At 46.4% G+C, this 256,868-nt stretch overlaps 2 protein-coding genes across 2 annotated transcripts; both read right to left on the bottom strand.

Moving 5' to 3' along the window:
- Nucleotides 1-23,772: 23,772 nt before the first annotated feature.
- On the bottom strand, nucleotides 23,773-90,934 carry GPC4 (glypican 4). Its single transcript, XM_021548377.3, has 9 exons — nucleotides 90,559-90,934; nucleotides 60,863-61,021; nucleotides 46,847-47,238; nucleotides 36,384-36,549; nucleotides 30,499-30,629; nucleotides 30,148-30,294; nucleotides 29,653-29,789; nucleotides 27,368-27,543; nucleotides 23,773-26,532 (listed from the first exon to the last, which is right to left on the bottom strand). Exons 1-9 carry the CDS (start codon nucleotides 90,917-90,919, stop codon nucleotides 26,324-26,326), a joined length of 1,878 nt encoding a protein of 625 aa, XP_021404052.2. The 5' UTR covers nucleotides 90,920-90,934; the 3' UTR covers nucleotides 23,773-26,323.
- A 17,114-nt stretch (nucleotides 90,935-108,048) lies between these two features.
- On the bottom strand, nucleotides 108,049-247,661 carry GPC3 (glypican 3). The gene is made up of 8 exons (XM_021548345.4): nucleotides 247,346-247,661; nucleotides 238,498-238,659; nucleotides 183,595-184,289; nucleotides 163,723-163,856; nucleotides 160,889-161,014; nucleotides 150,123-150,243; nucleotides 133,811-133,964; nucleotides 108,049-109,215 (listed from the first exon to the last, which is right to left on the bottom strand). The coding sequence occupies exons 1-8, from the start codon at nucleotides 247,512-247,514 to the stop codon at nucleotides 109,040-109,042; spliced, it is 1,737 nt and encodes a 578-aa protein (XP_021404020.3). The 5' UTR covers nucleotides 247,515-247,661; the 3' UTR covers nucleotides 108,049-109,039.
- Nucleotides 247,662-256,868: the final 9,207 nt, after the last annotated feature.

Genomic DNA, 256,868 nt, shown 5'->3' with positions numbered 1-256,868 from the left:
GGCAATTATCACCCCAGGGCAGAATCTTAAAAAGCCAAGTGAGACTTTCAAAAGAGGAAACTTGAATGTTTTCTGTAGAGGCTCTGTGCTCAAAGTCTGGCATCCCTAAGATACACCAACTTTCATTTCCATAAGTTTCATTTCTCTCTCCATAATTGCACTGGAGATATCAAAAAGAACTATTTTTTTTTTTTGTATTCTCCATGGAGGTGAAAGAAAAGGAGCTGAAATTACAGTGTATTGGAGCCTTCACATTGCAAATGCTTGAAGTTTCCCTTATTTTCTTTTCTTTTATAACCTGCATTGATTACTGTCAAGACAAATTTCTTGCTGAGAAATAGAGGTAAGTCCTTGTAACCAGCCCCTGAACTCAAAGTGACAGTCACGTTTTCTAATTAAAAAAAAAAAAAGAAAGAAAGAAAGAAAAAAAGCCAAGATAAAAAAAAAAAAAAAAGAAAGAAAAGTAATATTCAAACCTCACCTAAGCTCTCAATTTCACCTCTCACTCTAATCACAATTGCTGCAGAGGTACATATTGCAAAGTCACCTGAAGAACTCTCCTGCACCTGGAAGCATCTCTTGTGCAGTAACCCAGCACACGCCACAGCCCTGGCAGCAGGATAGGGTGGCAGTGGCTCCTGCCTTTCCCTCTCACATCAAGAGGATAAAGGACACCTCAGCTCCATTTCCTTGCAGTACCTGAACTCCTTTGGATCCCTTGTCACACCAGGACCAGGTTGCAGCTCTGCTTTGCTCTGCATAGCTTAAATGTTATCCTGGGAAGAGGAGGAGAGCCTCCCCTGCCCATGCACAGAGATGTTTTGGACCTTTAGGTCTTGCTCTCTGCATGATGAGGGGCCCCTCATCTGGCTCACAGGACCACGGCAGCACCCCATAGCAAAGTCAGAAATAGGCTGGAAGAAGGTATTTATTGTGCCATGGATTTCTTTGTTATGCATTTTAATGGTGCCTCAGATTAGCTCAGCTGTTGACAAAAGTTGGCATCCCACCTGAACAGCTCTAGCTGCACTGGCATTACCAGGAAATGTTTACTTTTCATACCTCTGCACTTTAAGCCCTGCTGCAGGAATCCAGCTTTTCAAACCCTGAGCCTGCCTAGGCACTTAGATCCCTTTTCATCCACTTTATCAATTGTCTCCTTGAGGAAACATTTTGCCAAAGTTGCAGATGATTAAAGGCTTGGGGGTATGTGCCAAGAGACAGCCGGGAGTGCCCTGCCATGGGACCATCCCGGGTAAACACATGGGACCCTGAGCAGGCTGGTGGCACTTCTGTGTGAGGGGAGGTGGCAGTGAGGGCGCAGGGAGATCCTTGTTGTCAGCCCATGGGAGCAGCTGTGCCATGCTCAGCTCCCTTTGTCCCTGCCCAGAGGCAGATTTTGCTCAATGCACCTTGAACAGCCCCATTTCACCTGGCACTCAGCCCCAGCCATCCCAGCCACCAGCCTGCCTGCAGCCCAGGGAACTGCAGCCAAAGTTGGCTCTGGGGTCCATTTCCTCTCTGCCTTGTGATATAGCACAGATCAACATCCAGCAGGGCAATCTGCTGATAAACAATGCACAAAAAACCCCTACCTCTTCACAGCTTCCATGACTTTGCTGGACTAATTCCCAACAGATTTTATTCACTTTGAACCACGAGAAAGAATCAGATGGGGTGTCTTGCCTGGTGCAGCTGGACACAGCTTCACAGCCAGCTATATCTAAGAGGAAGCAGGGAAAATAACAGTTTTTCTAACAATTACATATAGTGTACTTGGCCTAGGAAGAGCCCTCTGATCGGCAGCTGCAGGAACAGGTAATATTTAGTTTGCTCCTTAGCAAGGAAGAGAGTAATAACATGGAATCAAGAAATATAAACACAGAGCAAAACCATATCACCTAAGTGGGGCAAAACACCAGAAAATTGTCTGATAGGGCTCACTGCATTTAAGACAGAACTGGTTATTGGGAAGGGGGTGCTCTTGATCTAAAGTTACTTTGCCTTTTTTGGGAAGACATTTCGAAACACCCCCTGGCCCTGGGGATTTTTCCTTGCCTGGGCACTGAGGGGCAGAATCACTGGGACACCCTGGGAATGCACTTGCAATGCCTGTTTCATGCTCCCAATGCATGTTCAAAGTTCAAGGCACTTTGTAGGTTGGAGAGATTCCCCTGGCCAGCACCCCAGAGAAACAGGCTCGGCAGGACAGCACTTTTTCCTTTGAGATAATATATTAGGGAAAATGGGATAACTGCATTTTTGTCGAAAGAGCAGCGTTAAAATTCTGCCGTGCTAGCCTTGCCTTGCCCAGGGCAAGGAATTTTTTTGACAGGTGAATAAAATATCATTAGTTTCTCCACTGTCATCAATCATCAAAGTGAAGGCTGGGCGAGTAACCTCTCCAGACAGTCCTGGGGGCTGCATTAGCCCCTGGTTTCTAAAGAAGCAGAGAGGGGCCAAGCCAGGAGGCTCCCTTTATATCTAAATGCATGGGAGGCAGGCAGCTAAAACCTCTCCCCAACTTTGACGTTTTTCCCTAAGTGTTAGAAGCTGACAACAGCATAGAAATGGAGATTTCACGTTGTCACTCCAGCCTTGCCCAGCTATTTGTGGCCAGGTAGCCCAAGCTGGGCTAGATATTGTATCGAGGCATTGCTGAGAGAACAGCCAAAGTTAAGGAGAGAGAATGACAAATCTGAAGCTTTTGTCTAAAGGTCACACACTTGAAGCTTCTTTCGCATTTGTGTGAGTTAATTTACTTCTTAAAAAAAGAAAAATCTTCACAACAAAGAAAAATGAGCAGAAATCTGTCTCTGAGACTGCCATGGCCGTGAACTTCCAAAGCTATTGTGATTTCAATAGAAGAATAGGAGACACTGCCATCGAAAATGCCATTGATATTGTAACAGATCATTGCCTAAATAGACCATAACAGCCCCCATTTCAATGGTTACTGAGAAACGCATTAACCCCTTCCCGTCTGAGCGCCTGCACAATCTCTGCGTGACACATCAAAGGAGACACACCAGATAGTATGAATTTCACACCCTTTTTCTGCCCCTGTCAGCTCCTCTGAGCTTCCCTGTCCCTTTCCTTTTCCACACCGTATCAGAGCGAGCCGCAAGGGCAAATCCTTTTAAGCACAGGCAGAAAACCTGGGGTTAGTGCATTGTCTCATCCCCCCAGCCCCACTCCTCAAACCACCCAGGAGAAGGCAAAGCCTTCCCCAAAGGTCTGGGGCTCAGGGGCAGTTAAGTGCCAACAATTTACAAAAAAAAGGATTTAAAAAAAAAAAATATATATATATATTCACATTTTTATATATCTATATACATAGATATATTTATATCTGTATATATATATATAGAGAGAGAGAGATAGCTATATCTATTTTATCTTTTAATTCCCAGTGGCTAAGCCCCAAAAACTTCCAAATCTGAGACAGCTTTCAAGGAAAAATTAAAACCAAAACCAAAAACTAACCAAACAACATCCCCCAATCCTCCCCCCCTCCAAAAAAAAAAAAAACAAAACAAACAAACAAAAAAAAAACCAATAAAAAAAACCCAATAGTACTTTTTTAAACTTCGATTCTTCTCCAGACCCAGGGAGGTCATTGCAATGGATGCTTATTAAGCTCCTGTTTGAGGTTACTCATTTACCTTGTTCTTAAGCTCTTTGTCATGTTCTACCACTGTAACCTCCTGAAATATTAAGCTAAATGTCTTTTAAAATACATTGTGCCTCGCTGTCAGCTTGACTTAGAGATGCTGGGGAGACAAAGAATAAAAGTAGGTTTCTTTTGAATAAAAGAATATTTCATAATGCTTCACATTAGTTAAATTCAATAATTTAATTTTTTTTCTAATTAAATCTGGGGCCACATTTGCCATTGCTTAGCACAGGTGTTATGGCAGGTAACCAGTGCTGGCTGCAGAGCATCCTCCTGCCTTTCCTATGCCACATTGCTCTGGATTTGTGACATTCTCTCATTACTTCTCAGGCACACACATATAGGCGTTACATACAAATGTATAGATAAATATAAATACAAAATGCAAAACTCCCTACACGTCTTCTTATTCAATCATTCATCCTGAGTTTCTCCAGGCTGATTTTTTTTCTACCAAACACTACCCTGTTGTACTCCAGCTGTTTATTGTTTCATTGACTTTAAAAGTTCTTGCTACAGTCCTGCATTCTCTTCTACAGAGGAACATATTTCAGAAACACAAGTGCTCCAGATTTCCATGGGGCATGGATATCTGGCACCAAGCTCTGTTTCCCTGCTGGAAGCCCACAGCCGTGGCTCCAAGTCTCTGCTCAGCAATCTGCCACCCAAAAGCACCACGGGGCCACTGCCTGCCCAAATACAGGAACCTTCCCTGGACCTTCCAGCTGCCACCAGACAGCTTTGAACTGATAATTGCAAAAAGCAACTATGTTTTTTGGTAAGTTCTGCAGGCAGTGGAGGTCCTGGGGAGGACACTGACTGAGGATTCATTAATCCTAATGAAAGGACCAAGGGTTCTTTAATCCTGCATATCTTCCCAAGGGTCTCCTGGGGAGCTCCTTCTGGCAGCCCAGCATGTGCAGCCTCTGGCAAGACTCTGAGCACTTTCCCCAAAGGGTCTGCAATGGGATCAAAGCTCTTTGCAGCCACAAGCAGCTGGACTAGTGGCTTCCTAGGGAGGAGCCACAGGTGATGAGGATGCTCTCAGTGCCTGATAAGGCAAATGCAGTGCAGGGGCAGGGCAGGGAAGGGTGCTCTTGGTGCCTGGCATGGCTGAGTGCAGCCCCCATGCTGAAGCCACTTCATAAGGTCTGAGCAAGGTCAACAAGACACCAACTAGGACATTATTTTCTTCTTTCTTCTGGGGAGAGGTGACTGTACTTTCATTTCAATGCCATTATTCATGAGCCTTAATTACTTTTACTTTTTCATAAAATTCAAAGGCAAATAGCCATCTTGCAAACAAAAAGGCAACAGATTCAGAGAGTTGCCACAAAATGACTTCTCTAACCCCCGTCCTGTTTCATGGAGGCCTTGGGAGAACCCAGCACAATGAGAAGTAAAGCTGCACTTTGCAGGGCTTCAGTGGCAACTTCCTCCCCATATGTTTCTCAAGACACTCTGTTAATTTAGTTTGTCTATAATGAATTCTGTCATTATTCCAAACATCCATTCTCATGACCTACTCTTATAGCATATCACCACCAAGTATCTTTTTTTGGCTATACAATCTCCCTGGGGAACTGAAAATTGTCTCCGTCTGCAGCACAACTATGCTGGGGAGCAGCCTGGAAAACAGATCCGAGATTATTCCTTTCTGTGTCAGTCATTTAAGCCTCTTTGTGTTAAAGTTGACATTTGTCTCGATGCTGTCTCAATAGGCCCTGCTGGCTGGGTTTCATTCAGTGCTCTGAGCCGGGGGGAGAACTTGCCTCTTGTTTTACTTTCAGGCCATTATTGTGCCAAAGCGTGAAGGGAGGGAGCTGAATAACCACAAACAGGTGAGGCAGGGAGAGGTTTTCTGTCTCTGCTCTCAGCTTGCAAGAGCTGAGCTCTTTGGATGCCTTTCAAAGCCAGGAGAAGCCAAAAGCAATAATCCCCACCATGGGAGCAGGCAGGAAGGAAGGGTATCTGGTGTTGGCCAGAGATGTCCCAGCGCAGGGGAAGTGCATTCCCACACGGTGACATCGCTGTGAGCCAGAGCAGCCTCTTCGGGGCCAGAAATGCAGAATTTGAACAATCTCCAAGCTCCACGCCCACCCTGCTGCAGCAGAATGGGGCAGCAAGGAAGGCTTTTTCATCTGTGCATGTGAAACAGCTGCTAAAAATAAGGAGGCTCTTCCTTAGCCACTGCTGCCTCTGCCTGCCCCTGTCAGCAATCCGTAGGTGCCAGATGTAGGGATTTTGGCAAACCACAGCCATTTTGTCTCTCTTCTACCCCCTACCCTTTGCTTCCATTAAGTCAGCCTTGCAAAAAGAGCAGTTATTTCTGCCTGACCTTCACATGGCTGCAGGCGGGCTGGCAGTAGGAGGGTGTCAATGGGAAGCACAGGGAGGATCCTGCATGCAGGGATCGGATGTGGAGCTTTTGCCACTCCTAATCCTCCCTTCACCATGCAGTGCTTCCTTATTCATATTTTCAGCACCAGCCTGGGGGTGGAATTTTCCTGAGGCATCCCAAAAGTGCCCTGTCCAAACCACAAGCAGAGCCTCTCAGAAGTCCCAAGAACAGGCAAAGCACATGCATGTTCTTGGAGGCAAACAGGATTAACTGTTATTCTCCCTGTTATTCCATGATCTTGGACTCCCAGTGACAGCTCCAGGACAAAGATTTGGTTCCTTCAGTCCCCCTGCCCATGAAGGCTCCCCAGGATATGGCAAAGCACACAGCAAAGCACCCCCCCTTTGGAGAAGAACAACCAGGCACCTGTAGGAACACTCCAGCCATATCTGCATCCCTGCCCCAGGCAGTTCCCTGGCTCCATCCCAGCCCACGCGTGCTCACTTCGGGCTCCACATCCTGGGGAAATGTAAGATGTTCCGCCAGCAAGGGCCTGCACAGAGAGAGAGGAAACAAGGGTGCCTTGTTTGGTAGCACCAGGCTTCAGCTCCCACCATTGTGTGAGTTAATCAGAGGCATTACACGCGTGTCCTTGTGCGACTTCAGATGTCTCACCCCAAAAGCTCCAGTAACAAGGGATTAGTGGAGAGGCTGGGGAAGTCAAAAACTCTTCACTGGAAATTTGTTTCAAGATGTTTACAGCCAGCTTCTGAAAAGAGGTTGCATTGTTGGTGCTTTACTTCACGAGCCCAAGGCTGTGGGTGCTCAGGATCTGCTGCTGCCCTGCTCTCACCAAACAGCCCTGCAAAGATGAAAGCAACTGGCAGAAATGTGGCACCCCAGCTGAACCCAGGCCAGATTGAGGACAAAGCATCTGTGCACGTCATGTTCCCTCACAGTAAAAGTCCTGCTTTAATTCAGACACTTGCACAGGCATGCAGGATCTCTCAGCAGCAGCAACACCACTGAGAACACCTTGTGTGATGGAAACAAGCCCATTGAAACATCCAGGGGCCATGCTCCTGATGAGGGCATTGGAGGGCCTATCTCTGTCGAGGCTCAAAGGCATACACTTGCCCATGCCCCCCAAAATCCAAGTATTTCATGTAGCAGAACGAATATTCAGGGTTTCAGTGAAAAGATAAATAATATTTTCAAAAAAGGGGAGAAAAGCCCCTCACATCATGGTGATCCAACTTTCCTGTAGGAACTGTATGGGCAGATAACCCAGGCAGGTGCTGGCCCATCTTCGCTCAGCAGCGCTCACAGGTCCAAGCCCTTGAGGATCCTCATCCAGCTCTTCCTCAGCACCTCCTGCCTTGCTCTTCAGAGGGTCTGGGACAGAGCACTCCTGGCACCCCAAGCCCTGTCACTCTGCCTGGCTGCTCTGAGCATCCATCCCGTGAGACGGCAGAGCAGAACACCAGCACTTCCAGGCAGGACCACCTTGGCACAAATTCATGTGCTAGAAACTGAATTTCTCTTCCCAGTTTGGAGCAGTGCAGGAAAGGAAAGGTTTCCCAGCCAACACTGGCTGGCAGAGCTGGCTTGTAATCAGGCAGGACAGATGGGAACACACAATGGCTTGAACCCAATCAAGAAAACATCCCAGGAATGCCTGTAAATGTGAACCTTTGGAGGGGTAAAATGGTCATTCAAATCAGAGCAGGATGATTGATTCCAATCTAAGAGAAAAGCACAAATCAAACTGACTCCTATCCAGGGGAAAGAAACCAGTTTGATCTGAGGTAAGGCTTGACAGCAAATGAATCCAATTTTTTTTTGGCTTCCAAGATAAAATAATATAAAGGAGATTTGAATGCATAGGCATTGAGGAAAGCTGTGTTAGCATCCCATCTAGGTATTTTGCAAAACTAACAGAGGGGTTACACTCAAAATGCCATGGGCTTTGCTTTCCTCCTAGGAAGCATCCTTTGCTTCCCAGCTTTCCCAGTCAACCTCATTTATCCCTCAGTGTGTCACTGTGGCAGTAAATAAGCATCATCTCCTTGAAAGAGCTTGGGCACTAGCTCCAGTTTGGGCTCAAACCCTCCTCTTCTTAAAATTTCCCTCCAATACAGAATTATAATCTCATGTGTCAGTATGAATTTTGGTTTATAAAACAGGCATGCAACACATCTAGAAGAAAAATTGCACCTGTCAAATGCCCTGCCCCATGAAATAAACCTGTGCAATTTCACTTTTCACCTAGTAAATACCCAAGCACTCTCCAGAGCAGTCTATTCCAGTATTCAAATCTGTTTCCATTAATATTAGAAGCTAGGAGGGTTTGGGAGAAAAGGAAGGAATTGATTAAAAGCAGATGGTATTCATTATCTTGCTAATCACAATCCTACAAGGATTTTTACAAAGAAAAAAGAGAAAGAAAAAGCAACATCAAGAAAAGGTCATGCTAGTACTTTTCAAATAAAACTTTAGAAAAATAACACTTCCAAGGATTTACTCCCCTCTCATGAGAAAATCAGCTTGTTTCATATCACAGCTCAGCCACGCTGGGAAAATGTCTTTGTGATACAGTCATCATTCTCACATTTTGTGCTGGGACTGCAAACTTTTGCTGAACGTCTGAGAAAAAAACCTGTTGAAAGGAGCATTACCACGTGCACCATCCCACAGCCTCCAGTGGCACTGCTGTACTTCCCAGCCTGTTCTTTCTTTTCCCCAAAGGGAAGTCACAAATAAGCAAAGCAAGCAAACAAAACAAAATAGAACTAAAACGAATAGGCAGTCTATTAGCCAGAACCAACGCAGTGGGAAAACCAAGGATGGATTCTGTTTGAGCTGACTGGCTGGAGTTCACTCAGAACAATTTTCTTAGGAGGATTTTTGCTCTTGGTATCTGATCCTGCTCCAAAAAAGTCAATGGAGATGGAGTTATTAACAATCCACAGCACTGCAAGAGCGTGAGATGCCTACATCAAAAGCCTTGGCTCTTTTTCACTTTATAAAGTCACAAAATTCAAATGAGTCACACTCAGCCTTGCTTTAGGGCAGCAGAGGAGGAAGTGATATTTCCAATATCCAAAAACCCAGTGGTATTTCCAACTGCAGGAACATAACTGTTAGCTTGCTCACCACCACACTCTCCTTTGGCTTTTCAAAACCCACTAATCTGTCACAAAAACTACCCAGAAAGCATCTTAAACCGGCCCTGGAATGCTCCTGCTCACCTCTGGGTATCCAGGGCAGGGGATACTGGTCCCCACAAGGTAATGGCATCTTGGGGTGGGTTCAGTGAAGACAAGAAAAATCCAGTTATGATATGCTCAGCCTCCTGCAATGAGAGGCACTAGGAAACCACCAGCAGTTGTCACTGACAATAGACTTTATTATTTTCCTATAATACTCTTTTTAAAATAGGAAGTGGTTTTACAACACACAGCCAAAATATTCCACAAGTACACATGGTGCTACGTAAGCCAAAAAAGCTATGCACTGGTGAGATTTTGTGGTCTTCAGGCTGAGATTCCTAAGCAGCTATTTATATGATATTTTATTTTTTAAACCACAATGACTCAAGGCCGCCCTGAATGGCAGCAGATTCATTGTCAACAGTCTTTCTGTGCCATCTCACAAGGTACTAAATAGCTCAGAGACAACTGAAGCCCAAATATGCCTCAACACCACCCTGCTCCCTGTCTGGGAATGTACAGCATATCCATGAGGATAGCTGGAAGAAAACCTTAGGTCAAGTCTATCTCCAGCTTCTCCTGCTGTCACTTATTTAGCCTCAAGTCAGTCCCTTTGCAAGGCAGGGGCCTTGCCTGCAACACATCCCATTTTCAAGACAAGGTGAAAACGTGTGAAATGGAAGGAGAGAAAGATAGATGTAGGTCTGTTTGCAGGCACACATACAAGAAAAACAAGGAGACCTGTGAAAGTTAAACTTAGGAAACCCAGTTTTCTGCAGCTTTCACCTGTGGGTTTTCTGAAGGCAACTGTAAACTCATGCTACAACCTTCTCCACTCAGGGTCCAGCTTGAGCCCTTCCCCACCCTTCTGCTGCTTATTTTTATAAAATTTAGAAAAGCTTGATCTCTTTGGGCTAACAACCCACACATCAAATAAGGCCAGAATCAGGAAATTGAGCTGGAAGTGTTCCCTTTTTTATCCAAGCATTGTTTTCTTATGAAAACAAATGAAAACACAAAGTGATGAGGATGCATCACAGTGTGTCTTCATGGAGTTATAGTTAATCTCTGGATCCTATGTGCATGCAGAGCTGCTGTACCTACCATTGGTAGAGTGTAGAAATCTGTTCTTGTTGCAGTGAAGAGCACCCAGGTCATAACGTGGCATCCCCCAAGGGGTAATAATTAGCATTGACTCCACGATTCTCAGGAAGCTGATCAATCACTATTTTTCTGTACTTATGAAGAAACCCATCACCCTTACAGACAGTCACGATACAGGTGGACCTAATTGGTCATTGAATCCAAACACCATCACCATTGGTCAATTTAAGAAACCACCCTTTGGTAAATAAATCTCCATTAACACATTCCACATGTTCACAACAGCAGGTGCAGCAAGTGAAGATAAGGATTGTTTATAATTCTTTTCTCTGATCTTCTCCCAGCCTTCCCCAGGACAATGCCTGGGAAAGGCTGTGCCTGCTGCCACACACCAGGAGCTGGGCACCAGGCAGGTGTTTGGCCCTCACTGGGAAGTGGGGGCTTTGGAAGGCAGGAGACACCCACACCTTTCCAGACCTGTGATTCACTGCTCACATCATTGCCCAGTTGCATTTAATGCTAATAAAATGCAGCATTGCATTTAATGCCCATTTTTCAGGCCTAAGCTCTGAGCATTCCCACTGGAAATAAACCCAGAGCACAGCTGGGGCAGCAGGAGAATCACTGAGAGGAAAATACAAGACAACAGCCTCTCCTCAAGGAGCTTGGCAATACTCAGAGCTGTCTTTTCCAACATCCCCGTGTTCCAAGAATCTGGTCCCCAGCTCAGAGGGTTAAACCCAACTGTGCCTGCACCAGGGCACTGCAGGTGAGAGCTCAGCATTCCCCCAAGCCTCACGTTGCCCGTTGCCCTGCCTGCAAGCCCAATAACCAACCCTGCAGTATTTGCAAGAGGGAAGCTGGAAAGCGTGTATTTCTGGTTAGCAGTTACTAAATAAAAATATCTCAGATAAAAGAGAGAAGCACTGCACTAACACTGACACTCTGGAGGATAAGCAGCAGCCTGGGGTCCTCGGGGGCTCTAAGTTATCTGGTTAAATAAACGGCCCCACCCCAGGCGCCGAGAACAAAGCGGGGTACACGGTCCCGGGGCGTGCGGTGACCGCCCGGCACTGAGCTCAGCCTGACACCCCGCCAAGAGAGACCACCACACCCAGGAGAGGCAAAACCCTTCAGGAAACATGATTCTCCTTCACTTCAGTTTTTGTTTTAATGATTTGATTTTGTTTCCATTTAGTTTCCCTGCCCTGCCAACGACACTGCAGAGTCAATCTTCTGTTTGCCCAAAGCCACCGGCCAAAAGCTCCTCCTTCTCTCCTCTCCCACTCCTTCCTCCATATCTGTGGATTTATTTAAAGAATTTGGGGGGAGATTTATAGTACAAGATATCTTTCATTTCAACTACACAGTCAGCATCACAAACAGCTATTTTGGAAAAGCACAAGGAAACCCTGCTCCTCATACTGTTGCCCCTGGACCCCTTTCACCTCGCCCCAGCTGAACACCACGAGCTGTCAGAGTCACACAGTGTGTCAAAATCCTTTGGTGCAGCCAATAAGGGACCTGGATATGGCAAAACATCCCAGCCATGGTCCCAGTCTGGCTGGGCTTTTGGGCCAGGGACCAGTGCCCAAGCTCAGCAAGCTCCTTGATGGTCCCATGTGCAAATCTCAGTGCATTAGTCTTCCTCACCCAGTACTTTTGGCTGGATTTGGTCTACAATATTTTGGGTTAGAACTAAATATGGCAAAATTTCAGCCCCAAGGGCCAGTTTCTCAAAGCAAAGTACTCATGCCAGCTGGTCACAGAGGGAGAGGGGACATCTATTCATTACCCACAGTGAGGACATCAAAACCAAGTCAAAGGCGGCTTCCTTGGCTGGAAAGACGCCACCAGCCAAAATAAGAACTCAACATATTCCCTGCAATGCTTTTTAATTTTTTCTTCTGTCTTTTTTAAACTTGGTGATTTGGGGGCATGAGGAAGGTTTGCTGATCAAGGTCCTTGGGAATCCACCCTCACTACTCCTGCACATGTGGCACAACACAACCACGTTATCTGCACCCAGGAGAGCATCTCTGAGCCTGGAGTGCACAGAGCACAGGAGCAGCCATGGGAACTTCCAGCAGCTCCCTGGGCCTTGGGAGAGCTGCTTCACAGGAAAGGCTCCAGCTGAGCACACAAGATTTTCCTCAAGACAAAATGCCTCTCTTCTTTTTTTTTTTTTTTCCCTCCTTTCTGAGTTGATGGGAAACTGCAAAACTAGAAATATCCCCTATGGAAAAGTCTGCAAGAACTCAAAATGAGTGAAACAGCTGCATTCTTTAAAAGTCACTGGAGTGGAATTTGATGGAAGGTGAGGTCTACACCATAGTGCTTTCTAATGCTTTTAAAAATTCGGTGGCAGAGATCTAATTTTCTGTTAATTTTCACAAGGAGGCTATGAACAAAACCCATTGAGATAAATCTCTGTTCAGTACCATATACTTAAGTTTTTGTTTGTTCTTTTTTTCTTCCTAGATAATCAAACCTTCACCTAGATTCTAAACTGCAGAGGTTTAGCTGTAATTCTAAGATTGAGCTCACATACAGGAAAGCAAATCATGTCTTGAGCATACCCTAAAACATACTTTTAGGTATTAAGTCTGTTATGAAAGCACTAGCATCAACCCCCAAAGTCAGATAGAGCTGGCTCTCACTTACAACAGAGTTAATCACATTGATACAGGTGGAAAAAAGCACAAAAAAGGAATACCTTCTGCAGGCATATGGCATCAGGAACCTCTGACTGCCAGTTTGCAAGGTGGACTTGCAGGCTTGCTCATTACTGGGATAATGTATGCATTATTACTTCATTTTTGGAGATTGCTCTTAGAAATGAATAGTCTGTGATCAGACCTCTTTTCTCTTTAATTTTAGTGCCAGCAGGGCACAGATCTGCTCTAGCTCCCCAATTCACAAACCCTGCCTATAAGAGTGGGACATTGTTTAGTAGCAAATGGACACTACCCCTCAACACAAAATCACAACCATAGCAAAGCAGTGAAGTGTTTTTTTTTATCTTCTGAGAATGATGCAGTTTTATACCCTTTCAGAACAGCAGAAATGTAATGCATCACTAAAAATCAGTACAAATAAGCCCGTGCTACTAGAACAGCTTTCCCAGCTTTCCTGGCTGGGAAAGACCTCACTGGGAATTGCCCAAGTTAAACAGAAAGCTTAGGGTCAGACCTTTGGGAAGAGTTGCTAACCTGCTTTTCCAAATGGAGTTACATGTTGGTCCTGCCAGCTCCAAAGACAGTCTTGTAAAGAGATTTTCTCAAGCCACTGATGATGAGTAGCATGCAATGAAAGTCCAGCCTGGCAGAGTGAGGGCCAGATGAACACTCAGGCAATTTCAATTGTAAATATGAGTATCTCACTTGTTTACCTGGCAGATGAACACTACTTGGAGCATTTGGAGTAATCAGCATGTGTGGAGACTGGCATTCCCAGTCATGCATGCACAGAACCAGCTTCTTTAACAAAGCTGAAGAATGACAAGCTCTCCCACCCTCCTTCTCCAATCACTTATGCTTAGAGTAGTTTCTAGAATTGTGTCCATGCACATTCTTCCTAATTCATCCCATTAAGAAGGACATTACAGATGCTGCTGGTTTATTTTTCATTGTCTTAAAGATACAGGCTGCGCTGCTGGAGGCCTGGGTTTTACACAGGGAACATAACTGGTTTGAGATCACATAAATCTAATGAGATTTCTTTCCTATGTGAGCAGTAAAAATACACATTTCCTGTCCACCTCCCAGTCACTGGTACAGATGTTCTCTCAATATGTCCCATGACACAGGTCTGCAGGAATACCAAAAAGTGAGTTGAATTTCACGTTAGTCAAAAAGGTTGACAACAGTAAATTTATATACATTTTGATGGCACAATTTTTGGCTTCTAAAACAATGTTTGCCTAAAAGAGAAACAAAATTAAACTCAGCTCAGTTTTATATTATGAACCACCAAGTCTTTGCTCAGCATCCTAAGAACAAGGGTGGCTCATGTTGACAAGAGAATGGCCATCATCCATCAGAAATGTCAACACATGGCACTGGTGGGGCCATTGGTGCAGGGCAGTAAATCAGGGGGTTAATGGGAGTACAGAGCCCTGCAGCAGCACTTCCAGCTCACAGCTATCTTAGTTCTCTCTGTTTTCTCTCTGTACCTCTGAGGGGGTAAAAGATAGAGAAGAGACTTGCCAAAGCTCCTACAAAATATCCATACAAAACAAGGCATGAAACCAAGAATTGCTGACTGAACAGTCCTGTGATGGCCCAAACAACACACTCAGGCCAAGTCCTCCTTCCGGGAGGCTCAGCTGAGCACAAATGCTTCATTTTCTAAGAGCAGCTCTACTCCAAGCCTTGCATCTCCCAGGCAGGAAAGGCAGCCAGGTCCCTCTCCATGGAAACTTGAATGCCCAAAGTGGTGTGAGCAGCTCTCCCCACAAACAAGCTCTTAGTTACATGCAGAGAGAAGTATTCTGAAAGGGAAGTGTTGCATCATGAAGTCTCCCACATCACTAGTTTTTAGAAGGTTCCAGTGGGAACCAGGGGGAGATTTACCCTGAACATTTTTCATCAGCATTTCTGCAGTGCCAACACTGATGACGTAGCCGAGCAGCACAGAAAGTCACAAGGATACTTTGAGATGCTAACACAACACAAATAATAATTTTGCTGATCATTAGATCTGTTGGCAGCCACACACCAGTGCCCTGAAGGACACCCCAGGCAAGCGAGGGGAACTCTAAATGAAAAACAAGCTGTCAACCCGCCTGAGGACGCGAGATGGAGATGGCAGACGTTTCTAAGGGAGCGTGTTCCTCACTGGCTGCCATCTGGGAAAGCAGGAACTCTGTTTTACTTGAATGCTACTCAGGATTTAGCTTTCAAGAGAAACTGCAAGGCAGGATAGCAAACAATGACACATTTGTCCCAGTGAAGCCTTGGGCTGACACTGGCAGGGCAGGAGGTGCTCACAATCTTGGAGCACAAGAGGGGCTCCAAGCAACCCTGGCTGCTTGTTCCCACACTGTTCAGCATTCCAGAGCTGCACAGTGGCATAGATGCCTGGAGAACCTGCCCTGGGGTGTGCTTCCTGCTTTCAGGGATATGATTGTGCTGCAGATCCAACACAGGTGCTCTTTCTTGATTTTATTGACTTGGTTTGCTCTCCACAACTGGATGTAGGGCTATAAAAAAAACCAGCAACACATCTTTGGCCTTTAGAAAGCAGCTCAGAGTTCAAGGAGCAAGCGACACTTTAGGAAGGCTCTCTGGATTACAGTTCCTCCATTTTTGGCATGCTTTCATGCTTTTCAGGCATTCGGTGCCAGCTGCTGTAGACAAGGAATCAGGTCACAACCCCTCAGGTGCACCCTCTTCCCACAGCTTTCTGTTCAGCCTCAGTGTTACTGATCCCAGCCCAGCAGGGGAGAAACTGGGACAGGGAGGACAGTGGCAAGGCTCTCGCTGGAGACAACAAAAGGGAATAAACAGCCTGCATGGGGAATCAAGAGGCGCTGCTAAACTCCTGATGTCCCTGGTATTCAGGTTTCTCCTCCATATCCCACTGACCTGGCCTTTCTCGTATCTGTCCACCTCATTTGTAGCAGTTGTTGGTGGCAGCAAAGACCATTTCTTGCTGTGTGCCCGGCCCCTGCCCAAAAGCAGGTCCCAGGCTGGCCCTTGGCTGCCCAGGACGGGCACCCCGTGGGCTTCAGCAGTGCCCAGCACCAGCTCCTGAGCTGTCCATGCCAGCTCCATCCTGCTCTCCCTGCTACAGCCAGCTTCAGGAGCAAAAAGCCACCAGCGATCCCCAGCAGCGCTGCTGGCGCTGCCCCCGAGCCCAGGGGAGCCCACAGCCCCTGTAGCCAGGTTGGCAATGCCATCTAGTGCATGCAGGCAGAAACAGCACAGCCACAGCTGTGCACCGCCCCAGATGTGCAGCCAGATGTGCCCCCGGCCAGGGCGATGGCACCAGCGCACCCCAGCCCTGCCCCAGATATTTCCACCCAAAAAGAGCTTGGCCTTGTCCAGATATCCCACTTGCCTGCAGCGGGAGGGGAAATCCTCCCCTTTCCCCAAAGGCTTTCAGCTGAATTTTTCCAGCTACATGAGCCCGTGGTCATTACTGCCAATACAGCTTCACATTTTGGCTCTCTGGCGTCACTCAAATGTAAAACATCTCCCACATAAACATTTTTTTTGAGCAAGGCAAACACTCTCAGTAACTAGAACCATTTCTCTTAAACATGAACAAAGGGTGAGGTTTCTTCAGACAAAGGAGCTGAAGGTTTCCTTTTAATGAGAGCATTCTCTGACGCAGACCAAAATCTGTGGCATTCTTTTTTTTCTTTCATGAATGCCTACTTTAAAAAAAAAAATTATCTGGGCTGATCATAATCTTCTTCTTATGCAACTTTTCTGTAATTTCACCAGTAATTTAAAACTTTTTTTAAAGGGGGAATCATTTGGCTTTTAAAAATGTTTTCAACAAAAAAAAAAAGATACGTCTTCCACTAAAAATGTGTGACCTCTACAAGGAAAATATTCCAACAGCTATTGAAATCAGATATTTTGTTAAGAAAATGATGAGTTATGGACTTCGTGTTTTGTTGAAAAATGGGTCCACTTCTAGCTCATTCCCCAACTGTTATTTTAAGTTGTTCTTCAACTCAATTTAAAGGAAATTTTTTTCTCAAAGCTTTCTGTATTTTCCATACCTTTAACAAAGCATTCAAGAAGACTCTGTTACTCATTACAAACCCTTTGCCTTCTAAGTGCTTTATACATTTAATAGGCATAAAAAGTCAAAGAAGGAGGGAGGGGGGGAAATGGGTCTACCTGGGCTTAATTTAGAAATAGAATTTAATATATAGACCAGGTCCAACCCACTCACTGCTGCTGGGTGTAAGAGCCAAGATTGGCTCCCACTGTGATGTGCAGGTAAAGCAGAGGGGATATTTCAGTGGCTACCAGTGTGCTCCAGGGGTTAAATCCACCCTGGCCATGCAGGGACAAGCAAAGCTCTGTGCAGCTGGAGCTGAAGCCGCTGGGGCTGGATGAAGCAGGAGCGGAGCAGGCTCAACCTAACTGCTGCTGGAGTCAGCAGGAGCCACTCTGCAGGCTTGGAGCTAAGTCAGAGCTTAAATAGGAACTGGAAGGATAAAAGCTTGTGGGATCAGGCCTTAAACCAACAGCTCCCGACTCAGTACAGCCTCAGAGAATATCTAAAATAACCAGTATCGTTACGGGCTCACGTTAAAATAAATGGAAATCAATAATGTTAATAGACATTAATTCATGCTAATAGAATCACTGCTCCAAAAGCAGAGTTAATAAGCCCAGTTAGACCACTACCACTGGCTACATGTTAAAAAGATCCAAAATATTTAAATATTGACCACATTCCTTTGAAATTAGTAGTATTTCCTTCGGATTACGCATTGATCTTGGCTGAGCCGTGCTTGACATCTGGAGCAGTTAAAATAGCAACCTGAACAGCCACAGTCTGCCACTAATTTTTAAAAGTAGAAAAACCCCAGTTTTAACTTTTGTGCTCTCATTAAAACCACGCTGCTGTCGCAGTGCAGGGCCCAGAAGAGGAGAGCCATGAATACCCTGAGCAGGATTAGCTGAGGCACTGCCAGTGCTGCAGGCAGCTGTACCACCACAGCCTCGGGGCTCCTTACACAGGTCCTGGAAATCCCTGTCTTCCTGGAGGAAAGGAACTTTGCACAGAGCCTGGATTCTCACTCTCATGGTGGAGACATCATTTCACTGCTCACTTTCACAGGAGTCTGGGATCAGCACAGCCAGGACTATTCCTGTGCTCGGCTCCAGGCCATGGTCCTGTCTGCTCCTGGGCATGTGCAGCCCATGGTGGGCTGGAGGGGTTTTGTGTGCTAGTGGGCTTTTTTCTCCCTTTAATGCTTTTGAAAACCAAGGGTGGAACCCATTGCTTCCTCCATTCGTTGAGATAGGATAAATATATAGGTTTGGTCATTGCTTTACTCATGTTTTCCATGCACCTCACAACTGTATGGGTTTAACAACTCCTCACAGCTGGGATTCCTGATTCTTTAATGCTCCATGTGTGAGCAGCAAGGGCAGGACACTGAGGAAGGGAGCAAACCACCCTATGCAGTGCAATGGGGCCAAAATCGTAATGGGGGAAGTTTCTCCCTTCCAGAGGCTGCAAATTCATTTCTGATTGCTGTGAACACTTGGAGGACGCAGTGCAAAACCCACATACGAACCTGGCTCCTCTGGCTGGCTGCCACCTGCATCTCTCTCCCATCCAGGCTCCAAAACACCTGCTCTGCTCCCATCCTGCAGCAGGATTAAAACACTCTGTGAAAGCCCTAAGGGGTGAGCATGGCTCCATTGGGAGGGTGACCAGCAAGCGCCTTTGCAATGCTGGATTATAAAAGTGGTCAAAAAGCTGAAATTCCCACTGTCTTTTGATAGAGAAAACCAGCACAGGAATGTGGGCCCAAAGATGCTACTGCCAGCCCCTCCCAGGAAAGGAGCAGCTAATACAACACCAGGAGATGCATGGGATGCACTTTAAATAACAACAGAGTGAAAGAAAAGACAGGAAACAAGGACAAGGCAGTGATACAGCTCAGCTGCTGCCCAAGGCACTCTTGTCTCCCTCTCATTTCTAACCAGCACCTCTTGGGCCAGTCCCACAACTCTGGGAGCTCCTGTGTGAGCCCCATACCGTGCCTGCACCACCAGTATGGAGCACACCTTCATGGAATGGAATTTTTACAGTGTTCATCACCAGTCTGCAGTCAAACATGCCCTCAGTGGCAGGGCATTCTTGCACAGGGAAGGAGGGCAGCTCTGCCCACCCACCATCCACTGGGGGATTCACCCCATCACCAGGTCAGCAAAAGGCTTCGAGAGCTTCTCCTGCCTGTCACTATCTGTGCAAAGAACAGCCCCCATCTTCTCCGTGGTGCCCCTTCCCAGGGACAAAGGACAAGCTGAGGTATCTCTGTATGTATATTATCCCTTCCCCTAGGAAGCCAAATGTCGGAATTACTTAGCATGGAGCACACCTAATTTATTTGGCTAATTATTTTCAGACAGCTAGGCTCCAGAAGCCCTCTGTCAAAGACAACAGCTTCTTTGTAACACGGACTCTCTTGGCCCCTGGCTTGCTAAGAGACTTCACTCTAAACACTGACCCCCAACTCTTCCTGCTCAAAACTGAAAATCCCACCACTGTTTTGTAGCACAAATTCCTGTTCAATACTCAAGAGGTTTTGAATGCACAACCATCCCAAGAATTTAACAATGAATAAAGAGTGATCGTGTTTTTGAGTTTTCCCCCCCAATTTTGGATTGTTTCTTTCTATGACAAAAGCAAAGGAAGAAGGTTGTGACACACCAGCCAAAGTCTCCATTTGCCCCAAAACACGAAAGGCCCTGGAGCCACTCTTAGAAGTCATCACCTCGTCTCATTCTAAGAGGCATTTTACCTAAAGCACCCTCCTGGAACACAGCATGGCCTATGTTAGTACGCAGGAAATTCAGAGCAAACAACAAAGTCACTTAGTTCAAGTGAAAGCCACTTACTCTCTTACTCCACTATCCATTTATAAGGGTGCACGGCTCCTCACCTGCAAATAAGGCAGGGTGGCTGCTCACCCAAAATCAGAGGGGTGGTGTGAAGACACATTAATTGAAAGCTGCCTCCAGAGCCCTGCCACACAGGAAATGATATATTTAGGACTGCACATACCAGCTCCAATACAAGCATCACTCTGTTATGAAGATAAAAATGAAGTCAGCCATAAAAAAAAAGAAAAAAAAAAAAATAATTGCCTTTCTGCTGCAGGAATCCAGTAGATATGTGAACTTGCTTCCATTAGAGAATCCCTGGAAATGCAGATGCACCTCCTGTAAACGTCAGTGAAATGCCTCTTGTGGACTTAACTGTCCTCAGATTTGCATCTTGCACAAGGCAGCAGGCAGTGTGTGGTAGTGGCATGGGGGAAATGGCTGAACATGTACAACAATTAGCTTTAAAAATGTACAATTCCGGCTATTGTTTCAGTTGCCTGTCCCTGGGGATCCTCAGCATTACTGTGTTATTGGTGATGCTAAATGGGGTTTTCAACAAAGCTGGTCGGAAGGCTTGTGAATGCCAAAATAGCATTTCAACCCATTAAACTTCACAGACGAAACAATTCCTTCTAAAAATAATCATCAGTTCTTCCCACCAGAAAAAAATAAAAAGTCTGGCCAATTCCTACCATGCCAAGTTTTCAGGCAGGCCTCAGTTTTATGGCTGAGCTTATTAAGCCCAGAAGAAAAGCAGGTTAATAATGGAAACAACCGAGTTTAGTTGAGCCGAGTTATAGGTGAAGAGAAGCCACCCTACACAACAGGGCTGCCAGGAACTGCTGGCATTCCACCTTGCTAATCCTGAATTTTCCTGTTCAGAGAAAAGATGTCTTAGCTCCTGCTAACATCCTTGCCATTATGTTGATGCAAATACAGTCAGGAGGCAATTACCAGCCCAGCCAAGGGCCAGCCATTGTGGGGCAGACAATAGCTTGTCAGAGGAGAAACAAATACCTTCAAACTTCTCCAAGATTTTAAGTCTCATTAGTATAAATCAGTAACCCAATTAATGAGGGGTTTAGCATATTGATTTGCATGGGATTACACAAATTAATGATGCCCATAGAGGGAGACAGTGTGGCAGGACACGCTGGGGAGATGAGCAGCTGTGCAGGGGAACTGTATTGCTGCAATACATGAATGAGGGGCACAGGCACCACAGATTTTATGATAGGGAGGAAGCTGCTCCCACTCAGCTCCTGTGAAACCATCAGAGAGACAGACATCACCTGGCTGTTGAAATGAATCATAGATTCATTAAGACTGGGAAAGACCTCTAAGAATATCGTTAACCTAGGAATGCCAGGTCCATCACTAAACTATGTCAATGACTAACAAGCAAAGCAGATTTGTTGATGCAAGTAAGAGCTGCTTTTAAAATCAAAACTTCTGTTTAAGCAGTTACAGCAATCTCTGACTGGTGCTGAGTGGAGATAATCTTCCAAGGGAGGCTACAAAGATCCACAGTTGAGATACATTCCCATTCTGCTCCTGCTGAGACACAGGGAATGCACAAAAGGCACCACCACAAACAGCAAAGGTTTGGGAAAAAGGAGGCAGGGCAACAAGAAACCACAGGGCCAAATCACAGTGAGCAGCCTAAGAGGCAAAAGGGTCCTTTTGGTCAAGGCAGAGCAGGTCCAGGGAGGAAAAACATCCCCAGCAATTACCCACCCAACAGCACAGGGAGAGTAACTAGAGGAAGGCAATACCACACCAGGACTTCCCATCAGCATCCCCCAAAACCTTCTGGGTTTAGCAAAAGCCTCTTTGCCACAGCTGCCTGCTCCTCCTGCACCCAGCTGGGTCCTCAGCTGTGCCAGGCTGTCCAGCCCCTGGGATGATGAAAAGGACAGTTCTCCAGAGAAGAGGGGCAAATGGGCCAGCCATGCCCAGGATGCCTTCCCTTCCTCCCAGGGCTGGCAGCCCCTCCTTGCTCCAACAGTTATAAAAGGGCTCTCAATCCATGTAATCCATTAGATACAAATTACTGCAATTTGAGCACACTTAACCTAGCATTACAGCAAGCCCATAAAGAGCTGTGTCTTCCCAGGCAATTTACACAGCTACAAGCAATCAAACAAACCACAGCAGAGGATTAAGCAACAAGAAAAGCATACCAAACCCAGAAAACCTGATTCCTGAAGCAGCATTATCAAGAAATTAAAACTATTACTAGGGTTAGTGGTGGTCCTAAAACCACCACTATTGCATCATCTCTAACCAACCTGTGTCTTCCATATATCTTACACCATTAACTCCCAGCTATCTGAGAGATGCCATGAAGCACAGAACACTTCACCATTTGGGACCAGGACTGCAGTGTTTCTGCCTCAATTTTCATCCCCTTCTACACATTTTACATTTATTTTTAAATTACCACCTGTCCTGGAGAACATTCTGAGGAAGAAGCAGCAGAGGTCAGGCAATCCTCCTGCCAGCCTCCCAGAACTGCAGTGCTGGCTTGTGAACCATTGGAGGTAGGTGTCCCCTGACCATCATATTCTGGCAGAGACTCTGCAGTTATCCCAGTTGAGCTTACATGGAAAAAGAAAGCCATCAGCATTAAAAAAAAAATCAAAACCCCAAGTAGTTTTCCTTCAATAAGAAGATGGATTTATCCAGGCTCTGATTTCCTGCAGCAGCAGTGCCCCACCAGCTTTCACTCCCCACCCCCAGTCGCTGGTTCTCAGGGTGCCCAGGATGCTCCAGGCTTGTCTGCCCTGGGAAGACCTGGGTGTCAGCCACTCCAGGCTGTGGAGATGTGCCAGTGGCATGGGCTTCCCCAGGAACAAGAGAAAATGCTGTGGTTTTGTGCTGGCAGGTGAAGGGCACAAGCAGCAGCTTCCACTGCTCTGGTTACTGCTGTCAACCATGGGGGACACTGCCACATTCACACCATGGGCTGCACGTAGGAAGGAAGGGAGTGACTTTGTCAGAAAGGTGACAGATAGGGCTGGCAACTACTGTAGGACACATGATAAGTAAAAGCATCCAAACAGATAGAAGGGATTTTTATGTGCCATGCTCTGAGATGCCCGACACCAGATGCTATGATGAGGAAGGAGCCAGGACCAAACCAGAGGGCTTGCCTGGTCCAGCCAGGCATCTATCAGAGCAATTCCAGGATGGTGATGGAAACAATAGCACCATCTGGTCTAAGAAATGACCACTGAGAGGTTCTGAGAGGTTGCACTCCGCAGAATTAAAACACCACCTTGCCTGTGAGGACAAACCCAAGGTGGCTCAGCCAGGAGGAGAAGAGCAGGACCTGCCCTGGAGTGTGGGAAGGCTCCTCTTGTTGCTCTGGCCATTTGTCCTGACTTGGGGGGGGCACCAACACAACACAAAATGAGAGACTCTGATCACAGTCCCATTACTGATGCTCTCCTTTTCCCTCTCCATGTGTCATTTCTGAAGCCATTTCAGGACAGGCACTGAGCTGTTAAAACACATCCTATTAAGAGCTGGATCTTTTCATTCCAGCACTTTGGGAGACTGCACCTCCCATGCTGCCAAGGACACCACCTTTCTACTTCATTTTGCATTTGAAGCACACTTACCAGCTCCATTAACTTTAATAATTAATTCTATATATGGAAATTTTTCTTTAAATCATGCTCATAATGGCGCTAGTTATATGGGGAAAAAAATCTGAAAAAGGGGAGCACATGCCTTCCTCAAAGTGAGCAGCATGTCTCATCCCTACCCGAATGGTTTAGTTTACAAGCTCATGTCAGAGAGCCAACTTCACACACAAACACAAAATAAAAGCAGGAACACAACTTTTGATCATCCTATATTGATGTTTACTCTTGTTTCCTGCAGCCCCAGGTGACAAATCTGTCCTTTATATACCGGAAGTCTCTTGTGCTATTAACAAAATCAACTGGACATGCTTAAAACTGACAGGAGGTCCTTGCATTGGTGGCTTGTACCCAACTAAGGAATAATAATTAGTTGTAAAATGATAAATGTAAATTAAGAAGTGTTTTTGTTTGCTGAGCTGAAACACTCAAAACCAGAAGAATTTGCAAGCAACTTTCTTACATGTGAACACTTAGGCCAAGAAGGGAGATGTTGGAGCAGGCAGCCACTCCGAACATAAGGGCTTTTGTTCCACCAATCTCAGAGCTCTGAAGTTTTATTTTTTTTATTCTTTTTTTCTTCATTTAACTCTGCTGGCCTGCCAGCTGGGTACGAGCCAGAAGGGTTATCCAGTCAGACCCTACTGCGATATATTTACAATGCTAGTGCATCTATGGTTTGTTTATTTCAGGATTAAAATTCAAATGGCTAGAACCATTTAAATAATTAAAGGGCAATCAGAAAATGCCATGAAACCAAACAAATCAGGAAAAGTCATGGAAACCATCAGCAATATTTAATTCAGAAATCCTCTTTGTTAGGGAACTTTGCTGAAAGAAAACAGCTGGATGTAGTTCAACCCTCTAAATTAAAAACAATCTAACAAGGTCTATAGGGATAACTCTTTGAGCTACATATTGGAGACCAGATTCACTTCTACCAAGTAAAAGCAATAGCACTCAAAGCTAGAAAGGAAATTCCTCAGAACTGAGGTAGTTTCTAAGTATCAGCACATTTTCCAATTCCTCACAAGGCAACTTAGCTATTTACAATCCATTTTTTCCCACACATAAATTTTTAATTTTTTCAATTTTATGGTTCCATGATTTATTTTCTAAAGAAAAATAATCTAACTAGAATATCCCTAACTCTACTAACATCATGTTTTAATAAATAACTGGCTACTTCTAGTAAAATTAAGCCTCCAGGATTATTTATACCAGCCAAGAATACTCTGTCTTTATAGCTTTGCAGAAATTTGGTGTGAAAATAAAGTTGAGTATAATGCTGACCCTGAGCTAACAAGTAATTAATGCTTCAATATAAAAATAGAAAATTATCCTTTATGACACAAGGGTGGAATAGAGCAAACCTTTTCTCTCTGGACTGCTTTCCTGCCCAGATCCAGGCATCCAGCCAGACCTAAAGGCTATCCAAAGCAGGAAGAGACGTGCAGAATAATTTTGAGTCTTTCCAAAGACGTTGCTTCTGCTAAACTCTTTTAAAAATTATTTCTTCTCTTTTCTTAAAAATAAACATTTCTTTTATTCATGAGTTGCTGTTCACCACAACATTGTTCCAACTCCAACAGCACGGGCAGAGAGAGGAAGGTGTCTCAGGTAGTGCCGAAAAGCTACAGGTGCTGGGCATCAGATCCCAGGAGACCAAACTCACCCAAAAGGAGGCATCTTCAGCCCTGCCAGCTCCTGCTTCAATGTACCTGCAACAGTGCCTGCTCCTCCTCTTTTGCCCATCAGAGAGGAAACAAAACTCTTGCAAAAACAAACCCAAGCCCTCCCCACCTGCCCTCCCACACAGGATTCCTTAAAACCAGAACCAAAACCGTTACAAAATCCATCCAGCATTCAGCTAACAAACGTGCAGACAAGACACAGGCTGGCGTTTGGATCTGCGAGACGACAAGTTGTTTCCAACCGAACAAGTTTAATGCCTGATTCCCACGGGGGATGCACGTTGGGAACTGACCCACAGGAGTTACAGCTGATTGCAAGGATCCCGGGGAACAAACTGGCAACTCTTCTCAGCATCTGCAGAATGGGAATTCTCTGTAGTCCCTTCCAATTTAACCAAACCTCCTGTAAAGCAAGCATAACCTGCTCCTGGCATGGATGCCCTAAGCAAACGAGGCCCTTGGCACGATGACCAGTTCTGCCTTCACCTTCTGTTTTACTGCATAATTAAGACAAATGACTTCCACTTCTCTCCAGATAAGGCAACTAACATAATGTGGATAAATGGGAAGTTAACTACATGAAACATTTTCTGCTTGTTGGGCAATTATTTTTTCCTCATAAGATAACATGATAAATAAAACCTGCTTCTGTACAGATATTTCTCATTTCAGAAACACATACTTGTTACAGGCCAAGAGAAGACCCTGGGGTTTTTGTTTTCATAAGAAATACAGTAAAAGAAAAAAAAAAAAAAAGAAGTGATAAAGACACAAATGCAGAGCTAACTACAGGCTTGTATATACATTTTTGTTATCCACCTCTAACATGGACTCTTGGTGAACGGGATAGACTGGTACTTCCCATTCCTGTTATTCCCAGGATAGCAAGGGAAAAAAAAATAAATCAGTATCTTAAAACCAGTGGCAACATAGTAAAAACTGTACACTGTTGTCCATTAACTTAAAAAGCAAAGTCTCTAGATGGTATAAAAGTGAAAGCAGGTGCCTTCTACCTTTGAAAATAAAAGTCTTTTCCCCTCCCCCTATGCTGCACAATTATCTCCATTGTCTTTGCATGGCCAAGAACAAAATGCTAAGGAGCAAGGCTGCTCGTGATAGACCACTTCTGGTGGCAGCAGAAGTGTTCACGGTCTTGTCGCTCTTGTTGGAGCTCCCCGTGACCTCGGTGGCGTTGAACTCGAACTCCGGGGAGCACTGCTGGAGCTCACAGCCACTGCCACTCTCCTCCCCGCTGCTCTCCTCACCTGGGGAGACAAACACACACCTGCTGAACTCCGCTGGCTGCATGAGACAGCAGGGGGAAAAGGAAAGAGTGTGTCTGTTCTGGTCTTTATGGGAGGTAAGCGTGGGTCCCCTGGTTCATGTGATTTCTGTGTGCAGTCATCACATGTGGGCGGTGGGTGCAGCCCAGAAAGGCAACCACCACCTGGGCTGCACCCAAAGCACTGTGAGCAGTGGGTCGAGGGAGGGGATTCACCCCCTTTACTCCACTCATGAGACCCCCACATGGAGTTCTGCATCCAGCTCTGGGGCCCCCAGCACAGGAAGGGTCTGCTGGAGGGAGTCCAGAGGAGGACACAGAACTACTCAGAGGCTGGAACACCTCTTCTACGAGGACAGACTGTGAGAGCTGGGATTGTTGCATTAAGACAAGGGTAATGGTTTTAAATTAAAAGAAAGTAGATTTAGATTTGATATAAGGAAGAAATGGTTTTAAGATGAGGGTGATGAAACACAGTGGCACAGGCTGCTCAGAGAGGTGGTAAATTCCCCTTCTCTGGAAAGACTCAAGCTCAGGCTGGTTGGATGGAGCTCTGAGTAGCCTGATGTAATAGATGATGTCCCAGCTCATTGCAGGGATGTTGGACTAGATGACCTTTAAAGGTCCCTTCTAACCCAAACCATTCTATGGCTGTGTGGGAACACCCCTCCTCACACAGCCTGTCGGAGAGGCTGGTTCCCACCCTCCTCACTAACACGCTTACCCACAGCTGAAGCTTAACCAGCTACCCGTGTTAGCATGAAATCCAATTAAAAGGGAAAAAAGAAAAAGCAAAAGGCAAACAACAGCAAACATACTTATGTCAATGAAGTCAACGTCGTTCCCACTGTAGGCGTTCTTCAGCTTGTTGGTCATCACCCGCAGAGCCATGATTTGCCTTCGAATCACCATGTCTGGCTTGGTAATGTCCACTTCAACCTCTGGGTTATTCACTTGACTTGCTAAACCATTTCCAGTCACTGCAAAGTCATACCTGAAAAGAAACCATTCCTGCTGGGACCAGAGCTGCAGCTCAGCAGGGTCCCTGTGACACCACGGGAACTCTGCAATGCCATCCCTGCTTTTAGTCTGGGTGATCATCTGAGCCCAACAGCATCCTTCCACATGCTACACCTTACACAGCCCTTCTCACCCCAGCTCCCTTCCCTGCAATCTCTGCAGCATGTGGAATGAAGCACTGTTTTCATTTACACAATGCCACAACTTGAAAAGGAAAAGAAGATCTGGAGTTTATGGTAATAATGGCTTTCAACAGCATAAATCAGCTCGCTGTAGGCTGCAGAGCAATACAAGGTTCTGAGATGCCTTGATGCCAGTTAGATGACACTTTTGGGAACACAACCTTCGAGGTCATAGTTATCCCACAGAAACCTATAGTAACTGTTGGAGGCAAGAGTGTCATTCAACCTTTAAATAATGGACCTTAACTATCAAGCTGAGATATTGAATGTGTGCTTCTCACCACAGAGACGTGAGATGCAATTTCCCTAATAACCCCAGCAGGAGGAACATCTGTGATGCTGAAGATGAAACCCTGTAGCCCCACACATCAGAGAAGGGGAGAGCCAAGAGGCTCAGCTTCAGAAGGTGTGCATGCTCAGGTCTGAACACATGCACAGCCTCCTGGTTTAAAAGAGAGACTGAGTAACAAAACCCAACAGAATACATTTCCTGAGACAGGTATTTGGAGTATCATCTTATACAGCAGCGATAGGATACATTCCCCTTTCCTCCAATTACCTGACTTGCTAGAAAGATCAGTTTAACAGAAGAAAACATTACTTTTCTTAGTTATGATGCCAACATCAGTACCACAAGAGAGAGAAAAGCCTTTAGCACAGTCTACTGATCCTGGGCACCAGGCAGTGTGATGTTAGCATACTCTAAAAAGCATGCTCAAACCCTGTCCTACATATGGGAGTGACAATGACGATGATAATTGGTGGTGACAGTTTTATCATTATTTGTGATCAATATTATATGTTTCAAAGAAGTCTGAGACCAAAGTGTAGAAGACTACCAAACTTCTACCTTATTGGATTCATGGAGAAAATAGTACAACAAATTATCTTGCCCAACCTACATAGGCTATCCAGCCTGACCTGTCTCCTTGCCAAGGGCTGCCAAGTCTCCATCTCCCCTGCATAAACTGGGGGCATCTGCTATGAAAAGCCCATAGAACCTGCTGATAAACAGGATTTCAGGAGGCAGAGCAACTTCTTGTCACATACACCCAAAACACTGCCCTAGCAAAGTATGACAGAGTTTTAGGCACACACAAAACAGTGCAAAAGTTATGAGGTCTGGCTTAGTGCTGTGGCCCAAAATTGTCAAGGGCAGAACCTGCTTTTACTTAGAAAAACTGCTGGAAAACCCCAGACAACTGCTTTTTTGCCTTTTATTTTAATGTAACATCTTGGACTGTGCTTATTTCCTCAGTAAGCAAACAGGAAAAAAAAAAGAGAAACTTTTATTTCCAAAATAAAAGTTAAACAGTTACATAAACCATATGACAGAAAAACTCTGGCTTACTCATGTGTTGGCAATTTCTTCCTTACAAGCAAAAATAAAAGTTTTGTAACTCTTTTTTTCCATAGAAAATGTGAATGAAACCACTGGCCCCCTTGTACCACTGACCTCAGCAGCAGAGAAGGTCTCCACCCTCCATCACCCCTGCCCTTGCTCAACAAAGAAACCAGTTCCTGGTGGAAACTCCAACTGGGGACACTGGGGCAACAGTGCTGTCAGACAACACAAGCACCTCTGCTCTGTGGCTGGGCTACAGGATTTTGTACAGATCATCTCCCCAGTTCCATGGACAACTAGTAAGGGGATTAAGTCCAAGGAGAGATGACCTATTTGGGTATCCACACTCTGTTCCCTCCTCTGAAAGAAACCCCCATGTAGAGCTTGGACAACACTTTGGTGTTACATTCCACCTCTCCCATCTACAAAAACAAAAGGGGTAATGACAGCAGCCTGTCTTGGGTGAGCTGGGATCACTCCTGTAGGAGAAAAGAGCTCAGGGAGAAGGATCAGGACACAGGGAAAGGGTTAACCAGAGGCAGCAGCATCACCAAACCTGCTCTTGGCGCTTCCATTCCAGCACTCATTCTCATTGACAGTGCCTACAGACATTTTTTCATCATTGCAAATGTTGCCAGGGAGAGATGACCAAAATTTTTTGGCTTGTTTCAGCTTCTCTTTCACATCAGTAACCTATTAAATAAAATAAAAAAAGGAACATTATACATAATCCAGAATACCAAACGCTCAGTAAAAGTGAAGTTGGGAAGGTTTTTTTGGTTTTGATGGTTGATTTACTTTTTTAATACAAAATTAAATACGTCTCCTCAAACACATATTATTCATAAGCCAAGCTTTTAACACAGGCACTTTTCTGACATAGAAGCACTGAGGTAATTAATGTCTAGAGCTCTGGGCAGATTACACCCCTTAGAGAGTTTTAAGACAGCCAAGGAATATTAAGAAAGCCTATCAATTAAAAATGGTAAATTATACACTGTGGTACCGAGTATGAAGCACCTGTGAGGCACCAGTAGGACCAGGCACTCACCAGTCGGTCCAAGCTCGTGCCAGCAGCTGTTGTTGGTCGCTCCTCTGGGTTGTAGGGTCTGAAACGAGGAGTGAAACCACTTTCAGAGACAGAGCGAGCAGCCCGGCCTTGGGCAAGTGTTTTTGGCTGGCCACAACCCTGGAAAACCTGTGTGAGAGAAGGAAAGGATTTTATGAAGTAAGAGGTCACAAGAGCCTCCCTTTTCCAGGCTCCAACACAGCCCCCACCCAAAATAATACATTAGCTTTATATATACTTGAAAGGGCATTCAAGAAAAAAACATATTGACAAGAATAGGGAACTAAAACATATTCAATAAAAAAAATCCAAGTGTTCTCTTGGCCCATTTACCTTCTGAGACACCTGCATGCTGTTCTCCTGCATGTTCATGATTGCATCTGAAATTTTCACATCAATGGGGTCCATGACAGACTCAATGTTGAAAGGTCCCTCCAGCCTCTCTGCTACCAGCAGCATCGAATCTAACACAGAGAGAGAAAACCAAAGGTTTGTAATGGAGGAGGATCTAACACACAGAGAGAAAAAAGAAGGCTTTTCACGGAGGAGCTTCTGGAATAAGAGTTAGGAAGGATAACAGTTTGAGCACGTGGACATTAACCACTGGAGTTGTCACCTCTGACCAGCACGCATCTCCAGGAAACACTTTGCTCGGTTCCCAGAGCTCACACCTTCACCAGGCACTTAGAGGCTGCCAGCACCAAACCACAGCCTCACGTACATCAAAAGCCATCACAACCTGCCAACAGCAGCCTGTAATCAGCTCCTCCCATCAGAACAAGCATTACTAACACTCTCCTTTCCATGCTCGTTTATTAAAGGTTGCCTTGTGTCATTTGTTTTTCAAGACTGCTTTCAAAGCCATCAGCTTCCCCATGCTGGTCTTGAGCACAAGGCACCAACATGCAAGGGTCCAAGACAATCCTTGATACCATCTTTCCCTTATGGAGAGCTACAGGCTTTTTCCTGCCTGGGGAAGCCAAGGGATTGCAACTCCTAGCACTACGTGGACAATTTGCAGGAGGGAGGGAGTCTGCATGAGAGCAGGGTGAATGCTGTGCACTCATGATGTATTTGGCACATCTCTAAGCAAGGGGAGATGGAAAGTCTCTCAGCCAACACCAGGTCACTCCTCCTGTGCCGACATGCACGTCCTCATCAAATGCATCATTAAACCCAGCAGCTACTGGACCATCCACTACTTCCTCTGGGAAATTACTTACAGGCATTAAGGCTTTCACCCTGCACTGCATTTAAGCCCTCTCTCTGGTTCTCCCCGACAAGATGCCTCCAGGAATACAGCTGGCACTAAGTTCTTGTCTCTTCTCACCCATCACAACCTTAATTTACTGTTAGCTTTCACTGTGGTCCCTCAACCCCAAAGCATTTGCTGGTCTCCTCTCCTGCGTCACTTCATGATGCTCTGCCACAAACTCATCTTTTTCCAGTTGGATGTAATTCTTCAATTTTTCCTAGCCTGAGTGACAAGGACAGAATAGCCCCTCTGGCCCCAAGGAGCTCCTCCCTACTCCTAAGATATGCCTGGTCCCTTCCATTAACAAGAAATGGGCGTTTCACACTCAGGCTATTAATCTTTCTCATGACATTCATCCTCCTCCTACGTGCAGAAGGTACTCTGCACAAACAGAAAACTTCTGTAGGCTCTGGCTATCTGTTAAATCCCTATAAAGAAACTCTACATACTGAACAATTTAGTAATAGCTCTTCCTGAGTGCCCAAGTCATGTTAAATAAACTACATTAAAAAACCACAAATTATGAAAAATGTAAAACAAAGCTATTTGAGTATGTAAAATTATCATTATTATTAAAAACAACAACAAAACACAACAATTATAATAATAATCCAAAACCATAACCCCCAACATGAATTGCAGATGCCTTTCTAGCCTGTAAATCCACTTTTTAAAGAAAAGTCAATGTTCTAAAGATTTGCTGGGTGTTAGTTAAAGGCCTATCATTCAATTACCCCTCTCACTCTCTCGGCTCCACCAAGGTGTGGGTGTTTAGGGAGTGAGCTCCATAGGAGCTGGTGGCCCCAGGAAAGACCCTCACTCTGCAGGCACACACCACCAGCATCAGTGACAGAGCACTTGCAGGGCATGGCTGGAATTTCACCGTCAGGAACTACAAACAGGTCTGAACTAAATGCATTATAAAAAAAAAAGAGGAAAAAAAAGGGAAAAAAAAAGGGAGACGGTAATAACAAATGAAACAAAGAGTCTTAGACTGTATTGTGGTGGGCTCCAATAAAGTGATGCTTCAAATCTCTGAGTAATGACTGCTAGCATGAATATACCATTGTGCCGGAGGAGAGAAAAATGCTTTTGATGTGCTACCAAATGGAGACTTTTGTAAACAAGTGGAGCACAACTTAAATGTGTTCATCATTGTCAAAGCTTTTGGGGTTTTTTCACGCGCATAAAGAACATCCCGGTGCAGCATGCAGGAAGCTGCTCATTTCAAATAAAAATATTATGAGTAGACAGATAATAAAATACACAAAATGCACAGGTTAAAAAAAAAAAAAAAGAAAAGAAAAATCATTCCATTTTGTAACTACTTAATTCTCTGAGTGGCCAGGAAAGGCCACAGATCAATAAAGTGTTTGTGAAAGACTGAAAGGAAACATAAACCCCAATTCTTCTGGCTGTTTGGCATCTTTGTAAACTTTGAGCCGGGCAGGCCATCCACAAGACCATGGGAATGTAGAGCGAATTGGGTCCTTTGTTAGCAGGGGTGCCATGGCGTTGCATGTATCACAGCCCAGGAATGCAGCCTCTGCTTTGACTGCCGATAGAGAAAATGCATTTGGCCTCCAGCAGAGCTGCCAAAGCTGGCGAGAAAAGATAAGGAACGTAGTAATTGGAGTTGGGATTGATACTGGCAAGGAACACTAAACGAAATAAACTTTCATTAGACAGGGGTGGGGAGGAGCAAGAGCTGCGAGTGGGGGGGCTCTGCCTCATCCACAGTTTTGATTTTGGAGACATCCTGCAAACTTTTACCTCCCAGCAGGAGCTGGCTGGTGTCCCCAGAGTGGTGATGGCGAGCAGTGGTTCCCTCTGGAGCCCCGGCTGACGTTGCTAAGGCTGGCTGGGGTTCAGGGCGCCGCCAGCACTGCTGCCTGCAGGAGGGGAGGCTCCTGCCCCAGCGCCAGGAGCCAACCTTCTGAGCAGCTCAGCTCCCAGAAAAAGATTTTCCATTATGGGGAGCAGAGAGGAGTTGATTACAAATACCAACTATTTGTGCCAGTTCTTGTGCAAAGTAAATGATATTTATAAGCCACGGTGAGATGGCTCAGCTTGCTTCACCAAAATCCCCAATTCTGTCAAGAGTGAAAAACGTATGCCGTCCATGTATTACAAACACACAGCATGACAAAGACTGTCTCTTCTCCTGTGATGGGGAGATAGAAGTGGATTTAGGTGAAAAAAAAACCAACCAAGACACACCAGCTAGCACCATCCCTTAAAGACCCTTTTCCTCTTGCATACATTTGTCCTTGCTACTGGCATTGAGACAATCCTTGGCAACAAAGCACCTCACTCTCATGACGGAAAGCAATTCTTTCTCATTGTGCCACCAATAATCAGAAACCCACATCTTCAGCCTCACTGTCTGACTTGAAGAACAAAAGGCAGTTTTCAGTCTTAACCCCAAGATCTGATTTAAAAGGGGAAGGAAGGAGGGGGAAGACCTTGACCATTCATTAACAACAATCTTTTTTTTTTTTTTTTTTTTAAGCGGGAAAGGGGGGGAAATTCTTTGCACACAAAGTAGTACTCCAGATATGTATATGGAGCCTGAATTCGACATCTTTGAGCAGAGTAAACCTTTGTGGAGAAAAAAAAAAATCATGAAAAGGCACTGGAGATTAACACTGTTCATTCAGGAAAGCTCCAACCCCCCAACAGCCTGTTTGAAACAAAGTATACCCCTGTCTAATTGGTGTACAATTGTGTCAGGAATAGAGGGAGAAATAATTTAGATAGTTAAAGGGGAGAAAAGAGTACAATTCGGTCATTATTTCATACTCCTCAGCTTTAAATGGTACTTTGGAGAAATAAGGAATTACAAAGTCTTCTTGTCTCAAAAAACCTACAAACTTTACATCCAAGCTTTACATAATTGACTTACTTATAGACCCACTAGCACACACAAATGCGTATTTCACACGCACCCACATTCATATAGACTTGCAGGACTTGCTGCAAGTTCTCTGATTTAACTATTTTTAGATTGATTTGATAGGTTCAAAATCTGCTTTTGACTTGTAATAAATCACTGCCATAAGCTGGCACTTAAATCTACAATGCAAAATCTCATTGAGACCATGGAGATGTCTTTTTGGGATTTTGTGAGGTGGTTTGGGGGAAAATTTTTGAGGTGTTATTTCTTTAATAATTTAAACCTTTATACACACATAGAAGATATTTGTGGCATATGCCCTGCCCTAAACAGCAGATATATTTAATTTAATTTGTCTTGAGTGGTAAACTGAGAGAGAAACCGAAGTCTGGAACATAACCAGCATCTGTTCACTTATTAAATTGTCTGAAGAAAGCACAGCTTAAGTTTTCTGTATCTGTATTCCACTGCAACCATCAACCAGGAGTGCAAGAACCAAGCAAATACAATAAATGTAACAAAGCTTAATACCACACTTAAGTAATGAGTGGGCAAGAAGCCCTTTGGGGAGGAAGGACTGCAAGAAGAAAGCTTTGCTTCCAACCTGGAATCACATGTATTTATTTTGTCTTGTTTAATAATCTTAATTATTGTATGCAGTCCCTGATCAGTCTCGTGTGACAAGGCTCGCCGGCTTCCCCGAGGTTCGTTTTTAGCTGCATACCACCTACAGCAATTAGCTGCTTGTGCTTTTGTCTGTTTTCTGGCATTATGCCCTTCCCTTTCATGGGATTCTTCTTTTCTACTTGGACTAGATGTTTGTAAGTCTCCTGGCTTTGAGCTATTTCAGCAACAATTGTAGTTGAAATACTTAATATTCTCATGAGAAAGACGGCTCTGAGGACTGGGGGGCTGGGGTGTCAGCCTCACAGAGAATGACTTGGAAACCCAACTTAGTGGCACATTTAGCTCCCTATATGGAATACACACACACAAAAATGCCTTCTGAAAATAACACCCTGCACACATTCAGTTGGCATGGGCAGCAAAGTGAAAATCCAGTGCACAAAACAGAGGAAAACAAGTTATAAGACATAAATGTAGCCTGGAATGTCAGCTAGCAGCTATTTCCTTTTTTTTTAAATCTTGCAACTTAGTGAAATAGAATATTTTCTTTCTAACAATCTTTACTTTTTCCCCCCATGAGTGGAATGGGAAGAGTACCACAGCCTTTTCAGTAGCAGAAATACTTTACATGTGCACTTCATCACATATTAACTAGAGGGAAGCGACTGTTCCCAAAGGATGCTTGATCACAGATAAATCAAACCTCCTGGAAAAGCAGCACAAATGAAAACATTTAACATTATCTACTGCCTGTGCCCCAAAATGTGATGCACTGCCAATTCTGATGAGCCCTGACCCAAAGTAGGATTTAACATTTCAGTCTAAATTTTATATATTGAATGATGCTGTGTATAAGCACAGAAGAGAAATAACAAACAGGAGGAAGAGGATGGCAAAACCACTAGCACAGTTTCATTCAAGACCTGCTGACATTGTGAAAGGATGATGGCCAAGCACCAAATGAGCTGTTTAAAACAGATTCAGACATGTCCTATTCAATTTTTTTAGTGTAAAATCCAGGCCTACAGCTTTTCCTGAAGTTCTTCATGGCTGGCAAGGAGAGCCCCAGGCTACAGAAGAAAACTGACTTCAGGAAGGACAGCTGTATAGTGACAGCAAAGTATAAGTAGCATAGAAAAACCAGCTTGCACACATGCTTGGTCCAGCAAGAAGAAACATTCCAAGCCTACAAGCCCACGCTACTTCCATCCTCCTAAAGCTTGCTGCAACAAAAGTCACTAGCACAACATTCTCATTTATTTGGAGGTTAATGTGAATGGCAAAAGGTGTGCTGTACACAGAGGTGTGGAATGAAAAGATATCCATCACAGATACCTGAAAAACCTGCTACAGCTCAGCACAGCCACTCACAATGCTATTCAGGTGAGGGACACACCACCAGTGCAGAATTACCTGCAGTTTTAACCCATATTGCCTTACCCATAAAGATATTCCACTCGGCATCCAGGTCCCCTTGGTTGGCCAAGCAGCCTCTCATGACATTGAAGCAGTAGTTGTAGCAGGGCTTCACCGACACCAGACCTCGGCAGTGGGGGCAGTACATCATCTTCAGCAGTGCTCGCGTGCCCTGCGGCGTGGGGTTTACCTTTACCAGAGAAAAAGAAAAAAGGACAAGAAAATTAGCCCTCAGCCACCAAAGCAAAAACCCCCACACATTTACCCCAAGGTGTGTGGGACAGAGCTGTGCAGAAGAGATGCAGAGGGGTCAGCCATCGCTGTCTGGTCCCTGCCTATGGGGTCCAGAGATCTGGGGAACAAATGAAGGAGTCTGGCTCACCTCCTTGGGTGTATCTGCCAACTCCAGGGGACACAGACAGCCCCCATCTCTGCATAACATTATTTGCACCATGTACTACACCTTGTATGATGTGGGACCCCTCCCACGGCTGCAAGGACAGGCACTCAAAGGGAGCAGGCAGCACTCAAGCTCAGGGAAGGCAGTAAAATAACCCAAGTCAAAAGATGTCACACAAAACTGCACTCTCTGAGCCCTGCTGCAAACACATGCTGAAGATGATGATACTGGGATTTTTCAGGAAATAGTGGGATGTCAAGATGGGATGTCTGACATGATCTCTGTACCAAACCCACTGGGACCATGCCCTCCTCCTCAGCGGGGCTGTGGCTCTTCCTGGACAATCACCCAGCAGGGCTCTCCAGCACAGAGACCAGCTCCTTTATATCACATTCAAGTCTCTCAACACAGCATTTACATGACAGATACCCGGGTTCATTTATACTCAGCACTCATCACGCTCAGTAACACCATTCCCCACACCCAAAGGAGGTGGCAGCTACAACCCTGCAGCTGAGGACAAGCTGGGAGGACCCTCAAAGCCACCGTGCAGCCGCTGGGCGTGCGAGTGGAGCTGTCTGCAGCAGGCACGTCACCCCTGAGCCCTCAACAGGGCTGTTTTCCAAAGTGACTCATGATCATTCATGTTTGATTCACTCTCTGGCCCAGCTTCAAAACATTCATTGAAACCATCTCCATCCAGCCAGTCCAAGGAACATGAGCTCCATCCCGACCACATGGTGGGTCCATCTGAAGCGCTGAATGGAGAAGCTCCCTCAAGAACAAGTTTAAGTGTTAATTAGACACATATGAAAATAGAAAATTAAGATGCAATCAGAGAAACACTGAAAAAACAGAAATGGTGTCTGGTATTTTAAACAATGCACCTGAGACTCCTTCTAAGGCATTTAGGGAAGTGCTCTAAAGAGGCTGTGGTCTAAGACTGTGCTGGAGGAGATACACACCATCCCTGAGAAAGAGCAAAGTCCCTCAACACAAACAGCTGGAGATGTGGATGGCCTTCACATGCTGGAGGTCTGGGAACTAACTTCATGGCAGAGGACAAAGGACTAAGTGGAGATGACTGTACATGAGGAAGATGTGGTACCACACATGCTGAGGCCCTTACTATTGCCCATCTCAGTGCAAGGACTATGGAGAAACTAAGCCTAATCTTCTGGTGCAAAACCTTGTTGACAGTCTGCAAAACTAGGAGGCAACAGATTTTAACAAAAACAAACCAGAAAAGAAAAAGCATTACATAATCAAGCTGGCTTTGTTAATAACATCAGCAAACTTTTAAACCCTCTCTTCTTATGGAAAGAGATGACAGATAAAGATCTGCTGCGTTTCAGACAACTAAAAAAAAACCACATAGTTTCTCTTCAGCAGGCAAGTGAACTGGTTAGAGAGACAGAAGGACAGTTTTCTGCAGCTGATGCAGCTCAGCACTATATTTTGGCTGGCCAGCAAAGTTCATCAGACAGCACTTCACCCTTCTTTTGTCCACAAAGAGCCTGTTTGGTTGAGGAAAAGGAGAGCTCATGTAGAAAGCTGTTTGTGGTGGCTGTGGAATCTGATTCAGATGCTCCAGAGCATATACACATTCTATAGTATATATATATTTGGAAGGCACAGTGGGAGCAGGAGCCCCAGCAGAAGGCTCCCTATTGGGACAGCATGGCTTTAAAGGAGAGCTGGATCAAATAGTAAGAGCTTAAGCAACAGAAACCAGCTAAATCAGATGATTTATAGTTGGAAAACTGGAAACAGACAAATGCAAAGGTATCATCTGCTATCCAGATGGTGCAGTCCTTGCAGAACAAAAAAGTGGCAGGGGAAACTAAATAACATCTCGCACCCAGAGACAAGAGCTCTGAAGGACACTTAAGTTTAATAGTTTAGTTGTTTCTCTGATGAAAATCCCTTCCTGTGTCACTTAGTGGTCGGTGACAGGACCTCCATGCTAAGTCCAGAGGCTTATCAGTTGACCCTGGCCATCCTAGCACTGTTAACCCTCAAAGGAGTGCCCTGCATCCTCCTCGGGAAGAAAAATTAGGAAAATGTTGACAGCACAAGTCAGGTGCTAGAGCAGTTTGAAGTGGAATGAGGAGCAGGAGGAGTCCCCAAACCTATTGTGGAAAGCTGCAGCTTTATGGAAGGGATTGCATGGCAGCATGCTGCAAAAACCCCCCCGGCAGAGCCGTGACCCAGGAGGCCCCTTCCCATCTTAGGTTCCCACCTCGTCCCACGAGCGCCAAGTGGCTGCAGCCCCGCAGCATCCCCCACTTTGATATTCCATAGGGGCTGATCTTTATGAATCCCAGCAGATGCAGGGGAAACTGAAGCTGCTTTCCTGCATTCCACAACAGGCAGTATGCAATGGTCACTTGGATCAGGTCCTTTGAGCAAAGACATGTGATGATTCTAAAAGCAACTGAGATTTTGCTTCCTTCCCCACAAGGGTTTGAGTCCTGCACAGAGCTGAGCAGAGGGTGATCACAAAAGGGGTGATGGAAAAGACAAACCCAAGCCTGCAGTGACTGCCAAACGGAGCTCTGCTAGTGATGGATGTAACCCACAGGGAAGCTGTTAGTGTGCAATACAGTTGCAGATAAAGAGGAAGACAATGGGCAAATTAATCAGTCTAGAATTGGCATTTTATCGTGTCAAAAAGCAACAGGAAGGCACAATCAGAGATCACTCTAACAGCGAGTTTTGGGGAAGACTATGAGCAATTACACCTTGTTACAACAGTGATAAATGCTTAACTGCTTGAGTATCACTGCAAGGAGAACCTTAACCCCTGGCACGGGGCCTGGACCCAGTCCAGACCAGCTCTGGCTCTGTCAGTGGGGTGTGCCATGTGTTGCATTGGCAATTCTTCACAAGCTTTTAATGTTGGCCCTGCCACGCCAGGTGCAAGCTCTTAAAACGCCATTGTATGTAACAGTAAACCCAGATATGCTTTGTTCTGGGGTTGTGTTTATCTTGGAAAGCAACTCAAGTTCACTCAAACTGTACTCTAGAATGACCCTCAAAACCAAGTAATCTCCTCTCTAATAAAGCAGAGTACCAAAGAAAGCTTTATTTGCTGGAGGGGATTTACTCTGGTAGATTTGAGCCCAGGTAGTTGTAGCTCCAGTGCACATACCCTGTAAAAGCTTCTGATAGAAGTAAATGCACTCCAGTCCCCTCCTTTTATCTTGTAAAATTTATTTCCTTTCCATGGCGTTCCACACCACTGCAGCAATCCATCACCCTGTGGTTTCATCATGTAAATTACAATTTGTCCATATCTATACGCTTTGTCAAACGTGAAGATTAAAAGCTGCTAACAGATGTGTTTTGGCACCAATCTTCCTATCAAACTTGCTCCTTAAAAATACAGATTTGCACACAATTCACAAAAATTAAGTGAAAAGCAAACAACTCAGGGCTTAAATGCAAACATCTCATATCACATTTGTTGGGGTAACGTTCCAACTTACATTGACAGGTAAAGGTAAAATCATGTTCCTGTAAAAATTACATGCTCTTGGTATAGTAAAATCTGGTTTTTCTTTGTACCTTGTCATACCCATCCCATTTCAGACTTTCACATGAGGGAAACTGTTACACCCTTATCCTTTTTCAACTTGCTGGCAACTGCAGCTGGATGCATTCCTCTGGCAGAAACATCACCACTAAAGTACACACCTATGGAGTGCAATGCCTTATTCACAGACTACCACAAAACCATCAAAACTCAAGAAAAACTGATCTGTGCATGCGGATAAAATTCAGAGAAGCAACCAGATTCTTTTTCATCTCCTTCCCAAGCAAGGAATAGCTGAGGAAGGATGACAGAGCTCCAATCATGGACAGTCCTGCAGGGAGCTCCCACAGCTGTCAGACAGCCAGAGCTACATTACATTCTCTCATTCTACCCTCAAGTTAACATTAAGAATGTTAATAATAACATTTAAAATCCTGTCAGCTTTAATAACTATTTATAATAACACTGATAACTCAGGCTTTCTTATTTTCCATGCTTGCACAACAACAGCGTTGCCATGCCAGCAGCACAGCTGCCAGAAAACAAAAAAATCCAACAATTTGAAAATAAATGTGGTGAAATTACTTTTGTTTTATACTTTGGTTTATTTGCAAAAAAAAAAAAAAAAAAAAAAAGAACTATGGCAATACCAGCTAAAGTAACTTCCCAGTGACACTGAAAGATGATTTAAAAAACATACTCTGAAGCCGCCTGTGAGATGCTCTAGGTAAGCAGTCATTTCAGACAAGTGAGTTGTCATCGAGTTTTGGGACCAACACAACCCTGCTTGCATCAATTTTTCCTTCTCTCAGTGTTGTGCAAGAACATCATCTTGGCACACGCTGGTCCTGACGTTCAGCTCACTGAGGCAGAACATCACTTGGGAGGCTCCTGGTTTGCTTCCCCACCCCAAATATTCCAATGAAAGTGTTTTGGAATTAACTACGCATTTAACCAATTTTGCTGGCCTGGTGCTAGAACATTAATAATTTAGACAGCATCTGGTTCAACCACAGATGTAGGCCCCTGAGGTCTTGCATAAGGGAATACATTTAGGAGTAATCTTGGGAACTGCATGACTCTGTGCCTCAATACTTGCTACCCATGGCAATGTTTGCTGCAGCGTTATCTCGTGCGAGGAAAAGTTCAAGAGTACATTTCTGCTCATTTCCCTACTCACAGTGTGCTCCCCCCAGTCCAGATGTGACAGTGCCAAGAGGAAAAGCAGAGCTCCTGAGTCACACCACCAGGCACTCCAGCTGCTGTCTTAACATTCACATTCTTGTCTTCCCCAGCACGGGGGAGCTGAGCATGCCAGCCATGCCTCTCCCTCTGAACACTTACACAGCGATGCCAGGCTCAGCATCTCCTGCTCATGGTGCCCTTGGGACCAAAGGGCCTTTCACATCAAGCTCGGGAGGAACAAGCCTCTCCCTGCCTCAAACACAGATCATGAGGAGTGTTCCATTTGCTTTAATGAGTAAAGCAGCAGGGACACTTATCTGGGCATCTACAACCAAAACCATCCTTAATTATCCTTCACATTGTTTTCAAAAATAGCAGCAGAACCACAGCGCAAGGCAGAGAAAGCAAAAGCCAAAGCCATGCCAGTGGACTGAAGTACTCCTGCATGACACCATCAGCTCCAAATCCACAGTCCTATCCACGCACTCCCAGCCCTAAATCTGAGCTGACTGCTGCTGCAGCGTGCTTTGAAGGCCTAGCACAGGCCCTCAGATGGCTGGAACTGAGGCAGATGCAGTCACATTCTTGGCAGGTCTTCTCAGGGTCATCTTTGATGTGGAGAAGTGCTTGGTATTGTTTTCTGCATTGATGTTTGCCCCTGGTATGTGGAAAGAAATGTCCTTGTGCACGGCAGCCCCTTGGCCTGGCCTCATAGCTTGCAACCCGCTGCCTGGAGAGCACTGTCCCTCTGGAGGTCCCTCTGCTGCACACTAAAAGGGCCCCTCAGATCCTCTGGCTGTTTCTTAGTAACCCACATAGCAGAAGTGCTGCCCTCCTGTCCCTTCCCAATGCATGCAAGCAGCATATTCCATTTCTGTCACTTCCCCAGCAAGGCTGGCTCTTGCCTGAGCAAGATATTGCAGTCTTTGGATACAGGAACATGAAATTCTTTTTGAAAGAGGATTACAGTCACATTCCCCTTAAGTCAAACCAAGGGCAAAAACTGCACAGAGGGAGGTTGGATCTTTGACTAAATTTCTAGATCCTCAAATGGTACAGATCTCTGTGCCCTACTATTTGTGATGACACAGGCCTTAATTCTTATTCATTCCTTGTTTTATTTTCATCACTGCTTCTCCTAAGCCAACGGCTGGTCCACATTCAGTACCCATGCCAAAAGTGACACAAGCCACAGTTCAGTTTGCTCATGCAGACCAGCAGGTCAACCACCAGCTCAACTTGTGTTCTAGAGGTGCCTCATCCAAGATGAGGCAGCTCAAAGCAAAAGGGGGTAAAAAGACACCAGGCTATGGGGTACCTGTGGGAAGGCAATCACCTGTCCCCCTCCGCAATTCTTTTAATTAAGAGTTTGAAGAAAATTCTCTCCTTGGCTGCTACCATTACATTCCATTAGGGCAGAAATGCCAATACAAAGAAAGCTGACCTCCTCCACCCACTGGGAACATCTCCAGCAGCCTCCTCTAGGCTGCTAATGTCACCAGAGAAAACTGCATTATTTCATACGGCTTATAACTGTGCTTCCAAACTAAACACCATTTCTTGCACACAACTTCCAAGCTGCTGCCTTTCTCAGGGTTCCCAAGGACAGGCTGGAAGAACCTTTCCAGCAGCCCAGATACTTTGGTGGCAGTAATATCTCATGCGGCTTTCAGCACACAAATGCTTGTTAAGGAGGTGATTTGAGAGCCTCCTGAGCTCCCATCAGTTCTGCATCAAATTATAGGACACAAGAGGGAAAAGTGGTAAAAGAATCCCAAAACAACAGTTTATCAGTATAAATTTCCTGGGGGTCTCCAGAAAACTCTCACCACCACTGGCCAAGTGCAAATGTCACATCCACACATCCTGGTCTGCAGAGAGGGTGACACAGACACAGGGGCTCAATGCTGGGTGGCTGAATGCTTCAGCCTTCATGCGCTTCTGCTGCTGACCTCCAGCCAGACCTCCCTTCCCAGCTCCTCCTGACCCTACAAAATGATGTCAGGGAGCCTAGCCCTTGATTCCATTTCTTCCCTCACAAACAAGGACCTTCACCCCATAGCTGTAGCTGACCTGCACCCTACAAGCCCCAGTGCACTTTGCCCTCAAAGGTGCCATGACCCTCGACCAGGCTGTGGGTTTAAAGGCATGCAATTATGGGAACATCTCAGCAGCCTGAGAACTGCCCAGTTACAAGTTCTCATCCTTTTTCAGTCACTCATGGCCTCTGCCTTGTATTTGCTCCTTTTTTCCAGCCCTAGCCAGGGCAGGAAATGTCACTTCTGGCAGCAATTTAACCTGGCTGACTTCAGTGCTTGTCCAGGGCTAAGTGGCAGGAGAGTGATTAGGGGACAGGCAGATTTCCATCTCCTGAAGGCAGGGGCAGGAAGGTCAGTGAGCAAGCACCCAGCACCAGCACAGGACAGAGAGAAGCACTGGAGGCCCCCAGCCTCTTGCAGCCTACCTCAGAGGCAGGGCACATCTCTAACAGGCAGAAACAGCATCCTGGACAGATCTGCTGTTCAGAACAGATTGAGAAAATATTGTACTTTTTGGGTCCAAAGAAGGGAATTTGAGGGATGAAGACTTGAGCATCAAAGTTATGGGGCTTAGACAGTTTGAAAAAAGTCTGTCTTTTCTCCCAAAACCGTACAGCTTTCCCTGTTATGTATTTCAGCACAGTGGTACAAGTTTTGATCCATTCAAGGCTGAATTTGAAGCTATTTTCTAGCATTCTGGCTCAGAAATCAAGCATACTTGCAGCTTTTCAATATTCTCTCTTCTTTTACCTCTTTATTCCCAAACTCACACAAGAACAATATCCTTCTAAATGCAACTCCCTAGTGAAGATGTAAAAATATCTGGGATCATTAAAAAGCCATCAAGGCCGTTGCACTGCAGAGTGCTCTTTGCTCTCCTGATAGTATCCCAGGAAAGTACACAGCTGGGCCTTGCAGCAGTTTGTATTTCTCCTCCTGAAGATTTTCAATTAAACATTTTTAACTTACTTGTCACAAAGCACATTAAAAGTAAAACTAATTTGCATTCCTTCGGACATTTTTTCATTAAGAGGAATGAAGATTTATCCCCCAAGTTAATCCCTGGTATAAGCAATCATTCCACTACAACTCCTGAGTAAAAATAATAAGGAAGAAAAGTCAATGGAGTCATTACATAGAGCTCAGCAAAGCCAGGCTAATCTATATGTAATGTGGGAAGCCCCAAAACACAACCGCAGAGCAGGAGGCATAAAAACATCAGCTTTTAAACTCATGTCTAGGATTTCCCATTGTGTCTTGCAGAAACATGATGTTAGATTCCCATTGAATAAGATTAAAACAGGAAAGATTATTATTCCTTCTACTGCTGCAACTAAAGCTTAGGTATTCAACAGCAGAGAGTTTTGTTACTGCTTGAAAAAGTCAATCTGTTGCAGGATTTCCAGTGCAACTTGTGAAATTGAAGTGGAAAGTAGAGCAACTGTGATTGTCCACGGCACGTGAGCTATTTTTGTAGCTGCGTGGGACTCTGGGTAGCTTTCCACACTTAAGCAATTAATTCTAGGGTTGAAGGCAATTCTACACTCAAGGATCTTCAAAAGGGAAAGAGAAATCACAATGCCACCTCGGGTTCACGACTGATTCGTAACAGATGCAGGGACCGCAGCCCTTGTGGTTCCGTGTCAAGTCTGGAGACGTTTTGATGAATTCTGAGCAGATGGAGAATAAACAATCCCTCACCCATGCACGTTTACTATCTATCAAGTAATTGTACTATACAGGGGCTTAATGGCCAGACCTCCCACCCAAATATTTCATCCACACTCTACAGCAGTGAAGACCCCATCCCCTGACCACAAGAGCTGCCACACAGCCACAAAACAAGGGCCACCAAATCTGAAACCCCAACTAAGAGTCAGCAGGCTTGGCCAGTGGCCTGGCACAGAGTCATCACACTTCATCTGCCACCATCCCTCCCTCCCACCAGGACAGCATCCCTGAGGCTGAAAGGTTTTGTGATCCTGTAAGAGTGACCCCCACATGCCACACATAGAGCTCCATACACCCATCCTCAACCAACAGCACATTAATCTAACTTGAGGGTCATCTCTATTAGGTGGGGAGCCAAGGTGTCCAAGGACCTACACCTGTCACCGCTAACTTGCAACTCACTCCTGGAGTCCGGGTATTTTAGTTAAGCAACTTCTTCCTTGCTAATTTTCTCTGCCCTTCCATACATGTTCTGGCCTATTGCCAGCTGTTTGCCTCATTTCTCTTCAAGAAAAATTAACATGGAAGCAGATTTCTTTTTTCCCCTATCCTCAGAGACAGTATTTTAATATTATCCCCATAAGTCAAAGAAATTTGAATTATTATCTCATTTAAGGATGCTGTTTGTGATGCCTACAGAACTGCATTCTGCTTCTAATAGTATCTGAACAGCTATTCTTTTTTTTTTTTTTTTCCTGGCACTCGGGGTGATTCAAACTCCTGCCTGCTCTTTCAGCCTCATGTTTTATTACTCCATAACCAAGTAGAGAGAAAGTAAACGTCTCTCTGCCCAATTAAATGATTACAATAAATCTTCCACAGCCCACAGGAAATGAGCTGAGTTTGTTAAAGGAAATCGCTAATATTTGTTATCTTACATAATCACTTCAAGGGGATTATTGACTGTTCCCTATACCATACAATCCAGACTAAAATTAAAGACAAATCTCATGTCAAAAAAGCAGTCATCCCACTTAAACAGCTCCAAAATTATTTATATGAGGAGGGAGGTAAACATTTAAGTAACCAACACATCACAGCTGTTTTATTCCCCCAAAAAGTGACTTCACTATGAAAGTCTGAGGTCTAACTTGTGCTGTATGTGTGGCACCAAGTACAAGTGGCTTCTGCCCTGTGCAGATGGCTCAAGCTTACTGTTGTCACAAAAGAGCTGCTTGCTCATGTGAACTGCCTCTCCCCATGCCCTGGAGCAAGGAGCAAATCATCAGCTGCTCCATAATAGATGCCTGCAGCATCCCTGACTCACTGTAATTTAAAGGCAATATTAAGAAGAAGATATGGCCATTACACAAGCAAATATGGTTATTTGCACTGCAGAAGGCATTTAATTTCCTGCTGTTGTTGTTCCCTAGACAGGAGGAAAGCATCCACCTGGAGAACTAGACTGCAGCACTGGGCAGTGGTGTCCTCAGAACATGACTCTACCACACAACAGCGCAGCCTACATAGATGGAGCTGGGTCCCACCCGCACCCAACTACCACCACCACCCTTAGGTCCAGGACAACAGGGAGAGAGCTGCCCATCGTGGCTGCAAGGGACATGGGGACAAACACTCGTGGGACGGAGCTCACCGCAGACACTTTGCTGATGACGTCCCTGGCGACGGCCAGGCCCTGCGCGAAGGTGCGGGCGGCCACGAAGGCTCGCGTCACTTGCAGCTTGAGCTTCCGCGGCACGTCCCCGAAGGGCTTCAGCTGCTCCGTGTACTTGCTGACACACTCCAGGTACTCATCCGTGAAGTGGTACTGGGGGTTGACCAGCCGGAACATGCGCTCCAGCAAGCGCGCCCAGAACTCGTTGAGCATCTCCTCCAGGTTGACGTTGCCGCCCACGTAGTAGCGCTTCAGCTCCACAAAGAGGTCCTTGAACAGCTCCGAGTTCTGCATGTACAGCCGGCCGTACGTCCGCACAAACATGTCGTTCAGAGACTTCTCTGCGTTCTCCAGGAGCTCCTTGAAGAACTCTAGGAAAGAGGGAGAGAGGAGATGGTAAACACGGGCGCTGGGCTGTGTGTTCACACAACCCCTGCTTAACGGGAGGATTAGCGCAAGACCATCATCAAACTGAAATGGAAAATTAAAGGACTCGCCCGGAAATTTTCAAAGTCTATACCCCAAAACCATGTATATATCTCAAAATTTTTGATTACTCTTCATAAACCAATCCCCAAAACTCTCTACAGACTGGAAGACTTTTATGAGTGAAATCTCTCCTGATAAAAATATGAATATCATGATTAAGAGTCAGCAAAAAAAGACAAAAAAAGTGCAAAAGCTTTTGATGTTTACATTTAGGCATCTTAAAAGATGTAATTTCAAAGAACAACATATTGGGAAAAAAAAAGGTGGTTTTGTGAAACAGATGTTTTGCACAAATGAGTCCTTCTTTCCAGTTCTTTTCAATTAATTTTCCAAGATCATCATAAACCAACCTCAAAAATGAAACAAATAGTATATTTAAAAAACAAATTAAAAACTCTACTACAGGTTCTTTCTCCCATCCTACAAGTTCATAATCTCTCACGGCAAGGCCTGACCACTTACCCAATTGGTCCTGATGGCAGAAGGAGCTTCAGCTGTCTGTGGCAGCAGGGAAACCCCCCCAAATATACCAGAACTTGCTAAAATCTAAGGCCTTAACACTTGGCACAATAACAGGATATTTTTCAAATTACAAAAGACAGATAAGGTTTGTGATCTTTCTAATTTTCTAAAAGCAAATCCCCACTTTGGTTCACTCTCTGGGAGCACTGGACAGCCCAGAGTGGCTGCTGCCATGTCTTGGCAGTGCCACATGTGTCTCCAACACCGATAACACGTTGACCTGATGATGATACCACTGCAGAAGCAGTTTAAAGAACACATCCTCCATGAATGCATCACCACAACCCTGACACATGGGTCTAAGCACAAACTACCCTGCCACAAAGCCTTTGCCTGGGAGATTTGGCACAGATGAGAGAAAATAAAATAAAAAACAGGGGAGGGGTCCAGTAGGCCAAAAGCATTTGGGCCATTTTGGAAAACACCTCCCTGCTCTATGGCCTTGGGGACAGCTAAGGAAAGCAAGGTAGGTGCCACAGGGACAAAGCCTCCCATGCCTGTTTGCCCCAGCCCTGCAGAGAGCACCGGCACCCCGGGCAGCGGGCGCAGCCGGGTGAAGAAGCAGATTATTTTATGCATGCCACCAGCAATTGAGGATTCTGACCTCTGCTTTTCTGTGACTCATATTCAATAAATATTTTTTAATAAAACATGCCTCTGTGGTTTTCTAAATCCTCAAAGGAGCAATGCTTAGAGCTAGAAGTTGTTATAAGAGTCGGGGGGAGAAATATTTTGGCCCAGTGTGAATTTAAACCTTGTTAAAAGACATTAAAAGTATGCTGAAGTTCAGATTTTCGTCTTCAAAGTCCTCCAGTACAAACAAAGCCTAACACAGAAAACATTTTCTGGAAAAACTGAAACATTCCATGAGTTCCTGATGAGCAAAGTCATGGGGTTCAATGCCTGACATGGCTGTATATAATGCAGCCTCTTAGGAGCACAAGAGAAATGATCCAGGGAAGAAGAGATTGATTTCAAACACCCAACACGTCCTCTGTCCAATATCAGCAGGAACCTCCACTTTCGTTCCCATGACTGGCATTTCCTCTCCAGGAAGATTTTTTTCTGTTGAGTTTATACTGTAGAGATTAGCTTGGTGTATATTAATTTCTAATTCACTTAATCACTTTGAAGGCTCACTTCCTTCCTTTGCTCAGACCTTTTAGTATCACCAAATAAGTTGTTTATTTAAATACTTCTGTACCAGGCACAAATCCTGCTAGATGCATCAGCAAACTCTTAAAAAATAATTAGGTTTTTTAAATTATACTGATGGCAAATCTAACAGATAGCTCCAACCATCAGTCTAAAGAACCCAAAGCAATGTTTTAAGCCAAGAACGTTAACTTAAGTAATACATCCATATTACCAAAACCTATTTATTCTTCTGACCAAACTCATTTTATTGGTTACACTCCAAAGTGGAAGTTAAATAAACTGTATCCAGGCTTTAGAGCTCTTCATCTCTTAGCAATTTTTCATGTGGGCTAGAACCAGGTAAGATTAATTAATTATCATTAAGAAAATCCTGCAATCTAATTAACAGCAAATACCTGCACAGCTGCAACCTTCCAGCCAGCAGCTTTTCCTTGCCCAAAAGGAAGGTAAATAAAGCAAATGAAAACTTCCCACCAAAATCAGGCACCTCCAAAAGCCCAAGGCAGCACTGCTGAAGGAGGCAGCATGCATGCACAGTGCTGTTGTCTCTGGCTCAAGCTTCGACCACCATTTTCATGCACAGAAAACTCCCGTTCTCAAGTGCCACTTCCCAAAGAAGAAGGGGAGGAGGGCAGAGGAGGCTGTGTCTGCAGCCTGGAGTCAGTATCCACCCCTGCCAGGGCATGCCAGACAGGATGCCCTGGTGACCAGTGCCTGTGGCTTGGCCCCTGGGTGCCACTGCTGGCACCTCGAGGCTCCTGGGGTGGAGGTGGGATTGGATGGAGGGGAGGGGTGATATTAAGCATGGCATTGGGGATGGAAATTCCACTCAACACAGCAAGCAGGGATGGACCCAGCAGTGGGATATGCACAGCATCTTCCTTCATGCAACCCACAGCACTCAACCTGGTCAGCAGCAGCCATTGAATTATATTTGTAGATGCATTTTAGTGTAGCTATTGGCACAGTGTAAGTCTGCATCCTCAGTTTCTATCTCCATATCAAGAAATCAGCTTGGGTGCCACAAGGAACATTAATCTTTTCTCTGTGCAAACTATGGGCATAGATGCCTGCAAGGAAAAGAAAAAAGCCTGAAAGTCCTTTTTATAAGTTAAATGCTAATCTGACTAGTAATTCTCGATATCTAATTAGATACTAATTCTCCCCTTCACAGAAATGAGCTGATTAGCAAACACCAACATAACCCAGCATTAACCTTGCCACCACAAGAAGAAAAATGGCAGGTTCCTCTCTTACGTCTTGACTGTTTGCTGGATAAAATAAATGACCACCTTTCATTTGTATTAGAAGTTGACTTGTTCTCAAACAAAGCAAACACACAAAGGCCTCAGTTGCTTATTTTACAGCACTGTAAAAGCACGTTTTACAGCTGTGTTGCAAGCAATCTGTACTCATTAAATTATCACTCTGACAGGCTTCCTGTGAAAAGCTGTCAAATGCAAACATTTTTCACCGAGGACAAATCATACTTTGCCAGTGGTCCCTCAGACATTGCTATCTGGAGGGATGGCAGGCTCTCTCTTCTCTCCAGTTATCTTGTTTAAACTCCCTGGACAAGGGCTGGCCCCTCTTGTTGACAAACAGGCACACACACGGTTGGGAAGGGTTTCACAAACTGACCTGCAAGAGCAGCACGTGGCTCCAAGGTCTGGTTCTCCTGACTAAGAGCAGAGCCTGCAGAGAGAGCTGCCTTACACAGAGAGGATGAACCACAGACAAGGCTTTGGGATAACACGGCACAGCCAGCTCTGGTCCAACCTGACCGAGGAGCAAGGCCACGCTGTACTGCCTTCAACACACCTCAACCAAATCCTGCTGATGCAAAGTCACCTTCTCACTCAAGGTGATGCTCAGGAGGATGAGATCCAGGGTGAGGGAACAAGCACTGTGGGACCAGAGCCACAAAACCTTTCTTAATATCAAGAAACAATTTAAAAATTTGTCTGTGTTGCAGAATGAATCCTGTGCACACTACAGGCTTTGATGCTCAAAGGAAGATGACATTTCCAATTCAACTAATTTTAAGAGGCAGAAAAGGCAGTAATCTGCAGCCAGGCAGTCTACAACTCTGGGCTCTGTTTATTCTTTTAATATTTTTTCAATTTCAGGGTAGAACTTCAATGCCCACCACTTGGTGAAATCCTAGAGATGTCAGGAAATGGTGAGAAAGTCAGGATGTGACATATGTGCCATCTCTGCAACAAAAATCCTGGAGAAAAAAGTCTCTGCTTTTGAACAAATCCTTCTTCAAAAGAGCACATTGAGAAACATAACCATAGTTACTTGGAAATTTCCTTTTTTTTTCAGATAATAAGATGTATTACCTGTTTGCAGCTTGAGGGCAGACCAGCCCTGCCAGTAACCCAGTGCAGGAGAGCACTGCATCTCCCCAAGGTGCTTCCACATGACATCAGATTCCTCTACTAGAATAATTCAAAACAATCTTTCTTCCAAATTGCAGATACATGAGCTAATTGAAGAAACACACTCACTCCACCCACTGCAAGACAGAGTAAATTCCACCTCCAAACAGCACATCTACTTCTTTTGACTTTCAAACCCAACATATTTTTGATCTTGGATTCACAGGTGCCACTTGAAAATATTCTTGTTTCAGGTTCTTAAAAGTAAAAAGGGATGCACTAACATTTTCAGATATTTCAAGAGTGGGATTTGCATACAAGAGGGCTTTTGCTGAGGAGAGTCCAGTGCTGCAGAGCACAGTCCTACCTAAATCCAAGGCAGCTCCTGGAAATGAGATGAACATATCAAAGGGGCACGTTCCCCTTCACCCACAGACAGGCTTGGCACTTCCTGGCAACAAAGGGAAAAGCAGAAAAAACTGCCTGGACTGAGCTGCCTCTTGCCACCACCTGCCCTGTGTGAGCACCCCAGGTGTCCTCAGCCTTCCCAGCCCTGCTGCAGGCAGAGTCCTCAGGGCTGAATCCAGAGCTGACCACTGCAGGAGTGCAAAGCACATTTATTTCAGGAAATACTTTCACACAGAGAGGCACAGTGCTCCACAGCACCACACTTACTGCTCTTGTAGCCACTGCAGAGTCAAATCATCGGTGACTCAGGGCTCAGCACCTAAAACTCCCACATTTTATAGAACAAAGCAAATGTTAACTACAGTGCAAAAATGGTCAAGTCTCATCCAAGAGTTCAGCAAGGCTGTTAAACCAATGTGCTTGCTACAGACACCCATCTGTTGGCCATGTTCAGGGATGCTGGTGCCCTTCCAAAAGGACACCAGGGCTGTTTTTCTGCCCCCAAAAGCCACCAGACAAGCTGCATTTCCCATGCACCATATTTCCTTAGCTAAGAGCTGAGTTTTCAATTGGCCTTGTTCTGTTTGAGGCTTGCAAATCAACTACACAAACAGATCCCAGATAGATGTGCAATTACTCAACCACCTTAAAAAACAAATAAAACCAGGTTCAAGCACGCATATGGAACATGCTGAATTTTTATAGGTACAATTAATTAGTTTCAGATAATTTGCCACCCAGCATTTTGAGCATACTCTTAATACATTGTCTAGATTATGATTAATTAGGGACCGTCTGTCTTGCCAAAAACTTTTATTTGTTTGTCTGTGTAGACAATTATGCTTTCTAGTGTGTACAGGAGAACACTGCCACAAAGAGATTAATTATATTTTCTCCTTAAAAGGTTTACTCATAAAATGTCCACAACAGCAAGATGCATTACCCAACAAATGCTCCTACCCAAGCCACAGCCCCACGGGCTGTGCCGTGGAAGGGCCGGCACTGGCTCTGTCCCTGGGTTTTCCAGAGGTGCAGATGCAAACTCCACCCTGCAGCTGCTCCTACTGTATAAAGCAAAATTCAATCCAGACAGATAAATGGAATTAGGGAGAAAAGAGACAAATGTTTTACAGCTCTTTTCACCTGGAGGCTGAAGCCATCCACAGCCATACCACCTAGTCCAAAGGGAGAAAAGCAATTATTTTTTTCTGAATGTGCTTCATTATTTTTAATATGCCTTCACTTCCTTTATTGCATATAGAGCACTTGTAATTTCCACCAGGGAAAAACAAATCCTAGCTTAACAACCTTTTTCCGGAAGTGTTGAGAAACCGATGAACACATAGTGTTAACACATTTATTGAATATGAACTCAGAAGGGCAGGGCAGATCCACAAGCTGTTTATCTGTCCTGTTTTCAAACATGTGTTAGCACTTATTGACATGGGAAGAACTCTTTCACAGGGCTTGAAGAAGTACAGGCTTAAATCTTGCCAGTGTCACAGCAACAGCCACAATATGTGAATGCTGCAGAGCTGGGAGGAACAACATCTCCCCTAAACTTTGCTTGATTAGTGAAAGTCAAGTCAACAAAAACAACTGAGCCACAGTCTCATAGATTAAAAAACCCCAAAATTTCTAGAAGTTCTTATTTCTGGAGCACTGTTGGGCTAGCAGGAGTCCAGAAGAGCAGGACAGAAGACAACACACAGCATCACCACAGAAGATAACACTGAGTAGCACCACCACACTGACACTGAGCTTGTTAGAGATTAAGGAGCAAGGAAGGAGGAGGACAATGTGGAGACTGCTGTCTGTGATCCAATACACAAACAGCAGCACATTGCATCCTGCTGTAGGTACCAGTCATCCCATGAACCAGGAAAACAGCGAGAAATGCCCTTGGTCCCTTCGTGGTCCATCCTGCTCTGCCACATCCCATGCAGCAGGATGAGCCCAGACTTTGTAGCCTCCTCATCCCTGGTTTCAGGGGCTGTCACTGCTCACACATCCCATTTTTCGTCAGCTATGCTGAGTTTCCCCCCCTTGCCTCCATGTTACCTCCTCCTCAAGCAGCAGGTCCATCATTCCCAGCACTTCCATCCCCCTCCTTGCAACAACCCTTCCTCAATGCACCTCTCTGCAGCTGTTTCTTCTTCCTCCATTGTTTGCTCTTCCCTCTAGTCCTCCCATGCCTAATTTTCACAGCACCCATTCCTCAATCTCTTCAGACACACCTGTGATTTCTCAGGTGCTTCAGCCTTTCCCCACATCCATTTGGTACCAATACACCAAATTCCCAGCCCAAGCCTCACCTGCAAGTGAGCTCCTTCAGGCTGCCTCCCACATTCTCCCAACGCAAAGGAACTTTCTGGGACACTCACTAAGGTATTTCACAGGTACATGCTTTCCCAAGCCTCCTTTCCTACTGCTGTCAGAGTGTGAGGAAGGCCTGCACTACTGAACAGTGGGGATGTCTTTCTTGTTCCCATTACCTCAGTTACCCTCATCTCATTACACTTGCACAGAGAGCTCTTCCAGCTGGGGCTGCCTCTTATTTGTTCAGCCAGCATGTGAGTGGCAGGACACTAAGACATTACAGTACATTAAACACTAATAAAATAGCTCCAGCCCTGCACCAGTGGGCTATCACACCCCCAGGCCAAACCACCACCACCAAAATGGGCACCCAGGGCAGCAGCTACCAGGACTCTGCACACAGGCATGGTGGCTCCTTTGTGCAGGAAGGAGGAAGAGAGAGTTAATTTTAAACAGACAAACAATAGCTCATTGACTGGTTGACAGCAATTAGTAACCAGAGAGCACCAGGCACGTTTCCTGTAGCCATGTACAAAGCCTGTTGCCCACATCTTTGCTTTTGGGAAAAAAAAGCCAAAAGGATAAAAGCAGTTTACTTGTGACTTTAAGAGCAGAACTACTTTGATTTGAGATCATATAAGAGTGTGTGATCCCCCCAAACCCATATACTGTATCTTTTTGCCTCTTACTGAAATATTTTCTAAGTTACAAGATCTAGTATATTTTTTTTCCTCTCCTAACCAATAGGGCACAAACCCCCTTCACCTCACCCCATGAGATTTCCTACTTCTGCAGTAACTTGAACTTGACCTTAGGATCTTTCCAAGCCTCCCAAAAGAGAGGTCTGGTTCTCACCACTGTCAGAGAAGCACAACCCTTCTCAATGAACTAGACTAAAAATCATGGTGGTGTATGTACCTCCTTAAAAAGCTCCAGATGGAGGGGAGCCAGCTGGACAAAAACAAAGAATAAACAAACTTCCAAGGCACAGACAGGAGACAATTTGTTTCATTGCTGTTGCACTGAGTGGGAAAGCACAAACAAAGAGCCCACAAGTGGGATTTTCTAAAGGAAGCGTGTTCGTGGTTGTTGCTCCCTCCAGTTTCTCCTCAGTCACTCCCTCCCTATCCTCAGTAAACACCAATCCAAAACCAAGTCTAAAGGATTGCCTCTCCACAACAGTTTCTTTGAGGTAAATCTTCCCAACACTTTCTGCCCTGGTTGGTATGAGGTTTGGTGCCATTCATTTCTGGAGAGGGCAGAATAAGGCTGCACCTTCACTTCAATGTGAGTGGCTGCAAAGACCAAACCCTATCATTGTGCCTTAATGATGCCATGGCCACCAGTGCACTCACCTGAAGGTGGGTGGCAAGAGGGGAGCTCTTCCCACCACACAGGTTTATTCAGAAGCTCAAACTCCATGCAGCTCTGGCACAGCAGAGGTCCACCAGGTCTCTACTCAGTGCTCCAGCTGTGCCAACACACCTGGAGCTGCCTCCTGCAGATATGAAGATGCTAGCAGCCAGTATGGACCCCATTGACCTGGGTGCCACAGACATGGGGAGACCCTGCCAAAGGAGCAGGACGAGGGCCCAGATCTCTGTTCTCACAGGCAGCTTCCAGTAAAAGAGTTAATGTGAGATGAAGGTCCCCAAAGGGCAGTTATTTTGGTAAGGCAGAGCACCCCGATGGGCTGCCAAATTCTAACTATAGGAGCAGCAGGCTGGGCACCTGTGGGGCTCATCTTTCACTGTTTGCCTCCACACTGCCTGAAGCAGCAGAAAGGAGACCACCAAAAACTCTCTCTTGTCCCTTCTCTGTCCTTCCCAGTTACTAATACATCCCAGCTACGCATCCCACTGCATCAGCCCATCTCCCTGATAACTCATACCTGGAGATAGCAGCTGGAAGAAAAGGGTTATCTGAACAACAAAAACTAAACTCAGAAATTAATTACAGGTTTTTGCCTCCAGTTTCAGCAGAGTTTGGAAGCTATTTGGCCAAGTTCTCCTGACCAGTCTCTTGGATTCAGACACATACTAGCTATTGGAAGAAATTCATGCACCCAGGAGTAACATAGGGCTCACACTTTGGTCAAGGGCACCCCGGGATGCTTCAAAGATACTCATCATGATCACACTTTGTACCTGTAGCTACCCTGCCCAACACAAACATGGAGCCCACAAACAGGAATTCCTCTGCCTGCTCCTTGTACAGCAGAGGGGTTGCGTGCACCATGGACCTGGGGACCCCTGGCCAGCTCTTACTTCTTGGATTTGGTTTCTTTCCACTTACTGTCCCCAAAGGGTTTCCTTTTACACTTCTGTATTTGTTTTATCTTAAATACTAATGGAAAATCCAGAGAAATTGGATCAGAAATGGAACTCCTGGCATTTAATCACTTCCCAGATGCTGGCGAGGGCTGTACCATTTGATACAACCCCTTCTGTCGTCTGGGCATTGGGAACACCAAACCCACTGCCAGCCCAGTCCAGAGACAGACCACCTCATACACTTCCCTCCTGTACAATAAGGGTTACAGAAGTTTGCTGCCTTGCCTAAGTCTGGAGTGCACAAAAGAAAGGGACACAACTTGGTTTAAGTGCAACAGCAAAAGTGCTTATGAAATGCAGGGGCAGGAGAAACAAGGAGCTTGTGGGACTCAGCAGCCCCTCTATTTTTTCCCCCCAGAAAAGGCTTCAAGTTACATCTTCCAAGAGATTCAGGATGTGTCTTTAAAAAGTGAAAAGTAAGAACATCTTATCTAGGAAGCAACGGAACAGCGGAAACACTGCAGAAGAGTTATGGGCTATGTCCTGTCCTGGCTCCAATTCCTCAAAACAGCTGAGCAGTTTCCCCAAAGCACTGTTGGCTAGCACAGACCCTAGTGTGGAAAACTTCAGCCTCAAAGGGCAAAAGAGGTGAAAGTTCACATTTAATACATGGAACTGAGCATTTATGAAGTCTTAATGTCACCATTAATTCTAATAATGTAATTAATCCCCAAGAGAGTGAAGGGGAGGGCACTAAGTTGTGAAGATAAGACAAGGCACAAGAGATTTTATTTAAAAAAAAAAGAGGGGGTATTTAAATCCCTGACTGCTATAGCTGCTTCTATGGCATGAGATGCCACCACAGTCAGTTACAGCTTTCCCATGAATGTCATTGTCACAGAGGGAGACACTTACATGGCCAGAAAATTTTACCCATTAATTTCTCAGCAAAGCCCATAAACACATTTGAGATTAACCAGCAAATCTTCACCTCTAAAATAATTTAGCAATGGTGAATCCAAAAACAAAGTATTTTTTATTTTAACAAAAAAGCATTTCCCTTGCTGCTGAAAATACATCTCTTACTGCAAGGCTGGCATCAGGCTGGTGGTTTAAATTACAACAGGAGAGACCTCCAGGGGCATATGTACCTGTACTGTAAGCAAATATTTAAGACAGGATATGTAAGATATGGGACTCCTGAGCTCACAAGTTCTCTGCAAACCAAATATACACAGGAGGATCTGATGCTGTCACATTATGCATTGGGAGCTGAAATGACTCCTGGTCAGCCCTTTGGGGATGGATAATCAGCAGATTGTTCCATGCTCCCGATTAAAGAGGAGATAATCCATTTCTGTACGGCTTTGGTGTCAGATCAGAGCAATTCTGGCAACAGTTCCAACAGCACAAAGTGCTCCAGCAACAGCTGATGCAAATGCTCCAGAAGCCACAGGGCATCCCAGCCTCCATCCAAAGGATGTGCCGCCACTTGGACTGTCCTGCAGCAGCAACTGCTGCAAAGGTCAAGCACATAACGGAGGCAGGACAGGTTTGCCTCTCCTCCCAGACCTGAATGTCAAGGCTGGGAGATTAGCAGCCAAAGAACCCACAACAAAGATTTCCAAAGGGCTGGAAGACAGGGTTTGCTGTTTGGGCTGCACCCTGGAGGGGCTGATCGCAGCCTGGGGATGTGTCACCCCACAATAGAAGTGTCCACTCCACTTGAAGTGAATTTGGTCTCTGTAATAACTCATCCTGCCTGCTCAGTCACTCTGCTCAGCTGTAGCACAGAGGATTTCATGTTAAACTAAGGAAGGTGTGCAGCTTCTTTTTGCCAGTTTTATTTCCATTTGAATGGATTTCACTACAAGTGATAAAGAAGCCATGAAGAGCTGCAAATAGTAAAATCAGAGCTTGGGTCCATGCAGAAGAGCAGCTCTGGAAGGGACTGTGTCCTTTTTCAGTCTCATCCCTAAGGATCAGGACAAATATGCAGGTCTAAATTGCCTTTCCTTCCAGTAGTTTGGGTACATTAGATCAAAAAGTGTGGGATGAATCATGCTGGGCAAGAGGAACTGAAATGTGCAAGACACAACTGACCACAGCTGATCTGATGACCAAGCACCAACACCAAAGAAAGGAAATGCCATCCCACAAGCAGCCAAACATTCAACAGCAGGCTCTGAAGAAAACAAACCACAGCAGTCTAGACCATGGAACTCCGACATTTTTACAGCAGTCTAGGGCATGGAACTCCAACATTTTTATAGAAGAACTTGAGGACCTCAGTTAGGAGACTCCTCAACCTGCTCCGGCAACCAGGAGGAAGGTGTGCCTTCAGCCTCTGGGTGACTGGGCTGGAGGGAAAGAGGAGTCATGATAAAAAGCCTCCCAAGAGGTAAATGATGGAGGGTGGTAATCAGTTCATCTCTACTTCCACCCCAGGTAAGATTTAAAAAATCCCTAAATCAGCTTTGTCTGAAGCAAATGAAGATTTAGTTCTGATATTAGCACTCAAAGACAGAGTCATTAGGCTTTGGGACAGGCTGAGGAGGTTGCCAGTTCTTCTTCATTAGTTTCAAATGAGGCAGAGACACACCCTTAAGGGACAGGCCAGGCACACTAAACCCAGTTTTCAGGAACATCCCCTTCCAGACTTGCCAGTCAAGGAATTCCCAGGCTAAAGTGAGAGTGAGACCAGCACAGCCCAGGAGAACCACAGAGCACAGACAGAATAGCTTGTGCAGGCTCCATTCCAAAGCTCACCTATTTTGAAGCCCTGGGCTTTGACAGGCATCTCAGCTTGGCCTTATGTCCCCCTGCCCTCACACAGGCCCTGCAGCCATCCCTCCTCCCACAAAGGGGCAGATGCACCTCCCAGGATGTCTGCTCCACGTCAGGGATGCTAATGCAGCGACCAGTGCATGCTCTTTGTTTCCAATGCAGCATTTCAAAAAGCCTCGTCGTTCATTTAAGGTGAAGCAGATGGTGTTCCTCTGGTCTCTTTGAACAGGCTTATCTATGGGCTGGATTTCATTAAGTGTCTTGTTCTGCATTTAATAAGCTTGCAAGTCTAGACACTTTGGTTCTCCCTCTATCACCCCTTTGGTGTACCAGAAGGTAGAGACAACAGAGGTTAAGAGGGAAATATTTAGCCAGCAGATTTAGATGCTATCAAGATGATTGCATAATTCTACTTTGACTCACTGCAATTTCATACCCAGGGATTTTTTCTCTCACCCTAGTGCCAATCCCTTTTGAAGGCAAGAGGCTGCTACCTGCTGTAGTAATGCAGAGAACATTGCTGGGAGGTTCAAGACAGAGACTTTGGGATACTCATAGAAAACTCATATTGAACCGATGACCAAACAAGGGAACAAATGTCCAGAGGAACTGCATGGGGGAACTGTCCTTTACCACAGAGTGTGATGGTGATGTACAAGCAGAAGTATGTGAACAACCCATCCACTTGAGTTGTCAGATACTTCCATATGCAGCTGGCTGTCACCTCGCTCCTCCAGCCAACAAGGACAGCCCAGGCAGCAGCCTGACATCCTGCTCCTCCTCCCCAGATGCCCAGGCAACAGGGGGCTGCAGTGTCTGGGAGCACTGAGGGACCTACAAAGCCCCACAGGAACCAACCAAGAGCTCAGAAGCAAACCAAGAACTGCCCTGGAACCTCAGCCAGACGCTGTGCCCAGTGTCTAGGCATCGACTTCAGCTGTTTGCAGAGGTGCTCTCAAAGGAAAAGCACCTGGCTACAAGGTGGGCAGTGTGTGCCAGCTACCTCCAAAGCGAGCTTCTTCCTGCAGCTCCCATGGGCCAGGCATGCCCTATGGAGAGCCAGTCTGACAGGACACATGTGGACCCTAGGGCAATACTGAGACCAGTCATTTGCTTATCTATCAGGAGTTAGCATCACTCCAGTGATGGGAACTCAGCTGAGACTTGTTCATTATGGTTCTGACCCTGCATCACACTTGAACCCTTGGCCTCCACACAAAACCACTGTGTTTATCTGCTGCTCTGCCTAGCCCCAAAGGCTAAAAGTGAGATGGATACAAATCCTGTGGGCTCACAACGTGCTGGGAAAGATCAGCATTGTTGTGAATCGGGGCTGCAAGACGTGCACATTACAATTACGCATGCTGTGGGGATGTACCAACAAAACCAACTGCAATCTTACATTAGAGCAAAATGGCTTTTCAAAAGATTAATCAGAAAGAAAGACCTCTCTCTTTGGGAAACAAGCAGCCATAATCAGCAAATACTTCTCTCTCACAGGATTGCAAAACAAGGCATGCTCTGCCCTCTGAGCCGAGTCATGAACTTTCCCAGCAAAGAGGGAGACAGAGCAGAAAAACTGCACAGAAACAACAGGATGGGGATTTTTCACATTTTTATCCCAAGGAGAGCAAGTTCAAGGTCTCTGCACTTACCGTCAAACTTCTTGTATCGGGAACTAAACATGTTCTGTAGGTGATTGCTAAGCTCTACGACAGCGTTTCTGAAGTCGTGTTTACTCTGCTGACTGTACTTCTCCTCCATTTCTTGAGAGCAGCATGTGTAGCCTTGAGAGCAGACTTTCAAGTGGTCACCTGAAAAGCAGAGAAGAAAATATCCCAAGTTAAAAGGACTCTCTATGCCAGAGTAAAAAGGTCTTATGAGGCAGAGTGTGAAGATTTGCAGCACCATTTACTTCATAGGAGATTCCCCCCGCTGCGAGCACAAGGCCAAGCACATCAAAACCTGATTACTTAGAGAAACTATATAGCAACACAGGCAAAATCCTTGTCTTTCTGTGAGAACATTAGAAGTGTCCTCTTACTTATTCAGTTAATAAACAGAATAAACAGGTACTCATTCTGTACAGAACCAGAAAATTGACCTGTATATAGACATATTGTATATGGTAACTTCCATGAAATTTTTGCTGAGTATTTTAAATACTTCCACAGTTCATTCAGTTAATATACAACATCAGTGGCAATGGCCCTTTTGTCCAGATAAGTGCTTTTTTCTTCACCCCTCCCCAGTCCAATTATCAGAGGAGAAGTAGTCTCTCTCAGAAGCACAGTTGTCACTGACACTAAATTATACTTGCTTTATGCAATGGCTCATGAAAACACTTCATAGTTCCCAGCTCCTAATTCTGCAGTTTTCTGTCATCGTCCTGGAGAAAATAGGGGGTTTGTTTTTGGAGACTTCAAACAGATCTTTTTTCCTTAAGATAATTCTTTCCTAAGAGTCATCTGACTCTAAGCTGGCTTGGTCAGAGGGATCATCACCAAGTGTTTCAGTATCTGCAACAGCTCCATTTCAAAATCTCTCAGACAATCTGGACACAGGATCTGGACCCATGAAATTTGCTTTTAGATGCCCTGCAGCAGTGTGGGATGAAGCTGTCCCCTTCCAGCACCACCCATAAAATGCCACTGTCAAGTTTTGTGGGCCAAGGTAAGCCCTTGGCACAGCAGTCCTCAGCTCCAGCCCTCTGACAGTTCCCACAACACAGCACCAACACAAAGCAGGTGGGCTGATGCCAAAGTGGTTCAAATTTGGGCAAACTGTGGAAATCCTTGTCAACACAGAAGATATGATCAAAACAAGCAGTCAGGATGAGAAACTCATGTTTCCAAGTAAGATGGTATTTTAAAAGACGCAGCCAACATGTAAGCTGCTGCCTTCTCTCCCATTTCACACCCTGCTGCCAGACCTTATCCTTCATTCTGAGGAAACAGATGGAGAAGGGAAAGCCCTTCCCTGCCTGCTCCCTCCCTGGAAGTCACTAAGGACCTCCAACCACGGTGCAGGTTCAGAGAATCACTGTCAGAGCTGTAAAAGACTTGTCAGCCCCCATGCAGAAAATAACATCTTCCTGACAGGCAGCGCACCACACATTTAAGGAAGAGACATCCATCCTATCTGCTACAGCATCAAAACTGGGTTTAGAGAAACAAAAGCAAGTTTTGGACAATTCAAAGCCTGCCCATGGTTAACACAACAGGTTCATGCTCTCCCTGCCTTGTGCAAGATTTCTCAACAATGTCTTTTGCCCAGGTAGTGAGCCTTTGTATCACTGTGCATGACTTCCTAGCCCAGAAAGGTCAGTGTCTCTCCTTACAGACACTTCAGGGCCATCTTAAAAAAGCAACACAAATATTTTTATCTCTTTCTATATATATAGTTCCTAAGAACCTCTCCTTCTAAAATCTATTTCCCTGTTGTGATACAGGGTTTGTTTGTTTCCTGTGGCATTACAAAGAGACCTTGACCAGCAGATAATTCTGATACAGATAATTTATTGCACAAGACCATCCACTGCTCTTCAATTATGGAAAGCTCAAAGTCTGCTATGGGAAGCAGCACTTAAGCACAGCTTTTGGAAAACACGGGAAAAAAACACGGAAAAATGTCACTGGCTCTTTACAGACATATCTTTTTTCCACAGACTACTTCCTTCTGTCTCAGAGGAGCACCTCCAGCAGCAAATACACTGCTCCAAGGGAGGCGGCTCCAGGTGGCTTCATAAGTCATTTAAAAAAGAGGAAGGAGTGCACCCAGATTTCAGATCCTGCCCACTAAATCCATCCTGGAACATGCCTGGGCTCTCCACTCTGAGCCCACCTTACCAACAAGCATAAAAATAAGAAAGTGCCCAAGCATCACTACTTTATTTCACCCTGGATCTCTGCTCCAATTCCAACACAGGACTAAGGACTCTGACACAACATTAACCATGAACAGCAACAAAGCTAATTCAGACCCACTGATAGTGGGATTTCCTTTCCTAGTTACACTTCACATGCACTCCTGAAGTTGTCCACAGATGCCCTGTGGTCCCTAATATAGTGGTTTAAAAAACTTTTCTGATATATTTATTATTAAAAACGGCCCAGTGTATTCACAAATACAGGTATCAGTTTCAAATCTATTTACATTACTGAACTACATTTACCATCCAACCTAATGTTACAAAGCAAAGTCATTTCCTCTAATCCCCTTTGTTCCAGATTTGACAGTGCCTCTCCAGGACACACGTGCAAAGCCAAGCAAGAGCACTACTGACAGTAAATCAAGCTTGCACAGATCCCATTTGGTTGATCATTAAGAAATAATGCTCCAAAATGTAACTCAGACATTCAAAAATGAATGACCAAGCAATCTAATTATGGAAGATATTTCTCAGTCATGTCAGCACTATGTGGTCTTGGCTCATGATCAAGAATTAGCTCTGTCTGGAGCTGAAGAGCTCTGGCTACTCAGTGCTAATCATAGGAGGATGCACTCTGCTACCCAGCATTTAAAAAACAGAAAGTTTAGGTCTGTGGGCTGCTTTTCTTGCAGTTTTCTTATGTGGGAGATGCCACTGGAAAGTCACTGGAAAACACTGGGGTAGTTTTCCCATACAGAAGTTTGTCCTTAGCACAGCCGCATCCCTAGGAATACATCCAAACAACATAGGCACAGTGTGTGAGAAATCTCATGTCTGGCCTTTTAAATCTGATAGCAGAGTTGATCCATTCAGGATCCATCCACGGGACTCATCCCACACACACACAGACCCTGATGCAAGACATCACCAAGCAGCTTTCAAACACCACAGTGCTACAACCAGGGGAATGGAAGGGATGAGCCTGGAGGGCTCCATGTGGGCACAGACCAGTTATGCACACACAAATACTGACCTGGAGCCAAGATCAAAGCCAACACCCTTTGTCAAAGTGGCAGTGAATTCCTCTAAGGAAAACGAGTGAAAAACGTGTATTTAGGTATACTTAGCAGAGATCTAATGTTTATGTACATTATGTAGAGAATGTTCATGGTGTGCTCTCACTGTCAAGGACTCATCAAATAATGCCCATAGAAGGCAACTCTTCATCTGCTGTCGAGTGTGAAAACCTCGGCAGCTTTTCTAATTTATCACCATGTGAGCACAGCAAAAACATAACTCTGCCACAGCCTCCTTTCAAGTTAGGCTTTTTACTGAATTGTTTGGTAGGATGTGCAATCATCACATCAGGGGCTGAATGGCAAAAAGAGCACAAGTAGCAGAGATTGACTCCAAATATCTACTGCATATGCACACCATCACCACACCTTGACATGGATTTGCAGCAGAGCTTTCTCATGGCCTGTTCCAGCAAGACTTTTCCTTATTTTATGATACATATGAGTACAGAGAGAGAAATGAGGGACCAAAAATTACAAAAGATACTTGCTCGTTGGCTAGTTAAGAGCACACCTCTGGGGATTGGAGGTAATTTTTTAAAGAAAAATGTGATGGTGTTGATGATGTTACCATCTGTACATCCAAGCAAATGCACTCCAGGTAATCTTGCAAACTTATGATTTAAGGCATTACAGAAACACTGCATTTAGCAAACTCTAGGCACACAGAGTTTCTTCCAAATCAAGTAACTATTTTGCAATGTGTTGAAAAGCAAGTTTTCATCAAATGAATAAGTGAGCAGTGCAAACTCAGGGGCTACATGATACTGAAAAGCAGCTCTCTTTACCAAACAATTTTCCAATACCTTTTCAAAATGCTGTTTCTGGATGTCTAGCATGCCTTCTCAGCCTGCTTCTCAATCAAGTTCATACTTTAAGCACAGCTAACTGCAAAACTAAAGCTAAAGGTTCAGGAGCAATTTACTGGGAGGTAAGGAGTGGGTATTTCTTTAAAAGGCTTCCCACTCAGCCCAGCCCCTCACTGGAGCTCAGTAAACAAGCCAGAAGTGGTTTATGGTCTGAGACGTTACTGCTGGACTTTGCTCCCATGTGAGAAATCAGGCTGGGGTAAGGTTGGGTGGTGGAGGAGCAGGAGACAAACACTGCTGAAGACCTGAGAGCAGGGCCAGCATTTCAGCCTTGTGCTCTGCCCCTCCCCTTCAGCACACATGGGCCTGTGTCATCTTTAAAGGAGTTTTATGACTTCCTCTGAACCAACTACCAAAGGAATCCTGGACTGTAATGCCAGACCCTAATCCAATTTCACACTAGACTTGCCTTCTAATTATCACAGAATATTAGGCTTCCACCCATCATATATAATTGACATGCTACCAAGGCTTTACAAAACCCCCAACAAAGATGACAAGAAACACTAGCATCACCCCTGAGCACAGCTCCACTGCTCCAGCCCCGCATTAGCAAGGGGCAAGAAGAAAGAAAAGCATGAGCTTGTGATTGACTCCAGCGGAGTCATTGAGACAGACACAGCTACTGAACTGTCCACTCAATCCAATCACCTTCTATTTACCCCAAATACCAAAAATGTCCAGTTTTCCTGGCTACAAAATGATCTGGGGATGCTCAGCACCTCTGGGAATGGACCATGAACTCCTGTCCATCTTCAACAGCGCTGCCGTAATGCCCACAGGATGTTGGCACAGCCACAGCTATTGTTAGATAACTGCTAATGAAGAGCACGACCAAAATGCACAGAGTCTTGGCATTTAAATATTTCCAGGTGAAATTACACTAAACACTGTGTGTTTCTCCTTGGTGCAGAGCTTGGGCTCAATTGCTCCCTCCCAGAGTGGGACTCCTGAGATCAGTGGGAGCTGTGGTGTGGGTGGCTGGTGGCATGCAGGGCACCAAGAGGAAGGAGGTAAGAGTTGGTGCTCTGCTCCAAAGTCCAGGCTTCCTGTGCTGCTGGGAAGAGAGCCCTGCCATTGGCAGCTGCGTGGGACAAGGAACTCACATGGCTTTTGCTATCAAAGCAAGGGAAGTAAAAGCAGTCCTCCTGTCCATGCCACTTCAGATTTTTGGGTGGCCCTGGCTGGTCCTGGCCCTTTGCTGAGCCTCTGCATCCAGCTTACTCTCCTCCCAAAACTACTCAAGGCAGGGTGAAGGAGCGTGTCTTTACAAGTGGAAAACATCACTCTGCTGCTTCCCAGATACTTGTGTATTTATTCATACGCTGCCCTTTAATATAGTTGTTTGCAGTTGGTCTTATGTTTTTGTTTGGGTTTGTTTCTTTCTTTCTTGTTTTCTTTTTCCCTCTTCTCTTCTGTGTAAAGCTGGTCTCAGAATTGCAGCAGGTTCCACAGTGCCTATTTTTGGATCCTGCAATAGGGAATTAATCTCTCTGGAAGTTAATTAACATGTCTCTTGTGTTCCAATTTATAGATTATATTATTGTTTGTATAAAGCCTGGGATATTTTTTAAATTTTATTTTAAGTCAAAAACAGGAAATTGTGGCTGAATTCCACGAGCTTTGTTTCTTATTTGAGGAATTAAAAACATCTTTAGGTTTTGGGGTTTTTAAAAAAATTTTTGCTTGGGTCACAGCTGCCAGTTTGCATGCCTTTAGTGCTCTCACTGCTGTGGAGCTCATGGAAATGGTAGCTCTGCTTTGTGTCGTGGTTTTGCTTGTGCAAGCAGGAAAGCTTCACTTCTGTTGAGCCCCTGCACAGCTGATAACATTGGAAAGGGGGGATGGATATCCAGGGGTTTGGCCACACAGCCACAGCTCCAGTGCCTTGGGACAGAGCTGCTTGCCTTGAAATGTGCCACCGGCTGGGAGAACAGTGGCTTCCCATGGTAGTGCAGCTCTTGGCTGAGATCTGTCTTTCCGAGCGCCTCCACAAAACCATGGATGTCTTACATCCTTCTGAGTTGCTTTTGTAATTTTTAGGGGTATTTTTCCACATAAAGGATGATTCTCAGAATCACCAGTGTCATCCACTGCCAGATCTGAGACTTGCCAGTGGATGACCAGCCTGCTGGCATAAACAGGTGAGCCTGGGTGCATCTCACAAGAGCCTACTGTGTGGCTCTGAAACGTGGCTTTGTGCATTGACACTGGAATCAGCTGTGTTTGAAAAGGAAAAAGTAACTGGAAAAGTGGTTGCTGGTAGCATTTTCCTGCTTTTCCCCGCCTGTCACATGTGGTGCCACCCAGCACCGGTGTGAGCATCCCTGGAGGTGCTTGGTGGAGGGTCTGGGGCATGCAGAGGGAGATGGGCCAAAAGCAAAGGGAGAAAATTATTAGAAGGAAAAATATTCCAGTTTAAATGACATTGGTTGTGCTGGAATCAATTTTGGTCAGAGGCTGCTTTTTTTTTTACAAATAGCCGAAAGCTTTAGTGAGAAAAAAAAAATACAAACAAGCAAGTTTTTTGGTTCTGTTTTGCCTCTTTAGTGGGGAATTTGAGGGGAAAGAAGAGAAGTCTCACAACAAAAGTAACTGTCTCCCAGCCAAATCTCTTCTATTTGCTGATCCGTGTGCCTGAGGCTTCAGTAATTCTGTGTATTTGCTGTTCCAAATGGATTCTCTTCCATGCCTCCCATTTTTCCCCCTTTAATTGCATGAAATTATACTTGGTGAGATTTTTTTTTGACTACCTCAGTAAAATCTGTTGACCAATCTCTGCTGAATTTTGAAGTCAGCTGGCTGTATGCTTTTTCCTGTGACTTTTACCCTTAGGTAAAGGTTAGAGTTACTGACTGCAGGTATTGGGCTTTTTACATATTCTTTGCTAGCTGGTAGAGGGGCTCAGTCATCCTGGAGGTGGGTTGATCTATTATCTGTATCCAACCTCCTCACCAGAGAAGTGAGAAAAAAAGAACAGTAATTTTCAGCATACCTTGTCCCTTGTATAACACCATCCACTTAGTGCGTGTAGGCAGACATATTATGAGAACTATTTCATGCCTAAAGAATTCAGTGATAATAAAGTGAATTTGCATTTCCTAAGTTCTCACTCAGAGATACCATGGAGGGTTTTTTGGTTTTGTTTTTTTAATTAAGTAACAACTCTTGGTTTCCATTGAAGGTTTCTGTCTTAGCTAGAGCCAGGGAGAATCCTCTAGTTAGCCAGAGTTATTTCCTTTCCAGATTTGCTTAAATAATAAGTTTAATTATGTAATATTTTAATATTCTTTTTCCCCCTTGCCTTATTTGTATATTCAGGTCTTTGTGTGGTTTCTCTCTCTTTTGATGTTTGCAAAAATGTATTATCTTCATCTGTCTGGTTAGTGTTAGGTATGCCACTAATTGACTCAATATCCTGTTTGTTGGAATGAAAGCAGGCTCTAGCATAGCATATTTTTCCAGGGTGTAAAACCTTGCAGTATTCAGGCCACCCTGTCGGGTAGGAAATTGTTGGCTGTGCTGTGGAAGCAGTGATGATATTTTTCCTCAGGTGAGCTGCCTTTTAGCTTCTAAAGTACTTCTTAAGCCTCACTAAAGGCAAGATCCTGCATCCTCCTTGCTTAGACATCACCTGCAAAGGGCAGAGTCCCCAGCCCAGATGTGCTGTAGAGTTTTTAGGCTTGGTCCTTGGGGTCTTCCACCTGCACCTCTCCCATTGCCCCAACCTCAATCTGACAGCTGGGCAGGAGGGGATCTCAGCTGACCAATGATGCTTCTCTGGGCTTCTGTGGAGAGCAGAGACAGATATTTTTCTTTAGTTTGGGACTGAAGAGCTGGGTTAGGAGTGTAGGAACGGCTCTCCTGGTCTATCCCTGCCCAGGATGGATGTTCCAAAATCACTCTGGTTGACCTCAGCAGACAGCATCTACCCAGACTTGGTCCTTCAGGGACTACCTCTGTCATCAGGTCCAGGATGAGCTTTGCAGTGGTTATTTGGACCTGGGTGGGTGGATGCAAGAGCCCTCTTTGTGTCCTAAGTTGCTCTTTCCAGTAGAAAATTAAGTTTCTTAATGTGCATTTGGCTTAATGTACACACATGGATATAAATCTCTCTTGTTCTCTGCACTCCCTGACCCTCTTGGCAGTAAATTTGGGAACCCAAAGCTGTCAACAAAGCAAAATGGAAAAATAGAAGCCAGACAGACCTTGGTTGTATACGATATTTTAAGTAACTGTAGGTACGCGCTATGGAAATAATTAGGATTATTTGTTGTGTTGAAGGGAGGTATGTCACTGAGGTATTGTGTGCACTGCCATTCCCGTGCCTGCAAGATGGATTAGCAGCTCAGTTAACAGATGCAGTAAAGCTCAACTGAAAATAGTTCACTGTTGTTAAGCGTAGGTGAAAGGGTTTTGGTTTGGGTATCAAAGAGTGTATTTTGACTGCTTGACAAGTTTGCAAAAAAAAAAAAAAAATTCATTTCACTATTATAAGCTTTCTCTGAGAGTCTGGGGAATTTTTTTGCCATTAGAGTAATCAGCAAAAAACTGAAATGCACACTGATTAATAACCTAAGTGAAAGTGCAGGGGAAACAAGTGGCTTTAACATTAATAAGGCAAATAAACCATTTATATAAAACGGTTGCTAATTGGGTGGGATGTTAAATATGCTGCATGCTGGCACATGGTGTTAAACTGTGGTACTTCCATAACCCTACCAGTCAACTTTAGGAGCTGACTACATGGTGAAGATGTCTTCTAGCTTAAAAAATCCTGTGTGGTTGGAAAAAAAGGTTCAGGTTGAATTGGTTGAATCCAGGACCAAGATCTTCTGTGACTCTGAAAGAGCTGGATCCCCATGCCTCAATGGAGAGTGGTGCTGGCTGTTGACCTTCATGGTGAGGACCTGAGTTAGGGAACATAGGATGTGCTCACTCTTCTGGTGCTTTGAAGGTGTGAGATCCCAACAGTTACTAACGTTTTGAGGAGAGAAGAAAGGAAAGCTGACTCCAGTTGCATGGGTCTTTAGAATAGGAATGGGAAATAATTCACACTGGAAAATGGGGTATATTATTTTGTGTCTGGTGACAGATGTAGGGAGGCTGCTGCACAGACTGCTTTCTCCTGAAGTGTGTAGTTGTAGTAAGGGTTTGGGATGGTTGTAACACCATGCACTCAGGAGCACTGGGGGAGATACAGCCCCAGATATGCCAGCCTGGTTTGCCCTGCTCTGACTAACGGGTGCCAGCAGCTCTGCATCATTTGCAGGATGTGAGCATAGGATTCGAACTCTGCTGCCCTTCGTGGGTGTGTCACCACTGTAAGCAGGACCTCAATGCTGTTTTACATCCCTTCCTTCCTGGCACGCGACCATCTCCACAGGAGTATTCTCCCCAGTAAAATAAACACAAGGCCGACAGCAACAGAGCTTTAAAGCTAGCGGAGAACACTGACCACCCAGTGAAAAAGGAGAGCTCTGGTAAGAAGCATCAACTAAAAACTCAAGTTTGCTGCTTCTGCCAGGAAGAAAGCATATCTTGAAGCAGCGTGTGTGCATGACAGCCAAGAAGGAGGTGTCAGGGCTGCTTTGAGGGTGGCAGCGTACCCCAGAGACAGATATTTTTTCCTCCCTTTGGAGGGAAAACCTATCTTCTCCATTTGCAAGAGTATTGCCTGCTTGGGGCTTTTGGAGTCAGGACTTAGGACTTGTGGTAATTGGAAGTATAAACAACAAGAAGACAAAGTTTAACGGCTCAGGTGTGGCAAAGTCCAGCTGTAATCTAACAGTTGGGAAATCAGGCACCTCCAGTGTCTCTGCACACCCCCAGTGTCACCAAAGGCACCTCTGTACAGGACAGGAAACTGCCCTTTGGACTGCTTCAGTCAGGAACAGCTAAAACCCGAGGCCCAAGGAAGAACGAGTTTGTTTGGGCAACTTGTCCATCCACACCTCTGAGAATCACAGACTCCTGGTGCCCTCAGACCTGTCCAGCAGACCCCATTCTCATCCTCTCCCTTAACACAAGGCAAATAAACAGGGGTTTGCCCAGAGGGTCCTGCAGCCTTGAAGGGCATCATCTCTCCATCCTCTGTCTGGGATGCATGCAAACTTCACTTTCTTCCATGCAGGGACAGATCTTCCCCAAAGCGCGGAATACAATATGAGTAACTTTTTGGTCTGGCTGCCCTCTAGTACCACTTGATGATGGATGGCTGGCTCCAGACAGCATTTCACACACTGTGACTTGCTAAGGCCCAAGCCTGAGGGCTTTTGCTTCTTAAATCCCCCCTTATTCAAGCTCAGAGATACCCGTGGCCTTTCTGCAAGACCCGATAAGCAGCCTGACCTACGAGGGGAGGCAGAGTCCTCTAAACACCTCTCAGCATTCATGCCATCGCTCAAAACCAACAAGGTCCTTCAGCAGGAGCGTCCTGCCAGCCCCAGGAGCACACTCGGGGGACATCAGCGACAGCAAGAACAGAGCGAGGCACGGCCACAACCAGCCTTCCCACCAACTGCAGAAATATTTGCTCCAAAGCCTTTAAGGGAGAACTCAGCTTCTTTATTTTCATTTCCAATCCACTTATTTTTCATTTCTCCACGCAGCAACTAAACCAACCCAAACCCACCTGAGCCCTCCTAACCACCAGCCTTTCCCCCCCCCTCTTCCCCTGGCAGAACAGAGCTGCTCCCCGCACGGCCACATCCTGCCGCCCCTCACAGGACAATTAGCCTTAATCCTCGTTAGTTCTGTACGTTTCCTTTAAATCCTGTTACCGCATTCCTCCGCGCACTGGAGCGCGGCCCGGCCGGCCCGCGGCCTCCTCGGCGGCGGGGCCGCTGACCCCGCGGTGCCTCCCGGCTCCTGCCCCGCCGGGGCCGCGGCTCCCGGCCAATCTATCCTCACCCATTAGTTCTTAATCAGGAAGGCAGACGGCAACAAAGGCTGCGGATGAAAAGAGAAGCGCGGAGGGCGGGGGTTTAAATAGGAGGAAAAAAACCCCAAAGATTTTCTTCAAGGGGAGGTTCCCCCTTTGCTGCTCTGAAAACCTGGTCCAAACGCGGCGTTTGAAGTCGAGCTACTTTCATATTTATAACGTTTGAGTCACTCCAGAAAACCTACGCCAAAGCAGACCGAGTTGGACTACTAGAGTCATTTATTTTGGAAGTTTATCCAAGCCTCGGTTAAAGATAAGCAAGGTGCCTGGATGTGAAAGAACATCAGAGCCAGGCTACCAGAGCAGCAGGGAGCTTCCATCCCCTTTGATAGCACCAAGGCACGAGATGGTATCGCTACAGCCCAAAATGTACTTATTCCTTCCTGGAGAGGCATGGGGAGACCTTGGGAGGCATTCCTGCCATGCTAATGTTATGCAAAGATTCAGCTTAGAAATCTCAGGCACAATCAAGGCATTTAGACCTGACTCATTAATGGCCAGCAGTTAATAGGCTGGAGCTGTAATTCCTCTGTCTGGGGACTTGAGGGTGTTTAAGCCAAATCCATAAAATATATACATATATTACAGCTGCACTGCTGATCTGTGACTGAAGATAGGAAGTACCTCTCTATCCAAAACACTCTGAAAAACAAAGTAAATCCAGACTTTTTCAGGTCTCCACTGATTTCCAAAGCCAGTAAGTGCATCAGTCTTCCTAAGCCTGATTCCGAAATCTGGGAAATCAACAGCACATCTTAGCATTAAGTACATGCCCAAGGAAAACTCTCAATGAAACAAAAATTTAACAGAATGTAATTGCCTTAAAAGCAGCACCTGAATGTCACAATTACGAATCTGTATTTGGAGCTTGCAACCCTCCTTTCAATTCAAAGTTTAAGGCAACAACAACACACCAAAAACAAGGGTCTTTCTTGTGAAAAACCAATCTGCAAACACATGGTCAACATATTGCCAAATTGGAGAGACACCTCAAAAGAGTGACAATGCGAACTTTTGGGACTTCAAATAAACAAATTTGAACTAATCAATCTGGAAAGTCTGTTTTCTATTTGTGGCTTTGGGTTTGCTGTTTTATGTTTCTTTCTTTGTCTTAGCTGTTTGTTTGCTTTCAATTACAACAGGCCCCTCCTTATCCTAACCTCTGAATCTCCCTGTGCCGTGCCGGCCGGGAGGCAAGCAGCAAGGCACCACAGAATATCAAATCGTGGAATATCAAATGTGAGCTAAAGGATGAGCCAGAAGAGGCTTCTTCTTCAAAGGCTGGTGGTTTTGCTCTCAAATCAGCTTTTTTTTTTTTGGTGCATTCCCTCAACGACAAAGGTATGGCACCAGTAGTTTGGAGACTGTTCCTCTGCAGTGGGGACTATTTGCTGTTTCACAGGTCATCAAGAGGTAGCAAGCAAAGTTTACCAGATGTGGCTTTTATCACCTCAAGTGGAACTATTTTCTTTATGGGAACCCTGGTTTTTAAGGTTTTATCAGATCACTGCGATTAGAAAAGCCTCACTTACATGCTCAAAAGCGCCTATAAAACCTGTAGTTCAAGGTTTATTTGGTCTAGGTGGTTTTCAACTTGGAGGAATGACTTGCAGACACAAGTAATTTGTCCTATAAGCTTTGACTGACCAGTTGCAAAGTACTGCGCCTGCCTCCTAAGCAAAATTCCATCAACTCACTGACCAAAAGATGTTCTTTTAAGAATATTTAAAAAAAAAAGGGAAAAGAAGGGGAAAAAAGGGCTTGCAGCAAAAAGGAAGTTTCAATTACTTTGTGAAATCAAGCAGAAAAATTAAGATCCAAGCAAACTTTATTAGCTCTGACAAGCAAATGCCAATGCCTTTGTTTCCTATGTGCGCAAAACTTTTACTAAGGAGGGGTGTGTGTGGTTTTGATTTTTCTTCTTTTTAAGCCACAGAAATATGCTTATTTTTTTTTAACAACATGCTTTGCTACGACTGGGTTTCGTAACTATATTTGAATGAGAGAACTGGCACAGAGCTATCACAAAGCAGCTGATCCTTCTCTACACATCCACCAACATTTCCATGTGTCAATAGTACTTCACAACCACATTTATCTATGTAAAAACCCACATTAATAAGCCCTTCTACTGCCTGTAGGGCATGCCAAGCAGAGTAATAGTGCAGATAATATAAGACCTTAGAGCAGGTTAAGAGACTCCAGAAAGAAAATACACAAAAGGCCAGATTTTTCAAATTAATTTTGCATCCACACGTTTTTCAAGGCAGTTTGGCTCCTATTAAGTATTTTATATTCAGTTTGTAGTCTGCAGTCTGGGGGCGACTGGAGGGGTCTGTGGGAGCACAGCAGTAGTCTGAAGGTTGTGATATGGGGAGCTGTGGCCCCCTGAAAACCAAGTTTTAGGCAAGTTTGAGAGAGCTGTGCTGCCCACTGCTCCACTCAGGCTCTGCACTGCTGCTGCTGAACAAACCATCTCCTCTGCCAAAACCCCCCACTGGCTCCCAGCCCCCAAGGCCGGGTGGGCTTCGAGTTGGTGGAGCAGTTATTTCCACCGCCTCAAGGACCAGAAAGTCTCATTTGCTTAGAAAATAAAATTTAGTCCAAGAGCAGGTCCTGGGCAGACATAAATGAGACTTCAGTTCTAAGTGGAAAGTTTTCCACAAGACATTTTCATAGCAACACGGAGAGTGTTTTGGCACCAGCGGGAAGGCAGAGCACTTGTGCTGCTCCACAATTCCAGCTCCCTGGTTTTCTCCCCAGTTTAGCTCAGCACAGGATGACCTTCTCAGCCCAGACATGGGCAACGTCCCTTCCACAATGAGCAGTTTGGGGCCAAATATTCCAGCTGAGCATCTCCATTGCAGAGCAGCTTTCTGGGAGTCTGAAATAACCACTGCCATCATGCCAGAAATGCCTCTCCAGAGCATCACAGCCACAACTCAATTCTGAGGAACCCATGCTACATCTCAGGACACAGCTGCACACTGTGAACACCCAGTAAAGCAGCAAGCTTCTGGAATGCTGCATTTTCCAGCCTTGCCCACAAAGGCCTTTCTTGCTTCATCAATGATCCCAGGGATTGCTGTCAACCCCTTGATCCAGCCTGCCTTCCTGGGAAGAAAGGTGATGCTGCTCTGCCCCAGGTCTTCACTCTGCTCATGACTGTACGAACAGCTGGACCAGAAAGAGCCACCAATTAAAAAGGGGTTTCAGAAATAATTAGCTCACATCAATCTGATGCAAAGCAGGGTTGGGGAAGGGCTCTGGAGGGAATAGCCAGCAGAACTTGATCTTGCAGCAGCTCTTCCACTGAAGACGCAGGACCAAGGCACAGATCTGTGCTTCCCAGCTCATCCCCTCCCTCAGTCAGAGCTCCCAGGGGCTAACTGGGACATGCAATAGACTCTCTGTGGCTATCAGACTATCTTGGCTTTCCAGGCTATCAGAAGAAAGGCATGAAAAATTACTGAGCAATCTGTGTACCTGATATTGCATCACAAAAAAAAAAAAAATTAAAAATTATACACTTCTGTCTAGAGAGAGCAGGGCACCAAAATTTAATAGGACATTCCAATTTAAAGGTTAAAAAACTCACACCACGTGTTACTGCAAAAGGCAGGAAAGAACACGTAGCTCAAAGGGGATGCCAGCACTAAAAACAAGGAGGTGGGTCAGGTTTAAATCTAAACAGGTCCACCGCACATCCATCCTAGGGCCACTGTTTATAATCAGAGAAAGGCAACTTTATACACAAAGATCACACACTAGTGGTTCCTGGCTGTTCCCAGGGAAAAAAAAGCTGCTTTTCAGCTGAACTTTCCAAGAACTGTTCATGTAAATAAGACAAACCTCCAGAAACGCACATGGTCAAGGCTGAAGTAACACATGGAGAAAGGCAAATAAGCAGCACAACAGGAGGCAGGGGACATCCAGTGCCAAAAAACCAAGGTGCAACTTGCCCAGGACCTTTGAAGCTCCCTAAAACTGGGCGACCATACAGAGGGAGGGTGTCAGTGAAAATTGCTCCTTCAGCTACACAGCTCCAGGTTCAATCCCGCTGAAAGAATAAAAAGAGATGGTACCTGGAGAGGCAAGAGGCACCAACCCCAAGCACAAGGCAGCACATTTGCCCAGAGATCCCAATAGTGGGGTCACTGCCTCCTCACCCAGGGAGCAGCAGGACTGGGACAGGAGCACAGCGTGTGCTCCAGTGATGTTCAGAACCATCCCCTACATCTCCCACCTCCCTGCTTTATCTCCCCTTGGACAAAACACCTCAGAGCTAAGACCACAGCTGAGTTCGTAAATAAGATTTTCGGACCTGCAAAACGTGCTTTTAAGCCCTTGCCTGCTACTCCCACCAAGTGTTAGTTTTCCAACAGCCAGGTATCCGTTGCAGAAGCCACCCAGCTCACACAAGCACTGCACTGTGTTCTGCTAGCACAACACGACCTACATCCAAAAACCCATCCCGCTGCTGAAACAGACTCCCAATGTATTCCCAGGTCTGGAACCACCAGCCTGCCAGTGTTTGTGGAAAAGGCGAGGCTGAGTAGTTTAACCTACCCCAGGCGAGAAGGGGAGTGGAAGAGAGGGGAGAAAGGATTAAGATAAGGATATCACAAAATTAAGAATTCCTCCTTCTCCCCCTCTCCAGAATGCCCTATCTTGCCCGCTCTCCTTGGTGCAGCTGTGAACACCAGCCTTATCTGCCACCAGCTTCACACAGGCACTCCTCCTCACCACAGCACAGATAAATCCCAACATCTCCACAACAATTCCCAAGCCAATTTCTGTGCTGCCACGTTTGTTTCAGCAAATCCCTCCCAGGAGGGAGAGCAGCGTCTCGGATGACAACAGGAGAATGCAAGAGGCCACTTCAACCTTTGAAAATTAAAGCTTTTTGAGTTCCCCACCCTCCTCCCAAACACATTTCACAGTGTAAGCATGTGCCTTCTCATTGCTGCTCCACGTGGGAACACGGCACAGGGTCACATTTTCTTCAGTATTTTGGAAAAAGCAAGTTTGGGAGACACCTCAGCCCTGGTGTTGCACAGACTGTTCACCTGCAGACCCCAGCTTTGACCCCCTCTCTTGAACAGCAGCTGGGCTTGTGCAAACAGTTTTGGTGGGATGGCAAAACAACAGACTGGGCTGACAGCATCCAATTGCACCAGGGGACAATTGCACTGAGGTTTTGCTGGCAAGCAGTGAAGGGGTTTATTCTGTCTCCTTAAGCACAGCCCAGAGCAATCCGGGGGGAGCAGGGAGTGCAGACAGGACTTCTGCCATCCACCTCCCAGGTGGGACCATTGACATCCACCAGCAGGAAGGTAAACAGCCTGTGAGCCCCAGGGAGGAGATGGCTGATTAGAAGAATGGGATGGATTTAACAGTTGTGTTAGTCTTTCTGAAGCAGGAAGAGGAGCTCCCCTCCCTCCCCACAGCCACTGCTGTGTCCTGGCACCCTCCACCAGCAGAAATACTCTATGAAATAAAGTTTGCAGCTAAAAAAAGCCTGGAGGAGCAGTGGGCAGCCCCAGCAATGGGGAGGCACTGAGCAACCCGCCAGCTACATGGGGAGATCCTGGCAGGGCTGAGATGAGGCTTTGGCAGGAGGGCTGCCCTCTGTGGCAGATCCACACGGACTGGGTGTCTCCAGTGGATGACACTGTGCTGTGACCAGAGCAGCTTCCTGCTGCGGGGATGGACCTGTTCTGGAGATGCACCCAGACAAAACAGGCCAAGCCACCCAGACAAGGGCCTGCAGCAAAGCTCTGATGGCCATGCTGCTTCAGTGTGCCTGGGGCTCAGCCAAGGAGATAAATGCAGGGAGCAGAAAGGACACAGAGGGCAGAAAACCAGGAGCCAGCAACTATCCCATGAGAGACCAAGTGCTGGCCACCACTCCATCAGTGTTTCTGTCCAAAAGCCAAGGCTTACTTTCCTTTCTAAATGCTACCCCCTCCTGCTTAAAATAGAAAATAAAAAACAATCAAAATAAAGCTCCCTGTCCTTACACCACCAAAGGAAGAGGCAGGAATGGGGGAAGTGAAGCCCTCCAACCTGGACACCCTTAGATAAAAGTCCAAGCTAACACTTAAGCATCGAAGCTTCACTTGAGCCCCCGGTAAGAAGATTTCCAAGATTGCTTAGGGACAGCTCCCCTCCTGCTCTTGTGCTATTTTCAAACAATGACATTTCTTCCCAAAACAAAGTGTTTTGCAATCCTTGAGCAATTCTTTCCTTTTCCAATAAAAAGTGAAATTCTCTTCATTCTCAGCCAGTTGAGACTCTCAACCACAGGCACAACCACCAGCTCCAAATCCATCCACCCTGCAGATGGCCACGTCAGAGCCTTCAGCCCAGGCTCCTGCACTGCACTGGCTCCAGGCAGGTCTTGCTGCACCACTGCTCACAGAAGACTGGGAAAGGTTAAATTTTAACTTGGAACTCCTTCCCTAAACTGCCTGACTTGTCTTTTGAACCTTCCTCCTGTAATTGAGGGATTTCACTTAATCTATTTAATGTCCAAGTGTGCTCCTTCTGCCATTACTTGTTTCCCCAAAAAGAAACTGCTTAATGTCTTGCAATATTAATATATATATATATAACTGAAAATCCATGGAGCTGAATATGACCTATTTCTCATAGCAATGTAAGTATTTCCAGGTCCAGCAAAGGCACAGTAAAACTAGCTCTACAGCAAAATGAAACTGAAGCCAATAAAGAGATTTGCTTTGAAAGAAATTAACATGAATCAAATCCAAGGAAGCAGATTTCATGGCACAATCTGCCTATGTTAACTGCCCAGTAGTCTCCCAAACTGCCAGTCCAAAGGCAACACACAGTAAAATTTACATTCTGTGGTCACTCAGACAGACATTTGGTGCAAAGGCTTGCACTTTAAAATAAAAACCCATTGAAAGCACTTCTTAAAGAGCTTTGCAGTTTAAAAACAACACCTAGGAACTACGTGGGACTGAGCAATTTAATCCCAAAAGAAACATGGGCATTGCCAGTGCTCATCCCTGGATCCAGCTGGGAGAACACAAGGGGTTAAACATGTGGTGGCCTCTTGCAGCAGGAGCATGAAGGGCCTATTTAAGAAGAAGAACCAGAAATAAGGAATTTTGCCAGTTTTTACCCCTGATAAATCCACATTCCAGTCTGTCAGCTATCTTGTTATCCCCAGAGCTGCTGAAGTGTCTTTGGCTGTAACTATGCATGACTCCAGCTTTGAGTAATGGAAATAAAGTATGTGCATTGCGACTGCAGTGTTCCTTTCCTAACCCCAGAAAAAGAAAGGCAGAGCAGGAGGAGATCCTAGAAAAGCTTAGGAATTTTGTACAGAGAAGTTGGAAAGCTGTTCACACCCTACATCAACTGCCCACTGCACCAAATCCTGGCAAGAGATGCCTACAGCTTGTAAAGGAGATGCCAAGTTTTAGCCTAACGCAGCAGCTCTTACTGTCTGCAATAACAAACAAATAAATACTCTTCCAGATTCACAAGTCCAGTTTAGCTGGCAATTCAGAGTCAGCAAGCATTTGGAAGCAGTATTGTAAAATTAAACAAAGCTATCATTTACAGGAAACCCTGCCTCGAGTACAAATTATAGAGTTGTTAAGTTTATCTGGGAATGCCTTGCCCCTGAGTGCTGTATAATTATTCCTAAATCTTTCAGGAAAGAATGCAAATATTTTCAAGCCGTAATTCATTGACCAGGAGGAAGTCTCATTTAACCTTTTGTGCATATTTTGATACCTAGAAATTAACCCCTGCTTTCCACAACTGTTTTTCAGGATCCTACTGAGCCAGTTGGGCAGCAAGTGGACCCACTGCCCTTGGTTTGGCAAGGCTGGACAGGAGTACCAGGCTAGCCTGGCACCCTTGCCCACTCCCAGACCACTTCAGCAGCAGCTTCAGGGCTGGTTTGGAGCAGCACCGTGCCAGCCAGGCTGATCCCCTCACAGAACCCTCCCCATAAGGAAGGCTGTTGAAAAGACTGGCTGTTCTCACAGGAGTTACAGCAAGAAGAGGTATAAAGGAGCCTTTGGTAATGCAGAGGGCTGAGTTATGTGGAGTTTTCACTAGCAAGGCGCCTGCACCAGGATCCCCTTGGTGGGCTGGATTCAAAGGGCTGAGCAGCCCTGAGCCCCATCTCTTCCAGCCTCCTCTACCCAGCAAGCCACAGCTCTTCAAACAGCCCCAATTATCTCATGTTGATTAGCAGAAACCACATGGCCAAAAGCAGTCACACCTTTCCCAGCCCCCCCATAAAAGTGTTTTGCTTTGCAAAGGCGAAGAAAATCAATTTATCCTCTGCTCAGGAACCCTCCAGCAGTCCACATCTTAATCTACCCATGGCAAAAATTGAGACCTATTTCTAAAGAAACAGTCACTTGCATGAAGGGGAGAGGGCATGCATCCCCAGGACATCTACAAAGCCACACACACAGACCCCACACTCCCCATGGCACCCCTGGCTGCGCGCCCACTGCTCCTTGGGGACCCCATTCTGCTCCAGCCCAGTGCTGTGCCAGGGTCAGCCACATCCTCCAGCTCAGAGACGCTCATGCACCAACTACTATGCTACAAAGGGAAAAAACCCACCCAACCAAACAGCAGCCAGCCTTACCTTTTCAGAGGCAGCACTCACGCTGTTGTGTTTTCCTCCGAGTGACATTATTAATTTACAAGAGCTCAGCAGTGGGTGTTATCCCCCGGTGCTCACAGCAGCTCCTGACACAGCAGCTGGGTGCTGCAGGAGGCAGGCACCTGCAGCCTGCGAGCATCGCCACCGCTCAGTTACTCAGACATGGGACGCAAACAAGGTTAGGCTGCAGCAGCTGCAGACCAACAATATCCATGGTGAACATCCACTGTCACACATCGGTGCTTCTGATATGGTGGAGGGAGACACAAGGACCTGGCTTCTTCCTCTGTGGTAGAAGCAGGTCACTGTATTCCCTCCCTCGCAAACAGGTAAGCCCAGGAGTTTTCAGTGAGAGGAACCTCACGCAAAATGGATTTAAACCCAACTCCGCTGAGATACCAGGATGCTCCAAACCCCTGTGATGACGCTCCAAACCACCACCTGGGTCCCAGCAGTACAAAACCCCTTCACCTCCTCTCCAGTGAGCAATTGTGAGCTTTCTTCCATGCCTGGAGCCGGGGAAGGGAGGCCAGGCCAGGCACAGAGTCCTTGCATTCCCTCCTCATCCCACTGCCATGCTCAGGGAGCAGGGAGGCAGGAGCATGTAAAACCAAACCAGCAAGTGATTGCACTGGAAAAAAGCAATCTCATTATGAGAGCTAATGAAAGCGAACCACAATTATTATGTAAACAGTGCTGAATCATTAGCAGATGCTATTAAAGCCATTTTTCCCCCCACCGAGAAGAAAAGCGTATTGCCCCATGGCACCCTCAGTTCTGTCTCTAAACAGAGCCAAAACTCAGGAGGAAGCCTGTTTGTTTTCCTGCAGTCCACACTAAACCAGCAGCACAGCTCTGACCCCTGATCAGCATGCTGGGTGCTTGCCAGCTGCTCCCAGTGCCTCTGCCCAGGCAAAGGGACACGGCACTACTGCCTCACTGCCTTGGCTCACCAGGCATCCTGTGCTCCCCCAGGACTGCTGGCCACCACGCTTTAGAAACCCTAAGGTTGGCAGGTACACAAAAAAAATCCAGCCCACACTATTCAGAGCAAAGGCAAAGCCTGCCTGGGTGCCCATACGTAGCTGGCAAGGGATTGATTTTCCATCAGGCTTGTAACTGTGCCTGTTGCTTTGATCACATAAATGCTCTGTCCCTCCCATGGGAATGGGCCAAGGAAAGTCAAGGAAGGTGCAGGAGGTTATTTATCCCCCTTATGGCATGGCTCTCCCTATCAATAATTTCTTTCCAATAGCAGCACTCACTACAATTGGGTGAAGCTGTTTCCTTTTTAGTCTCCCATGGGACAAAGTTACCTTTAAAACAAACAAGCCCACTCCCTTACACAGAGGACACTGCCAGCCAGTTGGCTATAAAGACACTCAAACAAGATCCTCATGTTTGTAGGAGAAGCAAAAAACTGCATTTCAGCCCAGTAAAAATCCTGGCTCCGTCTTTATGTTCCAAGAATGCTGAATCAAAACAGGCTCAACTCTTTTTAAAGAGGAGAGTACAAAGAAGCAAAAAGTTTGTATTAAAACCCATGTAATCTTTTTTAAACACCATTATTAGAACCTGTAGTACCACCCAAGAGTGATTTATCACCCCCTGTCATCACAGCCTGCAACACAGAGCTTTTTATACCAAACTGTCAATGCTACAAAGCTAAAGCTCCAGCTCATAATTTCTTAAAGCTGGCCCTCTGCTGCCAGCAAATCCCCTAAACCCTGGGATTTGGGGGTCCAGAGCACTGCTGCTCCTCCATCAGTGCCATGCAGAGCGATGTGACCCAACACAGAGCATCCAGCACAGGTTCTGCACTGTGCTTCCAAGCAGGAGGATGTTATAAGTCAGTGTAGGTAAACAAATTACCCAGGGTTATTTCAGCTTCTTTCAAAAGGAAAGTCAACGGGCCATAAAGGCTTTAACTGCATTTTCCGATGCAAGAAGGGACGTACCTTGAGGTGCCTGGTTTTCACAAGGCAAGCGGTCAGAGCTCTCTGAAAACCAGACACCCTGACATTTGGGGTTTTCCTGTGAAGTTGTTACTCTAACACACCCCAAATCACCAGTAATTTCTAGAATAGCAATACAAACCACAAGAGGTTAAACTGACTGCACATTACTTAAACTAACCTAAGGGTGACCCCTGGAAAGGAACAGCTATTGGATGTTGTGGTTCTGTAGAAACTCAATTACCAAAGCCAATTTCCTATGAGCATTTTTAAAAAAGGAAAAAGAAGGGAAAAAAAAAAAAAAGGCAGCAACAATGCTGACAATGTGTAAGGCCACATATTTTCACCTCCTGAAAGCTGCAGCCTCGCCTGTATAAGAACTACTCCTATTCCCACAAAAATGTTCAAACATATTTTAAACATTTCATCATTGTTTGCTCCCATCTGAATTTGCTTAAAATCCAGACAATTCTCAGCTTCTAAATTGGAAACATTAAGAGAAATACTCCTTCAAAATCCTTTGCTCAGGGTAGCCCCTCTCCACCATCCACATACCTTTCCAACACCAAAGCCTGAAGAGAGAGAAGTGCCTCCCAGGGAACTCCCACAAATCCGAGGCCATCAGCCACTGCTTGTGTAAGCCACAGAAAATACAAATAGAAAGACAGGAAACGAACAGATTTTATTTCTCTCTTTAGAAGACAGACACCAAAAAAAGTAATTCTAAGAGTATTTTCAGAGAGGTGGGGAATCTAGCAATGCATTACATTGGGAAAGATGTTATTATAGTTCTAAGTTCACACTAAAATCAACACTGAGTAGCCCTTAAATAAGATTGATCCCATCCTCACACACACCTTTTAAGCACCATCTCCATCCTTTCAAGCACTTTGCCAGTGAGGTGATGCTCTGCTGCATCACCCCATCCCACCTCCCTCCTCTCCTGGGACCCATGGAGACATCAGAGGTGACAGACTGCAAGGCATGAACTAGCAGGGAAGATGATTGTGCCAACTATGGCCATTCTCAAACAGAAAACACCAGCCTAAGAAAACTACCACAGCAACATCCTCACGGGGCAAAGCCTGCCAACAACCCACACAGCTGCCACCAGCTCTGCACACATAAAGCCTCCAACACTTTCTCACCAGGTTCCCTCTTCCCAACACGCTATTTTTATCTGAGCACCTTTCCCGGACCAGAAAGATGTAAACAAGAAGAAAATTCTCTGGCACAAACATGGTGCTTCAGCCACAGCCTCTGCAGACTGCACATATTCTGCACAGGCAAAGAAAAACACAAAAATCTCTCCTAGAAAAGCCAAATAGTTTAATGAAACACTTCTTTAACAAACCAGGAAGCAGGTAAGACGGGCTACAACAAAGTAATAATCTCTTTTAATTAAAACACTTGGCAATTAAAAAAAAGAATACACACAGCAGCTTTCTTCCCGAGATGCACAAATCCCTGTGAAGAGCACAAACTGCACCTTTCAGGGTACTAGAGGGGTTTGCCATGGGGCACACAAGGTAATTTAGGGAACAAGAGGGAAACTTACTGGGTCCTTGCATTGCTTAGCAATGGGAGAAGGAAGTTATCTTCATAATCTCAAAAGAAAGAGAAAGCAGGAGGAATGTGAGGAATGCAAGGAGGTTATTGCCCGGGAGACTGGGACTGGCAGCTCACTCTCAGCCCGGCCTCCGGCGAGGAGGAGACACATCCTGACCTCTCTGGCTAACAAGAATGTCCTTCCCCCCACCAGGACAAAAAAAAGGCGCAGAACAAAAGCAAGTAATAAAGAATTCTGAATTTTGCAGCAGACTGAATAATCCTGATGCCTGATCCTGGTGCTGCCCATACCTGCAGGAGATGTCAGGGACTGAGTCTGTGCAGCTCAACACACACGCACATCCACAGAAGTCCATGGTGAGTCCATGGGAATGGCTATGTGTAAAGGGGACAGGGGATGAGAACCATACATCTGACACCTCTTGAGAAGCACTGGCAGTCCTTCCCCATCCATGCAGGTTCCAGGGTTGGCAACCTATTGCACAGAACCAGGACGGTGGGGTATGCACAAGCCACCATCCAACACCAAGAGCAGGCTAAGACCACAGACATCACAACCTCAAGGAACTGGGACCTTTCCAGCCTCCTGACAGAGGTCTCAGCCCTACTGGGCAGATGCTACCTGCACCTCCTAGACAGAAAATGCTCATCTTGAACCTTCTCCCATCAGAACCATCTCACACACACAGGAGTGATGCTTCATCCTGGACTTCCTTGGCTCCACAGGTACCAAGGAAATACCATGGCACAGGGGAGATGCTGGGACCCAAAACAGCACCTTGCTGTCGTGTTGGCCTCGCTCTGCTGCTGTTTCAGTATGAATAAAAAGCCTGTTGACATATGAAAGCCACAGAAAATCTCTCTGAAAGTACAAAACAGTACTGAAAACATTGTGCAGAAGGCCTGAGCTGCGCAGTGTACACACGCCTATTCAGCCTCTTAAAAAACAGCTACACGTCTAAGGAAACATCTGATAATTAAGGCAATTTTAACAATAGATAATAATTTGACTATGAATTGTATGGAATGTAATGACTGCTTATTCTGGCAGAAAAAACAGAACTTTCTATGAAGTGTCTGCCAAGGAAAACGATACTCCCACTCAGCCCGGACCAGTGCAAGCAGTTGCTGCTAACCACATGCTTGCGCTGCTGGCTGCTAGGACACGGAGCGCCGCTGCAGCCGCACAAAACCCGAACAAAACCCGAACAAAACCCGAACAAAACCCGGCGCTGCACTCTTGCAGGGAAAAGCAGCGAGGAGAGCGGGCGGCGGGGCCGGGCCCCAGCCGGGAGCCGCCGCCAGCCCCGCTGCGCTCCGGCCAGCTCCCCCCCGATGCTCCCCAGTTGCTAAATGACATTAGGAGCAGCTAAAAATACTTCCAAGCAATTCTCTCATTTACTTTCCCGTGCCAGCACTCGCGCTGGCCGCGGGGATGTTCTCCAGTGGTCACTTCCCCATCCACGCGTGGCCGGGCAATCAGTCCTTAACGCAGGAGAACACCCCCTGCCCGCCAAGGAGCACTGCCTTCCTGGATGGAAACCATGGCAAATAGGTACAGCTGGTGGCCAGGTCACTGCCACACCTTCCAGCAGACCTCAAGGATGGCCAGGTGTTATCTGGTACTTCTCATAACACAGCAAGTCCAGAGCTGCCTCCTGCAAACGACGGCAGCAGGCTCAGCAGTGCCAGACAGCAACACTGGCCTGGAGGGGATCCAGAAAGCCTTTCTCAGAGGCCACATGGAAGAGAAGCATGTGAACAACTAAAGAGGCATTTGCTGAACTTGACATGTAAAACAATGGGCTGGTTCTGGCTGGAGTAGAGTTAATTTTCTTCACAGTGGTTAGTATGGGACTATGTTCTGGATTTGTGCTGAGCATAGGGCTGATAATATAGAATTTTTTTGTTTTTACTGCTGAGCAGGGCTTACACACAACCAAAGTGTTTTCTGCTTCTTGTACTGATATGCTGATGAGGAAGTTGGAGGAAGAGACACAACTGGGACAGGTGACCCCAACTGACTGAAGAGAGATTCCAAACAATATGATGTCATGGTCAGTATATAAAGTGGGGGGAAGAAGGAGGAAGGGGAGGACATTTGGAGTGATGGTGTTTCTCTTCCCAAGTCACTGTTACATGTGATGGGGCCCTGCTTTCCTGGGATGGCTGAACACCTGCCTGCCCAAGGAAACACTGAATTCCTCACTTTGCTTGCATGCTCAGCTTTTGCTTTCCCTTTTGAACTGTCTTTTTATCAACCCACAAGTTTTCCATCTTTTACCCTTTTGCTCCTCTCTCTAATCCTTTTGGGAGGGAAGTGAACGAGTGCCTGTGTGAGATTTGGTTGCTGGCAGGGGTTAAACCCCAACAAACAGCAATGCAAACAAAGCAACCTACCTGACTGACTAAGGGCAGGACACAAGGACAGAGCACCTATTGACAGCCATAAATACACTGGGGACAAGTGAGCAGCAGGACATCAGGGTACACCTGCTCACAGTTACTTTGGGCAAAGTCCCAGAAGTCCAAAAATCAAGGGTCAACCGATTTCCTCTGCCATGGAGAAAGATCTGCTCTCACAAATAAATGCAGCTGTTCAATTAATTTGGTTTAAACAGAGATTAATTACACTGAATACTTCACTAAGACTAAACAGAGTGCTGCTTGCATCCAGCTCCCTGCAAAGGCAGGCTCCAGGTTCATTCTGTGCTCTCCACCACTGGCAGGAGAGCACTGCCAGTGAGAACAGGGATGACACCACTGAAGGAATTTTGCCAGTTAATTGACTACACTTTCCAACAACAGGCAAGATGGTTTTGTTTTGTTTTGTTTTTTTTTTCTCCTTTTCAATCCAGGAAAAGAAACATCTAATTCTTCCAATTAACAGGAAAAGGGAAGGAATTTCCGTCTGTTTAACACCTGAGGGCAAGAAGCAGCCCTTTGAAAGAAAGGTTGGGTGGGGGTTTTGTTTTTTAAATCACAGCCACCTACTGTGGGTCTCCAGATGCCACCGCACCAGCTCACTTTGCATTTCACTCTGAAGCCCCACCAGACCAACCAGGGTAAGCAGCCCCTTCAGATGGTCACTCCGGGGAGTTTCGTCCATCAGGACAGCTCAGAGACACGGGGAATCCATAAGGAACAACACATTCTGGGTAGAGTTTGAACAACATCAGTGGCTTCAGGACCCAGAACTTCCCAAGATGTGACCCGTCCTTGGGAAGCTGTCAAAGTCATCTTAAAAGCAGTTAGAGGCTGGTGCTCTGCCCACACCACCTACTATCTACATGCTATCAGGAGTCGGGTTTCACAAACCAACTGTGTAGACATCAGGTCTACGAAAGCACTGACCTCTCCAGCAACAGCAAGATTGCATCTCAGCACTGCCAGGAGCTTTGCCATACACTCATCACAGGGCTAGAGGGGCAGCAGCCACTGAGGAACACTCGGGTACAAAGCAGCACTGAAGGGCCATGGGTTATGAAAAGCTTCCACACAGATTTATAGCAGCAGTCTGTGTTTATACCTCTAACACCAAAGAGACATAAAAGGAAACAAGTTGCCTATGTCCCACACCACAAATAACCCATTTTACACCTCTTATCATGCAAGCAGTGAGCTGACCAGCTGTGCACTTCCTTCAGAAATGCCTAGGTACTTCAGCAAGATATAACCTGCTATTTATGCATACTCTAATTAGGTCCTAAACCTCATCTAAATAAATATTAAAGTGAACTCCTGGGTAATTATGGTGAAGGAGAAGCCTTTTAATGCCACTGAAATAGCAATGATACAGATAAAACGCCTGCTGGAATGGGCATTCCTTTGAAAGAAAAAATTTTGCATATCTACTGCTCCAGAAGAAAATAAATGTGGCCAAAAAAAATCCATGTGAGATGCTATAAAACCCCAAATTACTCCCATGCCCTTCCAGTGAGGATGAGTTTCACTTGCTGTCACATAGCCCAGCACAGGGACACAGCTGCTTCACTTTACAATTCAAGGCCAACATTTTGTAGGCTCAGTAATCACTGACAAGAAATCACTACACTTACAGAAACAAATTTGCCACAGCATTTAGGACACCTTTTCACAAAGATGCTAGGAAGTTTCTGTCTGCACTGTGATCTAAAGCAACTTGCTAAGAGAATGTGAGAATAAAGCATAATCTGTCAAATCAGTACAAAAATCTAACAAAGAAGTTGATGCACTTCAGACACGAACAACCATGTGTCCACACGAGATTCCATTCAGCCCACTGAAACCTCCCCAAGCTGTCCTCTGCCAGTTTAGTCAGCAGAGAGGTGCCACTACCAGAAATCACCAGTTTCCACCATCATCCCGATGGGATACTTGTCAAAGCACATGGTTCGTTCCCTCACACACATTTATCTTGTTCCCACTGATAGCCAGGCGCCCAGGTAAGGCCTTTCCAAACCACTTTCTCTCCTGATGGAAAACACACCACTTATCACCTGAAACACCACCTGAAATCAAAGCTTTGGCAAGTGACTCTTTTCTGGAGACACAATACACACCACAGACCCCTTACGCTGGTGCCAGACCTCAGCCTCCAGCATTATCACCTGGCCCATGGGACTCCAGTGCCCTGTGCTGATCCCACAGGTGAAGTTCTCCATGCTGATAAAGTTCAACACCAGCAGTGGGACTGGTGGTTACATCTGCGTACACCAGCTGAGCAGCAAGAGGGGAGATCCAGAGCCTCTACACACAACCACACCAAAACCACATGAATTCACAGGGGGATGTGAAACCGCAGCAGGTGTAGCACCCCACTCCAGGTTTAATTTTAAATTCAGTCACTCTTGAGGTACACCACTCTTTAAAGCTGTACAGAGCACACCTCCTTTAAAGACTTCCACCACCCTCTCTGAAATACCCTGCACAGCAGGATTACATTTAAAACACAACTTAGCAAGACCTGTTGCTTTCCAAGCAAGGCCAGATACAGACTCCAAGCCCCTGGAACAGCAACATAACCCAGGCAATACTTTCAGCATTTCATTACAGAAAGCCCTTCTTTAGTCAAATAATCTTACCTTGCTCATCACTTTTCTCAAATAGACAACAGCTTTAGAGCTCCAAATGGAAGCCCTGTCAGCATGACCTACTCCTGACATTCTCCAAAGCTCACCAAGTCATCTTAAACAACAATATATAAAATAAGGACTAGGTCAAACCATCCTAGTACTGGACTTAAGGGGAAGTCTGCTCACGTTCTGATCCTACACTGATGAGGGCTGGACTCAAATGCAAGACTGTTTATTAGAGACCATTTTACAAAGCAGGCAGAGTGAAGGGGCGAGAGTATTTTAACTGCAAGCAGTCAGACGTTTCTCATTAAAATATTTCTTGGAGAAGTAAACGGGCCTGCAATTTTATTCAAACAGATGTAGGCTAAATGCATATCATTAGTCTGACAATACAAAAGCACAAGCGACTGAAATGATTTTAATTTTGTCAGTGAAAAGGATAATGTATGCATATCTGGAGGGCACACCAATGGTAAAGATTACCCCCAGCTTCTATCTGAGCCGTCTAAAGGTATTTACTTGGGGTCTGTCTGTGTTGTGACAGTGTCCCAGACCGAAATGAATGCCTCCAACACTCCACATTTTTGAGCCATTCAGTCATGCATTTTTGTTATTGTTGAAAGTAGTGCGAAATTGCAGTGCATGAGCTGGAGTCCTTGGTGGTCTCCGAGGATTCCAGCTAAAAAGGCACTTCCTTTGTTCCGCGGAGAATGCGGTCCAGTAGGTCATTCAGAAGGGGAAATAAAAGCAGCGGCCCTGGGAGGGAGATGAAGGATGAAACAAAAAGAATAAAATGTTTTGGGTGTGAGCACATTAGCTACCATTTCCTACTGCTGCCGGCTGCGAGCACTCCTGTCCCCGGGATGCGCAAGTACCTCGGGACGAAGGTTGAGGGAAAGAAGAAAGAAAAAGAAAGGGGAAAAAAAAAAAAAAAAAAAAAGAGAGAGAAAAAAAAAAAAAAAAAAGGAGCCGTGTCTCAGTCCCTCCGCCAGCAGCCGCCGGGCACCGGGGCGGGACGGGCCGCCCGCTCCCCGCCGGGCGAACGGCGGCCCAAGGGCAGGAGCGCCCGCGCCGCCGAGCCGGGAGCGGGGCCGGCAACAGGCGCGGTCCCGCCCGGCACGGCACGGCACGGCACGGCACGGCACGGCGGGCGGGCACCGCGCCGGGACCCTCCGCGCGGGACGGGCGCCGAGCTCCGCGGAGCCGAGCCGAGCCGGGCCGGGCCGGGCCGGGCCGGGCAGCGCGCCCCGAGCCGAGCCCCGGGCCCCGCTCGGGGGAGCCGGGCGCGCACCCCGCGCTCTCGGCCGGGCCGGGCGCGCACAAAGGCGGCAGCGGCGATCGCGACTCACCGCTGATCTCGTGGCTGGGCGCCTCGCTCTGGCTGAAGCCCTTGGCGGCGTAGAGCCTCCGCACTTCGGAGCAACTTTTGGCGCGGGGCTCGGCGGCCAGCAGCAGCGGCAGGCTGAGGGCGGCCAGCGCGCACAGGAGGGGCGGCAGGCAGCCGCGCCGCCGCGGCATGGTGCGGGCGGGCAGGGGCCGCCGGGGCCGGGCGAGCGCGCCCCGAGGCTGGAGCCGGCGCTCCGCCGAGCCTGCCCCGCCGCGCCCCGCTGCAGCCGCGCCCGCTGCCCTGCGCCCCGCTCCGCTGCGGCTCCGCTCCGCTGGCCCGGCGTGCGGCGGCGCTCCGCGAACTTGGCCCGGCAGGAAGCACATGGGGTGGTGGTGGAGGAGGAGGAGGAGGAGGAGGTGGAGGGAGGCGGGGAGGGCGGCAGCCAAGCAGGATCGCGCAGGGCCGGGACAAGCCTCTGCAGCCCCCGGGAAAATCAGGAGCTGGGATCCGCCCGCCCAGCGAGGCGGAGCGGAGCCCGGGGCTGCCCGCCCGGCCGAGAGCGCGGGCGCTCCCTCCCGCGGGGAGCCCCGGCGGCCGCGGCGGCGCTCGGCCCGAGGCGCTCCCGCCCGGCACCCGCGCTGCCACCCGGGCCAGCTCCGGAGTGCCCCGCGAGGGAAAGAGGGATTCCCCGGGAGGGCTGGAACGGCTGGCTCTGCTGTGCCTCCTGAACTGGAGCTGTAGGTGGTTCAGCTCTGCCCCAGGTTTAATAGGTTCACTAGGCTGATGAATTTTGACATCGCTGTGACAGGTCTGAACTATGTGCATGAAAGACTTGTCAAAACCGACATTTTTCCACCAGTCTTCTGTTTCCAAGAGTTTAGCAGGGCAAAGGCCTCAGGAACATTGACATCAAGGTGCTCCAGTCACTCCTTCATACCCCAGCTCAAGCACAAAGACACATGCACAGATGTAAAGAAGCCCTGCTGAAACCTTGGACCAGAGTCCAACAGTTGCTCCTTGCTTCAGTTTACTGAAAAATCACAGACATGGTATTGCAAGAATGACAGGCACTGTCATAATTTCACAGGGCTGCAATGTCACTTAAAGGGTCTGCTCAACCCTTGCTGCCTGTCATGGTGAGGTCTCCTTGTCCTTGTCCCCTGGGTGCAGGTGCTGCATGGGGAGCTCTGCCCTGCTGCAGTGTCCGTGAGTCTGTGCTCAGTGCTGTGTCTCAGCACAGATCCATTTGCCCCAGGACAGTGTAATGGCCTGGTGATAACATCATTGAAGAAAAATAAATGTGCAGCAGCTTACAATACAATGCTCCTCCATGAGCTTAATTTCTCCCTTTTTGCCACAGTGGAGAAGGAAAGGCTGAAACAACAGCAAAGGAAGTCACCAGCTTCACCCCCTTGCTTCCAAGCTTTTGCTACCAAGAGTCCTGGTGGATCAGGAGGAAAAGCTCCTCTGTTTATTTCCCCTGTGTGACCAAAGCACAGCCATGCTGTCCTGCCAGGCACTTCTCTTAGGAACAGGATGCTCATCTAGCTCTGAGCTTTCCAGCGGCGACGCTGGCAGCTCACCACAGCCTTGGGGCAGCACAGGCTGCTGCAGTCACAAATCACACACCAAAAGCAGGGGAAAACCACATTACCACAGCCCAGCCTGTGCCAGCCACAATGGAGAGACTCGTGCTGCAGCAGGGCTTCCCTCTGCCTGGATGCAGGGAGCATCCCCTGGCTGCACAGAAAATGGGCCCCACCATCACCAGGACAAAAAATAAAAAATGGAATTTGCTTTATCATGCTTTAAAAAGTCTCTACCAGCCATCCTGATGGAAAGGAGTGTAGGGATCTCAGTCATCCTGCCATCCGCTGGGGCCACTCACACTAAGCTGGTGAGACAAGCCAGGCCAGAAGTTCTCATGAAGTTATAAAGTGTCCTGAGAAAGAATAATCCTCTAGGATCTGGCCCTGCAATGTATGACTGAGTTCTGGTTTTCAAAGCACTACCTCACCCTCCCAGCCTTTATTTGAAGAGACAATGTGAATTTTAAAGAGAACTCAGCAGGGAGCACTGCATTTTTTATTCCAAAGTGAGAGAGAAAACGAGAGCGAGAAAGTCTGTGGGGTTAGAGACAGCTTGCCATTTGTTGTTTCTCATAATCCCATACCTCGGTGGGATTTAAGAAACCTCCTGAAAAACACGGAGGGTTTTGTCAAATACTTGCTCAAGTAGTTAAATCAAAGGCTGAAGCAAAACAATGGAACTGCCTGAAAATTTTCATGAAAAACTTTTTCTTTTTTTTTTTTCTTTTTTTAAGGAATGGAAAAAGTAGCCTCTCTCAAAAGAGAATTTTTTCCCTGAGTTTTTTGCCTTCTCCAGCATTTTTGCACATCTGGCAGACCCTCCCCAGCCCCCTCACCCCAAACTGCTCAAGCAATTTCCCTTTCCCAGGAGAAAAAAATTGAGAAAAGCAGAGGAAAAAACTCGTGTTTTAGTTTTAAAAAGACAGAAAACTTCTGACTTTGTATGTCCCCCAAAACTCTGTTCTCTCCATATGTATTCCTGTCCCCAGACTGTGTTTATTTTCCAGCCCTATCTCAAAGCCTGCTGTGGTGACACAGGACGCTCCTCCATCCTGGGTTCATGTCCCCATCTCCCCTGCCTGGCAGAGAGTGCTGCCTGCTAAACTTTCAAAGCTGTCTCGTCTCATCTGTGAGCCTCCTCTCCTGTTTGGGGGGATCCCAGCATGTCCCCCTCACCAGTGTGGGCACCCCAGACTGGGCAGAGCCAGCTGCAGCCAGGACCTGCTGGCACAGCCATGGCTGGCCCTGGCACAGGACACAGTGACAAGGTGACATCAGCCCTGTTGTGTCTGCATGGAGCCTCTTCCAGCGAGTGCCACGGACCTTGCACGGCTTGGCACTTCAGATTTCCGTCATCTCACTCAGTCAAAAGGTTGCAGCCCTGCCAGCTTTTCAGAGAGAAGGGCAGGGAAGGAGAAGCCAGAGAGGATGTTTCTCCATAGCTTCTTTTCACCTTCCTCCTGTCCAGCTCAGACCTCCAGCCACACTGCTCCTGCCCAAGCCTTCATCCACTCAGCAAAGTTACGTTGGTTTCATTAAAACCACTTTGAATCCACTCTAAAGGAATCAGCACAAACCCTCCATGGGGGTGTGGTTAAACCATGATCAATCTTATTGGTATCAACTGAATCCACTGGCTTACACGAAAAGTTGGTACAAATAATTGCCAGCTGCACAGGATTCCCAGCTTCAGTTGCAACTTCAAGTTGGCAGGAGTGGAGCAGTTCTCTAGCACTGGTGAATCTTGGCAGCAGAGAGGAACACCAAGCCTAGCTGCAGCACCAATTACATTCAAAAATCCCTTTGGAGTTATATGAAGGCTTAAGCTTTTGGTCTGATTTAATTCTGGTCCTGGTCACAGGTTCTGCCACAACCTTGCAGTGTTTCCAGTCATTTGTCAGGGAATTTACTGGGGGGTTGTACTCAAATTAAGATTTCAGATGTAGCTGTTTAGGAAAACCTGGCTGAATGCTATCCTTGGCCTGGCTGTCATTAAGGATGATTAAATCCTACACTCTGGTAGGAAGGTCTGGGCCATAAGGAGGTCAGAAAGTGTTGAAAGGGAACTGGACAAACATGTCTTCCCAGCTCCAGCTCATCGGCAGGAGATGGCTGATTGTAAACCCGAAGCAGGCGAGTTCCTGCGGCAGAGCAGCCGGGCTGGAATGAGGGATGCTCAAGTGGAAACAGTCTTCTTTGATAAAACCCCAGATACCACAAATTTAGGGGTGTTTAATCCAGGGCATCTGTCATGAGGATGGGGGATTCTGCTGGTTGCAAAATGATGGTCTGAATCTGGTTTCTGAATATCAACAGCCCGATATTTTAGGGCAAGCAGATCTAGTGCTTTGTCATGGGCTGATGTCTCTATTTATTTTCATCACTTATTTTTATCCAAGGGCTACTTCACCCTATGCAGAAGAACAGAAACCTCCTGCAGAAACTGCTCCACTCTGGGGCAAGGGGTAGGTTGCTGGGATAGCTCCTTTTTGCCTTCTGTAGATGGGTGTGAGGGGCTGTGCACTCTGAAGAAAGATAGAAAGATGCTGAAAGGACAGGGGGATCAGGCTGGCTGTGCAGTGAGGCTGCTGTTAGTGTCACTCAGCTTCCCATGTCTGAAACAGCTTGCAGTGCACTGGGCTTCCTCTGAAGACCTCAAGACCATCTCCATTTTAGGGAATGCAAAAGTTTGCCTCCTTCCCCAGAAGGACAAGAAGTCATCCCAGCCCTGTCCCCAGGCACCACAGGAGGAGACCTGGGGACACACAGCTTTGAAGGGCACAGGAGTGCACTCACTTTCACAGATTTTCATGCCTGCACTCCCTAGCTCTCCCAAAAGTGACTGTGTGGCAGATGGCTCTGACGTGTAGCACACTCACACCCAGAGGATAAAAATATTTTCCAACAGATTCCTGGCAAGTGAACGTCAGTCACCATTGCTCCAGAGCTGGCCATGGCTTCCTCTCCTCCTCAATCCCCATCTGGGGGTGCAAAGAGGGTCCCCAGGCTGCATTTCCCCAGTGGCATCACACAGACCAGTGCTGACAGCTGGGCTGACATCCCAGATCTGTGCTGACTCACCTTCCACAGCACAGCATTCCTGGGGACATGTCCCCATCCTCCCTGCCCCAGGGCCTTACATCTGGCTGCCACTGGCGAGGGGTGAGAGGTGAGATGGGACCCTGTGTCTGCCTCACCCGGGCCTGTCTCAGTGTGATGACAGCCATGATGTTTAATTCTCCATCCACACTCACATAATCTTCCTGTGGCCATGAAGTGGGGCTGCAGTGGGGACTACTTGAGGCAGGGGGATTGAGAGGGCCCAGTGCTTGCAGGGCAGAGAAGATGGGTAGCACAATTCAAGGATGACAGAGGAAACAAGCCCCCAGCTCATTCCTGCATTTCCATCCCTTCCCAAAAGCAATCCCCTGTTCAGCCCTCCCTCGGACATTCTGAGCTATATTTACAGCAGGTATTGTTGCCTGCGCTGATTTATTTTGCTTTTATTCTACTCCTAAGAGTTGGTTCAATGGTGGTGCCTGCCTGGGACAGGCACTGCCAGGGTAGGGGCAGAGTGAGGTTTGTGGGTGCTGTGAGCAGTGGCACTGCCAGCCCACACAATCCAGAATGTGCAGCCTCCTGGTCCACAGATAAGCTCATCACCCATCTGGAGGGGTCACAAAACTCTGGAGCTGCAGAGATTAAGACTGGAAAAAGCATCAGACACCTGATGCCTTCCTCTCTGGCCCAGAAAAACCGACCTCAAGCTGTCCTCTCCCTGTCTGTTCTCAAAATCCCTCCGTAGTCGGTCCCAGCTACTGACTCGGTATTTCGTTGCACAAAAGCATTTCTTAATGGCTAACCTAAACCTCCCTGGCCAAAATTCAAGCTGGCTATCTTCTTCCTCCTATCTCCTGTACATGGAGAAAATATACCCTGCTACTGGCAGAGCCCAAAGCTCTTGGCACATGTGGCTGGTACAGCATGGCTGGAGATGGCCCCTGGTGCTCTTGGTGGTCCCACCAGCTCTGGGACTTGGCCCCTGCAGACCTGGGGTAGAGGGAAAAACCCCAAGCACTATTTGGAGCAGCAGGAAATACTCTTTGACATGGAAAGGAGAGAGAGGGAGAGGCATGTTCAGAGCAGCAGATAACCCAGCCAGCTGGCACTACTTAAAAATGAGTAATAGCTACATATCACCTGAACTCCCTGGTGCCAGCTAAAACACTGGAGCAGAGCCAGGAGAAGAGGGAGCCTGTTGCCCCATAGTTGTCAGCAAGGCCATCCCAGTCCCCTCGGATGCTGAGCATCACCTCTCATGGCAGTTGCTGCCCGTGGGCTGGCAGCTGGTCCCCACAGCAGCCTGGTTTCCATGCTCCAGGCCATGCTGTGCTTGTCTGGGGATGGAGCTGCACTGTGGTGGTCAGCAGAGAGGCCAGAGCTGGCTTTTGACAACTTGGGAAGATCAGTGTGAGCTTACCAGGGGGAGCTCCAGAGGTCTTAATTACTGCAACCAGCACTTCATCTGGGGCCTCCCATTCCCCTCCAAGCACTTCCACCTGGGCACCAGTCCAGCAAGCATTTGGTTTGTAGACATCTGCCTCGTTCCAGCAGGGATGTGCATCACTGCCTTTGAGGTTTTTGTTAGCAGAGGAGAGCAGAAGTGGCCAACTCCTTTAATATCACCTGAGATGCAAAACAGGTCAAAGGAGAGCAGAGGGAGCACCAGCTCTGAGCAGGACATCACCCAGTCCTGTTCTGTACCAGCCTTCAGTATCAATGAAATAAAGATATATAAAAAAATAATTATGAACCTTTCTTTTTTTTACCCTCAGGCACTCTTAACTCTTGTTTATAGGCTATTTCAAAAGAATTTGTAAACACAGAGTGGAAAATGTGTGTGCTACACAGGTGGAAGTAAACAAAACCTGCTTTAACTTCCACTGCTGCAGGCAGAAGGTCCTGGCAGCACACACTGCTCACCCTCTGGATCACCTGGCTGGACAGGCTGATGTGGTTCCTCTTCCCAACACTGCACTGCTGGAAGCAAAACCCTGGGATGCAGGGTTGCAGGATGCAGAATGGGACGCAGGATGAGTGTTGCCTTAAGTCCTGCTGCTTGAGAGGACTCACCAGACTTTTCTTGGATCGAAGTGATCACAGCTCCTGTCCCACTCCCAGGTTCCATGCCCATCAGAGAGTATAATGCAGGTCCCAGAGGGTGCAACCCTCCTCACCATCCCAGCCCCTAAATGGATGAAGCACCATCCATACCACAGCAGGGATGTACAGCCCTTGCCTTCAGCTCCATCCTCCTTGTCCAGCAGGGCTGGGGCAGCACACTGACTGCTGGACATTCATGGTTATATCATTGCTGCTTGAAATCCCTTTTTTTTTTTTTTTTTTAATCTTCTTTTTTCATTCTCCTCCATTCTTGCCCCTCACCCCCCATGGTTTAAAGTTTTCAAATGAAAATATGCAAGTTGTGACTTGCGGGTAGTGAGTCGGGGCTTGCAAGGAAAGTGGGAGGGGAGGAGAGAGGAAAAGAAAGAGTGATCGGCTCAGAATGCCAGCAATTGTTTTTATCCTTTCCAGATGAAGGGAAAAGATCATGTTATTTGTTCAGCATACAGTTCCAGATTTTCAGGAATGAAATCTGAGAGCAACATGTCAACGGTCTGTCTTGAGAGCTGGGGTGGATGGCGGCCTTTGTGCTCCCAAACACCAGCAGGGCCAGCACGCTCAGCTGAGGAAAAAAAAAGGCTCCATTCTCACACTCTGAAGTGGTGGCATTAGATATCAGCAAGATAATGGGCCCAAGGCCTAGCCCTATTTCTTCTCCCAACCCAACGGCCCCAGGCTGCTGGCTTTGATGTACTCATTTATTTGCCTTTTCCTCTCACAGATGATATTTTTAACCGGTATTGCGGTTTGGGCATAGACTGGGGAGAAAGGAGCGGGGGGGAAAAAAAAAAAGTCATTTTATTTCAACAGCTGATCAGGAGAGAAGAAAGGCAAAAAAGATGAAAAAAAAAAAAAAGCCCCAGCCATTGGTTAGCCTGCAGGTCGATGTTTCCTGCTGTAAATCAGCCAGGACACGGTGGTCTCGCAGCTGGAGGGAGATCCTGCACCAGCCTGGGCAGACATGGAGGACTGCACAGCCCAGGCACAGGGCATTTGCACTTGAATCCCGAGGGAGCAGGAGCAGATAGCGGGGTCAGCGAGGTGGCCAGATTCATTCTCGCAGGGCTGATTGATGTGCGGGCGCTGTGGGTGGCCCTGCATGGGATGGGGACAGAGGGAGCACCACTGTCCCCCTGCTGTGCCCAGGGCTGCCCGTCCCATCCCTTGTCGGGAACTCCAGCAGGCAGGCTGGGAGCACCCGTAGCCTTCAGACACATCCAGGGTAGGGTGGGTGAAGAATTAGGAGAGGGAGAATGCAAAAAAAATAAAAAGAAAGGACTTTTCTTGATACCTTATTTGACTTCCCACAGCCTGTGTGGGAGCAATGCTCAGCATCCCCAGGTGCACAGGCTGGGAACCTCCCAGGATGACCAGTGCAGGGCTGGGCACAGCCCCACATCTCCTTCCTCTGGAAAAACGTGTCTTGGAGGAGGTGAAGACAGCAAAACACCCTCTGCAGAGCCTTTCATTGGAGGACCTGGCGTCCTGCTGGCTGTTATGTCCACAATTTCCACTCTTGGCTCCATCTTGGTTTGAGAGAGCAGCTCCACGGATGTCCCCTGTGCCATGCTCAGGCCTCACCTCCAAGACCGCTTCTGTGCAAAATCACCATCTCTCCTCCCTGCAGCACCCTCCCCCACCTGCCCTCCACCAAAACAACCAGCTCTCGTGGATCCTGTGGTGCAGATGCTCACCATAGATTCTTGTACAAGAGGGGAAAAAAAATACTCAGCAGTTTTTGCTATTCATGGGCAAAAAAATGTTCCCTATGGAAAATTTCCTTGTGACTCACATCTCTGTTTCGGTTGAGAAAGAGAAGCATCAGGTAGCTGTGTGCCTGCTCTTCTCCTGTGACATGGGTCTCTCTGCCTGAAAGTAACCGTAAGCAAAGCTGAGATCCTGCAATTTAGGTTTCACAATACTTAATGTAAGTGCCTGGCACTTGAAATTGTTGTCTCAGCTCTTTAAAGAAGTTTTTTTTTCCTCCCCAAGTCCCACAGCTGCAGTGGGAAAACTGAAAACTTACACCCAAGTCCTGCAAAAAACAGATGGCAGGAATGGACATCCTTAATTTATTAATTTATTAATTTTAAAGTATTTAAAATTTAATTTGGTTTCTAATGCAGGCCTGGCTCTGCCAGCCAGCTCTCACACTGCTGGGATAACAATATTGTGACATTTACAATGACACCAGCTCCTATGGGTGTTTTTTTCCCAGAGCCTGTTAGCTGGCACACATGTCCCAGAGACACAGACATGCTTCTAAGTCACCTAAGCCACATCTCAGTTGGAGGACCTGGTGCAGAATGGGCTCCTCCTTGCTGGGACATGGTGCAGCCTCAGTCTGTGTCTTGCCAGAGGTGGGTTGTGCAGAAAGGTGTGCCCCTGTGACAGCAGTACTGGGGTAGGGGATGTTCTCAGCCCCCATAAGTATGCTTCAAAAGCAGGACCATCTGGCCTCTCTCAGAGGGACATTTTCAAGTGGAAAAAATATAAAAACAAAGAGTTTAATTAACCTGGACATCACCATTGGTATGTACCTGCCCAGGACCCCATGGAAGAGTGGAGGCTGAGGGGAAAAAAGAGCATGGGAACATGACAGGAGGTGAAGTATCAGCACCTTTCCATTTGTAAGCACCTCAGGAACACTGAGCAAATTATGTTTTAACACTTTGTCTAACCATGATTATTTTGGGATGGAGCACCACAAACTGCACAAATCCCTTGGCCAAACACTACCCAGGGACAGGTAGCATTGGTGAAGACCCTTAAAAGAGGCAGAGCAGGTTTGGCTGGGCTGACATGCAGAGCATTCTCTCATCCCTCCTGCATGCTCCAGACACCCTCTGAAAAACACCCTGGCCATGGCTTGCTCTGACCTTGCTTTGCACCCCCAGTAGCAGTGATTTCCCTGCCCCTGCTCATGCATCCAGCTCTTCCCTTGGCTTTCACAGTGATAACAGCAGCAAGCCCAGAGCCCATCCAGGCACTCCTGACAGCCCTGCATACCATCCACACGCCCATCCCACGCTGTCAGGAACAAGATCAAGAGCAGAACGTTAACCAAAATGCCATGTGAGGCTGTGTGAAAGAAGTGGTAAAAGGGGAATCCACTTATCCTACAGTCAGCAGACAGGAGCATCAGGATCTTGAGTTCCTCCTTTAGAGATTGGATTAGCAGGTCAAGACCACAATAACCAGGAGCTTCTGCCAGACAGTCACCAGAGATGGAGTCTGGCAGCCCATCAGGCAGTGGGATCAGTCTCCTTAAGAATAATTAAATGATCTGTCTATATCATGCTTACGAAGGCTGTAAAAACAAATTTCAGAAGAGAAGCAAGGAAACTACACAGAGGTTTGAGCGAGTGTGCAGGATGAGCTACAGAGCAGTGGTTGTTGTTGTTTATTATTATTATGGTTATCATTATCATGTTCTCACATACAAGGGCTCTTTGCCCCCCTAGGAGTGAGTGACTGTTGTGGAGGTCTCTGCAGAGGGAGGTGACACCAAGACCATCCAACAGCCACACACAGAGGAGTTGGGGCTTCCCTCCTTCCCTCGGTGCTCAAACCCTACCTGCACTCTGTGCTGAGACATCCCAGTGTTCCTGCCTCTCCCTCATGCCTTGCTTGGTCCCCCAAAGCTGGGGACTTTGGCTCATGTCACGTACAGCAGCCACTGGCATCTCCCCTCTGTGCCTGTCACCTGCACCCCTAGAGCAGTGGCCCCACAGGGGGATGAGTTATTCCCCAGCTTCAGTGGGCTTGTCTGGCCCTGGAAAAGACATAAATTATTAGTGGTGAAACCCTTCAGCCTCGTGATGCAACAAAAGCCTGACAGGAAGCAACAGCTTCCCACAGAGCTGGAGATGGGACACTGGTGACAAGAGTTTTTCTCCACTTTTCTGCTCTTTTTTACATTTTTTAAGAAACTTTTTTTCTTTTTTGCAGTCACACATTTGGTGTCTGCAGTGTGGTTTCCATAAACATGGCACAGATTTTACAATACTAAATAAAGCAGCATGCAAATCCCATGTCCGAATTTGCAGACTTGGAGTGTTTAAAATGTGCAAGACCCATGTCTCTAGTTATTCTTTCACCAGCAGATATGCTGCTGCTAAATATTTGTCTCCAAGCTGTGTGACACAGCCACCCCATGCAGCCAGGCTTATTTCCCTGTTCAATCTTTCTGCTGGATCACCTCCAGCTTTAAGGTAATCCCTGTTATGTTATTGAAATTTCTCCCTCCCAAAGCAGCTTTGTGTTATGGCCCCTGGACTGGTCAAGCCCTCAGCATCATCCTCACATGCCAGAGCAGAGCCTGGTGCCATGGATTTCGTCTCCATTGTGACTCTCAACAAGCTGTTACCTCTGCCATGGCTTGCCAAGTGGGTCACCACCACTGCCTAGCCCAGGCTTGGTGTCCCTTGCTCCGTGTGGAGCATCCCAAGGCAGTGAAAGGGCAAGAACCTGAGCCCACACAGCTGGATTGCAATCCAGGGGGAAACAAGACAGGGCTGCCCTGCACCCCAGCCTTGGGCACTGAAATGCATCCAGCTTAGAGCAAACAGCCCCTGGTTCCCAAAGCCAGCCAGGCTGGCTGGTGGGAGCTCAGGGCAGCAGAGCCCTGGATCCTTTCGGAGCTGTGCCTTAGGAAGAGGCAGCAATTAAGGAAAGAGCTGCTGGCCACAGGCACAGAGCAGCCCCCTTGCTGCCCCTGGTCCTTCATTAACAAACCAGTGTCACCCACAGGCCTGATCTGGCCCTCTCTGCAATTAACCAGGCCAATTAGTGCCTCTACTCTCTGTAGGACAGCATCTCCCTGCCCCTCGCTGCCCAGCCTGGCTCTCTGAGCCCCCAGCATTTGCTGGCAGCCCTGGCAAGGGCTCCTGTGGCCACTCAGGTGGCAATGCCAGCCTGGGCTTGCAGTATCAGCAAGGTGATGAGCAGATCCTTTACAGGGGGTTTCACACCACCAAGGCTGGTGAAACCAGTGGAAAAAATCCCCTTCCCTTGCCCTCCTGTTCTATCATCCTCGTCACGAGCAGAACAGTCAGGAATCTGGAGCAAGGGCCCTGCTAGAATGATTGAAGAAAGCAAGATACTGATACTTTGGTGGGCTGGAAATAGTATTCCCCTCCTCTGACGTGGTCACAGGAGGTTGAGCACAGCAAAGCCATCCCTGATGCCTCTGTGGCACTGCCATGGCAAAGCGTCCATGCTGGTTACCACATTCAGGAGATATTTATCCCACACACAGTGACAGGCAATAGCAGGAACTTCCACCATGGGTCTGGGACCCTGGGCCAAATCCTGGATTGTTCCACAAGTTTCAGCTCAGCATCATGAGTCACTAATGCCACCATTCTCCCTTTACTCTTTTTTTTTTTTTTCCATAAAACTTTGTTTTTCCATCAAATGAGAACAAATACACCCAATACCAGGAATTTTACTAGATGGAGTCCAGATGACAAGTTCCCAGAAAATGCTGTCAGCTGCTGAGATTCAGATTCAAGAGACATCATCCAATGTTAACCATAAACAACAAGGGCAACAAAATGTCTGGCAGATCTTGAAGTGACACGAGATGCCTGCACTCCACAACAAACCCGTTTCACACCACAGGAAAGGTCACCACTTTAATCCACTTCTGGGTGGAATGTACACAAACGTCATTCTTCTTCACATCTGTAATTAAACAGCCTCTTGCTTTGCTATCCCGCTCATGTTTATTTTCCCATTTACTAACATGGTGGATGGTAATATAATATGACACTGAAAGGATACAGGCTGCTACAGGCAGGCTTTCCACTTCCTTCTAGTGATTACCCTGCAGAGAGCTGGAGCTGATGGTTGTGCTGCTTGGATCCAGCAGTGATTTCCTTTCTGGATGTGCAGCATCTTTGCACATTGATATAATAACACCAGAGAAGACAGTGAAAACAAACAAAAACAAATGACAGAGATCCCTAAATGTGTTGACTTGTTGCAAGAAGTTGCTGAGGTCTCTACTGGGCTCCTACAAGGGAGAAGACAGCAAGTAAACTGGGAGGTTGAGGCTAAATCTGTACTTCTGCCATGAAAAATCTGGTTTTCAGCACTGGCAATGTGCTGGATCACTTGAGAGAAGTCTTCCTTCTCCCTGTGGCCACCAAGAAGCATCTGAAACATCACTGGATAATCTCCAGTGGGGCCCTTCCTTCCCCAAAAAGTGCTCTCGGGTACCAGCGCCAGCTCCAGCCCCACCACACAGTGCCCAGGAGGAAAAACCCCACAGCAGCAAGAAAGTTTTTTCCCTCTCCAAACCTTCTGGGCTGCAGTGCTGGCACATGGCTCACAGGGAGCCTCACCAGGAGCTGGACATGAGGGCTTTTCAGGGAATGGCATTACCTGTCAGGAAAGACTGTGGGATGCATCACTTTGCAGCCCAAGCATGGCCATGTACTTCAGATCCTAGCACGCTCTCAGCAAAACAACACCAAGATGTTTATTTTCAAAAGGACACAATGTTTGACAAAATAAATGATATTTGATTAATACCCATTGCTTTTCTGGAGTTTTTTTTGAAGGCAGTAAATTTGCTGACTGTATAAACATGCCACAGTGCTTCATCTTCCTATTTCAGTTCCAAAATTTCAGTTACCTCATCTCCAGGGAATGGCCTTACTAACATTTTGACAAGCCAATTTAGGGGGTTGTTTGTGGGTTTGGGTTGCTTTTCCCCCCCCCACCTTTTACTTCTTAGGGAGGTCTCCCATGAGCAAGCCACAGGCTGGTGCTGAACAAAATCCACCTTTTTTCTTCATACGGGGATCTTCACTATGTCCCTAAGAGAAAACCCAAATTCCCACATTAAGGACCAGAAAGCATCCTCCAATGTCATAGTTTCACCCCATTCCCTTCTGGCTGCAGATCTCATTCCCCCAGTACCTCCATACCTAACTCCTTGCTAAGGGAACAAATAACATACTGGGAGAATTTGTGATTTTCCTGGTGCCCAGCTGAGTTACCCCCAGCTGTGGAGCTCAAAAATCCCTGGATTTCTGGGAATGGCCACCTGCTTCTAGGGGGTGTGGTGTGTGCTCTGATAAAGCTTTAGCAGCACTTATCAATCATAAAGCTGCAGTGCTGTTGGAAAGGTCAAGGAAATTCCCACCAAGGCACCCAAGAGTTTGGGAACCAAAGGATATTTTGGGCTGTTTTATATTAGGGCAGCTGGAGAGCCTGCAGGGCAGGACTGGTCTGGAGGGCTTGGCCAGTCCCACCACTGAGCTGTGTGCTCCAGCATGGGAAGGAGAGGTCTCAGCAGCACACCTGGCTGTTTGGAGCATTTGGAGTGTTTGAGTGGTTTCATATTTTTTACTTTGTAGACTGATGCAACGTCCCCTGTGTGGTCCTGCTCAGCCTGCTTGTCTCCCTGCTCCCTTGGTGCCTCTTGCCCACCATCACCACCTCCTCCTGCCCATCTCACCATGGAGCAGCAGCTGCCAGCAAAGCAGAGCAGGAGGCAGTGCAAGACAGTCACCTCCTCCCTCCCAGCACAGCAGTGCCCAGGTGCCACCCCGCCAGGAGCCTGAGCTGTGCACCAACCCAGCACCCTCCAAGGCTGGAAAGTGCCCTTTCACAAGGGCAGCTCCCTTGCTGTGCCCAGCACACCAGTTTGGACTGAAAAGCAAATCAGAATACCTGACAGCACAGGATTCCACGTGTCCCCCTTCTGCTGACCCACAGGAACATGTCCAGCTGCCAGGTCTCTGATGGTGCTCTCTGCATCCTCCATGCAAGGGGCATTTTTTTTCATTTGAAAGCTCCAGTGAATCCAGCCCTGGATACTTGTTAGGCCCATGCTCCAGAGGGCTTTGCTCATGGAGATGAATGAGGAATTCTGAAAATTTCCCTGAAAAACAAAACTGAGACGCTCTAGATTTCACTTTCCCAAACAGCATGAGCCGTAAGCACCAGCTGTTTTGAGCAGCTGTTCAGTGTGTTAGATTTTACCATTCCAGCACTAAACTATTAGTCAATTGATTAATGAACTAGAACTTCCCATCCAACAAAAATATTTTGGTTTTAAATTATAATTTGATGCGTGGTTAGTGCAGAAATACATTACACATGCTAAGCACATGTTTGCATCTCATCACCACCCTCAGACACAGGGAAAGGTGTCAGCTTCATCACCTTTTTAAGGCTGCTTGCAAACCCCTCCAGGGAATGCAGTTTTACCTTTAGTGCAGTTATTTTGCAGAATACAGAGAGGTGATGCTGCTCAGTCCTGCCCACATGTGGGACAGGGCCAGCAGGCTCCTGCCACCCCACTGCTGTGAGTGGAGCTTAAAGGAGCTGCAGAACTGGCCAGGAAGCATTAAGGTCAACTGGCAGGAGTGAGGGCTCAACCACCTGAGACAGGAAACATTCCCAAGGTTGCCAGGCCTTTATCTGGTGCCAGCACAAGGTCCCAAGCCCACAAGGCACCACTGGGACACAGTGCTGGCAGCTGCACCAAGGAGTCCACAGCTCTGCACAGGGAGACACGGAGACTGGAGTCAGTGACAGCTCAGGTCTGGCCCTGGGTTTCATCACAAAGCTAAAAATTATCTGAAAAGGAGTTGTTCCATTGTTTGTTTTTGTTTTTTTTTTCCCCAGAAGTGTCTTCATGGCATAAACTCCTCTACTCAGCTAAAACCCCAGGTATTTACTCTGGGGACACACTTTGCAGGTCAGAAGTGGCCACCACTGGTGCTGAATTCACATCACTGTGTTATCGTGGTGCTTGTGCACAGCTGAGCTGCACCTGCCAGCAGCTCAAGCCCTCCTCCTCCTTAACTCCTATAAACATATTATCATATATATGATATGTATACACTCATTAATAATATATAATAATAGCAATAATGATAAGAATTGAAATAATCTTAGCTGTGTATTGCCCTGGGACAAGGTTTGGAATTCCAGGTACACATGCAGAGGGGAGGTGACAGGGTACCCATCTCCTGATGGAGGGGCCCCATCCCATGACAAGGCAGGTCACAGTACACAGAAGTGGTGCAGAGAAACCAACAGGGAAAAATTATTCCTTATGTCTCATGATGGGGATGAAACTGCCCAAAATTGAACATCAGCTGTATTCCACCTCAGTGGGCAGGGCATTCCTTGCAAACCTCCTGTTAAAACATGTGCACAAACCCAGGGCAGGGGAAAATTCAACAGCTGCTTTTTCAGGTTATAATCCGTTATTTTATAAACTTGGCAGGTAGTAGGCTCAAAGGCTGTTTTTTGTGATCTCTGATCATAACAAAGTCTCCAGAAAGCACAGCTTTGCTAAACAGCAAAGGGAAACCGGGCTCAGCATGCCTCAGAGGGGTTTTCTGCTGAGAAGCATCAGCATCGCACTGTGGTGATGCAAGTGGGAGAACCCACCAGGCTTTGTGAGACACAGCAAGGCACAGCCCACGCCAGTCCTCAGAGAGAAAACACACTGGACTTGTACTGAAAAACTGCTGCCACCCTCCCAGCCTGCTGCTTATCTAAGGAAGCAGGAGCACACAGAACATTTCTGACATAATATTAGAGGAGATGATGTCCCTGCACTGGTACCAGCGATACCTGGCGAGGCAGAGGCAGCACATCATCTCTGAACAAACCCAGCAGCCCACTTCCACCCCCAGCGCTCCCAGGGGATGAAAGGAAAATGATCAGAAGGGAAGAAGCGATTCAAATTCAAGTGGCGCTAATAAAATATTCCCTTTGGTGGAGCAGAGGCTCAGGGGCTCAGCCAGCTGGAGCACAGAGAGCTGGGATGATGCAAGGAGCTGGGCCAGAACAAGAGCTGAGCAGCAGGAAGGTGAAGAAATGCCTCTGCCAGCACCACCCTTAGCTCTCCCTTGCACCACCTCATGCACCAGGACCCCTCTGACCCAGGGTCAAAGCACGGTCCCAAGAGACAGAGAGGATTGCAGTTTGGTTTGTGAAAATGTAAAATATAAAATACAGAAACGTGTAATATACAAAACCACATCACAGTGCATGGATGCAAAAAAATCAGTCCTTACAGGAATATCACGTCACCAGCACTGCCCAAACACCCCCAGCACTCACCCTGGCATGGATGGGACACAAGGATTCTGAAACCCAGAGGATAGGACTCCAAAAATTACCCATCAGGTCATGCCATGAGTTAGCCCAGATCTGCTCCTTTGCATCAGGAGTGGTGAACTGGGAGTTAACAACATGAAGAGGAGTGGAGGAACAATCATCTCTCCTTCTGCCACAAACCCAAAGCACTTCACACAACTCCACAACTCCAAGGCCTCAAATCAGAGACAGGCAGGTCAGCCCCACCACTTAGACTGGGTAGAGTTTCTACCCTCCAAACTGTCTGACTACGTGGTTTGGAATTATTTACTTTCTCCTAAACATAGAGCTGCTGTAAAAGAGGCCTGATGCACACAAATATTTGAGGCATGCACGTGTGTGTGAGGGGGTGTATGCACACATACGTGCATATGCTGAAGCTTAAGATACTGCAGCTATAAACACTCTAGTTAAGGCAGATCTTAAACAGGAATATGCAACCATCTTGGCCAGAAACCAAACCAAACCCAGCCCATCCATTTAATCAGACCAAGCCAAGTGCTGGTGTCCCTGGGCTGGGCACAGTTGGTGTTCCCAGGCTGCCCACTCCAGTACAACACAGGCTATTGTCTCGCACACATGGGAGGCTACTTCCAGGGCTCCACTTAGAGAGCAACCAATCTTTATTTTAGTGATAGCTTACGTAAAGGAACATGCAAAGAAACACATGAGTAAGAGTCTCATCTGCCTCAGGCTCCTGTAAAAGGCTGTAAATCCTTTTCTTTTCCCCTTTCATAGCACAACACGTTGGACAGTCATTGTTCACCCTGCAAAGCACAGCGTGTACATCCCCGCCGTCGGTCCTTTGGCTGGAGCTGTGCTTGCAGGTTTCCCGTGGGAAAGGAGGTGCTTCACTTCTGAAGAATGAAACCAGGTTGTTGCATGTGCCACAAGGATGCTGGTGGGGATCAGGCACCTGCAGTGAAGGGCTTCAGGACCTGGCTGGGGGTTGAGCAGCAAAATCACCTGCAACTTGCCATGGTGCAGGTGGGCTCTGTGCCCAGGGGAGCACATCTTCACCACAATCCCAGTGCATGACAGCTTCTCTTCCACAGCATCCTTCCTCCTGCCGAGTGTCTGATCTCTCTCCCTTGTCTTCACATGCTCTCTGTTATGTCCTGACCTGATTCCCAGGGGTGAAACTTGAATTTGGAGTAAGTACAAAAATGACCTGAACTACAGAAAAAATCTGTATTAAGTCAGCTAGGAATCAGGGGTATGATATTTGCTGAGAGTATTTCATAAACCACAGGTGTTCTGTACCCCATGCATGTTCAAACAACTCAAAATAAAATTTGGTCTTCACCTTAACAGCAAGGGAGACCTCAGTGTTCAAAAACTGCAAGGAACACAATTTAATATGAACCTGCTTATATTTAACAGGATTATCTTTAAAAAGCACTGTTAGATATTTACTAGTTTGCCATGAACCAACACATTTTTAATTTGGGATTTTTTTCTGTGAAGAGTCTTGAAAAACTGACTCAGGGCATTTGTCCTGTTTTTGGCAATGTGCATATATTTCAGAAGAGGTTCCAAATATCTTCCTCACTAAAAAAAGGCATGGAGGGACACGGAGTGATGGCACCAGACTGCTCATGGCTGGTAGCCCAGCAGCAGCGGGAGGACCAGGGCAATGCCAGCAGCAGGACTGGGGTGGGTGGCTGCACTCCCAGGGTTGCTGCTGGGGACTGCAGCACCATCTTTGCTTTGCTGATTCAGAAGCTGCTTATTTGCAGAGATGTCGTCCATGTCCAGGTCATACGCCAGCTCTGAAAGCAGAAGGAGAGAGGTGGTCAGCAACACGTGGTGTGTGTCAGCATTCTGACACACAGCACATCCAGCCCCCACCAAAACTGGGGTTCTGGGGCAGCCCATGCCAGAGGGCAGCTGGGTCTGGGCACAGTCAAAGGCATCACAGGGCTTGATGGGCCAGAAGCACTTAGCAAACACCTTGTCAGTCCTGCACCCACCAGTCCCAGTACCCTACACCAAATAGAGAGACCAAAAAATCCCAACTGTGAGGTGCTCCAGTAAGAAAACAAAAGAGATAAGGGATGTGCCTTACAGGAAAGCTACTCCCAAAGAAAACCAGCTGAGCTTTGGAGGGGATGTTTAGCAATGCAAATTGTGTCTGCTCCCCAGGCACAACAAGGATGAGTGCAGGAGTGAGGAAATCCTGGCGAGCACTAACACTTCCCCAAACCCAGAGTCAGCAGAAGGCCTTGCTCACCAAAGCCTCCTGGCTGTAGGACCTGAGGAGCTCTGCATTCCTGCAATCTTATGTAAGAGCCTGCAAAATATGCTTCTTATAGCACTGAGAACACATCCCATCCCTGGTCCACCTCATCAAAGGAAGGAATGTGAATGGATCATGCACTCTGGGCATGCTGGTGTTGCAACATGGTGACTTTGAGATGAAGCACATGTGCGTTTCAATCAAAGAAAACATCCAGTATAAAATTTTGGATAGTACGGGCAGAGGAGCATAACTTTAACAGCGGGGAAAGCTTGTGGCAACCCATCACTGGCTGCAAGGGACCTGCTGAGCAGTAACTCAAACAGCTGCCCTTGTCTTGCTGGGTCAGTGAAGAATAAAGAAGTCCAAATAGACAATGTGGAAAGACAAGACACCAGCAAATCTCAGGGCTGAGAGCAGAAGGGAAAAGGTGTTTTAAGATGCCATTAGTCAGATCTACCTGGGGCATTACCTGTCAATCAGCTGGACTGAGTGGATGCACTCGTTCTCAAGGCAGTGGGGCCCTTGCTCCCCTGCTTGTGCTGCTGCCACCTCCTTCTGGGGTACAGGTTTCTCACCCAAATGGGAATCAGGTAAGCCTGTCTGTCCCATCCTCAGAGCCTGGCTTTTGGAGTTGGAGGAAACCAGTGGTTTCCATCAGAAGAGACCCTGGCTCAAGACTTTTGCAAGCCTCCTGGATCACTAGCATGTTGGAAAGGTTTGGATCATCCCACCCCACCCCTGAGAAAGAATCCAACAGACTGAATAAGTACTCTATCTAAAAAATGCCACATCAATCCAATGAACAACACTGCCAAGGCAAACAAGCAGTATTTCTTAATAAAAAAATACCCAAACATTGCAAAACAAAAGCAGAACAATGTTAGCATGACAAGTGAGTCAGCCCAGGCCATCAAAGGAGGTCAGAAATGGCTCAAAGGGAACAGTTATCCATGCACACAGAGGGCCAGGTGCAAGCAGAACCCGCCTGCTAAACTGAATTCTCTAGTAGATTCTCACAAATACTGCAATTCCTCTTTTCCACAGCTTTCCTGCTTTTTCTAAATAGTACAGATATGTTGCTGTCCTCTGGCACTGCACACCCATGGGAAGAGCAGGGAAGAAAGGTGCCACCTTGAAAGGGATGTGCTGGGAGACTTTCCAAGCACAGAAAGAACAAGTCCCTCGGGCACGAAGCACGCTCAGGCTTCAGGGCAGTTTGGGAACAGCCTGACAGCACCACCTTATTTTCCCAAGCTCATTTCTGGAAAATAAGTGAAGGGATTTGGAGTTAATAAAATCACAGCAGATTATTTCACAGCTGGTTGTATGACACAAGACTCCTCAGCTGGCACAATGCTGGATCACAACCTGCCCTAGTGTGCTTTGGAAGGTATTTCCACACATTACAAAGGCTCTTGAAACCTAAAAGATGCTCCATGGGGTCACAAGACTGTCAGGCACCCACACACTCCCAGACCAGTGATCATGAGAGCTTTTGGGGCAGAATATTCTCTTAGTGGACATCCTAGCAAACCTAAAAAACTCCCTAGGAATTGAGTAACTACTCTTGCCTTCCCTTTAGAAAAGAAATTTGAAACAAAAGAGTGTTTCAGCAAGGTCCTTAACAGCACAAAGGGTTTTGACGGCCCCATTTACAGTCTTGTTCTGGGATGTAATTTATGAGATTCGAGTTCCTGCACGGGTCTCAATGCAGCAGCTGAATCCCCTTGGAAATGTTCAGCCAGTACCAAAATTAGCGTTCCAAACATATTCTTTGCGTGGGAAATTTTCCAATTCTGGGATTTCACCTCAACTTGAGTAAGGGTAATTTTTTTAATCATGGCATTTCACCCAAATGGGGATGGTGATACTCCCTCTATTCCCTTCTGGCCAAATTAAAGAGAAGGGAACAGAAACCCTCTTGTCATCAGAGATTAGAATGCTATTTTCCTTGCCTTAACTGCTTCAGAAGTTTAGTGTTTGGGTGTGCCATTTGTTTTCACTGTTCCTTCTATTGTATCCTTCTCCTTATTTGGCCCAACTGTATTTTTAGGCGTGATGGATTTAGGCAAACATCTTTTATTTTGTATTAATAATGGATCTGTAACCCTTGCAAATCCCTTTCACTTAGTTTCTAATGACCTTTGCTACATCAGTAGAAAGGAAAATAAAAGGTATGAGCCTCTAACAGACCTCAGGCAGCCAATCCAAGCAATAACAGCATTAAAAATATACATCACAGAATCACAGAATTGGTAAGGTTGGAAGGGATCACAGTGAGTCATCTGGTCCAAGCTCCCTCTCAAGCCCAATGCACAATGTGCCCCAGGGCACAATGCACAGGATTGAGTCTATCTCCAGTGAGGGAGACTCCACATCCTTTCTGGGCACCCTGCTCCAGTGCTCAGTCACTGCACATTAAAGAAGTTCTTCCTCATATTCAGATGGAGCTTCCTGTGCATCAGTTTCTGCCCACTGCCTCTTGTCTTACTGCTTATATTATTGATAATAAACATATTTCAAATCCAGGAACCCAAGTCAGCAAATGTTCCTAACCAGGTAGTTCTTGAGAGGGCTCCATTGTAATTTCCAGCTTTTGTTAGGATCCCTGGTTAGACCTGGTCACCTCCACATCCCTGCACCTCCTGCCACCACAGGCTCCAGGAGTGAAAGAGCCTCGGCATCAGAGATAGAGCTGCAGGATGGTTCGTGGGAGAACTGAAATTAACCTTCCACATACTCCATTTTGGCCATGTCCACCCAAAACTTTGCCCTTATGCTTCAAAATAACGTGAAGGTACTCCTCTGCCTCCGCTCTACCCAGCCACCTTCTGCATTAAACATCTCTACCACTCCAGCTCTGATCACCCAACTCACCGGCATCAGCTGCTCAGTACAAAGTGGTCCTTTGGCCTGCAAAGACTTTCGGGGGAGGGCAGGAAACCAGAAAAATCTGTTTCTGTTTATAATCAGAGTCCAGGGGGTATTACCAACAATCTGCACTAATTACAAATTCAATCTTCGCTCATTTTGGTCCCTCCTGTCTTCTGGGCTGCAGATTAGATAATCCCTTTAAAATAACAGTCAATCATTAGCTGTGCTGTTCTCTCCCCTCCTCACGCAAGCCGAGCGTGCCGGGCCGTTTCCCGGAATCCTCGCGCAGCTGGTGGAAGGTCTCCAGCCGCACACGAGCCGGTCCCTCCGGAAGCATCTTTTGTAACCAAAGCCCCTCGAACACAAAGCTGCTGCGCTGTGCTCCCAGGACAGCAACAGCTTCAATGGCCTCGCGGCGTGGATGACAAAACCCGGCGCCAGCCCTACGACGCGCGCTTTCCGCATCCACAACATAAAGCGGAGGCATTTTCCCATGGATTAGGGAAAATGCCTACTGACTCTGCCATACTGACTCTGCACAAGCTTATTTGGCAGGAGTCATTAGAAAGCTCTTCTTGCTGAACCACTCCAGCGTGGGAGGCAGCTGAACTGGGAGAAAGTTGGGTTTGAGTTGGGATAAAATGTCCCATGGCAGCTGGCACTGCAGGAGCTGGGCAGAAGAGTACTGGCACAGCAGCTTCGCTCTGCCAAATCCAACGCTACCCACCAAAACACCTCTTTCCCCCCCCAAAATGGACAACGTGGGCTTGAGCAAAGAACTGCTAGCAAATGTCTGGCAAATGACCTCCAAGAGCCCTGCTGCAGCAGGCTGGCTCGGCTGCTGCCCAGAGCCCAGAGCCAGGGAATGTCATCTCCCAGCCAGGCATCTCCCAGCCAGGCATCTGGGCTGCCTGCCTGCCAAGCCTGCCCCAGCAGATGGTTCCAGCCATGGACCCAATATAGTAACAGAGCCATAATGGATGGCCAGGCATGAAAACTGCCTCCCCCTGTCACTTGATAGCTCTGCCAGTGCCTCGTGCAGCGGTGATGGGTGTGAGGGGATCCTGACACAGGAGAAACCATTAAGCCTAACACAGCATGTTCAGCCAGCAGGGCTGCTGTGGTGATGGCCCTGGTTTGCAGATGATGGAAACGCTGTGGTGTGAAGGGAATGGATCATGTTTACAGTGAATGTAAAACACATCATGCAGAAATGTCACAGACAGGTAGGGCAGCTTGGCAAGCTTCTGCACCTGCCAGCATCTGCCTGCATCTTTCCTTCAGGACTGGTTTTCCCTAGGAAAGCATATGCTACCATTGCCACCTGAAAATTATAATCTCTGGAGCACGTTCCTTTGTTTAATTTTTTAAAGCATCTTCAGTGTGGAGAAGAAGGTGCCAATAGACACAGTAGACTGGCTGTCTCCAAAACAGGACAGGATTTCTTAAAGTGAGAGATGTTTGAGTCAAGCCCAAACTGTTGACTCATTGCAAGGTGAAGCATAAGAGGCTGTAATTCCACAGACCAGTCTGCTTCAGCTTGGCTCCCAAATCTCTCCTTCTCTACAGTACCAACCATTTAATTCTCACAGGTGTTTGCACCTGAAATGTACAAGAACTATCTAATTTAATCCCAAACACTTCCTGGAACACCAAAAGCTCTGCTCACCTCAGCCTGCAGATATCTGGGTTTTTTTCATGAAAACAGCTCACATTACAAACACACTTCTGCCTCGCCAAAGGTAACACCTGAAACCATCCATTGGGATACATGGCACAAACAGCCACAGCTGCATGGATACAGCCAAGATTCCCAGCATTCTGCTTCTCTTAAACTCTTCCAAACACCTAGCCAAGCATGGTTTCATCTCATCAGGGAGGTTTTGCCCTATGGCTTATTACCATTAAAATCCTGGAGCACCAACAGGTTTGCCAGTTGTCTTCTTGCACAACGAGCGGTAGGTGCGGCCGCGCCGGGGTGTAATTAAAGCGCTGAACCAGGGCTGGCCGTGGTGCTTGTGTTGGCACACATCACTGAGATGGATGTGTAGCATGTGCATGGTCTTGTGCCTCTGCTTTTCCACCTCCTCCACAGCAATTTAGGAGGTGTGGCTCTTGGCAATATGGATTTGGAAAAAGAACGAAGAAAAAATCCAACTCAACATCACCCTGCTGCCATCGGCAACATGGCCAAGAGAGCCTGGCGTGGCTCATCAGGAAGGGGTAAAACCAACTTCCTGGGCAGAAACCCAGAGGAATCAGATTTGGGATTGCTGATTTGCAAACCAAGAATTTTCCCGCCCTTGCCTGTCTGCCACCTCTGGCTGCTGGTGTGCCACTGCTGGCCCGTGGCTGCAGCACGCCTTCAGCAGCAACCCAGAGAACACAGGTACCACAGGCACCACCACAAACCCAGGACCGACAGGGGAGGAAGCTCCCCTAGGATCAATGCTCTCTGGAAGGCAGCAGTAAATTGTTTTGGGGGGACCCAGATGCGAGGAAGGTCCATCTCAGTCCCATGCCAGGGGTGTAACCAGGTGCTGTTTGGGGTACCCAAGGCATTGAGTCCTGTGAGGTGGCCACTGTGCACACCCTGCCTCCCCAACCTCCACACAAGTCTCCACAAAAGTCTTTCTACCACAAAATGTCTCTACCACAAAAGTCTCTCCACACACATCCACAAGTTTTTGAAGGAACAAAACATCCTCAAAACCCAACACTGTGTACAGGCAGAGGGGCTGCACCATGACCCCAATTCCAGCAACTGCTCCTTCCCCCCACCTTGGCCAGAGGACAGTGGCAAGGAAGGGCCATAATTTATGACCTGGGCCTATATTTACTTTGAAAATGTACTCGTTATATTCTTCTTTGGTCCTTGATTTGTTCTAGATCTACCCTGAAGAGAATCTGGCATCTGCAATTGCATTCCTCGTTTTCCCCTTGGCAGAGTGTGAAAGAGTTTCTGAACTGCACTCACGGAGAGGAGCCACAAAAATGTGCTTAGCAAAATGCACTCATGTAATCTATTAAAAATTAAAAAATCTCATTAGCATTATTAATTGGAAGTGCTGGAGTCCTTGTACTTTGCTGATGTTTTTGCATTACCCTGGTCTGATATCTAGATGTACAGTCCAGAATAAGAGCTGCTACCTAAAGGAGCTTAGAAGAAAAGCACTGAAAAATAGGGAGCTAAACATGTACAACCAAAAACATCTACAAAGACAGAAGTGAAGAAATAAAAAGAGGACTAGCTGTAAACAGAAGAGTACAAATAGAAGTGAAATTATTTAAGTGGCAGCAATACAGGACTGGGTCAAGCAATGGTCCTACAGATCCCCCTGTATCTCAGCCCACCCAGATGTGGAGTAATTTCTTCCTGCTTGGAGAGCTTCAAGATCTAAATCACAAAGAGATCCCTTCTGATCACTCTGCGTCACCTGAGAAGTCTCCATACATTCTTGATTTGGGGAAGTAAGGTTCCCAATGATAGAAGAGCAAAATTAAATGCTTCATATTCCCTCTAATGACTGAAAACAACAGCTGAAATTTCTCCTTCATGTTTTCTTCCCCAAAAGCTTTTGGATATGACCAGGAGAGGAAGATCTTTCTTTCTACATGCTGGCCTTCAACTCTCTAAGCTCAGGACATTCAGGAATACCTGACAAAATGTAGTCCTAAGAGGAATGCAATGGTCGCTGCCTTCCAGATGTTAACACTAAAAGCAGCCCTCAAGGCAGGAGGATATTTCTCAATGCTTGATTGGAAAGCTCATGGTGGTATTATGGCACGCAGGAGCATCTGACACCTTCCTTTGTGACTCATTGTGTGTGGAAACCAGTCCTGAAAGTGCCCAGGCCACAGAGACCAGGGGCTTGTGGCATTCCTGCTTCAAGTAGGCAACCCGGAATGTGCCTCTTCAATCAGAAGGGACAAGGGCTTTGTGCAATGTCTACACTCAGTGAAAAATCCCTGGACATCCACCAGGCTACAACTCAGGATGCCAAGGGAAATATCTCGAGTGAGATTTCAGGTCAAAACCCAAGAATCTGGGCTGTGCATGGACATACCTGCTCAGCCCACAGTAGAGCTGGCAGGTAGGATCAGGCATGGTGGTACTCCATGCTCCTCTGCTCAGCCTGCTCTGCTCCTGGAGAAACTTCCTGAGGTTTTGTGCTCTGACACTGCCCAGGGTCACCAGCACGGATGGACAGCCAGCTCCCCCTGTCCATGCCAGGGGAATGTTTGCACAGAGCAGGAGCTGAGGTGAGAGAGCTGCCAAGGGAAGGGAGCCAAGTGGCAACAGCATCGCCTGGCTTTTCTCATTGTGCTAACCTGCATAAATAAACAAATAAAAAAAAATCTTGGATCTGCATTAAAACAACATTAAAGTGACTTCAGCCTATAAAAATGGAATAATGAAGAAGGTCCTGGGAAGCATCACTGTACCCAGCTTTTCTACTTTATATACAAGAAAGTTTGGGTTCATAGGGTGGAACATTTTAACAGCTTCAGGACATCTTCCCTGCACTGGAAGCAGCCCCAGGAACAGCCTCTGCAGTCTGACTCCAGGATCTGCCTTTGTACTGCATGGCACTGAAGAAAGACCCAAATTAAGCCCAGCTGCTCACTGGGTGTCTGTAACATCTGATACAAACCCTGGCTGATTTCTGCTCCCTGCCTCCCTCCTAGGCTGAGAACAAACCCTGACCCCAAAGCACTGGTGGAATGATGGTGCTAAAATCTGGATCTGAATGGTGGTGGCAGTTCCAATGGGAATCCCAGTGTATCCCTGCTGAGCACCAGGACACGGTGGCTGCAGTGCTTGGGCTGTGCTGGGCCTCTGCCATCACACTTACACTTTCCTGGGGGCCAAGGGCCTCCCTGTCCTGCTTGGGACCATGCTGGAGCTCAAGGAGACCACCTGGATTGCTCCCACTCCAGAAGGGGGAAGCAAGGGGTGGAGGGGATTGGCTTTGGGCTTCTGCCTGGCATCTCTCCAGGTCAGCTGCTACAGCCACAAGAAGGTGCCAGGGGTGAGGACATACTGCCCCTGTGGGAGAATCCAAACTGTTCTGGGGACACCTCCATTGACCCAGCAAGCAGCAAAACAAGGAGGTGACAACTCAATAGGGCTCCAAGGTCCAAGCCCACAAATGCCTCCTCCATCCTATCTGAAGCAATCATGGCTCTCTCTCAGGAATGTCACAATCATAGTGGAAAATCAAAATAAAAAGGCTATGTAATCCAATTTGTAAATCCCTTCAAAAACTCCTCTAAAATGGATTACAGAGATTAGAGATAGGAGTTTCCTGGAAATCAAGAATTGCATTTCTGCCTCCCCCATCTCTTCACTGCCTCATTAAAAAAGTCTTGCTTGTGCCCCCCACCCCACCTCACTCCTTCCCAGCCATCATCCCAGGCTTGGGGAGAAAAAGCAGATCCCTCCAACCCCTAAAAACAGCAGAGCTGTTTCTACCTGACTTTGCCATAAGCAGTATTTTGGGGCACAATCTGCTGCATATACCTGAACCTGCAGACAACGTGGGATGACTGCCAGGTTTCTGCAAGTGTTTTGGTCCATCCCTACTCCAAACAGGCTCCACGTGGTTGTGCAATGTGCTGCCAAGATTTTGTGAGCTGCAGGACTTGCAGCTCACCCCAATCCTGTGGGCACCCAGCAGAAAAACATCATCTTAAATCAGGGTGGTCTTCTAAAAATCACCCATGTGCCAGTGGTGACAATGCTACCAAGAAAAGAAAGGTCAAACACCCATGTGGGGATGATATAAAATTATTTAGCAGCATTATTATTCTGATAGATTAAAATCATCATTTTGTTTAATATTTTTGACTCAAGTACCCATAGTCGATGCTGGTAGGACAATTTTCTGTGAGGAATTTTTATTTCGTGAGAGGTTTTGTCCTTTCCTTCTTATTTGGAACAACAAGAAAAAGGGATTGCAATATTAGCATTCCCGGCAGAGCACACATTCGAGTTCCTGACCTGTTATTGCTCAAGGACTTCTGCAGCTGCAGATGCCTGTTTGGAGCTACAGTTAGGTCACTTTGAATGATGCTCATAGAATAAGGATCAAAACACTCACAGCTTGATCAAAAGGACATTTTATGAACATTGCAGCCTGAGTTAAGTGCTGATATGAATACTTAGGTTCGCCCTTATATTACCTCTGCTTGGTTCTAATAAAATTAACACCCTTTTAAATAATGGACTCCATTTTATTTGTTTCATGGTTTTGTGCCTTATGGCTTTGAAAACACATTTTTGAAACCTTTCCATCACTCTGAGAATGTATAGCTGTGTTGGAATCTGCAAATCAATGTCTTTGTACAGAGGAATAATAAGGGTTGCACCTTTGTATCATTGTTCTACCTGCTCTAAACTGGATTTATCCACCAAAGGTTGGGGTTTTTTTTCTGCCCACAAAAGAGGGTAACCAGTCACACCCTTTTCCCAGGAAGAATTACTACCTGTAAATAAACAACTAAAAACTGAATTACAAGCACCAGCAGCATGACTTCTCCTTTGTAAAGAGACAACAGAAAAAACAAAGCTGGGGAAAATCCAGTCTCTCCTCTGCATTTCACTTGCACATTAGAGGCAAAATGAACTTACCAGTCCAGGACAGGGGACGTCTTATTGGTGCAATACAGCTGCTTAACTGTTCTTTAGAGATATTCATCTCAAAACCAGAACAGAAAGAGCATTTCCCCCGCTTTTATTTATTTATCTTTTTTTTTGTGCCAACTCACCTTAGCTGAAAAGCACATTGAGATTGTAATTATGGGAAGGCCTCATCTAGTAGATTTGTAAACTCAGCTATCGGCTTGAATTACTGGAATTAGCAAGGCTAATTTAATGTCACTGTTCAAAATAGCTCAGATTTGGAATTTCTTAATGGCCTGAGGAAAAGGAGTCTTTATGCATACTGCAATCTAGGCTTCATTCTTAGACTAAATTCCTTCTCATAGATTTTGTGAATGCCCTGTTTTGTAGCCAACACAAACTCTGTCCAGTAAAATAATGTAAGGACTCAGAATGAAAAGAGATTAGCTGTTCCCTGCTCCTGTTATTTTAAAGCAGAAATAACTTTGGCTTCTACCGATTCATAGACAAAGCTTGAAATGCAAAGCATGCTCAACTCCAGAGTCAGCATGAAAAGGACCTTAAAATATTCCCGAGTGCAAGTAATGGACTTATTAGAGGGATGAAAAGAGGCACTTTTCACAGAATCCCAAGCTCTTTAGTCCTGTCATATCAATAATCTTGCTTAAGAATTTCATTCCATTTACATTTCTTTCCCTTCCAAATATCCTGCCCGACTCCTATGAAATACAACATTTACACTTTTAAAGTGTTAATTCATTTCTGTTAATGCTTGGTGGTGTAAAATGTCTGTGGATCACCCAGAGCGTGAGTGATGGTGTCACGAGGGGGTGGCACAGGGAGCAATTCTGTGCACTTATACACCTGAAAACTGATAAATGAGGAGGGAATTTTAATTTTGGTTAAAAGCATCTTCTTTAAATAATGGCAGTTGATTGTGCTGGAACTTGACGTACCTGCAATCTGTTGCATTCTCCTTTATGTTTATGTTTAACACCCACAAAAACTGTGCTGGCGGTAAGGAAAAAAAAAGTTTTAAAAATATCAGGAAGGAAATTTTCCTAGCTCTCCTAAGCTGCAATATATCATTTTTTAACCCTGTTTGCCTAGACTTAAAAAACATGGTTTACTCTAAAGCCCAAAGCAACTAGTGACAATTTTCTCTCTTTGTTTGAAGAAATTGCTGAAAAACAAAGGGAATTCAGGAACAAATCACAAAGGTCTGTGTGGGCATGGCAGGGAAGGAGACAGAGATACCCCCTTTCTAAGGAGTGAGGGGACTTTTTCCCCCCATTTGGCTCCATGCCCACAGGACAATTTGCACTGACTGAGGACTGTCAGCACCGAGGGGAAACAGGATTGTTTTGGGCTACATCTGCCCATGGGCCTCCACAAGACAGCACCAGCAGAGACCAAAAGACCCCCAAACACAGTGACAGGGTGAGTGGCCACACTGAGATGGCCTTGCCTGGCATGTGGTGCTGGCCAGCAATGATTTTCACAGACCAAACCAGATTTCACACCGCCCAAGAGACCCAAGGGTCTCAAAGCACACCACAGGCATTAATTACACCCTCCACTTTGAAGAAATTAATTAAGCACTGAAACCTTCTGGTCCCTGAGAACCAGGCACAAGCCTCTATTCACTAATGGCTAAAACTGAGCTGGGTTGTGGCAATGTTTCAGGAACACTGACAGGAGAGCTGAGAAAAGCACCTCGGAGTGCCCTGAGCCACCCTGGAGCAGCAGAATCCTCCCCCCAGGATACTTCTGATTCCTCTGGACACGTCCAGCAAGTCCCCCTGAGGAGGCAGCCATTCCAGGTTTGGCTCTGAATCACTCTTCATGGCAAGGCAGGGACAGCTGACACACCAGGGAGCTGAGGATGAGGGGCAGTCCCATCCCACAGCCACCCTTCAGGGCTTCCACTCAATCCCTGTTTCTAAGGACTCCTCAAGAGTCTCTGACATGAGCAGTCATTTTTCCTAATAACAAACTGGACACCCTTGAGGAGACATCCACAAGAAGCAACAGGAGCTCCTCACATCATCCTTGTTGCTTCCTTGTGTGCCCAGTTCCTGGGTGAGACATTCTCCAGCCCCATCCTGCCAGCTTGTCCAGCTGCAAGGGGCATCCCCATTCCCACGGGAAGCAGATCAATGGGCAGGCACCCCAATAATGCAGGCGTGCTGCAAGATGAAACCACCCTCACTGAAGAGTTTGCTGAGCTGGTATCCTCCTCTGGAACAAATCCACACAGTGTGACACGGCCTCAGTCACTCTCCTGCAATGTTCCAGTAAAGAAACAAAACCTTCTCTGCTCCTGATTCCCGTTTTGCTCCACTCAGACTTGCTGGATGCTTCCTCATCTTTCCATCTGCCTGGATGGCTTCCTCTCAGAAGCTGGACAAACCATGTGCCCAGGGCTCTCAAAATGGATTTAGAGGAGCAGCCTGCCAACCCACAAACATCTGCTGTCACTGTTCCTTTTGCAACAAATGCCTGGATAAAATAGGTGACAAGTGCATTAAAAAAATATGATACCCGTGCTGCAGAGAGCTGGAAGGCAAAGGGGGATTGCCAGCCCCTGCAGCTAACAAAAAGTGGTGGCTGTGCAGGAGCTGAGGCCTGGGAATCCCATTAAGGCCTCATGGGGTGTCAAATGGTAACAGGAGTGCTGGGCTTGCAGGGCAAGCAGGAGCTGGGCAGGAGGCAAATTCAGAGACCAGGAACAGCAGGAGTTTCTCAGCACATGCCTGCCTTTACCCTCCCAAAAACTGGGAGGAGCAGGTGAACAGGCACAGCTGAGCTGCAGGACAAGCAGAGGCAGGGGCAGGAGCCCCTGTGCATCCCATCCTGCTGTGGGGAGATGCCCAGAGAGGGATTCCTCAGAGCAGGGCTTGCTCCAGGGGCTGGGTCTGTTAGCTCTGCTTTAGGGTTAGTGCCATCCTGCAGCCATCCAGACCCCCAGTATAGGTTTCAATGGGACTGAGGGGATTTAGGAGCCTCCAGGCAATCCCATATAGTGGTCCCAGTTACCCTGTATCCTACATCACAGAATTTGGTTAAGTATTTTTAAAGACAGGTTTCTGCTCCTTAATATATGCAACTAGTCAGGGTGAACCTTAGTTATTAGCAACCAAAGTCAGGCTCTAACCTCTTGCTTTCCAACCCAAGCACAGCAGTAATTTTTGTTCAGTGTGCAGCAATACTGCCTTGCTATGTCCTTATTTTGGGTACACAGAACCATTTTTCTTTTTTCCACATTTTCTAATGAGTTCTGGCGGTAGGAAGTTGTTTGTAAATCACACAAGTATTTGTTTTACTGGAAACATCTGCTTTAACACATTTGTCTTTTTAAAAAGGCCAGTTTTTTTTTAAACAAAGGTATTAAGCTGCAATGTAAATTGGGCACATCTGTTTATGAGTCACTGCAATAGCACAGCCTCTAGTGCAGCAGATCACATGGATCTCCAGGGGCCTGATCCAGCCAATTAGAAACTCACAGCTTGCTCTGCTCCCTTTCCCAGCACTCCTCTTCCAAGAGCACTTCTGCCTGATTTAATAAATTAAGGCCACTAAATAAGAGAGACCTATTTAGTGTCTGCTAATAATATTAGGTGTCTGGCCCAGCAGACACTTAAGTATCACCAAGCTGGTGCTGAAGCCGACAGGCACCCGAGGGCCAAGTCCAGTGGAATTATTTATAGCTGGGAAGCCCAGGTTGCACCAGACCCACCTTGCCCATGGTGCTGCACCCCCTCTGCTGCCTTCAGCTGCCCAGAACTGCCAAAAAAACATTTAGAGAAGGCAAATAGAGGGAAAGACATCAGCTGAACCTCCAGGATCAAAACCTGACCCACCAGCTGATGTTTATCCACTGGAAACAAGGAGGTCAGCAGTGCCTGAGGCCCAGGAAAAAACATAAAAAAAAACCTCTGTAACTGCAGGGGCTGGGGAGCATCCCTGATAATTCTGGAGTAAATAAAGCCAATGAGGGGTAGGAAGGGCAAATCCAAACCAGCAAGGAGATGCCTGGAGAGGGCAGATTCAGCACCTCCATCCCCACAATAGCTGCCAGACTCCAGCTGTCCAGGGCAAAGCTTTCTGACTGTCACCAAAGCCCATACCTAAATAAAGCTTCAAGAGTCAGGATGAGACACAGAAGATGATGGTGCATCAGATGCTCCCTGAGAACAGGCACTGGAGCACAAGTGGGGAAGTTTGCTTCTACAGGGAAGGGGAGAGTGTTTTGGGTATAAATGCATTCTTTCACATTCTCTGCACATGCTTTAGCAGTGATTTATGTGGACAAGAGAGGAGATACTGCAGGCTGTGTTCCGTGATGACTTTGGGGAGCACAGAACCTTTTTTTTTTTTTCATTTACTTTTTACTGGAATGATCTACAGAGAACCAGAAGAGGACAAGCAAACATACCAAAGCTGCAGAGCAGCCAGCAGAGAGATATCAAGGAGACAGAGGATATTACTCAGATTCTGATAATAACCACTGGCTCCCACCTGCCAACTGCAGGCTGTCTGACACAAAAAACTCCAAAAACAGGCTGGAGCAGATGTCTGCCTCCCCGTGCAGGAAGTGTCTCCAGTATCCATGAGACACAAGCAAAATAGCTTAGAGTCCAGCAATTTTTCAGACTCGAGATACTGAATTCAAACAGGAAGGAGGGAGGAAAAAAACAGTAAAGCAAAAGGATGTGTCTCACATTGCAGTTGTAATTTACATTTTAGAAATCCTGCTGGGACTCCTGCACTGGACTGAGGCAGTGACAGATGCCCTGGCAATCTGTCCAGCTGCCAAACCTGATGCTCAACAGCTAGCAGTACTGCAAAACATCCATCCCTACACATCACAGAACCACCAAGGGATGCAGCAGCACCGTGGGCACTCAGTGGTGCACTCAGCACCCAGCAAAGAGTCAGCCCCAAGGCACCAGGTCCCACCTGCCTGGAGATGGGATACACAGAAAGGGCCCTCCAAGGAAGGAAGGTGTGGGAAAGGGAAGGTGCTGCTGGGTTTGCATTCAGGCTCCATGATGGGCACAGACCCAGCCTCCTGCAGGAGGGAAGGGCAGAGCATCATCCCAGGTCCCACGGGAAGCAAAGAGCAAATAAAAAGCAGGAACAGACAGCAAGATGTCATTGAGGGCCCTACATACCATTGAAGACATTTTCTGAAATAACAGAAGCTGGTCAACATGCCGGATTTCCATTCCCATAAAAGAGGGGGAATGTGCTACTGCTCCAAAGCAGAACAAAAGCAAAACGTGTCCAAATTTTGTTGTTTAAATTTAAAAAAAAAAATCTAAAAGGCAAGTTGACATACCATTCCAACAAAGTCCAATCAATTCATTTGTTTCTGGTTTGTTTTTTTTTTTTTTTCCATTGTGGTATAATTAAAAATGTAATTTCAAACAGACTTTTGGACAAGAAGATGCTGTGGAGTTAAAGCAGACAGCACTACCTGGTGCTTCAGGCTGCTGATGCTTCACTTCCCTGCTGCAAGAGCAGAGAAAGATGTTTCATTTAACTACAAAACAAGAAAATCCCATCCATAACCCCAGCATGCTTCACTGCCTCCCAGTTCCAGCAGAGGCAGTTTGCAACACAAAGCCTCCCATCAGAAAGTTTCTGGCTTGCCCTAAAAGCAACATGAGGGGAGATTTATTTTGAAGCCAAGGCGCTTTTGCCCCAGCAAAGATGCCCCAGAAAAGCTGGCAAATCCTGCAGAGTCCAGAACCACTTGGCTTCCTGAAATTTGTTCCTGGGGAAGAAACCCATCTGGGCCCTCCTTGGAGCTGTGAAAGCCCCAGGGCAGGAAGGCAGGGAGAAGGCAGAGCACAGAAGGTGGCAGGCACGCCGTGGGAAGGAGGACACCCCTCCTCTAGCTCACAGCTCATCCATCCCAGCACCAGGGGTCAGGGATCTGCTGCAGATACACCTGGGAATCGGGGGAGCCTGTGCTCAGGCAAACACACCTGGTTCAGTTCATGTTACTGCTGGTGTCAGCCCAGCAGATGTGTGTGCACAGCTCAGGCTAATGCACAACAGCCGAGGAGAGCTCCTGCCTGACACATGATGGATCCCCTGTTTCTGGAGCACACGGAGCAGTGTTGACTCAGTAATTGATCCTGTCCTGGTAATGCACTGACTGATGAGTGATTTGCAGGCCAGACCCAAATTCATACTATTTTCACTTGCAAAGCGAGGGGTGAGAAGAGAGAAAGAAATGAGGATTAGAACACCAGGATCCTAGGAGGTTTCTCTGGAGAAGCATCCTTCTTCCCCTTTCCAATATCTTTTTGGCAAGAACTAAAAAAGAGGCTGCTTTCTGGGCAGGTCTGTGTTTCTTTCTTCTGGAGATCAACAGCAACCAGCAAAAGGCTCTGTGGTCAGGTCTGTGCACAAGTCCAGCATGGGCTTTCCATCAATTTAATTTTGAAAACCTCATCTCAAGTAACGCCTCTTCCTCCATCCGTGTTACATCCAGATCCCAACATCTTCCAGCTATTTAACTCAGAGCTTCATTTAATCAGGCTTGATTATTTCATAGACACATACATTTATATTTATGGAAAAATGTAAAAACTAATTTTCAAAATGCAGCGCTGCTGTCTGCAGCATGCAGGGACCTGTTGGATCCAGGCAGGGAGACACTGCCATGCAGACTCTCACCCAACCACATCTAAACAAACACCAGCACCCAGAGCTCCTGGCTGCTGCCACAATGCAGTGCTGCAACTCGCACTGCCAGGTCATTGCCACAATAACCACCTGCACAAAAACAAACACATTTGTTCAAATTTGAAGAGGGAAACCAAGAGGTCAGGCTTTTTAAGGCAGCCTGGAGAATTGAAGCATTCCCCATCTTCTTCTGTGTAGGGCTCAAAAAGTGCTCTGAAAGCTACACCCAAAATGTTTCCAGTGAGGGTTTCCATGATCCACCTGACATATCATCTGTTCTCCTGGACATCTTCAGGGCAAGAGGATGGACAGCAGAGCAGCAGCCACAGCTGAGAGACCAGGGCCTCCTCCTATGCACTTCCAATGAGACAGGGCCACCTGGCCCACCATTCATTGACATAGTTGTACTTCCCCAAGACACTTTTTGGGCAGATGTGTTTTACAATCCTCGATGGACCTTGGTTCTGTGAGCTTGTCTTCTTTTGTCATTGAAAGGGACCTTAAAGATGATCTAGCTCCACCACACTTGCCATGGACAGGGACCTTCCACTGGAGCAGGCTGCTCAGACCCCCATCCACGCTGGCCTTGAGCACGTTTTCTGGGAACAGGAGCTGCAGCAGGCACAGGGCAGGAGAGGGATGGCCCAGCCCCGTGCCCACGGGACATCCTGGGATGTTGGACAGCTCGGTGCTGGCACACCAACACAAGTGCTGGGCACACACACCAGCCAGGACAGCTGGGACACACTCCAGGGCCAGAGCCCTCTCTCACAACACTCAGCAGGGTGGTGCCCAGCAGCCTCATTTATTGCATCCCCATAATCTCTCTTATCAGCTTACCTGCAGTAAGGCATTAGTAAAAGCCAAGCCACTCATGAAAGGGAAACCTTCTCCTATGTGAAAAGTCAATCAACATGTTATATTGTTATCAGGCTCGCAGACAAACCTCTCTTTGTACAACAAAATGTGCAGATACAGTGCCCTGACTATCAGTGTAAGGTTATCTTGCCTTTAGCAAGTAGCACCTGATCTGCTTCTGTCTGAAATATACCTTTACTTTGTCCCTTACAAAGAAAACCACTTACATTATTTTGCCTCTCCACAAGGAAAAACAGCAAAAAAACAAAACCCAAACCAAAAAGCAAAGCTGTATCCAAGTCAGGAATTGTGTTTCCCAACTTCATCAGAATTCATGCCTTTTCAGCCACAAAAAACAGATTCATCACCCTTTAAGGATAAATATGGCCATCATTATTGCAACCGGGCACATTTTTGCATACTTGAAATTGTTTTGAGGTGTTCAGTCATGTAAGATGCTGCACGCAGTAATAATTTAAAGAAACATTAGCTCCCAAATTACACTGTTGAAAAGTATCTCCTTAGACACCCTGGCATAGTACAAACTGTTATTCAAACTTGCAGGCTAACTAGAGGGTGAGTCTTTTGCCAGCAGACTGGCATTATAAACATCTGGGAGTGATGAGCAGTCCCAGGTTCCCAAAGACCTTGGCACATTTTTAGGTGTTATAGCAGAGGCACCATCTCATCTGACCTTTAGTGTGTTTCCAGCCCTTCAGCCTCACCCCACACTGAGCCCACAGACCAGCCAGACCTTCCAAAAGAAGGATTTGGACCAGCTCACACTGGGAATGTGATGCATCATGTGATTTATGAAGATCCCCTTCCTTTGATTCAGCTTTTTAAAAAATGGTACATCATTCTTTGCTTTGGGTCTGAATGGACCAAGGCAGAGGAAGTCCTAAAAATGCCAGATAAAAATTGCTCAGATGGACTTGGATCTGTAAGCACAACACTGAAAAAGTTAAAAAAAAAAAATTAAAAATGAAGTGAAATTGAAACAAACAAAAAAGATAGAACTACGGGATTAATATGTCCAGTGGATTTACTTGCTGCTTCCATAGATGGTTTTTGCCTATATGTAGCTTTTCTCAAAGCACAGATTCTGATAGGTGACTTCCTACTTTGTCAGTTATGGAATTAGTGTTTCTTTGGAGGGATTTAGGGCACAGAGGTCACAAGAACCCTTCAAAATGTACACACTGTGTATAGTGTGAGGCCTGCAAGAGTTAAAGCAACACAGCCAGCTGAAGGATGCTATGAGCAAGTCCTTCTCCAAACACCACCAATAATTTTCTCAGTCTGTCAATAAAAAAAATCATTTTTTGCTGACGTCAGAAGTAAATTAATGAACCTGCCACTCAATTAGAGGGTCAGTCAACTGCTACATGTAACTCCCTCTCCATCTTTTAGCTTTTATTTAGACAATGATGATGAATTCTTGACTTTAAACCAGATCTTCATTAAAAGTAAAACTCAATAAACACAAACATTTGAAATAGAAAAGCAATAATCAGACTATTGCACTGTTTTAGTCAGTGCAATTCCATCTCTTCCATCAGTATAATCTAGCTGACGTTTGGCCTTGTCATTTTTTCACCCTGGGACAGGATGAATGTCTTGTAAAACAGCATGTTTCTGCTATCCTTGCTTCAGTCAAGCATTCAACAGCACTCTCTTTGGAGAAAAAAAAAAAAGCTTAAAAAAAAAAGTAATTTTCTGCTACTAAAATGATAGTTAGGAGCCCTAAAGCTTTCAGCAGATAGCAAACCCCACGGGAAGGATGCTGTGTCAATCCAACCCACCTCACCCAAGGACAAGGCCAGCCCTGCTGGAGGCTGAGCAGAGCCATGCACAGGGAATGTTGGTACTGTACATGATATTTGTCAGCAGGACCATCCAAGCCTGCAGGCTGTTCATCAGGATGGGACAACAGCCACGTGGCCCTGCACTGTCAGCAAAACCCACACAGATGGGAATCTCTCCCACCTGTGGAAAGAGTATTTCAGAAGTCATTCGGGTATTTGAGAATGCAGAGGGATGAACAATGCACAGAGAGGGATGAACAGCCCGAGAGCCAGCTGGAAATGGAGCAGAGCAGCATCAGCAGATACAGGTGCTGGGATAGGGGCACCCTGGAGGCATTGGCAGAGCAGGGATCACTGCTCTTTATTCCCACAAAGGATGGGAATGCACGATCTTGTAAATATTTTAACTGGTGCTCATCTGTCTCCCAGCACACACATGGAGTGAGCCTTGGCAGACTCTGATTGCTATTCCCAGGTTGGGAGCATCCCCTTTTCCAGCACAAATGCTCATTTCTAAGGAACTTTTCCCACAGAAATGAGCAGCAGAAACCAGGAGGGCAGCACCCAGGGTGACCTTGTCTGGCCTCCCCCTCTGCCATTCACAGCCACCACCTTGACAGGGAAACCCCTGGTACGTGTTAGACCCCCAAAATGAGCAGCCCCAGGGAGGGAGCTTGGATTGATGGAACCTTCCTGAAATAAACCCAGGAGAGGACAGGGGGAGGAGAGGAAGGTCACCAAAGGCTGAGCTGTAGGACCATCTACAGCACTCTAAGACATGGAATGCTTTTCTGGGCATTGGGAGCTGTTTGAAAGCAGAACAGGATGAAAGTTGCAACTCACAGGTTTCAGAGCAGCTTCTAAAAACATGATCCAAGACACAGAACACAGGGGTCCCACTCTGTGCCCAACAGGGCACAGCCACCACACACACACAGAGACCTCCCCTGCCCTGTGACATGCATCCCAAATTCCCACTTGAAAGCAACTACACCTTTATAACATGGAAAAAGGACTACCAACAAACAGCCTTTCCACCTGGGAAAACACCCCACTTGGCCAGCTCAGAGGCAATATTCAAGTCTGCAATGTGATGATGATGAGAGCGCTCAGAAAAAATCTCTGCCAAGAGGATAAATCAGTGGCAAAGCAAACTAGGAGTCACTAAAGAGTTACAGATCTGGGTAGGTCAAGGGGAAGACTGCTGATCTTTCAAAAAGCACCTTGGTATGTCATGAATTGCTGGAAACCCACAAAGGGTCTGGCAGCAAATGGGCAAGGTGCAGGAAAACCTGGGGCTTCCTTGGGAGCTTAGAAATAGCCAAGGGACAGCAAAACTAACTGCAGGTTATTGCAGCAGGAGCAGCCAGGCAGGGGAGCTGTTTTACACACACAAACTTCCAGAGCCATCTTTATATATTTTTATTGCACACATTTATCCTTACATATCTCATGGGATGAGGCCAACTTCCCTTCCCAGGACAAGCTATTTCTACTTAATTCTGCCAAATCCATCTGTTCCCAAGACAACTTTTGCTGCTGCCTAACACAGATATTTTGGAAGAGTAAATCTTCCCCTCAAACTCCCAACCCCCTCCCCAAGTTGCTGGATTGTTCAGAATGTTCTCTGGGTGCTTCAGCTACTAAAACAGGTATTTTCCTCCCAGAAAAGATTGTGAGAAGCCCAGGGGCACAGGTGAGCTGGACTAAACCACCTTTGCAAAGCCCTGAAACGCCTCCACCTCCTCTCCCCCAGCATTTAATAAAGCCCACACCTGGCACAGGAGCCTGCCCAGCATCCATATTTTAATTTCAGGCTCCCTGGAAACAACCTCTCTGGTTCCAGGTGGCATCTGGAGTGAGCACACCCGAGGTGAGCTAATTAGTGGCTGGCTGGAGCATCAGCCAAGCACCAACCACCCCAAGCTCTTTTTCTTTTGGGTGCCTGGTTGGTGCTGATCCCAGCAGGCTGTGAGCACATGTCTGCATCACACAGCCTGGAAGACATTTGCACTGACTCATAATTTGGGGGGAAATACTATAATTCATTTGCAGACATGCTTTGCCATTGGAGTGGCATAAATATACGTGTGTGTATGTACAGAGCTCTATTTTTAGAGCTGCATGGCCAGGGTGCCGGCTCCATGGGTACTCCATTGACAAACAGGATGCACTCTTCTCTGAGCTGGGAGGTTTTTCAGCCCTCCCCCTTATTGTAAACATCATCTGCCTTCAAAACCCTTAATGTGTTGCAGATGTGACAAACAATAAAAGACCTATCATGAAAAAAAGCCTGCCATCTCCGTGTTTCCCACTGGGGCAACATAATAATGAATTTATTAGCATATAGGGCTCACCAACATATGTTTATAGTCACTCACAAACTTTTGACTTGACAGTTTACAAGTATGTTTAAATCATTAAAGTTTAGGTTGACTGTCCAGTTACTACAGGCTCATTATAAATAGGAAACAAAGGTTACATTTTATACAACAGGCGATAAATCAAAACTAGTCTGTATTTTAGACTGACTTTTTTTTTTTCCCTCTCTTTTGCTCTTTTTTTATCTCTTTATTTTCAAAACATTCTGAGGGGACATCTTGGTGAGGCCAGTGCTCAGCAGATGTTTGCAGTTATCTGGCAGGACCAGTGGCACCCATGGCTGGGAGCAGGAGAAAATCCCACTGCCTCAGAGAGATGCAAAGACCTCAGAGGTGGCAAACTCTGCCAATGTTTTCACTCAACCAACAGCCAAAAGTGGTGCCAGCCCAAGGCACTCACCTCTCCTCCTCCTCAAGGCATCACCAAGTCCATCTGCAAGGCTTGGGAAACCCTTTGGAAGGGAGGAGTTCTCCACTGCCAATTTCCTCAACGAAGGAGGAACAATTCCTCAACAATTTCCTGAACAAAGCACCTGAGAAAAGGAGGGAAAAGCCCCAAACTGTGCCCCCTGACTGCAGACCTCGAGGGTCAGCAGAAGGACTCAAACATGCCCAGATGGGGGTCTGCCTTTGACCACTGCACTGCAACACAGCCTGCCATCCATGTTCCTGCCTTAACACTCAGAGCATCCAGCAGGGGATGAAACCAGGGGCTCAGAAACACAACCCCAGCCACTCCCAGTCCCTTCTGCCTTTATTACAGGGTAACCACCTTGGGAAGGACAGAGATAAAGCCACATTAAATGTAAAAGCTCATTTTGTAAATTATTTCCAGATTTCAAAGCCTGGCATCATTTCAAATCAACATGCTACCCTAAAATTTAGAATTTGTGGAAGTTGGGGGGGAATGTGGAATGGTTTCTGATCCCTTTTATTTCTTGCTATGTACATGTGATATGATGGAAAAAATTAATTGAAAAATACCCTTTCAAAGTAAAAAGAAATATCATTCTCAAAAATGTTGAAAGTGAGTATTTCCACACCATCAGCAATTTTTCCTGGGCTGGTTTCCAACATAAAACTTGAACAGAGTCACACTTTATATCCAATACCAACCAAATAGGATTCTGTCACTGTCATATCAGCTTCACCTCTCTGCTCTAAAGCAAAACACAAAAAAAGAGCATAGGCAAGGAAGGAAGAAAGTCTCCCTGACAGCACAGCTCATGCTCTCTGAGCTCAGTCAGTGCCTTAAAGCACTGCTGGACAAACTCCACACTCTCAGCAACCTGAAAGATTTTACCTGCCAGGAGCCCCATGCCCCAGAGACACAACTGCTTTAAAGTTAATATTTACCCATCCCATAGCAAAGGCAGCAACAAATACCCTCCAGCAGAGCAGCAGAGGAGGACAAATCCTCCTTTCCTGCTGGATGTTCCTGCACCACAGTGACAAGGGGGGCAAGTTACCAGGGAGATCAATACAGTGATTAAACTAGCCCAGAGAGGCACAATAAGGAAGAAAGGATCATATACCTGACTTCAGAGATCACTGATGATAGTGTGGGGAAGGCTTTAAGAGGAAATTAGAAACACATTAAAAATAACATCAAGGTGTGACACAAAGATCATGGAAAATGAAACACGTATCTCTGCTCTCAGCACAGGACACTGTGAATCACCTGTATTTCTTTAACATGAACTTTGTTATTTAGTTCTTGGATGAAATTGTGCTTTATCCCTCTCAAAAGTCTATGTTTCCCTTTCAGACTTGGAGTGGAGGACTTGAAAAGTCTTTTCTTTCCCTTACTTAGTATCTGAATATATGTATTTTATGCATTTTACATAATGTGTCAATAATCTTTGATATGAGACTGGCATTTAATATTTCAGCTCTCACTTCATTAAGGATATTTTAATTATCCCAGACCAACGGGAGGGAGTTTATAAACATCTGTGCTTCGTTTAGGAGCCCAAATTTGCCTTTTAAACTTCAAAGCTGCAAAGCTGATTTTATCCAGGTTCAGTTGTCTGGTCTCTCAAAGAGCACAGTGTAGGACTGGAACCAGTATGAACTGGGCCAAGCCTCCAGCCCACAGAGAACATCCAGCACTGCTCATCCTTGCTGGACACAGCCTCCAACAGCCTGGGCTTCCTCACACAAGCAAACCAAGTGATGCTGCTGGGCTCCACAGAGTGGTCAGGGGGCCTAGGAGAAGGCCCACACCAGCAGCACGTGTGACTGCCCAAGTCACAATTGGTCCTTTGCTCTCTTCTCCCAGTGAGTGACCAGGGGCTGCCTCATTAATAACATCAGGAGTGCCTCAGGGCTGTTTTCAGAATAACCAAGGACATGACACAACAATGGCAAGCAAAGCAATTTTTAGGCTCCCAAGTACCTAGATCACTTCTGCAAAATAAGCCTGAGGTATTTGCAAAAAATCATTGGGGGTTTCTAAACCCTACATCAGAAATAACCATCATTTGCTGCAGTCAGACAAGCCTTCCTGACTTTCTGGTGCCCTCCAGGAAGATGAGAAACTCATCTCGAACCTCAAGATTGCAGGCAGCAGTGAGAAGGAGAGAAGAGGGTGACCCTGGCACCTACATCAGATTTCAACTTGCCTCAAATCCTCTCCAATGGGCTGCACTCAGTACACCCCTACAGAACCAGCCTGGAGAAGCAGAAGCATTTCTCCAGCTGCTGCCTTGACTGGCACCACGGCCAGCCAGCGCCATTCTGGGTGTCTGCAGCTCTGGGCTGTGGCACTGGGGGTGCCTGCAGCGACTCCACCTGAGCAGGGAGCAGCTCCCCACAGCAGCACCTAAACCTGCACCCCACAGAGGGGCAGCTGCTGCAGTAGCACATCCCCATCACCTGCTAAGAACCGGAGCTGGTTCCTCACTCGCAGCTCTCCATCCCCAGAGCCTCCGCCGCACTCATCTTCATCGTCGCAGTCTCCGCTCTCCTCCTCCTCCTCTGTGGCTTTTCCTGGAGCTTTTTGACGGGGCAAAGTCATCCCTCTGAGCAGCTGAAAGACAAGAGGGGCCACAGTCACTCAGCTGCTTCACCTCACTCGCTGGGGGAGCGGTTGACACGGGTGGCACAACACTCAGTGGGGCCAGGACAGTGGGACCAGACCCCAGCACACTCCTTGTGCCAAAGCACCGGGGAGCTCAGGTTCATTCACAGACAAAGCTGCATAAAAAACTTCAGTGGAAGAAATAAAAGGAGGAGGCAAACCCACATTGAGTCATTCTGCCCTTCGGCTTCTGCCCAGCGAGAATCACATGAGCCCTGCAAGACCCCAGTGTCCCCAAAGCTCCGGGGTCAGCTACAAAACACAGGTCCAAAGGTAGGCCAGACAGGGGAAAAACAGAAGCAAGAGGAGCCTCTGTTCAGGGAATGTCACTACTTTCAGGGACCCTCTCTCTCCCATTTTAGATGTAACACATGAAAGGAAATGGCAGATCTCTCAGGTCTGTATGGGCCCCACAAACATAACCTAAAAATCTCATTTCTCACTCTTGAGGCACAGAGGATGCTAGTGAAAGTTTTTGGGACAGCGAAGTGATGCAATGAAAGCATCTTTTAAAGGATGTTTTAAAGCTGGGTCCTAAGTAGCAGTGAGAGTTTGCAGATCCCTGAGACAGGGACTTGAAGGCTTCCCCTGAGCACGGGGTCAGGACCACTTTCCAAACATGGGTGGGAGCTCCCCACACTCCCATCTCAGCACACAGAGGGATTAGACACATTATAAACTATCAGCTTCCTCTCTTCACTGATTTCCTGATTTTGCTGTTGCTGAAAGCAGCCAGCTACTCCATCATAAACCCAGATCCCCTTTGAAAAAGTGTGAGTCAGCTAGTTAATATATGCTGAAAATTTCTATCACTGCCACTCTGCTGTTAAAAGCTTCTTGAATTTAATCTCAGTGCTAAGGGAAAGAAAAAAAAAAATAAAACAAACAAGAAAAGGATAAAGTAACAGAGAAGATATTGCAAAATGGGAGCTTTCCACATGCTTCAGGGGTTTGGTTATTTCCATCTCTTGCAGCAATATGCATGCCTTGCAAGGCATTTTTTTAATATCTGGAATCTAGGTTGTATTTTTAAACTATTATGCTAGCCTCAGAAAACAGTTTTTAAAATATTTATCTCCAGAAGTTTATACAGCCTTGGAGGAATGCCTTTGGCATCTGGCTCGCCCTGTCCACAGCAATGTCCACATACCTTAGAGTTTATATTAGAGGAGCATAACGTAATGAAAAACAAATGGCTCCATGTGAGACCCCTTGGAGCTCCCCAGCTGCAGCAGAGCTGTCCTTGGCATGTGCCAAAGTCTGTCTGGTGTGAGAACCAGGCTGGCTGAGCCCACACCCATGGCAGGCAGCAAAAAGCAGCTCATCCCAAAGCTCAGGGGATGTGCTTTCATGGCCTCCAACAGGCTTTGGCTCAGGCTGGTTACGTTCACTTTTCAGGAATTTTACTTTGTTTAGACATTTGCAGGCTTCTCCCAGAATATGGTGCAACCACAAAAAAATAACCAACAAAAAGGCAAGTGCAGTGCTGGGGGTAGCGCAGGAAGATCTGGCCCAGGAGCCAAACATGAAACCAGCCAAGCCTTTACCCCATCACTTGCACTTTGCTCCTCCAAACAAAGCCCCAGCCACCAGCAGCCCCCAGCTGAGGTGGAATGAGGCTCTGCCATGAACAGCAGCTAAATTAGCACACAGCAGCTCAGAGCCAGAACCACTGCCAAAACCCAAACCCATCGTGCTGGAAGGGGCCACGACTGCTCAGCAGCAGGATCCTCAGTGCCCTGTGGGATCCTCACTCCCCTGTGGAATCCTCAGTGTCCTGTGGGATCCTCACTGCCCTGTGGGATCCTCGCTGTCCCTCTGGGATCCTCACTGCCCTGTGGGATCCTCGCTGCCCCTCTGGGATCCTCACTGCCCTGTGGGATCCTCCCTGCCCCTCTGGGATCCTCACTGCCCTGTGGGATCCTCACTGCCCCTCTGGGATCCTCCCTCTGCATCCCAGGACCAGAGCAAGCCAGACGGGACCCCACTGCGCAGCCCAGGCGACACAGCTTTCATGACTTACCCAAAAGAGCAGAGGAACTTTCTGGCAGAGAGAATTAAGCTTTGGGATATTTTCAGATTTAATAAGCTCAGTGGGAGGCAAGGGAAGATCAGGATTTTTCAATTGTGCGTTTTCAAACATTAAAATAACTGAGCATTTCTTGTAGTACTACTTTTTTCCTTGGCATGCCATAAATTAGCAGCTTAATTTCTATGCCTTTGTAGCCACAATAAAACAGGAACTTTCTGAGAAACATCACGTGGGCCCCAACTTTGGATCAAGGGAACGTGACATCCCTTTGCCACACTGCTCTTTCCTTTGCCAGGAGAAAAGCTCCATCCTCAGGCACGCCCTCCCCAGCTGCTGATAACTATAGAGAGGTTCAATTAAATTTTGCTGCTGCCTGTGGGAGAAATAGAGCCCATGACACAAAACCTACTGGAAGAGTTAGCAGGAGACCAGGCATGGGGTGGGAATTCCTCTCCACTCCAATGGTATATCCAGACCCAGGAATGCTGTTGGATGTCTCATCTTCATCCAGAGCAGCAGCCCTAGTCCCACTCATCAACCATTCCACAACCTCCCTGATGGTTTGCATGCTTTATGAAATTATATTTGGTGTACTGAACATAGATTCCCCATCCTTAAATAGCAAGCAGAGCTGACTGCACCCTAACATTACAGTTTATTCATGTCTTGTGGTTTAAAGCACATGGTAAGAGGCAGGAAAATACACATTCTGGTGATCACCAAAGTAGTATGTAACAGTGAGATAGCTTTAACTTAATCACAACTCACCCAGCTGTAAGAGTTTACTGTCATATCTGCTCTTCTCTGTTAAACCATAATGGCAAAAATACACTGTAAGATAGCTGATGTAGGCTGGAGCACTCTGCGTGGGAGGCCGGGCGCTGGCATCCCCACACCTCCGGGGGGGCTGCAGGGTTTTCCTCCCCCATCCACACAAGCACCACGGCAAGAAACTCCCCCAAGCTCTAACAGATCCCGTGTCCACCAGTTTTCTTTCCAACCTCATCCCTTTCCAGCCATGACCCTCTGGGTGGGTAGGGTGGGCAGTGCCAGGGCATGGGCAGGAGGGACTCCGAGGGACACTGGCAGTCACATCTGGCTCCCGTGTCCATCTTTGTTGTTTGGCTTGTCTTGTGGCCTTAAAACTCAGGGCAGATGGGAACGGTGTGCTGAGCCTTCCTGCTAAGAAAGCTCCCCAGGGCACCCCAGCGTGATTTACACAATTGTTCATAACTCTACAGTGACCAGACAAAAACAGATGCAGCAACACGGGGTAATGACTCAGCTTGTCTTGGACAAGCCACTGTATGCTGAAATCTTTTTAACTCCTCATTCTTTACAACCACTTTACTCAGAGCTCCCCATCCCACCAGCCCACTGAGCCCACCTGGTCCTATTTTTCCAATTTCAACATACACAGTTGGAGCTGCAACATACTTTTTTATCATTATTCTCCCATCTCTGAAAAGAGTTCAGCATCATGTTTCTTGGACTGCAGTTTAATAGCTGTTTTCTCCTTTTGGAAATAAGCCCACAGTATTGCAAATATCAATTTGAGCAATACCCAAAATTGTGCCCACAAATTCAGATTAAATACTGTCAGCAAGCTACAAGCACTGTGCTCCTTTAGGGCAAAAATCATCCCTTTCAACACACTTCAAAAACATGTAAAGTAAAGAGAACAGCCAAAGAGATTATTAAGGGGAATAGAAGACTTTTAGAAAAACATTTAATTCCTTCATGAGTTTAGGGGAGAAGTCTGATTGATATTTGTAATCTTTTGGTGGACAGAGCTGTCATTTAATTTAGCTTGCATGACTGAAAGAATTTAACAAGTGTTCCAGAGAGTTTCACTGAAATTCTTTGCATGTTTCTAGTAAGCCTCTGGAATACGATCAAACCTAAAAAGCTGGAGAGGATGGAGACTAAACTTACAGCTAAAATAATAATCAGAATTGTAATATATGCTTAATAATCAAGTATTCACATCCAGCAGAAAAAGTGGCTCAGTGCACAAATGACTCTGGAGCCACAGCCATGTGTCCATGTGCTGCCTGGCATCAGGAAGGGAACCCTGGGAACTCATCCTAGCAGTGAAAAAAGCTCTCGGCTCTGCTAGAAACCTCCCAAAACTCAGCGAATTTCACCAGCTCACAACTGCTTGCAAAGCTCAGGATGCCTTCCTTCAGGAGCCTCGTAAGGAGGAGTTTTGGAGGAGCAAAGGTGTTATTTTCCCTTTCATCACTCCTGTCACCCACTCCAACTTTCAAGTACCTGACACAGGTGCCAAGGTACTTCTCACAACTCCTGAGATTCCCAATGGATCAGCCTTTTCTATTTTAAATTCCAGCCTGCTAAAAACATTGGTTTTTGGAGGTGAAAAACTAGATCTTATGTGGCCAATCCTGACCTTGAAATCTGCAATACCAAATAACTTATGTGTGGCTTTTGAATCAGGGCAGCATCATGGGAAACGTGCAGATTTTCACACGATACTGTTCCCTGTTAACAGCTCATTACAATGTACAGAAGTATATTCCCATTATGAAATACAGCTGGGGTTGTTTTGCTTACGAAGGTCATTATCTGATCACAGGCAAGAATCAGGGAAAAGAACCCATTTTATAAGGCTGAAGTTGTGGACTTTTTCAAAACTCATGTGTTTTGAATTTGGTGGCCTGATCATACACAAGCATGCAACAGCAGAATCTATTCTCTCCACTTCCTCTGCTTATTAGGCCTTGAAATAGCATGGAAAAAATTATCTTTTATTGGAAAATACTTTATTATTTAACCAACCCTCATGAGATTGCTGGTGCCCTCCACACCACATTTCTATTACCCAGTTCCCTTAGGTTTATCCACTCTGTTGAGAGGTGCCTTGGTGGCACTGGAGTGTGCACCAGCACAAACCCAGTGCAACATCAACAGCATCATTCTTTTCATTGCTTCTTTCCAAGCTCCAGAGAGCCTTCCCCCTCCTGGGCAGCAGCAAAATGCAACACATACTACAGAAAAACTCAGTGTTCCTTGGCTCCAAGCACCAAACTCTATTTGAAAATAAGGATATTTAAAACTTAAACAATATCTGTAAATACCAGGATCCGTAATTCTGTCTAGCAAGAGCAAACACATGAGTGTGTGCACACCAGCAGCACACTACTGCTCTTCTGATCACAGTGCTGGCCCATGGACAGAAGAACTCATTTTGGGAGGAGAACATCTGAATTGTGGTTTCCTTACGATCCTTCCAGTTGGCTGCACCTTGGCAGCACAGACATGGCAGGGAAGAAACCTGTTCCTCATTCAACTCCTACTTCAAACTCAGCAGAACAAAGAATGATCGCTAATCAAAAGTTAATGAAGTGAAAGCAGACTTTGGAGATGGAAAAGTAATTTTCAGTGCTTGGAAAAATGATGAGTTGGACATGGCCATTTTCTCAGCTGCTCTAAAGGCCAATCCTGCATTTCCCTGTGTTGCCTCTTTTGAGACATCACAGGGTTTGTGCTACTGGAGCTGAACACAGCAGAACAAGCCCCAGACAGCACCTCCTGCCTGCTCTGAGCATGAGCAAGCATGGCCCTGGAATTCCCTCCCCACACACTGATCTTGAGTCACTCCTGCTTTGTGGCTCCGCACCACTCCATGGTGGTGGCTGACTAAAGTTGTGAACCATAGCTCTGAGTTTATATTGTGGCTCCTTAGCCATAAACATGTTCTAGTCTTTAATTCTATCATTCAAAATACCTGGAACAGGAAAAATTCCTACCATGCATCACTTGGGGTTTACCAGCACAGCAGGACCCACTTTGCTGTCTTCACAGGCTCCAGAGGAGATGCTCTTGGCTGCCAGTAAATCACTTTTCCTGGTCACTCTCCTGACATCACAAAGAAGCTGGTGACAGCAGTGAATTATTGACCAAAGGGTGGCCCTACTTTATGGATCATCAGCTTAATTCCAGATTAGCTATCCAAACTGGCAACATAACTATGGGTAAAGGAAGACAGATAAAGACTCCTAACTGCTGGCAGTAATTAACACGAGTCTGCACTGGACAAATCTCTTTTGGAAGCAGAAGGGGCTTCCAAGGCACTATGGATTGCTCTGGTTTGGTGAGGGCAGGCTGATGCCCAGGACTGGATGCTCCTGTGGAGGTTAAGCCCCAGCTGGCACCATGGTAGGCACAGGGACCAGCTCCTGTCTGCAGTCCCCCAGGCAGGGGAGGTGTCACTTCCCTGGCCTGAACAAATGCTCATTCATCACCAGGCACATGTGAAAAAGAGATTACTCAGGCTTTATGATCAGCTCATTCACCTTATATCCAGTTCCTTCCCCTTCCACCCCAGCTATTTACGGCTTGTTTTTGTGCAGCTGTAGGAAGGAACAGGACAGTGTGGGTGCTGAGCAAGGCAGAGGGATCCAGCCCAGCTTGATGGGGTCCTGGGCAGTCCCTGTCTGCTTCTGGCTCATCCCCTAAGCCCTACATGAATGCCAATGCTGGAGAAATGCTGCTTTCCTCTTTGGGCTACTATAGCCCTTTCTCCTGTTTTGCCTTTCCAAGTGTTAACTATCACTGGCCCTTCAGTATCCCTTCCTACATTTGCTCCCATCAAACATAGACATTCCTCAAACTCAAAAACCCAGTAATTAGGCCAATCATCAAACACATGGTTGGACTAGGCAATAGATGATGCCTTGAGCACTTTGGTGGAGTCTGCCTGGACCAATTCCTCTTAGGATCAGAAAGGCTTCCATGAGCTACCACTTCCCTAGAAGCACCATAAGAATGCAGCTATTTACTGCAAACATCCCCTTCCAGCTCTTCTTCACTTTGCCTAGGCTGATCAGGCACATGAACTACCCACACCTGTCAAGGTGGTGGAAAAGGTTTTGCAAAGATGCTCCCTTTCTTATTACCTGCAAGGGCTGTGTATCTTGTCCCCTTTCCACACTGTTCTTCTTCTGCCATCATATCCCTGCTCCTTCTCCCCATAAAGTGTCTCAGTCTCCTACCAGTAGCTCCAGCTGCCTTCCCCTCTCCTTTCCACTCGCTCTGCATCACTAGAAATGAGCAATTTCTCCACCTCTCAAGCAGCCACCCCTCAGGGCATTGGCAGCTGAGTGAAGGAGGGGTGTGGGAGCCTACATGGGCCAGGACCCATCACTGCTATTATCCATATTTTCCATATTTTGTTTAGTTTTGTTGGAGCAGAACCCCGCTCTTCTATCCAAACACCACTCAGGAAGGCCCGAAGTGCACCTCACCATGGAACATGAGACAACAAGCAAAACAGAAGCACAAGACACAAGACAAAATAGGCAGAGGTGGAGCCATCAACCACCTCATTGCACATCCTTCAGACATCTGAGCAGGGATGTCCTGGATGGAAAGTGCCCTGGATGCAAGAGCACCTAGAAGGATGTGCAGGTCTCACACCACCTCCAGCCATTTGCTGTAACAGTCCCATGGTTCAGAAGGGATCAGGTGATCAGGTTCTGTACAGGTGACCCAGGCAGGGGGTGCAGCAGCCAGGGGCTCCCACAGCCTCCTCCTGCCCAGCCCAGCCTGTTGGAGCAGCTGGGAGTTTCCTCTTGGCTCGGCTGCGGCACACGCGGCGGCTCTCCGGCTGTGCCTGCGAGACAAACATCCCACCCTTGGCACCAGGTAGGAAACAGCAAGCTGAGAGCTGGGCCAGAAGGATTTTTTTATTCCTCTTCTCCTTCTGCAACACAAATCCCTGTCCCAGCTGCTTTTCTTTTCCTCTAAAAGCTCCCAGTGGAGAAGCGCTCCTGAAATCGTGTATTTTTGTGCACAGTGTTGTGTTGCATGGAGGTTTCTGCTGGAATACCAGCTTCAGTCACCCTGACTGCATCCTGCCCTCCTGGGGGCTTCTCTTTCCAAGCTTCACTTTTGTATTCACTCCCTTCAAGGTTTTAGAAGTCCAAAAAGCAACTACAAGCAGTTCTGATAGATGTCCCCTGGTCCACAGAGCTTCACAGGGAACTGAACAGCTGCTTTAAAAGCCAGTTATCTCCCCTCAGACAAGACAACCCCAACGTGGGGTTAATTATCAAGCTGTTGATTTCAGCAGAGACTTAAATCAGGCAGGGGGAGGAGGACTCCTTTGCAAACACCCCCAAACCTGTTAGCTAGGCAGGATCAAGCAGCTGGTCTCTAATTAACAGCTGATGGCTGAACTGGCTCCCAGGCAAGGTCTCAGCTCTCCTCTGTGTTCAGAGCATGGATGCTGCTTGCAAAAGCAAAAAACCTCCAAGGACTCAACTTTTCCAGTGTCAGAAATGGCACCTAGGATAGGTCTACCAACAGGATAAGGAAACAACCATCCAGGCTCCAGCATGGGCACTGCTGACACACTGGGGTGCAACCCATCACTGATGCTGAATGCACCCAACAGCAAGGCTCAGGGCTCTGGAGCTGCAGGCAGGAGGAGCCCTGCCTGGTGTGGCTCTCCCACACGCAGATCTACAGACACCATCTGAACAGCTGAAGCAACTCAGAGCTTAAATTAAGTTCAAAGCTGGTGACTTTATATCCTCCCTCAGTGCGACACAACACTCACAAAGGAAGCCCTAAAATGCACCTATGTGAGTCTCACCCTCAGCTTTTAGATTATGTGCTGCAGGAAAAGGTCAGCAAACTCCTTTCCCACCCATAGGCAGGAGGCATTCAAGGGGTCCTGCCAAAAATAAAAGGTAACTTCCTGCCCATCAGGGTATTTGTTGATGGCTCTAACACCCACCTGCTGCCAGCTGCCTCCCGCTTCCTTGCTGACCCGGCTGCATCAGCAGCATCTTCTTACACATGTCCTCAGCCAAGCACATTTCCTTCTCTTAAATATCACTCCTGCCAGTACAGCCAAGAGAGGCCACAGGCAACAACAAATCTTGCTGCAACCCAAACTTCTCTCCTTGCTCACAGTTCGAAGTGCTGCAAGGGCCATTTCTCATCATGGACTTTGGCAGCGTGAGCATGAAAATACAACCCAGCCTCTGCAGCCAGTTACAGGCCAAAACCAAGCTAAGGAGTTTAGTGAGCAAGAGCATTAGCCAAGAGTCTTCCTGAGCCGTGTGGGGTATTCACACCTGCCCCAATGTAGTCAGGTCAAAAGGGTCTCACTGGCTGGGAATGGTCTCACTGCCACAAGTGTGCCTTGTCCCCCTGCAGACACAGGGCTTGGGTGAAATGGCAGAACTGCACTGGGGAAATTCCCAGCTCCAACCTGCCCAGCACACGAAGCAGCTCAGGGTGGAGTGGGAATCTCACAGGCATTTGTGCCACCCTGCCTGTACAGCACAGCCCTGGGCTGGAGAAGGAGATTCCTGTCAGAGCTGGCCCTTTGTGCCCACAGCAGGTCTGACAGTGCTGCCTTTTCCTCCTGCCCAGAGAACATCATCACTGAGCAGTCTTACACCACTTCAGACTGGAATCAAAAGTAACACTGTTATCAAGGCTTTTTCTTGGGAACAAAAGCCATTGGATTTCTTCTGCGGCCAAGAAGACCAGAGGTTACCTTCCGAAAAATGAAGATTAACTCTTTGAATCCCAGTCCCCTCTCAGACTGGACCACATTTTAAAAACCTTGACGTTAAGTCAAATTTTGGAGAAAAACATGAGAAAACTACCTAACATCCCATTAACACCAGAGAGCTGTGTCCTTTGTAACTGGGCCCATCAGGGAGGACACCTACCTCAGACATCCACTGATTAAATTACAGCCCAAGTCACAGCACAAGGTGACACCTGATACAATTAACCAGGCCCAGAATAACTGTAATTAACTGTTAATCTGCTAACAATAGCTCCACTTGCACCAGGTTTTGCTCTACAAGGATTTCTTCAAGTTTGTTTCCTCCACAACAGGATAAACTTCAACTCTGGTACAGGATATCTGGTGTTTGTTTTAAGGCACCACTGGGCATCAGCTGCATGTTCAGGACACAAAAGCAAATTAATCTCCTTTAAAGGTGTTGGTCTGGTTTTTTTTTTCCACAGCTGATTTCCACAGTATTGTTGGAGGATGGTCCCTCCAGGACACACCTGAAGCACCTGTCTCCTGCTGGAGCTGAAGCCACAAAGTTGAAACCCTTAATATAAATAAGGCCACTCCAGGATACACTTCTGTTTGAAAACAGGCATGAAACACCAGGCACAAACAATCTCTGGTAGTTTAAAAATATTCAGTGTGGGTACAGCACTCCCTCGACAATCCCAATACACCTGGAGGTTTGCCATAGGGTCCAGGCAGGTGTTGCTGAAGAGGGAAAGACGGGGTTTGGGTTTGAAAAGTCAGCTGACAGTCAGATACCCTCAGATTTAATTACATTCTCATTACTGAGGGTCACATTTCTGCTGATTTAACTGCCCTGGCAAAATCCTGTCAGTACCACTTGCATACAGAGTGGGAGAGCATTTACCCAGCATTAATGGGAGCCAAGGCACAGCTAAAAGGACAATGGAATCAGAACTTAAATACCAGGTCTAGACTCAGTGGAGCTATATATTATTTTGTGTACTAAGAAGAATTAACTGATCCATTCTAAAATGCATTTTTTTATTAAAATAAAAATCTTCTGTCATTTTATTTAATAGCCTTAGTAAGAAATAATTGCAATGTCTGCTTGCTTTTCAACAACATGCGGTTTTAATATTTTAATTGTTACAAACTATTTAATAATGATGAACAAAAGGCGTGTCCAAGTAATTATTGTATTTATTAACATTTCTTTTGAGGACTTGATAGATTATATTGCATATATACAGCACTTCAGACACTGTACTGCTGACTTATTGAAGGTGGAAAATGAGTCAAAAGTGACTTGCTTTGGTGCAATTTAAATATTGTATTTTCAAGTGATTAGTGTTGTGCCTTGCATTATTTAACAATCTGGCAGTTTGCACATTTTTCTAATTATTATGCAGCTTCATCTGATTGGGGAATTAAAATACAGTAGGAATAATAAACCTCAGAGAGCCTAGCAGGCAGAGGGAAACTTTCACCAAATCCACCAAAAGTAATGGATTTTTCTGAAGGGGAGATATATTCCTGCAAAGTGCCTAGCTCCCCAGGCTCTCCCATAATAAACTTTGTATTTCCCTGTGTGCCCTGAGCAGGGTCTAGGTCCCTGTGCCACCCTGAGCTGCTCTCCCCATGGTGGGGTCAGACCCTCCTCACTGGTCCCTGGTGCTCCACCACTCTGTATTTAGAGCCAAGAGGTTGCAGGGGACTCAGGCACAAGGGCATCACACCGTTCCCAGGCCTATTTTGTTTACATTTGATTCAATCAAGTTGTGGCCTTTTGGCCTCTTTCCAAATTAACTTCTGGGTGACCTCCACCATGCCCTCTCCCAGCAGCCAGGCCGCCGGGAAACAGCCCATTAAACCTACAAACAAATATGGGACATATTGGTTGATCAAACCAGCTTCAAACACTGCTCTGGAAATGCCAGGACATGGGTTTTTTTGTGAACTTCAGGTCTATTTTGTCTTCGGTCATTCACACCTCTGGGCCTCCTGCCTTTTTTTTTTTTTCCTTTCCAAGTATAGCTGTGTGTTTTACTGCCTCGTAAAACTTCTAAATTTTGTTCTCATCCTCCTGCAAACCCCTCCAGGAGCAACGTGAGGCTCCTTCACATGGGGCTCACTGCAGGACTGGGTCTTTACACCAAGCACATGAAGAAAGGCAGCGAGACCCGGCTTGAGGGAACAGCTGTAATACTCCAAGAAATTGTGTCTTCCCCTTATTTGCAAGGAAATAAATCAAAGGGAGTTTCTCAGGGTCTGTGAAAGCATGTTGCCTGGATTCCCATCCCCAAAGGGTTTATTTTTTCAAGAGCTTATATGGTAGTTAGATTTCTGGCTAGAAAATATGCAATATGATAAAAACACAGTCCCTATATGGGGCAATAAATTACAGATTGTTTGATGTGGAAACCAAAGAACTGTCAAACTCCAGTATATCTGAAATATTCTAAATGAGCCCTTAACTCGAGTGTCTGGAAATGTACAATATGTTTCCAGGCCATTCAATTTTGTAAAGACACATCTTCCCCGGCTAAGTTTCCTTTTATGGATTTTACTATTAATTTTTGGTGTATTCTTTCCTTCCTTTTCTTAAAAAATTATGCTCTTCCTCCTCGAGGCAGTACTATGATAAACACCAGGATTTACCTAAGCATAAAAAAGAGATTGCAACTGGGCACGAGCTTAAAGAGGTAATGGCATTAAGAATGAAGTAAGGCATCTGCTGCAACAGTGTCAGAGCCCCATAGGCACTTCAAAGGACATAAAAGTCACTTCAGGACAGGCAGGGACAGGAGGGAGGACCAGGAGTGTCACATCAGCCAATTTGGTACCACAGTCCCGTGCTGCATCCTTACACCAGCATCACTCAGGTCCTCTCTCCTTCCAGAGCCTTCCGTGGAGGAGGATGACCAAGAGGAGGTCACCAGTGTGGCAGGGCTCCCAGGACATGGGACATGTGTTACCACACCTCCCACCTCCAGGCATAGCTGCTAAAACCTGAAGCTCATCCCCATCTGTCAGCCACTCCAACGTCTCCGTGGCCGGAGGAAAATGGAGTGACCAGAGGAAATGGCTCACCCTGCACACAGCTTTCTGCCTGGGGATGTTACCAAGCCACAAAAAATCTGAGCAAGACCCTGGGCTGACACTGAATAACCTTTCAGTTTCAATATAGTTTCACTCAAGGGATGAGTGAAACCCTTCTAGCTAGAAACAGACCCCATCCACTCTGGGAAATAAAAGTTAGGAACCAATTCCAACTCATTTTCCTGAAGGTGACCCTTAGCCTCCCAGCTGAGATAACAATGCTAATATTTATGGATGGGCTGTTCATGCCTCTGGGCACACAACAAAAATAACTCAAATCAAAACTTGGTAGACATCTAACAGAACTGGGGGAAAAAAAAATCCAATATGGCAATAATAAAGCATCTCACCCACCAATGCACAAAAAATAGCATCAGCCACAATCACACGTTTGGGTGAAACAAAAATGTTCTGATGTGATGAATAGGCAGCACTGAGGGGGACTCATCCAGAAAGGGCTGCCTTGAGACAGCACACAGCTCAGGCACTGTGTTTTATTCATTTATTTATTTTAGCTTGATAGGTGCTCAGAGCAAAAAAATACAGTCTGGGCACTTCCCCTTTCCTCTGGGTTAGGTTTTCTCTACTTCTTTCAATCCCCAGGAGTTTAATTCTAATGCACAAACCCCACTCTCATTTCAAACTGCAAACGTTTGATGAGAATTTCTCATGTGAATGTGTGTACATTTACCCAAATTAGGTTTGAGAGGACACAAACTAAAGAGCAAGCACTATTTGTACACACAACACTGAATAAACAGACACTTCCAGCAGCATGAGCATCCTGGAATAAAGGTGAAGCCATCAGCAAATTACACATATCTAGGAAAAATCTCCAAGTAAAAATAAAAGCTGTGGATCTCTATGAAAATTGAACCAAACAGCACGGTTCCTTAGTCTGCCCACACCCACAAAAGCCAGGCTGTAACACAAAACACTGGGAGGAAGCCACAACATTGTACAAGATTCATAATTTAAAGGTAGTCACATGGGAAACCAGTTTACAGCTCTGAGCACCACAAAGATGGTCTTTTCTCCAAAAGATCCTGGATTTCTGAAAATCCTTAAAAACCATTGTTGGCTTGAGCTTGGTGGATGAGGAGATTTTCAACCCTCTCCAGCTCAGGAGTTCCCACTGCTTCCCAAATCTGAAGCCAACACCTGAAAGACACAACTGTAATTCATCCAGAGCTGCTGCTCCTTCCACATTTTATACTCTCTGGCAATCAAGATGCATTCCAGATGTGAAAGAGAGCTCAAAACTTCCTTCAGCCAAGAAAATAAGTGTGATGGTAAGCTCTGGCACCCCAAATCTCAAATTTAAGTAACCTCCACAGTTGCTTGCCCGGTATATAAGCTACTGAACATTGACTACAGACCCTCTATAACAATAGAATCATGTAACAAAATTACAGATTGGTTTGGGTGGGAAGGGATCTTACAGATCATGTAGTTCCAATCCCCTGCCATGGACAGGGACACCTTCCTTAGACCAGTTTCCTCCAAGCCCCATCCAGCCTGGCCATGAACATGTCCAGGAATGGGGCAGCTACAGCTTCTCTGGGCAAGTTTCATAATTAATTTGCACAAATCACTTCCCATTTTCTCCTGATTTTATTCAGTTCCTCCTCTTTCTCAAACACAGCTTTACAAGAGGGTTTGACATTTTTCAGAATCTTACATTTATGCTGTTCAAACCAAAACAGCTTACTTGCCCCCTGTAACACATTCCAATCACAAGTGATTGAGACTGTGCTGACCATATTCACCCCCTCACCACAATTCTTCTCTGAGCAGCAGCTGACAGAGACACTGCTGCTGCAAACAGCTGAGCTGAGCACAGCAGTGTTTACCCAGGGTCTCCCACTCCACAGACCTCCACTCCTCAGAAGCCCAAGCTGTTCAACAAAGACCTAACTTGACCCAGTCTGGCAGCCAGCATTTCACAACCACTTTATGTCAGCAGTTTCAAGTACATAATAACCATGTTTTGTTCAGCGCAACTTTCTCACTGTGAATGGCAAAATATCATTATCGCCTGCAGGTTGAAGCCTGCCCTCTACCCCATTTAATAGGGAGCTGATTATGCTATTCCCCCCGCTTTTTCCCTTCTAATAATGATGGGCTGTTGGCAGATGGCACTGCCCGGCACAGGGAGCGTGTGGGAAGGCAGAGCAGGCTGCAGGGCTGCTGCCCGTGGCAGCTTCTCCTTTGTGGGGTGCTCCTGGGGACCCCGAATCTCTCACTGCATCCTGCTCCCATTTTAGACAGCACCTAATGAGGCATGCCTGCCTCGGAGGGCGCGGGGGTTAAACAGGAATGGCTGTGAAAACAGTCCCTGGCAGTCGCGGAGCAGGAAAGCAGAGGTTAGCAGAAAAGTTGCTAAGCCAGCAACTCCAAAGAGAGCCGCCCTCACAGCCCACCCGGCTGGGAAGCAGAGCTGGGCTTAACCCCAGGAACCCACCAGAGCTTCGTGCCAGAGCCACCGTGGGTAAGGCCCCCTCTGGAAGAGCTCCCTGAGGAGAGATGGGGCAGCTCAGCTGTGTTAACAGCGTTATCACCTGAGGATTCGCCCCGTGAGCTCCCAGGGCTGCGTCCTGGCAAAGCAGCAAGCTGGGAGAATCACCTCCTCTAGGAGTTACTGTGACATCCACACTCTGTGACACACGGGGTGCCAGACCCCAGCCCCGTGGCCTAAGGCAGTGCTGGGGAGGGTCGGCCCCAAGCTGAATGCTCTGCAGAGCTGCCACCTCATCCCCTGGCAGCAGCAGGGCTTGTTCACAGGCCTAACCTGGCGTGGCACAATGGGTAGAGACAAGATACCGCCTGTCCCAGGAAGGATGCCAGGTCTGAGGCAGTGGGAAGGAAGCTTCCTCCCCAGCAGAAAGGATCTCATCCAGCTCTGCCATTTCCCCATTCAACAGTACTTGCCTCATTACTGACTGGGAGAGAATTCCCAAGGAGCTACAGCAAAGGAAAAAGTGACCCTTATTGACAGCCATGAGCAATGCCAAAAGGAGATCCTCCAACCAGAGGGGACATCAGGTACGTGCCACATGACCCTCAGCCGGCACACCATGCTCAAGGGCACCCCATCAGCTCCATCTTTCCTGGACTTCCACTGCTAAGGGTGTGGATGCCCAGCAGAAGCATTCTTGTACTGCAGCCATGCATCCACACATGACCCAGGCACAGGCTGAGTCCTGGGAGGCTGCAGCACGCAGAACCACAGCAGCAGGCGTCCAAGAGGACCAGCCACGTGTGCCCTGTGGGCCTGGTGCTGTGCAGGGTGGCACCAGCTCTGCACACAGGGCTGCCAGGGCTGCTGCAGATGCAGCCAGCCAGGATGTCTGTCTGAGCCCAGGGAGAGTGCGGGGGAGGCCGAACTGATTCGGAAACCGCCCACGCCGGAGCCATCCCTGCCGGCACAGCTGCAACAAACCTGGTTGATGTGTTTCAGCTTGTCAATAATCTGGCTGATCACTGGCTCCGGACCTTTCACCTTCACCTCGTGGTTGCCAGCCTGGGCTTTTGCTCCATTCCTTGTGATCTGGGGGCTGTACCTGTAGGAATGAGAACAGAGAAGACAATGATGTGATGGGCTTATAGAGAGGAGATCTTTAAAGTTCAGTACAAATGTAAGAAATCCCAAGACACGCACCAGCCCTTTCCAAAACAGAGAGCACAAGCCAGTTAATAATGCCAAAGAAAGGACAGAAGATTCCCATAAACATTTTTGCTCTGACTTTGCAAGATAATGTAGTTGTATCACTTGAGGACAATGAAGTCCTTTCCAGTCCATTAGTAACCAAGGAAGATGTTAAACAGTATACAATAGAGATAAATATTTTCACATAACTTGCACCCAAGAGTCCTAAAAAAGCTGGCTCAGAAATTCTGGCTTGCTCATGTTTGTTTAAAATAAATCTTGGCAGACCACAGAGACTCCAGTACAAGAGCAGTAGTGTTGTGCCCACAGCCAAAAAAATGAGTGGGATGACCCAGTTAACTGCAAGCTGATTAGCATAACATCAACCCCCTTGCAAAATAATGACTATCACTGATGTGTGATTTCAGTAATAAAGAATTAAAGCATCATAATATAATTAATGCTGTCAACATTGCTAATGGAAAATAGGTGTTGTCAAACAATCCAGATTTCAGTCTTTGATGAGATCCAGCCTTAGGGATCAAAGTAACTGCTCAGACAGAATGTACCCTGACTTTGGTACAGTGCTGGGCTCTGCACCACAGGGTATCCTGATTTACACAAGTACCATGAGAGTCAGCAAAGCCCCCATAGACTAGATTAAACTGCCAGGGCAGCTCTGCAGAGGAGGGCGGCCAAGCTGCACTCAGCTTTTTCATCAGCACTCAGGAAAGAAATATACATTCACCTGCTGCAAGATTTATGGAATGACAAAGTTTACCAGAGTGATTAAAGGGAGGGGAAGAGGGACAGAACTGCTGCACACTTGCCTTTGGAGGAACACATCCCCATACTCAGGACCTGGGTAACAGATGATGATGCTCCAGCACAAGACAAGAACCCAACTCAAACCCAGGTTTGGGTCAGAGCCTGCTGGCAGCCACAGCAGTGACACAGGACACACGGAGCTCTGGGCTGCTGCCACTCATCACAGCCCCAGTGATGGGCTGTGGTGCTCTGCAAGCACAAAACAAGTCCTCATCTCCAAGAACTGGCAGCCAGAACAGGCACTACCAAACCCTGGTACAGCCTCCAAAAGTGAGATCAGTAAGATAACAACAGCAGCCGTCTGCTTTACTGTACATCTGTTTTTCCAGTGCCACAGGTAAACACCATGAATTTTCCTTCCTGCATTCATCTCCCACACATCATGTTTTTACCCAGCTCCCAGCACCAGTCCTAGGGGCTGCCTCCCTGTCTGTCAGCTCCCTGCTCCCCTGCCCAGCTAATCTTCCATCCTGATGCTACCAGGCAAGCTCAGGCAATCACAGTCAGCCCATTTCACATGGATTTTGGGGAGAAAGTGAGACTTTAGCAGGCATTTAAAGAAGGGGAGGGAGACAGGAGGGATGGTGGGGCCAGCTCAGGGAGGATGCTTTGCTAGGGTAGAAAGCAAGAGGCATGTGAACATTTGGCCACAAGAGCTATCAGGGCACATGGAGGGGCTTGGGGATACTCAGGCGCTTGGATTAAACTCTAAACTAGAGGATGAGATCTACTCAGACATGTGGGGATGCAAAGGCAACCCCAGATCTCTACTGGTGCAGCAGCAATCTGCCCTAACCTGAAATACTCACATAGTTTAATTACAGAACTGAGGCAGATTTCCACTCCAAGGCTATCTCAGAGCAGGAGTTCCATGTACAGGAGCTCTCAGCACCTCCAGCTGGGTCTCCAACACCAGGCATTCCCTATATGTATCTCCATTAATGGCTGGCAACCCTGCAGGATGCTGCACTGAAGAGGACACAGGAAAAAGGACAGGAGATGGAGGTGTTTGTTCCTACAGCACAGGAACACACGCCTGTGTAAATTCCTTTTCCAGGCATAAGCAGCTTTTCCAGGTACAGGCATCACAGATTCATCAGCTTTGGCTCTCCCAAGCCCCACCAAATCCTGACCACGGGGGCAGCTGCCTGCCCAGCCAGCCCATCTCCAGCCCTGCACCCCGACACCCCATCCCTGGGACCTCCCGTCAGGACTCAGCATTTTGCAAAACGCCTTTTTTTTAACAGCTGCCTTATCCTGGGAAGCACAAAAAGCGGCTGTACCTGAGAAACAATCGCTCCCAGGTCAGCAAAGCCACCCGGGTGCAGGCTAAAGCTGAGTGATGGGAGAAGGGGCCAGGCTGGGGCCAGCCCATGGCCCTGGCACAGCCCTGCATGCTCCGAGCACCATCTCGTGGGAAGCGGCTGCTGCCGCAGCACGGACCTGCCCGGCTCTGCTGGAATGGAGAACCATTAATCCTGCTGCTTGTCTGTCACACAGCCACTGAATGCCACCCTGCCGACCTGACAAACACATCTGGAGACTGGACACAGGCATCCAGAGCACGCGCGAGTTTTTAGATGACAAAGAAATTCCTATCTTTGGTGTCACTGTAAATTTAATTTAAAACACTGGTGGAACTCAGAAGTACATTGCTGAAAGGTCTCCTGTGGTTTCAGAGATTTAATTAGGAAATTCACACGGGTTTTAGCAAGAGCAGAACCAAGCCCACTTGGTGCATCCCTAAATTAACACAATCTCTCTCCTAAACAGTTTTATACAAACAAACACAATAGCTTGGGTTTGAGTGGGCGAAATCCCTTCTGAAATCCACGCAGCAGCTGCCAGAGAGGATTTCTGTAGCCTACACAACGTAGTGCAGGAGGAAGGAACACAGCACTACAGCAATACTATTCTATTACTCCATGTCCAGAGACTGAAACTGGTCTCCAGAAGGTTCTCCTGGGGTTGTGAGGACCTCAGATCAGCCTTCTCAGGGGGAAAAGTCTGCTAGAGAAGGAAGCAAACCTGAAAGCATTAGCAGAGTGATTTCTCCCTAAAACAGTGATGTTGGAGAAATGGAGTCTCACCTCCTGGTGCTTCCCACCTGGCCAGATACAAGGGTACATACCTGACCCAAAATGAACCATCTGCACCATTGCACAAGTCATTTGCAGCAAGGCAATGGGCCCAAAGCTGCACATCTTTGAGTATGAATTGCAAAAAAGGAGATGCATGGGGATCCACTACATCCCACCAGGCAGAGACATGGTCCTGTGTGACCTGGGTGCTTTGGGGGACACTTCCTCCAAGCTGAGACCTCCTGGTGTGCTCAGGTACAACAAGGGCACCAGATTCCCTCAGCTGTGCCAGGCTCTGCCCCAACACCAACCTGGAGTGGCCACATTCAGTGGGATGTAGGCAATCAAAGGGTTAAAAGCTTTGAAATGCAGCTTCAGTGAGCGACCTGCATTCCTGAAATGCCAGAGAAGCTGGAAAAGGCAGCTGGCACCCCTCCCTGCAGCCCGGGCCAAGCAGCCTGGCCTTAATATGGCAGAGAGATGCCTTTGCAGACCCCAACAAGCTGGGGGTCCCAGGATGCACCCTTACAGGCTCCTCTGCATCCCCCCAAGATGAAGGGTTGGTGGGCTCACAGGCAAACAAGCCAAAGCAGTCCTTTCTTCCCATGTTCTCCAGACAGTGCAGAAAAAGAGAAATCTCTGAGCCATCTCGAGCTGTTTTCAGCTTATGCCAATAAAACAGCCCCTTCTGCAGGACACTTGTGCCACCTCATGAAAGCCACCACGTGCCTCTGCCACGGTGATTGATACCAGCATGGAACAGCAAATATGCACAGAGGATAAAGGCCCCCAGCCTGGTCCCCGGGGGTCTCTGGGCCAAAGGGGTATCAGTGTTGCAACATGAGCATGGGCTGGCTCACACTTCATAAGCAAAGCCCAAAATACTTTTCTCTTTGACGTGTCTCAACGTCAGTCAGCAGCATCTCCTTGCCTGGGCTCCCTGGGTGTGGGCTCTTGCTGGGGATGTGGTATTTTCCAAACACAAATGTCACGTTGTTAAACGTGCTGATAAGCAGACCTCATTAAAAATTACTTTAAAGACAACCACCTTATGAAAACACCAATAATCTGAAGTTTTCTGTGGGGAGAGTACAACTGCAGACCCTTCCTGCTTCTTCTCATCCACCAGACCTAAATGCCCAAGTATGCTGTCAAATTGAGGGATTTTCCTTTCCTTTCCTCTCCACCATCCACAAATGTCTCCTGTGAATGTTTGGTCTTTCCAGCCCAAATGCAGCTCATTCCAAACTTTCATTTCAGAGCAAAGAAGACAAGATGACAAATGTTATTTAAACACATGGCAATGAGTGTAAGATGTGTGTTCATCCTACTCAGCCCTGCTAGGCTTTGAGGTGAGTTACTGCAATGCCTGACGTGTAATTTAGAGAAAGTAATCCTGAAAGTCAAACATAAAGAATTACACCTTTTAGAAAAAGGAAAGTAAGTATGTCATTCAAATAACAATTAATTTATGCCTGCCTTCCAGTTGCAAATTATTTATTCAAATGTATCTCCAGTTTAAATAGCACAGAATCCCTCACAGGCTCTCTCTATACTATCTGTGTCCACTGAATTATACCTGTCAGAGAGAGTGGGTGGGGGACAAGCACAGCACAGACACAACACAGAGGTTTCACTGCACAGGAATTAATAACTGAGTTTGAGAGACCAACATTCCCCCAGACCCCCAAAGCTGCTCTGCATTTCAAAATGTGACTTACTACTGATCATGTGGACTGGTGACATCGAGTCCTTACCACACAGGAGGCAAAAGAATCCTAAAAGGGGAGAAAGGGAAGAAAAGTTTTGCCACTCCCCCACCTCCTAACATGAACCCAGCTCTTAGCTCCAGCTGGTTTTCACAGATCACTAAAGGTGGGTGCAGTGGTGAAGCCAACATTTCACTCTCTGACCATGCTAATTTCTGGTTCAGTGAGACAATCTCAGTGTCACATCAGCAGTGGGGGCCAAGAGACTTGAAAAGCTGTTTCCAACCCACTCATCCTGCCCTGCAGTCAGGGTGTGACTCCTGGATGTGCCCACAAGCCTCCAAGAAGAGGTGACAGTTCTTTCCCTGACAGTTTCCTCTCTAAAGACAGATTGTCCAGAGACATCTGGTCAGTCACACCCCATCCCAGACGTGGGCTGGTGTGGGGTGCAGGTCCACCCCAGCTCTTCTCTTCCATATGGGCTGTGTGTCCCCACTATCCCATGGCCACATGAAGGCATCTGTTTCATGGCAGTGCAAGAAGCAGGGGAGAGGTGGGGTGTGTGGCTCTCGGGTGCCTTCCTGGCTTTGTTTGCTTGCTTGCAGAGTCCTTGCAGTCACTGCAGAGCTGTGATGCTGCAGTCAATTTACACCACCAGCAGCTCCAAACAAGCTGCTTCAAAAGCATCCAGGAGGATCCAACACTCTCAGTGGGGAGTGTTCTCACCTAACTAAAAAAGAACCATTTTCTGCTGGATTTCCAAATATCAACACCTGGAAGCCTCTGAGAGCCCCCTCAGATCCTGCTGTGTCAGTTCCCTGCCAAAAGAAGTGCTGCTTCTTCCCAAGTGCCCAACACAAAGCTCTGCAGCCAGTGACAGTGCTGCAGATGATGGCTTGGTCATAAACCCAAGGTCTCAGGTAATCCCCTGGCTCAGGGAGATGGGACTTCAGAAGGAACGGCAAAAACTGAAATATTCATAACAAAAAAAAGGGAGTTGATAGCCTGAAGTCTCCCTCTATTCTAATTTCAGTTCAAGACAAATAGATTATGGAAAAAATGGCTAAACCTGAGACCAAACACCAGGATAGAGGAAGATTCATTATCTTATTTTCTGAAATACTCTGGAAACTATCACGGCCACTCAATAACCCACTAAATTTGCCTACTATCCTTTCATTATAGCTTGTACTTGCTACAAAGATGTGTTTTATGGGCTTGAAAAGCTATACAGCCCCCTCTTTGGGGATTCCATTGGATCAGATATTTTGCAGCACTGCCAGAAATAACCAAACCCTTCGTGAACTAAAGGGTTATTGCTGGCATGGAATTTCCTTTGTTCCAATTACAGAATCTCATTTTTCTGTCTTGTTTCCAATTGTGCTTTCATTGTTTATGATTTGTATGATTAAAACAAACCACAGTACGCTGGCAACAGCAGGGAAATATGAGACTTCTAGCTTGAAGAAGAGAATCTGGCAAGGTGCTAAAAATATATTCATTTTTAATTGGTACAAAGAAAACAAGAGTTATGTTGGTTATTTGGATTAATGTGCACGTTTGTCTTGAGAAATTTGGAAATGGCAGTATCTAACAGTAAGGCTTAATGTGCTTACAAGTTTTGCAGTGGGCAGATGTTGATGTCAGTCTATTCAGAACAGCTTCAAAAGAATATACTCATGTAAGCAGACTACTAAACTTTGAGAATCTAGATTTAATAGGTTTTTAGTATTAAATGCTGCAAAACCCTGATACTATATATAAAGTTCGAAACACCTTTCAGATTCCAATGCTGAGCTCCCATAGAAACTGAGGTGAGTTTGGTATCTCAACACCTACTTGACTTAAGCTGAAGGTTTTAAATGAGCTAATTACTCATTCAGGACTTGGTGATAAGAATCAACCTCTGTTTGTTTTTTCATTTTGTTTTTTTTTTTTTTCTGCTTGGGATGGAGATAAGGATAAGAGAGGCAGGACAACATTTCACCACCTAACACCACCAGCAGGAGGTCTGGTGAGAGGCTGGGGATGAAGACAGAGAAAGGAAGGGCATCACAAACCCTCACTCAGGCAGGTTTAAGCTGTTGCACACCCACCATGTCTGCCTCAGGGAAGTGCCTGGAGCTGAGCCCAGGAAAGCTGCAGAGGTGCACAGGGATGCACAGAGAGAGGAAGATCCAGCAGGTCTGGTCTCCAGCCACCACAAACACCAAGCACTGTGACCCTCAACAAGCTCTTTGCAAGTGGTGAAAAGTGCCACTTGTGGCTTTTGCTACAAACCTTTGTGGCATCCCATAAAAGCACAGTGTGTTTTTACACACTCTGGAAAGTGTGAAAAGCAGGAATGTGTTGCCTTTTATTTTTTCTTCCCACTTCAGCTTATGTTCTTCAACCACACAAAAGCACAGCAAAAGACACAAGGCACTGCTCTGCATTACAGAAAAATCAACCTTTCTTGTGTGGTTACCACTGTTTGCAAGCAGTCATTTCGAGGCACCATGTCCCTAAATCCACAATAGAGATGACAATCAAACTATTGATCACAGATCAAACCTTGGGAAGGAGGATGAATTCTTCCCATTACATGGTCCAATGTGGAGAAGCAAATGACCACAAAGTAAGATTCAGTTAAGAAAAACCTGAGGGATTAAAAACAGGATAAAATATTCCAGCCTGCTGCAATACACTGGAGCCCCAAACTGAGAGGGGCTTAAGGGCAAGGAGGAAACAGAGAATGGTTCAAGGCTCAAACTGGGAAGTGAGACCCAGTGGAAGTACATTGAGCACATCCAGTCCATGGGGAGGAGAGACACTTTCATTCTCCCACTGCCTGTGGGTAACAAAGCACTGGGATCAACAGGACAGAGTAAATACCAAGCCAGAAAAACCACAGGAGGAGGACTGCAGAGTGCAGAAAAGACTGTTTGCATCAAATAACAGGACACACACTGCTGGTATTAACAAGTCCTTGGGTGCACTGGCAAGTTTCTATTCCAGGCTGGATTTAACATGTTATAGGAAAAAGGCTTGGAATAACTAACAGATTTTGTCATGACAGGGAGGTGTGGAAATGGTTAAATCAGTAGGGCTCTATTCTAACTTAATGAACACTCAGGTACTACATTAGAAATGCAGGAGGTAAACAGCCACAATCCCTACAAGAACACAATCAAATCCTGGACATGCTCATACAGATGCTCACACTGACCTTACAGACCCAACAAGGGTCAAACAGCTTTATCCACTGCCCACGCAGCACCAGACATGGGAACACATGGAAGCATAGAATCCAGCCAACCACCACCCTGCCCTGGTCTTCATCTGACCAGCAGATTCAGCAGGAGCTTTCTAGTTTATCCAGGAACCCAGGGATTGCTTGTGCCCTGCTGTGTTGTCCCTCCAAGAGAGAGCAGTTAAAGTGACTCATGAGGGCCAGGGCTTGTGAGCATGAGTCTGCTCCTGTCTGTCTATAAAGGGTCTCATCCACCCAATATTCCAGGCTGGGAGGCCTGAAGCAGAGCTAGACTATAACACCACCTCTCTGCCCTCTCTTTATCTTGACCCCAAAGCTCTTGGTCAGCTTCTCATCCACCCCAAGGTGGAACCCCAGGCACTCCAGCTGGTCACTGACATAGACACTCCATCCTTGCCTCCCCTGCTTGTCCTTGCAAAGAGCCTGTACCCTTCCATGCCACCACTCCAGCCACAGGACCATCCCACCATGTCTCCTCCATCCATTTTCCTGGCAGCCACCACATATGTGGGACAAGCACCAGGACAGCACTCTGAAATTAATACTAAGTATTCAAACTACACCAAATTCCTTGCAAAAAGTGGCAAGATGGAGTCTGATCACCAACAGACACACACCAGTCCAGCAGGAGAACAGAATTTCTCCAGTACATAACACACATTCTCAGAATAGCTCGGGTAAGAGCTGCTACACCATGAACAGCTGCTTGGCTCCCTCTTGGGGAAAACACTGAAATAAAGGAACTGGCAGCTTGGGGCACTCGAGCACTGTTACCTTACATGCTCCTGATTTTCAGGAATCCTCCCAGACACTCTGAAGGAGATGCCAAGCTGGAAAGTGGAAGCACATGAAGCAGCCAGTGTAGAGATCATTTTAACTACATTTTAACTACATCTTTGCTTCTATTTGAAACATTCTGCAAGTGGGTCCTGGGAGAAGAGTGCCCTTGACCATTATCTTAGCTCAGCTTTATTTAGCTGAGGTCTCCCTGCTCACAGCAAAAATCTCTAATATTTGTAAGGGAACTGTCACTAATATTTCATAGGAGCTGGCAGAGGTGGTGCAACAGATCAGAGTGGGCAAGGAGAGAAGTGGAAAGGCACAGGCTCTTCAAGTGCAGTAGAGGATTTATTCCTTAAGTCAACAGCCAGGGGCTGAAATCTTGGTACCCTCTTCATGCACACAGACTTTATCCCCTCCCTGCCACGCCCCCCTGCATGCCATGGCACCTCATGAGGTGCCACATTGTGCCCACAACAGTCCCCTGGTATGCTCAGCAGAAAGCTGAAGGCCATCTCTCACCTGAAGTCATGTTGGATCTACAAAAAGCTCTGAACTTACATTTGCAGGAGGATCTGGACTCAACACCCTCCCACTGCCACACTTCACTCAGCTGTGACATCAGCAGGACCCAGAACAAGGCACTGGCTGTGACCTCAGTGAATTGTTCTAAGCCAAGACCTCACCCCAGCTCCCCCCCTCCAGAGCTGCAGTGTTTATAGCCCTGCTTTAGAAGTTGTAATTAACAATCAGTGAGATAATATTGAAATAATCTTTTTCTTTCCAACTCATTGTCTCAGGCATGGAAACTCAAGATTTTTCAGAAATAAGTACCAATAGAGGACACATTTTTCCTTAGGCAACGTGTACATTTTACTAAGCGTGTGATCTTAGATGTTGAGTCTTTTTTTTTTTTTTTTAATAGAGTTTGATGCTATTTTGGTCTATTCAGCGTTTCAGGTCAGTATTGCAAGTACAGGCTAATTACCACTTGAAGTTACTGATCAAGAAGTCATAATTAATATCTCAACATTTCATCACTTCCTGATTTTATTTCTATTTCTTCCCTTATGCAAACTACTTAACAGCAAAGGATGCTTTGCAAAGTAGGGTGATTAGAGCAGATTTATGTATAATTACAAAAAACATTTCCAAGTTCTATTTCCACATTATTTAACGTTCCCAAGGGGCATTTTTTGCAAGAAAAATCTCCATTTCTATTAACACTTCCTTCCTCTTTATGGTGTGAATCCTGCATGTGCCTGCCTCTGTTAACAACCACCAGTGTCTCCTCTGAAATGGCGAGTGGGGCAGGGCAAAGCAGCCACAGCACGGGCTGGACCTTGGTGGGAATGGCTCCATCCAGAGAGGACGGCCAGGACTCGGTGGGGGAAGGTGGTCAGAGGGCAGCAGTGGCACCCACCAGAGTTCAGTGCTTCTCACCTCCTCCAGCTGACAGCCACAGCAAGGAGAAATTCAACAAGGAAGTGTTCCTTGACCCTCCCTGGGTGGGGCAGGGGATGCCAACCAGGCTGTCCTGCCACCAGGGCACCAAGACATCCCCAGTGCATGAGGACAACACCCTTGCTGCTGCTCCAGAGGAGTGTGGTGCACTCTCCCATGGGAGCTGTGTCCAACTGCTGCTGCTCTCCTGGCTCTGTCCCACCCTGATCAAATCCCATCATGGATGCAGAGTTTTCACTATGCAGAAAACTCAGTGGAGGGCAGCACACAACCACTTGTGTCTGTGCAGACCTCACACATCCATCTGAGCTGCAGCACAGCTGGACACCTGCTCTGCACGGGACCCTAAGGAGTGAGGCACGCCCTGGTCAGACTGCTCCTGTGCCTGGTTAACAAAAGCTAAGCAGGATGGAGGAGAAGGAGGGCAAGGGAGATGTGATTCACCTCTCCACGACTTCCTGTCCGTTCCAGCAAAGGGTGTCATTGTGAACAGCAGAGCTGTGGTTGCAGATGTACTCTGGCAAGCTGCTGTAAAAACTGCTGTGGGACTTCAGCTTTGCAATCAGTTCCCTGGAAGAAAAGGAGAGAAAAGGGTGCTCAGTCAAAAGAAGAAGAGAAGATGAGGTTGGTGCATTTTAACCAGTGAAGGTAGCCACACAAACACAACATTAAAGCAGCTAGGTGCAAACAAACCACAAAGCATCAGTTTTATTTCCAAACCAAAGCAGCTTTTTGTGTTTTACCTTGATGTTATTTAGTCAAAGGCTGAACCCATGTTTCCCAGATGAAAACTGCTGGTGATCGGAGGGATGAGGAGGCAGCAGAACCTCAGCCCAACTTTGCACCAGGCAAAAGTCAGACACAGTCTCTGCACTTTCAGAGCACCTAAGGAAAGGTGCCACTGGCTCAGGCCACACATCCATGGGGTACATCTGAGCAGCAAGGGCACAGTCTTTAGTGTCCCCTCTGCTTGCAGAAGGCAGCAGAGGCCCTCCAGGGGTTTCTTCTGGCTGACAGTGGCCATCCAGCATTGCTGCAGGGTCAGGTGGCATTTTTGGTGGTGGACCAGAGCTGACACTCTCAGCACAGATCTGTACACATGGCTAAGGCTGAGTTTCATGCTGCAGCATCAAAAGGACACAATTTCAAGGGATGCACTGGCTTGGCCATGGGGTCACAGTCTGCATTCAAAGGGGCAGGTTACACTCATCAAAATGGCTGTGTTGCAGGAAGGCAGGAGGAGCTGCAGGAGCAGAGCTTGCACCACACAGAGGAGATGTGAATCAGGCTGCACCCCAACCCTGTGCCTTCCCTTCCCAGCAACAAGGATCTCCAGCTGGCCACCTGCAGCAGTGGTCCAGAGGGCCAGAATACAGGCTGACCCTGGGATCTCTGATGTTTCCAGAGAGGTGACAGAGGCTCTGGAGTGGGATGTGACATCCCCCCAGCCTAGGTCTGATCCCTCAGGGACACTCAGCAGCTGTCACCAGAGAATAATAGCAGATTTAATTCAATAAATAGCACCAAAAGTAAGACAACAGGAATATCAGGGCCTGGAGGAAGTGACACTTGGCCTCACAGTCGTCTTGCTTGGTTTCAGCACATTTCCCCCTTTGGCAAGGGGGCATTGCTCAGCCTCCTTGCTCCCTGGGATGAATGATGAGGAATCAGCGCCTGAAGCACTCTCGGGGCACCCCCCGGGTGCTGTACCGGGGTCTGTCCGTGCCCTGCCCGCTGTGGGGAGCTGCCCTGCAGCCTGAGGCACTTTGGGGTGCAGGGGGGTGTCCAGCTCCCTCCATCCTCCTTGCTCTGGGATCCCGTGGGCTTCCCTCTCCAGCCAGACCCGCGACAGCCAGCTGGGGGCAGGCGACACAAAGAGAAGGAAGGCTGTGCTCTGCGCTGCCTTTTCGCTGAGTTTTCGCTGTTCCTGCCCTGCTGGGGCCGGCACAGCCCGCAGGGACAGCCCGGGGAGCAAGGGGGGTCCTGCCTGTGCCCACCAGCGCATCCCGCCCGGGCATCGCACGCACCGACCCGTCTGCACCGCCCCTGCAAATCAACAAGGGTTTGTCTGATGGGTCAAAGCCCCTCCAAAGGGTGGGAATTCAGCCCACAGCCCCTGCATCAATCCCAGGGATGCTTCAGGCAGTCGCCTCCTGCGTGAACCACCTCCCACATCCATCTCCTGCACTAACAGTGGGGCGGAGGTCCAACCAACACCACTTGGAAAGTCAAAATGAGGTGAGACCTGGATCATCAGTTATGGCAAACCCCATAAAGCAGAAGCCTCACTGCTCATGGCACTCAGCTCCTCACATTCTAGGCACTGCCTTGCTCCTCTTCCACAAGCCCCAGCAGAGCTGGGGAGAACAAGCAGAAGGAAACTTTCCTGGGGAGCAGAGTTCCCTGCAGGGCAGGGAGGAACTCTGCCATATCTGCAGGTATGAACCCATGTAATTCATCTCAGCAGATTTCATTAGTCTTCAGAGTCTTCAAAGGACATCTCTGTCAGAGTCTGGGCTGTGTAACCTCCGACGTGTTGAGACAACAGAGGAATGCAAGCCCTGGTGCTGTATCTCATGGGAACCATATCAAGAATGTGGCCCTGTTACTCTTCAGAGAGAAATCCACCCAACTCAGTCTAGCACCAGTTTCAAAAATTGCCAAGCTTGCTTGTTTCTCTTCCACGGGGATTTTTCTTTTTTTTCAAGACAGAAGTAAAGGCACTGTGTATTCCTGGGTGTGTTCTCAGATCCAGAGGGGAGATGCTGCTCGACACATCAGAGTGAGCCCACTTAATTACAGCTTCTACTTACATGGGGAAGGAAGCACAGGGTGCGGTGCCAGCAGTGGAGGCATCTGCTTCCTTTGAAAATATTCAGTAAAAGGCTGTTAACATCTCTGAACTACCATAAAACACTACACAAAAAACATGAAAGACATTCTCCTTACCTACACACAGCGTAACACGTGACAGTTCAATCTGGAGTGACCATTTCTATCTATAACTACACCTGTGAGTATTTCAGACACTACAGCAGTGACCAAAAAACCCAGACAAGGCATTTGGCATATTAACCTGGGTGCATTAGGTGAGAAAACCCATGTGGACGCCTCATTGCACTTCAGAGCCCACCAAAGAGCAGCTCTGATGCTCAGAGCCAGATTTATGGGTAAGGGAAATAAGGAGCTTTTCCATCTGCTTCCACAGGGCCATTCCATATGGTGGCTGCTCCTGCAGCCCATCCAGCAGGCACCACACTCAGCCTGAGCATTCTCACCTCCTCCTGCTTGACAAAGTTTCTTCTTGCTCAACGTGAGTCACTTTCAGGACTTTCTTGTCAATGAAAAGGTCTTCTGGATAATTAGCTGATCGAATCTGCCTCTGCTGAGCGTGGCCACATAAGCGGCTGATCTGGAAAACACAAACACGGCAGTGTGAGGAAGTGCTGGGACTGCAGGGAAACAGCTGAGATGCACACTGGCACCTGCACATGAGCTGCTATCATCCTGTCATCCCCATCCTGCTCATAGCTCAGCAAGCACCTGAAAGCAAAACTCTGTCCTAAAGGTTACAACCTGGCTTCTGTACGAATACCCACCCCCTGGGAAGGAATGCAGGAAGCTTCAGGCAAAATGTCAGGGCATTGAAGAGCCACTGTGGCTATCAAAACCCCTGAGCTGCAGCTGTGACAGGCAAATCTTCCTATGTCAAATCTTCCTTAAATTTAAACTGGCAAGAGGGGGCCTGTGATGTTCCCTGCTCCTTCCTTCCTGAACACCACAGCATCTCAAGATTCTGCACTCTAGCTCTCTAGTCAAACTTTTAGGAAACACCTCACCTCCGAAGGAAAATCCCAAGACCCTGGTTCTGTATCTTGAGGTAGCTCAGCATCTGCACAGACTGCACTGCAGATACCCAGGGATGAGCATCATACACATCACTACTAATTAAAAAACCCAGGGCCTAAAATACAGCAAGCACTGGGGCCACAGCCTAGTCATATTGTGGGAGGCCCTGATTAACAGGGCTCTGCTAATGGCACAAATTAGCTCATTAGCATACAGATGATTTGGGAACTGCCTGCAGCAGCAAGGGAAGGAATCCAAAGCGCCTCATTCAAGCTCCCTCGCATGGCCACTGTCCTGAGACTCATCCAGCAGTGGCCACTGCTGCAGTCCCTGCTGTGGGTGGGTTTGCCACCATTTCCTTCTCTGGGACACTAACAAGGCATATCTGTCCCCTATGTCACCGCTGCCACTGTCAAAGTCTCCTTTTGATCCACCCTGTGCTGCTCCTGCAGGACTCATCCATGCTGGCTGGTGAAAGGAGCTTTGCTGATTGCTGGGACCACGAAGGCACCACAGTTAACACCATCCTCACTTTCTCTGAGCCTCTTCACACCACCCACATTCAGGCTTGGGACCAACCTCTCACCCATAAAAAAATGCCCATTCCTTGCAGCACCTAATTTATCTCTACACCACATCAAATCAAGGCAATCCCAGTAAGCTGCACACCAGAGGTTAAAAGCATACCTGCCACCCAAAGCTACAAGCATCTGATGTGTAAAGAGAAGAGATTAATTCTGTTCTATTACATCCTACATTTGGGTGGGAAAATAAATTAGTAATGTCACCTCTTTCATTATCAAGAGCAGAAGAGTTTGTTTGCTCAGACTGCCATACAACAAAGAGTAAAACAGAAACCTCCTGGGAGCTGGGCACTGCAGTTTCTGTTCACATCAGGGTGGGAAGAGATGCTGCCACCAGTCCTTCTGCACCTGCAGTTTCCTCTGCCAAAGCAGTTCCTCCTGCAGCTGCCAGGGGAGCAGTTTCTGCAGCATCTTACCTGGTTTTTCCTCTTCTGTCCTCCCTTGGCTGAGCTTCCTCTCTGCCTTGCCAAAACCAAGTTTTGCATAAGAATGTATCAGCCCTACTGCCCTCTCTAAATCACTTGGCAGGCTTCAAAAACAGAGGGAGGAAAGGATTCAGAAAATGGATCACATTTTGGGCTATTTTCTTTGCCTTTTGGGCTTTCTGTTAGCACTCCTCCTTCTCATAACGTTTACAGGTAGTCCCCTGATGCAAGCTGACAGGAATAGGAGGAAATCACAGGACAGCAGGAGGCCTGAAGAAGGGCATTTAGGATCTGAGAACCCCCCACTGTGGAATGAGTCTGGATGTCCCACGCCCTCTCTATACTGGCTGGTGCCACTGTCCCTGCAAAGGGACTGTGTCAGGATGCTCAGGGGGTCTCTGTGGGCTTTTCCTCTGCCCAAGTCAGAGATGAGACCTGCCATGAAACCTCCTCCAGGGAAACTCAAGATACACAAAAGCTCCAGGACAGTGGGTCTAGAGGAAACTGTGCCACACAGCAGCATCACTGCACCCACACCCTCAGTGGACACGAAAAGTGGAGAAGTGGGAAGAGGTCGGATATTTTAAGCTGCTGTTTGTGATGACTCCTTTGATTATCCCTAGCTCTGTGAAAATCCTCCCAATCTCTTTCCAAAGCCCAGTTTTCAGCTGGAAAACCTACCAAACCCTGAGAGAAGAGCAAGTCCAGGATCAAGGCTTTCTCCCAAGGATGCAGAGAGGCACTGAATGGGAGGGTCAGAGTGACAGCGTCAACAATGGCAGCACCCGAGAGCTGCTTCAAACAGCAAAGGGACCCAGCAAAGTGGGGATGCTTCACCTCCCACCCAGCACTGGAAGGAGCTCAGCCTCTCTGCTCCCAAGTCCTGCTCAGGAGCTGTGGCTCAGCTGCATCTTCACAGCCCCACACAGCATCTGGGTACCAAGGTACCAGGATTCATCAAATGAATGAGCCTGGAAAAGACCTCTACAATCATCGAGTTCAGTGGCTGATCATCAAGTCAAATCACTGATCACCAAGTCCAGCCATCCCTCCTGTGTGGGATGAAACCACCAACAGGATTGTGTTAGCTGTGACATGGGACAGCAGATGAAAACTTTACAGATAGAAGGATGCACTGTTCAAATGGTCCACCAAGTTTTTACTCATTTATTCCAGCACTAATTAACCTTTTCAGGAAAAAAGCCCAACCCTGGAGCCCATCTTGTGAAGTCACAGTGAAATAGCTGTCACCCTTTAGTCAAACAAAAACGTGGCTGAGATTTGAACTTTAAAATAAAGTGAGCGGAAGTAGAAGTAACAGATTGCCTGCTCATTTGCAGGGGCAGCATCGTGTATGCTTTTTGGGGGAGGGAAGGATTTCACAAACCATCTGCCAAAGTCTGCTGGGCCACAAGCTGTCCTAGGACAACAGCTCAGAAATCCTGTTTCAGTCTTTCCCTCTTTTTGAGTCCACACTGCAGGCTCAGGAACACACAAACAAAGTTTACCAGTCTCTTCCTAACCATTGCCATTCTAAAGCAGGCTCCAAAAAGGAAAGAAAAATGCCACTGTATTGCAGTCAGAGAGGGACTGATACAAGCTCAGACCTTGAGGAGAAGCAAGTCTGATGATTCAGCTCTCCAGGTATTGCTTGCTCTGGCAGGAGCAAGGACAATCAACTCCCCAGCACTGTGGTATGTCTGCAAGAAGGAGATCAAAAGGAAGGGAGCATCTCTAATCCAATTGCCAAATTTGTATCAAGCAACAGTGTTTAATATGTGATTTCCTCCCAACACACAGATATGAACGTGAAATTCAAAGCATATTGACAGAACAGAACCACCGGCTCTTCTCACTCTTCAGGCTCCCCACTCTACCAGGAGGATCATAAATATACACCAGCCCTTATCTTAAGTATAGTCAGTGCAAGAGCTGTGCCTTAATTCAGAATGGGCTGACGTTTGACACATTAAGCCACAAAAAAAAAGGACTAAGTAAATCAAATGACAGAGTGTTTTTTAGGTAACAGGAGTTGGACTTTGCTTTTAAAACAATCTGCCAGGCCACTGAAAAATTGCTGCAAGGGGACACCAGGCAAGAAAACCTTCCCAAAGCCCTGAGCTTTTACAAACCCCCAAAGCCCCCAACACTGTAACAGCCCAAGCAAAATTAACCTGCCCCAGCTCATTAACACACTCACTAATTACCCAATTTAATTAGCCTCCTCCTTGCGAGTGTGACCCAGGCCACAAGGGGAACACTTTGCCTTCTGAAGGGACCAGCACCCCCTGCTCCAGCTCCTTCTTCAGCCACCTGAGGGGCTGCACCCGGCTGGGCAGATGTGGAAACAGCTGGCTCCCAGCACCTGAGGGGGCTGCACGCCTGTAAAGGCTCAGCTTTAGAGGGAACACTGACTTGAGAGGAGCACAGCCACAAGGCTAATGGAGTACACTATCAGCTCACTTTAATGCTTCCACATTAATTTAAGATAAGAGGTGCCTGAGGACTGCAGGGACCAGATTCACCACGGCTGCTTCCAGCTGAGCTGATGCATGGGTGTAAAGCACAGCGTGATCCACGTGGGTACCTGCCAGCCCACGGAAACTGGGATGAGTGGGGTTAGTTATCAAAGAAATAGTGACCACAGGACAGGTTCTGGGTAAAGCATCACAGCCCCTGTGCTGGGGGGCACCTCCAGCCTGGCTATGGCAGGATGGCATTCCTGACACCACTGAGTATTGGAAATGCAGGTGAACCTGGTGAGAAGAAATGCTGATGAACTCCAGTTCAGAAGGCTGAATGATTTCTTTATTATAACTGCACTATAATACATTAATATACTATTTAAAGGAGATACTAAAACTACCTACCTACTTTTCTAACTACCATATCTAACTCCCTAACAACTCGTGACCTCTCTCCAGAGTCCAGCTACAGGTGATTGGATTGGCCATCAAGCTCAAACAATCCTCACCAGAATCCAATCAAGCAATCACCCTAGGTAAACAATTCTCTGAATACATTCCACATGGGAAAAACAAGGAGCAGAAAGAGAAATTGTTTTCTCTTTCTTCTCTCTGTGCTCCTCTATTAAAAATCCTGAGAGAGAAGAATGTGCCTGCCACAACTGAGGCTCCTGCTGAACCTGCTCTGCTGCCAAGGCACAAGGGAGAGTGGCCACATGAGGCAAAAATATCTTATCTTGCACATCAGCAAGGAAATCCAGGGGTGAAAGGATTGGAAAGCAGCACAATGGGATCCTCAGTGCCAATCTGAGCTTTGCTTTTAAGAGTAAGAACACTTTAAAGGTAATTTTTTGGATGATATAAAAGAAAGAAAAAAAAGACAAAAAAAGTACCTAATCAGCTTCTCCTTGGACAAGAAGGGATTGCATTAGACACTGCTAGATACCTGCTGCTGCCACTTCTCATTCAGCCCAGGAGCTCCACTCTGCTCTAAAGGAGAGTTTGCTGTATTTGACCTTTGCTTAAACTTTACATGGAGTTTCCATTTGTCTTTTCTATGAATTCTTCTGCTTATAGATTCATTCTCCAGGAAGACACAGTATTTTTTTTTCCCTCAAGGACATGGCTTCGTTTTTGAAGATTTCCTCCTACAATCTCATTTGCTCTCTGGAGCTCACATAAGTAATTTTATACTTATTTGTAAGTTTCCTTTGGGAGAAGCCACACATTAAACTGAAAAGAGATTAACTAATATAATTGATTTGAACACAGCTTCTGAAAGGGTGATTTGCTACAGTATGCACAGAACATCAAGAGACCACAGACATGTGGAGGAGGAACCAACTGATGCCCACTAAACCCCGAGCATCCTTCAGTGATGGAACCCAGTCTGGCCAGTGAGGCTGAAAGCCTCAGTAAGGCAGCAGCTTGAATTGGTGCTTCTTCCCCAGTTCTTTTTAACAACCTGCTCCACTACACATCACAAGTCTTATTAGCATTATAAAGATTGCATTTGTGCCCCGTTTATCTTCAAAGTCACCATAAAAGTGAACCTGAAGTCTATTACTCAAAGTGCTGCTACAGAATTCCGCTTAATTAAATTCTAAAGGGCTTAAACCAAAAATATACATTGCGATGATGTGGGATAGAACATAAACTTTTTAATAGTAGTAACCAAGCACATTTACCATTTCTACAGGTGTAATAAAAATGCTAATATATGTTAATGTTTAGTCTGTGGTTAATGTTTTGTCTTGTTAATTTCCCCAGGGCTTTTATTACTGATTTAAATCTGCCACACTGCCCCAGTGATTGCATCGCCTTCCACAAACGGCGCGCTCTCAAACGAACGCTGATTAACAGGAGTGGAGAAACATTTGGCTAGGACAAACACTCTTATTATATGCTTCTAATCATTAGATACATTTTGTCAGGAAGATGGGAAGGAGACAATTCCCAGCTCCCCCACTCTTCTCACAGCAGAAAAACGTGATTATGGGCATAAAAATGAATTTACAAGCCTTTATCTTAGGAAGCACATCATTATTAACTAAGTAATGATTGTTCTTCTGGTTCCAGGCACTCGAGCAGAAAGAACAAACTGAGTATGGTAACACAGATGTCTTCAGTGAACACTCCAACAAAATTCCTCATTAATGGAGTACTAAATGTTATTAATCAGCTCTATAGTATTACGATCTCCATTATTCAGACTGCAAGGATTACATAAGAGACAACATCCTAACTCACTCATGCAGAGAGAGGAATCAGAGGAAGTGACCTACTCTCTGTGACGAGGAGAATGTTTAATAATGCATCACCCTTAAATAATGCAACGTTATAATGTGTAAAATGCACACAAACACTAATGCTTAAAATAACAGAGTGCCTGTCACACCAGTGCCCACGGTGACGCCCAACACATGCTGCAAACATGGGCTACAAATGCTCAGGGACCCCTGCAGCCACCAGACCAGGTTGTGCTGAAGGCCATCACCACCTGGTTTGGAGACCAGCTCCTTCAAACTGCTACAGAACTACAGAGGCATTGAGGAGGCATTTTTCAAAGTAAATATAGCTGCATTTTTCCTAGAATGGTTTGGGTTGGAAGGTACCTTAAAGATCAACTAGTTCTAAATCCCGACTGCCATCCTTCATGTAGAGCTTCACAAAATACTTTGCAGAGGGTCATTGTCACGGCAGAAACACAGAGCCCAGAGAGGACTGGTGTGACTGGCTCTCAGGACAAGGAGCAGGATGTGCTCCACACACAGCCACGTGTCGATGTGACAGAGGTGACACAGCAGCTGGCAGGTCTGACACACAGCGTGGTTATACCATCCCTCTACCCCAGGGACTGCATAAGGGTGAGGGTGCACCAGCTCAGCAGAGCAGTGGGGAGCACAAGGAACTTTTTATGCATTTCAATCCTTGGTGGCAATTGCTGAAGCTGCACGATTCCCACCTGCACACCCCTGTGCTGTGTCAGGGTTCACATGCCTTACGTTGGAAAGAGACAGCCCCAGCAGCTCCAATCACTGCTCCTGGTAGGACACACCAGCCTGTCCCCAGGAGGATGTGATGGCCAATGCACCACACAAGTGCTGCAGCACACAGGGCACCTCCACAGTGTCCCACCACGTCCCAACCCTTGCACTGACCCAGCTTCTCCCAGCACAGGATGCCCTTTCTCTCCAAGGAGCCACGACCTCAGCTTGAGTCAAGCCCTTTCAAACCTACATAAAATAATGCAAACAAGATGTTTCTTCTCTCTGGCGTCCCCAGCATGGAGTGTTTAATCCACCAAAGAAAGCAGCTTTGTGTTTCAGCAAAAGCCTGTTTATTGTTATTTATAGGTAGAGAGGAAGTCAGATTAAATGATCACAGTTGTTCCTTCTGTCTTTACAATCCATGACATATAATTAAGGCACAACTTCTCAAGTCAGCCCTTCTCTCCAGCATTTTGTTAATTCCATATTTAACACAGAATTTAGTATTTCAGTTTGGATGGTTGGACCTCAGCAGCAAACCGCAGGGCAGGCAGCTGTAGCCCCAGCCAGGGCTCAGACCCAACCCAGTCAAGCAACTGGGAGAATCAAGAAAAAAGCATTTGCTTAATTTTTGGCACACACTTAAGCAGTTTTCCTATGTGGAGACATTTCCTGGAACAGGGCCCTGTAGCATACTAATGCACCATTATGGTTTTAACTTCAATCTACACAATCTGATATTTCTTAGACAACCAAACTAAGACTTTATTCTTGGAAGGAGAAGTCAGCCTTGCCTGGAAGGTTACAGCAGAGCAAAAGGGAAGATGGAGCAAAGTCCAGAGAAAACCAGAACATGTTAGACTGACTAAAGCCAGGCTCAGGGGCAGAATGTGGCAGCAGCCAGAGTCCATCTCCTGGTGGAGCCCCATGCTCCCACCGTGCTTCATGACTGATGAGGCAGCACAGCAGAGGTGGGGACTCCTGGCTGCTGCTCTGCCTCTGGGACTGATTCCCCGAGGAAGCTGAAGATGCTCCAAATTCAAACAGCTGATTTCAACATTAGCACTGATTCATCCAACCTGACAGAAAAATAGTACTCAAGGTAGCAGAGCCCACTTTGGCTAAGGATGCTAAATACAGTTTAATTATACAACGGCATTCTGTGCATGCTCTAACACATAATTGCTACTATGGGTCTCTAGAAGACTCTCCTATTACAGGCAATTAAATCTACCCCATCACAACAGACTGGGAAACAAGGAATTGGCTTGAGGGATCACTAGTTTTTACCAAGATCTTAAAAAAACCCTCACTGGGCAAAGCCAGGCAGCACGACAGCTCCAGGCAACCACCACGTGCTTGTTATTTTCCTTCCATGGGTTAATCGGTTTCCTTGGCAGATTTCTGTGGGTTTTAATGTTGCACCGTGTTTGTGCCTACGGCACTACAGAAAGGAACAATCCCAGAGAAATAAATTCCTAGCAGCCTAATTTAGAGAGGAAAAACAGATACCTGCCATCAGTCTGGAACACAAGCCAGAGTCAGAGCCTGTAACAGGGTATTTAACAGCAGCCATGTCAGCTGGGTTGCAAATGTGGTCAATACCCACCAGCCTCTCTTCCTCCCTGCAGCCATGAACCCAGATTCAATTATTCTTTGAAAAATACTTTGTTAAATAATTAAAAAGTTACTGCATTACTTTTCCCCTTTTTTTTTTTCCCCAAACCAGACCAATTCAATTTTGGAAGTATAAAGCCATTATAATGTGTCAGCTAGCAATTAGCTACTGTACACTGTTTATTCTTTAATATAATCTTTGAGTAGAAGGGCAATATTCTCAGAAACGCAGCATTAACTTGTTCCTGAATGACTTTAATATGGCTCTTTTCAAATTACTGCTCATAAAATCTCAGGGAAGAAAAATTTACAGATGATATCCCATCTCCTTAATTAGTTCTCTCTCTTTCAGCAATCCAATAGCAAGTGTAATATTTATTTAAAATAGAGCACATGGGGCTTACCACTAAATCTGCTGTAACTGGTGATATCAAAACAAGCAGGTAAAAGGCAATGCTTGTTTTGCAGCCTGCACAGACCATGCTCACAGGTACACACAGCTTTTCAGGTTTATATTTCAATAAATGCTTGTATTGAAACCATCCCAAAGGTTTTTTACACCTCTAAGTACTTTTTGCTATAAAATGCCCTTCTCCCTTCCTATGGTGAATGGAAGCCCTTCCTACCCCAAAGAGTTTGGCACTCTCCACCCCTTTACCATCACCCTACTTTTTTTAACCTTCAGATAGGAATAATCCCCCCAGCAGCAACTATTTTCTCCCTCCATCCACCTTTTTCTTTCCAAACAGCAGTCTCTGCTGAGACAACAAGAAGGCTGGAGCCACCAAAACTCCCAAAATCATTTCAGCACTTAAGTTGCTGAATATCTTCAGCAGAAAAAATTACAGGCATTTGTTTTCCAGCAAAGCTGAGAACATCACTCGAGATGCAGCTCCTGGTAAGAGGGGCATGAGGCTTTCCCCGTGGCCATGCCATGGACCTCTCCAGTGAAAGTCTAAAAGAGAAACATAATAATTATCATTAAGGGAAAATGGTAAAAATATCTCCATGCAGCAGAGATTAGCTGCTGGTAAAATTAATTCATTCAAGGCCAACAAAAGGCTTGGGAGGGCCCTGTGTTCTTTTTTCCTTTCTTTTTTTTTAAACTTCATCTGTTGATTTTTTTTCTTTGTTTTGAAGCTACCAGACCCATAGCAATTTTTTCTCCCTGACAGTCAGGCCTAACTTAATCCAGTTAAGGGTCAGAGATAATATACCCAAAACATGGCAAACAAGGCAAAAAGGCTCCCATTAGATTTTTGCTCAATAAAAGAATTACATTTTTTCCCAAAGACAAATAAGGCTTATTGAAAATGTAAATCATTCTTTTCTATAAAGATATACATATCTGCAGGGCTTTTTTGAGACTTTGCTGGAAGACATCTTGTTTTTACATGTACTGTGGTTAGAACAATTGAATTACAGAAAGACTTACAACATTAGATTAGTTTCTGCCTGATTGAGAATATCTTTATAATGGAAATCGGTGTGCACTTTTAACCTTGTTACAATGCTGTATGTCTGATTAACGTACTAAAGGGACTCATTCAACAATAGGCCTTTGCAGACAGAAATTAAATTAATCTGACTTTATCACAACACCTTTATTAACAGCATCAAACAGAGGACTAGTATTTGATTATGAGAAGTGAATTCCAATACACTGATACACAACAATTTCAAAATGAGGTGGGAGAATCATTAGACAGAGAAAAAAAAATTGACTAAAAATGCATAATGCATTTTTGTTTATCCACTCACATTGCAAGCTGCAAGCTGGGCATTTCCCAAGCTCATGGAAAAGACAAACATTTTGCACCAAAATCTACAGGTGGGGAGTTATTACATTTCCTTCTGGCTTCAAATAATGGGAATTGCACGAAGCAAGGCTCAGAGATGACCTTCCTGGATGTTTTTTAGCCTCTGCTGGACAAACCCTTTTGAGCCCATGCACTGAGCCCATTTTGCTCATCAGAACCACCCCAGCATCCCCTCCCACAACCCCACTGCCCTCAAGTGCCCTCTGCTCCAAGGCTCTTGGGCCATCCCTCGGGGAGGAGGCAGAGGATGGATGACTGAGACACCAGCACGGGCGCTTGGGTACCTCCAGGAACACTTACCCTCTGCTCTCTGGGTTTATTTGTACAGTGATACAGATCAATATGTGCAATCCAGGAGTTAATAAGCTTCAGAAAGACATAACTCAGAGCACATCAGTCACCCCCAAGTTATCCTCAGTAACCACCCAGCTCTCCAGCTGGTTCTCTCCAGGTCACTGGTTCAGAGCATCGTCTCAACCTTTGCCAGTAGCATGGAAGAGAATTGGGTGTGAAAATTGAATAGGTCAGAAAGATACACCTGCATAAAGAATTGCAACATTTGCCAACAGCTGCCTTGCTTTTTCTTTTCTTTTTATTTTTAAACAGAAGTAAATCTGCCCAAGTAGCTGTAGGCTATCAGCACAGCTTTCTGCAGCCAGCCTGCTCTTGCTTAAACAAATCTTCGGAAGAATAATGCAGTTAGAGGCAAACTTCATCTACTGAAAGCAAGCTCCGTGCCCTCGGGGGCTCATTAGTGGGGCAACACAACAGGTAGGGATGGAAAAAGCCACCAGTTCTTTTTGCAGTAGCCTGATAGGGCAGTGAGGACCCAGCAATGAGGGGTGCACTGCTGCAGCAGATGGATAAAAAATCTGCCTCAACTGTTTGTTGAAATTTTTTCCCCAGCAAAACGTATTTAGCATCTTTCATGCCCGGTACCTCAAAGCCACTTTACAGTAAGATGCAAAAATGATATAATTCACAGCACCACACACGGGCAGAGAATTCAAAATGAAGCAAACCACTCACTGCAACCCAGCAAAACAAAACACCTCTGCTCCGCCCGGGCAGCTCTGGGCACTATTCCTGCTTTGCAGAAGGTCGCTTTCAACTTTCTGGTTTGTTCTTGGCTCGTTCATCAGCATTGCTAATGGGAGAGATAGTTCTGGTTTTAGGGCAGCAGCACTCACGGGGGTTACTGTCACTGGGAGTAAACTCAGCGCTGTTAAGATGAAGGATGCCCGGTGAATGACCCCGGACGGAGGCCTGAGTGGGAACCGCAGTCACGGATAATGAGGCCAAAAGAGGGTTTAGCGTAAAAAGCACAGGGAGATGGATATTGGTGAGCACAACTCTGGTGTTGCAAAGCTGCGGGTCTAAGCAAGGATAAAAATCTTCGGGAAAGGAAATGGGCCAGAATGTATTTTGCTAATAAAGCATCTATGTTAATGGGGGTTGCAGGAGGCTGCAGTAATCTGGGCAGCAAGCAGGGAGCCGTGTCTGCAGGGCTGATGCTCAGGGGTTTAATCTCTCTGGTAAAAGAAAGGTGTGTGGGGATTTTAACAGAGAATTCCACAGGCAGCTCCACCATTCCACAGTAAGTGTACAGGGCAATGGCACATCTGGAGGGACCGAGTTAAATAAGAATAAAGGCAGGTCATGCCATGGATATCACTCCTCTGCAGGCTCCTCAGAAGCTGGGGGATCAGCTCACACCTAACAGTCTCCTGTTCTGTTATCCACCAGCTCGTAGCAACCTTCAGGTAAACCAAATCTAAATCTCAGCAAGGACCCAGAGCATGGGGTTGCTTTATCTCTGAAGAAGTTCAGCTGCAAAGCTCATTTGCAAACACAGCCCCAGTGAAAGGGCTGTGCCCCAGCCCTCCCCATTCAGAGGGGCAGCTCCTCCCTGGCCAGCACATCTCCCATAGTTTTTGATACAGACAAAGCCTCAAGACACTTGGAGGGAGCTTTCTGATGATCTTTGGTTCAGACTAGAACTCAGGTTTTTTCTTGCTTAAATCCAATCTATTTCAAGACCTCCCATTATGTCCTTGACCATTACAATTTATTTAAACAATCAGACAGCCTGAAATATCAACACTTGAAGCTCAGAGGTGAAGGAAGGCATCCCATATATCCCCTCCCTCAATGCTTTGCACAGCATGACCACAGCTCCCTCCTCTCCTACATCCCAAAGCATCCCAGGTCCAGCTGTCCAAGCCAGCTGTGATGGGAGCCAGGAAAAAGAAAAGAGATGAGAAAAAAAGAAGCTGTTCTGTGCAGTGCAGAAAGCTGCAAAACACTGAAAACCTGTGTACCCTCATTTTTAGCTGTTAGGACTGTATCCTGCCCCACTTACTCTGAGAGTTCTTTGTACTGATGCCAGGGCATCTCAGAACCAAATATCTTTTTAAACACTCAGGAGCCAGTTGCAAAACAACAAATTAGCTCCTCCACTAAAACAAGCAGCATGGCAAGCCACAGTACATGCAGACAGCTACACAGAACCAGTAATTAATCTGCATGAAGTCTTTAGGTTTGTTCTGACTTCAGCTTGAAAAAGATGCAAGATATCCCATCACACACAAACCTGTGTGCATCTCATTTGCAACGCAGGCAATGTGTGATCTTGGAGGGAGATCAAGCCAGGCTCAGTGGGTGCTCTATGATATTCCCACCCATAAAATGCAGCAGCCTTAAAAAACTCTTTCTTAGCTGCAGAGTAGTGGGGATGAAGTTGCCACCAGCCAAGTGATCTGTCTCAAGACTGAAGTTAACAGATTCCTGTGGTCTTCAGTGCAAAGCTGGACATTAACACGCTGTCAAAGGATGCTCCATGTGCTGTCATATGTGCATGCAGGGAAGAAGGGGTGTTGTCAGCACCTTCTACTTTTTATTTTTAAAAAAGGCCCCACTGCAAATTCCCTTGAAATGGCACATCTCAGAGGCCAGAACATGTCCAGTCAAAAGGACAAAAGGAGAACAAAAAAGAAGACTATAATATAAAACTTTACAACTAGAAGCAAAATCAAACACTATTTTTAAATTAAACCTCTGCTGATGTTCAGTGCCACCTCCTCTGGCTTTGCAGTGACAGGTTTGAGCATCACTGGCCACTGGTTCCACCCAGCAGCTCTGCAGAGCCCCACTCAGTGACAAATTGATTCAAAGCCTTGTCATGCCACCAGGGCAAGCAGAAGGGCACACCAGCGTGCCACTTTGCCCACACTGGAAAAGGACAACCCTGACCAAAGACTACCTGCATCCTCACAGGCAAAAGTGCTACCCTGCATCCTCACTGGCAAAATTCTTGCTAGCAGTGAATAAATTAATTAATTGTGACACCAAGGATCTCCCTCCCAGGCCAGACAAGAGGAAAAGCTTTCACTAGGCTGCAAATAACCCAAGTCTCACTCTCCTAGAGAGGCAAGTGATGGTCAAGACCATTCATGCCAAAGTCCCTTCCAAGAATGAGATGCAGGTCCCTAATTTGCTATTGCGTGTTTGAACACTAAACCAGAGATTTAAGTCCTGTAGCAGAGTGGATCAAAATTGTTGATACTGGGTTACAAAAATGCAGGTATGAATAACTTTTGTCCTTATTCTTCCAGTACCAGCCAAGCCACCAATCTGGGGATTTCTAGCTCAAAATCAACACCTTGAAATTCAGTGCTTTGCCATATGCTACCCCAAGTGTCGGAAAATCTTTACTACCTGAAACCTCTTCAGACAACTAATCATAGTACTCCCAAGGTCTTTTCACAGGAATGGGAATGCTGCTGATACTGCCCTCATAATAAGGTTTATTTTCATCCTGCAGGGGGAACAGATGCTTGCTTTAACACACTTATCAGGCACCTTACACTGCCTATCACAAAATAGATAACAAAATACACGATACACACACCTTGGGATAGTTCTGAGGGGGTCTAAGATCACTGAAAACTAAAACTTCTCCTGTATTTCCAGCTTTAAGTGAAAAATGGAGCTAGCTACCAGAGAGTATTAGAGAATAGCCTGAGGATTAAACTTTGCCAATAAAGAACTTGAAAATACAGAGGCTGTACATCCAGCTGACTCTCCCAGGAGAGATGCCAACAAAAAGCAACCCACATTAAAAGTACAAAGAAACCGAGTTTGGTGTCTCAGAGGGAAGGACTTTGCAAACAGCACTGTAATTTCAAAGCTTTCCCCACAAATCTCTTGCCAGCTCTAGTACAGACAGAAAAATCCATTAGCAGGTAGGAAAACTCAGCAGAGCTCCCTGCCGGTGCAACCTGCTGAGCAAAGCAGCTTCCAGCATGTCACCAGGTGAGATGGCCCCAAAAGCAGCTCCTGGGCAGTATTTGGGGAAAACCAGCCTGGCATCACTGCTGACAAATGTATTAAATCTCTGTGTATGGCAACGGGTGACATTTTCATTCCCGGGTGCCAAAAGTCCCTTTATTTACATATTCTTGATTTTCAACCCAGTGTATCTGCTGGAACTGCTGTTTTGAACACACACTGCAGCAATGTTTCTGCGGTGCTACAATCAACCAAAGTACCTCGTTATCTTTACAACACAGTCATGAACTCCCTGCCAGGATTCCCTAAAGACTAGGGAAGAAAGGGTCCAGTTTTCCTGACTCTGAGGCTTCCCAAGGCCATCAGAGCTGGGGTCACACCAAGCACTCTCCCTGAGCTGGGTGAGATGAGCACTTCAGCTTTGGGATAACATCAAACCCAGCCTGCACAATGGCATCACCTCCACAGCACCCAGCAGCACAGCTGTATAATCTAGTTAACCCAGACCTAAACAGTCTTTTAAAGGTGTTTGCAGGAAAGTAAAGCAGCAGGGATCTGCTCACAGGACAAGCACATTGGGAATTGCATGCTGTTCCCATATAGCACTGCCACCTTTCTGCTTCCCTCCTTCTGATGAATGCAAGTGGTTGAACAAAGCTCTGCCTAATTTTGCAATTTAATTGGATTTTCTAGAAACTCAGTCACCAGTTCTGAGTGGGAAAAAAAAAAAAGACTTTGCTGAGCTCCCTGTTCTTTCCTTTCTGGGCAATGCTCTGCAGGCAGAGCTGCACAAACAACTGCAAGGGGAGCAGCAGGGGTTGAGCAGCAGGGATGCATCAAAATGGGGTAGGCAGCAGGGTGAGGGAGGGGATTCTGTCCCTCTACTCCACTCTAGTGAGATCCCACCTGGAGTATCTCCTCCAGCTCCAAGGCCCCCCCAGATAAGAAAGACACGGATCTGCTGGAGTGAGGGTGACAAAGTTGATTGGAGCATCTCTGCTAAGGAGACAGGCTGAGAGAGTCAGGGCTGCTCAGCCTGGAGAAGAGAAAGATTCCAGGAGATCTCACTGCACCTTCCAGTGCCTGATGGGGCTCCAAGAAAGCTGGAGTGGGACTTACTACAAGGGCATGGAGTGATAGGACAAGGAGGAAGGGCTTTCAGCTGACAGAAGTTTAGGTTGGATATTAGGAAGAAATTCTTGACTGTGAGGGTGGTGAGGCACAAGCACAGAGAAGCTGTGGCTGCCTCATCCCTGGCAATGTTCAAGGCCAGGGTGGATGAGGCTTGGAGCAGCCTGGAATAGTGGAAGGTGTCCCTGCCCATGGCAGGGGGCTCAGAACCAGATGATCTTTAAGGTCCCTTCCAACCTAAACTATTCCCTCATTCTAACCTCAAGAGGAGATCAACTTTACCTATACAAGATCCCCTGTCTCCCTTGTAATTCCAATAACAGAGAAAGTATTTAACTTTTGGAAGTATTGGGGTTGAATATTTTATTAAGCTTATTTGTACTGCATCTCTCCAACTTGTCTTGGTTTGTGGTAAAAAAGCACAAAGAGATTGACTAAAATCATTCTTTCCTACACTCATGATTTAAGAGGTGGACATACTAGGCAGATTGTAAACCAGGGAAAAGGTAGGAGATTAGAAAATTAATATAGATATGGACCTAGACAGCACATTTTTTTCCCAGTGTGTCCTGAGAGTCAGCCTCCTTGATAAAGTATTTTAATAGCAGGTTTTAGGGGTGAAGTTTTTAAGCAGACAAATTGTAGAAATAATAAAGCCCTAACACACACCATGGCTGACAAATTAGCTACTAAAGCAAGGCTTGGGATGGGAACTGTTTACTACCACATTACTGAATTCACTCTTCTGCACTGCTGTTTACAGACCTGGAACAACACAGGCTCCCATTTAAATGCATGCCTGGAGACACACTTTCCAAAAGCACATTTACAGCAGCATGACCTCCTCCTCCCGGAGACTGCAGAGCTCCCCAGAAACCCACCTGGAGGCTCTGCAACACCTCTGGAGCTCAGTTCATGAGCCCTCTGTAGCCAGGCCTGCTCCAAGCTGCAGATGGGTCCAGGTCTGTGTGTGAATCCCACACCCAGCCTAGGGGGTGGGCAAGGGAGAGAGAAGATGGAGAGAAGATGCTCAGTCAGGTAACATGCCTGAGGATCTGAACTACCAGGAGGGAAAGCCACTGCTGCAGAAATGCCACCAATGCTGGAAAAAATAGAAAAAGCCCAAAGGACAGGCAAGGGCAGTAGTGCTGTTTGTCATGGTATAATCACTATGGGCATGGAAGATAAGTTTTCCATAATTCCAGAGGATTTTAATGACAATTAAATAACCTGTCATTATTCTTAATACCATGCAGGTGAACTGTTCTTTGCCTACAGAAGAAGTGGTGGCCAAGGTCAGTAATAAAAGAAGTCAGTATGAGAAGCCAGGGTGAGTGTAAAACCTCACATTTTCCAAGACAAGCCCTGTGGCATTTCATACTTTGGTATGGCTACAGTGTCTAAAAACAATCATATTTACAGAATTACAGTAAAAATAACTGTTTGCTTCCAAGTGTATTCTTTGAAACTCAATATGTGCTGATAAGTTTAACAGAGAAACTTTCATCAATAGCACAACTAAATAAAAAAAAAAGGTGTATTCTTTCATTTACAAAGTGATATCTTACAAAGATATTTACCCCAGGTCCTGATGCAGCTCAGCTGTTAGAGTAAGCCCTCTGCAATACTGTATGCTTCCATTATTGCCTTATTTCTCCACTGAACAGCTCATACTCTCACTTGTAAAAAAAAAAAAAAAGTTGCTCTGGGCTCAGGTCTGACATAAAACCCTTAATTGAGCAACATCAGTGATTTAAAAACAAACTTCAAAAACCCAGTGGCCATTCTTTTTTGGTGACAATTGCCAGGCAACTGGCGTTTTTGGCTTGGATTTTTTCTCCTTCACTCCATTAACACAAAAATGTCTCTAGAGCGAAGAAACGAATCACTGAAGTATTAAAAAATCAAGAGGAGTTATGTTTAAATAAGTACCCAGCTACATAGGGCACTAATGAATTCCAATAGCTTTACCAAGTACAAAAGAACTGAATGGTTTTGTAATGCCCAGTAATTTTTATTGTAAAGAAGTCAATTTATGTTCTGGTTTGGCAGAGGATGGGCAGCTCTACTGCTTTGTGTTGACTTTAGTGGTGCTCCATCTACTTGTCCTCCCACAAACTCATTCTCTGTGGACAGATCAAGGTCTCAGTATTCAGTAATATTGAATTCAGTCATGTTTGTTCACTATGGTCGTGGGCATCTCCAAGAAAAAGTGCATTTTTGCTGCTGTGCCAATAGAAGAAAGATATGGGAGAACAAACACTGATCCTTTCAGGCCTTACAGCAGTGCTCACAAAACCTGGCAGACAGCCCACAAGCACAATGCTTCTGCTCTGCCTTAGCACCTACACACATGGTGGGACCACTGATGTAAAACATGTTGGATGCTTTTGCTCACAGTTGAATATGTCAATAAATCTTTTGAGATTAAACAGGCTCACATATAGAAGTAAGTTTTGTTTGTTACTGCCCTGGAAATGCCAACTGGGCTTAGAGCTGAGCTGAGTTTTCTCTCATTATCCACTGTAACGTGAACTCTCCATCTCACCTGAACTCAAGGTAAACCCACAGTTACATCTCTGCTCCTTTGCTGTTCCAGAAAGGGTTGGCAGATGGTTCTGGCTGATTGAGAACTTCCCCTGGCTCTGTGGGAGCTAGAACCTCCCTGCACAAGCAGTGCTTGTCAGGCTGCTGTGAAACAGTGATTTTCTGCAGAAAGGGACTCAGGCAGGTTGAAAGCCAATGTCCTACACTGTTCCCTGGAGCTTACCATGCTGCCCACAAGTCCTGGGCCCATCTGCCCAGGTGACCAACACCCAGCCCAGCCACAGACTCCTCCTGCTCACTCCAACACAAAAGCAATCAACTCAGTGCAGTTTGGTCCCTAAACCCTTCTAAGCAGTGGAGAAAGCTTGCTCCATGTGAGCCAAACTTCCTGGGCTGGGAAACCACCGAGTGCCACCACCATGTTTCACAGCCTGCACAAGGGTGGTGGCTGAGCAAAGCCAGCACAGAGAGCAGCACAGAGGGCTGCTGGCTTAGTGCCACACAGCTCAAAGCCCATAAGCTGATCCATTTCCATGGCACCCCCCAAAAAAGATAAGAGTTACTTACAGTGCAAGTAGTACAGTGACCTACATAAACACAGCTCTGTTGTAAACAGGAGTCAAGAATGGCAGGAACAAGCAGCTAACAGGGAAACAGTGTCAGATTTTAATCATCTTTGGTTTTAAGCAAACTATTACAACGCTCCCACACCTTTGCCCCACCTCCAACTCTTCCCTCCCCACATGGAGCAGTTCAGTTGTGTCTCAAGGAAAATCTCCCCTGCAGAACAAGCCATAGTTTCACAGTACATTTGTCCTTGGTGTTCAAATGGAGCAGCAGGATTTTCAGAACAAGACAGCCTCAGTTTCTCAGGAAGCTGAGAAATTCCCAAAATGTGTTTTTAAAGAGTAAAATAAAAATAAGAAATAATCTCATTAAATGCAGCCCAAAACTGGAATGAGTTACTAAAAAATGGTGAATCAGCTCTTTTTTGGTAAATCAGGAGATGCTACAGCACATGCCTCTGCCTGGCATCTATTTGGGGGTACATTTTGTGATGTTAAAGGAGGTAGAGGACACCTGGAGAGCAGGACCAGCCTTCCAGAGCTACCCAGGGCAAGCACAGCACTCAGGGCAAACTGAAGATGCTGGGACATCTCAGCTCCCAATCTCACACCCCAGGGCAAGTCCAGACCCTTCTGCTCTGACAAACCTAAAAAGAGGCAAAACCCTTAATGGAAACCCAGGCCATGCAAACACCAGTTTCAAATGCTACCAAAAGTTTTTTTGAAGATTAGAAGGGGGTGGGAAGGTGCTGGTAATTGGAGCCATTTGCTGGCAGGAGGAAAGGTAGGTACAGCTTGGTTTCAACACAAAGAGTTTGTGCATAAGCCACAGCAAAGAGCCCGGGGACCTGCAGAGAGCTACTCACAGCTGTGGAGAGCTTCCCTTCGTTCTTCTGCGCGTGGACGACGGCGTCGCGCACCACGGAGAACAGGCTCAGCAGCACGTGCTCCATGTCATAGATGCCATGCATGCCCCTGGTCAGCCCCTCCAGAGCCTGGATGTACTCCTTCCAGAGGTGATGGATGTCCAGGACGCCCGCCAGGCACCCCTGCATCACCACCCCGCAGTAGCCGGCGCAGGGCTTGGCCAGGAGCAGCCCCTGGCAGTGGGAGCAGTACCACATCCTCAGCAGCGCCCGCCCGCAGTCCTTGCTGAATTTCAGGTGCTCAGTCGTGTTTATCACCTCGATGCCCAGGTTCAGCGCCTGCAGAAAGACTCGTGTGGCCTGCAGGGACTTGGACACCTGCGTCATCATCGTCTTGGGGTAGTTCCCAAAGACCTTGAGGTCCCTCCTGGCCGCCCGCAGACATTCACTCATTTCCATAGAGGGATCGGGGAAGCCAGGGTTAATCAAGTGAGAGTAAACCAAAGGGAATAAACTGTCAAAAAATTCATTTATCATGTCATTGACACTGATGTCAGAGCCCAATATGTACAGCGAGATATCAGTAAAAAGTTCTCCAACAAATTTAAGAGCCCTGGGCCCCATGCTCTGGTAGTAGGTCCTAAACATGCTGTTGGTGAAGTTTCTTGCATGCCGCACTACAATTTCGAAGGCTTCTGCAAAACAGAACAACAACAACAACAACAAAAAAATGTTACTAAGAGATGATGAGCCCAGAAACAGGGAGGATAATGTTCTACCACATCACTGCTGCCAGGACTGGCCCCATCCTGCCTGCCTTGGGTCAAACACCTGCTGGCAGCCGTGCCTGCTGCAAAACACCAGCATCAGCAATTTCCAGGGGAAATGCATAAATTCTTTAAACAGAAGCTACATTTCAAAATGGCAAAAAACCCTATGATCTAGTTAACATTTCAGCTTTTAAAGAAAATATTGATTCAAGAAAAGGGCTGGACTGCAATTTCTTTCTTTACCCCCTTTCATATTGATTTGAAATTAACAGGAATTCTATCTCCAGACTTAATTTAAGGCAGAGATAAATGTTTGACAAACTGTACAGTGTTTAAAATTAGGAAACAGTAAATGCTGACATTCCATTATGAAAAGGAAAATGTTTATAGGAGTTAATCACAGACAATATTCTGACTCTCTTCCCAGCAGGTACCCTGCACCAAGTATCCTCAAAGGCACTGGAAAAGCCCCCAGAGTACTGCAATTTTCCTAAATGCACCAGGCTCACTTCAGATGCAGATCCAATGTTTCATCTGCCCTGGATGGGAACTGCTCATTGTCCAAAGTGGTGCTGAGAGCCAGTGGTGCCATGTCCCCCTGTGGGTGCCCAGCCAGGAACACTCTGATACACATCAAGCTGTCCCACACTGTCCCGTGAAATTCAAGTTTTAGACAGAGACTGTCATTTTGCTAGGAAAAACCACAATGCATTTTCCCACCTCTGCCTTCAAAAACTTTAGGACTTTCAGCCCACATCTCCTCCACGAGGTGAGCAGGGAAGCCCCCACAGTCATTCCTTTCATTATAGCCCTCCACACCAGGAGGCTTCCCAAATATCCATACCCTACTATAGAAGGACAACATACTGGTGTGTGTACACATACACACACCAGTTGGCATCTTAAAGCATTGGAAGGGGAGGCCATCAGTGCAAACAAAAGTCTTTTTCTTTGGCCAGCTTGCTCTGCCAGCCTGTGTCCCACTCTCCAGGGTACTATTCACAAAATGCTAAAATTAATGAACAGCCTTTCAGTTCACAGGTCACTGACACCCCACGATGTAACTGGTCTCAACTCTGTCACTCTGGAAACACACATCCTGGCTCAATTTGCATGAAAATTATTCATGTTCAATAATTAAAGGGAATGTTTAATTTTTAAAGCCAGAAGAGTTATCTCCCCCATTTGTTAAGGCTGGAACGCAGCTGTGCATGGCCTGACACATCTCCACAGGGGTTCAGTATCAACACTGCCACAAGCAATGTTGGGCCTTGCTGCTCGCCCTGCACTACCTCTTGCTTATTCAATAGAATTCAAGACCATCACATCTCCAGGACTTTCAGATCTTTCTTCCTGGGTTCTCCCTATTTAGGGATGCCTGGAAGGACAAGGGGCTGTTGCTGCTCCCCATCCCAGCTGTGGTGAAAGCAGGGATCAGAGCAGAAACCACTGATATACTTCTGCAAGCAGTGTCTCCATCCCAGCTGGTGCCTGCACACCTCCCAGGCATGCTGCTGAAGCATTTTGTCCACAGCTCCAGACACTCACACCAGGAATGTCCCAGCAAGCCAGAATGTCCCATCTGTGTTCCCAGGGGACAGCATTCCTTCCTTCCTCACAGCACAGATTCAAGCAGCAGTGCAGGGACACAGGGCCCCTCTCTCCCTGCCATAGAAGCCAGCATCCTGCTCCTCACCCCAGACAGAGGATGGCAAAGCTCTCCAGGCAAGACAGCAGCAAGTGTGACACAGACTGGGCAATGCAAGCAGAGCAGTTGCACTATTGCACTGTACGAAATTCTGGTTGTACTATTAAAAGTTAAAAAAAAAAAAAAGTCTCTTTAAAGAGGGCACGTGGATTACAAAACTTTTTCCCCCCCACTCTTTATTCTCAAGAACACTAGAATAGCTTTTGCCTCAAAAAGCACAAAGAACATTTTGGACCAGTGTTTTTTTTTTTTTTTTGACAGCAGTGGAGACGGTGCCAGGATTTTCATGCTGTGCCTCATGATTCGCCTTTACCCTCTTCTCTGTTAGTTCCCTTCAGAAAAAGCCATCACTTCTCCGTTTTCTCGCTCCTCTGTGCTTTGCCAGTTATCATCAGAGCCAAAAAACTCTTCACTGATTAGAAAAATATTCCAAGCTCCTATGCAAACCTCCTACAGCAAGAAGAGCTTCAGAAAGGAAGGGAGAACAGTGGTGTATCAGAGAGCATGCACACACAGTCCCACTGCTTTAACGGTCATGACATGCACATAATTTTTATCATAATAACTGGCTGAGAGTGTCTATTTTATGCCCCTTGGAGCTTTTGCATATATCCATTAGAAAGCGCAACAGGGACTATAAAAGCATATGGAGACTCCTGCTGCCCTATTAATAGATGCAAGAAATAATAAAACTTCATAAAAAAGAAGTCTTACACATCCAAAATCTCTCCCACCCAACTCCCACAGTAGCTGCTTATTCTGAAATATTCCTTGGAAAGCGCTGGCTGCAGGAATTCTAAATTCCCAGCTGCCAGCAGCTGCAGTGACCCTCAGCCAGGCTCCGAGGGCTTCAAAGGGGAGGAAACTTTGCAGGTCAGACCCCTGTGCTCCCATGAGGGAACCTCACAGGGACACAGTGGGGACAGTGCATTACAGACGTGACACAGGCGTCTGATCCCCCATCAAATCCCACAGCTGGATTTCTGCTGGTAAAATCTGCCCCACTCATAACATAGCATTATTGAAACTCAATGCTGGAGGATAATTCAATATTTTCTCTCTTCTATTTCTTTTTTTCAAGGATATTTTCAAAAGCTGCCATTTAAGGCAGCTGTTTTGCAGGTCTGGCTGAAGCAGTGTGAATACAAAGCAAAGCATCAGGCTTGCCCCCAGCTTCAGCAGGCAAAAGCACTGCACAGCTGAGCAGGGCTCACATTTTACAATCTCCATCTCTGCAGAGTATGCACACAGATGCACATGTAGCAGAGTATAAGACGTGTTCCTTTAAACACATTAGCAACAAAAGAAAGGCTCAGGATAATTTCCATCCTTTAGTGGATGCAGGGAGAAACACAGGGACAAAGGCTGAGGAAAAGGCAGATGTATTTAAAACCTTCTTGGCCTCAGTCTTTAGTAAAACCAGTTTTTCCCCAGGAACCCAGCACCCTGAGCTGGAAGACAGGGATGGGAAGTAGAACAAAGTCTCCATAATCCAGGAGAAAATGCTCAGGGCTCTGCTACACCACTTATACACACCAACAGGGCTGGATGGGATCCACCCAAGGATACTGAGGGAGCAGGCAGAGGAACTCACGAGCCACTGCCCATCATTTACCAGCAGTCCTGGTTACCCACAGAGGTCCCAAGTGACTGGAGGTTGGAAAATGAGACAGGACTTGGGAGGGTGAGATGATCTTGAGTGTCATCATGTGGCATGTACAAGACAGCCAGGGCATCAGGCCCAGCCCACGTGGGGTCATGGTCCTGCTTGACCAATCTCATCTCCTTCTATGATAAGGTGAGCAGCTTGGTGGATCTAAGAAAGGCTGGGGATGTTGTCTACCAGGACTCTAGGAAAGATTTTGACACAGTTTCCCACAGTATTTCTCTTGGAGAAACTGTCTGCTTGTGGCTTAGACACCTGTCCAGGAAAGAGAAACCAAGGGAGTGCTTGCAGGATGGGAGGCAGAGCATCATCACCAGCCCAGCACTGGTGCCCTGGTGCTGTACATCTGTTGACTGCCTCAGTCAAGGGCAGTTTATCAGGACTCCCAAAGGATGAATGAAACAGCTGAACCTACTCTGGACCACAGATATCAGTCACTAGTTGAAAAGCACAGGCTATTACTTATTTGTCAGGCTGGACTCTTGCTGAAGTACCTGGAGAGGAATTGCTGCCTGATTCCAGCAACCAGAAGGGAAGGACTAAGCTCCTTTCAAAGTGCAAAAAATTCCCCAGAACACAATCCAGGGAGAGCTGTGGGACCACTGCAAACCGGCAATTAGAGAAAATAAATTGTAAAAGAGCATAACAGTGCCTTGAGTGGGGATTACTGGCAGGAGAAGGAAATCGCTGTGTTCTCAGCCCAGATAATAAGAGTCTGCTGCTTAGTAAAAATGCCAGCTTTCCTGAGAAAGCACGTTGGCTCTTAAGCTGCAGCAAACTTCAAAGGGGTCGGCAGCGAGGCCAGAGGAGCTCTGGATTAACCTACAGGCTGCCCCAGGCTGCAGGAGGCTCCTGCCCAGTCTGCCACTTGATAGGTTTATTTAAGAGATTATGTGATGCAGTTGCCTGAGCCACAAGGGGTTGGTACAAGTGACCCCAGCAAGCCATTCCCATCCAGCATCCCAGAGAGGGGAGAGCCAAAACCAGATGGCAGCTGCAGAGCTGGGGCAGCTACAGAGATGCACCTCCAATTCCAAGCTCAGCAAGTGCTGCCTCACAAGCAGCTGAAGGTGTTTAGGAAGGTGGAACAAGGTCTGTCCTCCTTCTGCCTCCCATGCCAGCTCACTAAAGACCAGCACCACAGGAGCCACCTCCACACACCACTGTGACCAGGAGGAGGGACAGCAGGGTCCACCATGGCAGTCAGGCACCAGGACGTACCACAGGCTTCATGCTGCCCCTCCACTGATGTGCTGCTCTGGCTTTGCTGTAAAGACAAGCTTCCAACAGGGACAGCTGCCCTTCTCTGGGTGTCACACCACAGCCATCAAGTCTTCTTTGGCAAAGGCTCAGCAAAGGTGAAGAGGCTGCACAGCAAAACCTGCTGCACCACCAGCTCACCATCCACAGGCAGCTGGGAAGGGAACAAAGGCAGAGGTGCAGAACTGTGTGACCCATGCACCCCATAGCACATTAATACGAAGGCATTAGAACTGCACCTACAACACAGATTTTCCTGTTTCTTGACATCTAGACACATAAATCCTGCAGCCATAAACTCCCTCTGAGCAGGGACGCTCCCACCATGGCTACTCCCACTTACTCTCAGGAGCTGAGCTCACAAGTCCCATCTGCACTTCTGCAAAGGACTTAAAAACTTGTCTCCCCACACATATCTTGACCACCAAGATATCTCTTCACAGTGGAGGAACTACAACCTTTGTTATTCCACTACCAAGAGCCAGTAAAAGCAAGGCTCAGGGTTTTTTGAGGGGAGAAAACCCAGCAAGTAGTTCTAGACAAGGTCATGGTGTCACCATCATTTCCCTATGCCCTTGGGAAACTCCAGGGCCATCTCCTCCAGGAGTTTGTGGCAGAGTGGTGAATCCTCATGCACTATTCCAAACTGTAAAATGAACATAAAACTGATTTCCATGCAGCAGAAACTTCCCTTGGGGTCAACACAGATCACTGGCAGTTAGCTGAATTTCCCTCCACAGATGATGATGATGATGATGATGCATTTTATTTCCTGCCCCTTCCCCAGGATGCTGCTGCTTGGAGCGCTACACTGCAAATGTGGCACACAGTGATTCCCTGTCCTGCACATGGGACCATTTTCAAATCTTACCAGCTCCACAAAATGCACTTTCCATGCCTTTTAGGTATGAATGTGCTCCTCCTCGCACAATGAACCTCATCTATGATGGAAATGCTCCAGGGCAGCGAGTGACCCAGCTCCAGGAGCTCAGTGCATTTGCTGAAGTTCCTCTTTTAGGCTCCAGTGGCTCTCCTCCTGACCCTGGGTTTGCTCCCAGGCTGTCCCTGGAGGGTCCCTGCTCACCAAACTCTCTGCACAAGGCACAGCAATACCTGCAGGGTCAGAGAGCCTCGGGTCTGGCCAGGCTCCACCTGCCTTGGTCCACCTGATTTCTGGCACTTCCCTGCTGATGGCAAAACTTCTCCCTTCACTTCTCAGGACACAAATAGCAAATCATCAGGAGGGAGCTGGGCACTGGAATCTCTCAGCCCACAGAGATGAAAGCATGGGTGTCCAGGCAGGACATTGGAAAATTAATCATTTCATTCATCTGTTCCCAATGCAATCACTGCATTTCCTGCAGGACCAAGGTTCCCAAACCTTTAAAAATCCCTTACATCTAAAAGCCAAAACTGCTCATCCCCTCAAAAATACTACCAACCTTCATGGACTGGAATTCAAATGTTCATCAAGGAAATGCTAGAAGTTTGGGAGTTTGTAAGCTCAACAAGTATTTTCTGACCTGGCTCTTGCTGTGCCACTGCTCAGAAGTGGCAAAAGAAGCCACAGGAATTCTCATGTGAGTGAGCTCTAAAAAGAAGAAATGTTTCTCTAATATCTCCAATGAATCAGACAACTCCAGCCCCATCACAACAGCCTGTGTTCCCAAAACACAACAGAGCTCACCAAGAGAGGAACAACTGTTTGCAATAACGGCCTGGCAGCCACAGGCACTACTGGTGAGATGAACCCCAAGTCATTTTTCAAACAGCAGGTAATATTTATTTACCAACTTGGAAAAGGTTTGCAATATACTGAGCAGAAAGGAAACAAAATCTAAGAGAATTTCCCCTGGCAGCAATAAGAGCAGCCTCCAGATTTGTTCCGTTATGATTTACACTACACTGCAAGTTTTTAACAACATTATCTGCAGACAAAAGCTCTTCTAAGCAGTATAATTACTTTTGTCTATGGCATTACAAAACCCATCAGATGGTGCCACTGCTGCTCTTACAGGGTTTGTTTCACTGAGCACATTTGGGTTTAAAGCTTAGGAAATGCTTTTTTTTTCCAACTATGACACAGCCTTTTGGATTATTTTTACAATATTGTCACCATAAAAATTATGGTCTCGGGCTCCCAAGCTTAGGAGATTAGCATCAAAGCATTAGTAATAAAAAGTAGAACAATTCTGTTATTCTGTTTCCTTAATTTTAAGCCATCAAGGTTTGCACTTTCTACCTTTGCTCCATCACCACCAGTCCAACAGCACAAAGGTCCAGTCTTTAAATGAGACAAGGTTTTTCCCAGCTCCATACCCACTGCCTTCACTACCACAGGAGCCAAGCTACAAGTTTCCAAGCCAGTGTTGCTCACCAGCCAATGCTAAATCCTTATGCCTTTCTCAGAAAAGCATCTTCTCCTAATTATCTGTTTCTATCAGAACACCAAGCTGCAAAACCATTTATTTTTAATTGTTCAGCTTATATAGTGCCCTGGCAGTTTGAAATACACTCCCTGAAGTTTCTAATAAAAACACTGTACAATCCATCTCATTATACCCTCTCAAACTGCCCTGAAAACACGTTCCTGTTCCAGTCCAGGTAACAGTCCAACTGTTACACAATTAGTCACACTGTGCTTCTCCCATTTAATATTTATATCCTGCACACAAAAACTTTGTTAATGCAAACTGCAGAGCTCCCCAACACAAGCTGCTACCAGCCCAGAAGCAAGGAAACAAGAAATGCTGGTGCCCACAGCTCCCCATTTCCAGCCAGCCCCACACCTGGACCAGACCCTGCCTGGAGGGAGCTCAGTGCAGTGCTCTGTACCCCTCGCTGGCATCCACAAGTCATGACAGCAAAAGGCAGGGTCAAAAAAAAGTGCTGGAATGGATCACAGACAAGCAATATTTTTTTGAGGGGCACCAGGATACCTTGAGAGATCCCTAGAGACCCTTAGGAGTACCCAAGTCAACACAAGGAACCTACATTCCAAGTGAAAGTTAAAAAAAAAAAACTAAAAAAATCTCACAGCAAGCACCTCACAAGAATGACTCGGCAGTAAAATCTTTTCTGGGCATTCTGTTTGTTGGCGTTTTTCATGAAATATTGGTTGCACATCCATTGTGCAATTTGTTTTCCTGAGAATCAAGAAAGATAACGCTTTGTGCCATGACAGATGTGTGAATGCTTAACAGATTCCTGAAAATTTAATACACACAAAGTTAAAAATGCAAACAGTCGAGGCTGGTGCAAGCGGTGAGTGAACATGATTCTTTATCAAAATCAAAGGGTAAGAGGAATAAGGGCCTGGAGAAGCAGGATCAAATCAAGCCCTGGGAGCACAAGCTGGAAAATTTGAGTGAGAGGATGCAAGAGGCTTCTGCAGCTGAAAGGTCGCTGTGGTGGAGGCAAAGGTTGTGCTGTAACCTGTCAGATGAGAGAAAGATAAACTTCTCTCCACACCCCCATGCCTCCATCCTGATGCTGAAACCCACATAAGGCTCAGGATTCAAGTTCACCTTCCCTGTTTTTTTAATCCCAAATACTTATTTTCTTTGCCCCTAGTCTCTCTTACCTCTCCAATTTGCTGCAGACAACAGACTCCATCTACAACACTTATTTCAAGCCAGGTGCTCAGCCTAGTGCAGCAAGAATAGCTACAGAAACCTCAGGAAAAAGACCCCTCTGCCCTGGGTAACTGAGCAAATATCACAGACCCAAGCATTTTGCAAAAGCACATCTAGGATTGTTTTGGTTTTATTTTTGAACGCAAAGCACATTTCTGCCCCACACATCCCCAAACCAAAATAAAAACACACAAAACCAAACAAAACTAAAACAAAACACTCAACAAAACAAACAAACAAAACCAATAAAACCCCATCACTTGGTCACCCAGCCTTATTTTACTAATTGGAGGCTGCAACATCCACCTAATGGGGTTATCAAGATATCAAAAAAGCAGCATACATTTTCAAAGGTGAATGACAAGCCACACATATCAAGCAGAGGGCAAGTGATTTCATGCATTCTTACTCAAATTTACAAGCCAAGCATTTCTAAAGACCAGGACACCAGTTTGCATAGTTCTACTTATTTTAAACTAAAAGTTATAAGCAACTCCTGAAAAAAATTGCAAGCCTAGCAAATTCCTTTATTCATCAGAATAAGTGAAGATAAAGGGAGCAACCAGCTCAAATTGAGCTTAGACTCAAAAAGTTAAAAAAAAATTGTTTGGAAGTGCATTGGTCCCAGTAACTTTAGAGCAAGGCAGATCTGAGGCGGGCTTTCCAGGCTCCCTTTCATTCCAGAGGGCTTTTATCAGCCTGCTAAGTCTCCAACAATGGAGAGCAGACTATTTATTTAAGCAGCAAATTCCTTCCTTAATAATCTCTCCTAGCCAAATTCTCTTTAAAGTTATCTCAACTGTCTGAGGAAAAGCAAATGGCAGAAGATCAGTTCTTGATCCCTACAGTAACACACAGCACTTGCACTTATATCAGGGCACCTGTTGACCATCCTTTAGTCACTCCAGCCCCTTTATTTCTGTTATCAGTTTCCTACCTGTGCTGGCAGAACTTGGGAAAGCCATTACTCAGCAACATACAGCAACCAACATCGGAATAACTCTTCCCCCTAAGGAGTGACTGTTTCCAAGACACAGAACAATGTGCAGGCTCCCAAAAGCAATTCAGTGATTTCCAAGCTTTTGTCTCAAGACACCTCAGAGAAGGACAGAGGTTTCCAATATCAGACTGTGAATCTCGATCACTTCAGGAGCACAGGCAGAACCAGCCACTCCAATGCTCCCTGGCAGCACCTGACCCACTGAGCAGATGCAGAATATTTTAGCAGCATTTGCTGGAGAAGGAGCAGGGTACCCAAACCCTCTCCTGTCTGAAACACCACAGGGGCTGACAGAGGACACACAGCCACAGCAGCACCCCTGTGACAGGACTCAGGGCATGCCAGGCACACAAGTCCCAGCCACCATTTCCAAAGACCTAACGATGGCCCCAGTTTCAAGCCTTAGCACTTTCCAAACATTAGACTCACTTCTTCTCTTCCTTCCTCTATGGTACCTTGAGTGAAGCCCCCCAAAACATCAGTGGTTTTGCTGGGGGGGAGATTGTTTTGATGAAAACTGTTTTGTTTGTTTGTGGGGAAGGGTGGTTTGATAGGTTTTTTGGGTTGGGTTTTTTGTGAGTTGGGTTTTTTGTGGGTTGTCTGTCTTTGTTTAAGCAGGGCTTGCTTGCTTGGCTTTTTCAGGGGGTTGCTGGTTTGGGGGTTTTTTGTGAGTTCTCTTTGTTTGATTGGTTTTGACTGTGTTTTCTAAGTTGGTGCATGGGCAGGTCCCAGCCCAGGGAGGAAGCAGAAGGTGGGACATCATGTCCTGGTGGCCCCAGCTGAGCCCATGGCTGGTCCACACCCAGCATTCCTCATGGCTCCTGCATCCTGCTAGTCCTGGCTCAAAGCCCTGCTTTGATTAACACTCATTTTACAAGGAAGATGCTTTATCATCTCCTTATTCCCCCCTGTGAGAGCAAGGCAACCATTGTAACAGGAGCACGAGATGATAATTTGGCTCTCAAGAGCAAGACTCACAACCACAGCTGCCAGAAATCGATCGGAGGCTCCACTGCCTGCTCCAGAGAGGCTTTCCTTCAAGAACATGAATAATCCTCCGCAAAGTAATGGCACTATTCATCTCTGGAACGTTCCTCACAGGCTTAAATCCCTTGCCCCACGGGGCCCACGTGTTCAGCTGTGTTCCCAGTAAATTAAAATTCAGCTTGTTCTTTTTCAGAAGAGGAACATGGAGAGTATCGATCGATAAATTTACCAAAAGTTTTATGACAGCTGCTTTTCTCAGTAATAGAGCAACCACTGCTCAGACATGGTTTAACGCATAATCTCCAGATCAATACAACTTTTGGTTTATAAATAATGATAACAAAAGGAGTAAGGACAAATATGCCTGGGAAAAAATAAGCAGCTTTTCCAAAGGGTACTTCCATCATAGTCCTCTCAAAATAAAGATCATGTATTTCAAAGGCTGTATGTGGAAACCAACACAGAATATATTAACTCCAAAGCTGAAGGTTCATCTGCATCATTATACTGCTCTGACTTGTCTGTTCTGCAACTCTTGGCACATGTGACCCTCTTGGTGGCATTTGTTAAGTATTAGCTGCTCATTATTCCAAAATCCCCTTTTTTCCCCAAGGAGAAGTTACCACACTGAGAGACTGAACACTGTCTGAACACATCCACACAAGGTCTATGTCCATACTTCAAATGTTATGTCTATTATAGAGTCTTTCCTAGGTATGATAAACACAGGACAGAAAAGACTGTAAATCCTGACAATTTTTTCAATTACTGTGTGTGTTAAAATAATGCCACCACAAATAGGTTGCAAGAGATATGCTGGAAGATCTATTAACTCACTGTAAATCTATTTAAGTTGAGAATTCATGCCTTGCAGAATTTTACCATTAGTCCTGAGAATTAGTTTATTGCTGGACAGGGAGGGCAGAGCCCATGAGGGTCATTTCAAAGACATACTGCATCATGGCCTGTCTAAAATGGGCCCTCTGCAGGTGTTTAATGTGTTAGTGAACCTTTGAGTAACTGCTTGCACACTTCCCTCTACAGACATCCTCCACTGAATAAGAAAAGGTTTATTCTTTTTTCTAAACCTTCACATTGCTTCCCCTCCCATCCATAATCTCCTATTCCACTGGAAGCACTGACATATTTGAGAGGTTATAACAATTTAGGTACAATTATTCAATTGCTTTGGGAGTCAACAACTGGGATTTCTTTATATCCATGGAGAAAAACCAAGGGGTAAAAGAGCTCAGGTTCAAATGCAAAGAATTCTGATCCAAAGACAACTTCTTCCCCTACCCCAAGCCTACCACTGATCCTGCCAGAAGAACACTTCTCTTTGAAAAGCCATTTTTCTTTCACTTCTTGTCAAGAACCAAAAATTTCATTTCCTGTGATATTTGAACTTAACTGACTGGCTCAAGCATGTCAGAGCTGGATCCTTTTTGAGAACAAAATAGTGGGAGTTTTAACAGCCTCTAGAAATGAAAAAGCAGGGCAAACCCATTTTCCACTCTCTGAATGGATCATTTGCTGCTTGTGGGAAGTCGTGGAGTCATCATCCCTTGAAGTGTTCAAAAGGTGCATGGACCTGACACCTGGGGACATGGTTCAGTGATGAACATGGAGGTGTTGGGCTCATTGTTGAACTCAATGGTCCTGGAAGTCTTTTCAGACCTTAATGATTCTGATCTGAGTTCAAACCTCCCTTGCCCAGGACAAGCTGAGCTCCAGCACCATGGCACAGAAAAGATCCTTGGGAAGAGAGAAGGAGAGATCTGTATGCTCAAGTCTGGCACCAGGGAAAGAATTTAGTTCTCAACATGGGCAAAGAGTGGTGAACATCCTCTCTGCAGACATTATCCTGTATTTATATCAAAACCCATTTTCCTGTTTGAAATAAATAGCATTCTACAAACATTCTTGTTTTTCTCCAAGGTTTTCAGCTTTTCACCAAAGACCTTGGAAGGTCCCTTGGAACAGCCTCTTACCCTGAGCCAGGACAAAAAGAGCAAAGCACCAGGGCAGTTTGGCCACAGTTGATGGGCAGCCTACACTTCCATCTAGGGACACCCTGAGCCCTTAACAGAGAGACCTTTGGAGGTAGGGACAGAGCTGCAGCCAGCAGAAGAGCAATTCTCTACAGCATCCCTGCATCCCCAAAAACATTTCTGGAAAACATTTAACCACAGCCATGTTGTAACACTGGCTACCCTCCCCATGTGCTTTTCCATTACAAACACTTCACAGATTCCCTGGAACTCCAAGGCAGCTGGAAGCAGGTGGACAAAGCTGAGCCAGGCTCTCAGCAGGCTGACGGAGCCTCAGCCCACGGCTCAGGGAAAAGCTGCCAGCGATCAGATGGGACAGACTCGCTTCATCGCTGGCACCTCTCTTGCAACTCGGTCTGATCACTGTGAGAGATTTTGGAAAAGCTCCTTCTGATGTCCAGAAGCAGCAGCTCAGAGCAGGCCCCACAGACACACGGACCCAGACTTTCTCTAAAGGCTCCAGAGTGGGGCAGAAACCTCCTTTGATTTCCCCTTGCACACAGCAGCAGCCCCGCTGCTGCTGAGCCTGAGGCTGCTTCCTCCTCCTCCTCCTCCTCCTCCTGTTACCAATTTGACAGCATTTTATGTGCTCAAGAAAACCAAAGTGTAATGAAACCACAGTGGCAAAACTCAAACTGGCAATGGAAAAAGCAGCTCCTGCCCAGGGTGGCTGTGCAGGGAGTGTGTTAAAAGCCTTCTGGAACAAGAGGCATTAAAATCTGCAAACATGCAGCTCTCTGCTGCACTGCCCCAGAGACCAACCCCCCCCTGCCCAAAGAGTCCATGGACGCCAGGGCTGCAGAATCTCCCCATAAACACTTTCATTTTAAGCCTGTTTAACTGGGAAAAGGTCAACACCAGTAACAGCACAACATGTGTTATCAGTTAAACAAAGTTAGCAGCTATCAGTTAAACAAAGACCACTTAGACAAGCCAAAGCAAAGATCCTCTGTATTCCAGGCACCCAGATGAATCTCTAATACCCAACTAAGCCTCTGTGTTTTATGTGCTGTCTCCATGAAGTCTGCATTGGGAGTTTTTAATTGCACATGAATGAATTAACGATCATTAACCATGAATTAAGCAGGCTACAACTTTAAAAAAAAAAGGGTAACAATATAAAATGCTGGAAGTGTCATCTATGTCTCTACTGCGCTCCTAATTTGCCATCATCAAGCACTACCTAAATTATCATCCAATTTGTGTATACAGTCAATAGTGTATTTTTCTTCCCCAAAAATATCAAATAGAGACTGCCTTTTGCAAGGTGAATATTTTCATACCTTATTTAAGGGATATAAATACCATCTGGGTTTCAACTGGCACACTCCCCACTTCAATAAGTGACATTTGTACCAAAGTTTCACTTTTGACAAAGGCTGAGTCTATTCCCAGCCATTGGAATTGCTCTCAGAGCTTGCACAATCTGTTGTTTTCCAGCAGCCCCAGCTTCGGACAGAGCAGATTAAATAAAGACCTCAGTTTACAATTAAAAAACCAAAACAATCCAGCTCTTGCTGCTGTGGGAAAAGGCTTGAAACTGTGACCTGTAGTGCTGGCAGACAAGAAAAGTAAATTAAGGAAAACCTCACAGTGTATCATTTTTCAAACTTACCAATTTTAATGCCGATCACATTGTTCTTAAGGCTTTAATCATGATTTGGTAATGCCTTGAGGTTATGGGAACTGAAAACCACATGCTTCCACTCAAGTGAGACAGCAAAACATTTTGCAAATTCATCTTCCCTATGAAGCCGCTCATGTTCCATCCTAATCTCTACTTCCCTGCTAAAACAAAAATATACCCAAATCTCCCAAAGACTGACTAGCTTAAGACACAATGCCATAAAACCCCTGAGCATTTTTACTCCTTTTCTTTCCTGAGCATCAGTGTAACCCTACCCTGACTTCAGGGAGTCCCAGCCTTTACCTTGATATATTAACAAAGCCAACCAGTTTAAAAACATGGGCATCTTACCCTTCCCCATTGCCCAGGCTGACATGCCATTTATTCCCAGACCTAATGAGCAGCATATAAGCACAAGATGCCATTCCAAACAGCCACAAACCACAAATGATTTCTCCCAGATGCAGCACTGGAAATTCTGACGTGTTTTCCCTGTGGGCTGAGTGGCACCAGAGCCAGGACCCTGCAGGGGCTGGGGCTCCCAGCCTTCCCAGCACCAGGGTGTAATGGCACCCCCAGAGCCAACCCCATTCCAGAGCTGGGAAAGGAAAATTAGAGAGAAAAAGCTAATTTCCTTTGCTCTTGAATGAATTACTAGCTACAGTTCCTGTCCTACAACAAAGCATTTCTGTTGGCTTAAGCAGCATGAAAGCAACTCAAACTGAACAGGAAAAAAAAAAGAGTTTGCAAGTGGCAGGTTTGTGTTTAGCAATGCCAGTACATTGACCCTCATACAGGAGAGGAAAAACAAGAAGAAAAAGTGTTTAACAGGAAATGTTGAGGGTTTGTCTCTGAGCTTTGCCACCCTCACTTAACAAACAGAACATCATTTTGATTCCTCACTGTTTTTTGTGAAAGGGGACTGGGAATCCCCACAGCTGGTTTCTCAGCACACGCATCTCAAAGTTTTTCCCTTCATCAAGAAAGTGAAGTAGACAGCAACATCAACAATATGGTAAAAAAAAAGGGCAAAGAGCAGAAGCTAAATTGTTTCTTGTCCTTCACATTCCTGTGAGAGCCCACTCCTGCATCAGTCCTTCCAGCCCAGGCCTGAAAGTCTTAAACTCTTCTTCCAGCCCAGGCCTGAAGTCTTAAAACCCTGTCTGCAGAGAGAATTAGGCTGGATTTATTGCAAACACCTCCTCTGGACACTTGTAAAGCAATCTGAGAGCACCTAATGGATTTAGGATTTAGCTAAATTGGTGAAACACAATAAAGAGATTAAGAACACAGTCCATCACAAGCAATTGAATTAGCACATCCTTTAAAAGCTACGGGCATCAGCAAGGTCCAAGCAGGGAAAAAGTGGAGCAGAAATGCAGGGCAGAAAATGGGGTTTCCTCCAGCAGATTGTGGGGAAAGTCTCAGGGAGCTGCACAGGCAGCCAGCATTGCAGGGACACAGAGCTCTCCATCCCTAACACAGGAATCCCTTGGCATGAGGAAGCAGCTGGTCCAAGATCACCTGTAGAAATGAAAGCTCACATCACTTCTGGCCATTTAACTTTGGAAAACGCAAGTTTAAAATGGCACATTACTGGATGCAGACACATTCCCACGGGTGACCATCTACATGGATACACTCAGGATCCAGCCAAAACCTCATAGGATCATCTCACAGCCTCATCTGACCCCACTACGCCTCACCAAATGGTGTCACAAAAAAAAAAAAAAAAAACTACATGAGGCTGTGTCCAAGCATTTCATGTGCTCTGGATGTGTAAGATCTTTTTAGAGTGTGGAAAGGCACATTTTTTCTTAGTTTTTACTGCATGTTTCCATGTCTCTCCCTGAGTCCACTTTCTCTCCATCTCCACTCCGGCACGCTCCACTGGGGGATGCACAGGAGCAGATTTCAGCCTCTGTGCTGGAACTTCTTCTCCAGCTGGGCTGAGACATGGTACAGGGAGGTCTTTGGTTGGCAGAAATTGAATCAACTCAGGGAAGTTACAGCAGCAACTCCATCAGCTCTCAAATGGCTTGGCACCCCCTTGCACTGGCTGCAGCATATTCCAGCCTAACTCCCAAGAAAAGGCTCATGAAGAGATTTATCATAAAATTGTCTTCTTTGCAGTCCAGAAAAAAAAAAAAAACATGAACCATATTCTGGTTTCATGTTCACAGAGACTCCACACAGGAGCAGAGCCAGTCTCTCCTTACCATCCTATCAATCACATTCCTTCCCACAAGATTTGCTTCCAAGCAAAAGAAACACAGATAACCTTCCTGCTAATGACCTGAACCTGCATATCTTCAGTTCAAACAAGTCCTACACTATTTCTCTTAGTCCTCACCAACATACCTTCATTTCAGAAGAAGCCATCCATATTCCTCAGTCTCAGAATAATTCTTCTTCAAACAAGTTGCAACAAAAGGCTCCCCCCAGCTCCAGTATCATGCGAGAATACAAGTATCCAAATATTTTGGCTGCTGGAATTATATAATGATAGCCTAGCTTATTGCTTCATCTTGTATCAAACTTAGTGAGGCTTCCAGGCATTTACAATGCCAGCAGAACTTCCTTTACTGTAAAATCCTTTTTATTGACAATTCAATCATGTCAGGTTTGGAAGAGCAGACGCACTGATTTGATCAGCTATCATTGGATTTACAATATATAAATGACAGCATCATATCTGCCCCACGTCGCAAGCAGCTGCCTTTTATCGATTTATATTCCACTAGCAAGGAAGAAAAATTGCAGCACAATGTAGTGGTATAGTCTCAGATCAATACCAATTTTTTTCTTAATGACACGAAGGCCAAGATAAGGACAGCATAAGTCAAAGCCAGACAGATCAAATTTGCCCGATATCCCTTTCAATTACTGAGGAACATACGCAGGGATATGTAACATTAAAGCTGAAGGGAACATTATCAAAACGCTTTAAAATTACAACAGGCTTACAAGGTTGCCTAACGTCCCCACAGTCCCTGGGAATCATGATGGAGAACCCTGGGCTGCCCAGCTCCATCAGCCCAACGTGGAGCCTGAAGGCTGAGGCTTCCCTGGAGAACGTGCAAGACCAGCTCTGGTTCCACAAGGAAAGGAACTCTGCTCTGGTACTAAAAGTCAGTAACAGTCGTGATTCCTGATATCTGCTCCGTGGGCACAGCTTTGGCAGTGCCCAGAGCACCAGGGTGCTGGCATGGGGGCCCTGATGTGCTGGGTGCCACTAACACGTCACCAAAGAACAGGGAAAAAAAAGCAGCAAATGGCATTTGTGCTCACGCCTGGCTCCTCTCCTGGGTTTAGCCCCTCTCCTCTGGACAGCCTCAGTGCCACCTCCCCACCCCTCAGCAAGTGGTGCCCCTACCCCCTGGCATCACTCCTGGGTGACAGAGGAGGAGGGAGGGCAGGTTTACATCCTGTCCCACACTTTGTTCCCGCCAGCCTGATCCCACAGCCCCCACTGGGTCACAGCCTGGCAGCAGGAGCATCCCACCTGAGGATGTGCTCCTCTTCCCAGCACAGCCCAGGCAGGCTCCAGTGGTCCAGGCACACTTCCAGCACAGGCTTCAGGGTTGGCACTCTTTGAGATAATGCATCCCTCTTTAAGAGTCCAACTCATCAATAATAGAAAAGTCCTAATTATTCCACTAGTGCCAGTATTTCATAAATCCAGTTGTTGCTTAATGAGAAGTTATGAGCAAGCACTTTCTTCATTAACTCTTCTGCAAGACACAGAAACTTCCCAACCTAAACCCTCCACGCTCAGGCAGCTTAAATTCCCATTTTTAATTGGCAGCTGGAAAGCAGCACTGTCATGATTTATACCTCTTCTTGTACTCCAAGTTTTAATAATTACAAGTTCTGCATGGCTTGTGATTAATCTATTTGCACTGTATGAATTACTAACCCAAACATATTTGGAAATGAAAATTCATGTACTGGCTCAAATACGGGCAATGTGACAGTGAAGTGATGAAGTCAAATCAGCCCAAGGCTGTGGATGAAACAACAGAGCCCAGGATCAGTCCTGAAAACTAGTTTGGGAGATTTAAAAAAAAAAAAAAAAAAAAGGCAGTTAAAAAGTTTTTTCCCTCCTCACTCCTCACCTCCTTTCTGGAGGCAGAAAAGGACAGAAGCACTTAGATAATTATTAATTTATATGACCTTGCTGTGTGTGCATTCCTCAGCTCTTTAAAATGCATTTAGAGCAGCCCATGTAAAAAGCCACTGAGCCAAGCACATGCACACGTTCGAGAGGCGACACAAATTTAAAAGGTAAGTGGGAGGAAATCAAGCACTTCCCTCTGATTATTCCCACAAAATTCAACGCCCCTCACCTAAGTGCTGCAGTTTTTTGGCCACACTGACCTCACACACAGGGCTGAGCACTCCAGGAAGGCAGGAGCAGAGAGGTGACCAGCCCTGGGGCACCTGGGTGGCTTGGCCAGGATACCCAGAGGGGGACAGGGACACTCAAAGGACCCAAATTTGGTGCTCCCACTGCACCAAATTCCCACCCAGCCCACGCACAGCAGGTCAGAGCCAGCATTTCACAGCTCAGCGTGGTGATCACCACTCTGCTCCTTGTGCTGTTTCACGTGCCACTGTCTGCACCACCAAGGCTTCCAAAAACAAACAGGAAACAGAGTTTAGGAGGCACCAACATTCTTCCCCAAAATCCCAGAAATAGCTCCCCAAGTTCTTGTGGCAGGCGTACCTAAGCCAGTCATGTAGTGACCAGCTGTACTTGAGATCATTAATATGGATTTATATCTTTTTCAGAGCTTTAATTGGTTTGTCTGGTCTATAAAATAAGGCTCATTTGAATATATTATTTGTCTCCGTTTTATAAACCTCCATGGCCATTTCACACCTTGAGTAGATTTGACCCAGCCTCAGCACTCACCATCTGCCCACCTGGAGACTACAGAACCCCATTTCCAACTTCTTTTTCAGAGAACAATTTCACATTTGGGTTAACTCCGGGAGTTTTTCCCTCCCCTGCATTTCAAGATCATTTCAATCCATCCTATAAATCAGCCTGTCCTTTTAGTGCAATTATTCTGAAAAAATGTCATGTAGCTGTGAAACTTTTCACTCAACAGTGGCCACGTTCCAAAAGCAACTGGAAAAATGTTACTTCCACTCTGAAAAACAAACATTGATTTTTAATTGCCTAAAAGGATGAGACAATTTCCAATTCTGTTGAGAGATTACTTATCTGGAATAAATATTTATTGATACCTACATCTCACCTACTTAGTCATTTACTTTCTTAAAAATATGCACATTTTAAAATGGGTTTACTTTTTCTGCCATCATAAAAAATGCAGGCTGCATTTCTCATTCATGAGGGCTTCATTTTTAATCTGCCATCTCAGACAGGTTCAGGCTGCATTTGTGGCGAGGACGGGCATGAGAAAAATAAAACTTTACTTTTAGAAGAAAGACTGAAAAAAGCTGAAATAAACTCTCAATCTCCCCGTTGTGTTTGCCTCAGAGAATCCCACAAGTCCTTGTGGCAGCAGATGCAATTTGATGTTCATACGGGGTCCTTGAGTCACATTGTTCCCAGAACACATTAACTTGACATTTAGAGATACTGGTTTTTAAAGACATTTGAACATTAAGTTCCTGACTATTTCTGGTCTTCAGGGCAGTAAGAGGAGCAAGGGTGGTAATTAATTTCTCCCCCATCACAGAAAAAAAAAAAAAATCAACCACAAATAAAAGCTTTCCCTGGAAAATGACAAAACATGTCCCACAAACACAGCACTGGAGACACAGAGCAAGTGCCACCACTGTGCCAGCTGCATCAAATGGCCTGGAGGGAGCCTGCTCCAGGGTTTTTGGGGGCACCTTTCATGCAGAGAACACTGGCTTGGGCTCCACTGCTTCCAAACTCAATGCAGCAGCTTGTTTTTAAAGCTCTGCTAAGTGGCACAAGCACCAGCAACACTGGACATTTCAGCAGGGGCTCTGTCATCATCTGCCTGGACAAGGAAGGAGCCCAGTCCAGCACCATGGAAGGGTTTAGTGACATGCTTGAGCCCATTATTGTTAAAGGATTTGTCTATTTTCCAGATCTGCTGTCCCCCAACCCCAAGAAAACAAGTTATGCCTCATTTACTACACTGAAGAGAGCAGTCAAGCATGTGCTGTGCCAGCTGAGGGCAAAATGATGCCACCCATGGAAGGCTGAGAGAGAATTTACTCATGCACAGAGCAGTTCATTCCCACAGGACTGCACTGCAGGAAGGGCTGATGGTTTATTAAAAGCTTTCACATGATTTCTGGATACTTGCTTTCCTCCCCAGGCACCCCATACCAAAGTATTACAGATTAAAGTTACAGCTAAAAGAATTTATTAACGAATAAAATAGCATTAAAACAACTAATAGCATATTGCAAGAGTCCTGGCTGCCTGATGATGATATAAAAATCCCTGGTGTGGAAGGCACAAAGTGCAGGTTGGGACAGTTACCTGGGGCTGAACCAAGTCTCAGATACATCCTCAAAATCTCTGCCAGGACTTCAGGCCATTAAACCCAGAGCTCAGTTCCCAGCCTAGGCAGCCACCACGTCCATCACAGGGCACCTGTGACTGCCAACATCCCAGCAGGAGAGGCCAGAGATCTTCCTCACTGACCCATGCAGGAAGATCTGCTTGATGCTGCCCAGCTGCATCCCTATCTTCCCCACATTCTGCTTCCCCCATGCTGGCAAAACCAAGTCCACGTGCCCAAGATCACCCACCTTTCTGCCCATCCCTGTTTCTGTGCCTGTCTCGAGGGCTCAATTCAGAAGCAATGCAGAAAACTGCCACGAGGAATAAGAAAAGTGTCTTTTATGGTCTGGCAAAAACAAAAGGAGGAAAAGAAGCCTGGATCCTGTGTTGATACAGGTCTCAGGCACCACTCTTCCAGTTGGCTTTGACTGCTTCATTGTCAGGACTTCCTGAACAGGACAGTGACCCAACACTACAGGTGGCAACTGCAGATCTATTGCATTGAAAAATAAATGTTTTGCAGTCTTGCAGGAAAGATGCCAGGGAGATTTTATCCAAGAATGCCCAGGGCTAATGAGCTGCTAAGAGGAATGCTGGAAACCTGCCTTGGTAGAATCTCTTCCTCAGCTCTCCACAAGGAGTTCACGGATCAAAGGGATCTTTAGTGTTGTTGTACCAAGTGGTCTTTAATACCCTTCTGGGGTATTAAAGAGACCTTCAAGCAGATAAGCCAATACCTCACATCCAGCACTTAACTGCTGTGGGGACATGCCAGCCATCCCAGCTCCAGGGTCTGGGTCCCAAACCCTCCATCCTGCAGCTGGTGAGAGCAACAGAAATGGGGCACAGCATCAGGGCAGCCCCCACAAGGGGCTGAACAGAGTGAGGTAAAGCTGCAACCCAGCAATTATTAGCCAGCTCTTGCTAACACTGAGACAATTTTTTTTTTTAATTTTTAGATTTCTGAACTGTTGTGCTGCAGAGCACATCTGTTCCTCTGCAGCACCCATGTTCTGTCCCCTGGGACACCTTCAGGTTAGCAAAGGACCAGAACAAGAGCCAAGAGAAGAGCAAGACAGCAATGGGTGGGTACAGGGCAGAGGAGAGCAAGGGGAAGGACCAGCAGCAGGAACTCTGTGACCAGTGACCGCAACTGATAATTGTTTCCCCTGCTTTGAGAAAGATCTCTACCAGAAAGTTTTACATGAGGGTTATTAGTTTCTGACTTGTAGTCCCAGCTGACAAGTGAGCCCAGAAAAGTGTAACACAGCAACAGGCACATGATCCAACGAGTCCATCCAGCTGTGCATGGGGAAAGGGAAATGTCCTCCCTTTGCATCCTTTGCAGGATGAGGCATGAGCAGCCTTCACTCCTATCTGCACTCACCACCCTGCTCACAGCTAGTCTAATAGCATAATTCCTAATTCAGGCACACGCATGAAGAGTGAAACAGATCCTGTGTGCAGAAAAGTGGTATTTACTGATGGAGATAATTTCTGCAGCTGATGGACTAGAACTGCTCCCACCGTGTGCTGTAATGGTGTACTACTGACAGAGCAGGCATTTTCCTGCTTTTCCTGTATTTCCTCTAAATCCCAAACAGATGGGTTTGTTGGACAGTTAGTCACCCAAATCTGCCACATTACAAGCAACAGGAATTTCAATCCAGCCCAGCAATCCACCTTGTCCTTTATAAGGCTTCTTTCAACAGACCCCCAGGATCCACCCCTACCACTGACAGGTGAGCAAGGCAAGACAGAAGAGCTGTCATACATATCCATGGGGAAGAGTTATTCAGAAAGACAACATGCCTTCTTCATTTAAAAAAAATAATGCACAAAACAGCAGTAAGCTCATTCAGTCCAATAAACCCCACGTGCTGAGTTTCATCAGTACCTGCGAGACCCCACAGACAGGAAAATATCTCTCCAAGGTATTTTCACACTTCAGATTTGTTTCCTTTTAGGAAACAAGTGATTTTGGGCTAAAGCAGACATTTGGCTGCCAGCATTGCTTCTGTGATCTCCGTTATCAGATTTAGACACATTTTTTTCTCACTGAGCTAAATGACAAACAGAATATCTGTGATTGCCAATACCCCATCAACTGGTACAAACACCCAGCACCACCTTCCAAAGGAATATGCTAATATCTGTCATTCAGCTGAGAAGGAAAAGGATCTAAAATGTTATTAAGGAAGCACAGGCCTGGCTCTTTGGAGGGGGGCTGAAGCTGATGACTGACACACAGCCGGCTACAGAAACACGTCGAACTTATCAAGACAAAATGTGTAATTGCACACACATGATGCCACATATGGGGCATCCCAGCACAGCAAGCCATCTGCAGAAAGGGAATATTTTAAAGTCACTCAGAAAAAAAGGAAAAAAAAAAAAGGGGGGGGGGGGCATTCTATAATTTCCTCCCTCTAATTTTGGTCTTTTGTAACAATTTTTACCAACAACCCCAAGAGGGACGACATGTGCTTTCTGGTTTGAAAAGCTTTAAAGCTTTCTTCATCTTATCTTACTGAAATAAGGGGTTTGGTTTTTTTAAATGGGAACTGTGATTTTGGACCAACACAGCCCCATAGCCACTGAGCAGCACAGGGCACAAGACAGAAGATGCGAAGCAAAGTATAAGCAACAACTTTGAGACAAATATTCTATTTTAAGCTCATTATTAGTGGAGCAAGTTCACCCTTCTCAATAGTTATTATTCAAGCCAAGTCCCATACACATAATTCTGTAATGCAAAAAATAAAGGGAGGAGGAGAATGCTGCTGATTTAGCTGGCATCTGGCTTCATCTGGTTCAGTGTGCTGCCTAGTCTGTGAATAGCTGCAGCCCAAATTACAGGCTACATTCTGCTCTCTTACACCAGCCACGTGAACATCCTAAGTGGTATTTTGGGTATAAAACCAGGCAAAGTTTGATGTGAGTTTCTCAGAAATCCCACTTTAAAGTAACTTTTCCTTCTTACTCTTTCTGCTCTGACCAATCTCAAAGCTCCAGAGAGATCCAATTCCATTTCATACCCGTTAGTCAAAAAAAAAAAAAAAATTCAAACAGACTTGAGCTAAACCACTGTAATTAAGCAGCCTGCTCAGGAAGCACGACTTCAACAGCAGAAGCAGCAAAGCGAATGCCTGCAGACCCTGTTAAAATTAGAAATAGCTATCCAGAGAGAAACTGCTGCCCAGAACTTCTGATTCCTTCCCCCACCTCACCAGCCCTACCGACCCTGGCAGGCTGTGCTACTGGGATTTTCCTATTATTTTTATTTTTTTATGTGATACCTCAGTCAAAATGTAACTACAGCAAGTCCATTCAGTCTGTGAAGTGCAAACATCTGTCAAAGTGACAGCAGAAGCAGCACAATCCTCTTCAGCCTGGATAAACCGAGTTATAAAGCACGTGGCTCCTGGGCACTGCTGGCTCTGCTGTGCCAGAGCTCCTGCACAGCAAGGCTGGAGCCAGAGGGCAGCAAGAGAAGGCTGCAGTGTCCCCAGGAGCTGTCACAGCTCTTGGAAGGGCACACAGTGACACACTTATCCTGCCATCCCTCTGCTCCCCGAGTGCCATCACATGCCACGCACACAAGGAAATTTGGCAGCAGGCTCAGGAAGCTGTGAGGGAGAGGCAGGGGAGAGCCTGGGCTCCTCCTCAGAGCAGAGCCCCCCAGCAGCACACCTGGAGCCCCTGGCCAGCAGCACACCCAGGGGATGCTCCTCCAGGCAGGCTGAAACCTTGCTCAGCAAGGCTTGACAAGCTGGAGGCAAATGGAGCAGCAGGAAAAGCAGAGCAGAGGAGAGGCAGGTTTGGGACAGGCACGTTGCTCTGCAGCAGAGGGTTTCTGGTCACCCTGTGTTCGCTCTGTGCCCACCCAAAGCAATAAAAAGAAGTCATTAGGCTGAAAATCGAGAGCATTTACTAAAAACAAGGCAGACTCATTTCATTGGTCTCCTGACATCTCAGACTCTAAAACAAGACCAGGCTGAGTTTTCAAGCTTCTCCCTGCAGTCACCCAGGCTCACCTTTCTTTGAGAAGGAAAAAAAAGATAAAAAAACAAACTCTCTTCCTTGGCTAATTGTACAAAACTGGGAGCAGCAAACTTTCCCTTAACATCATGGTAAGTGCTGTAAGAAAGCTATCACTCCTGTTAACCAATAAGCTCTCAAGTGTACAAATGGAATTAAACAATCTCTTCAACAGCTAAATTCACAACAGCACCTGACTTCATGAATGGTTCACTAATTTCAGGAGAAATGCTCAAACTTCTGTGCAACTGCAGGCTGGAAAGAGCTTCTGCACTGTTAAGAGGCCATTTGGGACTGGGTATGCAATCTGCATTTTAAGGCATGGGAGTGACAAGCTTTGTTAAACCCTGACCTTGACAGCCCTTGTGTGTTCATAAGGGATTTTAACTCAAATGTCATTTAATGCTCTGTAATTATCAGAGCATTCAACAGCACCCAACTAGTTGCTGTGTTTATGTGCAGCCTTTACGTTAAAGAACATAAATTTTTGGGGCCTTAATCCTTCTTCCAATGCCTGACCACCCTTTCAGTGAAGAAATTGTTCCTCATAGCCAATCTAAACTTTAACTGATGCCACTTGAGGCCATTTCCTCTCATCCTGTCACTTGTTACCTGGCTTCAGCCTCGTGTCAGGTGGTTGTGGAGAGCAATAAGGTCACCCCTGAGCCTCCTCCAGGGTAAACAACCCCAGATCCCTCAGCCATTCCCCATTCTTGTGCTCCAGACCCTTTTCCAGCTCCATTGCCCTCCTCTGGACTTGCTGCAGCACCTGAGCGTAGTGAGGGGCCAAGAACTGAACCTGCAGGAAAGGTGCAGCCTCACCAGGGCTACGTACAGAGGGATGATTGCCCCTCTCACTCACATCTTATTCCTTCCTTTCCAACAAAAGAGACATCTATTTTAACATAATTCTTGCAGTACAGCTGAAAGAGACGAATCAAGTTGGCGTTGACTTCTTTGTCAGTTTTCCCCAGCAAAACACAACTTTGCATGAAATACATGAAATACAATTAATTACACGGATTGTGAGCTGTGCCAGGAGGCAATCGGGAGCCCAGGTTTCAGTCCTGGCTGTCACTGAAGTCCCTGCAGTGACAAGGCCAGGCAGAGCCACAGTCCTTCCAGAGCAGCTGCCCAGGGGCTGGGAGCAGACAGGAGCTGCCGGGACCCAGGCCTGACATCGGGACAAGCAGCAGCACTGGGAGGATGGGTGGGCTTTGCCACTGTTATGTATCCTGTGCTAAAAAGGGAGACAAATATGAACACCAATATGTTTTCATCATGAATTAAACAGAAGAGGAGACGTGTGCTCTTCAGAAGGGTGTGCTACAGGAAAGTAAATAATGAGACATGTAGCCAGGAACAGGCTCAGATCAAAGAGAGGTTTACAGACAAACCAGACAGTTCAGTGCAGATAACTGCGGAGTAATGACGACTTTGATGAGTCTTTATCACACACGCCTCTGTGTCAGTGACTGCAATAAATAACAAACACGAGAGGAAGCCTCTGCTGACACTTGTGTACATCATTAATGAAGAATGAGGAACTGAAAACACAAACATCCCAATGCTGAGAGCAAACACAAGGAGGCTGCATTTGAGGGAACTCCAGGCAGTCCCGAGGTAGGAAACATACTCCACAAAGCAGACAGCATTCCAAATGTTCATCCCTCACCTCAAATATCAAACATTTCTGCATTGGAACCATGCCTGTTGGAGGCATTGCCCACTGAAGGATGGTGTCAGAGACAGAGATTCATCACATTTAACGATGCCAGGACCAAGCTTAATATTTCACAGTTATGTGCAGTTGGACATCACTATACCCCACGAGCTCTATGAGGCCTAAATCATTTTTGTTAACTCGTGTATTCTGCATGTGCCATCGGGTAATCATTTTAAGCTGGTTCTATTGGTTTAACTGGTGCCCTCTGTAAACTTAAGTGACCCAAGTTAATTCAATATGTTGAAGAGAAAAATTCATGCCCATGAACAGCACCAGGTAAATCAACAGCAAATCACCTCTTCATATCAACCCTGCAACTCAACCCTGCAACTCTTGTGTGTGAATCAGAATTTAGGGAGAAGACATCTTTGAAAACAGCAACACCCCAAAGCAGAAAAACAGCAAGACTAATAAACAAAGAGACCACAAGCAGGGAAAGGGAGCCAAATGCAGGGATGGGACAGGGAGCTGCCAGCCCCTGAGCTGGGGTAATGCTCCAAGCTGCAGAGGAAATGTGCAAACTGCAACCCTGCCCTGAGGAGGCAGCTGGACCAGATGAGCTCCAGACATTCTCACCAGCTTAAATTATTCAGTGAACAGACTGGAGAGGTCAGACCTAGCCAGCAGGTTCCCAATGGGCAGATTTTTTTTCCTCCTACACCTCTGTTGAAAGCCCAGCAAGGCCCAGAGCACTCAGTAACTCTGTACTCCTCCAGCGATTCAGCAAACTGAATTTCTTGCACTGTCTCCCACATTTCACATTGTATATTCACCACATGAATGTTTTAGTCTCTCCCACCACTGACTCATAAAGCCCAGTCCAGGTTGGGCCACTTTGAATCACAGGTTTCATTTGTATGTGCAAACATGAAAGAGAGGTTTGCCAAGGCACAGTCACTCCTGAGACCAAGCACAGCTCTTCTCAGCATCCCACATCCTTCCATTTTCTGCACATTAAAAATCAAAAAAAAAAAAAAAAATAACACACACACAGCACCTGAGCAGGAAATTTATGCCAAGTGACAATCCAGTGGTTTTAGTTTCACAGCTCCTTCAGAAGCACACCCAGGATGGGGTCTGCATATTAAAACCCATGGCTTTAGACAGAACAAATCCAGGGACATTTCTGCAGACTGGCCATTATTTACAGATGAACAGAGGCACACAGGAAGCCTTAGAAAGAGGCAGCAAGGCTGACACATTCCCATGGGAGGGGACCCCAAAGCAGGGTGTGAGCACACTGTGGATGCTCTGGTGAAGGACACTGAGCTGGCACAGCACCCCCAGTCCCATGGGGCTGACAGGGATGGGGGGACAGCACCAAACCAGAGGATCACTCTCCTCTACATTAAAAAGGCCATTCTTAGTTAACAGCATTAAAGGAAGGAATGAAAGCAGACTGGGCATAAACCAGGATTTTTTGCAAATCATCTTTCTGGTCTTATTGCTTAATACATAACAGACACACAAACTATGTGTGGTTTTAAGACACACTGCCACTCAAGGGAGAGGCACAGCACCCCAGGCTGTCTGGGAGCACTCCCTTTGATGGAAAAGGGAGCTCTCCTAGGACCTCACTGGACATGAGATTAAAAAAGAAATCAACCAAAAAAATAACCCCTCAAATTTCTGGGAAACAAGACTACAGTTCAAAATCTTCTGATAAATTGGAGAGATGATTCAATTAGCTCAACCAAGAGCCCAGAGATGCCCTCCACCAGAAGCCACATAGACAAACACAATAGGATGGGCAGGAGCACATCAGAAAAAACAGCCAAGGCTGCTCAAGTGGCAAGAACAGGAAGGCAGGAGTGGTGATGGCAAGTGACGTATATAAAAGAGGAGAAATTTCTTCTGCTTTGTGTCATCAAGTGGTGAAATATTAATGGATGTCAAATCCACTCTGCTGTGCCAGATGTTAAGAAAGATGCAAGACAACTACAAGAAATCCAGAGGAAAGCGACAATAATAGGGGCTGGTGTTGGAAGAAAACTGTAGGGCGCATCCCAGAATTCAGTTGGACTAAAATAAAGATAGTTTGAAGTCTGTTGGTAGGGTTCACCCCATCCTTTGTATGGCTTTTCATGGAGATGCAGTTCTAAACAAGGTTAAATAGATGCCTCTTTACCCCAGATCAGCAACACATCTCTAAAACAAACTTCTCCAACCAACTCATCTAAAGCAGCTTTGTTTTTAATAGTCATTAGGGAGGGGGAAAAGGAAAAATGTAAGGGGTGGGGAATCCAGATCCTAAAAACTGCAAAATACCTCTTCTGAGACCAGACTATCCCACCAGTGAAAAAAAAAAAAATCAGTGTCTTTCACAGACCAGCCTATGAGCAAAGTCATCCACGAGTAGAGACCTACAAAAAATAATTCTGGTAAGTAGCTTACACAACACAAGATGCAAAGGCAAAAGATTACTTGAGTGAAAAAGGTGATTCCTTTATCTCTTCATTCCCCTTCTCACTGGAAGATCAGAGCTCGCTGTGATCTTATAGCAGGCTGAAGCACACAGATTTCCACCTCCTGGGACTGCCAGCACAACGCCCAAGTGCTGCTGGCTGAGCAGCCTGTGGTAGTGAGGGACTCCTGGGATGAGATGCTCATCTGTCAGCCCAAGTGCTGCCTGGCAGCCCCCAGGGACCACATTACTCAGTGAAGTCCCTGGAACATCCTGCTGTGCTCCTGAATATCATTGCTCTTGCAAAACAAGGCAGAGAGGTCAGGATGTAAAACCCACCCCAACACAGCCAATACCTTGGGGTCTCAGAAACAAAAACTTACTAGAAAACTGTCACGTGAGCCATGACAACTCAATCTTTGCACTGTCTTTTTACTGATGGTGGCTCCCTGGGAGAACAAAAACCACCATGACCCCTTTGGAGCTGAGCTCTACAGAGCCTCTCCAAACTCTGCTGGGTCCTCCTGCCCTGCTGGGGGATGTCAGCCCAGGTGCTTGTGTTGAATGGTGCAGACTGGCTGACACAAACCCTGAGCAAGTGACACCCCATCAGGAGCTCTGATCCACCCCAGCCCAGCACTGGGAACAAAGGAAGGCACTGGGGTACAACCACTGCAAAAGCAATGCAGGGAGGAGTTAAAAAATAAAATATCAGCATAGGAGCACCCAGAGCTGCACCCAGGATGGCAACACACAGATGAGCACTAAAGGGCACAGCCAAAAGCCCAAACTCAGCTACAGAGTTAGACATATTAGGCCATTTATGACATTGCAACAACTCTCCCATAGCCACAGGAGGAGGCCAGGCAGGCTGTGCCTCATTGGTTTTACTGCCTTCTGTGGAAAATGTTGTGACAATAAAGTCTGGGGGTGGTTTTGAGTGCAGTGTCAGTAGTTGTCTAAAGTAATTGTTACTTGTCATACAAATTTCCTCTGAGCAGCAGCAGAGTGGCATTTACCAGCGACACACTCCCCTGGAGATGCACGCACAGGTACAGCCAGAGGCACCTGTGATCTGAGCTGCTCTGGGCCCTCACAAACACCAATATCTTGTAAACAATTCATTTGTCTTCCTTACTGCCCAGCTACACTGGACAAACAGAAGAGTGACCTCATGTTATGCTGATGTAATCAATATTTCATGCAAGGCAGATAAAAGTTTAGATGGTCTGTCCAAATGAAAATTTGAAATATAAAGCAAAGTTCCCTTCAGAGCCTGGCATTAGCAAGCCACTTCACAAGGAAGGGAATTTTCAGTAAATTGCACATTTAATTTCCATGTTATGGGAAGTGGCTTCCCTTAGCTCTTCCAACAGTCACCTCTCCTGCTATTAATGACCACAAGCAAAGCAGTGACCCTTATAACGTCTGATTTCACAGCAAATATTTTAATTTCCAGAGGTGAAATGTGAGACATACTCTCCTATAACACTTATCTTTATGGCTCTCTTAATTCTTTAGGATTTATCGTCTCCACTAAAAGCATACAGAACATAATTGAAATAGATTTTCCAAGATATATCTGAAGTATTTTAACCTACCTTTCCCTGTTAGCCTTTTATATAATCTTATTCTAACACGGGGGGGGGGGGGGGGGGGAAGTATTTTCACATTATGAGCTCAGCAGCAGGTTTTTAAACATTAAAAACAAAAATATTTAAAAAAAATAAAAACCACATTGTTCCTGGTAGCAAAGATTTTCAGAAACCAGAACTCAAGGGAGGGCTTTTCTCTCCTATTTCATACAAATAGATGAAATTGAGGCATTAACGCTTCTTGAAATTATGGCTGAAAACAAAATGTTCAATTTCAGGGATTCTAGAATGGGACATGACAGTGAAATAAGTCTCCAGCACATAGAGAAGAACTGTGGTCAGAGCCATCCCTGAGGATAGGAAAACAGCATTTTCCAAATTTTTTTCCAGCTTACAGGAGTCCCACTGTGCTCTGGGAGAGGCTGCCACACCTCCAACTTTGAGAACATCAAGACCGGCTTTGTAGCCCATGAAATTTCTGTTTTTCATTGTTGTTTAATGCGACTTTCTTCCTCCAGAAAAACAGTACTGAGACAAAAAGCACAGTTTGAAGAATGAATGCCTTTTTCAGTGTTATCACTGCAGTAATGTGCACATATGGGAACTCAAAGCAAGCTCCACTCTGATTTATGTTTGATATTTCATTTAATTGAATTTTTGCAAGAAAAATAGTTTCATTATTGAGAAATGGACCTCCCATCATGCAAAGAGAGGGGGGAATCAAATGCTTAAACTCAGTCTCATTTAGCAGTGACACTTCAGGAATGAACAATAGCTTTGTACATAAATTTGCTTGTTTGGCTGCCACAGATATGAATTGTCAGGGCATTTTAGAACAAAAGAAATGACATGTCAAAGCAAATCTATAGTTTAGCTAATCAAAATGCCATGTTTTAAATATTCAAGCTGTTTTACACCAAAAGGTGGCATTTATCAGAAAGCACATAAATTTGACAGAAAACATAAGATGAAAGTGGAATGCAGACAAAATAGGGATTTCCACATACATACAAGAAATTTATTTCTCTGTGCACTTTATCAACCAACACCTTCCACCTCCAAAAAAAAACCTCTAAAACCAGCACATCAAAAAGCATATCCTCTGCTTCTTTTAAGCAATGAAAACATTAAAGCCAGCTAAAGCAATTTAGCTATCAAAGCTGCTTCAGCATTTGGCATTGCTCAGAGAGCCCTTGCTAGACCAAGGGCCGAGCTTCTCCCCACAATTTCCACTGTGTTTTATCCAGGTATGGTGGGTACATCTGCAAAGCTTCAACTTGTCTTCTGCAGGCAGCCTGGGGAGGACAGGGAGGGGATGCACTTGGTGGCTCTCAGCTGCAGCCACTCTTCACCTGTGAGCAGGTAAAGGCACGTAGATACCTCTGAGGGTACTGCAGCAAAAGCTTACCTAGCTATGGAAAAAAAAACCCTAAAGGAATGAAGCATAAATTGCTCATTTTGCAAGTCCCCTGCAGGACTTTGCTGCTTACAGGCAGCCTCCTGGCATCCCCCCGGCACAGATTTCATCGAGCCTCGCTCCCCCCCGGACCTCTCAGCTCCTGCCAGCCTGCTCTGAACTTACAGTAAAATTTGTCAGATCAAAAACCTTATTATGTAGGCACGGCAGCTCGCTGTGCTTAGCTGCTCCCAGCACAATGCCCAGTTGTGGGAGCTTAACATTATCTCTTAAAAGTTAAACCCCGTTCGTTTATCATCTATTGCCAGAACAGTTACTGGGTTGCTAAGAAAACACTCCAAAGGGAGATTTTTACAGCAGTTGGTCTGTTTTCTGCTTCTCTGTGCTTGGGAGGTGAAGTCTATTGCCAGAGTTTTGCCTTTGCAACACAAACATATTCCAGAGAGTGTAAAATCCCCCTAAGCCCACCAAAGGTGTTGGTCCCGTGGTGAATCTCCCCACTGCCCATGTTCCAGCCTACAAACCTGCAAATAACCTTCCTGGAAAAACACTGGCTCTCTCCTAGTCTGCCACAGCACAGAGAGCTGCTACATCCTAGAGGCACACAGAAAAAGCCACAAAAGGTCACACACAGTCTCGAGAAGAATTTCAGAAGCTGAGTTTTACAGTCCATTAACGAGCTGGGAGCCCAACAGATTAAGCAGAGCTCAGGAAAACACAGCTGGGGCCCTTCTCCAGGAGGATGGAGCAGCATGAACTCACTGCAGCAGTGTCTGCCATAAGGAGAGCACACCATGCCATCAGATAGCACCATTCCATCATCAGATAGAATGACAGTGCCCTTCTGCATCTGTCACTTCTAGTCCATCTTCCAGCAGGTCCCAAATCATCCCCCACCAGCTTCACAACTGACTCTTCATCGCACATGAAAGCACGTATGAAAGTAATTCCATTTACCCAAGTCCCTACATAAAACAGGTTTTTGCATACCTGCCCAGGATTTCTGCTCCACAGCAGGTGCAGCACTGATTCTGGAAGGGGGGAATCTGTACAGACCACAGCCCCCAGCCCAGGGACCAGCAGATGTGCAAGAAGGGCTGCAGAATGAAGCTTCAGAAGAGGCAGCATCTGCTACAGAAGAGACACTTTTTTCGCTGGGCTAAAAGACCAGGGTGTTTTCTACAAGAAGCTTTATTTAGGGTCACTGCACTCTTGATTCAGCAACAATAATTTATGGTAGCCTAAAGTCACAGACAGCAAAGTGACTTCATCAAAGAAAGGTCTTGCTGAATCTGCAGAAGAGTGCTGTGGGAGCAGCATCTCCCTGCTAATGCCAAGCTCCAGCAGCAGCACTGCAAGTTCCTGCTGATTTCCTGAGAGGCTGAGCTCCTGTGGCATTTCTAGTATGTGGCTGGACTGGTAAACATTTAAGCTCTAGACAAACACCACCCCCTAAAGAAATCCAAAGATATCGCTGTATTTAGTGCTCCTGGGCAATGATGCCAACTGGAGTTGAAAACAAATGGCACCCAGAGCTGTGTGTTCAAGTGTCTCATTTCTCTGACTCCCCAGGAAGATATCCCTTAGCAATCTGACAAACCTGGCAATTCCAAATGACTAAACACTTGCTGATCCCTTCAAGTGACAGCTAAAAAGCACCATCTAACACTTTGGGGCTTTGCTTCAGCTATAGCTGCAAGAAAAGCCATTCATAAAATCTTAAACTGCAGTTAAGAACCCTTTAAATGTTTCTTCTCGCCAATTTGAATAGCCAACATTTCCAGAACAAAATCACCTCTCCAGCAAGGGCTCAGGCAGATGGCATACCTGCTCAGAAGAAACTTCTGATTTCTACTTTGAAGAAGGGCACAAGACTGACAAAAATCTCAGTTCCCTGCATGCCCAGGGCTCTCCTGCCCTAAACCCACCCTATCCAAGCTTCCACCAATCTAACCAGGTGCCTCTGCCTGCAGCACCATCCACCCAAACAGAGCAATGAGTGGTGGAACTGCTCTGGTGGTGATGCAAAACAGAACTTCAGACCTGTAAAACCACAGGTTTCAAACACCTGCCATGAATATATTGCAGCATTACATTATTTGCACAAGACATGTAGCACTATCACCAGATGCAATTCAGTGGGGTTCTGGATCTCCTATTTCAAATGACTAAAAGCTCTCTGTTACTGGTAACTACATAACTTTTAAAACTCTGAACCTGTAACAAAGACATTGCTGCGAGTCACTGTGAAGCAATGACACAGTCACACACCCCCAGACTGGACTGGGATTTGGACAAAAGATTGCACTTGCCTAAAACAGTGAAGCCATGCTACATTTAGAAACATTATTAGACTATTTACTTCTTTATTAGTAGAGCCATTGAGATTTGTAGCCTACAGAAAAGGGTTGTTCAATCAACAGGGAGCAAGTGAAGTGAAAAAGTATTAATGTTACCACTGAGGCAATTATTGCAACATGATTACAATTCCTATGCATCTTTAATTTTTTTTGCCAACACAACAGATTCTCTAATGCATGGATCCCTGTTCCATTAAAATAATATGATTTGTAGCAATAATATGAGGTGGGTGAAACAGAACCCAGTCTCTTAACACTTGAGCATTGCTTTCCCATGGGGAATATCAGTACACAAAACGGGGGTTTCAGTAAAGTGCTTGTAATCCCAGAAGCTGGTGCACCTATTAAACACTTAGCAGGGCTCCAGCAGAAAGACAATCCCAGAGAAAACAGCCTCAACTGAGACAAAAAATCCCAGTCCTGGCTCTCAGGAGCAGAATGCTCGTTTAGCTCCATTTAACATCTTATCTATCTGGAAATCCAGACAGGCAAGAAAATGTCATCACCCTCCACAGAGCAGAGCAGCTCAGCAATGCAGGCTTGGGCAGGTGACCATGGGAAAGCAAATTCCAGGAGCACCATCTCCTGCCACACCTCTCCTGCTCAAGGGTGATGCTTTCCTTTGGTAGGCTTGAAATACAAGGAAATTCCCATCCAGAGGGATGGGAACGCCTTGATACAAAAAACCAATCTGGACTGCTGCTTCAGAATTTTGTGGGGTATTTCGTCCCCTTATCCTTTCTGGGGAAAAGAAGGGAAATACAGAAGCAGGCATCATTTGTGTTCTAACTAGAACACACACACAAAAAAAAAGGAAGATAAAGATTTCTACTAATGGAAAAGTCTACTGCACTGTAATCATCACTTTACTAAAGGATCAGATCCTATCAGGTTATCTCCATTCATCCCCCAAACAAGTTTATCTGAGGACTGTGAAAGATCTGGTCATGGACCCCACTCCTAGCACAGAGCAGAGCTTGGGACAAACTTTCAAACTCCTAAGATTCTTCATTTAATGTTTTAACAGGCTGTAGAAAGGACCCAGTCTTGTCAGGAAGAGAAAACAGTTGCAGCAGAGAGAGAAATGTTTGTGTCTTTTAGAGTCAGAGGTGTGCAAGCCACAGGGCAAGTTTCAGAGCAATGTAAAAGAGAAGGGAAAAGTGAGCCCCTTTCAGGACCAGTGCTGAGCTCTGCAAGGAGGCAAAGAGGGAAGAAACCGTGATTAAAAGAAACTAGAGAGGAGAAAAAAAAATTGAAAATTCAAATTGCTCATTATGCTTTAGAGTGAACATGCCCATTTTCATGCATCAGGGCAGCTGCTGGCCCTATGCACACCAACAGACCCCTGGCAGCATCACCACAAGAAATGAAACAGTCCTGTCCCATCCCTCTTCAGGTCCCCTCTTTGACAGCCAGATTTTTGCCACATGCAGACCTCTGAAATTCTGCTGATCTTGTACAAAGCCACAAACCCCCTTGAAAGTCACACCAGTGTCCTGGTACCTGCTTTTGACCCCCAAAGGCAAGAGCAATCAGAGGACACCACTGCTGTGCCTCTGCCTGAGGGGTATTGTCCCCTTCACACCACTTCCAGAGGGTACCTGCAATAAAGCAAGAGGGGAAAATAAATATGCACAAGGCTCAGCCATTCCCATGGAAACCCTCCACTGGATATCCTGTGGAAAACTGTTCATGAGTCAGGAACCCAACCACAGACTTCCTTGGTTCATGGTAGCTGAAAGGCAACAGCTTGGGCTTATGGAAAATGGAAGCTGTGATATTTGGGATATTTTCTGAAACCAATGTTTTTAGCTAGCAGGCATTTTTTCTGTCCAGCTTTCAAAATTATTTTTCCCCTGGAAAAATAACAGTGCTACTATTGCTGCATTATGCACTGAAAATATTTACAAAGACATCAGAATTAACTCTGGGTAGACTTTGGCAAGCAGGGGAGGGAGGTCAAAAGAAAGCAATTCTATATGTGGAGAAGAAGCTGCTTAATTTCACTGTAAAAGAAACAGAGCAACTGGAAAACCAGCTCTGAAGTCAAATAAGATGAATGGCAACCACAGCAAGGGCCATAAAAACACCAATAAAAAGTAAATTGCCATAAGGGAAATACCCAGCTCAACACCTCTCCAACAAGGTAAGCATAATAAACTCACTCCTAGCATGGACACCAGTTTATTTTTTCAGGTGCAACTTCAATACAAAACCAGGGAGAGATGCAGGAGAAGCAGCACTTAAATTCCCTCTGCTATGTAAATAGTCTTGCTTGTTGATGGAGTGAGTTGCATGATTTAGATCAACATAATCTGACCTTAAACAATTAAATTAACATCCAAAAGCCAAAGCTGCTCCTTCCCTGGGGGCTGCAGCAGTTCCTCTGCAAATCCCTTTCTCAGACCCTCAGAGGAGAGATTCCTCCCATGCTTGTCTTGGCACCTGTCAGAGACCATGTTTTATTTTACTTTGCACCAATGCAAAGAGGTTCTAAATATCCTGGAATTAAAACAATCACAAAACATTAAAGTGCTTATAGGGCATTTCCACATTCTCATCTGGCAAGTGAGTGCCTGATTTACAAGCCAGCTGTCAATACAGAACAATTGCTCACCTCACATTACAGGAAAGCAAAAAAGTACTCAAAAAAAAAAACAACTTACAGTGTAGAATACTATGAAAAATTGCTTTTTACCAACATGACAATCAGCAGTGTGTGTTCATAGGTGACAGGTCAAGGAGAGATCCTTGTTTAGCTTTCAGATGAGCCTCCAAAAGCTGGGATCTACTAAGGAAATAACCAGTGGCCACCCCAAAAGTTTCCCTCCCTGCAAAGCAGCGACCAGCCTCTCCTCCAACCATCTGCAGCTTGTGTCAACACAAAGCAGGATCCCACAGGCCCCACGCACCCTAAACCTCAAAGGGAAGATAATCCTTGCACTTATTGTTTATCTAGGCCAGCACAGCTCTCCAAGGAAGATTCCAGCTTGGAAGTGTGAACTGTTGAGGTCTGCAGAGGGTGGATGGCAAATGCTTTGCTCCATTTGGATGTAACCCTCACTGAAATGGAAAGAGAATACAAAAGGCCACCCCATACACCCAGGGACACCTCTGCAGTTTTCCTGAAAGATGGAACCAAATGAAAGCAAAATAAGTGACCTTCCATCTCCTGCACAAGACTGATTACAATGCAACAGCAGATGGTACTGCTCTTTCCTTAAAGAAAACACACATGCTTTGGGGAACTGTGTGCAACATCACTGCATCAAGGAGGGCAAACCAAGCCTTGTGGGAGGCAGGGAGCTGACTTTTAAGTCAGTAGCTTCAAGTTTGAGGCATCTGGCACTTTTCTGTGCAAGGAAACCTCAGGACTGCCTCCTCACCATTGCAGCACAGCCACCTCAGTGCCAGCCCAGGGCAGCCACCACTGCCCACCGAATGTCCTGGTGCAGTGACACACCAGCAGCAGGACACGGATGACCAAGGTTTACCACACTGTTCGTGGAAACAAACAGATCCCAGTTACAGCTCCAGTCCATTCCACATCCTCTGGAGGTGCCTGTGCAGGGTCTTCCCTTCCAGCTGGCCCTTGGGGACACCAGACCAGCCTCACACACAGCCCTGACCAAGCACCAGCCTCACAGCTGCTCGTGCTGGTGCCAAAGCTCCCCGTTTTGGGGACCTCCAGTGAAGTGTTCTGCTCTTTATTTCTGTCTGCAGAGGGTTTTGGAAAGAGCTCAACTCAGCTCTACACCTGTTCTTATTAAAATGCTGACAAAACTCTGTGAGACAGTACCACAGTGCATTAAAACTAGAATTATCTAATAAGGACAAGGCAACTGCATTTTGAAGGAGCAAGTATGACTTTAGCCTAGAATGTTATTCATTACTATTAGGAAAATACACAAACCAAGGACACTTCACTCTATACCATTAAGCATTTCAAAGTATCTGGGTGACACCACTGTACTAAATAACAGACTACTCACTTTCCCATGTAATTTGTTTAATAGGCAGATGAAAACATTAGAAAGACAAAAGGGAGTTTTTTATATTCTGATCATTTACATTTTATCTACATTAACAATCAAAAGCATCATAAGCAGTGAAGAGACAGTTGTCAGATACCATTTTGATGACATGCATCCTTTTAAGTGTATCCAGTGTTCCTCATATCATTAGAAGCAGGGGGAAAATTAATAGAATACTAATGGCCAAGCAAGCTCCAAGTACAATAACTATTCCTTTTTTTCTGTTCTTATCAGCCCATATTTCATCTCCATTTCTTCTTGAAGACCACGTGAAGAAATAAAATGGAAATTTGAATATACTGTCTGGCAAATTTCTCTCCCATGCTCCACTACACCTGAAGGGCTACCAGAACCATGGGCAAAGCTACTTATTTCTATACCTTCAGGTCCTTCCTTCTCACCCTTGTTTTTGGTTTCTGCTGTGATGCTGAGACCACAGTTCTTTGCGTGCTCATCAATACATATCTGTTTCTTCACATCCCCTTTTCTGTTTTGTCCATACTCAGTTGTTGTCCCCTGTTTACACCTGAACTGCAAACTCCAGAGAAAAGCAAGACCAGACACCACCACCACTGTCCCATACAGGGGCCAGGTGGAAACACTCGTGTATTTATAAGCCAGTGCTACCTCATGACAATTCATGTGGACAAGCTGTCCCTAATCCCAGATTTCAGCAAGAACTTGAATTATCCTTTCCTTAGTCCTACTGCAAAGCTCCCTGATGATCCCTCCCTTTCAAAGGACAAAAGGAAAACCAACACTGAAAAGGTCACAAAGGATTAACAGCACAGCTCTTTGGTATTTTGCCTCCTCTTGTGCTTTTTACTGGATCTCTAACTCTCAAGAAGTGCATGCATGCACCAAACCCAGCTGGTTTTCCCCATTTTACTCCCACATGCTCCCCAGGGCAGCACACAAGGAGCTGTAGCTGGTGTATCTCTGCATGGAGGGGAACAGAGACACACAATATCACAGAAGAGCAGAGAAAGTCACAGCCTGTTATCTGTAATTAGAGAAAAAACAAATTTATGAAGCAAATTAACTCAGATGTGTGTTAGCTCTCAACTGTAAGTGCACACAAGGTAATGCCTTCTGAAGAGTTTCCATTGCTCCCTCATAATCCATGCTTAATTAGATCTTTTTACCTTAATGCAGATTTCCTCTCCCTAATGTTCCTGTTGTCCTTCCACACCTCACCCTTGGCCCTTTATGTCCTCTGACAGAAGCCCACAACGGGCAAAGTGCCAACATAATTAATTTTTCAGTAAAAGCCAAGTTGTTGTTTTCTCAGAAACATTTTACACTTCAGAAAACGTCAGAAATGTCAGAGTCCATAAGCAGAAACAAAATCAGAGATCTGCTTCCCTATTAATACTGCATGACCTCCTCAGCCATCTCACTCCGGGACAGGAAGACAGTGGGAGGGGGCCAGGGAGCCAAGCAGTGTCAGCCACTGGCTGGGTAGAAAAGCCAGCAAGAATTAAATATAAGGAGCACCAAACCAAATGCCTGTGCCTTGAGAGCAGGCTGAAAAGCTGTTCAGAAGGAGGGGCATGCAAAGCCCAGAGGAGAGCAGAGTGGCAAGGCTTGATCCTCAGTGCTCAATCAGCCTTAAATTCCTTCTTTGACACTTCTGCATACAGAGGTGGCAACCCAAAATTACAGCTGTCTGTAGAGAGGATGAAGGAAAGCGCTGTGTAAACTCTGCTTGTCTCAGAGGGACCCCTGCAGCCTCCCCTCAGTGCTCACCCAAGGCAAGGCAGGGGGTCATCTTCAGAAAAAACACGTGGGGGTCCTGACTTGTGTCCCCTGTCACCCCTGAGCTCAGCTGCTGCTGTTTCACTGCGACCTCAGCTCCAGTCCGAGCACAAACACCCTTCCTGCAGCCTGCAAACACATCACAGTGAGTTGTGTGCACTCTCAGACCTCCACAAAAACACAAGAGGAGATCCATCTCTGCATCCCCAGGAGAGCCTCAGCAGGAGGGCTGGGACACCACGGGCACGGAAGGTGCACGACACCAACCCCATTTCCAGAGGAGTTTTACAGCCCTAAAGATCCAAGGGCTCAGTCACCACCCAATTTCATCACTTGTAGCTGATGGCCAGTAGTACCAAAATGGGTATAAACAGGGCAGATTGCCTCTCACCCACAGCAACTCAGCATTTTGGTACTGCTTAAAAATCACAGAACCATTTAGGCTGGAAAAGCCCTTTTAAGATCAAGTCCAGCTGCTGAGCCAGCAATGACAAGTGCATCACTAAACCATGTCCCCAAGGACCAGACCTACATGATTTTTAAATCCCTCAGGGGATAGTGACTCAAACTAGTGAATAGTGATTCCCCTGGGCCATCTGTTCCAAATGAAGCTTTGCTCCAGCCTGCTGGGGTGTCCTTACAATTTTTATTGTTCCATGAACCACAAACATCAACATTACTGACAGAACTGAGCAGTGCCTTCTCCACAAAAGGGTGACGTGAGGCTCCACTTGGGCTACTGCAGCATCTTCTCTGCAGCTCCTGTTGCAGATAAAATCACATCTTTTCTTTCTTTTCTTCCTCCATTTCTCCTCTCCTCTGAGCACTCTAAGGAATTCTAAACATTTTCTGGCACATTCATAGTGTTTAGAGTCAAGTCCTTGAACAGATGATCATTTTTCAGCCCATAAACTAAATTCCCTTGCTGGGTTAGTCCCCAAAGGGTTTAGAAATTTGTATTGAATGGAAAAATACCCACACATGCCTTACTTTGCTTACACTGACTCCTGCAGCATCACAAATACAAATGAAAAAAGAGGCAGAGCCATTTACAAGACTGGAACAAAACTTTTCTTTACAAACGCATCAGTAAATAAGTAATAAACTCAAACTTATGAAAGATTTGCTTATGATCAAGGTTTGTTTTGTTCCTCTATTACACAGACTGATTACAGGATGAATAAAACAACATCAAAGGCACCTGAAGTCTACATGGCCACAGCAGGTACAGCTCACACAGATCCAGCTGAGGAAAGGACACATTCCTTACATCATATATCCAGAGGATAAAAAACCCTCTCACATTCCACAAGCAAACTCATTTTAACTGCAGCTTTGAGTCCCTTCCAAATCTCTGAATGAATGATCACACTTCAGAACAGCATAAGAGCTTTCTGCGAGACACATTTAGATTAAATATCAAAACTGATTACAGGAAGAGCTGGTAGCCCTGTTTATTACAGTTGCCTAATGCTTCTGATCTTTAAACCTATTCCTACTTACCTACAATTTTGCCAAACTCTAGCCATCTGGACTGCAACTTCATGGGCCTTTTGTCTGCCTCGGGCAAATTTTAATTTCAGCCAAAACGGTTCGACTGCTTCTAAGAACAAGGCAGAGAAGAAAGATTTATCTTTACTTTTTTGCCTACAGTAAGATATCCTGCTGACCTTTTCTTTAATTAGCTAAAGCATTTCCCAGACTTTGAAACAGAACTCAGCTTTTGACAGGATTTTGTTCAAGTCTGTATAAACATGAACTTTTTGGTCACAATTTGGGGGTGTGGTCAAGTTTGCTGCATTTTTGCTGTATTTGCAGGAACACACTCAGATCCAAATAATTTTTGTTTGAGAATGGTAGATATATAAAAAAACATTCAACTCTTATTCTATTTACAACCATGAAAGCTCATGGTTTTTAAAAGAGAGCCCAAGGCCTGGTGCATTAATGCTTCTTTTTATTAACGTGAAGACCAAGTGGAAGTACTCAAAGCTGGACACTGCCCCTCCAGCTCTTTACCTTGCCAGTTTCAGAGGACCAAAAGTGGTGTAATATCAGCTTTAACCAAAGAAACTGAACCCAAGACCTAGAACGTGAATGTCTATCATTAAACTACAGGGAACAGAAAGACTTTTTAAGTCTTCATTAGTGTCCTTCTGAATTTTAGTTTTTCCACCTGTGAAAGAAATGTGCTTTTGCTCAGTGTTGAGCATCATGAAGCATCACAAAAATAAAGTACTCACATGCAATTGAAAATTTTGAGGAATTCTCTTCAGGTATAATTTAAAAGTATTCAAAAATAGACATCAAACAACAAGGAGAACGAAAGCAACTCATTAAGGGACACCTATTCAGTGCCTTTACAAAGGGAAACAGCTTGTGGGAATCATAGCTTCACACACATGAAGCTATAATTAAAGACTGTATTCCAGTGCACAAGAAACCAAATTGAGGGATTGCCTGGTTTGGTCATAATCTTTATAAACTTTTCACCCTCAGTGATGTCCTTCTGATGCAGTTTTCTGGACAAAATTCTGTGGTTTAGCTGTTGGTGTGAAACAAATCCAGGAGGATCAACATGCATCTGAAGAGGTTACTTCCTTCCAGCTCTGTATCTTCAAGATGCATTTCAGGACCAAATATTTACTTACTAGTGAGTCTAATTATTTTACATGGTTATGTCACAGTGAAGCATCACAAGCTAGACAAAGAAATGGGTTTCAACTTCTCTCCAGTTCAAACATTGCCTTCTCATTTGATGCAAAGCATTTGCTTTTATTTAACACTGGTAATGCAGTGCACTTTATAGAGCATCTTCAAGGTAAAAATCTATGCAATCTAGTAAAAAAATAGTGTTATACTGTCCATTAGTTTAAGAAGCAGATTCTGAATCACATCCCTTAGAAAATGAACCATTTCTTCAAATGTCAAATGCACTGTTTACTCCTCACTGGTAGCAAAATGTGATGTACAAGGTTACCAATATAATTTCCAGACCATTATCTAAACAAACAACCTATGATCAAAGCAAGAAAGGGGGAAAAGTAGCTTATCACCTCCAGCTTTAAAGCTCCTGCAAATTCCAACATACAAGTGCTGCCTCTCCACAAGCACAGAAGAGCTGCTCAGTATGGAAACATACCTTTAGTCTTTCTTCAGAAATCACAAAGCTCATTCTCAAGGACAATGAAGGCTCCATCAGTGCTCTTCAAGGCAGATCGTTCCCCCTTTCCAAGGCTACCCATGTAAATGCAGGCACTCCATAGATTACAGCACTGCAGCCTCACAGCAGCTGCAGCAAGAGCGTGACCTCCTGGTCCCTGCAGTGGGTGGCTTCCCTCTGTGCCAGCTGCCAGAGCACCTCAGCCCATCCTGGGTCCCACTACCAGAGGCACCCAGCACAGCTGGGCAGATGTGAGCCCACAGCAGGCAGGAGTTGTTGGGCTGCTCCTGCAGAGCCTGCCAGTGCCCAGGCCATGCCCCAGCAGCACACCACCAGCCCAGAAGCCAGGCATCCCCCTCCTGCTGCCCCTCATTTCTACAGAGGGAGAAGTCCAGCACACAGCTCACCCCATCCTCCTGCCAGACCATAGGCAGCAGCCACCACCTCTGTCTCCCTGATCTCCCCCAAAACCAGCTCTCTGCTGGAGCTGGGACAGCCACGGGTTGTGACATTCACATTCTCTGGACAGAGAGACATTTCTGTCTCTCAGGAGAAGCACAGGGAGAAGAAAACAATCTTTATCTCTGCTCCTTTGTTTTCCCCATGTGGAATGTGGTGTGGGGATTGTTCACCTGCAGTGATTGCTGGATTGGATTCTGGTGAACCTTGTTTGGGGTCAGTGACCAACTGGATCCAGCTGTGGCTCAGGCTCTCAGCTGAGAGTCACAAGTTTTGTTAGTAGTTAGGTAAGTAAGAAGTAAGTATGTAGAATAGTATAGTATCTCTTTAAATACTACATTAATGTAATATAGTTTAGTTTTAATAAATCCTATCCTTCAGCCTTCTGATCTGGAGCCAGACATTGTAATTTCTTCCGTGAGTCGGGGTCTGTCACATTTTTACTATAAGGGCTCATCTCACACGTGCTGCCCATGGCAGTGCTTTGGCAGGGCCAGCCTGGTGGTCAAACACCATCCTGCCTCCAAGCAGCACACACAGCTCTTTGCAAAGACAGGAGGGTCACCAGCCATCACCCTGGCTCCTCAAGAAGCTGAGCAGAACTATCCACTATCCACTGCTGGGCTCCTGTGCTTCCTCAGCCAAAAAAGAAGTCCAAATTTTCAATGTGTCTTACTGACATATTAACAGAGGCCAGCTCCTTGTGACTGAAGTGTTTGCTGGAAGCAGAAATGCTGTGCAAGAGATTCAGCACTCTAACCATTTTTCTCTTTAGACAACACTTTTTTTTTTTAATGTCTTATCTGCACAAGAGGAGGTTTAGCTGCAGAGGCACCCACCAGCCCACTGAGGGGGGACAATGCCTAAATCACATGTGACAATCCTGCTCAGGCCACCAGACAGCTCTCACTGAGTACATCACCATTCCCACAGGTCTCATAAGGAGGTGGATCATGGCTGTGCAGCCGGACGTTGCAGATCAAGCATTCCCCTGACAGCATAAAAAACAACTTTAAAAGCCTCGTCCAGAGGGAAGTTGTGCACCTAAATCAATGAGCACAGATTTCCACAGTGCAAATGGTAGCTCTGAGCCTGTCATGATCTGGGCTGGCATTCTCAGCTGAAGGACAAGGAATGCTATTTTCTTACATTTAAAGAACTATTTTGAATTTATGAGCCAATATTTAAGAACAGTTGATAGCCCACTTACATGGCAGACTCAAGCAGATTGAAATAATTTCATAATTAAAAGGCAGTAAAAGTATGTGTGTCATTTCAGTATAATTCCTCAGAAATTTAGTAGCAATCTGATTTTATTTTTTAATGAGATAGATTAGAGAGTATGCATTGATCTGATTAGTCTTCACATTCTTTCTTCCTTTTAATGTAAACCAATCTCCTTATATGGATTATTAGGCCTATTTAATTTCCTTTCCCTACAAAAAGGAACATCATTTTTCACTGTGATCATAATAGAAATTTGACCAATACAAATACACTGCATTACTGCAATCTGTTACTCACCAATTTCCTTCAAAAGGAGTGAATTCCAAAGCTGTGAGGTGTAATCCTAGAGGCAGTCTTACCGCTCTCTACTGCTTTTAAAATTTCTTGTTTATGGCACTCAGTCATAGAATTTTTGACTTGAAGATGACAAATTTGGGAAGAGCTAATCAGCAAAAGAATTCATTTCCAATTTATCGACACTGGTCTTTGTTTTGCCTTGTTTCAGAGGGCTGGTTTTTTTAATCTTCACTTGCTAACTAACAGGTTTGTGATTTTTTTTCTCCCAAGCACACATTCAGATGATTTTTTTTCCAATTAAGTTTTGGGGTTTTTTTTTAATAGTAGCAGATTAAACAATGCAGTGCTTCCTACATTTAATCTGTCACAGAAGATGCATTAATTCCTAAATGCAATACTTCATGGAAATGGCTTTACTTTCACGCATCAGAATTTTCACTCGTCTGCTGTGCATCCCTGGCTGCCAGACACAAACCCAGCTGTGCTTCTCTGACCAGCCAGCGTGACACAGGACACAATCCAGCACCCATCAAAAACACCTAAATACGCCCAGCCACTGTGCACACCACAGCAATCCCAGATTCCATCTAACATTCCCTCTGGAAGTGTTCAAAAGCCACGTGGATGTGGCACTTGGGGACAGGGGTCAGTGGTGGGCTTGGCAGTGCTGGGTTAAGGGTTGCATCCAATGAACTTAAAGGTCTTTTCCAACCTAAATGATTTCCTGATTCCTATGACAGCTGCACTCTGAGGGCTGCAAGCAGACACAGCACCAGGCACTGCACCCCAGTGTACCTGGATGGAAAGGACTTTTCCAGGTATTCTGCTTTCCACAGTCCAGCCTGCATCCCCTTCACAGCTGCAGGATAAAAACCTAAACTCAAACATACTGCTGCCACAAAAACAAACACAGGAGATGCCTCTCCACCATCCATGCCAGGTGTATCTGCTTTACTTTCTAGTGAGCACTAATACCACAAACCTGCCACAAGCATTTCTTTGATACCAAAAGCAATGTGGAGAGCTCTGTCTCTTCTGGGCTGAGGGAATAAATCCAATTTCAAACTACTCAATTTCACATGAGTAGTGGAAAGTTTGATCAAGGCACTGCCATGATTTTTTGAACATTTTAAATATAAAGCCCAATGCTTGAAAACTGGATTGTCAGTGCCTCCAGAGTGTCCAAAAGTTACACTTTTGCATGCACCAGATAATCTAAGAGGCACTCGCAGCCACACATACTCATGAGGAAAGCTGTCATCTGTCCTCACTGTCTGAGTGGTGTTTTTCACAGATTAATATACTTTCACAGTAGAATGAAAGATTATAAATTGCTAAAATTGATTTCACATCAGTGGTGAAGTCAGAGTGAGTAACACACCTGAGGTGACCCAGTCTGCTCAGGGGAACGTGAAACCACAGCGTATTGACAGTTTAATTGGCTCAGCAAGAGTTCATTTCCCTCAGATGAAATGCACCATTGGCCATTTTATCGCTATATCTTATTGCTGCTTTAAAAGTGAAGCAGATGACAATCTAGCAAAATGTTTTCGTAACAAAGACAGCCCCTGTCTTTATTGCTGGGTGCTGGCTTCCTTCCCCCTTTCTTCCCCAGCAAATGCAAACTAGCTCTTGTTTGCATTTTAAGCACTTTGCAGGATGAGAATGCCTCTGTATCTCCTTTCAGGACAAGTGATGGAAGATGCTGCTGTGCCCATTTCTGTGCTGGAACTACAAAGGATAAAACACAAATATTCAACAGCACCAAGCAGGTTCTATAAATACCACATTCAAGGGTAACATGACATTTATATCACCTTACAGCAAGCTAAAGAGATGTCTTTTGACTGCTTTATAGCGTTGGGAGGCATTTAAAGAACGTTAGTACTTGAACTATCAAAAGATGGTAACTTGGAGCTCAGAAGGTAATTACAGAAAACAGCCCACTTGTGGAAGGAGGAGACGTGGAGGAACAGGGAGCCCTCGCTCCCTGCTGTCTCACAGCTCAGAGCTTTGTGCTCTGCCAGCGTGGCTCGGAGCAGATGGGACAGAGGCAGCAGCACCACACAGATGTGGAGAAGCTGCAGGAAGTTCCACGGGTACCCCAGCAAGGTGATCCTCCTGCAGACCCCAGGCCAGACACCTCCCCATCCAGAGGGGCTACATCCCCTTGGAGCTGCAGCATTAATGCCAGGGAGCAGCTGCAGGTGCACACAGCCAATTCCTCCCTCACCCTCCAGGAAAGCACCATCCCCTTCCACAGCAGAAAAGCAGCAGGGCTGGCAGGGGACAGCCCCCAGGCAGCAGAAGGCACAAGCATCCAGGAGCTCCTCCACACACTGAACCAGGGCCCTCAGCCCAGCCAAGTGCCATGCTTAAAAACTGCTGAAGCAGCACACAGGCAGTCACAAAATGCCCCTTATTAACCTCCAAGCCTCATTTACCCAACGAGGGGAAGGACGTCAGCAGTGTTTAATTGCAGGGCAGAAACAGAGGCACGACACAGGGGATCTCAACCACACACAGCTCCCCACTGCTGCACCCCTCAAGCCATGAAGGCCCCAAAGGCAAGGGCTGGGCAGGAATATCTCCTACTACACAATTTACTGCTCTGTGGACATGGCAGAGGGTGGCTGCAAACTCTCTGCAAAGGGCATAACACAGAATCTTCCTGCAGCAGCCAAACAGATGCGTGGAAATGTAGGCAGGAGCACGGGAGGCCATCGGTGTGGGGATGCACAGAAACAGCAGCCAAAGCCAACAAGGTCCCTCCTGCAAGGGACACCTCAGACACACATGCCAAGCTCTCCAACTATGAGCAAGGCTGCCCGAGGGTGCAGCAGGATCTTGGGAAATCATGGGAAATGGGACCACTGTGGTACTGGATGAGGCAGGAGAGGGGGAGCCCCACACCTCACCCTCAGCATCGTGAGCGGCTCCTCTGAGGGAGGACCCAGCACCCCCAGAGCCCGGCGAGCTGCATGCCAGTGCTGTGCTGGCAGTGAAACTTCAGGCAAAGAGAGGAAGAAACAAAAGCAAAACCAAGCATCTTTCAAAATATCCCTTCCTGGTAGGATGCACTGTCATACAATTCTTCCAAAGCCATGGTTTATGTGGCTCAGGAGGGCAGTTTCATGCCCTAACTCCTGCATGATGGATTTTACAATTTGTTAAAGAAACTCATCAATCCTCAGCAGTCATTTTTAATGCCCAGAGCCTCCACAAACTCCTGCATTTTGCTGATCCCCCAATTTCAAATCATTTGAAATTGCTGCTACTATTACAGCTCTGCTCCTAAAGCTAAGCATTATGGCACACTCCAGACTTCCAGCTTCGTGTGCTGGTGTAATAAACAGATTAACTGTGATTTATGAACAATAAGTTCTGGTTATTTGAAAGGAAACATTACCTCCCTAGACCAATTCTGACAATCAGAGATCTCTCATTATGCAGACATTATTTCCACCTACCCATAATCATTGGTTTAGAGCATCATTTTCAACCTGGTAAATGTATCACCATAGTTTTCCACTACAAACTTTGTGCATCCAAAGCATCTGGCAGGAAGCCCCACCAAAGGCAGAACACCAGCCTGAATTGACCCAGTGAGACAACTCCTGATTTAAATTCAAGTTATTAAAAAAGACAATATTAAAGCAACAACAAATTAAAAAGCTTTTGCAGAGAAGGGCCACAGTGGAGATAGGTGCATCACAGAAGGGTCCAGCAAGACTCCAGTTAGAAGAGGACTAATTAGGAAGAGGAATGATGATACAGAGATCTGTTTCTTGACCTTATTTACTTGCAAAGTCTAATAAGAGTTTTAATATTCTCTTCCAAGAAATGGATTCATTCTTTGAGTCCACTCTAAAATGTCAGCTTAGTATTTTACAAGCCCACAAGCAGGAGTTGACATTTTCACATGCACTTTTCATCTGAAGGTACTAAACTGACCACCTCACTCAGGACACTTTCAAGTCCTGCTAAGCACCATTTTATACATTTATTCAATTAATTGCAATCACTTTCCTCCTGTTTAGAAAAGCTGAGCAGCCCTGCACACTGGTTAGACAACCAAGCCCATCCTCACAGCACAGCTGTAACCTGCTGGTCACATCTCCCACTCTGCAGGGCTGGTTCAGCTCCAAGACCTCCACACTCAGAAATAATTATTGACTGTCCAAGCTAGAGACTTCTCCCACTTGCCCCCATCACCTCCTCCCTCCCCAGCACAGCAAGGGCAACAACACAGTGCTGAAGTCCACCCAAGGCTCTTCCTACTGCCAACACCTGAAAGACCTTCCTGGATTATCACAACGTAATTGGCTGAAAGACCCTGGAGTGTTAAACTATCCAGATGATAAGAGACAAGCAGTGCTGGTATCAGTAGACCCACCTTGGTGCTTAACATGCAAAAGCTTCCACCACACAGCCCAATCCCTTCTCACCTAATTGCTATGTGTATCTTGGATTTACCTGTGCAAGGCATAATTAGTAAAGATAAAATACTTTATATAGTTTAAACCTCTTTAATAGAATAAAAAGAAATCTCAGTTCCCTCACCTTGACTCTAACATAGTAACAGAGGCTCGTGAAAAATGAAAAGCCTTCAAGGATTTGGAATAAGAAACTTGGAGAGACAATCGCTAATCTTTTATCTTCCAGACTTCCAGCAGAATCAAGTTCTTCAAAGAAAACCCAATAAAGCCCAGACATTTTCATCATAACAAAATAAATAATTCAGTCATACTTTAGAGGACTCCAACATTAGGATTGGCTATTTGATATATTTGTGGCTTAGGTGCCTCTAAACTGATTAAAGATAACCTGATAGAAGCTTGCAATGTCAGAACTGCCTTCATTCCTGACAGGTATGAATGGATAGTGTAAATAACTATAAATAACCAAAATGGCTGCATTTATGCCTAATGGAGGATTTACAGCTTTCAGAGCTGCCTGGTAGGACTAAGAGTTACAGCTCTGCCTTTATCCTACCACAGCACACAAGGAGAGATGAATTGACATCCTCCCCACAGCACCTGCTCTGCCAGAACCACCAAGGGCCCTATAGAGAGGAGAAAAGGAACAGGATTCTCTCATTAATAAGAAAATAAACATGTACAGATAGGTTTGTTGGTGTTGATTTATTAAGGTCTTCCTAGAAACCACTGTGAAACACACATCCCAAAAGCCCCTCAAATCTCAGTAGCCCCTGCAAGTTTCCCCCAGCACAGCTTTTTTTATTTTTCCAGCTGCCATCTGCAGAAGGGAAGATGCCATTGCCTTTGAGGGAACAGACCAGGGCTTCATTTACCCCTCCAGGCCTTCACCAAGGGAGCCTCAGCTGCAGCATCCCAGGCAATTTTTCAGTTTGGTTTACTGCACTCCGAACCTTCTCACCACCCACTACATTCCCAAAGCTCCAGCAGCAGTGCAGCCCCACAGGAGCTATTTGGGAAGTGGATGGAAGCAATTCGGCACCCACACAAGCACTGGGGCAGCTCAACTCAGGGTCAGGAACAGCCACATTTTGTATCTCACGATTTGTGGCACCGCCAGGGACCACAGAGCCACTGGCACATCCCAACAGCTCCGTGTCTGCAGCACATCCAAGCCCCTCCAGGATGGGGCTGGCACCAGCAGAAGGGACTGCAGAGAGGCAGCACCAGATCCTGCTGTTCACTTCTTTGAGCAATCACTTCAAATACTGAAAGCAGCTCTCCCCAGGAGCTCGCTGTGCAGAAGCAGCCCCCCTGTCCCTGCACTTATCACTTGATGGAAGGGCAGATTACCAGGAAATCTGACACAAAATTAGGGTGCAGATGCTGCCCTTCTCCCAGAGGTCCTTCTGTGCTTACTTGTGTCGCCATCTTTCCACTTTTTCAAGTAACTTTTTCCCTTGAACAGAGAACTCATAAGATCTTACCACAAAAACTGCAAGTGAGCAATTGCTAAAGCTTTAATTTTCTGTTATCCACAGACAATGTGGCCAATATGCAGAGCAGGAAATTAAGTGACCATTCAAAAATTCCCAAGCTTGGGAAGCAGGAGGAATAAGGCTGATAAACATGCACACAAGCAAACCCCATGGAACAGAGTTCTTTAGTGAGGGGAAAGGGAGATGAAGAGCTACACTGGTATTTTCCTGCTCAAGTTTACCTTGCACAAAGTTGAGCTACTTAGATTTAATATTTAAGGAATCAACAGAATTCATTGAGGGATTTTTGTTATCATTATTTCAGTAGGAAAAGACTAGATGGTGGCAGGGCCAGAAATTCCCCCATTGAAAAAAAGCAAAAATCTAATATCAGAAGAAAAAGAGGAGAGAAAGCAAACCAAAGGCAAGGTTCTCACCATTCTCTCCAGCAGCTGAGTTGTACAAACTACTGGTTAGTTTGGATGAGAACATTTAGCAATACTAAATGTCAAATAACAAAAGACATATGAGCAGTTCTGAGGTGATGGGGTTCATCCCAGCTTCAGAGCTGAGAACTCCAACCAGGAAGTACCAGCATGGATACACCAAGGGGAAGTGGAAAAACTGACCACAAAAAAATCCTGGAGTAAGATTTAACTGCAGTCAAGGCAGCCACAATCCATTTTAATACTGTCAAACACAGCAAGTTTCCAAAAGATTAAATCACTACTTAAATCATCTTCATAATTTTAAAAAATGCCTGTGAGATAAGACCAGGAGCTAATTGTACCATTTAAATTTAGTGAAGGGAGGATTTTTTTTGGTTGGGATTTTTCCTTCTTAACTGCAATAAAGAAAAAGCCCAAGGGTCTAAAACTAATAATCTAATAAACTTTGCTAAGTGAACATTGTAACAGATAGGCCTGGATGAGATTTCCTGTAAATGCCAGACAATTTCCCTTGATCTTTATCAGCAGAGATGCTGCTCTAGCTTCAGCAGAAAGAAATTAAATTTGGTGCAAAATAATAACATCTGGGTGAGATTTTGCTTGTCAGACTAACAGTCCCTTTAGATGTCAGGGTAAAAATATTAAAATTAACTCTGAAGGATTTCACATTTGTGTTTTTAATATGAGTGGTTGAGCTGTGTTTCCATACCAACACATTTCCCCTCTCTGGAGAGAGATGCAATTATCCATCCTCTGCACTGGGTCCCTAGACTGGGGGTCTGACCCAAAGCAAAACACACTGGGGGCTCTCTTCCCTGCCAGAGCACATCTCAGAGCTGGCACTGCTTCCACTTGTCCCATCCCTGCACTCCCAGCTCCCAAAGCCACAGGGAGTCTGTCCCCAGGACCTGCAGGAGATGCTCAGAGGCCACTGGGGCTCCTCTTCCCTGCCCACTCCAGCATCCCCCCAATAGCTGCCAGGGCATCCTGCACAATTTCTACAGCTGGAACAGCCTCTGGTATTGGAGCTATCAAAATACTCTTAAGCAAGCAGCAATCAAAAGAGTAACCCATCTTAAAAAGTGTTCTTCTACAAACTTCCAGACTAATTTTAAAGATAACAAAAGTAAATGGTGTTCAAAATCTAATGAATCGTTCTTCCAAGTCCAAAACACTTTATACAAGATAATTAAAGTGAGCTCCTCAGTGGTTCCAGCTAGGAATTCCTCCTCTGCAACAGGATTGCAAATTATTTTTAGTCACTTTAGAGCTTTTTTAATAAGCAGAAGTGGTCAGAAACTGTTTAATTAAATGCTTTTCTTCCCCACCACCAAGAATGGCAATTCCACATACCAGAGCTTCTCAGAATAACTTCAGCTTCAAAATTCCTGCATGGGTCCCTGGGCCTGGGTGGAAATAACAGTTTAAAAAAAAGGGGGGGATAATAAAATCAAAGCAAATTATTCAGCTCTCTCCAGAAGTGGCAGAAAGTTCAGAAGCAGAGCACCCAACTGCTGTGCACAACCTGCAGTTCCACAGGGCTTCATTCCCACACACAATAAAAACTAATGTTTCAGTTTCTGTCAAATGGGAAAGAAGGAGGCAGACAGTTTGTATTCCACACAGGTTATTCACCATTTCCTAAGCTGGTCCACATTTCCAATGCCCAGGAAAACAATCTTTCATTAGTTTTACTCCATTCTGGTTATTAAAATTGGATCTTTATGGTAACTGCATTAAGAATTACTGGGGGAGAAAAATGTGCTGTTATCTCCTCAGCAATTCATTTGATCTTACATTGAGAAAAACAACATATTAAACTTCATCAGTCAGTTGTGGCCCAGAACAGAGCTCTGCCCTGATCTCACAGGCTTCAGCAGGTCTTGGGTCTTGCTATTAGTGAGGCATAAACAAAAATAAATCAATTATTCTGCAAAGATATCATCATGAAGGAAAAAACGCTTGGCTGCCCATGACTGCTTCTTTAAATACAGGCAAAAACATCATTAATACAGAATGATGGAACCTCAATAGGACAGCACTCAACAAATAAGCAATCATTTCATTGCACATTAACCATAAGACCCCAAAAAAATTACTGCAGATTTAAGTGGCACAAACTAATGTGTATCAACACTAAAAAAATATCTGAAGATCCATTTAAAAAAAAAAAAAAGAAAAACAAAAAACAAAGAACAGCAAACAAACAAAACCATCATATTATCATTAGAAAGACAGGCGCCCCTGAGGACAGGATCACCAAGCAGAGGACAGGATCACCAAGCACTCAAATACCCCATGGGGCACCAGGGACCAGATTTGGGAACCAGCAGGCTCTGCCACCTTTCCCACACAATAACCAACTTTGTTGTGCAGTGGATAACAACAATAACACACACAGTTGTTGAGAGACAGATCTCAACAAGCATTACACTGAGGTGACAACCAGATCACCTCACTGCAGCTCGTATTTTGAGACTGACAGAGCCAGACAACACAATACTTGCACAGAGATTTTAATTCTTGGAAAGGTGGGATTTTGGGTTTTTTTTTTTTTTTTGTTTAATTTGCACCTCAAAAAGTTCAGCTTTTAAATTTCTATTCATTCTTACAGGAATGCAGGAATATTTAGGACAAACCCTGCAGAGCAACCAATATAGCAAACCAGGGATATTACAAACCATAAACCAGCATATGTAATATCTAAAAACACATGAAAACAAGCAAACAAAAAGCTTCCAGCCACTTGCACTTCCAATTGCCCAGTGCTGAGGAAGAGGAGCAGAAATGCTGCCTCCTCCTGCACGTGACTGGAGCACCCCCAGCACTCACCTTGGAAGACAGCAGCGTTCTGGATGACCAGGAATTTCAGCTCCATGCTGGCAGACTGCAGCAGCTGCTCCATGTTCAGGCGAGCAGCTGCCTGGTACTTCTCCTCCATCTTCCTCGAGCAGCACGTGGAGCCCTTTGGGATACAGACCTGCAGATCAGTCCCTGGAGAGGCACAGGAGAAGTCGACAATTCACATTAGGAGAGGAAACCAACTCCAACCATCACTGTGGCTGCAATTACTGTTTGGGCAAACTGATGGCATTTCTGGAATTTGTCTTGAGCAAGGATCTTGGCCAAAGGAAAGGGTGGATAAGGCAGAGTCCAGATTGCTGAGCAGTAGCCCCCAAGAGCTGTGCTTGCCTGCTCCAGCTCCAACACACACCCCGAGCACTGAGGTGACAGTGCCAAGCAGAGCAATGCCAGCCTTGCCCTGCTGTCCCCTGTCTGCCCACAGCAGTGAGGAGTCAGTGAGGGCAGGAAAGATGGAGTGGGAGGTGGGAAACAGAGACAGGATTTGAGGCTTTGGATTTACAATAAATAGAGCAACGTATGGAGTACATCAAGGAGGATACACTTGTGATTTACATAAAGACTTGAAAGCAATTTGGAAGTAACAGTGCTATTTGCCTGCAATTTCTACCCTTTTGTATCCCCAGCAACAACAGTAATAGCAGAAGGACACAACTAAAATGATTTATTTGGCTTTTTAGTGCTGACTTTTAAATTGTAAAACCCCATCCCATCCTTCCTCCATTGCAACAGGCAAAGCACAAGTCCCATTGCTTCACTCGTGGCTGTCCCACTGCAGAGAACGGATCCTGAGGGATGCTCTGAGCACTGCTCAAGGCAAGAGCCTCTTCTGCAGCACCTTCACTCATTCACCAGGATGGAACAATAGCCAGGGGACAAATGCCAGAAGGATACCACTTGCTCTGGCATCCCCAGCACTGCTCAGTGATACTTAACTTCTTTTTTTGGCACTCCCAAAACATTTATTCATGGACAAAATATACAACTTCAAGAGAAGTGTTAGCTAAAAATAAATAAAATCTTGAGGAGAAAATAGAAATCTTTCTAGGCTCAGACAAGAGAAGATGAAACAGAAGAGCTAGAAGTAGTGGCAAAAAAAAGGTCTCATCTTCCATCAACTTTTAAAAGCAAACTGAGGCCCCAAACACACAAGCAGAGCAATAAGCTCATATCAAAGCAAATAGCTCTCTTCATGCAAAACACATCTAATCTGATGCTGCTCTTACAAACTCAAACAGCTCCATTAAAAACAGCTACCCAGGGTCAAAGAACAGCCAGCACTCACATTTCATTGTCTGCCACCAAACTGCATCATGCCCAAAGCAAAAGCAGTTCCCTGCTAGGTTCAGCTCTGCCAGGAACCTGGATTGGGAAGCAGTGCCCAGACCAACAGCCCTGGCAGAATGAAGGCTCCTCACACCTCTCACTCTGCCTTCCTGCTTGCTATAGAGGGTTTTTCCTCAGTAAAAGCTACTTTGGTAATTTACATCTTTGCTCTGGAAGGATTATGCCTCCTTTCAGGTTCCTGTCTTCTCTCCTTCACAAGAGTCTTTTACCACATCCACTCTCTCCCTAATTACTAGAAAGTGTCAAAAGTCACTTTTGCAAGTGTAGTCTAGAAGAACAGGATTAATATTAATGTCAGTTCAATCGTGTGCCTCCTGAAGAAGAGTCATGCACAGTGCCAAGGGAAAACCAGCTGTCAGGGCTCAGGAGCAGCGACAGCAGAAATCCTCCTCCCTCCAGCCCTATCCCTTCCCCGGCACAGCATGGGAAAAGGAACATGAAACACTTCATCTACAACATGCATTGCATGTGGGGAAAGACAATTTAACCAGTGCAGGCCCTGCTGTTGCTGCAAAAAAACCTCATGCACAGGGGGAGAGAGGGTCCACACCCCCATCCTGGCTCCATCACTTGCCACTGCCTCAGTTTCCCCTTCTGTAAAGCAGGATGCCCAACACAAGTCCCTTCCTTGGGCCCTCTGACACAGAGCCAAGACCACCAATGTCTCAAGCTTAAGCTTCAGTGATATCTGTGAATTCACCCACTCCAGAGGAGCACAGCGACAGGTATTTCATGCATTGAAAAAATAAAAGGGACCATAAAACCACGTAACAGCAAGATACTGCGTTAATGAGAGAAGCAGTTATATAACAGCAAGTTAAAGAGGTTTTTTAAAGTCAAACTCAACTCAATTTACACCACGAAAAGGCTTAGCATGGTCTCTTTAACACTACAGTATGCCCATAAATTTCTTTTTAATACAAAGCTTATTTCCTCCTACATTTATTATATTAGGACACATTTCAAATTATAAAATAAAAACCCTTCCATGATTAATGGAAATACCAATATAGAAAATCTGAGAGTTGGCAATTAAGAGGTCGCTGCAAGTTAAAGCCAAGGATAGGAAGCAGCAAGGTCATCTACTCACATCCCATCCTTCTTTTTAGCAATTAAGCCAATTTCTCCCCTTAAATGGATCTTTATTTTTGTGCAGTAAAAAGACAGACACATGCTGTATCAGAGCAATCACAGAGGAGGAGGAAAAAGCCTGGGAATTAGCTCAAAATGTTTCAGAGACTGCCAACTAAAAAAGAAAGAAACATCATGGTATACACAACAGGACAACACAGGCAGGACAGGCTCTTGGAAGGTAGCAGGGACAAGGTCTTTCTTGGCACAGTGCTGCTACAGAGGGACAGGAATGGGGGCCTGAGTCCCATCTGCCAGCTCTTTTCTGCGTGTGGCTTCCCCAGATGGCGAGCTGGCTCAAACACTCCATCCCGAGCCCCCAGGAGAGGTAAGGACAGGAGGTTTCAATGCCAGCCCCCCAGGAGCCACTGACCCACCCCGCTGACCCCAGCCCCAGCAGACACAGATGGAACAGAGACAAAGCTTTGACCTGGCACTGTATTTGGGGTTTGTTCGTGCCATGGCTTGAAGAAGGGCCGGGGGCTGTGCAGACCACGCGTGCCAAGGATGCGCCAAGGATGCGCCAAGGATGCGCCAAGGATGCGCCAAGGATGCGCCAAGGATGCGCCAAGGATGCGCCTGGGAACACTCAGCAAGCCCACGGAGCAGACACCAGCAGTGAACGAATTAGGGTGCCACACGTTCCCGACTCCAAAAAAATGCACGGGAAAAGGTCCTGTGAGTCATGAAATCGTACCTCAGCCTCCCAACCCACCCCCTCTCAGCGTTTTATCTAACACAAACACCTCCAGCGATGCTCCGGCTTGGGAGATAGCAGAGCCCATTCCGCTGCCTAATGGCCCTTTACTGTTAAGACCGTTTTTATCTCCCAACCTACACAACCCCTTTTTCTTAAAGTTTCAAGTCATTACACCTTGTAATGCCAGTCTCAGCCCTTGCAAACAACCTTCTCCTTTTGCTATAAATCACTACGAACTCATTTTCAGAAAGGAAGTGTCCCTCAAATTACTGCAGCCGTTTTATTAAATTGCATTTGGATGCTCAAATACCAATCTCGGCAAGATTAGTGAGATGATGAGATGCCAAGCACAGCAGCCTGACCCTCTGACACCCAACTCCCACGGCTGAGAAGGCACTGGCTGCAGCCCCTTCCATGGGTGCAGGCACCATCAAACTGTGCCATTTATGCCATCTTGGGGAACAGCAGTGTAAATGCTCCAGCAATTTCACATACGCTCCCAGCTGACAGAAATAAACTCTAGAGCTGCACTAATTTCAGCAGCACCCTGCCTCTTCCTCCTCCTGACAGGGAATTTTTACTGGCAGTCGGGTAGCAGTGAATTTAAACCATTACATTTGACTTTGATGTACAATTATTCCCGCAGATAGGTGGTTAGTACAGCAGAAGTGAAAATCATTTCAGCGGATTTAATGTCAAAAATAAAAACCCTCAAGACCATCTATGGGGAGTTGTGGACTCCTTCACAAGGCTGAAGGATTTTCCTTTGATTTTAAGCATTCTAGGATAGCTTCAACCCTGTCATCAGATACAGGCTGTGCACACTGAGGCACACAAGCCTTCCCACCCAGATCCAATGGCAGCTTAAATCAGATTAACATTCCCCCCAAATTTACCCCAGGCATTGCCAAAATAAGAACCTGTCCCTGCTTAACGCTACATTCCTGCAGCCTCCTCCCCATGTGAGGGGGCTCTGCTACTCCATGCAGTGGCACCTTCGCCTTCTGCAGTCTGGAAGTGTCAGAGGAGTTCCTCCCACCCTCTTAAGTCACCAATTTGGTACTATTACCCACAAGAAATATGCTGTTTTGGGTCAATTTTCCTCCTCCAATTGTTTTACAACCAGCATCATGCTTTAAATAGATAAAAGCAGTGACTCAACATTTAAATATAGTGGATTTTCCCCCAGCTTTTCCAATACTTTTTATTAAGAACCCTTTAAATTGTGTGATCAGGGGGTTGTACATCTGTCGGTGCCTTTTAATGCTCAGCATCTAGGGGGAGGAAAAGGAGATGCAACTGTTTAGAACCCAGATTTAATGCTGATCTTTATAAACCTAATTAAAGAGATATAAATTATAAACCAACCTCATTCAATAGGTGATTTAAGTTGGAACAGTATGGGTACTACATGGGATATTTATTAGTGCTTAATTATCCTTTATTTTCTATTCCATCTTGTGATTCACAAGACCATCTGACTCTGGATTCCTCCCCTGGTCTTACAATGTTGGCCAGATGATTCTCATGCAAATCTAACACCCTATAAAAAAACAGATCTTTTAAAATAAGACATTACAGTGAAAAATTGGCTTTAGAATAAAAGTTTCTTCCTAACAAACGTACAAACATTGTCATCAATGGAGTTAACTTTGGGCACCCACTCTCCACACAGATTTGTTACAGTCACATGCACACATCCCACAGCCATTCCAAAGACCAGGAAGAACACTGTTCAGGATGTTGTTAAAGTTAACCCCTGGGGAAAAAAAATAAAATTAATGATCTCACTATAAAACCACTGCCTGGGGAGGTTACTAAATTTTAGGGTTCTGCTCCTGCTCTCTTAACTATCAAGAGAGCAACTTGCAGGCCTGAAATAATTAAGAACAGAAAACTCAATTATCTAGTAAACTAAGCTTTTAAACCACCATGCTAAGCTAAATGGAAAGGCTGCACAGGGAGGAGCATCATTAGTCCCACTCAGGAAAAACAGAATAAAAGAGCAGTAGTACAAAGGGAACCAGCTCATGAGCAAAGGCACATCGAGTTCAGCAGGAAGAGTTGGGATTTTTAATTTTTAAACTGTACATTGGCATATAGCAGCTGCCAAAAAAAAAAAAAAAGAGAAGAAACATGCTGACATGCTCAGCCAGCCACATGTAAAGCATTACACCTCAACTCCAAAAGGTTAAACTCCAATTTTCTTCGGGTGAATCCATATTCGCTTCCATCAAAGAAAATGAACAAAAAGCTGGAAATAACACTTTGCAGTGGGAGAATGAAAACAGACCTGCCAGCAGATATTTCTGTCAATATTCCTCAGCTTTCCATTGTCCCAGAGCAGAGACATCCATCCCCCTGTCCCATCCTGCCAAGGCACCAGCTCAACCCTTCCCCTCTACCTACAGACCCCAGCCCAATTACCTGTCACCACCAATACAGAGAAACCCAAATGACAAAGAGAAGAGAAACAACAGACCAGGAGAAATGGAAATTCAATCTGCTTTTTATAGATAGGAGAAATTATGCAGAGAAAAGACAAATGGAGGAAGAAAACCAAGATAGGCAACATAGGAAAGAGAGAATTTAGTTATTACTGAGCATGAAGCTACCCCAGCACAGAACCAGAGGCTGGCTCAGGAGCTGGCATTCAGTCTCATCTTCATCAAAACCCAGGAAAAGCACTCTGCCATCACCCTGCCTTCACTCCTCTCCAGCACAAGGTCTCTGATCCAGGTCCAGTCGAGATGTTGCCATGAATTACATCCTCCCACCCCTCGGAACAGTCAGCCACAGCTGACAGAAGTTAGGCTTTGCTGTTCCCCACCTCTAAGCAGGCCAAAGCATGCTCCAGAGTGACAAAAACCTGGTCCCCAGACTGCAGGACCAGAGGAGACCAAGCTTCTCACTGCCTGGTACACGCCTGCAGCTACTCCCAGAACATCAATACTGCTCACGAAACAGCATGACACTTCCCTCACATTTAACAGAATTGCCTTTTTTTTTTTTTTAATTAGAAGTGTGGTCTCTGTCTACTTCAGAGCTCTCCTACTGTGTCAATGTGCCAATGTCCCTCCAGCCCACACACCACTGATGCAGTAAAAATGAGCTGTGGGACACTTCTCCCGAGTGTGTTGGAACTCAGCAGCATTTCCACTACCTACTCCTTCAGCAACAACTGCTCATAATGCAAAATGGGGCTTCCAGAACCAATTGTTTTCTGTTTGTGTCAAAAAAAAAAAAAAATCCACATTTTAAATAAGTTGCTTAACTTCAGTTTCTCCAGGGTGATGTGATCCATTGGGAAAGGTTCTCAGAGTTGATTCCAGGGTGATTTGTAGCTGGGAACTCCAAAACTTTTTTAAATTGACAGATGTATGAAAGGAAGAAAAGTAATAAACAGATGCCTGGAAAATAGTCCTTGAGTGATGTTCCCCTATTATAGAGATTTATGCAGCTGCTACTAGGAGAAGCAAGTGCTCTGAAGTGTAATTACCACACAGAGTCATGCAAGATGGGCTAGATCCAAGGTATAAGCAAGCAGTCATTGCTTTAATTATGATCAAGTTTATGTACTTAGGCAAATGTAAAATCCACTTTCGATTCGATATGTGGGAACTTTATCATCGTAACAAGCTGGAAGCGTTCACTTGAAACACCAGCCCTGTTAGGAGGTATTGATCCAGCTGCCCACAGGCTCTGCAGAGAGGCAGAGGGCTCCTTACTCCTGGCTATCAGGGGTGCAGCTGGGGCTCACAGGGGAGTGAGAACGTAACTGAGGAACCCCAGCAACCTGAACCCTGCTGGGAAGGGAAGATACCAGGGCAAGAACACCCACTGCAATCACAGCCAGGCCAGGCTGGAGGATGCTACTGCTTTCTGGGGAAGGACCGATCACACTGCAGCATGGCAGCCCCAGCAGCCCCTCAGTACAATGGGAGTCATTCTCCAGGAACCTGCCCACCCCTCCATCACCTCCCTGGAGTGTGTGAAAACATACTCAGCAAAGTTACTTAGGAATCAAAGCAGGAATCTCACTGACTTTAAAAGAAACAACTTCCCTTCCTTCTGACAAACAGAATTTGTCAATTCAGTGGTGATAAGAGCAGCTCTTTCCTGCAACTCTTCAAGCAAACATTTCACTGGAAAGTATTTCCAGGGCCACTTCCTTACTGGCCAGGAGACCAAGGCCCTGTGGGACAGAGAGAGAAGAGATGCTGTTCCTGCAGCTAGTCTGAAAGGAGCGTTAAGTGTTGAAATTTATACGAGAAGAGAACATAAGGACAGGTAGGGATAGGAAATCTCTCTCACCGGGACTTTCATCTAAACTCCCCTCATATCTCTCACAGCTCTTGATAAGCTGAGGACTGCTACAGTTCTACAGATCAAAAGACTTGGGATTTGCACCAGCAGCCACAACACCTCACAGTCCCAGCTCTGGGCACCCCGTTTCCCCCCTCCCTCCCTCTCCTGTTCTGCAGCAGATCACTGCTGAAGGAACTCTTGCGTTTCTGGCCAGTGCGACACCGAATGCAAGAAACGTAACTCAACACATCGTTATTAAAAGCAGCCACCGCTGGCGATGATCTCATTGCACCTCCCCTGCCTGTTACGATTGCCTGTTATCTCTTCCTTTTCATACTTTGATCACAAGCTTTTCAGGGCAGGCGTTCTCGGCTGCGTATTGAACCCAACACAACAGCAGCGATCTCTCCAGGCAGCTCCGTATCGCAGGCATCAAACTGATCCCGTTTGTGTACACACACAGCCACCCACCTGGAGCAGCCGACATTCCCTAGCTCCCAAAAAGCTGCAAAGAACCTTTAAAAGGCAAGGAATTCGAGTATTTCACTTGCATTTCAAAATAGGAACGAGGCATATATACAGAAAGCAGCCTTGCAGGGGGTATGTGGTGAGGTTTGGTGTGGTACCACCCCGGCAGCCACCTGTAACGGGAACTGCAGAGCAGAATAACACCTCTCCCAGACCTACCAGGCTCCCACTGCGCCCTCGCACCCCGCCGGTACCCGCACAGCCGGGGGAACGCCGCGCTGCCTTCCAGCCCCATCCTCCGGAGCTGCGGCAGCCCCGGGCGCAGGCTGGGACGAGGGTTTGGGTGCTCTCGGAGCAGCCCTGAAGAGCGGGATTGCCTCGGAGCCTGGCACACCTCGCGCAGGGGAAAGCGGCTCTGGCGGACCCGGGACCCGCAGGGACGTGACGGGCGCGCGGAGCCTCCGGTCACCGGAGGGGACACCGCGAGCTCCCGGCGACCCCGCACCGGACCCCCGACAGCGGCATGCGAGGACGGTGCCCCCGGCAGCGCCGCGGCTCTACCCGACAGCCGGAGCTCACCTCGGCCACCCCTGAACAAACCGAGCGCGATAGAGACCCGCTCTCCAGCGGGCTCCCACCACCGCGACATAGTCACAGGCTCCGTGCTATCCCCACACCCGAGACGCCGAACCCGGCAGCCGGCAGCCCCCGCCGCCAGGGAGAGCGGGCAGCCCGCACCCGGCTCCGCAGCGTCCCGCGGCCGCGGCCCCGGCTCCAGGCGCTGCGCCCCGCGCCCGACCGGCCCCGGCGACCCCCGGGGAGACGATGACGGCCGGCCGGACACCACGGGGAGAGCGCGCTCACCTGGCACGGGGCTCTCCGGCACCCACTTGGCTCCGGGCTGCAGCACCTGGAAGGCGGCGCGGACCGGGCGGCAAGCGGCTTCCCCCGCCGGCTGCGCGGCCCCCGGGGCACCGAGCAGCGCGGCCGCCAGCAGCGGCAGCAGCAGCGGCACTCCGCCGCTCCCCGACATCCTCCCGGACCACCGGGGCGCTCCTCTAGGCGCTGCCAGCGGGCATGCCCGCCGTGCCGGGGCGCGCCGGGACCGGGAGCAGCGGAGCGGAGCGGAGCTCGGCCCCGCGCGGCGCTCCCCGGGCGCCGGTCCCGGCCCCGCGCGCGCCGCCCGCCCCGGCCCTGATTGGCGCCCGCCCCCGCCCGCGGGAAACTCGCTCCGCGCGCGCCGCCGCCCCGGCGCTCATTGGGCCCCGCGGGGCGGCCCCGCCCTCCGAGCCGCGCCCGCCCCGCCACGCGCCGCCCCGCGCCGCACCTGCGCGCGCCCGCCCGCCCGGCACCGGCACCGATCCCGGTACTGACCCCGACACCGACCCTGATCCCGACACCGACCCTGATCCCGGTACTGACCCCGACACCGACCCTGATCCCGGTACTGACCCTGATCCCGGTAATGACCCTCATCCCGACACCGACCCTGATCCCGGTACTGACCCTGATCCCGACACCGACCCTGATCCCGGTACTGACCCCGACACCGACCCTGATCCCGGTACTGACCCCGACACCGACCCTGACCCCGACACCGACCCCGATGCGGCATGGACACTGAACCCAGCACCGACCCCGATCCTGGCACGGACACCGATCCCGGCACTGACCCCGATCCCAGTACCGACCCCGACATCGACCCCGATCCCGACACAGACCCTGATCCCGGTACCGACCCCGACACCGACCCCGGTACCGACCCCGATCCCGACACGGACCCCGATCCCGGCACGGACACTGATCCCAGCACCGATCCCGATCCCAGCACTGACCCCGATCCCGGCAAGCCGCGGGCTCCCACCGCTCGGAGCGCTGTTCCCGGTGCCCCCCGCTCGCTGCCCGTGCGGTGCAGACCCTGTGTAGCCCCACGCGTGCACCTGGCGCGGGATGCGGGATGCGGGATGCGCGGTCCCTCGTTTGCACGTGTTGCATACGTTCACGGTGCTGCACCGCGAGTGAATGGAGCGTCTCTTAAGCCCTTGGCAGGCGGGGCTGCAAGGGAGAGCGAAGTTCCACACACTGCACTGAACCCTTCCTGTGAGGCTGAGGGACAGTGTGGGATTCACCTGGAAGCTCTCCATGAGGGCGGAGTGGTGCTGAGTGCAGGGCCGTAAGCATCACCGAGCTCCCCTGGGGCAGCACTGAAGTCTGGATAGCCCAGAAGAACACCCAGGAGTGCCACGGGTCTGGGGTGTTGTTGGGTGTGCACAGGACAAATCACCAGAGGAGCTACCCTGGAAACAGGCAAACTTTACATGAGCAGATTGTATTCCTCCAGCACGACCATTTCTGCACCAGTTTCCAGATGCAGTTGTTGGGATCACCTCGCTCACTGAGCTGAAGGTCCCCCGGGGTCTCACAGGCCTGGTCAGATCCCGTGTCCCCCAGCTGAAAGGACATTCCAGCTCCATCTCACCAGCAAAAGACCCTAAATACCAACATTGCACCCCCAGCTGGAAGGGGCCCACGCTGCTCATCACTCAGCAAGCAGCTGTACAAAGTGGGAAGCAAGAAGGTGGGGTGAGGAAAGGCTCTATTTAAAACAGCAAGGGTCGTGTATGAAAAACTGCCAAAATAGTGATTGCCCAGGCAGTCTCCTCACTGCTCGCCCCCAGCCTGCACCATGCACAGAAAAACAATGACAGAGCAAGTACAAGCAGAAGAACAGAAGAAAAATCTATTTAAAATTTCCAGTGTAAATGCAGGATCAAATTATTGCTAATGGATCGCTACCAGTTCTTTTTCACTCTGAAATTTTGAACAGGGGTGAAAAATGGAAGTCCAAACTGTGTATTTGTTCTAGGAAAATGCCTGCCAGGGAGAGATTGTTAAAATATATTATGGATATGCGTTTAATAAGCTGGAATGTGCAACACGTCTCATTGGTTAATGGATTGTTGGAGCCTGTTGCTGTCCACAGGCTGCACTATTTATTATCCCTTTATTGTTTCTAGTAAGCATGACTGACAAAAATCCCATTAACCGGGCAGCAAAAAGTCCTGCTTTGCAGGAGTTCAGAGAAATCCAGAAATTTCATTTTGTTCAGAGGTGCAGGTGCTCCACAATGCCAATTGTGCCCGATTTCAGCAGAGCCAAGGGCGGGCGTGTGCTCGGTGATACGCACGAGGAGCCATCCTTCACCCATTCTCATTTCTCCTGGTGCCTTACGTGGAATATCAGCACCCAGACTGCGGCTGATGGGAGCCACATCACCCCAGATAGCTGCCACACCTCTTCTGCATCTCCTTCATTGATCTGGTGATGGATTTGTTATGTTTATGCAGCAGTTTCGGGTACAGCATTGTGTTAGGTCAGGAATCAATTGGGCTGAATTGCAGAACACAAAGGCTGGTATTTGAAGGCAATATTTATATACAATATTGCAATCTATATTATGTTTATGGCCTGAATTACAGTTGTCTAAAAGGCATTCAAGCATCTCCTGTGTTCATCTTCAAACCTGCTGTGTGTATTTCATTTAAGTACAGGAGGCTTGTGCTGCTCCAGGTAAGTACACAGATATTGTCAAGAATGCCATTAGAGCAAAGAATTACACCCAGTGCCAAATAGGTGCCATTTAGGTATCTCTGCTCAGATGAGAGAGTGCTTTAGGATTTCAAACAAATTAGAAGACAACATTACTGCTCTTTACTGGATCTGGCTTCACAGTGGGATCTGACATTATCTTGACAATGACTCCCTGCAAAAATAAAGTATATTTATCAACAAGGAGATGTGTCAAAAGCAAGTTAAAGCTTCTAGAAACACGTAACAAAACCAAGTGGCAACCCTTTCTTTCTTCAGTCATTCTTCTGCTGGCAGGAAGAAAAGGAACTCCATTTCAACTGGAAACTTTCCCTAATGGAAATTCAGTTTCCCCTGTTTTCACTCTAGCGTTACTGACTTTTCTTGGGGTAACAAAGTCTAGGATGCAGCTAAACGGAAAAAAGGGGTGAATCCCATCCCATCCATGGACCAGCAATACTGTCATGTTCTGTGGCACCTCCAGCCCCCAGTCCAAGGGATGTTCTCCCCCCGCAGTGTCTGCAGAAGCATTCCCAAGGTGACAATTGCAGATCCTCTGACTTCCATCAGAACTGCAGCATCAGCCCCATGAAAATCTGAAGCTATTTTCCTGAGCACAGGCACATCCATATGGCTTGTCCTTTTAATGGGAGGGTAGCAAATGCAGGTTTGTCCTGGAGGAGAAAGCAGAAGACTTGCTCCAAGATCAGAGGCAAAGTCACTGGGTTAGTTGTCTGCCAGCAGATGTAGTAAGAGCCAAGTCATTGTCTCATATCCAGGATGATAATTTCCCTTGTTACAACTGCTCACACCGTAAAAAATTCACTTAATCATCTACCTGCCTCAAGCCTGTGAGTAATGAGAGGCAGGATCATGTGTAGCTGATTTTATCAAATGCTCTTATGAAGTTCTCCACTGGGAAAACCCTGAATCAATTAAAACACCAAGGAGAGATGTAGGAGAGGGATTCATGCTCCCCAGTAGATGCTCACCAGGTTATAAACATATTTCACTTACTCCGTGGATGGGATGGATGAGCTCCATGGGGACAAGGTCAGCTGAGCCATGCCTATAACAGAGGAAATCCTGGAGCATCTGTTGACACATCTGTGTGGTTTTGGCACATACCTGGCAGTCTACATGGGCATGTTTGGCCTGGATTTCTCATCCCTGCTGTGCTCCTGTTGTGCTGTCTACAGCACAGCTGCATCACTTGAGATCTCGTAGGTCCTGCTGGAACCAGGAGCTGCAGACAGTGACGTCTTCTCCCTGTAAAAATGACCCTTCCCATCTTGTTCTGCACCCTGCAGAAGTTGCACTTTCAGGTTTTCATAACTATTTGTGGAGGAGGAGAGGGAGAAGCTCTTCACTATATAACAGTACTCGCACATAGCCTGATGGAAAAAAGAAAAGTGCATTTGCCATGGGGCACTGGGAGAAATGATGGATTGCCAGGTAGCAGACATCCCTCCCCACTTTGGCAGGATATTATATTCTGTGTGCCATACAGGAATGCTGATAGGTCCATAAAGCATTAGCCTTTTCCTCACCCTAAAAAGCAGTGGCTGATAAATCACTCGCTCTCTGGAGTTTGTTGGGAGCAGATCACACAGCAGAAGCAGTGAAGCCTTCAGAGAGATACATCACTTAAAGACACTGCAGATGCCAATAGGGCTGTACATCAAGAATGCAGAGACAAATCACTTTCCCTGTCCAAAATGAGATACTTCAGACCTAGAACTTTTTTCCAAGTATGTATACTGGTTTCAGTCACACATCAGAAACGTTTCCCAGAACCTTGGAAAATCTCTGTACTCCAGTCCTAGATATCTCCTCTTTTTTTTACAAAGGGTTTGATAACCCTTTTCTTTTCTCCTGTTAAAGGGCACAAACTTACAGAATATTTCATGGGATAAAATCCCATCCAAATCCAAATTTTTCCAAAAGAGCTCTTAACTGTGGATGAGGCACGAGTTTTGCAGGGGGCAGCTGGCTGTATAGCTAACCGTGCAGTGACCTGGAGGATTTTGCATCTTTTGTAAAATTAAAAGTGCACAGACACAGTTGATGTGGTTCAAAAGCTCCTCCACACACCCTCCATCTCTGGAGAACCCAAAACAGAGCATAAAAGGATAAGACACACAGTGTGCTGCAGTTAGGGGCACCCTGGTGGTGGGATCCTTCAGGGAGGAAGGATCTCATAGCACTCCTCACCCCTGCCCTCTCTTCCCCAGCACCCAGAGTGGGGCTGAGCACTGGCAAAGCTCCTGAGTGCACGAGAATCACTTGAGAAGCAGCTCTGCAGAGGGAATCAAACAGAAGAGATGGGAGAAAACTATTCACCATGCACTGCTGCCTCTGCTGGGAGCACAGGGCAGGCATTTCTCAAGCTGATATTTTCATTTATCATCTCCTGGTGATTAATCAACACAAGAGACATCGCCAGGAGCCAGCCCAGAAGGGACCAGCCCAGAGCATTCACCTATGGAAATAAAGTGCTGCCAACAATTACCAGCCCAGGGCTGCCACACCAGGGGCACCCCACTGGCACAGAGAGCTGGGATGTAAAATCCCAGAGCTGTGGATCAGCTCCACACAGTGGGAGCAGCCTGACAGCTTCAGAGGAGGCACAGGGGACACTCTGGATAGAACTCCAGGGAGAAGCAGCACTCCCACTCCCCTGCAAGGCTCAACAGCACAACACAAGCTCTGGAGCTGCTGGAGCAGAGGTGATGTGGTGCACAGTGCAGGGTCAGAGGGCAGAGCCACACTGTACCTTTGCAGCCCAGGAAGCCCCAGGTAAGAGCTGTGGGGCTGCACATGCTGACAAATGTACCATGAGGAGAACACACAGCTCTGAGATGGGATTTACAGCAGAACCAATGGAAGTTATATTGAATATATAAATTGTTCCCACTCCAAAGGAGGCCACGATGTATTCAGGTGCAATTCCTGGAGTGCTTTTTTCCTGCACATTGGCTCTATAGTAAAACTTGATTTATGCCTTATTAAATTATTTTAATGTTTAATATTATATGCAAAAACTCTGTGAAGAGACATAATAGAGGACTATTTCTGCTGGGCTCATGCAGAAGCTGTCTCCAGTCGCATGGTAATGAGGCATTCCAAAGGTATCAGAAGTGTTAGACTGCTCCTCAAACACCATTTTGTGGGTAAAATAGCAAATGGGTGACCCAGTGTCAGCTTTTATACCAAATAATTCAATAAATTGTAGAGACAGAGAGTTCCTCTCCCTCACAAATACAGATCAGGAGTCGTTGCTGGAGCTAGTGGGTTTGGAGCAGCCCCAGCAAGCACCAAGTCCTGACAAGGGAGGAGACCCTGGAACAAAGGGATGTGAGGAGTCTCCATCCCAGGCAGGGTGGCTCTGGGGCTGCCAGCGCCCTACTGAGGTGCTCAGCCCCACTGTGCACAGGACAGGCACCACCTCTGCTGGCTGACATTTCCTCCACAGCATCTTCTTCCTCCCCCTCCCTCCCTCTCAGGCTTCTTCTCTCTCATTAAGGAAAGGTCACTGCACTCCACGGCAAGGAGAAAAAATTGCAAACCAAAGGAATTTCTGTTTTTTACAGCCACTTTCTCCAAGTACCCACGAGGCCCCTGGGGTTTTTGTGAGCCTCATCCTGCAGAGAGAAGTGCCTGACATTCCCCAGGTGCACATTCTGTTCACGATGGGGCACAGCACTGTTCTGCCCCTCTGCTGCACACACCTCCTGCTCCCAGAGGCTCTCTTGCCCTACTGGGGCTTTTCCTGCCCCAGGTCTCCCATCACAGATGTGATGTCTGCGCTGAGCACGTCCCAGAACCTTTCTCTGCCTGAGAGGTGAGGGTTCCACAAGGTGTGCAGGGCTGTCCCTTGCCATCAGCAGCTCCTTGTCCTTTGTCCCTGCTCCAGCCCATCCCCTGCCAGACCACAACCTTGCACTATTTTTTGTCAGCTGCATTCATGGCCTGACCCTGCCAGAGGTGATGGCAGCAGCATCTGCCCAAGAAGCCATCCAAGTACTGCTGGATGGTCAGGCTCAGAGCTCAGCACACCTTGGGTTTTCAGATCAGCATCCTCACTTGCATCTGTGAGGATATTAATAGATCTCAGAGAGCTTGGCTATTAAGATTGCATCCTTCTTGCACAAGCCAAACATTAATGAAAGAACCCAGCAAGATTTGACACTGCTGCATTTGAAGGCATTTCCCCAAGAATAACTAATGATGCTGCTGGACACTCAGGCAGCTTTCAGTGCTCTGTGGAGGAGGACAGTTCATCGACAGAAGGGAAGTTTTGTTTTAAAAGGAGCCTCACTAAACATTCACATTTGTCTCATTTCCAATCAGTTAGAATAATGAACCACCTTACACAGAGAGATTTATTTTGTTTTTAAATGCTAAATCATTCCTGCATACAATGCATAAATGCCAGACCTCTCAAACAGTTCTTCGGGGATTTGGTTTATATTATTACCATTAAACACAAAGCAGAAATTGAGAAGCAGGTAAGTGTGATGCAGAGGTATTTTCTTCTGACTCCCCCTGTCCTTTAAATAAGACTGCAAAACCCACCTGAATTATGGGTCAATCACATAAAGATTCTCTCCAAATACAGAAATCACTGTGTGAGCATGTCACAGGAACAGGATAGAAAGGGAGAACAAGTTACTGTGCTCCATCCACTGCTCCATGTTGTGACTGTGTAGGGCACTTCAGAGGTTTTCCATAAGCTCAGGGATTAGTGCAATTAGGTCTAAACTTCTCATTAATGAAGAAGGAACAAAGCTATTGACAAATGACTCCAGAGAGCTTGGCCAGCAATGGAAAAAGCAAATAGAAACAAGCCCAAGCTTGTTATTTTTAGTGCTTTGAGGTTGTTTAAATCAGTCTCCTGGTACTGGAGGTGTGGGGGACCTGACTGGGCAGGACTTGGAGCTGACTCTGCCCAACACAGGACCCAGAGCCCTGAAACACAGGTGAGAAAAGCAGGGACTAAGGCCTGCCTGGGGGGCATCTCCAGAGGAACTGAAGTGCAAGTGGCATTTTAGGACATCATTTTAACCTCAGCCTAAGGGCAAAAATTCAAAAATAAAAGTGACCACAATGTATTATTCAATGGTCTGTTTTAGAAGAGAGTGAATAATTTAAACAATACATGCTTGAGCTGCCTCCCCTTGCCCCCCTTTCTCTTGCTGCACCTTCTCTGAGGCCAGCAGTAAATGTCCTGCTGATTTTGGCAGCATGGAGAAAGCAGCATTTAGGTCTTACCCATGGCCTTTAGAGATTTTTCACCATTAGTGACCTGGGAAAGAGTAAGAAGGAAGATCTTATGGAAAAAGAGGTCTGGCTCTATTAGAAACTGCTCTCACAAATGAGAATTGCTGTCAGTCAGCAGTATTTAGTACTCACAAAGTGAGTGTGGGTGGCTTTGGTTTCGCTTCCCCTGGAAAGCAAGACTGATTCAGCAAGAAAGTATATTCAGTTTAAGAGCAAAATACCTCGTTTTTGTGTGATACAAAGCACTGAGCCAATACAAGCACACTCTGTCAGTCCAAGCACCTTGCAAATGCATAAAAGGTTGACTCTGTTCTGCACAGCTTCTGCCAGACCAGGCATTGCCAAGGGAACAGAGACCTATCCTCCCTCCCAGGACAGGAATCCTGCCACAGAGAGCTCCAACACCCTGCACATGGGCCAGCAGCATGGTCCCTTTGGGACCCCTACCCACCAAATGACAACTCCAAACTGCAAAGCAATGCCACTAAAAGCAGCCCTGCCTGCAAACCCCTGGCTGAATCCAGCCAGGAGTCTAGGAAGATAAAAACTTGAGTGTAAAAGGAGTCACTGATAGTCTCGTGCCAGCCTCTTAAGCATGGACAGGAGGGAAGACCAAGCAGAGGTGAACTTTGAAGTGTTGGGATTTATAGTGTGGAAGCTCCACCCAGATGCCTCCAGACCAGACAGCCTTGGGAGCTCCTTCACTGCCTGGCTCCCACAGCTCTCCTTTTCCAACAGGGGGGAATGGTTTCACTCTGCTTTGCTGGGACAGCGAGCAGATAAATCCATAAGTACTCTGAAGAGGATCAGCAGTGACCACACAGAGGTCACCCTCACACCTTCCTCAGTGGCAGCCCAAAGGGACAGGGCCAGACATGTCCCTGTGTCTTCCTGGGATTAGCATCAACTAAATACCCTGGAGAAACTGCATCCTTTGGCAACTCGTGAGGATCATGGAGATGATCAGGCTCCTACCTTGGAAAAAGGCCTTGACAAAGCAGCTAATTCCCACAGGCTGTGCTCAGGTTGCTACTGCAACACCAGAAATCTCCACGGTTCTGAGAAGATGAAGATGCCATCCTAATTTCCAAATGGATTTCCACATTTATTAGATATTCCTTATAGAAATGTACGAGTAAGACAGATCCAATTAGTTCATCTAATGGTCTTGCATGATGAGATTGGCCTAACTATCTGAGCACAGGATTTTGCACAAATGAAAGAGCATTCCCATAAAATAGAAAATTTAATTTAGCAATTTGGAAAGAAAATTGACAATCTTTTGAGAAAACTAATAGCTTTTTACTATGTAATATAAGCTTACCTATCTAGTGTGGAGAAAACATGTCAAGCATTAAAGGAACAACCCTACACTAAATGTAATAATAATAAAACCTCCTCAAATTATTTCTTATTACCCTTCTTTGTTCATTCTCAGACTCTTCGGAAACAGGGACTCTCTGAGCTTCTGACTGATAATCTCAACAATCCCTCAGAGAGTTGAAAATGGCACACT

The sequence above is a fragment of the Lonchura striata genome, chromosome 4A, assembly GCF_050655825.1.
Source record: "Lonchura striata isolate lonStrDom1 chromosome 4A, ASM5065582v1, whole genome shotgun sequence".
In the NCBI taxonomy this organism is placed as follows: domain Eukaryota; kingdom Metazoa; phylum Chordata; class Aves; order Passeriformes; family Estrildidae; genus Lonchura; species Lonchura striata.
Note: the sequence above shows the minus strand (reverse complement) of the source record. Positions and strands in the feature narration are given on the sequence as shown.

Coding starts and splice junctions, on each gene's coding strand:
- GPC3 (XM_021548345.4), bottom strand. CDS start 247,514: ATGTCGGGGAGCGGCGGAGTGCCGCTGCTGCTGCCGCTGCTGGCGGCC. Junction 184,290..238,497: donor GAACGCTGCTGTCTTCCAAG/GTGAGTGCTGGG, acceptor TCTGTTTTGCAG/AAGCCTTCGAAATTGTAGTG. Junction 109,216..133,810: donor CCAGCTCCGGTTCTTAGCAG/GTGATGGGGATG, acceptor TTCTGCTTTCAG/AGCTGGCGTATGACCTGGAC.
- GPC4 (XM_021548377.3), bottom strand. CDS start 90,919: ATGTGCTTCCTGCCGGGCCAAGTTCGCGGAGCGCCGCCGCACGCCGGG. Junction 30,630..36,383: donor CGAGTGGAATATCTTTATGG/GTAAGGCAATAT, acceptor TCTCTGTGTTAG/ATTCGATGCTGCTGGTAGCA. Junction 29,790..30,147: donor GCACGAGCTTGGACCGACTG/GTGAGTGCCTGG, acceptor TTTATTTAATAG/GTTACTGATGTGAAAGAGAA.